Genomic DNA, 276,654 nt, shown 5'->3' on the forward strand with positions numbered 1-276,654 from the left:
GGGGATGAGAAACATACAATTTCCCTTAATGTTTGGGCCTGGGTCGCCCAGGACAGCCGCAAGGTTGGTGTAACTGTGACCAAGGATCTCCTTTGGATAAGCCATTGTCTCTGTAAAATGCTCACACATCAGAAGCCCTAAGTAGGGAAAGGGTGCTAGACAGTGAACCAGAGTTCCAATTAAAACTATGTTAGTGCTTGTCTTTCTGAGCTGGAACCAGTGCCTTTTTTCTCCGTTTTACTATCCCTAACAGGCTGGGAGTTTTTAGAAGGCTTGTTGTCTCTGTGGATGACCACAAGACTGATTTCTCTGCCACACACCCCCAAAGCATACCCACACACAGAGGAGACAAGGGCAGATCTGAGGTTTTCCATAAAAGACTTGAGGTTGCTAGTAAGGGGCAGAAAACAAGTGCTTTGAGAGGGAGCCAGGAAGATGTGAGGAGCCAGGAGGAAGTGAGGAGCCTTCAAGACTTCAGAGGAGATATTTCAAGAGATAATGACATTCTTTGTTAGACATCAAGCACAACTTCTAACCATTTGTGACCTCATCATGCTACTTCATTACCCTTGGTGTTTACCAAATGTGGCCATTTGGGAAAGGAAAGGAAGCGGGGGTCTTAGAACTAGCATCTTTCTGCCAGACCCAGTGACAAAATCCAGGTAGGTCCTAGAGAAAGAAAAAATTCCCTTTCCCAGTTGCCCTTGCAGCTGGGGATGGTCATGTGGCCTAGTTCTGACCAATGACACATTAGAAAATTCAGCTCGGGAATACTGGGAAAGATTTCCCTCAACAAAAAGAAAGATACCTACCTAGATGAAAAGTTCTTTTCCTTCCAGTTCCTTTCCTGGGATGACACTTGGAGTTGTTATTTTATATTGCTGAGAGGAAGGCCAAACAAACAAACGCTAGTTCCCTAAGAGCTTTTGATACCATCAAGCTATTTCATGGAATCACCCACTGCTAGAATCCCAGTGAAATGAGACTCCTAAATAAACCCCTATTTGTTTAAGTCATTGTTACTTTCCCTGTCCAAAAAAGAGTATTCCTCATGTCCTATCTAGATTGTTTCAGTGAGTGTATTCATTGATATCATTGCACATTCGCCATAGCCAGCCACCGTGGAGGAAAGATATGGTCATACTCAAGACAGATTTAAACCCTGACCTTGTGGATTTCTTAGCATGGCAGAGAAAACATGCAGGTGTTAACAAGAAGAAAAGCATAGAAATGCTCCTGGAATGAACAAAGATCAATAACCTCAGTAAGCATCAAGAACATCCTCAAGGTGACTGATTATACAGTTAGATGCTGTAATAATGAGACCCCAAAATAGAGTTCCTCAAGAAAGAAGTTGTTATTTGAAAAACAGCCAGGTTTCATGCCCTGCCCAGGCTCTGCCCCTCTGTGGCTTCCCTCTGTAGATTTAAGATGGTAGCATCTATTTTCACCCTTGACTATTCCCTCAGGGAGAGAAGGTCAGGTAGATAATAGTGAGGACATTAGTTCTCTCTTTAAAGATAAGACCTTGGTGGTGTGTGTATTGCTCCTGCCCACATACCATTGACCAGATCTTTATCATATGATCACACTTAGCTTGCAAGAGAGTCATGGAAGTGTTCTCAGCCAGGAGATAGGTAAAATTCAGAAAGGTGGTATTTCTTAAAGAAAAAAAAAGATTCCTGAAAGACAGTTAGCAGTCATGGATGGTAAAGGAGTAGGAGTACTTTCCTCTTAATCTTGAGACCCATGAGAAGTCATTGAAGGGCTTTAAGCAGGAAATGCCTGGTTGGAATTATGCTATAAAAAGATCATTATAATCTCAGTGTGGGATTGGGAGAATGGGGCAGGCAGATCATAAATTCACAGCCAGCCAGGCAAAAATAATGAGACCCTGCCTCAAAAAAAAAGTACTCTGGCCAAGCGGGGTACAGCATATCTCTAATCCCAGCACTCAGGAAGCAGAGGCAGTATTATCAGATCAGGACCATCCGGGTGGGTTAGATAGCAAGACTGTCTCAAAAAAAAAAAAAAAAGCAGCTCTCTGGACTCAGGTCTAGGTAATAGCGACCTGGTTATACACAGAGAAAAGCTGAAAATCATCAAGTATGGGATGCCCCTCATAGTGCCTTCCTCCAGATAATGGAGAAGAAATTCAGAATCAACCAGTATGCCAAGTACACTTACTGCTCCTGTAGCAAAACCAAGATAGAGAACTGGGCTCTGGGATCTGGCACCATGGTTACTACATGGAGACAATGGCTGGTGGTATTGAACCTTCAACGCCATGTCACAGTCAAGTTGTCCACCAGAAGACTGGAGACATCCTTAGCCTACAGGAAAAGGAGCTCATTTGTAGAAAATCAACAATTGAGGCAACAAAAAGACCATGATGGCAGCCATGAAGGTCACAGGAGAGAAGGGAGAAGCTAGAACGAGGGGTCTTGAGGAAACTATTCTACAAAATTCATTGATAATGGCATCCAGGACTAGGGAAAGAGTGTGGTCCATGAATTCAGACTTACTCTTTTATTTGCTGAGTGAAAAATTATTTCTTACAAGGGTTAGATGAGCTCCCTACATAAGCTGAAGGCACAGAATGCCTTCATCCAGCCCTGTGTTCCTTTGTCTGGAGTTCTTCCCATCTGCCTACTTTCTGCTATCATTCTAGTAGAACTCAATTTGAATAACCAGTCTATAATGTAAGGCTCAATCTGCTAACATTTCCTGGAAAGCCAAATTTGTAAGAGGATCAGGCTCTGCTTCCTAATCATGAAGTGCCTAGGCAAAAGTGGTTTACAAGTGGTTATGAGGGAGCTATCTTAAGATCAAAAACAATGATCAAGAAGGCATCTAACGGGGCTGGGAAGGTGGCTCAGTGGTAGAGTGCTTGCTTTGCATGCATGAGGCCCTGGGTTCAATTCCTCAGCACCACATAAGCAGAAAAAGGTGGAAGTGGCGCTGTGGCTCAAGTGGTAGAGCCTTGAGCTGAAGAGCTGAGGGACAGCGCCCAGGCCCAGAGTTCAGGCCCCATGACCAACCAAAAAAAAAAAAAGAAGGCATCTAACATGACCTTTATAATAACAATTAAAAAATTTAAAGGAGAAAGGACATCTAGTCCATTGGTCACATGCAGGGGCACTCTTGAAGAGGTGGCTATGGAAGGACCAATAGAATGACTTTGGACAGAAAGAATTCTCCCCATTTGTCTACACATCCCTTCTCTAGCATCATCTCTGGGGCAGGAGATGGGTGTGCCGATGGTTTTAATATAGAAACTTAGCTTTTGTTTTTTTTTTCTTGCCTTTCTTTCCTGCCCTCAAAGGATGGAATGCAAATATTATTTTCGTTTCCTAAGAAGGTCCGAAGATTAAAGTTCTTCAGACCCTTGAGGAAAGCAGATTCTTTTTTGTGGAGGAGGAGGGGTGAGTTGCTTGTGCTCTGCATCTTCTCAGACTATGGACATGGCTGCCCAGCTTGGTTGGCACTTTGTGAAGATGGGTATGTCTCTACAGAAACCTTTCTCCTAGCTCTGTGATCACTGTCCTTTTAAATCCCCAGCCAGTGACCCGCTCACTTAGGGCCTGGGGCTGGTTGGGCAGCTATATCACCTTGACAGGTTGACCCTTTGCCAACTCCTTTTCTTTGCTTCACCAGATCACGGCAGTGCCTGGAAATGCATGAAGGATGATGGGTTGGGAGAAAGGCTGAGATTTTGATAGAAGCAAGACTTCTTTGAAAGAGCACAGGAGAGAAAAGACATTGGGCCTGAAGAGAGTGCTGGTCAGTCCCTTTCTATGCAGGGCCCGTCGGCAGAGATGGTCCTTCAGGATCCACTCCCTAGCTGAGCCCCAAATTCCTGGACCCCAGATGTGTCTCAGAAATGATTATCCCCCAAGGCAGGGCACCTCCTTGGTGGCAAATGAGGGTCCCACCCAGGCCCTAGGAAGTGGACAGAGGAACCCTACAGGTAATGAGGTTGGATTTTCCTCCGAGCTCAGCACATGAGAGACTCAGAGTCGAGATTACATTGATTTAGAGAATAAGAAAACAGAACCTTTGTTTCATCCCCAGAGCTAGGAGCCAAGGTTCATGCTGGCCTCCTCTGCCCCAGCCAGGCTGGGGCAGGGTTGGAACTCATTCCTGTGTGTCCTCTAAAATTGTCTCCAGAAGCCACCGTGCCAGCCCCCTCCTCTCTGCCTGCAGTTCCCCCCTCCCCCAGAGGCCTCTTCTTCCCTCCTCCAAACCTCAAGGTGTCACCCATTGCATAGAAGGCTATGGAAAGTTCTCTCTGTCCGGCTGGGACACGGCTGCCCAGCTTGGTTGGGACTTTGTGAAGATGGGTTATGTCTCTACAGAAACCTTTCTCCTAGCTCTGTGATCACTGTCCTTTTAAATCCCCAGCCAGTGACCCGCTCACTTAGGGCCTGGGGCTGGTTGGGCAGCTGCATCAACTTGACAGGTTGACCCTTTGCCAACTCCTTTTCTTTGCTTCACCAGATCACGGCAGTGCCTGGCATCCCATGGCCAACGCCATGGACAGACCCCGAGTCCCCTTGGTCTGTGACACCCAGGCTGGCTCTAGGCCGGCCCTGTTACCAGCCAGCATTGGGTGTCATGGTGCTTCTCCACTTCCTCATCTGCCTGCCATAGATGGGCAGATTGTGCCTGAAGCTGCTGTTGGGAAATGTATGCGATGTGTTAAGAGTCTGGGAGCTCTGTGTACACCAAGCCCACAGCAGATGTAAACACTCAGGCCTCTTTTCTCCAGCTAGATAAACTTCAGGCTTTCAGGGTAAGGCAATGCCCTGGCATGCTGTCAGTGTTTAAGGAAGATGTCAGCTGCATCCCATCTCCTTGGCAGAGAGACTCTCCATCACCTCAATCTGCCCAGATTCTGGGCCTGGGACACAAAACCCACCTCTCCACGGAACTAGCTGGGATGCTGTGTTGTGTTTTTTTACTGACAAAGGGGGACTATTTAAGAAGCAAGAAATCCAGCAATGTTACAGAGACTCTGACCTCATCCCTCAGTACCCTGCCTGTCTTTCAACAAAGCAATATTCTTTTACATTAAGCTTCAGAAAATAGTGAGATGCCCTTAACCCCTAGCAAGGAAGTGGTTTAACATCACTCACCACATGTTATTCATGGACTTACCTGGCATTCACTGATCATCTACTATGAGCCAATGTGTCAGGCATTACACTGCCCAGAAATCCCAGCATTAGTGCTAGCCCTGTTCATTGAAGACTTTCATATCTAATGTTAGAGGCATGGCTGAGGGGTTGAACACCTAGTGAGCAAGAGCAAAACCCTGAATTCAAACCCCAGGAGTTAAAAAAAAGACTTTCATATCTACATCTATGGCTAAATCTATATTTTATGAATATAGATAAACAATATATAGTGTAGAGAATTCTCATCCCTGAGTCATAATTTTAATTGTATTTTAATTGTATTTGTTATTTTTATTCAATTAATATTTATAAGACATCAGTTTTTTCAGGCCTCCGGTCTAGACACTAGATGCAACAAGACAGTTTGAGTCTTGGAGAGTCCCCCTAGGTATGAGAGGGTGGTGTCATTGATGGGCATCCTTGGAGAGAAGGCCAACAGGCCAGTAGAGGCCAGAGAGAAGTGACAGAAATGGGGACTCCATCTCACTTGGAATGGGACCCGGGCAAGCCCTCTCCTTCTCTAAGTGCTAAGATCTAAAATCTAATTTGCAATGTCTTGAACCAGGAAACAATCTAAAACATAAGGGAGACCACCACAGAGGCCGCCAATATTTTATTCCACCCAGTAAGGTATTTAAGAGAAGAAAACAAAGCCAAGTTAACACCCACTATCATTATTACTCCATGAAACAATAGACATTCTAACCCCAAACACAGGGAGGACAGGCCCAGGCAGCAGTTACTCATGTCTGCAATCCTAGCTACTCAGAAGGCTGAGATCTGAGGATCACAGTCTGAAGCAAGCCCAGGCAGACTCATTTCCAATTAACCAACAGAGAGGCAGATGTGGAGGTGTGGCTCAAGTGGTAGAGCACCAAGCACTAGCCTTGAGTAAAAGAGCAAACAAAAGAGTAAGATCCTGAGTTCAAGCCCCAGTGAATGAGTGATACCTGTATGCTGCCTGTCTGTCTGTCTGTCTGTCTGTCTGTCTGTCTGTCTGTCTGTCTGTCTCTCTCTCTCTCTCTCTCTCTCTCTCTCTCTCTCTCTCTCTCTCTCTCACACACACACACACACACACACATACACACACACACACACACACACATACACACAGAGCAGGAAAGACATAAAGCATAAAGCGTGATTCCTTGGCTGTGGTAACTAGGTGACTTTCTATGCAATCATTGCTAATGTGCTAAAGTTGCATATGTGATCCCTGAAGCCATGACCCAGAAGAGTCTCCAGGGCAGAGGCACAGTTTCAGCTTGCTAACCCATCTCTCGGCCGGGCACCAGTGGCTCACTCCTGTCACCCTACTCAAACTGTGATCTAAGGATCACAGTTCAAAACCAGCCCTGGCAGAAAAATCCTTGTGAGATTCTTATCTCCAGTTAACCACTCAAAACCCAAAGTGAAGCTGTGGCTCAAAGTGGTAGAGTACTGGCCTTGAGAAAAAGAGCTCAGGGACAGCACCCTGAGTGCAAGCTTCACACTGACAAAAAAAAAAAAAAAGCATCTCTCAGCCACTAAGGAAGGGCACCTAACCCACAATGCTTCCTGGACCTCCTCCCCTTTCCTCTCCACCTGCTTCCCTCATACCTTGCATCTGCCCTCATCTTTTTCTGTTCCAGTCTCCCAGAAAAATAATTCCTTTCTGCTGGCATTTAGATATGGGTTCAGCATGTCCCCAAAGGTTCCTATTTGGGAAGCTTGGTCCCCAGTGTGGTAATGTTGGGAGGGAATGAGACCTTTAGAGGTGGAGGCAGAGTGGAAATGGTAAGGTCATAGGCTGGATTGCCTTTGGAAGGGTGATCATAAAAGAGAAAGACTGGCCCCTTCCCAGTCCCTCTGGCTTCCTGCCCCGATAACTGCTCTTCTCTCATGCATACTCCTGCCAAGATACATCCACCATGACTCGACAAGGCTGGGGGCATCTGCCAGAGTTGGTGCCATGCTGTTTGTTCTGTCATCCTTTAAAATGGAGCTGAATAAACCTCTTTTCCTTACAATATATCCAACCTCTGGCATTTTATCACAAAAGAAAACAGACTAGGACACTTTCCTGGCTCTAGTTTTGAGGCTTCCTACCCAGAGGTCACCATGATCCCAATCGTCAAGGCTCACACAACAGCACCTACCTCATCTAAAGCAGGCAGATGCCAGGCGACAGTCCACATCCATAAAATCCTGGCCCCTCAAGAGGCTGAGATCTGAGGACCACAGTTCAAAGCCAGCCAGGGAAAGAAAAGTCTGTGAAACTCTTACCTCCAAGTAACCACCAAAAAGCTGGAAGTGGAACTGTGGCTCAACTGGTAGAGCACCTGAGTTCAAGACCCAGTACCAGCAATAAATAAATAAATAAGCGGCAGCTGCCATTCCGCCATGGCTGCCCTGTTCCTCCCAGTTCCCTTTTTAGGAAGCTGTATGTGTGGTGGAGGACAATGTCCAGCTGTTACTCACTGAGGCTGCACATCAGCTACAAAGAACTGAGGTCAATGGCCACACCCCTTTCTGAGGATACCCTCATCCAATCATCTATGTGAATTTGCTCTCCTCCAATAGGGTGACCCTGATGCAACCTGCACCATCAACTCCACAATCACATTCCCTGCAGCCTTTCCACTTCCTGACCACTCAGGAGTTTCCCATGCATAATCTCCATAGAGCAAACTGGTGTGAAGGTCCCAGTAGAGGTGAGGAATTTAGAATATTTTCTTTTCTCTTTAACAAAGACTGGCCTTTAGGACTATTGTCTAGCTGAGGTCCCTGACAGCCTGCTCTGAGCAGCACCCCTCATTCCCAGTGGCCCCCACCCTCTCCTGCCCCGAGGCTGCAGGCCTTGAGCGCATATTTGAAAAGCTGCAAGAACATATGATTTAGTGGGGAAATAAAAACTCAGATTTAGTAGCTCCAAAATATAATCCCCATTACAAACACAGAGGAGGTGGCAGGATGTTGGGGGGCGGGGGGGGGGAACTTGGCCTATTCTGGACTTGTGGGGCTGGTGGCATGCTCTCAGCCCTGAAGTGGGTTTGCATCCAAAAGCTCAACAAATACTGTCAGCCCCATAGCCTGAGGCCAGGACAGCAGAGAGTGGGGAGAGGAGCTTTTCTTAGGCTTACATTCTCATTTCCAAGTTATTTACCCTCTAGGACCAGGAACCCACGAGCAGGAGACAGAAAGGAATTGACTTGGGACCCTCAAATAAGAGACTGAAATCCAAACAGCCTGTGTACCTGCTCTAGAGAGGAGAGAGCTTTGTGCTCCAGGGTCCAGCCAGAGCCGGGGCCGGTTATGTCCCTAGCTGACTCTGAAGGGGCAGGAGTCCTGTGTCCCTCCAGTACCCCCCCAACAGGAGGAGGGGCCCTGGAAGCACCCCTCCCCAAGGACAGGGGATGGATGACTCCTTCCCCCTGCACCCCAGTCCCAGCACCTCAACACAGCCAGCAATGGATAGAATCATAATGCTGAATGTATTCAGGAGTGCAGTGAGAAAAATCTAAAAGAAGCTCTTTTGATTTCAGTATACATTGAAGTTTCATGATATATAGCTTAATGCTGTTTTTATTCTGAATTGCATAGACTGCATCATCTTTTCAACACTAGAAAACCTTAGAAGTCTTTCCTAGCTATGCAGGGAGGTAGGAGGCCAGGGGTCTGGACACTGGCACAAGGGGAGGGAGAGAAGCAGACAGGGGTGCCTGGGAGAGAGGCTGCACAGCCAGGAAAGATCCAGGCTATGCCAGGCACAGCCTGAGGTCACTGTTTGAGGGCTGCTGAAAAATAGCTCTCCTAGACTTTCATGAGGCATCCTGCACCACCCTGAAAAGCCTGCCCTGTCCCCAGCTAGAATGCCACAGGTATGCATGGGCTTGCACGGGTGTGTACTTGCGTGTGAGTGAATGAGCACTCACATCCGTCAGCCACATATATACAATCACTTAGACGCATCACCATCACTACACACATACATACACATACACACTCGTGTACAAGTGTGCACATACACACACCGTGCAGCTCATCAGTTGAATCTCGGCCCTTCCCAGGAATCACAGACAAGACTGTGAGCCCAGTCTTCATCCTAAGACAATGATTTTAAAGGGAGACCCCTGGATCAGAGGGCCCTCACCTGGGAATGGGCTACAACTGCTTGAGGTTTGGTTTTCCTCTTGCAGAGCTCTGAGCTGACCGTGTGGGGGGGGGGCGGTACACAGAGGGTAGGAGGGGGGCTTCCTCCTGAGACCATGAGTCCATGCTGTGCTCTTTAATGTCCCTCTCCAGTGCTGAGTAGACCACATGCAATCAAGCTACTGAAAACTTTCAAGTTTCTGAGAGATGCCCGCAACCTTTCCCTGTTTTCCAAATGGGGTGGCTAGTTCCCTGTTAATGCTTCCCACACCCTGACTAATCTCCCCATCCCTCCTACCCCCCCTTAGTGCCTAACAACCTTCACAGCTCTACTTTATTGGTTTTGCTATGGAGTTTTCCCTGAAGATTTCATTTGCAAACTCTGTTATAAACACAAAGCTTGAACAAAATGTAAAACTTCTAGTTTTAAATTTGGGGAAACTTAGGCTAAAAATGATCAGGATTCCTGGAAGCCAGCCAGCAAATCAACAGAGCCAGGGACCAGGAACCTAGCCCTTTGGGATGTGGGCACAGGAGCTAGCCCCTCATCTGACTGCCCCTCCACCATCAAATGCACCCCAAAGCCCTCTCTCCCCTCCCCCCGGGTATTTCTGAATGTCTCACTGAGACTTTCTCTTCAGAAGGATTTAAGAAACTTTCCTGGGGCCCTAGAGCCTAGCTTAAACTCCCTCTGGCTCCCATTTGTGTGCTCAATCACTTGCTAGATGCAGCTCCTGTCCAGGCTGAAGTAAACACTGCTGAGAACAGTACCCTGTGGGCCACCCCCACCCACCATCCTGTGCCTACTTCCCTAGGCCTCTCCTGGCCTCCAGCCTGTGTCTGAAATCTTTCAAGAGATGAGAGGTCTCAGCAGGGGGCGGGGCAAGGGAGGGCGGGACAGCCCCACCTCAGGAGCCCACAGCACCTCCACCAAGGCCCGAGCTGGCCTTGCAAAGAAGAGCAGCTCAGAGAGGCCACTAAAGGCTGGTAGCTAGCAGAGCAGGGAACCCCCAACCCAGCTTGCACCCCTCCAGAACCTGGAGAGACAGATGACTTGTAATACCCAGATTCCTACTGTTCAAGTTCTGGGTTCAAGTTCTGGTTTATGAACAACTTACTGAATGACCTCAGCAGCTCATCTTCTCCCGTGGCCTCTCAGTTTGAACCTGGGTGATACCAGGACGGCTCCTACCCTGAAACCTTGGTTGGAATTCTGGTTTGATGTGTATTTGGAAGATCTGGCAGGAGCCTGGGAACCTGACGTGGATTAGATGCCTTTGGATCGGACTTTCTGCTCAGCCAAATTCACACTGGATTGAGACAAAGGCGTGGCCTGCAGCCTGGACGTCCCTCACTTTCCCTTTTCGTCTCTCCACCCCTTCCACCCCCCATAAATCCATGCACCAAAGAGGCTTTCTCTTCCGTTGCAAGTCTAGGAGGAGCTGCCAAGGGAAGCCCAGGACCTGGGCTTAGAAACAGCCATGGGGGGCTGTGCCATGAGGACTGATACCAACATCTCGTCTGGTTCCGAGGGCAACGCCACAGGCATCACAGCCTTCTCCATGCCCAGCTGGCAGCTGGCATTATGGGCCACTGCTTATGTGGCCCTGGTGCTGGTGGCTGTGACAGGCAACGCCACAGTCATCTGGATCATCCTGGCTCACCAGAGGATGCGTACAGTCACCAACTACTTCATCATCAACCTGGCGCTGGCCGACCTCTGCATGGCTGCCTTCAACGCTGCCTTCAACTTCATCTATGCCAGCCACAATATCTGGTATTTTGGCCGGGCCTTCTGCTACTTCCAGAATCTCTTCCCCATCACAGTCACATTTGTCAGCATCTACTCCATGACCGCCATCGCCGCTGACAGGCAAGAGCAGAGCAGGGAAGGGTGTAGCCGTGTCACTTTGCTGGGGTTCTGGTGGAGGGGTGATGGGCCTGTGGCCCCACAGCAAGGGAAGGGAGAAACGTTGCTCCAACCTGGGTGTGATTCAAAGTTATGACTCTGGAGGACAGACCTAGGGAACTGTGGAGTTAAAGCACGAAGAGCTGAAGTTAGACTCAGGGGTAGTTGTACTGTTTTCTTTGCATTTGATCTTTGTTTTGGTATCTTTCTGTCACGAGGAAGAAATTGCTCCTATTGTTTTATAGTCTATATAAATGGCGTGAGGGGGAAAACAATGAAAGTTATATGTAGTTTGTATCTACTTTTAACAAGACTAATCATTCTCCCCCACACTGCTTTCAGGGGCTCTGACTGGAAGCCCGGGAAGAGAGCGCATAGGGCAGGGGTGTTAGCCACACCCAGGCTGGGCTGGAGTCCTTGGATAGCTGCTCAGGGCTGGCAGGGCTCGGTTTGGCAATGGAAGGGGACCTGGGTGCCTGGGGAAGGGCCGTGAAGACAGCACTCCGGACGGGGCATAGGAAAGACCTTGAGTGTGGGGGAGGCGGGGTTCTCGAAATGGGCTCCACAGTGTGTGAGACCTGCAGTCTCCTCACTCCAGCCTTCCCAGCAACCTCTACCCTCACTGCTTAGCTGCAGCTGTTTAAGATGGAGTTTCCCAGAATATTTCATTTAGGGACATTTCTTCCATAGGTAAAAATGGGAAGAAACATTTGAACATCATTCCTAGAGGCTTAACTTTTACCTTTACACCCAGGGAAACCAAGGCTAGAGACGGTGTATATTACCTGAGTTCCATCATCAAGTTAGAGGCAAAGCCAGGGCCTGGAGCCCCACCCTCTGGGCTGTGGGTACAGGACACAGCCCACCACCGACCACAAATACACCTTAAGGCCCCCTGGATGTTTCTTAACATCCTATTCAAATTTTCTTTTTATTTATGCAACAAATACTTGGATGGTCCCTTTGTGTTGAGCACAGTTTGGGCACCTGTGCAGACATATGCCAATGGGCAAAACCACAACTCCTGGCTTCTCAGAGCTTCTATTTAAAGGGTGGGTGGGCTACAAAGAGCAAGGTGGAGCCAGAACAAATAATCCAAGAGCGAGAGGGTAACAGTTGGAGCAGGATGGCATTCATTCCTCCATTCTTTACTCACCTAACAAATGCATGTCCAGTGCCTGCTATGTACAGACATTATTCTGAGCATTACAGGAAAAATGATCAGTACAACCTAACCCCACACTGGCACACACACATAGGGTACCATAGGTTCTTTTCTAATGAGAGTGTGTGTGTGTGTGTGTGTGTGTGTGTGTGTGTGTGTGTGTGTGTGTGTATCTGAGATTTGAACTTAGGGCTTTGCACTTGATAGATTGGCATGATGGCATGGTACTACTGAGCTCTGCCTCCAGTCTTCTTCTCTAATACTTTTTCACAGCTCTTGTGACCTCAAAATACAACATAGAGCCGGTGCTAGTGGCTCACACCTATAATCCTAGCTGCTCAGGAGCTTAAGATCAAGGATCAGAGTTCAAAGCCAGCCTGGGCAGGAAAGTCCTTAAGATTTTTATCTCCAATTAACCACCAAAAAATTGGAAGTGGATCTTTAGCTCAAGTGATGGAATGCCAACCTTGAAGTAAAATAAAAAAATAAAAATAAAAATAAGTCAGGAACAGATCCCAGGCCCTGAGTTCAAGGCCCAGAACCTACATACACACACACACACACACACACACACACACACACACACACACACACACACACACACACACACACACACACTACCACCACCACCAATAACAACAACAACAACAACACAGATTTTATTTATTCATGTTCTTATGGTTTAAATTCCTAGTAGAGCAGTCACATTTACCTTGTAAATTGATGTCAGGGTGGGTCTCAGTGGGTGGGATTTGGACAAAGATAACAGGAAAGGATGCTCGTGTTGCACTCTGCAGGGGTGAATGTTCTAGAAGAAAACCAGATGGAAATGTTCACCAGGCACAGAGTCTTTGTGCCCAAGATGCTGACAGAACTTCCTTACTTGGATTACATAAAATTCAGGGCTGTGTTCTACTATCCTGGCCTTGTCCCAAGGCTCAGATTAACCCCCAGGGAGAGAAGATCCTGGAGCCATCCAGGACCCAAACCAGAATTCTGGTGAATTTAGGACACAGAATAAATAGGGATAACCACATTCTCCAAACCCTGAGTCCCTGTTGTCTTCAGATTCTTCATTTCCTTCACACAAGAACCTAATACAAGAATTAGCAGTATCCATCTCTGAAGTTAACATGGAGCATTAACAGCAAAGGCTAGTTGCTTGACATCCTGCTGTTAGAAAGCAGCAGAGACAGGATTGGAATCCAGGTCAATATCCAAAGTGGCCCAAGCTGCCCCTCACGGGATAAAGGACCTGTTCCCCCTTCCCACCTTACCCCCAAGAACAGCAGTGAACCTAGAGGCTCTAAGGTTGGCCCTCAGTTACCTACAGCTATGGAAGGCAAGAAGAGATGTGTTCAAGAACGTTGAGGAAAATAGCCATTCATCTGTTTCACTGAGGCACCTGCCTGGGTCCAGGCTGATAAGGGCAAAGCTGACCCAGGGCCCAGCCACCACCACAGGAATAGGTCAGTGCTACAGGGGGAGGAGGGAGGAGCATGTAACCACTGCCTGAAGACTGTGGAGAGAAAGAAAACAGGAGTGCATGAGTTCCTGTGTGGACAAGGACAGTTCAAAATCAGGCAGCAAAGCAGCTGGCAGGACCAGAGTGGAGCCTGGGCTTTGTCACAGATGTTAGGTGCTGGGATTGCACAAGTATTCAGCAGCTTTGGGCACTGGTGGCTCACACCTGCAGTCCTAGCTACTCAGGAGACTGGGATCTGAGGATCACTGCTTAAAGCCAGCCAGAGGAAGAAAAAGTCCATGAAACCCTTATCCTTCATTAACCACCAAAAGAACCAGGAGTGGAACTGCCTTAAGAGAAAAAGCTAAAGGACAGTGTCCCAGGTCCTGAGTTCAATCCCCAGGACCAGCACACAGATGAGAGAAGAAATACCTAATAGTGTTGCTTCAACACCACAGTCCAGTCCAGATCTGCTGGACTGTAGGTCATGTTCAGTGTTACACACACACACACATACATATACACACACAAATCTCTTTTTTGCATGAATATATGAGTTGTCCCCAATAATTGGTTTAATTATGGCATTTTATACATATGTATAGTGTGCTTTGATCATATCTCTCCATTACTCTGTTGTCTCTCTCCTCCTCCCCTAAATAGTCCTCCTTCTACTATCATGGTGTTGTTTTTTTTTTTTTTTTTTTTTTTGGTCCGGTCGTGGGCTCTGAACTCTGGGCCTGGGTACTGGGTACCTCAGCTCTTTAGCTCAAGGCTAGTGCTCTACCACTTGAGCCACAGCACCACTTCCGGCTTTTTTGTTGTTGTTGCTTATGTGGTGCTGAGGAACCGAACCCCGGGCCTCATGCATTAAAGGCAAGCGCTCTACCACTGAGCCATCTTCCCAGCCCCTTTCATGGTGTTTTTGTTGTTGTTGTTTTGGTTGATCATGGGGCTTAAACTCAGGGCCTGGGCACTGTCCCTGAGTGCTTTTTTTGCTCAAGGCTAGTGCTCTACCACTTTAAGCCACAGCTCCACTTCTGGTTTTCTGGTAGTTAATTAGAGATAAGTTAATTGGACTTTTCTTCCCAGGCTGGGTTCAAATCGTGATCCTCAGATTTCAGCTGCCTGAGTAGCTAGTATTACAGACATGAGCCACCACTACCTGGTTTCATCTGTTGTTGGTTTGTTTTTTTTTTTCATCTTGAAAGATGATATTGTGTACTTGTCCTTCTACATCGATCTTATTTCTCTTAACATGATGACTTCCATGAATTTTCCTGCAAATATGATTTGGTTCTTCTTTATGGCTGACTTCTACTCCACTGTGTGTAGAGGTACTGCATTTTCTTCATCTGGTGAAGGGCACCCCAGTTGGATTGCATAATGTGGCTATTGTGAATAGTGCTTCAGTAAGCACAGGCTATATTTAGGTGTCTCAACTGTAGGTTGACTTAAGTTGCTGCACTCAGAAGTGTGGCTGGATTGTATGGGAGTTCTAGTGTTAGTGTTCTGAGGAACCTCCATACTGATTTCCATAGTGGTTGCACTCATTTACATTCATTCCCACCAACAGAACATCAGAATTCCTCCTCCCCGGCCACCTGTCCTCTCCAGCATGTTATTGTTGCTTCTTTTCTTGGTGGACAGTCTGACTAGTCTATAAATGTCTAACCTCTTAGTGTGAGATGGAATCTACTGAGAGTTTTGATTGCCTTTCCCTGTACTCTGCCCACAGGTACATGGCCATTGTCCACCCCTTCCAGCCACGGCTCTCAGCACTCAGCACCAAGGCGGTTATAGCAGGCATCTGGCTGGTGGCCCTGGCCCTTGCCTTCCCCCAGTGCTTCTACTCCACCATCACTGTGGACCAGGGTGCCACCAAGTGCGTGGTGGCCTGGCCCGAAGACAGCGGGGGCAAAACACTCCTTCTGTAAGGCCCTGGGTGTGGAGGGCACTGTGTATGACTGTGTGTACATGCTCACATCTGTGTAGTAGGTACCTGTGGGTATGCACAGGACTCTGCAGGAATATATGGGATTATGTGAGTGTACATTTTAAGACTCCTCTACTAACAATGGGGTCAAACCTCGTGAATCCATCCTTGGTTAAAAGTATCTTTTTAGAAAAACCCTCAAAAGTCTTACATCTGCTCACTGGTTTGTTTGACTGGTGCTCTACCACTTGAGCCACACCTCCAGCCTTGCTTTTCGTTTTTTGGAGATCGATCCTCATGACTTTTCTGCGTGGGCTGGCCTCAAATCTTCATCCTCCTAAGTAGCTAGGATTACAGATGTGAGCCACCAGCACCCAGCTGAAAATACCTTAACTGGAAAATACATTTAATGCACATCACTGAATGCCATTCTAGGTTAGTAACACAGCACACAGCTGAGTGTCAGCTGCCTCTCCTGCACCCAGCTGGCTTCCACCGCTGCAGCCTGCTGCTTGAGGGGCATTAGCATGAGTCAGAAAAGGAGCCAGGGACACACGTCTTTACACTGTCTTTGCAAAAGGAGACAAAGATCCGCAAATAACCAGGTGTCCTCCCTGGGACATGGTGGCCATGTAGCAATGTTCTGAGCCACTGGCCTCAAGGTGAATGCAAAGGTGTTTGCTGACCCTAGGAATATTTCCAATCAAGTGCTGATGGACAGGAAGGGAAATGACATTGGTGTGTGCAGTGTGACAATTTTCCATTGCTCTTTTCCTGGACACGGACCCTTCTTAGCAGCTTTCTCTAGCCATCCAGCCACCCAGTCAGGTGTAGATTACATGTATCCTCTCCCTAATATATGTACGTACTTATTCTTGTACATGTGCATATGCATATATGTGCATAAACATTTTTACCTGTACAAGCATGATTCCAGAAGAAAAACATTGTTAACAAGAATAGAAGCAGGGGGCTGGGAAGGTGGCTCAGTCGTAGAGCGCTTGCCTTGCATGAGGCCCTGGGTTCAATTCCTCAGCACCATGTAAGCAAAAAGAAAAAAGCCAGAAGTGGCGCTGTGGCTCAAGTGGTAGAGCACTAGCCTTGAGCTGAAGAGCTGAGGGACAGCGCCCAGGCCCAGAGTTCAGGCCCCACGACCGAACCCCCCCCCCCCATCAAAAAAAAAAAGGAATAGGAGCAGGGCCATTTTTTTCTCCTGTGTGTTTAATAGCATATTACTTATTTTTATTTGTTTCTTTGCTTGTTTTTAAAAATAGAGTTTAGGGCTGGGAATGTGGCTTAGTGGTAGAGTGCTTGCCTAGCATGCATGAAGTCCTGGGTTTGATTCTTCAGTACCACATAAACAGAAAAAGCTGGAAGTGTCACTGTGGCTCAAGTGGTAGAGTGCTAGCCTTGAGCAAAAAGAAGCTCTGGGACAGTGCCCAAACCCTTAGTTCCAGCCCCAGGATTGGCAAAAACAAGCAAACAAAAAACAAAACAACAATAAAAAAAGGTTTTGCCATGCAGCCCATGTCCTGGAATTCAGTATGTAGCCAAAGATAGCCTTGGACTCATAATATGCCTCAGACTCCCACATGCCAGGATTACAGGCATGTACTACCATACTCAGCTGGTATTTTACATTTCCTATTTCCTTTTCTAACACTTGTCTCACTAAAGCTGCTGGCCCTTTTGCAGGGAAAGCAAGTCCTCTTTGGGCACATATGCTAGCCAATGTTGCCTTTATTTTAATTCAAATCAAGGCATAGGAGGTAGTCTAGGATAGGGCTGCATGGTGGGAACCACAGGGTCCTGGAACAATCTCTCAGGTGGACATCAGAGACACTGGATGCCCAGGTCCCTGACTTTCCTTCCAGATACCATCTTGTGGTGATCGCCCTCATCTACTTCCTGCCCCTCGTGGTGATGTTCGTGGCCTACAGCGTCATTGGCCTCACCCTGTGGAGACGGGCCATTCCCAGACACCAGGCACATGGCGCCAACCTGCGCCACCTGACGGCCAAGAAGAAGGTGAGCACCAGATGAGACAGGCCAGCTGGGGCCAGAACAGGCTTGGCCTTAGGAAACTGCTCTTGCTGGCTCAAGACTTATCCACTAGGGGGCATCAAGGAGCTCAGAGTCCTGAGGCTGTCCATTCTGGGACTGTAGCTCAATTCCTTACCCACCCCATCTTCTCCCTGTCCCTAGCCCTACCCCTATCCCTGGCAGGAGGGTTGACCTCTGGTCTTTGGGCAAATACAAGGTTAAAGGAATTCCCTGGAACATTAGTAGAGTACTAACGCCCCACCAAATTTCAGACACTTCAAGAATCTTAAGATGTTAACCCTTTGAATCATTGGAATGTTGGATTTCAGAATTTACATACTGAAGGCTCCTTTCGAGAATTCAGAGAATCCTCAAGGGCTAGAGCTAAAACCTTAGAGATGTAGAGACTCAATTATAGTCCATCATCTTCCCATTTCTAGGCCATATGGCAATGTCTCCTCTTCCCCCAACATCAAAGCTCCCCCTGGGGTTCCAATTAAGCCTTCTATGCTCTAGACTTTCCTCCTTTTTCAAGCAAACCTCACCTTGATCTTGGTTGTACCCTCTTCCTGCTAGGCAACCAGAGAACACAATGGGTTAATTGAGGCATGTAGCCAGGTCAAAGAAACGTGTTTTTATTGTTGTTTTTTTAACCAGTGGTAGATGTGTGTGTGTGTGTGTGTGTGTGTGTGTGTGTGTGTGTGTGTGTGTGTGTGTGTGTTAGTAGAGTTTGAACTCAAGGCTTTTCGCCTGCTAGGCAGGCGATCTATCACTTGAGTCACACTTCATCTCTTCTTGCTTTAGTTATTTTACAAATAGGGAGGGCCTTGTATTTTTTTTGTAGTTTTAGACCATGATCCTCCTACTTTCACCTCCCTGGGATTACAAATGTGTACTACCATGCCCAGCCAACGGACATTTTTACAGGGCAACTCTGGGCGGCAGTTGGACACTATCTATTCTATCATTGTGTCCCTCCAAATAGAGTTTTCTCCATTTGCTGTCCCATCCCTCGTGGGGAGCTGGATAATGCAGATGTGTGTCGGCACAGAGGCCACTGATTGGGGAAGTTTGGGAGTGATCATGATATGAAGGACCCCCATGCTGCTCTGGGAAGGCCTAGGGCCCTGGGGCAGAAGACTGACCTAAGCCTCTTTTGGACCAGTTTGTAAAGGCCATGGTGCTGGTGGTGGTGACCTTTGCTGTGTGCTGGCTGCCCTACCACCTCTACTTCATCCTGGGCAGCTTCCAGGAAGACATCTACTACCACAAGTTCATCCAGCAGGTCTACCTTGCACTCTTCTGGCTGGCCATGAGCTCTACCATGTACAACCCCATCATCTACTGCTGCCTCAACCGCAGGTGAGCCTCACCCTTGGGGCCTCCTCCAGAGGAGGAGGAGGAGGCTCCCCTTCACAGCTGCAGCCTCCACTCCAAGTCTAGGGATATCCCTTACCCCTCTAGGTCCTCTAGGTCAGCTACAGCATAACCCTTCCTCTGGCCTAATCCTAGCTTGGGTCACACATTCTCCCCAAAGCCTTCTCCTAGGCAAACCAGAGTTCCAATTCTTTTTCTTTTCTCTTCCCTTCCCTTCCCCCATCTCTTTTTCTTTCTCTCTTTCTTTCTTTCCTTTCTTTTTTCTTCCTTCCTTTTCTTTCTTCCTTTCCCTTCCTTCCTTCCTTTTTCTTTCTTTCCCTTCCTTCCTTCCTTCCTTCCTTCCTTCCTTCCTTCCTTCCTTCCTTCCTTCCTTCCTTCCTTCCTTCCTTCCTTCCTTCCTTTTTCTTTCTTTCGGACCTAGGTTCTGTTCCTGAGTTTTGTGCTCAAGGCTAGCACTCTACCACGTAAGCCACAGCTCTCCTGGCTTTTGAAGTTTATTGGAAAGTCTCACAGACTTCCCTGCCCAGGCTGGTTTTGAAATGTGATCCTTACATCTCAGGTTCCTGAGTAGCTAGAATTACAGGCGTGAGCCACCAGCACCTGGCTCCAATTGTTGGTGTCAGGAGGATCTGCAGGTAGAAAAAGAGAGAGGCCAGGGTCAGAAAGGACAAAAGAACCAAGTCAAGGAGCAAGGGCTGACTTGGCTGTTGTGTGTTTTGTAGTAGTGAGACCTTCCATGACCAAGTACTCTGCCACTGAGCAATATTCCTAGTCCTCCATTTCACTATAAAAACCCAGACTGGCTTCAGACCCAAACTTGCTCCTCCTAACCAATTTCTCTATCTAGTGCTGGGATTCTTTTAACATTTATTTGTTTTTAACATTTATTTGTTTTTGCCTGTATTGTGGGGGGGCTTGAATTCAGGGTTCTGTCCTTTAGCTTTTATGCTCAAGACTTGCTCCATCACTTTGAGCCTTTTTGGCTTTTTGCTGGCTAAGAGATGAATCTCATGGACTCTCCTGTCTAGACTGGTTTTGAACCTTTTTCCTCCTGAGTAGTTGGGAGTATAAGCGTGAGTCACTGGAACCTGGCTTTTCCAAGAAAAAAACTTTGCTTCTTCGAGTACTGGGGATTAAACCCAGGACTCCCACACACTAAGCAATCACCCTACCACTTGAGCTACACCTGCAAGCCTCTGCTCTGATATTTCCAAAGTGTCCATCTGCACCGATGAGCAGAAACCTACCTGGCCTGTGAAGCACTGGAATGAAGGCTTGGGGGACTCAGATGGGAGGCAGCTGCTCCCAGCAAGATTAGTGTATTTCTTCTTCTCCTCCAGGGGCTCAAGGCAGCTGGGAAATGATCTTGACAGAGATGGCCAGGAATAAAGGGAGCAAAATCTCCCTGCTGGCTCAGCTATCATCAGGTGTTCCTACCTTTTATGCTTTTGGAGAAGTAGAGTCCATGAGGGGACACTTGCTTTGGGGCTCTTGTAAAGGAGCAGGTAGTGAACCAGGCAGGAACCCCAAGCCCATCCCCACCAGCTCTGTCATCCGGCAGAGCAGGCTTTTCAGGCTGGTGATAAGTTAGAGGCAGACACAAAGTCTTACCCTCACAGGACTGATGTGAGTGATATTGACCGGAGAGACCCCTTGGCTCTTGCCTGTGCAGGTGCTGGGGCTGGAACTCAGGGCCTCTCTCTCTCTCCCTGGACTTTTTCACTTAAGCCTGTTGGTCTTCTACCACTTGAGCCACTGCCTCATTCCTGCTTTTTTTTTTTTTTTTTTGCTGGTTAATTGGATTTGCCTGCCCGAGCTAGCTTTGCATCTTGATCCTCAAGTCTCACTGCCTTCTGAGTAGCTAGGATGACAGGCGTGAGCCATCATCCTAGGGCTGACTGTTGTCAGCAGCTGAGGAAGGACTGCCAGGGAGAGATGGAGCAGGATTGGGAGTGTGGGTGTGGCATGTGGGGTGGGGTAGTTGCATGGAGGCCTCTAAGTTCACAGGCATTCAGTAGGCTTGCCATTGGGTCTCACGGAGCTTTAAGGTGATGGAGGATCCCAAGCAAAGTGTCTCTTCTGGAACACAGAACCCTGCAGCCCAGGAAGCAAGGGCAGCTCGGTCCCTCTCCCCTTGCACAGGGTCCCCTTTTATCTCTACCCCTCTGTGTAGCCCCTAGCCATATTCTCTCTTCCAGCCCCTTCTTCTCACTCACCACATCTACTTCCTCTTGACTCCAGTGTATACGTGAATATTCGGCGCTGCCCTGAGAAAAGTTTCTTTTTAAGCTTGTGTCCACGCTTGGTGGCTGCCATCTGTGAAATCTTCAGAGCAGTCCCTTGGGAGAGCACCCCCTATTCCAACATTGCCAGAGCCCCAATTGTTCTTTTCATCAACAGATTACTCTTTAAATAGGTCACCAAGTCACATGGGAAAAACCCATTGTCATTACACTTGTTCATAATCATGGTCGATGGTCAGCCTCTCAAATCCTAGATGAAACTGCAGAATACTTTCTCCCTACAGTCCTGGGACTTGAACTCAGGGCCTGGGCACTGTCCCTGAGCTTCTTTTGCTCAAGGCTAGCACTCTTACCACTCTAGCCACAGTACCACTTCTGGGTTTTTCTGTTTGTAGTACTAAGGAATCAAACCCAGGGCTTCATGCATGCTAGGCAAGCAAGCACTCTACCACTAAGCCACATTCCCAGCCCTGCAGAATCTTTTCTGTTTCCTAAAACTAAATCCCCTCAAGAATGTACCTCAAAAGAGACCCTGAGCAATTGTAGGCTCTTGTGGGATGGGGGGATGGCAGCGACTTTCCTCTGGGAGTCTCCTAGGTCTGGAAGCAGCTACATGGCAGACAGCTCCCTAACATCTTTGCTCAGGTGCCCCTGCATCCCCCCTCCAGGTTTCGCTCTGGATTCCGGCTTGCTTTCTGGTGCTGCCCCTGGGTCACACCAACCCAAGAAGATAAGATGGAGCTGACCCACACGCCATCCCTCTCTATAAGAGTCAACAGATGTCACACAAAAGACACTTTGTTCATGACTGGGGACATAACCCCTTCCGAGGCGACCAATGGTCAAGCCGGGGGTCCTTGAGAGGTGGGACCTTCTGGAACCCAAGCCTTGTGCCTGACTGCAGGACCAGACCGCTGAGAAGAGCAAATGTAAATGTTTGGACCACACCCCACCCTCCAATCCGCCAACAGAAAATCAAGAAGAGTTCAGAGCCCGCCCACTCATCAAAGAGCATTTCAGGGACCCAATCAGAGCCCAAGAGACTGTGTAAGCCAACACCTAATTCAGGAGCTGCAAACTCTAATGCTTCCTGAGATGTACAACATGATGAACAGATGTACAGAGACCTGTCAATGCTCCAATAAAGGGTTCCTATTCGCACCAGAGTGGGCATAGCCAGTCCTGGGACAAGTTAGTGGAAGGAAAAGGTGTCCTCTTGCAGGGGACAGACACCCAAGGGGACATGACTGCTTCCATGTGGTAAGGTGGCTTACTGTTGCCTGCTCTTCCAAGAAAAGCTGGGAATCCAAATTTGCATGTGAAAACTTCAGACTTGATCAACGGGATTCACAAAAATATCTCTAACACTTTGGATAAGACCAACACAGCATATCTACTAAAGACACAAGGACTCTCCTTTTGTGGCAAAGTCCAGTGGTTATGAGTTGACTTGGGGCTTTCCAGATCTAGAGACTGGATATAGCCCAGGCTGGGCGGTAGAGTTCAGGGTTAGAAGGAACCTCAGCTTAGTTGCCTTGGGCAACTTATTCTGACCCTCAGCCTCTTCCACTGCTCAGTACAAAACTACCCCCAGGGATGCTAAGGGTTGATAAGAATGATAGCCACACAACAGCAGGCTAAGTCCTCCATAAATGGCAGCCCTGCTTGTATTTACTGTGCCAGCCATTTTGCATGAACAGCACCTGTGAGTCAGCAACACAGCTACACCACCCTCACTTCTGCAGCAAGAAGCAGACAGTCAGAACACCAACTGTCTCGCTCAGAGTGCTCTCGGCTTGGCCTATCCATGCCTAGGCCTCATCTCCCCCCCTGCTGCTGACTCACCGTCCACCACCTTGTGCCCTCTACAAGAAGCAAGGAACAGCACAAACACACACCCAAGTCTAGTGTTATTCTTGCTTTGCACAATGATCACTGGACCAAAGAAGCTGGCCCTGTCGGTGTGCCAGCAACAGGTGTCTCATCTCACCAGGGTGGGCATGCAGACCCAGGCAGCTGCTCATCACAGGTGCCTGGACGCCCTGTGGTGGAATCTTCCAGAGGAAAATCCAAAATAGCAGTCTTGAAGGCTAGGGTAAGGTAAGAGTCAGACAAAGCTTTATTTCCTGTGGACTGCTTGTTAGGACTGAGGAAGAGAGAATGGCTATTCTACTTCCCTGGGCTGCCACCAGATGTCAAGGGTCACTGGCTGTCATAGGCAAGGTCTGTGGGTAGCAGCGCCACACCGTCCGTCCTCCCACTGAACCCAATGAAGACACCTGTTCACTTTTCCTAGCACAGGGGGAAGACAGAGGATTCATTTTTTTCCCTCCTTCCAGGCCCTAGGGTAAGGGTTCAGGATATTGGGACTAGAGGAGAAACGAGCAGGGCTGGAGCTGCGAGACCAGCTGAGAGGAGAGTCTATGTCTCTGTATTCTGTAAGGCCAGTATTGAACTCCTCATGCCAAACCAAAGCTGGGGGTTACAGACCATAATTTTATTTAAATCTTCCCCCACACCCAGGAGGCCACAAAAAATCCCAACATCTGGCTTTTGCCACATGCCAAGATCTCCCCCCCCTTCTCCCCCAGCAGCAAGCATCACTCGGGTGGTTTGAATCGGTACAAAGTTTACTAGTCATACAACATGGCTCACAAAAGCGATGGGAAATTCCAGTGATGGCATCATGTGTGGGCGGGTTCCTTTCTTACTCTGATGGAGACAACACATTTTCCCGCGTGACTTCCCACCTCCCCCAACCCCCCCCCAGGAGACACACAGAATGCAAGACTATCACAATGTGGCTAGGACCAGGTCCACGGACACGCAACTTAGTGGCACTGACTCCTCCTGATGGCATGCCAGGCTGCACGGGGGGGCTAGGACGGACCAGCAGTAACGCCACATCCATACTTGCCCTTCAGGCCACGCCTTCCCTCTCCCCCCGCCCCCTCCCCACCCTGGGAGAGGGGGGCCGGCAGTGTCTGCTGGTGATAATACATTTGACTCGGAGGAGGTGACCCCAAGGACGGGCTCCGGAGGCCCTGCAGGCCTGTGGGATGGTGTGAGTCTTCATCTGGACCAGCCATGGCTCGGCTGGCGGGGCGCCCGAGGGAGGGAGGATGCCGCTACACCTCACACGTGGGGGATGCACGGCTGGGTGGAGATCAAATCATGCAGAGTGGCAGGGCAGTGAGAGGGGTCCGGGCAAGAGATTATCAACAGCATACACTCTATGTGGGACCCTACGTGAGGCGCCATTGGTTGGGTTCTGTTCTCCCACGTTGGCAAGGCAGGCTCTGGTGCCAGGGTCGCCCAGCATGGCTCGCTGGGTGGAACAAGGGGGGGGTCATCGCTTGTATAGAGAAGAGCTGGAAGGGCAGCAGGCTGGGGTTCCTGGCTCTTAGCTGCTGGTTTCTCGGAGCCGCACGCCCACGGCCGTGATGAGGGCAGCCCCCTTGCCACTTCCGTCTTCGGATAGGAGGAAGGACACGTTACACTGCGGTGACAGTTCCTTCACGGTTTGATGCATGATTCTGGAGAAGCTGCAAGACAAGACAGAGGAGAAGGTAGGGAGAAGAGGCAGGAGAGGAGCGGCCACTCCCCGCTGACAACACTCAACTCCCAACAAGGAGGCAGAGGAAGATCCAAGAGCAGCTCAAGTCCACAGGATTTACAACCTGCTATTATCACCATCTCCAGCAGGGGGCACACGTGAGAACTCCAAACAAAGCTATCTGTATAGCCTGGGAGAGTCAGGGGATGAGTAACACTCAAAACACCCTTCCTCAGAGCCTGGGGCTCCTAGGGGATCTGATAAGCAAGAGGATGCTGGGGTCTATGCAAGGATCCCCCCCTCCCCAAGGCAGGCCCAAGCACTGGGTCCATTTGGGACACATGGGAACAAACAGTACCACCTCAACTTCAGCCCTGAGACTCGACCCCTGCCCCCCAAGCCTAACACTGGCCACAGCCCTTTCAGCAAGAGAAGGTAGCCCTCTCTCCAAGGGACAATCTCTGGGACAATCATACTCTGCTGAAAAGGAAAAGCCAGGGCCAGAATTAGGGTCTCAGAAATTATCCCCGCCTTTGATGGACACCTACTAGGCATCTACATTTCATATACAATTTCTAGCCAGGCCAGTTTATGCAATCCCAGGAGGACCTGGGAGAGGTGAAGTTACTGAGAACAGCTTCTATGTGATTCCAGGACTGAGAGTAAGAGTATATGACTCCAGCCGGGAACCAGTGGCTCACATCTGTAATCCCAGCTACTCAGGAAGCTGAGATCTGAGGATCTCAGTTTAAAGACAGCCCAGGAAGGAAAGTCCATGAGACTCTTCTCTCCAATTAACCACCAAAAAAGCCAAAAGTACAGCTGTGGTTCACGTGGCAGAGCAAAAAAGCTGAAGAACAGCACCCAGGCTCTGAGTTCAAACCCCAGTACCACAACATGCATGAGCACGCGCACACATATACACACGTATGCACGTGCACACACATACACACCACAAAGTTTATGACTCCAAAGTCTAGCTCTACCCCTCCCTTCCTGTGGCACCTCTAGTGATGATGATAGCAATGAAGATGGGAGATGGAGATAAGGATGGCGCAAGAAAGATCCTTTATCCCAAGCATGGCATGAGGTAAGTAGGGAATGTCTGCACAGAGTTAGGTGAGGTTGCTTGTAAGAACTATGACATTATGGCCCAGTCTATCTGGGATGGAACCACTAGTCATTATTAGTAGTAACCACTGATAAATGTAGCCCAAGTTTATAAATGGTCACTTGATCATAGGAGCCAAATGTGAGATGGGGGTCACATGTTCCCCCCCGCCCCCAAACTGGGGTATCAGATAGTTGGCCAAAAGGAGGCCAGGCACTCCCTGCCCTCCCCTGCCTTAGAGCCAAAGGACCAAACTGGTTCTTCTGGATTTCCAGAAGCTCCAAATCTGCAGATGAATACAACGAGCCCTCCTCCCCTCTTCTTAGATTCCTCTCCAATGCAGCAAGCCCAGCCTTCCAGCGTGACTGCAGCTGGCCTGCTGGATGGGTCAGCTCACATCCATTCTCCTCCTTTTTCGCTCCCACCTGACAGGGGTCAGGAAACGCAGGGTGAGTGAGTCACCTCATACTGTGAGCTAGACAAGAGTCGCAGTCAAAGTCCAGAGCTGCCCACTATCCATGGATACACAGCTTCAGGCTGCTGGCCACCCCCACGAGGCTTTGCCCTGGTGGAAGCCACGCCCCAATGCCTGTGATCCAGCCCAGCAGGCTCTGCCCATCCAAGAAGAAGCTGTACTCACTGGGGATGCAGCTTGTAAAGTGTCCCATCCACCCCCACGGTCACGTGCAGATAGTCCAGCCCTCTGTTCTCTCGGATCTTGTCCACCACGGCAGCCATGCCTGCGCCGCACAGCTGGGCAGCCCGCTTGGACACCACGCCGCACACCGTCTTAACCAGGATGCTGTCATCGCATGTGCTGTTCAGACCCAGCTGCTGAAGGATGGCGCGGACTTGGAGCAGCGCTAACCGGTCACTGTGATGGGCAACCAGCAACAATCAGGGCCGCAGGCATGGCTCGGCATTATTATATCAGCTTAGCAAGTACAAGGCTCTGAGTTCAAAATCCAGTACCATCCGAAACAAATGTAAAAGGAAAAACCATGAGGAAATTCTGATACAGGCTACAACTTGGATGAACCATGAAAACATTTCACTAAGTGCAATATACCAGACATAAAAGGGCAAACAATGTACGTTTCTACTTATACGAGGCACCTAGAGTACTAGAGCACAGTCTGGTAGCAGAATTCCCTCCCCACTCACCTCTCAATCTGAGAGAGAAACTTGGTCTCAAAGATGCCCCGGGTCTTGAGTGGCTCAGAGATCTGTCCTCGGAAGAGGAATCCTTTCTTGGTGAAGTCAATCAAGATGTTGCGGACAATTTCACCCAGGTACATACCACTGATCATCTTCTCATACCTGGTGCAGGAGAAGAGGGCTGGGTGACTATGCCAAATGATCAAGAGGACTAATAGCTCTCTACTAGCCCCTGTTCTCAGTCACTCCAGGTCTCTTACTACCCCTCCAGGGCAGAGCCACAGACCTGCCCTGTGCTGCCCCATGAGGCAGAGAGTACTAGGAAGGACCAGGAACCTCTGCGCCCCCATCCAACACAAAGCCTATAGATGGTCTCCTTCTCCCATGGACTTCCTGCTTTTGCCTGGCTGAATCCCTATTGGCCAAGTGCCCTGTCCCCAACAAGGCCCTACCACAGTGCTCCCCACGTGGGCTCTGCCTGCCTTTTTCAGGCTCCCTCACACCACATTCTTTTCCTTCTCCTTGGCAGCACACAGACTCGCTGTCTCCTGTCACCACCACCGCAGTGACTGACAGCCCTGAGGACAGGGAGTGTGTCTCTCAACTCCCAAATCCCAGGACACAGTCCAACACAGTGAGTATACGGGCTCTGCCTGCCTTTTTCAGGCTCCCTCACACCACATTCTTCTCCTTCTCCTTGGCAGCACACAGACTCGCTGTCTCCTGTCACCACCACCGCAGTGACTGACAGCCCTGAGGACAGGGAGTGTGTCTCTCAACTCCCAAATCCCAGGACACAGTCCAACACAGTGAGTATACGAGGGTTAATGGAATGAAAAGACGACAAAGGAAAGTTCCTGTGTTTCTTTAAAAGTTGCGGAACCACCCGGGGCCGATAAAGCACAATGCAGAGGGTAAGATCACACAGACCAAAAAAAAATATTGAAAGGTCACACACTCCTAAGGTCAAATCAGAGCCCACCTTCCTGTTCCATGGGACCTGACTTGGGCCAGCTTGTCCTGGTTATCATTGCATGATTTTTAGAGAGTTAGAATATCTATTCCTTTCATTTCTGAGTGGACATTGACATTTCAGTCCAGTCCCCTGGCCAATTGCAAAGCTGCAAAAAGCCACTAGGGGGTGCAGGAGCTTGCAATGGGATGGAGGAATTGGAACAGGGCCTAGGTATAATACCCTACCCTTCATATATTATTCCTATGAGTAGGAAAGGAAGAGCGACTGGAAGGCCAAATTCTCCCAGGCCAGAAAAAGGCCACTGAGGCAGTGGTATGTCCACTGACACCTGCCCTCTAGGCATATTCTACGACCTTCTTGTCCCCTATCAGTGCCCCATGTGCCCCATCTCCCTGGGTTTTTTTTTGCCAGAAGCCAAGAGGAGTAAACCAGAGGGATCAGTTCCCAAGCCTTTGCCCAAACCTCAGTCCTACTAGAAACTTCTACTGTAAGAAGTGCAGCTCAACACTCTCCCCATCCTGTCCCTTAGGGGCTTCCTCTGCCGGACAGTTACCTTTGCTTCCCAGTGTTTAGAGAATATTCGTCCACTGTTCTGTCATACTCGGTTCTGATATCGTCCAGACACCCATTGTCCCCAAAGGCACCCCACTCCATGTTGATACACATTAGGCCTTGGTCCCCTTCCAACATTTCCACGTTCCTCATTTCCTCCATGTAGCAGGCATTACAGCCAGTCCCTGCAACACACAATGAGATGAATGATGAGGCTGCTACGCCTGGGAGCTGAGCTGCAGGGCCTGAAGCCGGGGGTCGGTGACTACATGGATAAGGAAACATGCAGAAGAACAAGACAGCTGTGCTTTCCCAAGGTTCTCTAGGAAAATCTTAAAATAGAACTAGAGAATCTAAGTCACATAGAAAGAACCTAAGTTATATTTTGGGTGTGTGACTGTGTGTGCATGCCCGTAGTAGGGCTTGAGCTGAGGGCCTGGGCACTATCCAAGGTGCTGAGTTCAAGAAAGATGCTTGAGCCACAGTTCCATTTCAGCTTTTCGGTGGTTAAGTGGAGATAAGAGTCTCACAGTCTTTCCTGCCTGGGCTGGCTTTGAACCACAATCATTAGACCTCAGCCTCCTGAGTAGCTCGAGCAATGCCTAGCCTGACTATATTAACCTAACCTGGGCTATATTAATGTTGAGAAGATGGTCTTATGACAGAGGGAAAGTCACTGGACTCTGGTACCAGCTCCCAGGTAAGGTACAGCTGCAGGCCAAGGGGGCCACCCATTCCACACCCAGGCCCTGGAGCACCTAATCTAGGTGGGATAGTGTGGACCTTGAACATCAAGAGGACAATTCAAGGCCATGCCCTCTGGCCAAATAAGATCCAAAGTACTTGGTCCTTTGGTCATTTCCATCAAGCAAGGGCTCAGAGCAGAGGTCACTAGACTGCAAGATTACCTACGCACATGTATTCACTAGCTGTAGAAATAGAGAGACCATTAAGATCCACCAATGAGTCTTCTTCATGCCCTACCTTCTAGAGGTAAAGCAGAGGGTTCTCTCCTCTCCTATTTCTCCCTACTTTATCCTGTTCAACTAAAATAAATCTTGGCTCAACTTCCACCCTGCGAGGTTCTCCTTCTGTGAGATCTCTCAAAACACTTTCCAGCCAGGTGCTAGTGGCTCACATCTGGCTCAGGAGGCTGAGATCTGACGATTGAGGTTCAAAGCCAGCCTGGGCAGGAAATGTCCATCAGATTCATCTCCAATTAACCACCAGAAAACCAGAAGTGGAGCTGTGGCTCAAGTGGTAGAGTGCTTGCCTTGAGCTGAAGAGCTCAGGGACAGCTCCAAAGCCCAGAGTCCAAGCCTCACCACCACCACCACCACCAAAAAAAAAAAAAAAAAAACCCAAAACACTTTCTATCAAGTCCCTGTAATCTATCCAGAAAAGGGAAGTGGTTCATTTGTCCTTCCCCTCTCTCATAACCACTTCCAGCCTGACCCCCTACTCCTCCAACATGTCCTGGGGACCCCACATAGCTCCAGTGGGCTGCCCTGCCGCACCTAGCCTTCCTTTCCCAATTAGAGACCCTTCCAGGACACCTACCTACAATAAGTCCAATCTCACAGGTGGGCTCCTCGTAGGCACAGGTCATCATGGTGCCCACTGTGTCGTTGACCATAGCCACGATATCCAGGTCAAATTCCTTTGAAAAGAAAAGGGCGTGGCTTTAGGGAAGCAGCAACTAGGACTGGCTTGAGTCCTGTTATTTCAGCAATACTGGGGTTTTCTCTGGCTATGAAGGTGTCAGGAAACATGGCAAATTCTAGAAGTAGGTTCTGAATGCTGACATGATTATGGCATGATTACTACATGATTACTCTTTATGTCACTCTATCATGCCAGCAGAAGTCATGTATGATGCCTGCATTCTAGAAAACCATGTTCATTAGCATGCCATGGTCCAGCTGATAGTACCAGGCTATGTATAGGTGTGCTTTTCCCTTTCTCCATTCATATGAGAGTCATGATTTTACCTTTCTTTAAAAATTTCATACTAGAGCCAGGAGTGCTGGTATACAACATACCCATAATCCCAGCCCTCGAGCGGCAGAGAAAAAAAGATGGTGAGCTTGAGTCCAGCCAAGGGTACAGGGCAGAAAAATATTGTCTCAAAAATCAGTATTTTCTTTTCAATACTTCAACATGGAAAAGTGATGACTCCAGTTTAATGGCTGGCAATTGAGCAAGAAAATGGAGAACTTCTATTAGCCAAGTCACACAACACGATCTTGAGATCTCAACCTCCTGAGCATCAAGGATTATTGGCATGAGCCGCCAGGTTCTGGCTTCTTCCAAATCCTCACAAGCTGGTACAATTTTTATAACCCCCAAAAGCAGTAAATAGCTTTACAAACATTACTAATAGCTGTAACAGTTACCTCTCTCCTTTTTATTGCGTCCTTTAGTAAGGTGGCTACATCATGACCAACACAGTCCGTTGCCTTAAAGCCTTTTGTCCAGGTGACTAGGACTCCCTGAAACATGAGAAACACCAGCACAACCCGGTGATTAAATGTTCTGGGCACCAGACAACTTGTCAATTAAACATCCCTCCCTGGTAAAGTTATAGAGACCTTACATTCTGACAATGCATAAACACCAGGGTAACGCGCCAGACAGTCTCCAGCCTGTCTGATTTATAATCCCCATTTCATGAATGGAGAAACTGAGGCATAAAGTTCATGGTATGAGGGTGTTTAGTGGTAGAGAACTTGCCTAATATGCACTAGGCTTTTGGTTTTGAGAATTCCTCAGCATTGATTATTGAGCATTTAAAAAGATATTGGTCCCAAGTGCTGATGGCACATGGCTGTAATCCTAGCTACTTAGGAGGCTGAGAACTGGAAGATCACGGCTCAAAGCAAACACAGGCAACCAAGTCTGTGAGACTCCATCTCTGATTAACCACCCAAATGTTGGATTGGAGGCATAGCTTAAGTAGTAGAGAACTAGCCAAACAAACCAAGCTATAGGCAAAATCTTAAGTTCAATCCCGGATACCAACAATAAGTGACTTAAGGAATTTTTTTTTTTTTTTACAAGAAAATGGTAATGGTGGACCATTTTTAGCCTGATTCTTTGCCTGGTGCCATCCATGGTACAAACAAGTAATTCCCCAGAAGTGTTTTCTGACCACATTAAGTAAAGAAATGCAAATTTTGTTAACGTTGCATTACCCCCAAGGAAATTTTAGGTGTGGTTGGACTAAAGTCACATACTTGCTGGATAAAAGGTATCATAGGTATGCATTATAATAAAGATAAGGAGCTTTAAAACAAAAAACAAAACAAGCCAGGCACTGGTGGCTCAGCCCTGTAATCCTAGCTGAGATCTGAGGATCACAGTTAAAAGCCAGCTTGGGCAGGAAAGATGGGACTCTTATCTCCAATAAACCATGAGAAAACCTCAAGCGGCACTGTGGCTCAAGTGGTAGAGTGCTAGCCTTGAGCTGAAGAGTTGAGGGACAGTGCCCTGGCCCAGAGTTCAAGCCCCACAACAGACAAAATGAAACAAAACAAAACATATGAAGTTGAGTATGGTGATTCCCACCTGTAAACCCAGTATTTGGGAAATGAAGGCAGGAGGGTCAAGTTCAAGACCAGTTTGAGCTACATAGCCAGATTTTGTCTCCATAACAACAACACACACACACACAAGTCCTTTGAAAACTGAAAAAAACAAGTGTACACAGATCTTATTGCTAAGATCAAAAAGGAGGAAAGGCACCACATCAGCACGAAACTATATTACATCACCTTATGTGGCCCTGCACAATACTAGACATGGCCTTAATCCTGGCCATGCTTCCACTTGAACCACACAGCTCTGCAACAGACGGGCTGGTTTTGACTCAATGACTGCTCTCTGCTCCCTCTGTCCACAATATTGCCCACTCCACCCCATTCTCACCCCTACTTTACCCCCACCTCACCCCACCCCCTCCCATAGACCTTCCTGACAGGCACTGAGCACAGATGAAAGTGTGAGACTCCCTGAGGGCAGCCCCATAACCCTCTGTTCAGTGCCCAAGGCTTGATATTCCATTTACTGAGCAAGTATCACAGTGATTTTCTGCTGACAGAACACTGCACTAAGCAATGGACTACATAGGTCCTTGCTTGGGGAGCACATACTAGCCAAAAAGAAAGCAGTTACCAAAAGTGCTCAGAGCTATAGTATTACAGGCGGCAGCAGAGGGCCAGGTTCTTTGTGATGGAGGTTCCAAAGGAGCAAATGCTCTCGTCAGAATAGAGTCTTAGGATGTGCTGGAGGGGGTGAAGGAAGGCCTGGGTTGACCCACTGTGACCTGTGAGTCCGTCTTGGGTACCCAGGTATGACTGGAGAAGACCTCACAGGACAGCCCACCTGGGCCACTGCCACGCAGCGCTGTCTGAGGTACTGACAAACCTCAGAAAAGACTCACCGCATCCAGACTTGTCTGCTTGCAGGGAAAGGAGAAGGTGAAGCCCAGCGGCAACCGGGGCCCTTTAATTCCCATATAGTCGAGGAAGTCAGAGATGCAGGAGACAATGTGGTCAAAAAGCTTTAGGAGATAAGAACAGATCACATAGGCTCGATCGGCTTTCACACTTACAGCACATATGCATTAAGTACACATACACACATATGTGCACATTCTTAATGTCTGCAGCATAAGACTCTCAGGACTTTCCCAACCCCTATCACCATTGGGAAGGCATGGCCGAAGGTACCCAACGTTGTGGCCCACAAGGTTCCAGGTATAAGGCTGTAGATATCACATGACTACCAACGGCCACTGGCCTTGTGTATGACACACACATTCTGGGAGTGTAAAGTTCAGTGCTGCCTACCTCTTCCCCGGTGCCCTGCATGATTTCCAAGGGAATGGCATAGATCTTGTTGTGCATCTCCACTGTTCTCTTTTTCCCACTACGGATTTTCACCAGCAGGACACGGAAATTCGTTCCTCCGAGATCCAGGGCCAAGAAGTCACCATTCTCTGTTACATCAAGGAGCACAAAGGTCACAGAGAGCTAAGTGCTTCTAGGCAGCCAATAACCCAGAAACCCCAGATTAGCACGAGTTTTAGAAACTGTAATCCCATTTCCCATCAAGCCATCGTGCAGGCTCAGAGACCGGTAGCCACGGAACCCTGACACAAGAACTGGGCCATACTAAAGGACAAAAGGTCTCATGAGTCAATCACTGTCACAATAAACAAGCTTCACTAGGGTAACTAAGAAGCCTAGCACCATGCACCGATTTTAGGGAACCCCACATAAAAATGACTAATTGACACTGATGTATAGTATTATTCCCCTTCCTACACCATCTTTTGTAGTGTGGCTGTGCAGTCCTCCAACCAAAAGATGGAGTTTGTGTCTCCCCAACTTTGGATCTTGGACCAAGAGAGTGTGACAAGGCCAGGCACCAGATAGCTCATGCCTGTAATCTTAGCTGCTCAGGAGGCTGAGCTCTGAGGATCATGGTTCAAAGCCAGCTTGGGCAGAAAAGTCCACGAGACTCTTATCGCTAATCAACTTGCAAGAAACCAGAAGTGACATTTGGAAGAGATGGGAAAGAAGTGACATTGATCAAGATGCATTGTATTCACAAGCGGACATGCTGAACTGAAACTCCTTTGTAGAACGACTTAAAGATTAATAATAATAATAATAATAATAAGCTGGAAGTGGAGATATAGCTCAAGTGGTATAGTGCTAGCCTTGAGAGAAAAAGGAAGTGAGAAACTGAAGCCCTGAGTCCAAGCCCCAGTACTGGCGCACATATGCGTGCACGAGCACACACAAAGTAACATACATAAGATGTATCATATCACCAACATTCATTATTCGAAGGAGCCACTCCAAAAGTTATTCAGGGTCTCCAAAGAGCTCAGCTCCAGTTAGAACAAGGAAGAACAGAATAGGGGTTGGGTGCTTTCTCCAATCCACTCAGGCATGCAAGGCCCCAGGCCCTTCTCCCCAGGACACCCTGCCAGGACTGAAGAAGGCAGCCTTGTTCATGAATTGTGTGCATTCACCCTTCCCTCCCAGTTTGAAGCCCACTTTCCAACAGCCTAATGGGAGGAAATGATGTGCCCTGAGCCTCTCACACAACAAATGAGTCATACATAACAATGGCATACAGGTGAGTGAGTTCCCAGCTCCTGCCACATCCTGCACAGCCAGTCCATGGGAGGATGCAGCTCCCCCAGCCCCGCTGTCCCTGGGCCGTGGCCACACAACCCACAGCCCCTCACCGGTCCCATCCGGGGTGCTTCTGACAAAGGAGGGCAGCATCCTGACAGTGGCCTCTTCATGTGTCTTCTTCGCCAGCCCAATCTCCATTTCTTGCCGCATCCTCTGCTTCACCTCCAGCAGCATCTCCTTGGTAAGGCGGAAGTGGGCCAGGGTCTCTTCTATCTGCCGGTGCTGCTCGGCCAGGCGGTAGGCCACCGCAGTCACCATGGCAGCTCCTTTGCCACTGCCGCTCTCCGAGAGGAGGAAACGCACATCAGTGTCAGGCACCAGGCGCCTCAGGGTCTTGTGGAAACGCCGGGAATACCTGAAGGAGGGAGGGCAAGGAGGAGCACTTTAGCAGTACTGGGCCATCATTCACGGTGCTTTCCTTCTATGCTCTACACTGGCTTTGGGTCGTCAAGCAAGTCCTACTCATTCACTACAGAAAAGGCAGTAAATGAAGACAAGTAAAAAAACATATTGTCCTTAATCACACGTAAAAGAGAGGCTTCACCTGGACACTTGGAATCTGTAATCTTAGCTACTCAGGAGGCTGAGATCTGAGGATAACAGCCCTGGCAGAAAAGTATGCAAGATTCCCTTTCCAATTAATCAGCAAAATGCTGGACTATAAAATCATGGCTCAAGTGGTAGAGGACCAGCTGTAAGAAAGAAGGGGGGAAAGGGGCTGGGAAGGTGGCTCAGTGTTAGCGCGCTTGCCTTGCATGCATGAGGCCCTGGGTTCGATTCCTCAGCACCACGTAAGCAGGAAAAAAAGCCGGAAGTGGCGCTGTGGCTCAATGGTAGAGTGCTAGCCTTGACCTGAAGAGCTGAAGGACAGCACCCAGGCCCAGAGTTCAGGCCCTATGACCGGACCCCCCCCCAAAAAAAAAGAAAGAGAGAGAGAGAGAGAGAAAGAGAGAGAGAGAGAGAGAGAGAGAGAGAGAGAGAGAGAGAGAGAGAGAGAGAGAGAGAGAGAGAGATTTTGTCATTATTTTATGAGTAATGAATATAAAAAGCTGAGGTCCAAAGGGATTTTGCCCTTCCATTAGACATACCATAGTGGTCAAAAACACAATGCTCCAAAGTCAGATCAAAAAAAGGAATGGGCCAGGCATTAGTGGCTCATACCTGAAATCCTAGCTACTCAGGAGGCTGAGGATCTGCTAGCCAAGGCAACAAAATCCCTAAGACTTTTATCTTCAATTAACCACCAGAAAACCAAAGTGGTGCTGTGGCTCAAAGTGGTAGCGGGCTAGCTTTGAGCAAAAAGACCTCAGGGACAGCACCCAAGCCTAGAGTTCAAGCCCCAAAACTGACAAAAAAAAGAAAAGAAAAAAACAAGTGATCCCCCCCCCCCCCAAATTCCACATAAGGTGACTCTGAGCCAGTTACTTAACCTTGGAGTAAACAAGGATTCTGGTGTTTGGCTACAAGGTATGGGGCAAACTGAATGAGTCTATTAAATGCTGAGATTAGGAGAAAGGATTAATGTTATTGCTCTTGTTTTTTATTTTCACTTGGCTCTTTCCCTTTTCCTCCTCCCCACAAAAGTATGGAGCCTGTTTGGTGGCAAGAAGAAAATTTAGGATTGTGTGACACACGGAAATTGGCTTCCTGCATGGAGGGCTATCTGCCAAAAAAAAAAAAAAAAAAAAAACAGGTTAACAATGTGAAAAATACTAAGGCTTTCTTCTGCAAAAATCAGCCACACCTGGCTACGGATAAGAATACATGGTGCTTTTCATAACTTTTTGGACTGTATTCTATAAAGTTTCAATTCTGAGCCAAGTGCCTATGGCTCATACCTGTAATCCTAGCTACTCAGGAGGCTGAGATCAGAGGATTGGGGTTTGAAGCCAGACTTGTATCTCCAATTAACTACCAAAATAGCCAGAAATGGGGTTTTGGCTCAAGTACTCACAACCCAGAGGCAGTGTCTAGGCCCTGAGTTCAATTTCCAGAACTGGTAGATGCACGCGCGCACGCGCACACGCACGCGCACACACACACACACACACACACACACACACACACACACACACACACACACACACACACACACACACACTCTCTCTCTCTCTCTCTCTTTCTCTCTCTCTCTCAGAATGTGAACTTGCAGATAAAGGTCTGAATATAGCTGACTGTACAACAATATAGATGTTAACACCACCAAACTGTACATTTTAAAATAGTTCAAAATTAATATATCTTAAGTGTGCTTTACCACATTAAAAAACTCAATATGAGGTTGTAAATCCTTAGGCTTTCTGTTCCAAATTTTAGCCAATAAATTTCAAAAGAAAACAAAAAAAAAATGGGTACAGTGAGATACCTCTACATTCCAGTTACTTGGGAAGCTGAGGCAAAAAAATTGCTGTGTTCAATCAGGAGTTTGAGACCTACATGGTCCACAAAGCAAGATATAGCTTCTTACAGGGGACCCGAGGTGAGAAAGAAAGTCCAAAGAAATAGATGGCTAGTTGCCATCTATTTCATACATACACTCTCTCTCTGTCTCTCTGTCTCTCTGTCTCTCTGTCTCTCTCTCTCTCTCTCACACACACACACACACACACACACACACACACACACACAATGTACAGTACTGGAGACTGAACTCAGGTGCTGGCTAGGAAACTGCTCTATTGCTGAGCCATGACTATAATTTTTTAAATTTATTTTATTTTTTTAAATATAATTTTATTATTTTTATTAAGATGTTAGGTAATGAGTACAATTTTATGGTTTGTTTTCATTTTTTTGGTGGGGGGGTGGGGGCTGAACTCTGGGCCTGAGCGCTGTCCCTCAGCTCTTAATTCAAATCTAGCACTTTACCCCTTGAGCCACAGTGCCACTTCCAGTTTTCTGGTGGTTTATTGGAGATAAGTCTCCCGGATTTTCCTGCCCAGGCTGGCTTTGAACCACAATCCTGAGATCTCAGCCTCCTGAGTAGCTAGGATTACAGGCGTGAGCCACCAGCGCCTGGCTACAATTCTATGTTTAAAAATTTTTTATTTTAATCACAGAATTATACTCTTGCCAAACAACAATAGAACAAATCTTTTCCCCTTGGCAACACAGAACTATTGCCGCTTAAATCTACATTGGCCTAACTGTCCCCGGAGCTGGGGGTGAAGGGAGAGTACTTTCCAGGACCCTGAATCTGCATGAAACCTAAGGTCCTGCCCACAAAATGCCACAGGCAATTTCTCAAATTTGCTAAAGACAGAATTAACTTTTAGCCACTTATAAAATGCCCAACCATGTTATCCCTGGCCAAGACCACTTTTGGACATTAAGGTCCGCCAGTGCAGGGACTGGCAAAGGAGGCAGCAGAGGTCCTCATCAACAACGGGATTATCTACAGCATACATCTCCATCTCTGCTCACCGCGTCAACAAGTTGCTCATTCAAAAGAGCAATGTCTAAGCTGGGTGCTGGTGGCTCACACCTACAATTTTATCTACTCAGGAAGCTGAGATCTGTTCATCAAAGTTCAAAGCTAACTGAGGCAGGAAAGTACCAGACCAAAAGCCTGACATGGGGATGTGGCTCAAGTGGTAGAGTACAACTCTTAAACAAAAATCCAAGGGCCATCACTCAGGCCCTGAGTTCAAGTTCCAATACAAGCATATGTGCATGCGAGCACACACACATATACACAAATAATATCTGAGGGCTTGGTGGGTTGTACTGTAGTGTGAAGTTTCTAAAAGGAGAATGTAGACCACATCTATGACATATACTATAATAAGGATAAAGTTCCTCCCCATGAAAGGCAGACACACTGTACCCAAGGCTCCTGGTCACCAGAGAAATCTCTAGGGAAAGTTTGGAAACGAAGAGAGAGAAAGTATGTAAGAGCAATACCAGGAAGAATCTGCTGAGGGTGAGACTTCCCAAATGGACAACTCCATCAGACTTTGTGATAAATGCCTATAATCCCCAGCACTCAAGAAGCTGAGGCAGAGAAGATCATGAGTTCAATCAAGGCCTTGGTGTGGGGGGGGGAAGAAAGGGGGATGGGGAGTTGAAATAGCAAAATCCTGTCTGGAAAAAACAAAATGAAAACCAAACCAAATGGGGAACTGTAACCTTTCTGCCCAGAAGTAGGCATTGTCATGTCTGCCAAAAAAAACCAGAAATAACAAACCTTCCCTCGATGCACAAGTCTGACCCTTGGAAAAGGGCTTTAGCCTCTGCTGAGTAGGGAGAGCCAAGCTGAGCTAAGGGCAAACTCACTGTGGATGCGTCTTGTAGAGAGAGCCGTCCACACCAACAGTGGTCCGCAGCCTGGGTGTGCCCTTGTTATCACGCAGCCGGTTCAAGATGGTGCTCAGCGTGGCTGCCACCAGGTTGGCTGAGCGAAATGTGACAATAGTGCACACGTGCTGCACCGAAATACAGTCATCGTCAGATGGCTCCACTCCCAGGCGGGTCAGGATTTCTTTGGCATTGTGGAGGCCTTCTTTATTCCTGTGGGTTGGAGGCCGGCAGTTAGTTCAGGAGCGCACCAGCAGTGCAGAAGGGACAGGGAGTGTGGGACCCACCTGAAATCTGCTTGGGACTGAGATTGTCAAAGGCCTAAGGAGTAGCTTCCCCCATAGGAAATATGGACTGGTCATGGGGAAAACGTGCCAGACTGGGTTATGACTTGCCAGGCACACAGATGAAAGTGCACAGGCAAGACCACGTAGCCACTGAGCAGGTGGAGAAAGTACCGTACTCCCTTTAATCTTCTGCTGTTGTATGTCTTCTATATCTTTGGTTGTTCACAAGTACTTCATAGTTTTGCTGCTATTGTACATAGCACCTTAAAACTCTACTCCCCCCCCACCTCTCTCTCTCTCATAACACACACACACACACACACACACACACACACACACACACACACACACACACACACACACACACACACACACACACACACACTTCAATGTAGTATATGCAAAAGGGAAACCTAGGTGAAGATTATGTGCAGGAATCCTCTATAAATTTCAAGTTCATTCAAAAACTGTATCCCTGGTTTAATGAGAACAAATAGAACTCTAATGCTCCACTATGTTCTTCAGCTCTCTAAGCTCTCCTGTCACTCTAGTCATTTGTCTACAGATGTCCTTGAAGGCTTCAAAGAGACATTTAATTACAGTTGCAACAGTGGCAGTTTTACTTCTTCCTTTTTTTTGATTCTTATGTCTTACACGTCTCTTCTTCCCTCTTAAAAACCTTGCTAAGACTCCAGCACAAGGCCAGCGAGAGAGAGAGAGAGATACCATAGTGAATTTAGGGAGAATGTCTAACACCTCCCCTGGGAGCACATTCTTTGGAGACAGCCTTTATCACAATCCATGTGCTTTCTACAGCTAGGTCACATACATGTATGTTTCTTGGTACCTAAAGAGCCAACAGCAGAAGGCAGCCAAGAGGAAGGCAGGCATTTCCTGACCTTACCAATGACTCTGAAGTTAAGCTGTAATCTATTTGTTCCCCCTCCTTCCTAGCAGCTGACCAGGAGACCTGAGAAGAGGAAAGGATGGAAACTCAGAGCTGGGGTTCTGCACCACGGCTCCTGAAGCATCAAGGCATGCAAGGTAGTGAGTCTCCAAACACCCCTAGAGGAGCCAGCGGCCTCCTCTAGTGGCAAAGACAACTGTTGTACATCTTCTGTGACACTGTGAAGCCACTGGCTCCACAGGTTTGTCAGAAGCACAGAGAGGGCAGTGGAAATGACTCCTTACGCAGATGGCCTCACCTAACTATATGGTGTGTCCTGAACCTGGAACAAAAAAAGGTGGCATATGGATGCCAGCCACAGACAAGAGTCCTATAGACTTGGAGGCACTGGATTACACTGCCCAGCCACTGGTGCCAAGCTTACCTACAAGCCCTCTGAGAGCAGAGGCCTATGACTAACAGCGAAGACATAGGTCCCTAGGCATAGGTCCCTTAAGGGCCACCAAAGCCAGGTGCTGGCTGGACCCTGCCCTTCTATGACTACCTTCCAGGTATCACTGTTCATAAATGTTTCTCAAACTTACATTTATGGCTGACTACAAGGTTCTCTGAAAATTGTGGTGGTGGAGAAAGATTTGAGGCACAAGGTTTGGGCCATAATTCATCTCTAAAAGGAAGCTAAATGGAGAGCGTTTTGCCAGATCTACCCCAGTACCATCTTGAGGTCTCTAGGGTTCTTGGAATACAGTCTGGAGAAGGTTATGATATAGAAAGAGGGAATTCCAGGAATTCAGGCCTGGGACTGAATTAGCCATGGGACTCTCCTGGACTCAAATCTTATTCATGTGTAATGTGCGCATGTAAAGATGCTTTCCTAACTAGGCAAGAAGCATTTGCTGCTATCTGAGTTCTCCTTTAAGAATACCTCACAAGTTGTCTACCATGAGACCAATGGAACGGAGGGGCTGAAGGAGGGGAGATGGACCTGGAAGCCTCCTCCACTTGGACTAAAGCCCAGTTCCCATCTCTGTCCCCCTCCACCAGAAGCCTTCAGGATGGTACCTACTTTTCTATGGCCTCCACATCACTGGTATTAAACTTCCCCCTGGTAAGCAGCTCCGGGGTGATTCGCCCTTCAAATAAGAGGCCCTCCTTGGCCATCTTGACCAAGATCAGCCGGACCAGCTCCCCCAGGTACAGGCCACTAACCATCTTCTCAAACCTGCAGGAGAAAAGCACAGGCACCTGTCAGGACTTCCTCTGCAGACACCTGTGTGATTGTGATGGGAGATCAGGATGCCATCTCCAGAGGCAGGCCAGGCAGGCCCAGCCTGTGTCAGGAGGATACAGAAGGGCAGGAGCGGACAGAGAGCTGAGCTCTGCCTGGAGGCAGGGCAATATTAGCATCTAGAATGGAGAAAACGGAACAGTATATGATCATCTCTTACAAAATTGTTGGCTGTAGTTTTACTTTTGTTGTGTTTTGAACAGGATTATGCTATGTAGCCCAGGTTGGTCTGGAACTCACCATTCTTCTGCCTCAGCTCCCGAGAGCTAGGATTTCAAGGGTGTACCACTATACCTAGCCTTATGCTGTAGTTTATGTTGTTAGAGATGGTAAATGCTAAGTACGCAGCCACACCAATCCCACTACATAAGCCCACGATCTTTCTCTTTTGTTTTTGGCAATATTAGGTTTTGAACTTAGGATCCCTCGCTTGCTAGGAGGATACTCTACAACTGAGCCTTAACACCAGCTCTCTTATGTTGTAATTTTTTTCCCTTTTCTACTGGTACTGGGAATTAAACTCAAGGCCTTATGCTCTCAGATTGCTTGCTCACAGATGGCTTTTCAAATCACTTGAGCCGTACATCTATCTAGTCTGTAATTTTGCAGCTTAATTAGAGCAGTCTTGCTCTTTTCTGCCCTGGCTGGCTTCTCAGATCTCAGCCTTCTGAGTAGTTAAGATTACAGGAATGAGCCACCAGCCCCCAAGTTATGCTGTGTTTGTTAAAGTCCTCTATCATAAACTTGGAGCCCCATGGCTCTATCATAAACTTGGAGCCCTCCTGGAGGAAGAAGATGGCAGGAGATTTCTCCCCACTTCTCAGCACAGAAAGGCAAATGTCTTCTCAGAGGAAAGGCAGCCACTCCCTAGAGGACTACTGTGAGGCATTTGTTGGTCACAGTCTTAACATTCATCTTCTTTCTATCTAAAAGGACCAAGAATTTGCTTTGAGAAACTGCTTCCTCCCTACTGATCTTCAGGGCAGGCTCTGAGTAGCTGAAGGCCAATCAGCTCATCCCACCAATGGGCCAAACCCAAAATAAACCAGCACTCTCAGCTCCCCAAGGGGAATGTAACATGATGGGTGACTCTGTTAGAGCCCAAGATGGAAACAGACACTTATTAAGGGCAAGAGCTAACCCAGAGCCAGTGAGCTAGGGCTAGATTCAGCCCTGGGCCCTGGCTAACCAGGAGCCAAGAGGAATCCCGGAGAGGGCAGACCACAGAGCAGACCCACATTGGAGGCCTCTCTTCTGAAGGAGCCTGCTGATGCCCCCAGGGCTGGCAGTGACATAGCAAAACAATCTGCTCCAGTCAGAGCCACAGCAGCCAAGGCTGCTGCTAGGACTTGAGGGCTGGCCTCACCCATCAACACACATAGAGCCTTGTTAGAAACACAGGCCTCGTTGTTCCAGCTTCTGGCAGGACCAGACAGGCCTGTCCAGACACAGCCAGTGGAGGATCCCTGGCAGGAGAGCGCGCTCAGTGCCAGCTGCCAGGCTGCCGGCAGGGCTCCTGTGTCATCAGTCCTTACAGAGCTGGGAACAGCCTGCCTATCAGGCTCACGCCGGATTCCACAACTGCCTCTTCATTCCCTGGGCTTCAACCTCCTTACCTATGTAGTCGGGAAAATGGCAGGGCCTTCCTCCAAGGTCACACAGAGACCATGAAGTCTCACGGGTCAAATTCTGTGCTGTCAGGTTAATAATGACCCTTCCTAGGTGTCTGTTACTATGTGTAAGGTCTTTACATATATTAATTTATTTTACTCCCATTATTGCTCTATAAGGTAGATATTAACTCATCCCCATTTCACAGATTAGGAAATTGAGGCACCAAGGAGCTGAAGAGCTTATCCATGGGCATTGCTAACACATGACCACCTCACATTTTCAATCCAGCTAAACTAAACACTACTGTGCTGCTACGCTGCTTGTTCCATGGATGGAGTCATTCAACAGCAACTGGACATCTGGCTCCCTCCCTACAGTTCTGCTCATCCTCCTCCAGTTTGCTTTCTCCCCAGGCAGCCTGATCCCTATTGGGCAGCATGATAGGAAAGAGTCAACACCAGCCTCCCAGTGCCCTCTGTACTGTTTATCATTTATCTAGAGGCACTCAGAATGATTATTCACACACTCAGATACCACGGCACCAGGCCCAGGCCCAGGCTCTGTCTCTTCCCGGGCTCTACCATCCTCATCTAGCTGCAGAAGAAGCCACAGCATTCTGCTGGGCCCTGCTCTGCTCAAACCAAAGGTTTGTGGAGACAGGCTCCCCTCCACCCCAGGGAAATCTGCCTCAAAATAACCAGACAACCCCGGCCACAGCCCAGCAGTGGGAGGCAGTGCAGTGGTTCTCCTGTCTTTGGTGAGCCCAGGGGGTTCTGAGCAGGCCCAGGGCCTACATACCAATTAGAGGTTCCCTTGGTAGCATAGTCAGTCCAGCTGCCAGCTGGCCAAATAGGCAATAAAAAAGAAAATAAGGTCAGGTGCCAGTAATGCTAACCAATTCAGGAAGCTTACAATCTGAGGATCATGGTTCAAAGCCAACCTAAACAGGAAAATCCATGAGACTCTGATCTCCAATTAACTACCAAAAAGCCAGAAGTAGAGCCATGGCTCAAGTGGTAAAGTGTTAGCCTTGAGAAAAAGAGGACCAGGAACAGTGCCCAGGTGCTGCGTTTAAGCCCCAGGACCAGCACACACACACAAAAAGAGGGCTGGGAAGGTGACTCAGTGGTAGAGCGCTTGCCTTGCATGCCTGAGGCCATGGGTTCGATTCCTCAGCACCACATAAGCAAAAAGAAAAAAGCCAGAAGTGGCACTGTGGCTCAAGTGGTAGAGCACTAGCCTTGAGCTGAAGAGCTGAGGGACAGTGCCCAGGCTCAAAGTTCAGGCCCCACGACTGGGCCAAAAAAAAAGAAAAGAAAAGAAAAGAAAAGAAGGAAAGAAGGGGACCAAAAGCCTACAGTAGAAGACAGGTACCTGACAAGAACATCAAAGACCTAGAAGATAAGGGTAAAAAGCATTCTTTTAGTTCGGGTGTCAAGGTTGAGGTTTTCAGTACCCAGGATGGTTCCTTCTACTGCCTCCAACAATCACCAATAAAAACAGAGATCACGAACGAAGACACACTGCTCTTGTGACAATACACTCCACCAAGGTATATAGTAGGTCCCCCTGAATCATTTACAAAATGGCCTGCAATGGTCCAGACCCCACCTGGTCACAGAGAGCCTTCACAACCTCTCATATAGTTAAATTTCGCCTTGGTTAAAAACTGGAACCACTCAGGAATTTCTATGATACTGAGGATGGGCCAGCCTTAGCCAACTGAACTGGAATTGGGAGACCAGGGGGTGCTGAGAGGGCTACTGAGGATCAATTTTTTTTTAAGGCCCTTACATAATTTTTCTGCAAACTCTAAATGGAAAATCAATCCCCAGACTATCCCTGATGGGCTTTGTCCATAACTGAGAAGAGAAACCTCTTAAACACCCTGCATGCTCACTCTGACAACCTCAAACTTTCAAACAAAGCAGAACACCCCAAACTGACATTAGATCCGAACTCAACAATTCTGGGCCCACTTTGCCCTGATATGGTGCCCTAGCAGTCAAATGAGCAAGTACCTTTCCCTAGCACAGGAGACCAACAGCTCTGAAGAACTTGATATACTGTGAAACAAAGACATAGGGAAGACCAGAGTCAGGCAGAAGCCGGGAGAATGGCACAAATATGCTCCAGCAAAAGCCTCTCACCAGCCGATTTCCAGGAATAGGTGATACAATTCAACAATTCCTCATCTCTTTTGTATTCTTTTCTTTTTCCTTCCTTCCTTCCTTCCTTCCTTCCTTCCTTCCTTCCTTCCTTCCTTCCTTTTTTTTGGTGCTGGTACAGGGATTGAACTCCAGACTGGGCCTGCTCAAGGCTGGTTTTATGTCCTCTCATCTCCCGTCCCCAATCTTCCATTCAGTGTCCCATGTCATACGTGAAGCTAGAAGCCAGGTCAAGGACTCACAGCTGCTTTCCAGGATTGAGAGATCCCCGGTCTAACTCTCTGTCAAATTCGGTACGGATGTCTTCCAGGGACCCGTCGTCCCCGAAGGCCCCCCACTCCGTGTTGATGCACATCCTGCCCTCGTCACCTTCCACCAGGTCGATGTGCCTTAGTTCTTCCATGTAGCAGGCGTTGGTGCCAGTGCCTGGGAGAGACAACATGGGAAGCTGCCACCATAGGAGCAGGCTGAGTGAAGGACTGGGCACAGGAGGAAAGGGGGACGTTACCAATGATCAGGCCAACTTCACATTGCTGGTCGTCATAGCCACAAGTCATCATGGTCCCCACCGTGTCATTCACCACAGCTACAATATTGGCATCATAGTCCTGGAGGCAGAAAATGAATGAGGGATCACCACATGCTCACACATGCAAGCACTCTCTCCCCAGCTTAGGGGCGTTTAGCAGGTACACTCGGGTTCTCCTAACCACCACTGCACTGATGAGGGGCACTGCTGGCTTTACTGCTACCAGGCCTGCAGTCTCCTTAATGATCCAGCTTAGGATTCTTTGGGGAGAGGATTTTGCACATGGAGCCACATTCCTCCACAAACCAGTGCACAAGAGGCTCCATGCCTACAAGAAGAGAGAATCTGTTCTTGTTCCAGCTCTGGCAGGCTGCACCTAGGACAGCAGCTCCCCACAGCCACAAGTCCTATCAGGATCATCCCTGCTCTCGGCTCTGCCCATGGGCATCACCTCTGAGAGCTCAGCACTGAATCTCATCTGGCCTGCCGCCACACTCTGCAGCCTCATCTCTCCTCTGCAAGGGTCTCAAACCACAGTACTACTGTCCCCCCAGAAGGACCTTAGTCCATTATAACAGCTTCCCCCTCCCATACCCCACTCTGCATACCCCAAGAGGAATTACCCCTCTCTTCTTGATGGCTTTATCCAACAGCTTCACCACATCTGCTCCTTCTACACCACTGGCTTTAAACCGCTTTGTCCAAGTGATCAGGATAGCCTGCAAGAGAGCACATAGGTGAGACAAGGGCCAGGAGCCCCCACACCCCATGACCTGGGGCTACTCCAGGACAGGGACAAAGCATAGTACCACAGGGCTTAAGAGGCTTCCTCCAGACCACATCCAGGGCAGAACCAGCTCTGTCCATCTCCTGCACCCACATGATGGATTTCTCTGGGAGCAACCATTCAGGTGAAAAAATTAGCTCCTAATCTCCAGCTAGCACCTGAATAACACCAAGGAGCCAGCTGGTATAGGAGTGCCACACATCGTGCAAATCTTCATGGGTAGCAGCTCTATGTATAGAAACACACTATTTAAAAGACAACAAGAAGCCAGCCCTGGTGGCTCATGCCTGTAACCCTAGCAACTCAGGAGGCTGAGGTCTGAGAATGATCATTCAAAGCCAGGCTTGGCAGCAAAGTCCATGAGACTCTTATCTCCAATGAGCCATCAAAAAGCCAGAAGTGGAGCTGTGAATCAAGTGATAGAGTGCTAGCCTTGTGCAAAAAAGATCAGGAACAACACCCCAGACCCTGAGTTCAAGCCCCAAGAATGGCAGAAAGAGGGAGGGGGAGAAGGAGGGAGGGAGGGAGGGACGGAGGTGGGGAAGGGAAGGAGGGGAGGGGATGGGCGGAACAGGAAAAGAAGGAAGGGAGCCATTCCTACTTGAGACTGCATTAGAGTGGGTGAATCCTTGGGTGGGTTTATGGTTCACTTAGGAAGAACCATAAACAACTATGGCTAAGCTAGGGGTTGCAAAGTCCCTGGATACTCTATGTTCTTCCCCTTGACCTTCACCCCCTAAAAAATTAAAGGTGTTAGGACAAGAATGTCAGTTCTATTCCAGTTCTCCTGACCATTTACCACCTGGCTGTTCTCTTCACTCCGCTGATATCCCCTCTGCTCATCCTGAATAGGAGGGCTAGTCTGAATCTGGACAATCTTAAGAGGCCCCAACTGGGTAACTGGGAGTATATACACTAGATCCCTGGCAGACCGCCTGGTCCAGCCTAGGAAGCCGTCCCCAGATCAGAAGCAAGGCTGGCAGGTGAGTCTCACCACTGGCTCCTTCTCAGCCCCCTGCAGGCACATCTGCTCCCCCTGCAAGCTCCTGTGCTAGTGAGGATTTCCCCTCCCCCCTTGGCCGCACCTCTGTCCTTGAACCACAGTGCCTTGCAGGATCAGGCCACATCCGCCACAGCAATTCTCTCCCAGGGCCTGGCCCAGTGCCCATGAGTCACTTATTCATCACTTAGGAGCCATTTCAGTCATCTGATCGATTGGTGAGTATCCCAGTGCAATTTGGTATTTTGAGAGAGAGGACATTCACATAATTTCTATTACAATATATTGTTATATTTGTTCTATTTTGTTATTAGGTACAGTTGTTTATCTCTTTTTAGGAATTTATAAATTCATAATAGGTATGAACATATAGAAAAAGATCTTTTGAGCTATGCACAATTTGGGGTGTGAGATACATCCTCCGCCTGTAAGGAAAACTGTTCCCCTTTGGGAAAGGGGAGACACCTAGAGGCCAAGTTGATCGGAATATGTTGCATGTGTAATAATGCTGGACACCAAAGGGAGCGTGGATGGCCACAGTAGTCTTAGATGGACCAAGGATGGGCCAGCAACTTCTCCAAGGCCTTAGGAGAAAATGATGAATAGAAGGTGGAACCTGAGCCGGGCACTGGTGGCTCATGCCTGTAATCCTAGCTACTCAGGACACTGAGATCTGAGGATCGAGGTTCAAAGCCAGCCCAGGCAGGAAAGTCCGTGAGACTCTTATCTCCAATAAATCACTAGAAAACTGGAAGTGGCGCTGTGGCTCAAGCGGTAGAGCACTGGCCTTGAGCTGAAGAGCTGAGGGACAGTGCTCAGGCCCAGAGTCCAAGCCCCACGACCGACCAAAAATAAATAAATAAATAAATAAAAAGAAGGTGGAGCCTGGGACCCTGCTCCAGCAGGGTCTTTCAAAGGCCTCTGCTCTCCATCCTGAAATGCAAGGTGTGGCCTGCTAGGCTCCCTGGACCCATTCTGATTCCTAGACTGTACGGATGGATGGGCTCTCATAATAATGGGGTCCAGGATGTGGCTCCCATGTTACTGTCCTGAAGTAAAGTAGGCCAGTTAGGAGCACAGGCCCTGTTCTCTCTCAGGCTGATAGATCTTGGGCAGGTTGCTAACCCTTCTAAGCCTCAATTTTCAGCCAAGAGGGGATAATCAGCACTTAGCACCGTGTTTAAAGATTATATAAGTTACCTGTGAAGTGCATGTTCAAACAGCCTGGCAACACAGTTAACCGTTAAATTCCAAATATGAGACTAATCACAGATGTGTGTGTGTGTGTGAAGTGCATGTTCAAACAGCCTGGCAACACAGTTAATCGTTAAATTCCAAATATGAGACTAATCACAGGTGTGTGTGTGTGTGTGTGTGTGTGTGTGTGTGTGTGTGTGTGTGTGTGTGTGTGTGTGTGTGTGTGTGTGTGTGTGTGTGTGTGTGTGTGTGTGTGTGTGTGTGTGTGTGTGTGTGTGTGTGTGTGTGTGTGTGTGTGTAAAAGGCATGGCCTGCATCTGCATCTGTCTGCATCTGTTCCTCTATGTTTTGGCAGCTCTTTGAGATATAAAACAAGGGCTTCAGAGGAGGTATGAGTACATCCTTGCTGAGCAGATAAACACTGTCAAACAAGAAGATGTTGTAACAAGTCACTCAGTAGCTCAACAACAGAAGCAAGGCCTCACTGGGGAAGGTGGCCTGACCCCTGAGGGGAGGAGGGTCCTGAGCAGACTCCCAGTCACCACAATATACAGCTCTTTCAAGATCACTTTTACACTGTCTCCATCATCACTGAACCTCATGAGTTTTCCTTCACCTGCTTGCACTAATAAGCAGTCCCCCGTACCTCTACCATGATCTGTCTCCACATATACATCAGCAAATTGAAAGAAAAAAAAAATGAATGACACCCAGTATGTCAGGCTCTTTTCTAAGAATATCACACACATGGACCATCCAGTAAACAAGGAAAAGTGGTGGAGAAAGAGGTTCACTAGCATTTCTACCCTAGGTGGCAGGGTAGCGCTCAACAGCCCCCGGTCATCCTTACCTCGTCTATTTTAGACTGTCGGCAAGGGAAAGAAAATGTGAACCCCACAGGTAAATTCTTGTCCTTGATCTTTCTTTTCTCCATGAAGTCCCCCAGGCACTCAGCAACATGATCGAATAGCTGGGAAGAGCAAGAGAGCACAGTCAGATGGGAGAAAAGGGACCTGGCATGTCAACTGGAAAATGTCCACAAAGAAAGGAGCACATCTCCCTGAGAGGCCCACCTCCCATCATGCCCAGAGACCCTGTCTGTCATGTGATAGACCCTATCTATGTGCCTGGCAGAGATGAGCCACCATGAGGCAGCATAGCTGTTGGGAAGCATCTCAAACCCTCAGAAGGAAATGGTCTTTCAGTGGTCTATGTGTCATCAGGCACTGGAAAAATTACAAACAATGGAAAAAAATCAGTGCATCTCTCCATGACACACTGCCCATGGGTCTCCATTGACCACCTAGGTGCAGCCATCTGGCTCCTCCTCTAAATTCTGCTCCCTCTTAATTCCCAGACCCTGACCCACTGCTGCGATGAGACAATCTTTAGACCATCACATTTTAAAGTCTTTTGCAAAAGAATAATATACACAACACCAAAAAAAAAAAAACAAAACCCACATCCTAAGGTCATTGGATTCCCACCTGTGTTACGCACCCACATCAAGCAACCCAAAGGGAGCTGGGGGTACAGCTTGTCTAGCATATACAAGGCCAGCCAGATTTGTGGGCCCACAGTCAGTATGCTTGACTTCTAACCCCAGGATTGATTAGTTCTGCCTGTTTACCTCATTTCCATATGGAAATGAGGCAGGGTATGCTCTTTGGTGTCTGAGTATTTGTCTTTGTGGACTGTTCACAAAGTATTGTCCACAATACCACTGCACACAGTATTTCTGATGTGGAAACACCATATCAGGAATATATGCTTGCTTCACAACACATGACGTGTGATTCATCAGGGGTGTAGACATCTTAGAAACCCACTAGACAGAGCCCAGAACATAATTCCATAGCTTCTGTGTGAAAAAATGCCCATGGATAACCAGCCATCTTCAGTGACACTGACATAGAGCTGCTCAGAGCCCAGGCAAGGGCAGCCAAAGTCACCCCAGCGGTGCAGTCCAAGCTCCCACACTAGGCCATCTTCCTTACAGGTCTTCTTGCACAGGCCTCCTTGACAAGGAGCTGTAGCTTATTATGGCCACTCTTAGCTTTTCAGTACTCCTGACCCAGCTTTCAGGTTGGACTCTGGTGCCAGGATAAAGGGAAATCTGGTCACCTTTTATGTAGGAACCTCATCCTGAGTCACTATTAAGGCAGATTATGGCATTGCTGATAGGAGATGTGCCGGTGCTCCCTGGAAGAGCTAAGCTTCCTGTGACCTATTTCACATTGATAAAAACCCATTACTAAGTCCCTCTGCACCCTTCCCCCCACCATCTGTACTGGACACTCCAGGCACCCTTGCTGCAGGCCAGCCAGAAGGAAGGGAGGAGGGCTGCTGGAAAGGCAGGGAAATATCCGGGGTTGGCAGGTGCAGAGTCACAAGGGCCCGGGACCCAGAGCCTGGATCCAAGCCAAACACAGCTCTCCACAGCACTCTGCTAAGAATTTCTGAGTATTTCCCATAATGCAGCTGCAAACCAGCCCAAGGAGGCAGGAAGCCACCCCTCAGCTGACCCAGGACTGGCTAGAAGAGCCACCAACTGCAGCCTCAAGCACATAAGATATCAGTCCAGCGACATCTGCTCACAGTGGCCCAGGAAGAGCCACCCAACAAGTGATACCCATTCCAGTGGCTGTGTATAAAGTAACTCACCTGCAGTAGACAGTGTCTCCATTCATGATCCCTGTGGTCTAAAAAGCTCTGAACCCAAACCCCAGGGAGAAAGTTCAAGACCACAACTGGTCCTCATTGACTCTTGGACAAAGAAAGACTGTGTGGTCTGGTCCAGGTCCCACCTAAACTAACTTCGAAAATAGTTCCAGGAGCCACCCACACTAACAAGAACAAAGAGGCAGCCAGAAGTGAAGTTTCCTGGGTTTCACCTCCAAGTCCATCCCAGAACCAAGGGGCCCTCCAGAGATCTCAGCTGTGAACCTTGGACATGTTCTCCCCACAGAAAACATCTGGCAAGCTCTCAATGGTTACCCTGCACTGCAGCACCAACACCGGAACAGCCTGGAGAGAGGCAAAGGCCCATGAACAGGCTCAAGGAACCTAGAGATAACTGAAAATAAGGAGAGTTGCAAAAATTCTGGTCACAGGGGCTGGGAAGGTGGCTCAGTGGTAGAGTGCTTGCCTTGCATGCCTGAAGTCCTGGGTTCGATTCCTCAGCACCACATAAGCAGAAAAAAAAAAGCCGGAAGTGGCGCTGTGGCTCAAGTGGTAGAGTGCTAGCCTTGAGCTGAAGAGCTGAGCGACAGTGCCCAGGCCCAGAGTTCAAGCCCCACGACCAGATCCAAAACAAAACAAAACAAAACAAAAAAAATTCTGGTCACAGGGTCCTGAGGAGATAGAGACTCACCACTCACAACCAGACAGGCCCTTCCTGGATATGCCCAAGGAAGGACAGGGCTCCTGCCTTGAAGACCCAGGTGAGGAACGAATGAGAGAGTGGATGGGCCAGCCTCAGGTACAGGGGTAAGATGAGAGAACAGTCATTTCTCAAAGCATAATTTGCTTTCTCTACTTGCCAAGAATCCATAGCAAGGAGCTCCAATACCCAAGCTGTGAACCTTACTTGTGCCCAACAAGGCTACAGCCTCTCCACAGGGCAAGACCCAATGGCTGTGCTAAACACTGTGCTAGGGAACCCACACAAATCTTCTAGCCAAGTGCCTCCCTCCCAGCTCCTTCACCCTGCCCCACTCCCATCCCACCAGTTTACCCAGACATTGGACAGCTTTTCAGGCACAAGCTAGACCTACCCTTCTACCCAGGAGTCATATACATACATACATACATACATACATACATACATACATACATACATACATACATACATACATACATACATACATACATACATACATACACGCATGCATGCATACATGCATACATACATACATGTGTGTGTGTGTGTGTGTGCACTATGCTAGACTCCATTAAACTATGAGAGGGACTCAGAGCACCAGCGATTGGCAGTCTGGTCCTCAAAATGCCCCAGATGACACCCACCTGAAGGACACAGGGACCTACCTGGCTTCCACTGCCATGCACAATGTTCTCTGGAGTGTCGAAAGCTTCAGACTCCATGTGAACATTCTGGTTCTTCTCATGATTCACTTGCACCCTCAGAATTCGGAAGGAAGATCCACCAAGATCCAAGGCTATGAAATCTCCTTTTTCTGCAGAGGGATACAACAAGTGTCACATCAGATTTAAATATCAGGAGGGGAACACATGCCAGGCCACTCCTGGTCTGCCTCTACTTGTCTGCCTCTACCCGCAGAGCAGGAATCATGTGACCATCCAAGCCCTGTCCTGTAAGAAGTAGGCAGAGAAGCTCTACCTAGCCAGTGAACTGAGACAGGAAGGGCTTCAAGCAACCAACATCCCAGCTTCCAGCAGAGGAAGTAATACAAAGATTCACCTCCTCTTCCTCTAATTTCTCACCCCATTTCAAAGCCAGCCCTCCTGTATCCACAGAAAATCACAAAGGATTTCACTCAGAGACAATATTACACCTGAGGTATGCCCTGGGGTCCTTCCAGGTGGCTAAGCTAGCCCACTAAGTTGTTTTTTCATGATGTGCTAACAGGAAATCCGCATCATACCCACTTTTAGGTGTTAAGTACATTTACCATGTTGAGCAACCATCATGATTTATTTCCAAAAGTTTTCACCAACCCAACAGAAACCCACGAAGCATTAAGCCATAATTCCCACAGCCCCACCCCTCCCTGGCAGCCGGCATCCACTTGCTGTCTCTGCATCTTGCCTGGATATCTTCTAGATATTTTATGGATAGAGTCAGACACTAGTTAGTTGTCTTTTTGCCTTCATGACTGGCTTCTTTCACTTAATAAGATGGTTTTAAAGTTCACCCATGTTTTAAAGTCCATCCACATTGTAATATATACTAGCATTTTCGTTCATATTTGTGTCCAGATACTACTATGCCTGGATATGGTGGTTTCTATTTCTCTGTTCACCTGCTGCTGGGCACAGGCTATTTCCCCACTTGGCTATTCTAAGCAATGCTCTCGTGAGCACTGGCTCACAGGGTTCTGTGGGGGCATGTTTTCATTTCTCTTGGCTACAGCTACCTAGGAGGAGAACTTCTATGTCAAATGCTAAAGCATGTTTAGCTTGAGGAGAAATTGCCCTGTATTCCAGAGCGGCTGTAGCACTTTCCAACCCTCCAGTTTCTCAACATCTTCCAGAATCATCCGCAACTGTCGTTTATTTCCACTTGCATTTCTCTGAAGACTAATGGTATTATTCAGCAGCTTTGCTCCTGCTTACTAGCCATTCAGACACCTAATCACTTATTCAGATCCTTTGCTCACTTAAAAATTAATTGAAGCAAATGTACTCATTACCTTACTCATGTAACTGTAACCCCTCTGTACAGTATCTTTACAATAAAAAATATATAATAAAAAACTGATTGAAGCCAGGCACCAGTGGCTCACGCCTGTAATCCTAGCTACTCAGGAGGCTGAGATCTGAGGCTAACAGTTCAAAGCCAGCCCAGGCAGCAAAGTCCATGAAACTCTTATCTCCAATAAACTACCAGAAAACCAGAAGTGGCGCTGTGGCTCAAGTGGTAGAGCACTAGCCTTGAGCTGAAGAGCTGAGGGACAGCTCTCAGTTCAAGCCCTATGACCGACCAAAAAAAAAAGTAATAATAATTGAGCTGGTGCTGGGCACTGGTGGCTTACACCTGTAGTTCTAGATACTGAGGAAGCTGAGATCTGAGAATCAGGTTCAAAGCCAGGCTGGACAGGAAAGTCCGTGAGACTCTTTTCTCTAATTCACCAAAGTGCCAGAAGTAGAACATTTGGCTCAAGTGGTAGAATGCTACCCTTGAGCAGAAAAACCTCAAGGACAGCTCCCAGGTCCTGAGTTCAAGCCCCAGTACTGGCATAATTTTTTGTCCTTGTTGTTTTAGCCAGTCTGGTTTCCTTGAGCTTTCTGAAACAATTTTTAATGTAATGATTGATTTTTGTTCACAAAAATTTATATACAGCTCACCATGCTTGAATTTGATTAATCTGAGATTCAAAAATAGCATGAGAAAAAGCCATTCAAGCATGAGGTGACAGAGGCTAGGAGGGCCAGCTTAGTCAGTATCCCTGTCCAGAGAGAGCAGAAAGGGCTTACCAACCCTGGTCAAGAAAGAAGTAAATTGTGAAAGGTCAGGCTGCACCTCCACAAGACACAGAGCCTGACAATTTTCCAGTGGTAGAGAAGTAAACTACAATCCCTGCTGCACAGAGATCAGGAAGGGATCTGGCTTTAGTGTTCTCATCCCATTCTCCAGAGTTCCTTTGTAAACAGGCATAGATCCGTGGGGTCAGAGCAGGAAGGGTGATCGTCATGAGATGCCAGAACAAAAAGAAAGACTAGAAGCTTTGCACACCTTCAAATGAGGGCCGATGGATTTGAGGGCCTCAACAGGCCCTAATGACACCCCATCCCAAGTGATGCACAGTGCCAAGGGGTGTCTCTCTCAGCCCCTGACTTTTTTCCTGATACGACCCTGGCTCTATGAGAAGGTGAGTTTTGAGGTTGCTGAAAAGAAACCACACCTCTTTTGAAAAATCACTCAGCCTAGGAAACACTGGGAAAATATTAACTTACCTCCTCAGTTTATGGGTAAAGGAAGCACCAACCAAACCAGTCATACCTGTGGCCAGGCCAAGGCAATGCCTTCCTTCTCTCCAACTTGCAAGCACCCTGATTCTCATTATGTTGTACATGTGTATTTCTTATCCTCCATAGTTGAGTGATAAGCAACCTGGAGCCAGGACAATTTCACCTGTTATCTCCCTCCGCTCTGCTCCTCACAGCAGAGTCCTGCAGACCCCAGGCAAGCACAGTGACTAAAACAGGCTACAGGAGGGCAGCCTCATCTGTCCCACAGCCTGGTCACTGGGTAAAGGACACCAAGCTAACACTTGCCTTTTGGTAAATTCCATGGGATGTGTAGCATTCAAGTAAGAACACAAAAGCCATAATTCTCCACAGCTTCCCAAGGTAATAGAAAAGTGGCCATTTAAAAAAATCTCTTCAGCTCATATCCTTCCTGTTTTCCACCCATGAGGCTGGGGTGGAGCTGGCCCTGCCCCAGTTGCACGGGTACCAAGGTGTGACCCAGGCTCACGTTCTCAGCCATGCTGATTGGCTTAAGATGGACACATACCCAAGTTAACCAGTCATGGTTCTGCAGGGACCAACGCTAAAGGACCAAAGCCAAAGGGGAAGATATGAACCCCTTGCCCAACTATGTCCACCATTATAAGGGGAGAACATGTGGACTGCGAATGAAGCCAAGACAAGGACTGTGGGGTTGAGCCAAAGAGTCAGAGACAGAGAAGTTCCTGGACACAGAAGCCAGCTGAAAATCAGACAACCTAAATTCCCCTACCCACACCACCCCACTTTTGTTGTTGTTTTGGTTTGGTTTAGTTCAGCTACAATCAGAAGGTTCCCAAGTTTAATATTGTTTTTAGGGAAGGAATATCCCAAAATACCCTAGTCTCTCTAACAAGAGGAATCTATCATCCCCCTTTTATCTCTCAGTTCAGTTCCCTAAGTCACAGTGAAGGAGTATAGTCATTCCATGGTAGAGGAACCAAATCTACAGCCTGAGGGCTCACCCCACTTTATGTGGAATAGAGGGGAGAGAATCTGACTTGGCTTCCCCTTTTCTCTGCTTCCTCCTCCAACAGCCAATGAATTCCAGAAACCTGCATCCTTACTGCTAGGCTTACACAAAGCAGGTGGACAGAGGAAAAGACCTTCCCAAGGAACTCATACAAAGTCACTTACTAAACTTCAATAAGGACAACAACGACAGGACCCAAACACTTTCTTTCGACCCTGATGACAGTTCTGTGAACAGCAGCCATTACACACAGCTTAGACAGAGAAAGGGAGGCTCAGGGAAGTGATTTCGCCAGGGTCATTCAGAGACAGAGGGACAGCACCAGAGACTCAGTCAGGCTTTTCGACTTTTACTTTATTGTGTTTTGTTTGACTTTTGACTTTAAGCCTCTTTTCTATAGCATTAACTTGCTCTTCAAATCTTGGTCTCAGACCTGCCTTTCTGCTTTCTGCTTGCTCCTTCTCCTCACATTTCCCATTTCCACTGAAGCCAGAAGAGCCACTCTTCACGCCTCATTAAGCACCACACCTGGAAAGCCTGGAGACTCTCTACATCCTAATGACAGCCATTATTAAGAGCAAATGATAGAAAACAAACACAGGGACAGATGTCTCTCCAGTCCAGGGCTGTGCTGGAATATAGTGCAAACACAGATCATGCCTTCATCAAGTACCTCTCTCTGCCAAAGACATTCTTTCCCTCTTGTCTGCAAGCCAGCCCTGATGAGAACAGCCATCCACAACCCACCTAGAACACAGACAAGCAGATTTCACAGGTGGAGACAACTTACAAAACGATCCAACTCTCCTTCCAGACAGGAAACCTGACATACCCCAAAGGCCCCAAAAGAAAAATCTTTCTTCCTTTGGTTGGAATGTCGGACTATATAGACAGGGTCCCAAAATATCTATGACCATACCATGCCCAATGTGGTAGGGTATGCCTGCAATTCAAGAGACTGACAGGCAAGAGGACCTAAAACTTGGAATTAAGCAATACACTTTCTCAAAATAATAACAATAATAAATATATACTGTGAAATTTATGTAATCAATTTTAATAAAGGAATTAAAAATAATGATAATACTGCTAAAAGAAAAAGGAAAAATCAATGAGCACACAACTATAAATCATTTTGCTTTGCATGAAAAAGAGATGGCATATCAAAAGATTCCAGGAAGTATTCCTCTTTCAGAAATACCATGCTATGAACAATTCAACAGTATACACCCTTAAAAAAAATGAATCAGGGCTAGGAATGTGGCTTAGTGGTAGAGTGTTTGCCTAACACACATGAAGCCCTGGGTTCGATTCCTCAGTACCACATAAACAGAAAAAGCCAGAAGTGGTATTGTGGCTCAAGTGGTAGAGTGCTAGCCTTGAGCAAAAGAGGTTCGGGGACAGTGTCCAGGCCCTGAGTTCAAGACATAGGACTGGAAAAAAAAAAGTGAATAATCCAGCCAGACACCAGTGGCCCACACCTGTAATCCTAGCTACTCAGGAGGCTGAGATCTGAGGATCAAGTGTTGAAGCTACTCCAGGCAGTAAAGTTTGTGAGACTCTTTATCTCCAATTAACTACCAAAAAAGCTGAAGTAGAGCTGTGGCTCAAGTGGTACAGCACTAGCCTTGAGTATAAGCCCCGGAATTGGCACAAAAGGAAAAAAAAAAGATAATCAAAATAAATTATGTAACTTGAAGGCAGGGACAGGAGGGGAAAATGGGTGAGAACAAAGGAAGGGATAATACTGACCAAGAAGTATTATACTCATAACCTCATTTATGGAATTAGAACTCCTTTGTACAACTACATAATAATAAGAACAATCTAGCTAGCATCTATAATACCCTTATTGATGAATAAGAGGAAGAAAGAAAAACAGGGAGGGCAAAACCTACTTCAAGAAACTGTCCATTAAAACAGGTTCCAAGGGGAAAAAAAATAATTAAAAATGAGCTGGCACATATTAGAAGGTGTGGTTTTATCAGGTGGGTTTTAAAATCAGGTATATTTTTCCGAAATCTTTCTGAAAAGTCAGCAGTTTGAAAATTCTGAGTCCAGAGTCAGTGGGCAAGAAAGGGAAGGTGGGCTTCTCCCAGGAGGAAGGCTTCTCTTCCAAGCCAGGGAAGCTCTCATCCTCAGTGGTTTGGGATTACCACTCATTCTGTGGCTAATTACAGAAGAGTGATTAACAGTATCACAGACTTCCTACTAAACAGACCCAGGAAGTTCCGGGAGAACAGAGGAGCCTGGGACCTCAGAAGAGGATGCAGAGGAGGGCCTCACTTCCCTACAGGCCAGGGATAGGAAGGGGTCCTTGGAGCCTGTATCAATGCCTCGGTGCCTGTAGGGACCACTGCACCTGGAATGTAGCCCCAGGGCACATGAACAGAGCCCACCTAGAAATATCAGGAACTGTCAACAGAGAGAAAGGCTATGGGTGGGTCTCCAGTTGTAGTGTTGTCTCCTCAAAGGTCCATGGAGATCGTGACCCCTCATAAATGTAACCTTGTTTGGAAATGGGCTCTGCAGAAGGGATCCTATCCTCTCTATGACTGGCATCTATGACAAATCACAAGGTCCCACTCTCCTGTGCACTGAAGGCTCCCGTGAGCTGGAGCTTTGGTTTACCCCCTCCTGTTCTCCTCCTGCTGTGGTTTATAACGCTGGTCAGTGCTTCTAAAAGGTCCTAATAGTTGGCCCTATCCACTTGGCAGGAGTCAGGCTCAAAGGAGGCCCAGGCTGCTGGTTCCCAGTCCACAATCTATAATAGGGTTTCCCAAGATGGACCTACGTGTGCTATTATCACATTTAAGACACCATGGATTGTAACACACCGCTATCTGATATAACATTAACAAACACAAGCCAGGCAAGGTAGAGCATGTCTGTAATCCCAGCCAAAGCTGGAGGATCAGACCCTATCTCAAAAACAAAATACAAACAAAAGGGCTGGGAGCATGGGGGAGTGGTAGAACACTTCAGTAGCAGTGTTTCAAGCCCCAAGTTCCAGAAATGCTGCCAATGACAATTATGAGACTGCTATGTAAAATTGTGGATTTCAGAGATGTTTATTTAAATTTTAAATAGCATGAGGGTTTCCAAATAGATAAAATATAACAAATGATACTGAGCAGAAAAAGTTATGCCAACTTCAACAGGTCCGGTCATATTTTAAGACCTTCAAACCCTGGAAATGGTTAATGGAAAGAGTGAAGAGAGCATCCTCTGCTGACCTAGGGTCTTGGAGGAGAACTAACAGGAAGGCAAAATTCAAGAGGAAAGACAAAGAGGTGGCTCCTCCACCGCTTCCTCCTCTCTCCCCGTGGCTGGCCACACAGCACCAGGTGCCTGCTGGGATCAGGTATCCTTCAGAGCCCCACCCCAGCAGGTGCTCTCCTGGGCAGGTTCTCTCTGGGAACTGCACCCAACACCTTCCCTCCCTCCCCGCTCTCTTCCCACACAAGGATATGTGTGGGAAAGAGTGAGACTTAACTGCAGGGGTCTCCACTCCCCAGCCACAGGCACAGGAACACCCAGGGCCCAGCACACTCCCATCATCTGTTAGCCAGAACCCCTTCAGGACTATTTCAAAGCTGAACTGCTATTAACCAACTCAAAGTAATGAAAGAGCAGAAGTAGAGGAGGTTCTTATATCACTTCTACAGAGGCCCAGGCTATAGAAGCCTAGGCCTGTGCCTAAAGTGAGACCCATCAGCCAGAGCTGGGAGTAAACAGCACACACTGTTCACCAGCAACTCTTGGGACTTCCAAGGTTAGTCTCAGAGCTCTCCCCTCTGTGACCAGTCTGCATACACCTTGCACAGTACTTACTTATCCTCTGTAACAACAGCAGCTGCACCAGCTGTGGCTATCCTAGTGTCCATGTATAAGCAGCTTTGAACAGGAGCCTCTTAGACAAGACTGAACTGAGGCCTCCAGAGCAGGGAAGAAACAGAGCATGAAGGCCATACTCACAGGCATGTGCTCACAACATCACTTCCTCATAACTTCATCCCCCCCACACCTGGCATCAGGTGAGCCCCAGCCTAGAGGAAAGAGCAGATTGCAGGGAATTCCTGTGCAGGTGCCAAGCTGGGGCGGGCACGGCATCCACCTCTGCCAATTAATGACTATGGATTTAGCTGAGCAGGAATGGCTTCCACTGAGCAGGCCAAGCCCACAGCCTCTTGTCCTCCATATGTCCAAGTGCAGGGCAGATGTGGGGTATTGACGATCCTCAGGGGGTCTCTCAGCATCCCAAGTCACATGGATGCAGAGTGAATTCTACCTTCCCTCTCCATTTTTCTCCGGTAAGATTACTTTGATTTCGCATCTAGGGAATTTGTTCAAATGAGGACTTGAATCCAGCCGAGCTGAATCCAGAGCCCATCTGGCTAGAACTGTTCCTGATCAGAATCCTGAAAAGAGGGGCTCTCTGATGGAGAGATTCTTCTAAAACAACGCCTGATTTGTTCTAGAGACATAGGAGCAGTCCAGTCCACGTGGTGTTTGCAAATCCTCAAACACTAAACCTTCAACATGTCATAAGCTATCACAGAGCCTAGCTCATGAGGGCAGGTCAGCCTTTTTAATATGGTGTCCCCATGCCTGGCACATGGGAGATGTTTCACAGACCTCTGACAGATGGATGGAGGCATGGATCAATCAATGGGTGGATCAATCCATGGATAAATGGAGAGAAAAACAGATGGGTGGATGGATTGATGGATGGATGGATCTATGAACACACAGAAGTTGGAAGGATGATTTCACACAACATTCAGCCTCAAGAGACTCACCTGAACCATCAGGAATAGACCTTACAAAGGTTGGCAACATCTTGACAGTAGCTGTTGGATTAAAATCTCGGGAGAGGCCATTCTGCATCTCCTTCTTGAAGCGAGTCATAATATCTATCAGAGTTTCGTCGGAAAGCCTCATGGCATAGAGATACTTGTCAATCTGGGGAAAGGATGAGAAGGAAGGAGAGTGAGGCTGAGATGTAGGAAGGTCATTCAGCTCAAGCCTGGCTGGCGTAAGACAAGGCAGAGGGGAAACCCGCCTGCCCAGGACAACCCAGCTCCTGCCAGCACTGTAAACACCTATGCCAGCGGATCACATGATGGGATGTCACTAGCCTGACATCAGTCATGATGCCCAGAGAAACCTTACAAATGCTCTGGTTCCAGTTACCTCACAGTAAATGGCCTGTACACGCCAAGGTATTGTCTGCCCCTGGGATAGATATTACATGAAGACAGGCCACGATGGAGTAGGCAGAACCCCTCCAGCTGCTTTCCCTGTGAGAGGTGGCTGACTCACCTTCACGTGGGCAGCAGTGCCACAGAGGTTAAGAATGAACGAAGGCTCTGAGTCAGCCAACTGGGTTCAAATCCCAGCTCCAGTTCTTAATAGCTGCGCCAGTCTCAAGTTTCCAAAACCAAAAACACTGAGATGACAAGGAAGGCCTAAGTTAGAGGGTATTGTTAAGCTCAAATGAGACAGACAAGCACTCAGAACATAGTAAGTGCTCAATTAACACCAGCTAATGTGAGGCAGTGGTGCTGGCAGGTTTCCTTGGGCATAACTTCTAGATATAGTGGCCACAGGGCAGAACCTTCACAGTACATGAGATGGCAGGTCAACAGCAGAGACCTTCACTCACCTTTACAACGCATGGTCACAGCCATGGCCCCCATGGCCCTAGGTGGGGCCTGTGCACTAGCTCCAACATTTCCATGCATACCATGCTGTTCCCTCAACACCACCAACCAACCTGCTCCTGGTCCCCAGGTTCCCAAACGACAAACCATAGGCCCCCAGACCGTCACTAATTGTTCTTTCTTCAGAGTATCTTCCCCACATAATCCCTCACAAGTGAATGAAAAGCCAGGCACAGGAAATCTGCTTTGAAGCCAGCCTGGTCAGGAAAGTCTGTGAGACTCTCATCTCCAATGAACCACCAAAAAGTCAGAGAAGTCGAGCTGTGGCTCAAGTGATAGAATGCTAGCCTTGAGGGACTGGGAAGGTGGCTCAGTGGTAGAGCGCTTGCCTGGCATGCATGAGGCCCTGGGTTCGATTCCTCAGCACCACATAAGCAGAAAAAGAAAAAAGCCGGAAGTGGCCCTGTGGCTCAAGTGGTAGAGCACTAGCCTTGAGCTGAAGAGCTGAGGGACAGCACCCAGGCCCAGAATTCAGGCCCCACGACCGGACCCAAAAAAAGAAAAAAGAATGCTAGCCATAAGCAGTAACATCTCAGGGGCAGCACCGAGGCTCTGAGTTCAAGCCTAGGACTGGCACAAAACAAAAATAAAACAGAATTTAAAGACATTCAAGTGACTGGGCTGCAGATGAGCCACCCTTCCTCGGCATTATCCCTCAGCACCTCTGCACCATCAGCTTGTCACGCCACAGTGTCTGTGCATCACTCCCCCCCCCACCACTCCTCAGTGCCGGCCAGGAAGCCCTGCCCACCAAGGCTGCCAGCAGACACAGGCAGATTTATGAGCCAGCAAGGTGGAAAAGACCTTGATGCTGATTTGCTCCTGAGACCCACATCTCACGCTTGCTGTTCAGGGTAACTGGAGTGTCCCGATGGGAGGACACAGGGTACTCAGGCCCTGCCGATCTCTGGCTTCATGGATAAGCACCCCGCTGGCAGGAGTCTGCCAGTCCTCTATGGCCATAGAAAGCCCCTGCTCCCACACTCCCAGCTACTTCCCAGCCACCTTTTCCATTTCACCTTGCAACGAAGCAACATGGAGGACAACCAGAAAGCACAGGAAGGGATTAGAAACTTCCAGAAGTGTAACCCTGGGAATAGACAAGGTGTTCTCCGCTAAGGCTGGCAGCACCAATGCCAGCACAGTGCCTTTTGTCTGGAGGCATCAATGTAACAGAAGTATGCCAGGGCAGTCCTGGAGGGACATGTCAGAGCATTCAGGCACATGCAGGAGCAGGTGTGCTGGGAGGGACAAGTGTGAAGAAGAAGAATGTTTGCACTCCAGAGAAATAACTTCCGCATGGATTAAAGAAGACAGCACAAGAAATGAGACAACCAGCCGGGTGCTGGTGGCTCACGCCTGTAATCCTAGCTACTCAGGAGCCTGAGATCTGAGGATCGCGGTTCAAAGCCAGCCCGGGCAGGAAAGACCATGAGACTCTTATCTCCAATAAACCACCAGAAAACCGGAAGTGGCACTGTAGCTCAAGTGGTAGAGCGCTAGCCGTGAGCTGAAGAGCTGAGGGACAGCGTCCAGGCCCAGAGTTCAAGCTCCACGACCGACAAAAAAAAAAAAAGAAATGAGACAACCAGAAGGACTGTGAAGACCTACAGCATAGACTAGGGGCATGGCAATTAAAAAATTAAAATCATGTCTGTCATGTCCTAGCTACTTAGGAGACAGAGATCTGAGGATGGTGGTTCAAAGTCAGCCAGGGCAGGAAAGTCCATAAGACTCCTATCTCTAATTAACCACCAAAAAGCCAGAAGTGGAAGTATGGCTCAAGTGGTAGAGTGAAAAAGTTTTGAGTGAAAAGGCTCAGGGACAGTGCCCAGGCCCTGAGTACTGGCAGAGGAGAGGAGAGGAGGGGAGGGGAGGGGAGGGGAGGGGAGGGGAGGGAAAAGGAAAGGAGGAAAGTCAGTATGGTCTGAGTATAGACCTGTTGTCCCCTCTGCCTTCAGGTAAATGTCCAGCCCAGGGAATGAAAGTTTGCATCTCACCGCATCGCTGCCACAGAAGAGCAATTCACATAATGCTGGCTGCCAGAAGACTGCTTTATACTTACACATGCTTTATATATGTTTCACATATATAACAAGTGTTTGCACATCATTTAAAGGAGATATTCTTTATTAATTTTTTATTATGAAAATACCATACAGAGGGGTTTTAATTACATGAGCAAGGTAATGAGTACATTTCTTATCAAGCATTGTTCTTAACCCCAACTTTACAGATTCAGAGACTGAGGCTACAAGAAGCTGAGGGATGAGTTCAAAGCACACAGCCAGGGGAGCGAGGTCTAAAGCCTAAGGCTTGTCTGTACAATCCTGGGGAAGGCAGGTCCTCCTCTACTCTACAAAGGGCTGATCTAAAGCAAGCTCAGATGAAGAGGAAGGTTTTCCTCAGATGAAGAGGAACTTCTAGAAAAGGTGGTGTTCTCTGAAGCTCCACAGCCCCTCCACCCCCCCAGGGAACAGTATAAGGAGAGGCTGTCCTCTTCCCTGCTCAGCTCAGGTACCTTGAGACACGAGACACACAGGGTACAAACCCTTTATGGAGAGACACAGGAACTGGGGCTGAAAGTGCAACTGGCATAGAGCTAGAACTGAAGCTGAGCCTCATGGAGCTCACGAGGAGGTAGCAAAGCCTTTTCCTTTTTCCTTTTATTTCTTGGCAGTACTAGGCCTTGAACTCAGGGCCCTATATTTGCAAGGCAGGCACTCTTACAGCTGAGCCACACCTCCAGCCCACGCGGGGTTTCTTGTCACTGGTCCTCAGTAGGTCAGCAGGGAAGAATGAACCATGCAGGCTCAGGGGTCAGCAGGACAGAGGAGCCATCAACCCCCAGGTACCTGGCTGCGGTGCCCAGCAGGCATTCCCTGGCACAGGCCTCAACAGAGATGAGCCCAAAGGGCTGCAGCCTTTTGGGGGCCCAGAAGCATCAGTACTACAGAAAAGCCATCAAGGCAACCTGAAGAAAACTCCCAGGATCCAGAGGAGGACCTTATACCTGGGCACAAGGCCTATTCCCTCTTCAGACCAGTCCTGCCTGCCATCACTCTGACACATTTGCTCTGGAGCCTGCAAGAAGTCCAGCAGAAGCCAGCATGATGGTGCATGCCTGTGATCCCAGCATGCAGGATCAGAGGTAGGAGGATCATGGATCAAGGCCAGACTGGGCTACATCAGAAGACTTTGCTTTAACAAAAAAGAAGGATGAACAAAAAACTCAGGAGGAAAGGGCTGGCTAAGGGCCCCAGGGGTTTGTCCTTTTCAAGCTCTGTCCTCACCATAGCATGTCCAGACGCTCTCTGTCTTCCCTTCCCTTCCTTCCTCCCTCCCCCCCCCAAACACACACACACCATCTTATCACTGCTCTTAGGGTCCTGGCTGTCTCTCATTCTCTGCTGCCCACAAAGTCCTTCCTGTCCCCCCAATCCTACCTCACATTTGGCAGCAGGGTAGCCCCTGCTCTGGACTTCTAAGGCAGGAGCCAGGGTGGGAACCCCTTGCCATCAAATGCTCCCTCTGGAAAGTAGTGCCTGGCACAAATATGAAGCACAAGTAGCCAGACTGTCAGGGAAATGCGCACCTCCTGCCAGCTTAGGACCTGCAGCTCCTGCCCGAACCCGATGACCACCTCCCATGCAGCCTCCAGGGCCACTTCTTCCTGCCCCTGTGGGAAAAGCCCTGCCTGTGAGGGGAGAGCCACCCCGGCCGCACAGAGCCAGCATCTTTCCCAATACTGGTCACACTGTCATCCCCAGTAGTCCTTCTGTGGGGCTGAGGGAGCCTGGAAGCTCAGCAGCTCCCACAGCTGGGCTCAGCAGAGGGAGCCAAGACAGCACAGCCTCGCCAAGCCCCCGGCAGTACGAGCCAGCAGCCGGGCACGGGGCCCCATCACAAACATGGTCATGCCTGACCCCAGCCCCACCTCCTCTCCCAAAAAGCACGCACACGTGCACATGCACACAGCACACACACACACACACACACACACACACACACACACACACACACACACACACACACACACACACACACACACACACACACACACACACACACACACACACACACACACACCAAATTCAAGGCTGGACATGCCCAAGTGAGCAGGCCGGTTGTGGCAGGACAACGGTCACTGCTGGCAACGGGACATTTTCACCTCCTAAGAAGGGGGCAGGGCCATGGAAAATTTCACTCCCTCTTCCATTCACTTTCCCCTGAATGAAGAATGAAGCAGAGGCCAGGCACTGATGGCCCACACCTGAAATCTTAGCTACTCAGGAGGCCTAGATCTGAAGATCTCAGATCAAAGCCAACTCAGGCAGAACAGTCCATAAGACTTATCTCCAATTAACCAAAAAGCACTCAGACCCAGGGTTCAAGCCCTAGGAGCACTAAAATTTTAAAATAAAATTTTTTAAAAATGAGGCAGAGTCAGGAAGATGGCATATACCTATAATCCCAGTACTGAGGAGATTAAGGTAGGGGATCATGAGTTCAAGGCCAGTTCATGGCTCTATCTTTAAAAAAAAAAAAAGGATGAGGCAGATCAACCAGCAGGACTAAAGCTGCTCAGAACTGGCCAGGGCCAGGGCCAGTGGACCACATTTGTAAGCCCAGATACATGGAAGACAGAGACCAGAGGATCACAGTTCAAGGCCTGCTTTGAAAATTGATCTGAAGGGCTGGGAATGTGGCTTCGTGGTACAGTGCTTGCCTAACATGCATGAAGCCCTGGGTTCAGTTCCTCAGTACCACATACACAGAAAAGGCCAGAAGTGGCACTGTGGCTTAAGTGGTAGAGTGCTAGCCTTGAGCAAAAGAAGCTCAGGGACAGTTGCCCAGGCCTTAAGTTCAAGCCCCAAGACTGACAGAACAAAACAAAAAGAATTGATCTGAGAGGTTAGGAGAAGGGATGAAGGAGAGGGATTAAGGGGATGAGTCTGCTAAAGGTATATTGTGTGCAGATATGGATATGTCCAAATAAACCCCCCCTTGCAAAACTAATTGATACCAATTTTAAAACGTGAAAAAAAATAAAACTTGTAACTGCAAGAAAAGGAAATTGGCAACCAACAAGCCAGATATGGTAGTAGCACACACCTATCATGCCCAGCTACGTCTTAGCTACATGGCACACCATGGTAGGAGAATACTGGCTTGAGGCCAGCCCAGGCAAAAAGCAAGAGACTCTCTTGAAAAGTAACTAAAGCAAAAAGAGCTGTGGGTATGGCTCAAAAGTGACAAACAGCCAATTTAACAAGGACAAGAGGCCCCAAGTTCAAAATTTCAGTACCACCTAAAAATTTTTCAGTAAAAATACAATGAACTTTCCAAAGCAAGATACTTTACTTGCAAAGGCAACTGGAGAGCTGGCAGTAAAGGGGGAGGAGGATGTTACCTAACGCCTAGGGTGGAGATTTCAACATTACCTTCACTTCCCTTTCCTAAGGAGCATGGCTGGGGACAGAAGGGGCTGCTGCTGAGTGATACATTAGCAGGGGCTTTCTGTCTGCTGCCCCGAGCCAGGACTTATACCCTCATCATTCCTGTACACCTCATAGCAAAGCATGAAATGAGCCGAACACCAATTGCCAGACATGAAGCCACACTTCAACACTTAGGGCCTTTTCTCCACTCAGTATAATGCTGAGAAATAGGAAGGAAAAATGTCATCATCTCCATTTTGTGAGAAAGGAAATCGAGACCAGTGACTCATACAAAGTCACATGGTTTAAACAAGGCACAGAGTCTAGAGTCCAGGTCTTAAAACCTGTCATTTGGAGCTTCTGCTTAAGTACATCCATTCTCTCTCATGCGTTGGAAAGAATGAGAACTGCAGACAAAGAGAGCTGCATTCAAATCCAAGATCTGCCATGCATGGGACTTTCAATACTCTCTGGGCCTTGCATTCCTCTTCTAAGATGAGGCTATATCACCTCCACCTAAAAGGTTTATAACATGACAAGAACAAAGTGAGCCTCAAGTAGCATTTGTTTCCCTCATGCTCCACTGGCACTTGGGTATGACTGGGGAATTCCTGGTAAATACATAACTTTAAAATGTACCTGTGACAAAGGCAAAGGAGCTGGATACCTGTAATTCCAGCTACTAGGAGGTAGAAGCAGGAGGATGGATGTTAAGTTTGGGGATAACAAGGGTAAAAAGACTCTTGAGAACCTGACTCAAAAATAAAAAAAGTGAAAAGGCTGGGGAGTGGCTCAAATGTTAGAGCCCCTGCATAGTAGAATCAGGCCCTGGGTTCAATCCCCAGTAGCAAGTAGGTGCACACATGCATGCATACATGCACGCACACGCACGCACACGCATGCACGCACGCACGCACACACACACACACGCACACACACACACACACACATACACATACACACACACACACACACACACAAACTGATTCATTTATTTTCCCAATGGTTTTAGAGCCAGTGTGGTGGCACACACCTATAATCCCAGCACATGAAAGGTTGAGGTAAGGAGACCAGGAGTTCAAAGCCAGCCTAGGTGACATAGTAAGACCTTGATTCAAAATAATAGTAATTACTATTACCATTTTTAGTTTTTATTTTAGAAATATTCAAACAGGGCTAGGTATGTCACAGAGTGCTTTCCTAACAAATATGATGTGCTGGGTTGAATTCCCAGGACCACAAAAATTAACCACAAAAAATAAAGTACACATGAATGCATAACATTAAAAAGTTTTCCTCCAAGCTCCAGAAAATGAGAGACAGACAGACAGACAGACAGACAGAGACAAGAGACAGACGAACGATACACAGAAACAAGAGTTTTCCATCCTAGGATCATTTTCCTACCTAACAAACATTCAAACATTCTGACAGGTATCAGTGTGGGTTTTTTTGGTTTGCTTTTTGGTTTGCGTTTTTGTTGTTCTGTTTTTTACTTCCCACCCCTATCCTAACCCTCCAGGCTTGGTGCCAGACTCTGAAGGTGAAACCAGGAAGTAAACTAAAAAAGTAGTTAAGCTCCCTTCCACTTTCCTACTTTTTCTTTTCTTTTCTTTTCTTCTTTTTTGTGGTCGTGGGGCTTGAACTCTGGGCTTGGGCGCTTTTGAGTGCTCTACCGCTTAAGCCACAGAGCCACCTCAGTTTTCTAGTGGTTTATTGGAGATAAGGATCTCACGGAGTTTCCTGCCCGGGCTGGCTTTGAACCATGATCCTCAGATCTCGGCCTCCTGAGTAGGTAGGATTACAGGCATGAGCCATGGACGCCTGGCTTTTGCTACTTTTATATGCTAAGACAAGGATGAGGAACTCTAAACCCTGCCTCCTCTTTTGGAATGGTAAAAAGCTAAGAACCTCCACAAATGGGTAGAGATGGAAAGGTGAGATGCTTATCCCAGAAAAGAAAGCCCTAAAACCCATCTATGGTTTCATGCCAGCTCAGACGCATCTCGGTACTTTAGAATAATAAGTAGCCCATCCAGGCCAGGCAGAACCACAGTCTAAGGGCTGGGGGTGGCCACACCTCAGACCTGATGCATTCTCCCAGTATGAAGACCACAGAGAAGAGCCCCTATTTAAAATTTTAACTCCCATTTCTTGCATGGGGAGCAGGAAATATTTCTCTCTTTTTCCACATCTCCTTACTTTCCCCTGTAATATTAAAATAAATACTCGATAAAACTTTCACCTTTGAGACTCTCCTTGTGAGACACTCTGAAATGCTACTGACTTGTGGCTCAAGGACTTGTAGGTTTGCACGGAACATGGGAAGCTGAGAGAAGCCCTCAGCCATCCTCCTCTGGTGACCTTGTAATGCTATGGCTCTTTCTCTCAAAGCCACATCCAAACTGACCTTGTGCTGAGCACACACTCCACCCAACCCTCCACTGTCCTCTCCTAATCCCTGAGACATTGATGTTACTACAGAGCACTCAGCTGGCCCCAGCTGATTTCTTTTCTGATCGTGCATGGCCCATACTTCTGCTCTGACAGGAGTATAGGCACACAAGGGCTGCGCTTTCTGTCCTTTGTGTGCTCTCAAGCCCTGGGGATGGTGCCACATGGTGACTCTCCGCTGGGCGGGGAAGCCCCTCTGCTGGGCAGGAGGCCTCTGCTGGCACCTAACCCAGGGAGGTTTCACAGGGTTTGCTGGTTCAGATAAGGCTTAGGTTTTCCTCTGCCCCCAACGGCTAACACTTTAGTGCCATCTCTAGCACCTCTGAGGTGTATTTCTTCCTCTTAAAACATCTCCCTGGCTGAGGCTTGAGGGACACTAGAGGCTGATTAGGAGTCTCCTGTTCCTGCTCAAGCTTCCTAAAAACTGCTGAAATACTGCAGATCACAGAGGAAATGTGCTTGAGAAAAACCATTTCCACTGTAGACTCTCCTCAGTGCAAAAGCACCAAAGAAGAAACAAATATGCAAAAATACCTAAATCCCTTAGGGTATGCCAGCCTCCCGCACTACTTTCCTGTTGCTCAACACATCTGAACTGCAGGTTTGGTTTCAATGGTTAGGGACTGAGCCCCAAAGACTGTTTATGCAACTTTGTTTACTCATAACAAATCAGGAAGAAAACAAAGCTCCCCATTCATGTGTGTGTGTGTGTGTGTCTGTCTGTCTGTCTGTCTGTATTAGGCTTGAACTTAGGACGTGGGCACCATCCCTTAGCTTTTCCACTCAAGGCTAGTGCTCTACCACTTGAGCCACAACTCCACTTCTGGCTTTTTGCTGATTAATTAGAAGCAAAAGTCTCACAGACTTTCCTGCCCAGGCTAGAGTAAAACTATACTCTTCAGATCTCAGCCTCCTGAGTAGTTTAGGATTACAGTTATGAGCCACTGACATCCCTATTCTTAAGTGAGGAGTCCCTTTTTTTAGAGGGAAACTTCACAAACCTTTATCTGCATCTGGTGATAAGGCCATAAGGAGGAATGTGTGACCAGGTCTATGCTGGGCACCTAGTCCCATCCAAAATCTACACAGATGGTAAGGTACCATCTACACAGATGATAATGACTTCACCTTACATAAAAGCCCAGTCATACAATCAAGCAAAATTGTCCCAATCACCTAGCAAGCAGGACAGCATGGGCTTCCGACTCCAAATTCAGTGCTCCTTCCCTTATTCCCCAGTCTCCACCAGCGAGGAGGACCAGAGTAAGGCTCTGATGTCAGGCCCAAGGTTCTCCAGGTGACGCTGGCACCAGTAAGGAGCTCCCAGGCTGGTGACAGTAGTCAATTCATGCCTAGGAAAAAAAACTGTCACAATGAGCTGGATAAAACTATAAAAGGCTGGCAGTGCCCTGGAGGGCACACACACACACACACACACACACACACACACACACACACACACACACACACACACAGCAGCCCTAGAATGTGGCAGGGCAGGAAAAACAGGCTCGATCCCCAGCCTGCAGTGTGTTGGCTCCAAAGAGGACCAGCCCACAATCCCCAGTGTCCTAGGCAAAAATGAGGGAGGAGGACATCTGAAGTACAGGCAGGTTTCCTGTCCCCTGCTGTAGGTCACAAACACTGCAGGGAAATGGAAAGCCCTTGGGGCCACTCATAAGTGACACTGAGGACCCAGAGCAGTTCCCTCCAGTTGTGTTCCCATCAGTAAGGCAGCAAGGGGAAGGTTTCACCTCGCTCTCCCACATGGTGGGCACGTGCCCTACAGCACTGACATTCCCCAGACCCACATGGCCAGGGCCCCAGAAGCTCTCACCGTGAGAGGTAGAGGCTGAATGGCACCCAGCCAGCTCTGCTCAACACAGCCCAGGTGAGAGTGCAAAGCCAACCTGGCATGTGTACCCTCGCCACATCCATTCTCTAAGCTGATTAGCTGGGCAGGTAACAGGCAGGAATCACCCCCATCTGACAGACGAGGGAACTGAAGCTCAAGGACCCACAGGAACTCGCTGCTTTCGGGCAAAGTGTCTGTGCATTCCTTTCTATTTTTCCTTTTTATCAGTATTAGGGTTTTGAATTCAGTGAGTCCACACCTCTGAGCCATCAAATTCGCTATCTAGCAGGAATAGAACGTAAGACACAAACTAGACACTGGTGGCTCACACGTGTAATCTCAGCTACTCAGCTGAAATTCAAAGTCAGCCAGGGCAAAAAAATTCCTGAGACTCTTACCTTACCCAGCAAAAAGCCAGAAGTGGAACTGTGGCTCAAGTAGAAAAGTGCCAGCCTTAGCAAAAAATAAGCCAAGCAAGAGAAGAAGGTAAGAGTTTAAGCCCTAATACTGATACAGATGGTAACAAAATTTTTCAGTAACCACCTTTACAAGAAACAGGTGAAAAATAATACTTTATTCAATCCAGTAGATCCAAAATGCTACTAGAACAAGTCATCAATATTATTACTTTCCCAAGGTCATACACATGCCAGGCAAGTGCTCTACCACCAAGCTATAGCCTTAAACTCCCCCAAAACATTAATGAGATTTTTATTTTATTGTTTTATGCCAGTACTGGGGGGGCTTGAACACAAGGCCTGAGCTGCTTTTTCATTCAAGTCTAGTGCTCTGCCACTTGAGACATAGCTGCTGTTGTTTCGGTTTGGTTTGGTTTTCCGCTGGTCAACTGGTGATAAGAGTCTCATGGACTTTCCTAGGCTGGCTTTGTACTGGGATTCTTAGCCCTCAATCTCCTAAGTAACTATGATCACAGGTATGAGCACCATCTCCCAGCGTACACATTCAAGTGATTGGCGGCTATAGGGACTGGTGGCTGTGCCCCTGGAAGGCAGAGCTCCGCCCTTCAGAGGGCTCCACTCTAGGGGCCTGCCATGACACTAGTGGTTTCTACTGAGAGGCTGCTACAAAGCAGAGCACCATGCAGGGGGAATTGGGGTAGGAGCCTCCTACCATAAAAGGGAGATCAGTAAGAAAATTTATAAATTAATGTTTTATGTGATACAGGAGTCTTCATAAGAAAATGAAGGTCCAGAGGTATGGCTCTAGTAGTAGGACATATGGCTAGCAAAATTAAGGTCAAGTTCAAACCTCAATCCCACCAAAAGAAAAAAGAAAGAAAGGAGGAAATGGTCAGACATGAAATAAAGCATGAACAAAGAGGATATGATCCATTGGAGAAAAACGGGGGAAGCTGAGCCTGTACAGTGCTGCACACCTGTAATCCTATTACGTGAGAGACTAAGGCAGGAAGTTCAAGGCAAGGTAAACCTTGTCTGAAAAATAAATAAACAAATAAATGAAATGGAGGGCTCTAGAACAAATCATGTTAAGTGAGGTAAGCCAACCTCAAGAGATAAATGGACATGTTTTGTTTTGTTTTTTCTCATATTCAGAAGCTAGATCTAAACTACTAGGACATAATATATCACACATTTGCACATGATGAGACCAAAGGAGGACACTCTTAGGAGAGGAACAGAAAGGCACAATGCCTATGTGCCTCTGATCATACGAAATAGTACTTATCAAAATGAACTCCAGGAAATGAAAACAAGAGATTTTTTTTTTTTTTGCTGATTTTGTTTTCTTTCCTTTTTATTCTGTTTGTTCGTTTATGTCTCTTTAGGAGTGTTAAGGGGGGCACAGAAATGGAGGAACAAAGGGTGAACAAATACAGCAATGGTACTCACTGGACACTATGCTGAAAATGCATTATACAACTTATGAATGGGAATGGAGAGAAAAACTGGGAGAGAGTGAGGGAAGAGGTGATGTGGAAAAAAAAATAGGGCTGGGAAGGTGGCTCAGTGGTAGAGCGCCTGCCTTGCATGCCTGAGGCCCTGGGTTCGATTCCTCAGCACCACATAAGCAAAAAGAAAAAAGCCAGAAGTGGCACTGTGGCTCAAGTGGTAGAGCGCTAGCCTTGAGCTGAAGAGCTGAGGGACAGCGCCCAGGCCTAGAGTTCAGGCCTCACGACTGGACCCCCCCCCCAAAAAAAAATACTCCTTACCTGATTTATGTAACCCCTCTGTACATCTCCTTTAAAATAATAATAATAATAAAGCAAAAAAAATTAAAACAAATAGCCTGGCAACTAGCACAAGTGGCTCACACCTAGCTACACAAGAAGTTGAGATCTGAGGATTGTGGTTTGAAGCCAACTTGGGAAGGCAGTCCCTGAGACTCTTATCTCCAATTAACCAGCAAAGAGCCAAAGTGAAGGTGTGGCTTTAAGTGGTAGAATACCAGCCTTGAGCACAAAAGTTTAGGGACAGTGCCCAGGCCTTGAGCTCAAGCCCTAGGATTGGCACTAGTTAAATAAACAAACAAACAAATAACTAGGGGAAACCATCCATAGTTCTGGTTTTGCATGTAGAGTAAGATCCATGCATGGAGGGCAGATCAAGGAGGCTATGTCCCCATACTGGCTCTGACTGCTTTCTGGCCAAGGAGAGCCTGTCAACTCCACTTTATGGGCCTCATCTACTCTCCAGATAAGATGCAAGAAGAAATATCTACATCCAGGCTTACTTTGCAAGAGGTGGTGAGGTCTTATTGTAATGGTAACCTGGTTCTCCTAATCCACTTACCCCACCCGTGTTGACAAGGTCCCGGAAGGAGCCAGCAACCAGGAGAGAAATGAAGTATGCAAGTAATTCCACTGAAGGCAACCTCCATGTGTCAATCAATCATGAAATTGACAGTTATATTTACACAGAAGCTACCAGCAGACATTAGAAAGGGTTTGGGGGCCTTCTTCCAGGGTAAGCATATGGGGGGGGGGGGATTCCTCTTTTAAATGTTAACAAGAATGAGAGAAGGGTACAGGAAAATAATTGGGGGAGGGGAATGGCAAATCCCCAGCATCTCATTGTATTTCCTTTCCCGGAGAAGGGGTCACCCACACCGAGCAATAGGGAGTAGGCAGGATGGGCTAGGTGTCCACAAGTCATAGGACTTGAATGAACCCAACCAAGCCAGCTCTGCCCCACCTCCCCCTGCCTTTCCCTCCTTGAATCTGTTCTCCTAAGCTGCACAATCAGGGGACCTGGTGGGGACACTTCTGTCCACCAGGTGTGTGGTTAACATTTCCCAGGATGGGTGTGTGTGTATGTCTTTTCTCTTTTCTCAATGCAGATGATTCCTTCCTCCAGGAAGTAAAAAGCAGGACTCTCCCAGGAACTCACTCCTACATATATACCCAAGAGATATGAAAACACATGTCCAGGAAAACCCATACATAAATGTTCACAGCAGCATTATTCATAAAAGCCCAATGGAGAAACAATTCAAACACCATCTACTTACTGGCACAGAGATAAAGTGTGATCTACAGAGACAATCATGCGTTGGCATGGATAGACCTCAGAAACACGCTAAGGGAAAAGAAACCAGACACAAAAGGCCATATTTTGTATAATCACATTTTGATGAAATGTCCAGAAGAGGCAAATCCACAAACAAGAAAGTACATGAAAATGAGTGGTTGCCAGGAACTGAAGGGAAGGAGGAATCTGAAGGCATCAAAAGAACCCCTGGGTGACAATGTTGCCAGACACTTTGTACTCATGTACTGTATTGTAAAATGGGAACTTCTTTGTATAACTACTTAAAGATAATAAAAAAAAGAACCCCTGGGAGGGATGAAAGTATTTTAGAGCAGGATGGTGACACTGGTTGCACCCCCTTATGAATGTATTAGATACTACTGAACTGTATACTTTTAAGATGGAGTGCCTTGAAGCCAGGTGAAGGGACACATGCCTGTAATCCAGGTTTGGGAGGCTGAAGCAGGAGGACAGCAAGTTTAAGGCCACATGGTAGCTACATAGTAAAACTATCTCAAAGAACAAAGCAACAACAACAAAAATCCATGGTATGTAATTTATAGTCCAAATGAAAATAAAGCAGAGCCCCTTTTGTCATGCTCCACAGGTCTAAACACAGACTCTACCTTTTCTTGTGGGGATTTAGAGCACTAAGAACATCCATCATACAGGGTGGCCTTGATTAGTTTGATTAGCTCCATGGGTTCCCCACTGGTCTGAGCATCTGGAACCTGCAGCTGGCATGGACTGAGATGAGCCAGAGCCCACATTTTCTGTCTGCACAGGGCCAACTCAGCTTCTGTTTGCAAAGGGCAGGGCTGCAGACTTCACCATTCCTTTCCCCTCCCGGCCAGGCCTGGCCACAGGGGTACAGCCACCTTCTCCTGTTAGGAAAGAAGTTAGAAAGAAGCTGCTGCCTCTGAAGAGGCCTGGACATATTTAGGCAGCAGACAGGCCTGCCCTACCAAAGGTGGATCCACTCAGAAAGAGAGGGTGCAAAAGCTAGAGCACACATGTTGAAGTCTAGGGACCTTTACCAAAGAGCTGTCCTAGCCCTCCTCTGCAGCCGCCCCTGCCTGCCCAGCTCACAATGAGGCTCACAATGACAGCTGTCAGGGTCACTGAGTGAAACTCTGCAACCAGGGCTGTTTGATAAGGGACATTAGGAAGTGAGCTAATTTTAAACTAAGCTACCATGCTGTAACATGCGTGGAAATGACTGAGGAAGGAAACAGACTGAAAACGATGGATTACAAGTTCACAAAGGGTTGGCGTGAACAACGGCAACCACACATGCTCATGGGAGTGTAATATAGCATGGCCTGGAGGATGGTAATTTGGCAAAATCTGATAAACAGCTAAGTGCCCCAGTTAGTAACTCCAGTCTGAGGAACAAGGCCAGGTCAGGACCTAGAGAAAGTTGCTCAAATGCTAGCTACCATTGTTTGAGTGTTCAGAGACACTGTGAGGTGAAAAATTAGATACCTAAATGCCCATCAAAAGAATGGATAAATTAATTGTGACGCATGTATATACAATATAAAAACACACAAAAGTTTAAATGAATGAGAGTTATGAGGGTGAACATGAAAAAAATACCAAAATATAATGTTAGACTTAAAAAAGGCAAGTTGGGGGCTGGGACTGTGGCTTATTGGTAGAGTGCTTGCCTAGCATATACGAAGCCCTGGGTTCAATTCCTCAGTGCCACATAAAACAGAAAAAGCCAGAAGTGGCACTGTGACTCAAGTGGTAGAGTGCTAGCCTTGAGCAAAAAAGAAGCTCAGGGACAGTGCAAAGGCCCTCAGTTCTAGTCCCATGATTGGCACCAAAAAAAAAAAAAAAAGGCAAGTTGGCTATATATATATATATAAAACACCAATTATAAAACATGAGGCCATAAAAAGCAATACGCAAGGTGAAATAGCATTTACAAATGGTTAAAACGTATATAAAACAATACAATATGCTACATACAGATGCATGCAGATGTAATAAAAGTATAAAAGCATTCATGGAATGACAAATGCCCAATTCAGGACAGAGGTCACCTCTGAAGGGAGAAAATGAGCCCCAAGAGATGCTGGAAGGGCTTTGCCTGCAAGAATATCTATGATGTTAACTGTAATCTTGTCTAACTTCTCGCACTAAATACTGGGTGCACATGTGCTTGTTATGTTAACCTCAACTTTTTTTTCAATGTGTTTCAAGTATATCAAAATAAAAACTAACCTACAGATATTTTTCATTTGTGGAGAAAACTAAAATGCAAGTTCTTTTTTTTTTTTTTTTGGTCTGTTTGTGGGGCCTGAACTCTGGGCCTGGACGCTGTCCCTCAGCCCTTCAGCTCAAGCTCAAGGCTAGCACATCCACTTGAGCCACAGCGCCACTTCCGGTTTTTTTCTTATGTGGTGCTGAGGAATCAAACCCAGGGCCTCATGCATGCAAGGCAAGCGCTCTACCACTGAGCCACCTTCCCAGCCCTAAAATGCAAGTTCTAAGATAAACTACTAAAATCAGCACTGTTGAGTTTTCTCCTAGAGGAAGCAGAGGCTGCAAGATGAACCCTTTGTATTCCATTCCTGATTTCCTTGCAAGCTTAGGAAAAGGTTCTCCTCTGGGTGGGGCTCCTAGCCCTGTATCTGTATGAGGAATGAAAGCTCTGCTCTCAACCCTTCTACCCCAGCAGCACACAAGGAGGGTGCAAGGAAGAAAGCAATCCCAATGCCCAGGACTAATACTGTCTGCTCTGACAACCTTGCAAAGCATGTTTGTTGTTTCTTTGTTGTTTGAGAACCTTCTAAGTTCATCAGCCACAGAATCAAATAAGCCTTTCCTAAAATAATATTAAGAAACAGTTGAGGGGCTGGGAAGGTGCCTCAGTGGTACAATGCTTGCCTTGCATGCATGAGGCCCTGGGTTCAATTCCTTAGCACCACATAAACAGAAAAAGCTGGATGTAGTGCTATGGCTCAAGTGGTAGAGCACTAGCCTTGAGCTGGAGAGCTGAGGGACAGCGCCCAGGCCCAGAGTTCAAGATCCATGACAGAAAGGAAGGAAAGAAGGAAAGAAGGGAGGGAGGGAGGGAGGGAGTTGGCCCCGCTTTTCTGCACTGCCCTGCGGACACTTTTTTTGGGAGGCCGTGCAAAAATCTGCCTGCTTCTCCTTAAGGTTTTTGAATGATCAAATGAAAACAAATGTCTAGCAGTGTATTTGTGCATTTAAAATATTTATAATGCAATATCTCTCTATGCATATGTATATATGTATAAATAACTGATATGATACACAATGTACTTTAGGATGCTCAGATCTAAACAACCATTAAAGACAGAAAGAGAAAAAAAACCTACATTTTGGCTACTATCTATCTAACTCCACTTTACAAAGTTTCAAAATACGATATCCTTGTTTATACAGGTGAGCAAAAGACCAGATACAATAAACACAACCCAGTATATATTAAATGGCCTCAAAGACCCTGATATTGTAGTTTACTAGCCTGGAAGACAGTGGGCACCTCACCTACTTCCCCAAACAGACTAAGCCCACACTTTCTCAGATTAACACATCCAGAGCCCTGCTTGATTACCAGTGACCTTCCCTCCCACAGTATGACCACCCCTCCACTTCAGGCCTCCAAAGCAGCCAGTGTTCTACATATTGTGGTTCATTTGCTTTGTATATATCTGTAGACAACAAATAATTACTTGTGTATCATGAGAAAAGGGACCCCTTCTGCCTCATTTATAGCTGTCACCTTAGTCTAGCACAGTATCCTGAACATAATAAAGGACTCCAACCTTTTCTAAAGACATGATTTCGATCCTGGGATTGGATTTGATTCTAAGGTGCCTCAAATCAATGACCAAATCAGCTGATCACTGCTGATTCTGGGACATAGAGGTATATAGTTGCCTCTGTACCCAACAGCTCTCCCAGGTCAACCTCAGGCATGCTCAGTGTTGGCTCCAGAGGTTAATTCTACCAGCAAGGCACACAAGAGCATGCACGTGTGCATGCACACACATATCCAGACAGTCCTAGTCACACCCAATGAGTCTTTTGGGGGAAAAGCCACCCATGCTTCCCTGAGAACAGCAGGAGCGTAGGAGGGAGCACCATGCAGCATGGTCAGACGTGGAAGCAGCTCCCAGCCACCCGCCTGCCCACTTTATTCCCTCATGACATTCCTGAGTGATCCAGATGATGACAGGCGGCTGTGGGGGAGAAGCCCCAAGATGGCGGCACCGGGGACTAGAAACTGAAGACTCACCAAGGATGCTTCACTATACGCACAGTACCAAGATGAAAGGTGTCTGACACATTTTTCATAATTGTGTAACTCTCGCCTCTTTCCACAGCAATAAGGAACCAGCCTGTTCCCTAGGCTCTGAGGACATGGACCTGGGGTAGCCCTTTCATTACTAAGCATAATCTACCCCACACTTCCTGGGCCAAGGACTCAAGGACTCCTGGGTTGGGCTACTAGGCAAATGACACCTGTTTGTACACCTCCTAATGGGGATTACTTAGGGTTGGGCCAGAAGATCCAACCCAGAGAAAATCCATTAGTATTTGCTTGCCACTGGGACAAACCCAGGGAAAAGGAAATCTAACCTTTCTTTAAAGCTTCTTTCTTTCTGACCTTCCAGGACCCATCTTCATTTTCTAAACAAACAACACACTATCCTACATCCTCCTCCAAGTCTGTCAGGGCTAAGCCAAATGGAGGAAGCTGGCAGGCGAGAGGCATGTTAAAAGTCACTTAGAGGTCAAAGGACCTGCCTCTGACTGCACAACTAGCATTTAGTGAATGGCGGGGGGGGGGGGGGGGGGGGGGAGAGGGGGGGGTCCACAAGCATACACCTGCCTCCTCTTTTCCAAATACCATAGGAAGAAGGAAAGGAAAACTTGCTTTATACTTGGGCACCCATCACCCAACAGTGTAAGATGCTTCCTGGAATATGGAGGCTCAGACAATTTCAGCCTGGAAACACACTTTGTGAAGCTGAATCAGTAAAGAAAGAAATGTACCCCCTGGTGGCAGCTGTGGTATTATGAGCAATCCCAGCATGACCCCACCCTCCTTCCTCCTACTGGAGAGCCAAAAGCCCAAGCATGGATTACCAAAGGAATAGGAGAATGTCAGGTCTGTTCTCTGGAGCCCCAGAGTCTACCTGGGGCTGGAGGGCTGAATCATCATGGCCAACCCCTCTGGAACACAGGGTAACACGCTGGGCTTGGAGTCCTGCACCCAGCCAGCGTTTCTCAGGTTGAGCAGTGGGTGGGAAAGGTCTCACTTAGCAGTGAGTAACATTGACAGGGTCATCAAAACACATACTATGTGCTTATCCTCAGGAAGCTCCCAGGGACCACACTCATACATGGCAGTGCCACCTAACCCACCATGCAGGTGAAGGTGGCACTCTGGTGCAGGAACCAACATACTGCCCCATACGAAAAGGTCTAAGAAGTCCTTGGGGAGGTACAAGCAAGCCATTTGGGTTTCTGTTTGCTGGTTGGTTTTTGTTTGTTAAGAATCTGCCAATAATGCTAACTTTTTGGTCTCAGGATTCTCTCTCCTCCAGTAAGGTTCAGCAGCTAGAAGAAAGGGATAAGGGATCACAAACTTTTGAGTGAGCAGGATTTAGGATTAGGGAGATAAAAAAAAAAATCACACACTTAACATAACTACGTGGACTGGCCTCGTAGAATGTGCATACACAGAGGTACATCAGCACAGTCCTCAGCTCCCAAGGCTACACTAGATACTCCAAGTCTGATGTCCATTGAATCCGATCCAAACTTTAGCTCACCTCAGCTGCTGAGCACCACATGACAACCAGGCATGGAGCAGCCAGAGCAACCCAAGGTCCCACAAGTGGTAGGTGTGGATGCTGAAAGGTTTATAAAAGTCCTTCTCTGGGGCTGAGAAGGTAGTTCAGTGGTAGAGCGCTTGCCTCGCATGCATGGGCTCTGGGTTCTATTCCTCAGCACCACATAAGCAGAAAAACCCGGAAGTGGCACTGTGGCTCAAGTGGTAGAGCTCTAGCCTTGAGCTGGAGAGCTGAGGGACAGCGCCCAGGCCCAGAGTTCAGGCCCCACAACCGACAAAAAGTCCTTCTGGCCCCAATCCAGGGACCTGCTGTCCTGAGCAATAAAGGACCCAAAACGCTGCAGGAGGACAGGAAATGTTTGGCTTCTAGAGACTTCTTAACACACACTGAACATGTAAGGGGGCCTGTCTCCCCTTCCCAGTGGGAGAAGCACCCATGATGCACACCACCATTGAAAGGCATGCTTTTGCTTGCAAGGCTCCTCTCAGAAGGCACCACACAAGTGACTGCACCTAGGGTTTCACAACTCGACCTTCATGGCATATTCCTAAGCCTAGCGCATAACTATCCTACTTCTGGTTCCCCACACAGCACAAAATGTATGATCAAGGTGCAGGGGCTTAGTCTCTCAGCATTCCCCCCATCCCCCCAGCTGACTTCTAGGAGTCCTGATCAAGTTCTTAGGTGGAGGGAGGCAGGAACCCCGCCCTGACTCCACCCCTAACTGGCTGGGTGACCTTGATGAGGTCACTCACTGCCCCAAGGAAGGCCTACTTCCTGAAGTGCCAAGTGAGGAAGTCTTTTGGACAAGGCCCTACTGTAGATGGTAAAGCAGACAACCAAGGTCTGTCCCTTCGGCTTCTCCCGTAGATAGGGCTACTTTGAACATCTGAGACAGTTTGACTCTGTCGGTTGGTCCCAGCTAACCCTAACAATAATGTTACCCAGGTGAGTAAAAGAGCTTGTGCCATACCTAGCCCTGATAAAAATAGAGGTGTCTTTCCCTACGGGCTTAGGCAGTTTCTGGAAAATACAATACCAAACTGGCAGAAAGGTGGCAGACACCTTCAAGAGCCGCCAGAGGATAGTATTTAACACTAGACAGCAGCAGTCCCCCGTGGCAACCCCCAGGATAGGGTGATGTTCTGCTGAGAACACTCATGCCACACGTCCACGTCAAGGCCTTCATCCTACCCGAGGGATGAAGGTCTCTTATTTGAGCTCTGAACCTGGGGCTGGCTGGAAACTGAAGCTTCAGAGGAATAAAAAAAAAAAAAAATTTCCATTCAGACGTGGGGCTGGAGACCTGAGGCCTAGGAGCAAAGTTTCCGGTGGCCTCCACCCGCCCTGCTCCGGAAAGCCAGGCGGGTCATCGGGTCTTCAGATTAAGAGCAGCTGCAACAGCCAGGGGAGCCCTGGTGATAGCTTCTGGGGCGGGGCGGGGGGAACCCCAAATATGGGGTGCCTGTCGTCCAGCCAGCACCCCCCCTCACCTCCCCAGCAGCATCTCTGTGATCACGCCTCCCTCCGCCCACGGCGCTCAGACCCTTCTAAACAGGCCCCGGGGGCCCCCAGGTGCGGCCCCGAGGCCCCTCTGCCATCCCCGGTCTAGTCTCAAGGGCACTGCAGCAAGCAACGCGGTGTCGGAGGGTCCACGGGCCGCCACGACCCTCCTCAACTCACACACAGACACACGCACGCGTGCAGACGCACACCGTGCGGGGATGGCGGGGGGGGGGGGGGAACCCCAGGGCGAGGCCTCTCATCCAACCAGCCGCTGGCCTGGGGGAGGCCGAGCGCGGGAGGATGGAAGCGGCGGCGGCGAGCGGATGCGGGAGGCTCGGCTGCGGCGGGCGGGGGCGAGGGCGGGGGTGGCCCGGGCGGGGCTCACCTTTTTGACTTGGTCATCCTTCAGCTCGGTGAAGTAATAGGCCAGGAGCTGCGCGGCGATCATGCTGGCGGTCGGGGGGCGCCGGGCGGCAGACGTGCGCGGCCGGCTGGTCCTCCGCAGCCGGGGTGAGAGCAGTGGTCCTCCCGGGGCGGCGCGGCGGCTCCTCCTCCTCCCCCCTCCGGCTCCTCCCCCTCGGCCTGGGGCGCGGCGTCAGCCCGCGCGCTCCCGCGGCCCGCGCTCCCGTCCCAGGGGGAGTGGCCGCGCCGCAGGCCCACCGCCTGCGCGCCCATTGGCTGCCGCGCTCCGGGGCGGGGCGGGGCCCGGAGAGCCGCTCCCTGCGCGCCGGAAAGGGGGCGGGCGGTGTCTCAGATCCCCCGCACCCCCGGCCGGGCATCACTCTGCACGTCCCCCACGTAGGGAGCCCGCGCGTGGTGGGAGGCGCTCTCCCGGGCGCACGATCCCGCGTGGGCCGGGCACAGGCGGGAAGGCACCGAGGTCGGCCCGGGAAGAACCAGACGTCTCCAGCGCGGAGGATTTGCTGCGACACAGCAGCTTAAGGCGGGCGCTGTTCCCGTCCTCGGAAACTAGGGCACGCACAGGCACGCACGGGCACGCACACACACGAGGATTCCCGCCGATGGGGAGGCGCCCGGCGGCTGCTTGCGGCACTGGGCGTGGAAAGCGAACGGAAGCGGGAACCAGGAGGCCTCCCGAACCTCGAACCCGAGTCCCTGCGCGAGGGTCTCAACCCACTTGGGACCTCGTGGCCCTGCTTCACCCCACCCTATGTAGCTAAATCTGGAGCGATGCCCCGGGCAGTCATCTTCTGAGTCACCGGCTCTGAGGCTCTACCGGAGGGTGGCACGTGGGCCTTGTCTCCTAGCCTCCTCCCTTTGCTCTGGGGCCACTAGGTTCAGGGGAGTTGGGGGTACGGTTTAGCCCCTCCCAAGTGTTGTCTTTTTCATTTCTCCAGAGGAAATTGGGGTAGAGGGGCAGCTTAGTGTCTTACAAGGCAACACGTAGGAGGTGTGCAAACATAAAGCTGTAGCCATGATCCTTATTCAACAGGTAAGGAAACTGAGGCTCAATGAAGACTAAATCTTCACAGGACTGAATCTGACCAGGAAGTTATGATCAGGATTAAGGCTTGGGTCTGTCTTCAAAGTAGTTGATGCTACCCCTGGAGCTTGCTGTCCTCTGGGTTGTCCACAGCCCATCCTGTCCAAATAGGCCAGGGGCCAGGGCTGAACCCTGTCGTGTACTCAAGATGGTCACAGTCCAACTCTTCCCCAGCCCATCTAGATGATGGGAGCCCTTGGCCAGGCCTAGCAAAGGCACAGCTGCATGAAGGGAAAGATGGTCTAGTTCTCAGACAGCCCTCAGGAACCCCCCAGAGCCTAAAAGCTGCCATCACCCACTAGAGGAGTGTCTTAGATGTGGCCTGGATATCCCAGCCTATCTCCATCTCCTGCTTGATGGTCTATGGGAGAGGAATCCTCAGCCACCTTTCTGAGGATATACTAATGCCACTCTGTCACCCTTGCTTACTGTGAAATACTATAAAATACTCATGTAATACGCAAGAAATCCTGACTCAAATTCCCTGATAAGGTTAAAGCTTCAGGACCAGCCACCTGCATGTCCTCCCTTTCCAGGCTGCGAGAGGGCCTGGTAGTTTCCTTTTTTAATTATTTTTCAAAGCAACCCCTTCTCAAAAGATTACGCTTAGGAAGTGGTGCTGTCGCTCAAGTGGTAGAGCACTCACCTTGAGCTGAAGAGCTGAGGGACAGTGCCCTGGCCCAGAGTTCAAGCCCCATGACCAACAAAAAATAATTTAAAAATAAATAAATAAATGATTACGCTTACAGCCTCTACAAAACATTGGCTCATGGGTAATCCTAGCTAATTCAGGAGGCTAAGATCTGAGGATCACAGTCCAAAGCCAGCCCAAGAAGGAGACTCAGTCCATGAGACTCCTTTCTCCAATTAACCACCAAGCTGGAAATGGTGCTGTGTAAAAATGGTAGAGCACTAGCCTTGAACAGAAAGCTCAGGGACAGTGCCCAGGCCTTAAATTCAAGCCTCAAAACCAGCACATGTGTGCGCACACACACACACACACATACATACACAATTAGAACAATAGTTTTCTGGCCCATATGGAACATGCCATATGTGCCATATGCAAATTTGAATAGATTAAAGGACGACTGTTCTGATTTGCCATTAATTTGTCCTGCAAATAAATAGACTTATCCAAGCTCTAGAGGCTGAGAGCTCTCTGATGATAAAACAGTGTTTTGCTCCTTGCACTGAGTACTCCACACCTGCACAAGGCTGGCACCATTTGGCAGATTGGATGAGGCAATCATAGTGATGAAGCCTGGTGCTAGTGGCTCATGCCTGTCATCCTAGTTACTCAGGAGGCTGAGAGCTGAGAGTCATGGTTCAAAGCCAGCCCAGGCACGAAAGTCTGTGAGACTCATCTCAATTTAACCATCAGAAAACCAGAAGTAGCGCTGTGGCTCAAGTGGTAGAGCACTCGCCTTGAGCTGAAGATCTGAGGGACAGCACCCAGGCCCAGAGTTCAGGCCCCACGACTGACAAAAAAAAAAAGATAGTGATGAGCACGGCCTGTGTCCAGCCCCTAGCCAGTGCCATCATCACCCACTTATTCCTCAACCCTGATCTGCGCCTGGAGTCCTGGAAAAGCTGGCCTGCTATCAGCCAGGCCACTTTCACATGCTGGGCTATGTACATCAGCAAGAAGGTACTTCTGTCTCTTGGCTGGCCTGGACGGAGAAGTTACTAGTCAAAGTAACTGATCACCCCTGCACTCAGCCAGGCCCCAAGGCCCAGCAATATTCTGTAGACACAGCTCTAGGCCTGAGCCTCATCACTCCCAACCCCCAGCCCTCCTCCCCACAGCCAGAAATATAACAAGAGCCTTCCAACATCCTCTCTGGTTTCTGGCTTCAGGCCATCCCATCCATTCCGAGCTCCAGGCCACATTAATCTTGCTAAAAAGCAGCCTAATCACATCACACCCTCCCTCCCCCAGCACAGTCCCACCTAGCACCCTCCTTTCCTACAGAGCATTTCCAGGCTGGTGGCTGAGGACTTCTGTAACCCGACTCCACTCTTTGTACTTATCTCTTCCTTCACCCTGGCCACAGGAAGCTGCTTCCCACCCACCCCCACGGAGTGCCTCTGGTCTAACCCTCTCACCTAAGACCCATTTGGTTCACCTTCCATAGGCACAGACTCCCCTGCTACTCACCGCAGCAGTCTCCTGGGCCTCAGTGCCTCTACAAGGCATGCACAGACAGCGGAAGAAATCCATCCTGAGCAAGACCAAGGCTCTTCTGTACAGAAGAAGAGCCTAAGACTCAGCTGGTGGGCCATCTTGCCCACGACCAGGTTGGGGGAGAATTGAAGCCAGGTCTCAAACCCTCTTCTGATGCCCAGCCAGAATTCTAACCATCCCTACCACTTCAGGCAGTCTAGGCCCCAGATAAATAACACTGAGTCATGCATACCTCCCAGATAGGGGTTTCTGTCCTCTGGGCATTGCTCTTATCTGCACCCATCAGACAGCTTCCTAGGGATGGCACACAGCCTGTCCTGTGTCTTCCCCCCTAAATCAAACCAATGATGTTATGCATGTTTTCATTAGTCTGCCTCTTATTTCTGTTACTTGGCTCTGTGATGGGGGTGGGAGGGAAGAGAAGGGTCGTGGTCACGTTTTTGCTCAAGGCTAACAGCGCTACCACTTGAGCCACAGCTCCAATAACAGCTTTGGAGAGTAACAGCTTTGGAGAGAAGAGTCTAGTTTCACTTTCCTTGCCTGGGCTGGTTTCAGACTTCCACCCTCAGATCTCAGCCTTCTGAGTAGCTTGGGTTACAGGCATGAGCCACCAGTGCTGGCCTGTTACATAACTCTCAAACTTCTATTTAGTGGCCTTGATTACTCCCTGGACTTCCTGTGAAGGAAGACCTTAACCCAGAACAGGTCTCTAGTTTCTTTCCTTTTCCGGGCTTTCCCCTTCCCATCATGTCCCCCAAACTCTTAGTTCATTTCCTGTGGTTCTCCTTGTACATGTTGCAGGAGAAACTATGGTGCCCTACCAGCCACAAAACAGAATGCAAGTTGCCTTCTTAAGAATGTCTCCCCCAAGAGGCTAGGAATATGGCTTAGTGGTAGAGTACTTGCCTAGCATGCATGAAGCCCTGGGTTCCATTCCTGAGTACTACAAATACAGAAAAAGCCAGAAGTGGTGTTGTGTCTCAGGTTAGTATAGTGCTAGCCTTGAGCAAAAGAAGCTCCAAGAAAGTGCCCACACCCTGAATTCAAGCCCCAGGACTGGGGGAAAAAAATGTCTCCCCCAGAGAGAACGAGGGAACTGATGACACTGTACAAAAGGAAATGCACTTATCACCTGACATACATAATTGTAACCCCACTGTGTAACACCTCTAAAATAACAATAAAATTTTTTTCAAAGAATATCTCTCCTGGGGCTGGGAAGGTGGCTCAGTGGTAGAGCGCTTGCCTTGAATGCCTGAGGCCCTGGGTTCGATTCCTCAGCACCACATAAGCAAAAAGAAAAAAGCCGGAAGTGGTGCTGTGACTCAAGTGGTAGAGCGCTAGCCTTGAGCTGAAGAGCTGAGGGACAGCGCCCAGGCCCAGAGTTCAGGCCCCATGACCGGATCCAAAAAAAATAAAAATAAAAAGAATATCTCTCCCACTTTCCATGTGGCTATCTGCACTAGGCAGGTTACTGCAGCTATGAGCACCCACAGATGGAGGCAAACCCCAGTACCTGGGAGCACACTGGGAGCAGAATTGTGTTTGCATAACGTTGACAATTTACAGAGCAGTTTCACATTTATTACCTCATTTCTCCTGATAACAGCGTGGAGAGGTTAGAAAGGCAAATATCATTATCCATGCTTAATCAATCAATGAGGTAGAAGAGTTATAGAGTTTGTTTAAGGTCTCAGAAAGCTAGAGAGCATTAAGGCCAGTTGCCCATATTACTGCACATCTGGGAATCCTGCCCAGTTGAGGACCGTCATGTACAGTTCATTTCTGAAGGGACCATCTTGAAGGACCCTGACCCAGCTTTTCTGTGCATTATCATCCATGGTTTCTATCCTGGATTCCCATGAGTCACATGAAGGACTTTCCCAAATGCCATTTCCCAGCATGATGGCGAAGCCAGAGGCAGGTACAAGAATTATTTAGGGTATTGTCTACACAGTGCATTTTTTCTCACAAGGGGAGGCTCAGGTGCTTCCAGGAATGAGAACCACTGACTTCCACCCTGACTTTCCCTGGGGGACATCTGGAAGACTTTTTTTTTTTTTTTTGGTTAGTCACAGGGCTGGAACTCTGGGCCTGAGCACCGTCCCTCAGATCTTCAGCTCAAGGCTAGTACTCTACCACTTAAGCCACAGCACCACTTCTGGTTTTCTGGTGGTTAATGTTCCTGCCCAGTCTGACTTTGAACTGTGATAGTTCACACCTCTATTTCCAGCAACTCAGAAGGCTGAGATCCAGAGGATCACAGTTCAAAGCCAGCCTAGGCAGAAAAGTCCTGTGAAATTCTATCTCCACTTAACTTGCAAAAAAAGAAAGTCTGGAGACATGGCTTGAGTAGTAGAGCTCCATTCAAGCAAGCAAGCAAGCTGAACGAGCAGCAGGCCCTGAAGTCAAGCCCCAGTAACAACAAAAACAAAGAAACAGAAATGACTGGTTGAGGCTACCCAGCCCCTTGGTGTGGCTGGACTTGTGACATCACATTCTTACCTGTCTCCTTTCCTATTTCATTGACCAGAGTTCTGCCTTTTAACCAACATCATATCAAAGCCAAAAACAAAAAACTGGCAACTGCCAGTTTTTGGTCCATATGATACTTTATAAATATGGGCCACAATTTAATAGTCGGGAGATACTAACTTAAAACCTTTGTGGCATGTGGGGGCCACTCACACCACCATGCTAGTGACTATATGGTAATATTGAGCAACAGCTGAGTTCAGCAACAGCTCTTCAGTCAGGCAGCCCAGGAGCCTCCATCCAGCTCAGACCCATCCAACCTACCAATTCACTAGATCTAACTCACCATTCATACTCTTCCAGCCCCTGTGAGACTAATCCTTAGCTCCTAATGCTTGCAGTGTACAGGCCCAGGGCCTCAGGAGGTAGAACTAGGGGTAGGATGAAGCAAGAGACATGACTAGGGTGCTGGTTTTAACCTCCCTCCTGGATCCTGCACCCAGGATGCTTTTCTAGCTTGTCCCAAGCCAACTGCCCCTTCTCCTCCATCCTGATCTGCTCATACAGCTCAGAGAGAGCCTGGAGGAGGAAGAGTTAACCAGGCTGCTGAGGGCTTTTGGGGCTTCGACTTGTTCTTTATCTCAAGCTGATCCTTCTACCCCCTCATTCCCCTCCCCCCCAATGAAGCTCGTATCTTGTTGGACCAGAGCAGTTGCAAATCAACACTCTGTACCCTGAGTTTCCTGGGAATCGTTCTCTCCCCTGCCCTCCCCCACCCCTCAGCCTCTACAAAGCCCTACATCTGGACCTTAGAATTAGCCAAAAGTGGGCTGGGCAGAGCTGAATCCTTCTCTTCTATAGCTAGGCAGGGTTCCTAAACAGTAGAAGTTTACCAGCCAGCAGATGAAAATTAGGGACTCCTTTTTTAAAATTTTTACTAAGAAATGATCTTTTTCTTTTTTGTCGGTCGTGGGGCTTGAACTCTGGGCCTGGGCGCTGTCCCTCAGCTCTCCAGCTCAAGGCGAGCGCTCTACCACTTGAGCTACAGCGCCACTTCCGGTTTTCTGGTGGTTTATTGGAGATAGGAGTCTCATGGTCTCTCCTGCCCGGGCTGGCTTTGAACCATGATCCTCAGATCTCAGCCTCCTGAGTAGCTAGGATTACAGGCGTGAGCCACCAGCGCCCGGCGAAATGATCTTTTTTTAAAGTTTAACTCCTATTTCCTATCACCATAGTTTTCTAAAGGAAAAATTGTTTGAACCCAGACAGGTAAAAATAATATTTGCTTTGTGTGTATGTTGTGGGAGGGGGGGAATGACCTGGTACTGGGTTTTAATTCAAAGCCTGTGCGGCTTGCTCAGCTGGTGCTCAACACTTAAGCCATGCCCTCCAGCCCTTTTTGCTTTTGTTATTTTTTCAAATAATGTCTTTTTGCCTATGCTGGTCTGGATGTGATCCTATAATTTATGCTTTCCAAATAGCCAGGATGACAAGAATGAACCATTATGTCCAGCTTTTATTGCTTAAGATGGGGTCCTGTGAACTTTTTGCCTGGCTTGACCTCCAACTGCAACCCTCTAATTCTCAGCCTCCTAAGTAGCTTACATTATAAGCATTGGTCACTGTGCTTAGCTTAACATCAATTACTATTTAAATATATTTGACATTATGATATCAATGGCTAATGCTTAGACAAAACTTACTATATACCAAGTAGTTTTGGAGCTGCAGGTGTATCTTAGTAGTAGGGTACATACTTAGTTCTTGTAAGGCCTTTGGTTCAACCTTACCAACAGCAAAAATAAAATAATAAAACACTTAGCTTATATTATCTTATTTGAGCTTCAAAATTGACCAAGGAGGTAGACATTGGTAATAACCTCATTTTATAGATGAAAAAACTGAGTCACAGGGAAGTTAAGCAACTTCCCACTTCCCCAAGGTCACAGGCTCCTCAGTTGAAGGTCTGGTAATACAGCTGAAGTGGTCTGACTACACCTCCCTGCCACAGGTGAATTATGTATTGTCCAGTAAAATCCTCATCGATGTTCTGAGGACCTGCTTCGAGGAGTCTGTCACCCAAGTGATGGAGTATCACGGAGTTTGCCTGGTTGCCAAGTCTAGCTCTGCAAGCCGTGTGTGTGTGTGTGTGTGTGTGTGTGTGTGTGTGTGTGTGTGTGTGTGTGTGTGTGTGTGTGTGTGTGTCTGTGTCTGTGTCTGTGTATCTGTGTGTGTGTCTGTGTGTGTGTGTCTGTGTGTCTGTGTCTGTGTGTCTGTGTGTGTGTGTGTCTGTCTGTCTCTGTCTCTCTCTCTGGTCTGTGTGTGTGTGTGTGTGTGTGTGTCTGTCTGTCTGTATGTGTGTCTGTCTGTCTGTCTGTCTGTGTATGTGTCTGTGCACCCGCAGGTCTTAGGGCTGGAGCTAGGCACTGTCCGTTTGCTTTTTCACTCAAGGCTGGTGTTCTATCACTTAATCTGCAGCTCTATTTCTGGTTTTTTGGTCCTTAATTGGAAATAAGAGTCTCATCTTTGGCCAGGTGCCAATGGCTCACACACTCAGGAGGCTAAGAGCTGAGGATAGCAGTTCAAAGCCTACCTTGACAGGAAAGTCTGTGAGACCTTAATCTCCAGTTAATCATTAGAAAAACAGAAGTGGAGCTATGGCTCAAAGTGGTAGAGCACTAGCCTTGAGCAAAAAAAAAAAAAAAGCTCAGGGATGTGGTCCAGGCCCTGAGTTCAAGCCCCTCCACCAACAACCAAAAAAGTCTCAGCTTTGAACCCTGATCCTCAGATCTCAGTCTCCTGAGTAGTTAGGATTACAGGCATGAGCCACCATGCTTGGCATCTGCACATCTCTTCTCCAGGGCAGATGTGTGTGATCAGAGAGGGACTGTAGGTGGTGGGCTTTGTCTGGAAGGCCTTGTCTGGGGCTGGGGGTGGGCATCTGGCTTCAGCTGACTTGGAGCTTTCTGAGTGTGCTGGTCTGTGTCTGTGCGCCCATCTTGCTTTTTCTCCTTTCAGCCTCCATCCCTAACGCCCTCTCCCTCTGAGCAGCAGTGCCTCAGGTCCCCCAGCAGCCATTTTCTCTTTCTCAAACTTTCTCTTTCTTCTTTCTCAACCTGGTCATTTATTCTCTCAACCAATATTTTCAGAGCATCTCATCTGCCCTGTCCTTACAGGTCACTAGAAATGCAGCCCTGAATGAGACAAAGTACCCACCCACAGGCTGGGAGGAAGAGACAGGCAGAAAACAAATTACTAATTAAATATACATCAGACCAAGCTTGAGCAGGAAAAATAGAGCTGGGTATAGCCCACACAGCTAGATCCCACACCATCCATCTCTCCCTTGACCTCACTAATGAAAGCTTCCATTTTTAGCTGAACTCAGGCCCCCAAAGGATAATGGACCACATTTCCAGATAATAGGATCAAAGAATGGAACATAAGAGTGTCCCCTGGAAGCTTCTAGAATCCTGCCTTAAGACCCAGCTATTGTACTACTTTCCTTTCTTCCTTTCCCTTTTCCTTCCTGCTTCTCTCCCACTTTCCTTTCCTTTCCTTTTTTTTCCTTTCCTTTCCTTCCTTTCTTTTCCTGCCTTCCTGCCTTCCTTCCTTGTAGTTCCTTAGATTATGAGCTATCCTGGAAGATGGCAGCCACACAAAATAAAGTAACAAAATCAACAAGCATGCTCCTATCACAAGGGGGCCCCATATTGGCCCCACCAGTTTTTCTAAAATGTGAGAGAAAAATAGCATTCCAGTGTGCTTTTTCCCAATTGTGGTCTTTGGTGTCCTGTCACCACCAGCCAATTCTAATCCCAGCTGATACCCAGGTTAAATAAATACAGGGTATGGTGTGTCACATCAGCCAGGATGGACAGGAAGGGCTCTCTGAGGATGTGACAGCTGAGAGGGTGGCATGCTGCTGTCTGCAAAGTATCCGGCAGCACTCTCTCCTGTCACCCAAAGTAAAAACCCGAGCAACACCTACACCTGATTAACACCTACAAATTCCTTTGAATCCAACCTTTCTCCTCGTTCCTTCCCCATAGTGAGTTAAACTGGGCCCTCAAAAAGATGAGTCCATGTCCTAACTCTCACACCCAGGACCTTATTTGGAAAAAAAAATTTTTTTTTTCAGAGATAATTAAGGATCTCAAAGCCTGGGGCTATAGCTCAGGAGTAAGTATGAGTTCAGCATACTTGAGACCCTGGATTCACTCTTGTGTGGAAGCACAGATGTGCACATGTGGGCACACACACACATCAATAATAATAATAATAATAATAATAATAATAATAATAATAATAATAGTAATAGCAGCTGGTGTCAGTGGCTGAGTGAGCCAGCCTGGAAGAAAGTTTGTGATACTCTTATCTCCAATTAACCACAAAAAGCCGGAGGTGGAACTGTGGCTCAAGTAGTAGAGCACTAGCCCTGAGCACAAAAGCTCAGAGACAGCACCCAGGCCCAGAGTTCAAGCACCAGGGCTGGCCAAAAAATAAAAATAAGAATAAAATAAGAATAATGGTGGATTAGCAAAATAGGCCCTAAATTCAGTGATAAGTGTCTTTTCATGTAAAGAGAGCACATGAAGACAGAGGTAGAGACTGGCACTCTGCATCCACCAGCCAAAGAACTTGTGGAGCTATCAGAGACAGGGAAAGAAAGAAAAAGTTCTTCCTGTGATGGTACTTGGACTTCAGAGCTGTTGAGAACAAATTTCTGGGTGACTATTTTTTTTTTGTCTTTGTTTGACAATTCTGGGCTTTGGATCTGGGACTTTACACTCACTAGGCAGGAATTCTACCACTGGAACCATGATCCTGGCTCAAATTTCTATTGTTATAGGTATGAGCCACCAGCACCTGGCTGATTTGTCTTTTTTAAAAAAATGCCAAAGAAGCATTGTATTCATGACCTTGACTTATGAAATTGTAATCCCTTTGTACAACTTCTTTAAAATACCACTAAAAAATAGATACAGCTGGGTGCTAGTGGCTCACATCTATAATCTTAGCTACACAGGAGGCTGAAATCTGAGGATCACAGTTTGAGGCCAGTTAAGAAAGGAAAGGCCTTGAGACTTTTATCCTCAGTTAACCACATAAAAGTCAGGAGTGGAACTTTAGCTTGAGTAGTAGAGCACCAACCTTGAGGGAAAAAAGGTCATGGACAACACCCAGGCCTTGAGTTCAAGCCCCAAGGCTGACACTAAAACAAATAAATAAAAATTGGTACAGTGGAAATGCAATCCTTCTTTCTGACTCCTGAGAGCGTTGTCATGGTGCACATTACTTCTCCACACTTCACCCCACACCTCCAGATACTTCAGAATCTTGATGCTCAAAGCTCCCTCCAGCTCAATCTGACAGAAAACATTTGGTCCCATGAGTTCTCTGCCTACAATATCCATGAGACCCCATACATAGAGTGGACAATCAATCCAGGCCCATTCAGCTTCCCTGAGCTCTGTCTTATCTTCCTGATTTTATCTCCACTGTTCTCTCTGCACTGGATGCACTGAATGGCAAATTCCTTCTCTGCCTCAAGACTCTTTTTAAATCCTACTCTCTCTGGCCAGCCTTCTCTGTCTCCCAAGACATGGTTAGGTCACTCCTTTGCTTAGCTCTTAAAGCCTATGTTGGGCCAGGCGTGGTGAGGTATGCCTGTAATCCCAGCACTCAGGAGGCGGGGGCAAGAGAATGAGTTTTCTGCCAGCCTGCATGAAATAGCAAGAACTTTTTGCCAAAACTCAAAAAAAAAAAGGAAAAAAAATAACAAAAACGCATATCACTTGATGTTATAATTTCTTCTTTTACACTTTTATTCTCAGCCATAAATCATCTGAAACTGTCTCTCCCTGTCTCTCTGTCTCTGTCTCTCTGTCTGTCTGTCTTTCTCTCTCTCTCTCTCTCTCTATACACACACACACACACACACACACACAGTGCAGGTGGGTAGTGAACTGCTGAGTCTCATCTGGAACCCCAATCATGGACTGAGATGCAGGGGAAATAGTCGACTTGGCTCTTAAGAAGTTGACTCTTAACCAGGGATCAGTGGCTCATTCCCATAATCCTAGCTACTCTAGAGGCTGAGATCTGAGGATCACAGTTTGAAGTCAGCCTAGGCTGGAAAATCGATGAGACTTTGATCTCCAATTCAACCAACATAAAACCACAAGTAGATCTATAGTTCATGTGGTAGGCACCAGCTTTGAATACAAAAGCTAAGGGACAGTACCCAGGCCTTGAGTTCAAGCTCCAGGACCAGCACCAAAAAAAGAAAAAGAAAAGGGTAAGAAAACATCTGCGCTGTGGAGATCTGGGCATGGGATGGAGCAGGCCAGAGGTGCACAGTGCTCTCCACCCTGGGGAACACATGCAGGGAAAATGGCTCACCCAAAGTCATTGTCAGAATTTCCAGTGGCAATCACCGTGCAATTTCTACCTTTGTTACAGAAAAAAGAAAAGGAAAACGCATGTTTTGGTGTCTTACCTTACTTTCAGTAAGTGGGGGTTGTATTCTTGCTTCAACTGTTACAGCCTTAAAGAAAGACAAGATGAGAGAAAGGGTTACAAAGACACCTCAGCAACACCCTGATGCCTGTCACACATCAGTCACACTCAAAAAGGGAAATGTAATTGCAAGAGCTTGGCAATGTCTAGGCAGATTCAAATACTGCTAAGGAGTCTCTGGTGAAGGGCGACAGTAGTCTGAAAAGTCCAGTTCGTGATTTATTTGCATACACTCGTATCAGGCGCGTGCAAATGTGCCAGCATTGTGCTAGATGCTGGAGATTCAAAGGTGGGACACACAGAGGCTCAGTCCTCAAGGCAACCCTCTGCACACAAGAGAAGACAGGAGACTGATCGAGATTGAAAGTACAAACTGGGTGCAGTGGCTCATAGTTATAATCCCAGTTCCTCAGCAGATGGAGTTTGAGAAGTTTGAGGTTTAAAGTCAGCTTGTGCAAAAAAGCAAGACCCTATTTTAACCAATAAAAGCTAGGCATGGTGGTGTGTGCCTGTCATCCCAGCTATGAGGATCACAGACTAGGCTGGCCTGAGCAAAAATCACAAGACCCTATTGGAAAAATAACTAAAGCAAAAAGAGCTAGAGGCATGGCTTAAGCGGTAAAGCACCTGCCAAGCAAGAGCAAGGCCCCAAGTTCAAACCCCAGTACCGCCAATAATAATGAAGATGATGATGACACACTGCTGCTAGAGAGGACACCATACTAACCTTTGACCTCATTATGTCCCCAACATTTCAGGAAGCAACATTGCAGGATCCATAGTTTGAATGACCAGAACCATCTAGAAAGTTCTCCAGGTGATCAAGGCCTTTCACTGATGTGCCCATGAGAGCTAACTTCCTGCTGAAAGGAAACCTTGCAGATACTTACAGGCCTACATGAGAATTAAGAATACAAGCCAGGTGCTGGTGGCTCATGCTTACAATCCTAGCTGAGTTCTGAAGGGCAGACAGCCAGGCTGGAAAGTCTGAGAGACTCTTATCTCCACCAAAAAGCCAGAAGTGGAGCTATGGTTCAAGTGGTAGAGCACTAGCCTTGAGCACAAAAGCTCAGGGATAGCATCCAGGCCCTGAGTTCAAGCCCTAGAACTGGTGTGTATGCATGCACACAAACACACACATACATGCATAAACACAAATACTGCTACACAGTGTTTGGCTCTTCCTTAGACTAAGGGGGAATTTACTATATAGAGCATATCTCTCAGCTTGGAAAAACTCAAACTATATCCATCCTCAGAACACTTGGTAGGACAGCCACACCCTGCCTGCAGCTGTGAGTGTGACATAGAGCTAGACACCACATGGTTGTGGTGTCAAGACAGATCTGTGTGTAGGTCCTGGATCTGCCAACTGACCAGCCATGCACCCTCAGGTAAAACATTGAACCCATCAAAGCCTTCTTCCTGCCTGGAGAATGGGGCTGACACTGCTCATCGGGCCTGTGTGAACATGGGAGGAGAACATGGAGGGTGAAGCAGCCAGTCCAGAGAGTACTTGCTCGTTGGCATCTGGCAGAGATTGCTTCTAGAATTTTCCCACAGGTAACCAAAATCCATGGACAAGTCTCTTATAAAATGGCATTTTAATAGAACCTATGCAAATTTTCCAAAAGCTTTCCATTTTTATAATACCTAGACTATAAGTGATACCTGTTGATGACTTAATACCTCCCCTGGTGCATGGCTGTGTAGTAACTATTTACACTGTGTTGTTTAGGAAATATTTGAAAGGGAAGAAGTCTGTACAGGCTGAGCATCAATGCATTTTTTCTCTGCTTTTTTTTTGTCGGCCATGGGGCTTGAACTCAGGGCCTGGGTGCTGTTCCTGAGCTCTTTTGCTCAAGGCTAGCACTCTATCATTTTGAGCCACAACACCACTTCTGCTTTCCTGGTAGTTAATTGGAGATAAGAGTCTCATGGACTTTCCTGCCTAGGTGGCTTCAAACTGTGATCCTCAGATCTCAGCCTCCTAAATAGCTAAGATTACAAGTGTGAGCCACTGGAGCCCAGCTTGTCTTTTTTTTTTTTAATCCTCTGTTGGTTGAATCCTTGTGTGAGCCCCCACCCACCCAAATACAGAAAGCTGACAATAATTACATTTTTATTATTACTATTTTATAGTCACTTTTTAATTTTTTTAATTTCATTTTGTCACTGCTGTGGTTTGAATGGAAGACCTTGTACTTACTAGGCAGGTGCTCTACCACTTGGGCCATATCCTGAATCCTTCTAGCCTTTACTTACTGTTTTTATTAAGGTCTCCTATTTTTCCCTGGACCAGAATTCTCCTATTTATACCTCCAGCAGAGCTGTGATGGCAGGCAAGATCTACCATATGTAGCTTGCTCTGTTGAAATTGCAGGGGAAGAAGGTATTTCACAAACTCAAATCATAATCCTAAATAGCTAGGATGCAGGTGTTGTGCCACCACGCTGGTTTTGTTTGAGAGTGGGTGTAGCAAATGTTTTGCCTAGGCTGATCAAGAAGCATGGTCCTCCCAATCTCTGTCTCCCAGGTAGCTAGGATTGTAGACATGAGCCCCTGCACCTGCAAGCAATTGCTTATTTAATGGCAACGGTGACTTGCCAAGTTCACCAAGTGACAGAAGCACAAGGCAGCAAATGCTGAGCTACTTGGGGGAATCAACTTAATTTCCAACCCTTGAGTGAGTGTCCACCTTGTATCTGAAACCCCAGAGCCCACATCTCTCTCTTCCTCTCCCTCTTCTTCCCTCCCTCCCCCTCTCTGTCTCTGTCTCTCTTTGTGTCTCTGTCTCTGTCTGTCTCTGTCTCTCTCTCATCACAAAGGACCAATCCTAGACCCACAGGTTGACATCAATGCTCCAGATCAGTGCCCATGCCTGCTGGCTGCCACATGGCACCTGCCATACTGGCTGCTTTGTGCCCCTCTCTCCAAAGCTGGCCCAGCCTGCTTTAAACTCTTGGTGGCATCCTGCCTGGGGCTGGCAAAGCCATCCAGAGTGCCCAGGAAGGGGGACAGTGGGGCTGTGAGAGGTGGCAACAATCCCTCAAACAAACTTGGTAGTTTGGAAATGTTCCTTCTTTTCCAGAGCAGACAAAACGATTTCCTGGTCTGTTTGGGAGATAAAGAAGCAAAAAGAAGGCCTTGGTGTGTGCAATGACCAAAGGGGAACTTGAGCTTTCTGTCTCAGTGGCCTGCATGCCACTGGGGGGGGGAGGGTAGTTTCAGCACCCGTGAATGAGACATAGCTCTCTCTCCTCATGTTAGACCCAGGCAGGACTTCTAGGCCTCAAAGCCTGTGCAGGCAAGGACATGTCTAGGCTGTGCTTTGCAAACCCCTTCTCAGAGCTGACAATGGACCATGTTTCAACAACCCTGCAAGACTTAAAAAATAAATAAAAATTCAGGGTTTGAGGGGTGGGGAGCATCCATGAGCTCATACTTTCAACTTTCTGAGACTAATTGGAACCATCTAGTCCCCAGGGATGACCAGGCAAAAGTCTCCCCAAAGCAGGCTGTAGGTTGGAGGGAGTTCTGGTCCCAGGGCACACATTAGTGGGCAGCCCAGGACTTGTCTTTGCTTTTATCCCATGGTGTTCAATTTCCCACCTGATCCTGTGAAAGGAAACAGCTGGAATCTTTGCTCCATGGACGCATCTGCCACAAGGATTATTGCAACAAGCCAGCTGTTAGGAAGAGCACCATGGGAGCTAGCATGGTGGAGAGAAGCAAAGCTCTCCCTAAGATTCAAGAATGAGTTTCTACCCAAACAGGGCCCTAGGAAACAGCCAGAGAAGATTCTCAGAGAAGCATGCCGGACCTGTGAGTGCTCATGCTCAAGACTTGCTCAGGAAGTGCTTGCACCCCGCCCCCCCCCCCCCCCCCCGATTTCCCCCCACCCCCAGCTGGGAGTGAGGGACCAGCCACATGGGGTCTGGGCTTGCAGACAATGCAGGACCCAAGCCAGAGGTTGTGGTATGTAAGACGCTCCCTCTAGAAGAGAGGAAAAGTGACGGGTGGCTTACCCCTTCCTTCTGGCAGATCTGCCCCATGGTGGGGAGGTGGTTCGGTACTGGGTCTTCTCTTACTATCTGCTCTCAGCACCAGCCTCTCCAATGCCTAAAGGAAGGTCAAGTTCAAAAGAATCAGCTCAGAAACTCCACAGCCTTACCCTTGTCTTTGCCAGCTGTGAAGCTAAATATCCTAGTACTGAAGACCTAGGACAGGGCAGGCCCCTATTTCTAGAAGGATCCACAAACCTAGGTACATCGCCTAGCAGGATATTTCTTCTACAAGAAATTCCCAGGAGGGCTGGGAAGGTGGCTCAGTGGTAGAGCGCTTGCCTTGCATGCCTGAGGCCCTGGGTTAGATTCCTCAGCATCATATAAGCAAAAAGAAAAAAGCCGGAAGTGGCGCTGTGGCTCAAGTGGTAGAGCGCTAGCCTTGAGCTGAAGAGCTGAGGGACAGCGCCCAGGCCCAGAGTTCAGGCCCCACGACCGGACCCCCCCACCAAAAAAAAGAAAAAGAAATTTCCAGGAATCTTGACTTGGTGTAGAACCTCATTGCCAATGTCAGCCTCCTCTGCTTATGAGCCCAGCTGTGCCCCAGGGAGGAAATCCAGCAGAAAGGGATATTCGCCAAGGCATTTCAGGGCTGTGACTCCTACTCTGTCTCCTATAAACAGGATAGGGAGAATCTTGCAATACAACTTTTTTTTTTTTTTTTAGATGTGCCCCTGGTGACTTATACTTGTAACCCTAACAACTAAGGAGGCTGAGACCCGAGAATCGTGGTTCAAAGCCAGTCTGAGCAGGAAAGTCTGTGAGACTCTTATCTCCAATTAACAACAACAATAAAAAAGCTGGAAGTGGATCTGTGGCTCAAGTGGCAGAGTGCTAGCCTTGAGTTTATTAAAAAAAACACTAAAGGACAGCATCTAGGCCTTGAGTTCAAGCCCCAGTACACACACACAGGAAGGAAGGAAGGAAGGAAGGAAGGAAGGAAGGAAGGAAGGAAGGAAGGAAGGAAGGAAGGAAGGAAGGGAGAGAGCAAGAAAGTAAGTTCCACAATGTATATTTGTCAATCACACATCAGTAAAACTAGGATGGGGAAAGGCGACCTCTTAGCTAAGTGCCAGATATCCTAGGTTAACTATGGCAACTTTGTTAAACAATCTCTGTCATATCCTGAAGGGCTCAGAGTTATATGTGGTTCGCCTAACAATTAGCACACTGCAGCAAATCCAAGAATCCTTCCATTTAAGGCCTTTTCTCCTCTAACAGGAAGCCAAGAGTCCAGCCTTTTAAATCCTGGCATGTGCTATGCTTCTGGCCACTGACTGGCAAAGGCTCAGACATAGCTGAGTTCCACTGGAGCCTGGCTCAAAGGCACACACAAAAGTGGTGGCTTGTTTTTGTTGTTGTTATTTGTTATTTGTTTGCATCAGTAATTGTGTGTGTGTGTGTGTGTGTGTGTGTGTGTGTGTGTGTGTGTGTGTGTGTGTGTGTGTGTGCCAGTCCTGGGGCTTGAACTCAGGGCCTAGGCTCTGCTCCTGAGCTTTTGTACTCACAGTTACCATTGCTCTACATTTGGCTTTCATTGGAGTCTCATGGACTTTCCTGCCTGGACTGGGTTTGAATGTCAGTCCTTAGAATAACTAGGATTACAGGCATGAGCCACCAATGCCTGGCTTGTGTCTATGAAATTTGACGTACAGTTTATCCATGAGTTTTTTTTTCATCCATGAGTTTGTGTGGGAAAGACTCAGTCACTGATGGCATTTAGCTGTTCCTCAGTGTGCTTGCACATAGCAGCCACTGGCTCATGTTCCTTGTCTGTTACCACATTCATTAGATTCTAAGACAGACTGGGCAGACTCTGGGAGTCTACAGCAAGTACATGCCACATGTAACAGGTCAAGGGCAGGGGCTGGGAAGGTGGCTCAGTGGTAGAGCGCTTGCCTTGCATGCATGAGACCCTGGGCTCGATTCCTCAGCACCACATAAGTAAAAAGAAAAAAGCTGGAAGTGACGCTGTGGCTCAAGTGGTAGAGTGCAGCCTTGAGCTGAAGAGCTGAGGGACAGCGGCCAGGCCCAGAGTTCAGGCCCCAGGACCGGACCAAAAAACAACAACAACAACAAAAAAAAAACAACAGGTCAAGGGCAGAAGCTGGGGCCAGACTGCTAGGTTTAAACTGACCACTTCATAGCTTTGACCCTGAGGAATCTTCTAAACATTTGAACTTCTGTTTCCTTGAATATAAACTAGGAAGAATAAGGAAATAACAGAATACAGGATGAGGAGGTGTTTGCTTATAAACAGAGCATTTAAAATACAATGCTTAATGGTGGGCACTGGTGGCTGATGCCTGTAATCAGCTATAATGTAGCTCAGTAGTATAGCATTTGTCTACTGTGAACTGAGGCCCTCAATTTGATCCCTGGGGCCACCAAATAAATCAACAAGTCTTCCCTTATAACATCTTAGCCTATTCCCTGCAATACACACATTATTCTAGTTCATTATTTAGAATTTTACACTTTTTGAAATATAGCCTATATATATCAAATGACTCACCTTTTAAAGTACATACTTCAGGGCTAGAGTTATGACTCAAATGGCAGACCACTTGCCTAGCAAGCATGAGATCCTCATGTTTGAAAAGAGGGGAGGAGTAAAAATGTACTGGCCAGTGGGTTTTGGTATATTTACAAATTGTTCAGGCATCGCTGCTGTATAATTCTAGGAAATGTTCATCACCCCATGACAAAACTCCTTTCCACGGTGGTCATCCCTCCTCCAGCTCTCCCCCTCCCCCACCCCAGTCCTTGGCAGGTGTTAATCTTTATTCTGCCAACAAATTGGCCTGTTATGGCATTTCACCTGTATGGAATCATAAATGTATACAATCTCAAAACAAAAACGGAAAAGACTCATCTCCAATTAACCACCAAAAAGTCAGAAGTGGAGCTGTGGTTCAAGTGGCAGAGCACTAGCCTTGAGCAAAAGAAGTTCAGAGACAGTGTCCAGGCCCTGAGTTCAAAGGGCCTAGACACTGGACTGGTGCAAAAAAAAAGGCCTGGGAAACATGAGATGTGAAGTGAAGGTTTCCTGACTTTGTGGCCAGCCTTTCTTTCTAAGGCAGAACATGATCTAAATATATAACCCATGTTTTGTGTTGTCATTTGTGATTTATTTATTTGTGGTTCCAGGGTTTGAACTCACAATTGCTAGGTAAGCACACTACCACTTGAGCCACATCCAAGTCCTTTTTGCTTTTTAGTTTAATCTTCAGATAGGGTCTCAGCACTGTGGCCCAGCCTCCACAGGGATCCTCCTACCTCTGTTTCCCAAGTAACTGGGGTTACACATGTACACCACCAGGTCCAGACCTCAATTTTGTTTGTTTGTTTTTTAAACAATGCTCTACTAATCATGCTGGAAAGGCTTACAAATTCCACAGATTCCACAACCATTTGCCTTCTTTCTGATATATGGTAGCTTTCTGAGTCTACACCAAAAGTTTACTCTGTCCAGGCACTGCTGGTGGTTCATGCCTATAATCCTAGCTACTCAGAAGACTGAGCCAGGCTGGACAGGAAAGTCTTGGAGACTCTGATCTCCAGTAAATGACAAAAAAGCCAAACTATCGAAAAAGTGAAGCTGTAGCTCAAGCAATATAGGGCTGGCATTGAACACAAAAACTCAGGGCCTGAGTTCAAGCCCCAGGATGGGACACACACACACACACACACACACACACACACACACACACACACACACACACACACACACACACACACACACACACACACACACACACACACACACACACACAACCACACACAAAAAAGTTGCTCTGGATCACAAAGCACCTTACAGAGAGTCCGCATCATCCTTTCCCACGGTAATGGTGGAAAAGGCGACATGAAGGCATCTGCCGGATGATGGAGGAGCTGGTATATGGCCCCTTTCTTCTCCGACTCTCTACCTGCTGTTACCTGGGAGCTACAGGAGGAGGAAAGGAAGCCTGAAGCCTGGCTCAAGGCAGGAGATGATACAAAGGTGAGGAGAGAGTTCCACTGACCTACCACACATATAATGTGTACTTCGTGGTCCCACTGTGTGTGCACCCCAGTTCATGCTGGCAGCTGAAGCTCCCATTGCCCTGAGAGCCATCTGTCCTGTCTCCAATACCCTTGTGGATCATTCTGGAACTTTCTTCTAGAACTTTCTTCTTCCTTTCTCCCTCCCATAGAACCTAAGGTATTAGTATAACCCAAGTATTGGCCCGTCCCCAAATTTCTGGCACAGACATTTTTGACACTGTTTACAATCAAATGTTTCATTTTCTGGATCAATTTACCTGAATTTAGGGTTCCAGTTAGCTCAGTACTTAGAAACAAAAGAAACCCATCATGCATTCACATCTTGTTAATGGATAGTTTCTGTTTCTTTCTAGTTATGGCCTCCATGGTAGTGTTTTTGCCTGTGTTTCAGAAAGGACATGCCAATGAAGGTGATCTCCCACTTGCTCAGAGGCAGCCCACTGGTAGGTCACTACAAACAGCATTATGGAGTTCTTACCATCTGTCGGCATGCTCTAGATACTCAAACATTTATTCACAAGAACCTCTGGTAAGTACCATAGATAAGGAAACTGAGGCTCAAAGAAATCAAGTGACTTCCCAAGGTCAAACAGAGGGTAAGGAGCAAAGCTGAGATTTGAAACTGGGCTTGTTCTAGTCACTTCTCTTTTTTGTGTGGAAGGAGGTACTAGGGATTGAACTCAGGGCCTTACATTTGCTAGGCAAGTACTCTACCATTTGAGTAATGCTCCCTTTTGCTTTTTCCCATGGCCAGCACTGAACTGTGATCCTCCTATCTTTACCCCATCCCAAGTCCTAAGTAGCTGGGATTATAAACTGGTACCACCATGCCTAGACAACCTTGAAATTCTCTTTTTTTGGTGTCAATCCTGAGGGCTTAAATTCAGGGCTTGGGCTCTGTCCTTGGACTGCTTTTTGCTCAAGGCTAGCACTCTATTACTTGAGCCACAGCTCCACTTCTGGATTTTTTTTTTTTTGGATAATTAATTGGAGATAAGAGTCACACAGGCTTTCTTACCCAGACTGACTTCTAACCATGATCCTCAGATCTCAACCTTGTGAGTAGCTAGAATTACAAGCGTGAGCCACAGTGCATGGCACTCCCTCCAATTCTAATCCACTCCACAACACTGTCCCTTTCCTTGACATCACAGCATGGGTTCAGGAACTAAGGTTAACAGAGAGAGTAAGCTGGAGGCAGAAGGAGTGAGAGTTTGAAGCCAGCTTGGGCTACAAAAGGAGACCTTATTTGGTAGAGCAAGAGAGAAAGGGCAAGGAAAAAAGAAAGAGGAAGGAGGAGAAGGAGAAAAAGAAGAAGGGGGAGGAATAGGTACTCAGGGGAGAATTATTTTACAATTTATTTGACGGTGCCATTGCATTGGTACAGCATCAACCTTTAAGGTCATCTTCAAACAAAAAAAGCTTAACTGTGGTATTTGGGACCTTTACAAATTATTGTGTAGCCTGGAGAAGGTATTTACCCTCTCTGGGCTTCGTCTGTGAAATCCAATGGCTTAAATGTCAGGATCTACCCTTTCAGAAGCTGAGACTTGAGTATCTCTTATGTATGTTATTTTACACTGGACCAGAGGCTACCTGATACAGGAGGAGGAAGGGCACAAAGGGCACCGCGGGGCAGCCTCTGCCCGGCCTCCCACACACTTGCCTTGGGATGGCTTGAGTCACCCTGGCTGGCTCTTCACTCAGATTCACTCTCATGTTTCCGAATGGACAACATATGCTTCCCTTGCAGTTCGCTGTGAATTGTTGGCGCAGGGCGTGAGGCGTGGGGTGGGTGCTGGGCTTGCTCTTTTCTCCTTCCTTCGGGAACAATGCTTTGGGTAACAGCTTGTCAGCTGGTTCTTTTGAGTCTTGAGAACAGAAAGAGAGAGACAAAGGATACATTTATTTATCATAAAATCAAGAGTCACCAAACAGATTGGGCTTGGGAGTTGGGGGGAGCGGGTAAGTCTGCATGGTGTCCTGTAGAAAGACGGCCCCAGGCCTTGGCTGTTCCTGCTGGCCTTGTGGGCCGAGGCCAGGGCACTTGGATGCCCTTGACCTTCAGATGGTTCTTGATAGTGTTGCATCACTCTGTCCCAGTGGAGCCTCAAAGAGCCTTTGGGGTGGGGGCAGAGGGCAGGGATGGTGAGCACGAGAACAGCAATGATATGTAAGAGCAATGGCTGCCAGGACTCCTGGAAGCTCCCCCACAGCATGGAGAAGTAGAATGGGCAGCGGAAGCTCAGAGAAGTCCATTCATATACTCATAGAGCACAGCGATGGCAGAGCTGGGTTCTGAGCTCAGTCTCTTAAGCTCTGAAGCTTTAAATCTTTATTTCAGGGATACAGTAGCCAAGCTTGGAGCTTGTAAGGAGATCAGAGCTAATAAAACCATCCCAGGTTTTAAAGTCTGTGAAGGAATACTCAGCTGGATGCATATAATCAAGAAGGCAAAGCTGTAGGGTACCTGATGGAGCTAGGCTCCATCTGGCAGGATAGAACTCTAGTGAATGTTCCAGGCTACTTCCTTTTCCTCTTCCTTCCTTCTCTTCCTTTGTTCTGTTCTTTCATGATCTCTTCTATACATAATCTGGAGGTGACTCAATTCTGTTCCCTACCCAAACACCCCACTTCTCCCTGTTCTTCTTAAACAGGGCTCTTCTGGCACTCACGGACTGCAGGAGAAAGATGCTAGGTTGGAAATCATACACAGTAAAGGGGCAAATTGTGACTTTAGTAGCTGAGATGAAGCCATGAAATCTAATCATGGAAGGCTTCCTGGAAGAAGTGACCTTGGAACAAAGTTGGAGTTGTCTTTGCACATCCCAGGGTTTTAAACCCAGAACTTTGCACTTGCCAAGCAGGCATTCCATCACTTAAAGCCGTGCCCCCAGCTTTTAAAAAAAAATTTTTGCTGTAGTTATTTTTCAGTGCTTTTTGTCCAGGGAGGCTTGAACTAAGATCCTCTTAACTATGCCTTCCACATAGCTGAGATTAGTGGCGTGAACCCTCACATCCAGCTTATTTTTTGAGATGGGGTCTTGATAACTTTTTGTCTAAGCTGATCTTAACCTACAATCCTCCGATCTCTACCTCCCAAGTGCTGGAGAAGTGTGCCACCATGCTTGGCCCAAAACAACCTCTTTAACAAATGGGAAAATGAGATATCTATATGTAGATGACTGAAACTACACCCTCATCTCTCACCCCGTACAAGAATCAGCTCAAAATGGATCAAAGACCTTGGTAGTTTTGAAACTACTAGAAAAAGAAAACATACAGGAGACACTTAAAAACAAGCATAATGGGCTGGGAATATGGCTTAGTGGTAGAATGCTTGCCTGGCATGCATGAAGCCCTCAGTAACCACATAAACAGAAAAAACTGAAAGTAGCACTATAGCTCAAGTGGTAGAGTACTAGCCTTGGGCAAAAGAAGCCCAGGGACAGTGTCCAGCCCTGTCAAGCCCCAGGACTGGCAAAAACTAAAACTCAAACAAGAAAAACAAAAACTGTGTCATGAGTAATGACTTTCTGAGGAGGGCTCCAATACCTCAGGAGATAAAAGCAAGAACTGACAAATAAGCTAGGTGCCACTGGCTCACATCTGTAATCCTAGCTATTCAAGACACTAGATCTGAGGGTCAAGATTCGAAGCCAGCCAGTAGGAAAGTTCATGAGATTCTTACCACCAATAAACTACAAAAAAAGCAAGAAGTGGAGCTGTGGCTCAAGTAGTAGAGCACTAGCCTTGAGCAAAAATAATCTCAGAGACAGTGCCCAAGCTCTGAGTTCGAGCTCTAGCACACACACACACACACACACACACACACACACACACACACACACACACACACACACACACACACACACGGAATTGACAGTTGAGCTGAGTGTGATGCTGTATAATCTCAACATTCAGGAGGCCAGCCTGGACTATATAGTCTAATTTTTAAAGGAAAAATATAAGAAAGAAAATAAAGGAAAAAGAAAAAACTTGACAAATAGAATATCATCAAATTACAAAGCTTCTGCACAGCAAAGGGAGTCATCACCAGCGTGAAGAGACAACTCCTAGAAATATTTTCCAGCTATTGATCTGACAGGAGATTAATATCCAGAATATAGAAAGAAGAAATAATCTAATCAGTAAGCAAGCCAATGATGTGAACAGACACTTTCCAAGTAAAGCTGCACAAATAAGCAATACATACATGAGAAAGTGCTCCACATCCATCAGCCATCAGGGAAATGCTAGTCAAGAAAATTACCCCAGTCAGAATGGCCATCGTCAAGAAAATGCATGTGGTGGGGTGGGGACCCTTCTCCACCACTGGAGGGAATGTAACTTTGTGAAGCCACTATGGACATTATGGAGGCTCCAAAGGAAACTAAAATAGAACTGCCTTATAACAGAACTGTACTGTTCCCAAGTACATGCCAAGGAGTCAAAGTCAACCAGAGACACCTGCTTACCCAAGTTTACTGTAGCACCATTCACAACAGCCAGGTTATGGAATCAGCCTAAGGGCCCATCAATGGATGGATAAAAAAAGTGTGGTACATATATACAGTGGAGTATCATTCAGCCATAATGCAAAATGAAATTATGCCATCTAAAGGCAAATAGGTGGAACTCCATGTAGATCATCACATGAAGTGAAATAAGGGCAGACTCAGAAGTTCCAGAACCACATGCTTTCTCTCATTTGTAGAATCTTGTGGGTGGGGGGAGGGGAAGTCATGAAAGTAGAGGGACACTGTTTGAAAAGGGTATGGGAGTGGGGTAAAATAGAATGATGGGGGAGGGCTATGATCAAAGGCATGTATGGAAAATGCCACAACAAAACCCTTTATTAGGGCTGGGAAGGTGACTCAGTGGTAGAGCGCTTGCCTTGCATGCATGAGGCCCTGGGTTCAATTCCTCAGCACCACATAACTAAAAAGAAAAAAGCCGGAAGTGACGCTGTGGCTCAAGTGGTAGAACACTAGCCTGAGCTGAAGAGCTGAGGGACAGCACCCAGGCCCAGGGTTCAGGTCCCATGACCAGACCCAAAAAAAAAAACAAAAACAAAAACAAAAAAAACACCTTTATTTTTTAAAAAACCATTTATTTCCCCACAATATATACTAATAAAAACTAGTTTTTATTTTATTTATTTACTTATTGCCAGTCCTGGGGCTTGAACTCAGGGCCTGAGCACTGTCCCTGAGCTTCTTTGGCTCAAGAACTAGAACTCTCCCACTTGAGCCACAGCTCCACTTCTAGCTTTTTCTCCTTATGTGGTACTGAGGAATCGAACCCAGGGCTTCATGCATGCCAGGCAAGCACTCTACCACTAAGCCACATTCCCAGCCTTAAAAAATATTTTTTTAAATGTTATACTTACATACACTTACTGTTCAGACACTGGAAGCGGAGAGTGAAATGATTCACTCATGTCAGAGACAGCTTAGCTGAAGTCCAGGAAGCCCTTGGGTAGAGGCCTCCCCCCACAGCCTGGTAGCCCACCCCCAAGCAGCATCCCCAGACCAGTGAAAGCACTCAGGGACCTCAGCATCTGCAGATGGCCTCAACCTTTCAGCCATGATATGGCATCTGCCAAGACAAAACTCTAAAGAACTTACTATGAAATGATGCTTCTTGCATAAGGACAGGCCTTGGAGAGTCACAACAAAGCTCCCTCCTCTGAGGCTGCAGTCTCGGCTTCTCCACTGTCTTGATGATGCCACACAAAGTGTGACCCCGCGCTGGCTTCTCGCCATACCCTGGAGACAATGCTCATCTGCCCACCACCACGTGATAGCCAAGCCAAACCTCTGTCTCATTTTTACCATCCAACCACAACAGCTCATTTAATTCAAGCCTTTTCACAGAGGAAGCAAAAGACTTCCTAATCTCAAGCAAAAAAATGCCAGCTATGCGCTCCCACATTCTGCCAGCCCTGGAGCTGAGGGCGCCAGGGCTGTCACCCTAACCTCCCAGCTGATCTGCAATTCAATTCTCTTTTGTACACAACCACACAGCACTGTGGACAGTTCAGACCCAAGCTTCTCCCCAGAGCAGTCCATCTTTGTCCTCACCCCCAACCCACAACCTGACCTTACAAGCTGACCCGGAAGCCAAGTCAGACTAGAATCTGGGCCAGAGACTAACCACATAGTTCCAGCTGCCTTTGGGAAGAGAAATGGATTTCCGTTTTGACCTGGTAATCATGGCTTGCTGTGTACCAGGGAGTGGAGGGAGAAGGGATGGGGAGTGGATAAACCATGAAGCTTTCAAAAGCCTCACAGGCAAAAACAGATGAAACACTCGTACCCAAGAAAAGGAAGCCAGGCAGCCTGTGGCAGCAGCCTGCTTTATATATATAGCAAGTGCATAGGGGTCACAGCAGGGGGTGACTCTACAAACACGTATGTGACCTGGGACAGTGATTTAATCTGTCACTTTCTCATTTCCATGTGCCTGTCCCTTGTCCCCCAGCCTTAATCCCACCATCCTATTTATTTATTTTTTTGTCTGTCATGGTGCTTGAACTCTGGGCTTAGACACTATCCCTTAGCTCTTCAGCTCAAGGCGAGCGCCCTACCACTTAAACCACAGCATCACTTCCATTTTTTTTCTAGTGGTTTGATTGGAGATAAGAGTCTCACAGACTTTCCTGCACAGGCTGGCTTTGAACCACATCCTCAGATCTCAGCCTCCTGAGAAGCTGGGATTACTGGAGCCACTGGCGCCTGGCTTCATCCTATTTATTTTTGCACCCAGCTTTATCCCTTATCCACCCATAGTTTACTATAAAACATTGTTTTCATCAGCACTGGAGTACCTATATTTAGGCCTGTAAGTAAAGAGCTATCAAAATTCAAAACATGATATAAATCACAATGGAAATCCATTTTTTTTTCAGAATTTTCTCAGATAGCCCAAGCTGACCTTGAACTTGTGATCCTCTTACCTCAGCCTCTCTAGTTCTGAGATTATGGGTATGTACTACTACATCTAGCTTAGTCACATTTTGTTAAACCAAAAAAAGCTTAATACTAAATCTTGTTAAGCCAAAAAGAGTAATGGGGCTTTCAATCTCACACACACAAAAAAGTGAGATTACAGCTGGTCCAAACCTTAGCTACTTGAAGAGCAGAAATTAAGAGGATTATGGTCCAAAGTCAGCCCAGGCAAAGTTTGTGTGACTTCATCTCAGCCAATAAAACATTGGGCATGGTGATATGCACTAGTCATCCAGTGTCACACCCTTTAATAACTCAGTGCCATTGATTGATTTTGTAATTTTATGCATTTAAAAATAGGTGCTGCTGAACCATACTTTTAATCACAGCTCTTCAGGAGGCTGAGATCTGTGGATCACAGTTTGAAGTCAAATGGAGCAGACAAATTGGAGAGACTCATCTCCATTTAACCAGCCAAAAAGATGGAACTGGAGGCATGGGTTCAAATGGTAGAGTACCAGCCATGACTGGAAAAACACAAAAACAAAACTGATCCACAGCAAGAGGCTCTGGGTATAAGCCTCTGGGTTCTAATACTCTGTGTGTGTATATGTGTGTGTGTGTGTGTGTGTGTGTGTGTGTGTGTGTGTGTGTGTGTGTGTGTGTGTGTGTGTGTGTGTGTGTGTGTGTGTGTGTAATGTTTAATTTATATTATCTAAGTATAACCAAAGTATCAAGTTTAAAAAAGCTAACATTCCATTCATATAACATCATAAATGTTGTAAAAAACATTTGAAGAGGAAAAGTCCAGCTTACCTGTTGTATGGTTGCTGTTCTAACCTAGTAAACCTTGAGGAGAAGGGGGCCCGCCATGGCCCCAGGTGTTGCGGGGCGGGCTGGCCTGAGTAAACACGGGCTGGTACCCGCCCTCTCTGGAGTCCCCGTTCTGTTTCAAAGATTCTGTGATGCCATCAATTGCTCAGAATGAGCAAGGTTGCTGAGATACTGTAAGGTTCCTTTTCCTTCCAAGACATCAGAGCTTGGGAAGACACAAGTTGGACAAATGCTAATGAGCCAAGCAGGCTGAAAGCCTGGGAGGGCTTGGTGGCACAGTATCCTGAACCTCTGGGCCAGAATATCTTTCAGGTAAATGGTACTGCTCCAGGGACAGAAAGACAGAAACCTGCAGGTGTCCTGCCCAGGAACAGAGGATTGGAGAAAGGACAGCCAGGTTTCCATTCATCAGGTGAAACATTTCTCCAGCAAGGTCTACTCTCAAAATAGAAAGTGATTAACTTAATAAACCCATGCCACCTTTTAGGCCTTAGCTACAGCAATATCACCACACATTTTGTTAAATGTTTAAAGGTTTCTCAGGGACCCCTCAGCTCTCTCCTCCACCCCACAATCTCTCACTGTTTGGGACTCAGCCTCCTCCTCCATTCTGTCTGTCTGAACACACTGCTTTAGCACATGGTGACAGTCCTGGAGCCATCCTCTCATGAAGAGCCAGCCAGACACTTGGTAAAGCTGAAACAGTATGGAAGTAAATACACAAAGTCAGCTGGGCACCAGTGGCTCATGCCTATAATCCTAGCCACTCAGGAGGCTGAGATCTAAGAATCCAGGTTCAAAGCCAGCCTGAGCAGGAAAGTCTATGAGACTCTTATCTCGATTAATCATCAAAATGTAGGAAGTAGAGCTGTAGCTCAAGTGGTATAGCATCTGCCTTGAGCACAAAAGCTCAGGGACAGCACCAAGGCCCTGAGTTCAAGCCACCAGACAGGCACTATGTATATTATATATATATATATATATATATATATATATATATATATATATATATATATATATATATATAAAATGTATGTATATATAAAGTCAACCTAGACAATCTACAATATTTTTGTGTTATTTCCTATGATATTGTTGTCTAGTTTTTTCCAAGGACAGTTTCTCAGAAAGTTTTATTTTCTTACCATGCCTCTTTTCAAACAAGTAATAAGAATGACACAATGTTGGGTTCACTTGGGCAATACAAACATATGCCTAAGAAAGCATACAATCTCCTAGGCTCACATAGCTAACTACGTGAGAAGCTAGCAAGTACTTCAGAGAAGAAGGATGAAGAGAGAAGAGAGAAGGGATGTCCACTGGAGAAAGGGCAAGGACACACCAATTCCATGTAGAAGGGACACAAGTGTTGTGTATGAGAGAGATCTGGTTCAGGAAGGAAGAGTGAAGCTCAGAATGTAAAAGAACTTCCAGTCACTTCCAAGTGTTCAAAAGCAAGAACTATAAGATCCAGTGGCAAATGTCTAGTCTCTGGAAGTAGCTATTCAAACAATATCTGGGTAATGTGTTAAGTTCTATAGAGTGCTCCCTGTTGGTAAGAAGTCTGGATAAAAGGGATCCTCAACTTCTTCTGATGATGTGGGCTTCTTATTCTGCCAGTAAGCCATGGAGCTAGCAAGTAAGCCTCTCAGAAGAAAGATCAACACTTCCTTTCTTGAGAAACTAAATATTTTTTATTCATTTACTGAATTTCATAGACCTAAGAGTCCTTGGCACTACTAACAAGAACAGCAGCACAGACTGCACTGCATGTACAAGAAATCATGGTGCCTTGAGGCACACCCCATCCAGGGAGAAGGAAAAGATTCATAAGGCTCCATGACACTCTGAATCATAGAACCGGCCACTCTAGAGTCTTTGTTCTTGCTTCCCATTTGAAGCCAATGTGACAAGTTAAGATGAGCTTAGAGGAGGTCCCTTAGTGTGGGGCATGAGGCTTCCTCCCTCCCTCCCTCTCATCTGTTCATCAGAAGCAGAAGGCTCAGTCACAGAGTAAGCATCTCAAGGAGGAACTCAGCCAGCCAGGTACATGAGCAGATTTTATATATGCTTCCAGTCTAGCAGCCACAGGACCCAAAGCCACATTGAAATGACAGCTCGGGGCTCAACTGAAAAGTTTGCCAACAAGGGCTCTCTCGGACCAGACACTTTGATTTCTTTGGCCCACATGGAAATGTCATTTGGTGCCACTGCAAAACCAATTAAAAGATGCTAAGAGCGCCCAAGAACCTGGGTTCTCTTTTGGCCATGGAGAAGATGAAGTCAGCCACAGGCTGCTGGCTGGTTCCTGACCAACTCCTCTGCCAGAGGAAGGGCTAGTCAGTACCCAAGGCATATGGGGCCAGCAGAGGGACCCTAGAACTCCTTGTGCGCCTGCTGTAATCGTTTGGCCACCGCGGTGATCAGAGCTGCCCCCTTTCCACTGCCATCTTCCGACAGCATGAATGCCACATCACACTTAGGGGCTAATTCTTTCACTGTCTCCTGCAGCACCCGGGAGAAGCTGTGAAAAGAGAGAAATGTCATCAGCCCTTGCACATGAGATCAGCAGATTACAAATTAATTTCCTCTTTCCTGATCTTAATTGCAAAAGTCCACTTTAAAGGAAAAAAAAAACAACCCACAAGGACTCTTTAGGTAGCCCTGGCTGTCCCCAAACTTGTAATCCTCCTATATGAACCCTCAAGTGCTGGAATTACAGGTATGCACCACCAAATCAATTGGGAAATATCTGCCCTTTTACCACTAAGCATAATGTTAGTAGTGAGTTTCACAGATATTCTTGATGGGTTAAGGAATTGCCCTTATTCCTAGTTGCTTTGATCATAAAAGGGTATGGATCTTACCAAGTTGTCTGTGCTTACTGAAATGATCATGGTCAAGTCTACCCCTTAGTTAAATCTTGGTTCAAGGGAAAGGCAGGTAAGAACAAGGCCAAAATGTGTGACCCCCCCTCTCCCAGAGAATAGAACACTAGTCATCAGTACTAGATGAAAGGTTGAGTTGAGGTTCACAACAGTGATGCCTTGAACAAATGAAGTTCAGTATGATTGGGAATTTTATGAGCTTGTTAATATATTTTCTTTTTGCCAAAACAAAATATGAAACATTGACATAAAAAAAAACCCAGCTTTGGGCTGGGAAGGTGGCTCAGTGGTAGAGCGCTTGCCTTGCATGCATGAGGCCCTGGGTTCAATTCCTCAGCACCACATAAGAAAAAAGAAAAAAGAAAAAAGCCGGAAGTGGTACAGTGGCTCAAGTGGTAGAGCGCTAGACTTGAGCTGAAGAGCTGAGGGATAGCGCCCAAGCCCAGAGTTCAGACCCCATGACCAGACCCCCCCCAAAAAAAACAAAAAAAAAAACAGCTTTTCTGCTAAGCACCAATGAGCCAGTGGCTCATGCCTATAATCCTAGCTATTTAGGAGCCAAGATCTAAGTTCAGAGCCCATCCTGGGCAAATTGAGTCTCAAGATGCTTATCTCCAATTAACCAGAAAAAAAAGCTAGAGCTAGAGGCATGATTCAAGTAGTATAGCACCAACTGTAAGCAAAAAAGCTGAGCAAGAGCTCAAAGCCTTGAGTTCAAGCCCACGGACAGGCATAAAACCTGCACACATCTTGTTCTAGAATCTAGGTGGTAGATGTTGGTGCTGCTGACCTTGTAGACCTGAAGAGTCTGGAGTCTACAGACGCAGGCCCACATTTTCACATGATCCCTTCCCACTCTGTTCACAGGTACTCACTGAGGGTGGAGCTTGTATAAGGTGCCATCTACACCCACAGTGAGTTTCAGGTGCTCCAGCCCCTGGTCTTCTCTCCTTTTCTCCACAATGGCAGCTAGGCCTGCACCACAGAGCTGGGCTGCCCTCCGGGACACGGCTCCACACACCTCCTTTACTATGATGCTGTCTTCACATGTGCTGTCCAGGCCCAGCTGCTGCAGGATCCTCCTGACCTGGAGAAGAGCCAACCGGTCGCTGTGGGCAAGCAAGGCAGGATGTCAGAGACTGCTTCCTGGGGTTCAGAAGCTGTTCAATGTGATCTAGAGCCTTATCTCCCATTAACCCCCAAAAGCCAGAAGTAAAGCTGTGGCTCAAGAGACAGAGTACCAGTCTTGAGCAAAAAAGCTGAGCCAGAGTATGAGGGCCTGAATTCAAACCCCAGTACTGGTACAAGGGGGAGGGGGAATGAGAGAGAATGAGAACTATTAAAGATATATAGCCAGGTAGGACTGTGATCTGCTGATTTCTACCTCCAAATAGGTAGGATGATTACAAGCTTCCTCAGAGCCACATAGATAAGTTATTGTGAAAATATTTCATGCCATGGAAAATGATCATGGCATAAGGGGGGGAAAGATGATATAAACTACATACTATTTTATCTCAGGCTTAAGTGTATTTGTTTTCTTTTATTTTGTCCTCACAGAAAAAAAAATAGGAGAGCAGTGATTCAGATGTTAGTAGGTTTATAGGTAATGCTTATTTTCTTCTACTTATCTGTATTTTTTGACTTTCTGAACTTTCTGTTTTTAGGGTGAATAAAAAGGAAGCCTGCAGTTTCTCCCTGCTTTCTTTATGGTTTATTGAGTTATTTAATATATATTTCCTCCCTTGATCCCAGGGAAACTCTGGGGATTAAGCAGCAATTGTTTATCTTATAAAGAAGTAAACAGAGCTCCAGAGAGAGGAAACAAGTCCCACAACAGACAGACAGACAGACAGGTCAAGAGCTGAAGCTTACACCCAGGCTCTGGGACTGTAAATCCTAGGCCCTTTCCCTGAGAAGAACTGTCTCTAGCAGGTGTGAAATGGACCACTGTCAGAAGAGCATCTGAGATAAGAGTCTCACAGACTTTCTTGCCCAAGATAGCACTGAACCTCCATCCTCATACCTCAGCCTCCTAAGCAGCTAGGATTAGAGGCATGAGTCACTGGTGCCCAGCAAGACCTGAAATTTACAAATGGAAACATCCAGGCAGCAGAGCTATGGTTCAGGTGGTAGAACACTAACCTTGAGTAAAAACAAACAAACAAACAAACCCCTCAAGGACAGTGCTCAGGTCCTGAGTTCAAGCCCCAGGACAAGCACCAAAAACAAATAAAACTCAAATCTTCCTGACCTTGACATAACAGCACATCCCATTCTGAGTGTCTCCCACCAAGCAAGTAAACTGATCACACATCACCTTTCAATCTGGGACAGGAATTTGGTCTCAAAGATGCCCCTGGTCCGGAGACGCTCTGAGATCTGTCCTCGGAAGAGGAGACCCCGCTTGGTCAGGTCAATCAGGATTTGCCGTACAATCTCCCCCAGGTACATCCCACTGGTCATTTTCTCATATCTGGGAGAAGAGGGATAAATAAGGCTGGTGAGGGCAGGGAAATCAGTCCTGGCCTGTTTCTGCAGACTGCCATAGGAGGGCATGTCATTGATGTAACCACAGGCCTGGCTCAGGCAGGCCCAGAGAGATGCAATGCAGAAGACAGTGTCATGTGAGAAAGCCAGGCTTTGGAACCACATGAACCAAGAGCCAGACCCAGCTCTTCCATATCTTGACTGCACAAAGTAAGCAAGTACTGTGAGCTGGCATCCCCCAAACCGAAAAGAGATAAGAACCCCACAAGAACACAGAGGTAGGGTGTCGCTACCGCCTCGACCAGCAAGGAAGACGCAACACCGAACTCTTCTCTCTGCAGTTTATTCAGGACCTTTGAGTAATCTTCTGACCCCAACCCCGGGGAGAATGCTCCACAGCCTTAAGTACCCGCTGGGTAGCCAACCCTGATACACCACGTGGGAACCACCAATAGGTTCAGGTGCGCGGAAGCAAGCCAGATTCTTTGCCTTAGCCATATAAGGAGTTATTTACCACAGAGAGCACTCGCCATCGGGAAGGCGGAGGGCGGAAGCCGGTGCCATCTTCCAGGTGCGGCCTCTCGCAGCTCTCTACAGTAGGGTCTAGCACCACAGGCACTAAGTCAAAATCCCTTTCCTGGCCTCCAAGCCAACAACCCTCCACCCCCACCCGTGGCAAGCTTTGTGCTACCAGTCTCTTACAAGAGAGTCTTCACTTTGCATTTGACTCCACATGTCTTCAAATTTGACTTCAAACAATAATTTTGAAGGATTATACACCAAGAGTGCTCAAAGATGTTTCTTCCTTTCCTTTTTTACTGTTTTTTTTTTCCGTTGTGGTTGGTCACAGGGCTTGAACTCAGAGCCTGAACACTATCCTTGAGTTTTTCTGCTCAAGGCTAGCACTCTCTCACTCTACTTCTAGTTTTCAGATGGTGAATTGGACATGAGTCTCAGGACCTCTTCTGCCCAGACTGGCTTTGAACCACAATCCTCAGATCTCAGCTTCCTGAGTAGCTAGGATTGCAGGTGTGAGCCACCAGGTCCCAGCTCCTTCCCCTTTTCTACCAGCTGTGAAGCTCCACAGGGCCAAACAGCAAGGAGGACAGGTGGCCAGGCACTAGAGTGTGAACAGTGATCACACCATTACTCACAATCACACACTGCTGGACTCCCACTGCCTACCGGGGCGAATGGAATACAGAGCCTCCTGACACTTATGTATGTGCTGGGCTTATGTTGTCTAAAATGTCCAACACCTCTACAGTCAAAGGACCCAATATCAGGACAGAAAACTCATGTTGACTGGGAGGCAAATTCACAAGTTCTTCCTCCTAAACTCTCAGTCAAGACACAAAAGTTGTGAGGAACTTGCTTCTTGAAGGAGGTATGGAACTCAGATGTCCCAACTGGAGAGTGAAAGATCAGGCCCCATGGCTTTTTGTGTCTTATGTTTTTTGATTAATTATTGGGCCTATTGTAACTCAACTGCCTCCTGATGACAAAAACTAACACCAAAAGAAATTGAGGACTTGTCCAGGCCTCATCTGGACATTATTCTCAGCTTAACAGTTACCAAGCTGTCTTTGGCCAAGACAGTTCCTCACACACCCCACCCACTCAGGCCCCCAAACTGCACATCAACCCATACAATAGAACACAGGTTTCCCCTTTACTATATTATGGTGTTGCAGTTAGGCCACATGGCCTGCAAAACCTAAAACATTTGCTATCTGGCCCTTTAAAGAAAAGCTTTGCCAACCCTGTTCTAGAGATTAGGCCTTGGCTAACAAGCAAGACTTGCTCTATTTTGCTTTATCTCTGCCCACTCTTCCTCTCATCCCAGGAAAGGCAGTCCTCTCAGAATGCAGGTGAACACCTACTCCAATGGTTTATAAAGCCATGCATTATTTTCAGTCTGGAATGAACCTCACAAAGGCTGATGATCTCTGGTTAAGACATGACAACATGGCAAAAACTAGCCTCCCAGCCATCCCTCCTCTAGAACAAAGCCTTCCCGCCTGCCTGGCAGCCAAGCTTTAAAATGGTTGAAGACATTACCCCCTGGCCCGATCTATGAAAAGCCCATGGAGAGAACTCATTCACTAGGTCCCACAACTCTTGGTGCTCCATGACACAGGCTAGTGAAGAGAGATTCTGACAGCTCTGCTTCCTTCCAGAGCTACCATTTACCCTCATGGCATTTGATGGTAAAAAGGACCCCCCCCCTTTCCTGTTGCCAATCAGAAACATCATAATATTTTGTTTTCATTCCAGGAAGATACTTCACCGATATCCGATGCAGACAGGTAATGAATATACAAAGCTATCATGTCCATGGTGTGACAATGGCACCTCTCCCCAGCTCTAGAAAAGGTGCTCACTGCAGAACCTGTATAAATGCACACATCCTCCCTCCTCACCTCTGTTTGCCAGGATTCAGGGACCCCTCATCCACCTCCTTGTCATACTGTGTCCGGATGTCATCTATGCAGCCATTGTCTCCGAATCCTCCCCACTCTGTGTTGATGCACATCTTCCCTTCGTCCCCTTCCACCAGCTCGATGTTCCTCATCTCCTCCATGTAGCACATGTTGCTTCCTGTCCCTAGAAGGAATTGTGAAGGCACTTTGGACCCCATGGACAGTACCAGGTCCGAGAGAGGCCAGGGAATAAAAGTTGAGGCTTGGACTCAGCATCAAAAACAATACTTATCCCAAGGCATTGGTGGCTCATGCCTGTAACCCTAACTACTCAGAAGGCTAAGATCTGAGGATCACGGTTCAACGCCAGCCCAGGCAGGAAAGTCTATGAGACTCTTATCTCCAATAAGCCACTCAGAAAATAGGAAGTGGCACTGTGGTTCAAGTGGTAGAGTACTCGCCTTGAGCTAAAGAGCTGAGGGACAGTGCCCAGGCGCAGAGTTCAAGCCCCATGACTGACAAAAAAAAAGTCAAAATGAACTCTAGGAAATGCAAACAAGAGGGGTTTTGTTTCTTTGTTTTTTTTCTTTTTGTCTTGTTTGTTAGGGTAAAGGACAGAAATGGAGGGACAAAGGGTGAATAAATACAGAAGTGGTACTCACGAGACACTATGTTGAAAATGAACTATAACTGTGAGTGGGGATGGGAGGGGAAAGCTGGGAGTGAGTGAGGGAAGGGGTGACATTGTCCAAAAAGAAACGTACTCTTTACCTGATTTATGTAACTGTAACCCCCTCTGCACATCACCTTTGTAATAACAATAAAACATTTTTTAGAGTTGAGGCTTGGAGTAAGACTAAGCCGAACAATATTCCAGCTTTATACTCAGTCGGTTAGTCTTAAGTACCTTATCTTTCAGGGGCTATTTGGACCTATAAAAAAGGAAATGATGCCTACCTACTGGTTTGTTGTAAGTTAAAAATTAAGTGGTATTTGTAGGTTTTCTCCACATGGTAGGTAAGTGTCCAGTGAACAGTACTTATCATCATCATCATCATCATCATCATCATCATCATCATCATCAAATGACAAAGACATGCCAAGCTTCTGAAGAGCCATAGACTTGGCAGGCAGAGCTTCAAGGGGTCATGAGAAATCCTCTGATCTTAGATAAGCAAACATTTGGCACTCACGCACCACCCTCTCCTCCCTTGCACATGACCTGGACAACTCTTCTAAACACAGTGGTTCAGGCAACTCTTAGGACCAATGACGCAGACCTCTCTATCCTCCAGAGCTGGCCTAACTCTTCCCACAGATGATGGAGTTCAAGTCAGAAAGAATAAGCAACTGCCCAGGTTCAAAAGTAAGTAGGAGGGGCTGGGAAGGTGGCTCAGTGGTAGAGCGCTTGCCTTGCATGCATGAGGCCCTGGGTTCGATTCCTCAGTACCACATAAGAAAAAAGAAAAAAAGCCGGAAGTGGTGCTGTGGCTCAGGTAGAGTACTAGCCTTGAGCTGAAGAGCTGAGGGACAGTGCCCAGGCCCAGAGTTCAGGCCCCATGACCAACCAAAAAAAAAAGTAAGTAGGAATCCAAGTGAGCCAGAGCCTCTGCCTGGCTCCATCCCTCTATGATTCATATTCAGGAAGTCCAACTAACACCCTAGAAAACTCAACCAGATTCTGCCTCTACGCAACTGTGCCTGTCACCTGGAAGGCATTTCCTCTATCTCTATCGGTTCAAATCTCACTTGGCTCCCATCCTCTTAGGATGACTCATCTTTCTAGATCCAATCTTGGTCTTGCTTACTGCAAGACTTCTTCCAAAGGCCCTTAAAAGGCCTGCATTGCCTTAGACCTTTCCCTTCCCCTCTTCTAAGTTTTCTTCCAACTCTTCCCCTTACCATTCAACCAGAAGTAGGCAGGTAGCAGAGGAAGTACACACTTGGAGCTGGAGTGAGAATGGCTTGGTCAATCCTGGGCCAACATGAGTACTGTCCACCTGATAGCTGGTCCCATGGCCATAATTTGAATATCTCTTCCTTTCCTGTCATCTCCTTTCTCAACAAAAAAAGGATGACTGTGGCTTAGAACCCTTAATGGTAAATTATGTTAGGTAGAAATGTAGGAATGAAGTAACCTGAACCCCAATCTTAGTGAAGGCCACCTCTACCTTGGATGGAGCCTCTAAGTGATGGATCAATGACCCCTACCACTTTAAGGCTCAAAGATAGCATCAAAAAGACAGGCTCATGCCTGTAATCCTAGTACTCAGGAGGCTGAGATCTGAGGATAATGGTTTAAAGCCAGCCGGGACAGGAAAGTCTGTGAAACTCTTATCTCCAATAAACCACCAGAAAACCAGAGGTGGCGCCGTGGCTCAAATGGTAGAGTGCTAGCCTTGAGGGACAAAGCCCAGGCCCAGAGTTCAAGTCCTATGACTGACAAAAATAAGACAGGCTGGGAGTAGGCCAGTGGGCCACAACTGAGCACTTACCTGCAATCAAGCCAATCTCACAGTTAGGATCTTCATAGCCACAGGTCATCATGGTCCCCACTGTATCATTCACCACTGCAACGATGTCCAGGTCAAACTCCTGCAAAGGAAGCAGCCTTATTGGAAGCAGACTTCCCAGGGGCCTGTGAGCCCAAGGCAGCAGAGGCCTGTGTCACAGGGACTGGGCACGAGATGGCAGAGCAGAGGGATGTGGGGGAAGGGACAAGGCAGGCACAAGCCTCAACATCATGTCCTACATTTCTCCTCTTGATAGCCTCCCTGAGCATGTCCACCACGTCTTCCCCTTCACAGTCAGTGGCTTTGAAGCCTTTGGTCCATCCTATGAGTGTTCCCTGAAAGAAAGGAGGGGGGGCACTTACTCAAGCAGTGGCTCACAAGCTGTGCACTATGCAACTTCTACATCTAGGAGACATGAGGCAACTGGACATCCTTGCTAGTCAGGTGTGTGGACTTTGCAGTATGTATTTACTGCAGTCCTAACTCAACACAGAGGAAGCATGGAGTAGGGTGGCCAGATAAGCCATAATCTTCAAGAGTCAGGTGCTAACTTCTGAGGCACACTGTTACCACACAGAATCAAAAGCTATGTCAGGTGATCCCACTTCTAATTTAGCCCACCACGGATTAAGATATCATCCAAGGTAGAGTTACAAAATGCAGGCCAAGGCTTTACTCTTCAGTGAACACCAGACATACCCATATTCCAACAAGAGCAAGGAGACCACTCATCCTACACAGCAGCATAAAAAATCTTTTTTTAAAGTTTTATTTACTTTTTGTATTTATGTGGTACCAAGGAATAGAACCCAGGTCCTCATGCATGCTAGACAAACACTCTACCAGGAAGCCACATTCCTGCCTAAAAACATTTTTCTTTTTTTGGTTGTGGGGCTTGACTTCTGGGCTTGGGTATGTCCCTCAGCTCAAGGCAAGTGCTCTACCACTTGAGCCACAGTGCCACTTCCAAACAAATCTTAATTTAGCAGTGAGAGAAGGCTGGAAAGAGAGAATAGTGTTACGTATACACTGTTACATTAAAGCTCACTAGACATACACACAGTGAATTAATCTGTTTGTTGTTTTTTGTGTGCCAGTCCTGGGGCTTGAACTCAGGGTTTGAGCATAGTCTCTGAGCTTTTTTCTCTCTCAAGGCTGGCACTCTATCTCTTGAGCCACAGTTCCACTTCTGGCTTTTTGGTGGTTAATTGGAGATATGAATTTCATGGGCTTTCCTGCCCAGGCTGACTTTCAACCATGATCTTCAGATCTCAGCCTCTCAAGAAGTTAGGGTTATAGGGCTGGGAAGGTGGCTCAGTGGTAGAGCGCTTGCCTTGCATACCTGAGGCCCTGGGTTCGATTCCTCAGCACCACATAAGCAAAAAGAAAAAAAGCCGGAAGTGGCGCTGTGGCTCAAGTGGTAGAGCGCTAGCCTTGAGCTGAAGAGCTGAGGGACAGCGCCCAGGCCCAGAGTTCAGGCCCCACGACCGGACACAAAAAAAAAAAAAAAAAAAAAAAGAAGTTAGGGTTATAGTGTGAGCCACCAGCACTTGGATCCTATTAGTTTTTTTAAATTATACACGTGCTTGAATCTGGAATACGATATGCAGCTTGAATGGTTGTCTCTGGGTGCAACATCCTGAGTGACATTCTTTTTATTTGTGACAGTCCTAGGGCTTGAACTCAGGGCTTGGGAACTGTCACTGAGGGGTGTGTGTGTGTGTGTGTGTGTGTGTGTGTGTGTGTGTGTGTGTGTATGCGTGCGTGCATGCTTGTTGGTCATGGGGCTTGAACTCTGGGTCTGGGAACTGTCCCTCAGCTCTTCAGCTCAAGGCAAGTGCTCTACCACTTGAGCCACAGCACCACTTTCCAGTTAATTGAAGATAAGAGTCTCATGGACTTTCCTGCCCAAGCTGGCCTGGATCCTCAGATCTCAGCCTCCTGAGTAGCTAGGATTACAGGGATGAGCCACTGGTGTCCTAGTGAGGGTTTTTTTTGTTGTTTTGTTTTGTTTTGTTTGCTCAAGCCTGACACTCTACCATTGAGCCACAAGTTCACTTCTGGATTTTTGGTAGTTTATTGGAGATAAAAGTCTCATGGACTTTCTTTGGCTTTGAATCTTGATCCTCAGATATTAAACACCTAAATAGCTAAGATTACAGGCATGAGCCACCAGCATGTGACTCTGACTGTCTATATTCTTTAGCTTTTCTAAAAATTAATATGGCTATTTTTATAACACTGAAAGCCAGGTGCCAACAAACAAACAAAAAAAAAAAAACACCACAAAAATAGTGATTTGAAGCTGCCAGCAAATCCAATGGCAGCTCTCAAACCCTGTGGCTACCTGACCCTCTCCTGAGACCTCAGCCAGCAATCATGTTTCCACCTCAGCACATTTCTTGGCACCCTGGACCCGCCCCCCCCCCTCCCCCTGCTCCTTCCATGGATGGTATATAGAGAGACAAGTAGAGGAATACCCTTCTTATACTTGTCACTATACACACCAAAAAAAATTTATTATATCTCCCCTTCATAGGTGACTTTGTCTCCAACTGCCTACCTTCTTCACCATGCTTCACAGGCTTGTCAGTGCTGTCAGAGGAGACAGGTCTGGAAGGGCGGTTCTCCTGGGTGAGAGGCTCAGCTACGTCCTGACCCATTAGGCCCATCAATCATTCAGCACCATGGACAGCTGCGCGTGGCACTATTTCCCATCAGGTATTAATTTTTAATGGGCCCAGTGACATAAGGATGCATTAGTCTTTTTTTTTAAGTGTTTTTTTTTTTAAAGGAGAAAGCAAAAACAAAAACAAAAAAAAAGCCAGACCAGGTAGGAAAGTCTGTGAGACTCCTAACTCCGATTAATTACAAAAAAAAAAAAAAAAAAGGTGCCAAAGGATAGATATGGTTCAAGTGGCAAAGTGCCAAATGAGCAAAAAAAGCTAATGGCCTGAGTTCAAGCTCCCATATCAGAAAAAAAAGAAGAACTTAGAAATGACAAAGTATTGTGGTGAGCATGCATAGTTTTTAGGAAAACACTATTCCTTTGTTGTTGTCGTTGTTGCCAGTCCTGGTACTTGAACTTGGGGCCTGGGCACTGTCCCTGAGCCTCTCTGTGCTCAAGGCTAGCACTCTACCACTTGAGCCACAGTACACTTTTGGCTTTTTCTGTTCATGAGGTACTGAGTGCTAGGCAAGCACTCTACTACTAAGCCACATTCCCTATTCCATTTTATAGAAAGAATTTGAGCATCCATGGATTTTGGTGCCTCTGGAAAGTCCACAGTACAACCTCAGCAGACAGCAAGGGATGACCATTCCCTAAATTCCCTCCCCCACAAAATAATGAAAAATAGAAAGTTATAAGTAAAAAACATTAAGTAGTTCAAGTGCCACCCTGTATTTTCAGCTGCCCCGAATCAGTGACCCATAAAAAAGCAGTTAGCTGGGCCCTGGTGGCTCATGCCTGGAGTCCTAGCTACTGAGGAGGCTGAGATATGAGGATCATAATTTGAAGCCAGCCCAGACAGGAAAGCCCATTAAACTCTTATCTCCAATTAATCACAGAAATACATGGAAGTGGTGCTGTGGCTCAAGTGGTAGAGCACTAGCCTTGAGCAAAAGGAGCTTGGGGACAGTGCCCAGGCCCTGAGTTCAAGCTCCAGGACCAGAAAGAAAGAGAGGAAAAAGAAAGAAAGAAAGAAAGAAAGAAAGAAAGAAAGAAAGAAAGAAAGAAAGAAAGAAAGAAAGAAAGAAAGGAAGGAAGGAAGGAAGGAAGGAAGGAAGGAAGGAAGGAAGGAAGGAAGGAAGGAAGGAAGGAAGGAAGGAAGGAAGGAAGGAAGGAAGGAAGGAAGGGTGAACAGTGACTCAGAGGAACACTGGGGTGTCCCCCAATGGAGGACAGCTTCTTGGCTGGCTATGAGCCTGGTGAGGGGTCTTACCTTGTCAATGCTCATCTGCCTGCAGGGAAAGGAGAAGGTGAAGCCCAAGGGTAGCTGGGCTCCCTTGAGGCCCATGTAGTCCAGAAAGTCAGCAATGCACTGCACAATGTGGTCAAAGAGCTGCCGGGAGAGAATGGCATTCATGCAAGGTGGGCACTGATCAGGGCAGGAGGCTGGGCACGAGACCCATCCCGGGCACTCACCTCTTCACCAGTGCCCTGCATGATCTCCAGAGGGATGGCAAAGATCTTGTTGTACATACGCACTGACCTCCGCCCACTTCTGATCTTCACCAGGAGGACCCGGAAGTTAGTTCCCCCCAAGTCCAGGGCAAGAAACTTTCCTTTCTCTGTGGTGGAGAGAGGAAGCATATTGCATATATTGCACCAGCATATACTGAACAGGTGCAAGCCCTGCAGACCCACAGCCTTCCTTCCTGGGATCCTACTTGAAAAGGGCTTCAGGCCTTGGGCTGGCATCTGCAGCTGGTCTGTCAGCCTGCATTTTCCCTGTGGCAAAGTTCAGGTCCAGGTGTCACTAAGAGCCCTGGATCAGGGCACTGGTGGCTCATGCCTGTAATCCCAGCTACTCAGGAGGCTGAGATCTGAAGATCGAGGTTCAAAGCCAGCCTGGGCAGGAAAGTCTGTGAGACTCTTATCTCCAAATAACCACCAGAAAATGGGAAGTGGTGCTGTGGTTCAAGCGGGAGAGCCCTAGCCTTGAGCTGAAGAGCTCAGGGACAGGGCCCAGGCCCAGGCCCAGAATTCAAGCCCAACAAAAAGAAAGAAAGAAAGAAAGAAAGAAAGAAAGAAAGAAAGAAAGAAAGAAAGAAAGAAAGAAAGAAAGAAAGAAAGAAAGAAAGAAAGAAAGAAAGAAAGAAAGAAAGAAAGAAGAAAGAAAGAAGAAAGAAAGAAAGGAAAGAAAGAAAGGAAGGAAAGAAAGAAAGAAAGAAAGAAAGAAAGAAAGAAAGAAAGAAAGAAAGAAAGAAAGAAAGAAAGGAAGAAAGAAGGAAGGAAGGAAAGAAAGAGAAAGAAAGAGAGAGAGAAAGAGAGAAAGAGAGAAAGAGAGGGAGGGAGGAAGGAAGGAAGGAAGGAAGGAAGGAAGGAAGGAAGGAAGGAAGGAAGGAAGGAAGGAAGGAAGGAAGGAAAGGAAAAAAAGAAAAAAGGATGGAACAGGGCCCAGACCCAGAGTTCAAGCCCAACAATGAAAGAAAGAAAGAAAGAAAGAAAGAAAGAAAGAAAGAAAGAAAGAAAGAAAGAAAGAAAGAAAGAAAGGAAGGAAGGAAGGAAAGAAGGAAGGAAGGAAGGAAGGAAGAAGGAAGGAAGGAAGGAAGGAAGGAAGGAAGGAAGGAAGGAAAGAAGAAAGGAAGGAAGGAAGGAAGGAAGGAAGGAAGGAAGGAAGGAAGGAAGGAAGGAAGGAAAGAAAGAAAAGAAAAGAAAAGAGCCCTGAACCAGAGAGAGGTAAGGGACCTGGCAGGTCTGAGCACTGGTTTCTCATCTTCAGCAAGAGTGGTCAGGTCCAAAGCCACATCTGCAGAGTGAGGAGACTGGGACTCTGCGAGTCCTCTCAGAGCTGAACACCACTGACCAATGGCCTACTTGGAAAGCTCAAGGCACTGTGTCTTGAATGCAGGGAATCTGGCAAAGTGCATGCTAAAACGGACACTCCAGGGGCCTTTGAGGGTAACTCAGGCTGGGCCACCCTCACTGCAAGGAGCTCTGGGTATCATCCTGTCTGAAGAGCCCAGAAGAATCCCTCCTCACAAGCATGAAACAATCCTCTTCCTTGCTTTCCCCTGGTCCCCCTGGCACTGCCTAAAAAATATAACAAGTCCTATCACCATGGGGCCATACAGCACACACATGTATGGATGTACATATCACACACACACACACACACACACACACACACACACACACACACACACACACACACACACACACACACACACATACGGTAAGCCAAGGCACAAAGGTTCAGAAGAACTAAACTTCTACTTTATGTTTCCTTCCCTTCCTTAGCAGATCTGAATCTAAAAATTTTAAAACAGAACCCTTAGGGGCTGGGAAGGTGGCTCAGTGGTAGAGCGCTTGCCTTGCATGCATGAGGCCCTGGGTTCGAGCCCTCAGCACCACATTAAGCAGAAAAAGTCGGAAGTGGAGCTGTGGCTCAAGTGGTAGAGTGCTAGCCTTGAGTTCAGGCCCCATGACCAAAATAAATAAATAAACAAACAAACAAATAAACAAACAGAACCCTTGGCTGGGAAGGTGGCTCAAGTGGTAGAGTGCTAGCCTTGAGCTGAAGAGCTGAGAGACAACGTCCAGGCCCAGAGTTCAGGCCCCACGACTGACAAAAAATTACATTAAATTAAAAAATAAAAACAGAACCCTTCACTGTGGTTAGTCTTTTGTTGGAGCCTTTTGTTGTTATTGCGTTTTGCTTTGTTTCATTTTGTCTAAAACAATGTAACAGCTTGTAATCTAGGCTGGCCTGAAACTCAGGATCTTCCAGAGTTCATCAGTTCCATTCATACTCGGCTGATTTAAGGGTTTGGTTTTGTTTGGAGGTGGGGGGTTGATTATTTTCTGACATTACTGAAGCCTAGAGTCCTGTCCCTTAGCTTATTCATTTGAGATTAGTGCTCTACCACTCAAGCCACAGCCTCATTTTTGACTTTTTGGTGATTGAGGTAACTACAATCATAAGGTCTCAACCTCTTGAGTAGCAAGGATTACAGGTGTGAGCCACTGGTGCCCAGCAGTTTTAAGTTTTGAGGGTAGCTGTGTGTGACCATTCAGAGAGGAGGCTGTGGTCCCTACCTGTGCCATCCGGCATCCCACAGACATAGGTGGGTAGCATCTTGACTGTGGCCAGTGCGTGGGTCTTCTTCTTCAGTCCATACTCTAGCTCAGCTCTCATCCTGTCCTGCACACCAGCAAGCTGCTCACGGGTCAGCTGGAACAAAGCCAGCACCTTGTCAATCTGCTTCCGCTGGGCCTGGACACGGGAAGCCACTGCTGTCACCATTGCGGCTCCCTTGGTGCTGCCACTCTCTGACAGGAGGAAACGGACATCACAGTTTGGGACCAGCCTCCTCACCACCTTGTGCAGACGTTTGGGGTACCTAAAGGTAGGGAGGATAGGGAAATACTGAGAATCATCAAGGCCAAGTCTAGCCAGTGGAAACAGACAGAAGAGAAGGAGGGAGCTGGCCCTGGGCAGCATGCTTGGCCAGGACCCAGCCCTTGAGGTAGTGTGTGTGTGTGTGTGTGTGTGTGTGTGTGTGTGTGTGTGTGTGTGTGAGAGAGAGAGAGAGAGGGGGGGGGGGAGAATGAGAGAGAGAGAGAGAGAGACTAGGACACTGGGACAATGGAAGGAGCATTAGGAAGTGCCCATTTGATGCACTGATGTTTCATGTAAGGCAGGTCCATGTGTGATATGCTGACTGAATATTATCTGGCCAGTGGGAAGGATCTTTTCCTGCCCAGGCTGCCTTTGAACCTTGATCCTCAGATCTCAGCCTCCTGAGTGGCTAGGATTACAGACGTGAGCCACTGGCACCTGGCAATGGGAAGGCTCTTTTACAGCTCTTTGTTTTTTTGGTCATGGGGTCTGAACTCTGAGCCTGGGCACTGTCCCTCAGCTCTCTGAGCCACAGCGTATGTGGTGCTGAGGAATCGAACCCAGGGCCTCATGCATGCGAGGCAAGCACTCTACCACTGAGCCACCTTCCCAGCTCCTTTTGTAGCTCTTTCCAGAGTATACCCACCTGACTCCCAATGCCACCTCTGTCAGCCAAAGGAGCTTTTGCTCTCTATAATTCTGAGAAATTCTCATTTCTGTGTCTTCCTACCAGGATCCTTCATACAAGGTGTACCTTACCCGATAACAGTCTTACAAATAGAAAGTATTTAATAAATAATACAGTGATACATGGATGGGGGAATGCAGACATCCATGTATGCATGGATGCATGGATAGATGGGTGATGGACATATGGATGGATGCATGGATGGAATGGATGAATGGGTACATACATGCATGGATGTATACCAAGATGAATGGATGGATAAATGGGTGAGTGGATGGATGGACAGATGGATGGCCTTCCTAGTTAGGCAATGGCTTTTTTTCCCTGGTCCTGGGCTTGAACTCTGGGCCTGAGCTCTGTCCCTAAGCTTCTTTTGCTCAAGGCTAGTGCTCTACCACTTGAGCCACACTGTTTTCTGAGTAGTAAAGAGTCTCATGGACTTTCCTGCCTGGGCTGGCTTCAAACTGTGATCCTCAAATCTCAGCCACCTGAGTAGCTAGGATTATAGGCATGAGCTACCAGTGCCCAGTTTAGGCAACGGATTTAGCAAAATATTTCTTTTAAGAATGTTTTCCAACTGGGAGACAGCAAAGAAAGGAGTGACATGGTCCAAGAAGAAAAGTACTCATTACCTGGCTTATGTAATGGTAACTCCTCTACACATCACCTTTATAATAACAATTCAAAATAGAAAATTAAAACGAGTGCTCCCCCAAAGCAACCTAGCCAGTTAGATAAAAATGCTCTCTATCTGTCGTTTCTCTTGTAATCAGTGGCTCAGATAAGCAACACAGACCAGAGCACACACCGGGCTCCCCTCCGCTGTGGGCTAGGAGGGAGCACTCACTGAGGGTGTATCTTGTAGACAGTGCCATCCATGCCCACGGTGGTCCTGAGTCTTGCCAGCTTCTTGTTCTCCCGGAGACGGGTCAGGATGGCCGCCAGCGCCGCCGCACAGAGGTTAGCAGAGCGGAACGAGACGATGGTGCAGACATGCTGGACAGCAATGCAATCAGCCTCAGAGGGCTCTAGGCCCAAATCTGTCAAAATCTCCCTTGTATTAGCAAGGCCTTCTTTATACCTAGCCAGGAAACAGGATGAGAAGATCATACTTTGCCAGACTAGGGGCTTCATCCTGGAGGAATCAGATCTTCTTCTGCCTCTCAGGACCGGGCAAATAAATAGGCTGTCTCACAATAGTAGTAGTAGTAGTAGTAGCAGCAGCAGCAGCAGCAGCAGCAGCAGCAGTAGTAATAACAAGTGGCTTCTATTTACCAGCCAATTATTATGTGACAGGTTCTTGTCTAAGGATTTTACATCTATTAACTCTTCTAATTCTCACAACAGTCCTGGGAGGAGTACTGCCATTACAAAATAACAGTATGACAGTGTGCATATGTGAGATGTGAGACACAGAGAAGGTATGTAACTTGTGTCTCATCACACAGTAAGTGCTAGAACCAAGCTTTGAACTCAGGAAATTAGACCGTAAAAACTATAATTTTTTTTGTCAGTCATGGGGCTTGAACTCTGGGGCCTGGGTGCTCTCCCTCAGCTCAAGGCTCAAGGCTAGCACTCTACCACTTGAGCAACAACACCACTTCCTGTTTTCTGGTAGTTAATTGGAGATAAGAGTCTCACAGACTTTCCTTCTCAGGCTGGCTTTGAACCTGATCCTCAGATCTCAGCCTCCTTAGTAGCTAGGATTACAGGCGTGAGCCACCGGTGCCTGACAGAACTGACACTTTCAATTACCCTGTGCTATGCTGTCATTCACAGAAACTCAGACTCAGAGTAAGCTCAGACTCTACACTGATTAGAAAAAGTAGAATAATGTCAGGGCTTGTAAGTCTGAGGAGCAAGGCACTGAGTTGACTGGGGTGGCCTCCTTCACCAGCCAGCTCTCCACTGCAGGAATCTGAATGTGGAGCTCAGATTACCAGGTCTAAAGCCAGCCTTCCTGGGAGCAGGTGGAAAGGGCTCTTTCTGTATCAAGATTCTTAGTTTGCAAGATACCTGGTGGCTCACGTCTAGAATCCTAACTACTCAAGAGGTCTGAGAATCATATTTTGAAGCCAATCTAGGCAGACAAATCTGAGGGACTCATCTCCAATTAACCCACAATAACCTGGAAGTGGAGGTGTGGCTCAAGTGGTAGAGCACCATCCTTGAGCAATAAAGCTAAGTGAGAATATGAGGCATATGCACACACCCACACTCACACATGCACACGCACGCACACACACACACACACACACACACACACACACACACACACACACACACACACACACACAATTCTTAGTTTGGATCTCACATACAGGCTTTCCAAGCTGCAAGAATGCCCTGAGAGTAGTAAAACTGTACATAAATGTGCATTTGGGGGATAATGCAGCTGAAATGAATCAGATTCTCAAATGGATCCAACATCCTAAAAACATTGCAAGACATGGAGAAAAAGTCACCCTCTGACAGCTGAGTCCCTGGCTGATAAAGACAACCATAATATGGCATCTGAGTCATGGAAAAAATTGCTAACCCGCCCAAATCTGTGCCCAGTTCTGAAGCCTGCTGTGAAGGAGGGACACCTACTGCTCCCCCATCACCTGAACACCCTACCCTTTGCCACCACCTCCCAGCCCTCTGCAGAGGTAAGGTAGTGGGGCATATGGCTGGTGACTTACTTCTCCATGGCAGCCACATGCTGTGTTTCGATCTTGCCCTTCGTGTGGAGAGCAGAGGATTTCTCACCGCCAAACAGTAGACCAGCCTTGGCCATCTTCAGCAAGATGAGCCTGACAAGTTCCCCCAGGTACAGGCCACTGATCATCTTCTCAAACCTGCAATTCAGGGAACATATCAGTGGAAGCAATGCTTTTGGCTACAAAGCATCACCTCCCAAAGCCCAGGAGTCTTGGCCCAAGGTCAAGGGCATGTGCAGGGCAGGAGCCCGAGGGACTGAGAGTCTCCAATGCAGTCAAGGAATGACGTTGGGAGGAGAGGACCACTTCATTGAGATGAACCATCCTCATCTAGTCCAGGAGAGGAAGGGTTAAGATTCTTTCCTACTCCAGAAGTCCTGGACTCCAAATCTTTATCTCCGTTCCCTCAGCCATGGGGCTGCCATTGTCGCTTTGGGCATCAGGAACTTCAATGCCACAGGCCTCAAGTAGCTTCTTACAATAAGTCAGCTATGGCTTGGCCAGGCAAGTCACAGACACAGGTGCTTTCTGCTCCTACATGGAGCTTTTGTGCACGAGACTGAAGATGCTGCTATGGGTTGGATTTGGCCTGCCCCTCAAAGGCCCATGTATGGAAGGCTTGGTATGCAGCACTACTGGGAGGTAATGGCACCTTTAAGAGGTGGGCCTAGGGAAAGATCTTCTAGTCACTGGGGCAGTGTCCTTCAAGGGAATATTGCTTTTTTCTTTCTTTCTTTCTTTCTTTCTTTCTTTCTTTCTTTCTTTCTTTCTTTCTTTCTTTCTTTCTTTCTTTCTTTTCTTTCTTTCTTTCTTTCTTCTTCTTTCTTTCTTTCTTTCTTTCTTCTCTTCTCTTTTTCCTCCTCTTCCTCCTCCTCTTCCTCTTCTTCCTCCTCCTCCTCCTTCTCCTCCTTCTCCTCCTCCTCCTTCTTCTCCTTCTTCTTCTTTATTCCACCTTGAGACTTGAATTCAATATCTGATGCTTTTGCACATTGACTGGTGCTCTACCACCTGAGTCATGCCTCCAATCCCTTTTGAGGGGATATTTGGACTGCATCCCTTTCTTTTTTGGGGGGGGTCCAGTCATAGGGCCTGAACTCTGGGCCTGGGTGCTGTCCCTCAGCTCTTCAGCTCAAGGCTAGCACTCTACCACTTGAGCCACAGTGCCACTTCCGGCTTTTTTGCCTATGTGGTGCTGAGGAATCGATCCCAGAGCCTCATGCATGCAAGGCAAGTGCTCTACCACTGAGCCACTTTCCCAGCCCCTGCATCCCTTTCTTCTTGCTCTGTCTCTTTTGCATCCAGCTATGAGATAATTAGGCTTCCTTTAGCACATTCTTCTGCCATGGCTCACCACTGACCCAGAAGCAACAGAATGAATGGAACATGGACTATGAGCTAAGATAAACCTTTGTTGATTATCTCAGGCATTTGTTACAGTAACAGCAAGCTTCCTTCTTGTCACTCTAGGCTCTTCTGTGGCCAATCACTTACCTGACTGGCAGAGCCGTATCATTTGGTTTCCAGCCTTATATCTAATGCCTTAAATGCACATACGTACTCAGGAATATGGACTGAATTAGAGTTAGGGTTAGGACCTAGAGGACAGCTCTCCATTTCCTTTGCTCACCTGTCAATACAAGCCTTGCCTTACAAACTCATAACAGATGGCTTCTCATAACCAGAGTCCTGTCCCACGGACAAAGAGGACCGGAGTGAGCCTAATGCTGGTGCCAGGATTAGAGCAGGAGGGACTCACAGTTGCTTCCCTGGGTTGAGCGAGCCAAGGTCCAGCTCCCTGTCAAATTCAGTGCGGATGTCCTCCAGGGACCCGTCGTCCCCAAAGGCCCCCCACTCCGTGTTGATGCACATCCTGCCCTCATCGCCTTCCACTAGGTCGATGTGGCTCATATCCTCCATGTAGCAGGCATTGGTGCCAGTGCCTGAAAGAGAGATCAGAGAGAATGGGTGGGCAAAGAGAAAGGGACAACTGGGCAAAACAAAGGAAGTTCAACTTGGGCATCCACCTTACGAGCATACACAAAGTGCTGTTCACTCCCACCCCAGGGCCTGGTTCTACAGAGGAAAGGAGCTTTCGCAAGACAGGGGTCATAAGAAAGGAGCTGTATATTTCTCAGGGTGTGGTTAGTGGTTTGCTACAATGGATGCAGTTATTGGGAGACAGATCCTGATAATATGTATAAGAGCTATCCCCACCCACTTACAATAAGAGGAGGAAGAGGAGTTAAGCTAACCTTGTAAATATATAAACCAAACCCTCACCAATCTAGAGTAATTTTTTTTTCAGCCTTGGGGCTTGAACTCAGGGGCCAGGTACTGTTTCTGAGGTTTTTTTGCTCAAGGCTATGTGCTCTACTACTTGAGCCACTTCAGGCTTTTTCTTTTTCTTTTTTTTTTAACTTCAGGCTTTTTCTGAGTAGTGTATTGGAGAGAAGAGGCTCATGGACTTTCCTGCCTAGGCTGGCTTCAAACCATGATCCTCAGATCTCAGCCTCCTAAGTAGCTAAGATGACAAATGTGAGCCACCAGCTACCAGCCCCAGAGTAATTGTTAATATTCAGTTGAAGCTATTTATATTCTTCTCTGTTTGATATTAAAAGTATTAGCCAAGCATCAGTAGCTCATGTCTAGCTAAGGATTACAGCTCAAAGTCAGGTAGGAAAGTCTGTGAGACTCTCATCTCCATTAAACTACCAAAAGAAGCTGGAAGTAGAGCTATGGCTCAAGTAGTAGAGCACTAGCCTTGAGCATAAGAAGCTCAGAGACAGTGCTCAGTACCCTGAGTTCAAGTCCCAGGACTGGCACACACACACAAAATTCATTACTCATGACTGGTCATAAATTGTTCTTACCATAAGCTACATTTTACCTTTGATAGGGATTATTACCCAATAAAGCAATGTTCAGGTACAAAAAATGATCCAAAGAAATGTCTCAAACACTGAGTACAAATAAATAACATTACTTTGAAATCTCCTGAGATAGTGGATAGACTCTATAATTAGAATGGATGGGGGCTGGGAAGGTGGCTCAGTGGTAGAGCGCTTGCCTTGCATGCCTGAGGCCCTGGGTTCGATTCCTCAGCACCACATAAGCAAAAAGAAAAAAGCCGGAAGTGGCGCTGTGGCTCAAGTGGTAGAGTGCTAGCCTTGAGTTGAAGAGCTGAGGGACAGCGCCCAGGCCCAGAGTTCAGGCCCCACAACCGGACCAAAAAAAAAAAAAGAATGGATGGATACACAGTAAATACTGGTGGATAACTACTCAGGAGGCTGAGATTGGAGGATTGAGATTTGGAGCCAACCCAGGCAGAAAATTCTGTGAGACTCTTATGTACAATTAACCACCAAAAAGCCAGAACTGGAGCTATGGCTCAAGTGGTAGAGTGCTAGTGTTGAATGAAAAAAACTAAGGGAGTTTGAGGCTCAAGTTTAAGCCCTAGTACTAGCATAAAAAAGAAAAAGAACCACAAGAATGGATGATTACAAATTTTGTATAAATTTACCAATATTGAATTGTACATCTAAAGCAAGAGAATTTTAATGACTCAATAAGGCTGCTTTTATTTTTGGGGGGGGGGAGGTCAGTTGTGGGGTTTGAACTCTGGGCCTGGGCGCTGTCCCTCAGCTCTTTAGCTCAAGGCCAGTGCTCTACCACTTTAGCCACAGCACCACTTCCCGTTTTCTGTTGGTTTATTGGAGATAAGAGTCTCATGGACTTTCCCGCTTGGGCTGGCTTTGAACAGTGATCTTCAGATCTCAGCCTCCTGAGTAGCTAGGATTACAGGTGTGAGCTACTGGCATCAAGCTTGCTTTAAATTTTGTGTGTGTGTGTTGGGGCTGGGAAGGTGTCTCAGTGGTAGAGTGTTTGCCTTGCATGCATGAGGCCCTAGGTTCAATTCCTGAGCACCACATAAACAGAAAAAGCTAAAAGTGGTTCTGTGGCTCAAGTGGTAGAGTGCAAGCCTTGAGCTGAAGAGTTGAGGGACAGCGACCAGGCCCAGAGTTCAGGCCCCATGACCAATAACAACAACAACAAAAATTGTGTACCCGCCCTTGGTACTGTCCCTAGGCTTTTTTGCTCAAGGCTAGTGCTCTACATTTGAGCGACAGCACCATTCACTTTTGGCATTTTGGTAATTAATAGGAGATGAGTCTCACAGACTTTCCTGCCCAGTTTGGCTTTGAGCTGTGATCTTCAGATCCTAGCCTCCTGAGTAGTTAGGACTACAGGCATGAGCCACTGGCACCTTACAGAAGTGAGGTTTTTTTTAAAGGCACACCCAATCATCTATCCTCCACAAGTGCCTCCCCACCCATCTCCTGGAGGCCTTCCCATGTCCCATGCCCTCCATGATGCATCCAACACACCCAGTTCTCTGCCCTGAATGGTCCACCACTCAGCCTTCCCTCACCTGACCTGGTTCAGACACCATCAACTTTTTGGGGTACCTTGGACACCGCAGCCTCATTCCCAGCTCAAAGACCAGAGGTTTCTTCTTTGCCAGGGACTCTCCCTTCCATTTCTGAATGGCTCTCTGTCTTTGTCACTGAGTTCCTTGGCCGGATGCCCCCCTCACAGCAGCCCTCTGCTCTCCCCCCCCTCCCTGCCACATTACCACACTAACCACTACCACATGTGTTTCTTAGATTAGATCTTCTTGGCCTTCTCCCCTCCTCCAAACAGCGTGCCCCAGGAGCATACATGGTTGTCCAATACACAGGACAAGGCCCAACATACCACCGGCACTCTTGGGACATTCATTGAATGAATGAATGAATGAATGAATGAGTGCATGAACTCCTTGTGTCTCTGGGCTGCTGCTTTTCCTTACATAGTCAGCTTCAGTGCCCTTCCTACTTAGAGTCTGCTGACTCAGCATCCCCTGCCCACCTCCAGAACACAAGCCAGCCACTCACCAATGATGACACCGACTTCGCAGTAGGGATCATCGTAGGCACACGTCATCATGGTACCCACAGTGTCATTGACCAGGGCCAGGATGTCCACGTCCAGGTCCTGCTGAACACAAGGCCCAGAAGGCATCAGAGCTGGGAAGAAGATGGAATCCCCTTTCCCCTTCCAACAGAGGAGGTGAAAACAACGGAGACATCACTAGACATTGTCTGCTGAGCCAGGGTGGAAGAAACAGGCCTTTGTCAAGGTCGAGGGGAGCCCAAGAGGGGACACTATGCTTCTGCATTAAGGGTGATGGGTTCTGTATGAGGGGAATTTGGGGACAGCCTACCAGGAAAGCTACACTGCAAAATCTGCCTCTTGGGCTGCAGTACAGCTCCGCAATAGAGAGCTTGCCCAGCATTTCAGAGGTCCTGGGTCAGTTACCTTCAGCTCCTTGGGGGTAATGAGCAATTTCCTCAGCAAGAAGCAAGTATTGCTTTTGCAATTATACAAATTATTATCAAATATGTTCAACAATAAAGATATTCAATGAACGGAGAATGGAAAATGGAATCGAGGGCAAGACTAAAAAGAAAATGATCAGCTGGGCACTAGTGGCTCACATCAGTAATCCTATTCAGGAAGCTGAGATCTGAGGATCAAGGTTCAAAGCCAGACTGAGCAGGAAAGTCCCTGAGACTCCTATTTCCAACTAACCACCAGAAAACTGGGAGTTGAGCCGTGGCTCAAAGTGGTAGAGTGCTAGCTTTGAGCAAAAGAGCTTTGGGACAGCGCCCAAGCCCCGAGTTCAAGCCCCATGACTGAAAAAAACAGCTATTAAGTTTCAGAGAGGAGAGGTGGAAGCACCACACATCTCAGGATAACCCCCCTGAAGGGCTGTAGCGGGGAGGGGGTCGGGGGAAACAGGGGCTGCCTCTTCATGGTGATGGAGCCAGCCCCACAACTGAAGATTGATCGTTTCCCTTACCTAAACTGCCCACACCTATGCTACATGAGACCCCACCCCACCCCAAATCCTTCTCTGGTTCTCCTTCCAGACAGGCACAATACAAGACCCCCAAGAGAAGGAAACTGGGAGTAGGAGAGGCCCTGGGCTAAAGTGAATCACTCACCTTATGCTTTTTCATGGCATTGGTCAGACGGCTCACGACGTCAGTGTCCTGAACTCCCCGTGCCTTGAACTTCTTAGTCCAAGAAAGCAGGACACCCTGGGAGAAGAGTTCAAATGAAGGAGTTGCTTGATGTCATACAGAGCAAGCCCATGGGCTTCTCCTCGCTAACCAAAGCACCCCAATTCTTTCTCCTAGTGTTCCTTTCTCCATTTCCTGCAGTTCATTCCAATAAATATTATTTGATATGATCAGATGCTCATGGGCATTGTGCCTTTATGTTCCGCTCCTAGGAGTACCTTCTTCTGGTCTCACTGTGTGTGAATGTCAAGAGGCCTGTATAATTTACCATGTTTCGGCGTATATTAGATCTAGCTTCCTCATGTGAGGGTTCATTGTGTTTTTAAGTGACATATAATAATTGTATATATGCATGGGATATGGTGTGATGTTTCAGTACATGGATACAATGTGGAATAACCAAATCAGGTAACTAAACTGGGCACGGTGATTCATGTTTATAATCTTAGCTACTTGGGAGGCAGAGGTAGGAAGATTGCAAATGTGAGGCCAGACCAAACAAAGTAAGTGAGACCTTATCTGAAAAATGAAATAGAAACAAAAGATCTGGGGTATAGCTCAGGTGGTAAAGCAAATGAGAGGCCCTGAATTGGGCCCAGTACTGGGGAAAAAACATGATAATTGGTACAACACTTCAAACATTTGTCATCCCTTAGTGGTGATTCTATTCAAAGTCCTCTCAGTTATTTTTAAATAACTATAGCCTATAGTTACCTATAGCCAACTTTCTATAGAAGGAATACTGAACTTACTTCTCTTTTGTAATTGCAATTTTGCATCTACTCTCTATCATCCCTCCTCCTGCCCCTGCCCAGCTTATGGTAATCAACATTCTACCTTTTGCTTCTATGAGCTTAGTTTTTCTAGATTCCAAAAATGAGTCAGCTTTGCCTGCTTGGCTTATTTCATTAAACACAATGACCTCGAGCTCCAACCATAGCCACAAATGACAGAATTACCTCTTTCTGTGGCTAAATAGTATTCCAAATGTGGACCACATTTTACCCACCTATTTGTTTATGGGCAGTTAGGTAGATTTCCATATCTTGACTATGTTGAATAGACTCAGTGTTGCTGCAGAGGCATTTTCTAATCTCAACATCTTTATTCCTCTCATCTAAGTATACTGAAACATCATATATAGTAATCAGAAGTAATTGTCCAAGAGTCAGAACATTTGGCACCTCCATTTCTTCATTTGTATAGTGGAAATGCTACAGTTGCACAGGCTCCGATGAAAACATCTGACATATGATAGCTATGAATTATAAACTGTATTATTTGCAGATCCGCAAAACAAAACTAATGCATGGCTTTTGCCCTGCAGGGCCCCCTCAAGAACTTAATTTTTATCTTGGAAAAAAAAGGTTCTCAAGTTGCATTATCAATTATTTCTTTACAAATCGTGTTTTAGAAGACTTTCTCTTCTGAAATCCCACATAAATCGTAGAATTATTCAGAGCAGCAAAAAACTTCGAAGTTAATAGAATCACTGAAGTCTAAGCTCAAGATCACACATTCCCCAACCATACTTCTTCCAGTCCTCTCAGCTTATAGATAAAGAAACAGATTTAGAGATTAGGAGATGGTCATAGGTATCACAGAGCAAATAGAGGGCCCAACATTATTAGATTTCAACACTGTAATCACAGGTCTCTAAATGCACACTGACCCCAGGTTGCAGGAGCACAAGAGCAACACAGCGCCACCGTGTGGCAGCTTTCTAACTTCTTCCTTCATAGGCTAAAGCAATGTACTTGCTTTATTAGAGAGAGACCTAGCCTGTCTGTGGTTTGAGCATATAATCCTAGCTACTTAGGAGGCTGAGAAATGAGGATCGCAGTTTGAAGCCAGCTCTGGCAGGAAAGTCCCCATGAGACTCTTATCTCCAATAAACTACTCATAAAAAGCCATAAATGGCATTGTGACTCAAATAGAAGAGCACTAGCTTTGAGCCAAATGAAGCTCAAGGACAGAACCCAGGCTGAGTTCAAGACCCAAGGACCAGAAAAACAGAGAGATCTGACTCTTTGTGTGTGTGTGTGTGTGTGTGTGTGTGTGTGTGTGTGTGTGTGTGTGTGTGTGTGTGTGTGTGTGTGTGTGTGTGTGTGTGTGTGTGTGTGTTCCAGACCTGGGGCTTGAACTCAGGACCTGGGCACTGTCCCTGAACTTCTTACGCTCAAAGCTAGAGCCACAGCACCACTTACAGCTTTTTCTGTTTATATGGTACTAAGGAATCAAACCCAGGGCTTCATGCATGCTAGGCAAGCACTCTACTACTAATCGACCTTCCTGGCCATCCCCCCATCTCTCTCTCTCTCTTTTACATTTTGTTTCCATTTCCTGAGGAGACCTGAATTTTGACAATAAATTTCTAGCCCCAGAGGCTGTCTTCCTCTATATCTTTTCTTTTTTTGCTACTGAAGTTCAAACTCCAAGTCTTGCACATGTTAGGCAGGTGCTCTACCACTTGAACCACACAGTCATTTTTGCATTTATTATTATTTTTTAAATTAGGGTCTCAACTTTATGCCCAGTTTGGATTTAAATCATGATCCCCAGATCTCTTCCTCCCAAGTAGCTAGGATTACAGGTTTGAGGCACCATCCTTGGCCAGAAAGTCATTTTACATGGCCTGTTATCTATTTTCTTAGATTTTCCACAGAGGATTGGGATGGGCTTCCTCTGTTCACAAAATGAAGAACTGAGACACACACAGGCCTGAATTCCTGCCCTGCCGGTAACATGGCTGAGACTATATACCCGCTGTGCTGGGTCTGCTCAATACATGTTTGCTCCTGACCCAGTCCTCATCCTAAGGGCTCAGGCGTGAGATGCCTGAAGCCTCTCATTCTAGCATCAGCATCCTAAGTGTGCTCCTCAGACTGGGAGCATGGCCTCTCCTGATATAGTTAGAAATGCAAATTTTGTTCTTGCTGCAGACCACCACTCTATAGGGCCCAATGATCTGACTCCCAAGCCCTGCAGAGGATTCTGGTACACAGCAAGGTTTGAGAATCACTGAAAGCCATTCCATTCTCTCTCTCTCTCTCTCTCTCTCTCTCTCTCTCTCTCTCTCTCTCTCTCTCTCTCTCTCTCTCTCTCTCTCTCTCTCTCTCTCTCGGCTTATGGGAAGTATAGAATCAAAGCTACAGTGGGGATTTGTTTTGTTCTTGGGTTGTTTGTGAGGACTGAACTCAGAGCCTCTCCTTTTGCTTAGCTTTTTTGGCTCAAGGCTGCTGGTCTATCACACTTGATCCACAGCTTCACTTCCAGAGTGGAATTGGTTTGTTTGGTTTTTGTTTTTGTTTTGCTGGTTAATTGGAGATAAGAGTCTCATAGATTTCCCTGCCTGGGCTAGCTTCAAACGTCAATCCTCAAGCTCAACCACCTGAGTAGCTAGGACTACAGGTGTGAGCCACTGGTGCCCAGCAAGGTTATAATGTTAACCAGCTTTCTGCCTCACCCATCACCTAATTGTGAACACAAAGTAGAGAAAAGACAAATCAAAATGCACCTGCTGTAGCTACCTTACCTCTTCTAGCTTTGTCTGTCTGCAGGGAAAGGAGAAGGTAAAGCCCAGAGGCAGCTTCTTATGCTTCAATTCTTTGTGCTTCATAAAATCGGACAGGCAGTCAGCGACATAGTCAAACAGCTGTAGAAGAGAAAGCACATAGTGAACAAATGAATGAATGAATGAACGAATGAATGAATGAATGAAGGCCCCTGGACTAAGGCTCTCCTGGCCGATCCCAAGGCCTTCCCTTGCCTGCCAGTACCTCCACGCCATTCCCCCGAGAGATTTCATTGGGCATTGGGTAGAACTGACTCTCCATCTGGACGTTTCGTTTCCCCTCTTCTGAGACTTGCACTTTCAAGACTCGAAACTTGGATCCTCCAAGATCCAGAGAAAGGAACTCCCCATTTTCTATGAAGAAATCAAAGCAGTCAGCGTGAGAGCATGCATTTCAAGAGGACATGTGAGAAATCCCATTTAATCTTGAAGTCTTCCTCCCACCCCTACCTTCTCTGGCTGGGATCCTGTCTACTTGCTGATACTTGGAGAGCAGCTCATATTGCCATACAATAGGGGCCACAGCCAGAGACAGAGCCTGGGCCCAAGTCTATCCCGATAGCCCCAGCCTGTCCAGTTCAGTCAGGAAATGAGCACACAAGCCCACTTCCTGCAGGTGGTCTCAGCCTATGCTAGCATACTGTAAGTAGGAAGAGAGCTGATGCACCAGCCGTGAGGAAAGCTCAAGATAAAGGAGTAGAAGAGAAGACACAGGGATGTATAGTAGAGAGAAAAGTTTCATGCAACCCTCCATCTGGCAGGCAGAGGGAAAAACACTCCACGAAGCGGGTGGGGATAACAGAGACCAAATCATGACTAAGAATGCTTAATTTTATTTTAGATCAGAGTCACTTCAAAAAGAGAAAACAGAACGCATCCCAGTCTAGCTCATGAAAGATGCAATCATAAAAGGTGAAGCTGGATACCAGTGGCTTACCCTGTAATTGTAGCTACTCAGGAGGCTGAGATCTGAGGATCCTGGTTTGAAACCAGCCTGGCGAGAAAGTCATGAGATACTTATCGCCAATTAACTACCATAAAAGCCAGAAGTGGAGCTGTGGCTCAAGTAGTAGAGCATTAACCTTAAGCAAAAAAAGCTCAGCAACAGCACCCAGGCCCTGAGTTCAAGGCCCAGGACAGGGGTGCGCGTGCATGTGCATGTGTATGCGCATGTGGAAATGACACATGTGGATGTGTGGAGAAGTGACCCTCCCTGATATTATCTAAAGTCATGGTCCTGCCAGTCCTTTAGTTAGTGTCCACCACAGTGATGGGATGGAGATTCAGGTATGCACCACTTGATCTTTGTACAGAATTTTTGTACAAAGAATTTACAAATTCTTTGTACAGAATTTTCCATGCCTGTAGTTGATTCCATGCCCACAAACCTAGACCCAAGTAGCTGTGTTTCATACTGTGTAGTAGCAGCCATAGTTAACTGTATGTAAAGGGCCAGTGACTAATCAGTGCCACTCCTGTAAACACAAAAGAAGGGAACATGAAACCTCCAAAACTAGAACTAGAGGATCCTGGGAGGAAAATGCTTCAGGCCTAAATGCACCACAGTGTCTGTCCTCGGATTCCCACCAGATGCTGTTTCCTTCTTTGTCGCCACATCCTCACATGGCAAACTTTCCTGACTAAGCTCCAGCGGGTTTCTCTGTTCCAGCAATCTCACTCTCATGCATGCGCCAGCCATGGGCACCTGCGTGGCATGTAGAGGGAGGCTCAGTGGAGAGGCCTGAGAGGTCCCACTTCTAACCACATTCCCAGGTAGTTGGTGAGCAGAATCTTCATTTACAGATCCATCTTCTGTTTCTTGGGAGACATTGGGATTACCTTCCTAGATCAGCCCTAAGAGGACTGTTTTGGGGATCCATTTGTGGAAGGAGAAGGAATCCTACCCTTTTTTTTTTTTTTTTTGGTCCATCATGGGGCTTGAACTCTGGGCCTGGGCACTGTCCCTCAGCTCTTCAGCTCACTTCCAGCTTCTTCTGTTTATGTGGTGCTGAGGAATTGAACCCCTTGAGCATGCTAGGCAAGCACTCTACCACTGAGCCACCTTCCAGCCCCCCTACCCACTTCTTATTAGCATTAATCATGTACCTACAAAGAGGTTTGTCACTCTTTTTTGTTGTTGTTGTTCTGGTTGTGGAGCCTGAACTCTGAGCCTGGGCGCTGTCCCTCAGCTCTTCAGCTCAAGGCTAGCGCTCTACCACTTGAGCCACAGCGCCACTTCCGGCTTTTTTTTTTCCTGCTTATGTGGTGCTGAGGAATCGAACCCAGGTTCTCATGCATGCAAGACAAGCGCTCTACCACTGAGCTACCTTCCCAGCCCAGGTCTGTCACTCTTGACGTGGAGTATGATTCTACATATCTACTCTGTGCCATGTCATGGGGGAGGTGCGAGAGACTGCAGGGCAGGCTGGGGATTTTGTCAGAAGGACAGGGATGGAAAATAGCTATTTTCATCTAATAGTATTCTTCTAGAATACTGCTCTGCTGATGGGAAGGCCAGGGAAGCACCCAGCTCTCCAGGAAGGTGAGATAGAGCTGAGATTGGAGATGAGAGAGAGCAAGGGCCAGCCAGCATCCAGAGACGGGAGCCCAGGCGCAGAGGGATCAGACAGCCCACAGCGCTGCAGCAGCAATTGGGCTGACAGGTGGTTAGGGTAAACCCAAAGGATTTGGAAAGCTACCAGGAGCTCGGGCTTTATTCCAAAGCTGAGAGTGATTTTTAAGGAAAGGAAAGCCAAGACCTGATTAAGATTTTGGGGAAATGCCTCTGGCAACCAGCCAGGGGAGACTTTGGCTTCAACTACAGAAGGTGACTGGGCAGCCCCCATAGGAAGGGAAACGCTGAGAACTCCTCCCTCTGCCATTCACACTCTATATCTGACTCTAGATGCCTCTGCACAGGGAAACTGCATGGTGAAATCCCTCTCAGGAGGTGACTCTGACCCGGAGGAATGACTTACTGGATCCTGAGGAGGGAGGCCCTGTGGGGGCAGAGGAAAAGGGCAAGGATACAAAAGGCCTTCAGGATCTTTATCGCCATCATTATGAAAACTGTTCTCTAAGAGGGAAGGCTTCAGTTGAGCATCTATCTGTCTGCTGCTGCTGCTCCTCAGAAACTGGGGGCTCCCTTCTCCTGAGCCACTGCCAAGGCTTGTGTTTCTGTTTTCCCACTCCCTAGTGCAGCTCCCCACCCAGATATGCCGTGGTGACTTAATGCACAGATTCCTGGAGATTCAGTGGGCAGAGGGAAAGGCCTGGGAAACCATGACTAGGAATGGCCCAGGTGAATTGGAATCTTATGCTCTTCCACGGCACATACCCATGGACCCCTCAGGTGGTGCTGGATGATTTCCTTGAGACTCCAAGGTTCACCCAAAGCCTACCAAGGAATAGTGTCAGAGGTCAAGAAGTCAGCCAGCGGGAGTAGGGCCAAAGAATTGTAATCACCATTTCTGTCATAATCTTGGGCTGGATGTTTCCCAGAGGCACTTGCTGTGTGACTGTCAGAGGAAGACACAGACTCTTAAAAATGACCAGGACAGGGCTGGGAAGGTGGCTCAGTGGTAGAGCGCTTGTCTTGCATGCATGAAGCCCTGGGTTTGATTCCTCAGCACCACATTGTTAAGTGAATAAATGGGCAGCCGGGGAAAGAGAGCAGTACATGGTATTCAGGCAAGGGAAGGGTTTATTTGCAGGATGCTTCTGGTCAAGTTGGAAGCCCTCGCAGCAGGAATAAAAAAGGGTCGAACCACAGCTGGGCCAGGACTTATCAAGGCAAGGGGCAGAAGAAGGTGTGGCCACACCAGATGGGGATGTGACCTCAGGGAGGGGGAAGGTGACTGCCTTCAAGTGTGTCGGTTACCTAGGTGACACAGGTAGGAGTCTGCTCCACCTTCCCATGGTAGACCTTACACACACAGGCAGAAAAAGCCGCAAGTGGCACTGTGGCTCAAGTGGTAGGGCGCTAGCCTTGAGCTGAAGAGCTCAGGGACAGTGCCCAGGCCCAGAGTTCAGGCCCCATGACTGACAAAATAAACAAAATTAACAAAATAAACAAATTAATTAATTAATTATTTTTTAAAAATGACCAAGACAGGACGGTGCAGTTCCCAAGTAAGAGTGGGTAGGCCTGGAAGGCTCAGGTGGGATCAGGTGAAGGGGGGAGAAATAGAAAGTCCTAATCACCCCTACTTCCCTCTTCCTGTGGACCTATTTGCATATTAATAAAATTGCCAGTCTTTTCTGCTTGATCTGTTACTCATTCATTTCAGCAGACCATAAGACAGGAGCCTTCAAAGGCAGTGAAAGAAACCTTGGCCCCTCAACTAATAACCTTACAAGTTGGTGGGACATGCTGACCACTCTCTTTAACTGAAAGGAAAAGGAATACAGTAGTCCTGGGATTTACCAAGATCATCTGTTCACTAGGAACTCCTCAGCAGGGACCAAACTAGAACAGAATGCCTGGGACTGCGTCCTAAAGAAAGGAGGCACGTGGAAAGGCACTGATGGTTCACACCTGTAACCCTAACTACTCAGTAGGCTGTGATCTGAGGATTGAGGTTTGAAGCCAGCCTAGGTAGGTAAATCCATAAAACTCTTATCTCCAAGTAACCAGCAAAAACCTGAAAGTGGAACTGTGGTTATAGTGGTAAAGCACTAGCTTGAGCAAAAAATTTCAGGGATAGCACCCAGGCCCTGAGTTCAAGCTGAAGGATGGCAATGAAAGAAAGAAGAAAAACAGGAAGGAAGGAAGGAAGGAAGGAAGGAAGGAAGGAAGGAAGGAAGGAAGGAAGGAAGGAAGGAAGGAAGGAAGGAAGGAAGGGTGGACAGGCATATATCCCAGCTGAGGAGGAAGGAGATTCCAGAACTTGGCCCATCTCACTGCTAACCATTCTGAAGCAGCCCGCAGACTCCAGACCATCCAAGGCCACTTTCCCTTTCTTATGAGACACACCCTGGGAGTATCTGGAGGAGAGGCTGTAGCTCTGCGGGCCAGGAGGACTTAGTTCCCCACCACCCCATGACTCAGACACTTTGGCAGAATGGCCCTGGATGACCTGTGAAGGACCACAGTCCCCTTGACGTGCTCATTCAGTACTGTCAGAGACACGGCTGAGACATGGAAGTGGGATGGTCTCACCTTCAGAGAGGCACACACAATCTGCCTCCCACCAGCGAGGAAGCAAGGCGGTTCCCATCACAATGTCCTAGGGGCCCCTTAACCAACACAGCCAAGCTGCCTTGACCCAAGCATTGCTGCTGGAGGGGCTCCAAACCCAGCTAGTCCAATCAAAGCCCCTTCAGGTGTCTTAAGCTTTGGTCCCAGCTCTTTGAGAAAATCCAAGGCTCTGAACAATTGAACTCTTCATATTGGGGGTTTTCCTTGCTCCTCGGGACTCCTGTCTGACCTGTAGCTACCCCACAGTGCTCTGTGAGGAATGCATGGAACAGTGAGTCTTAGCATCTCACAAACACAGTAGGCGCTCAGTAAATGCCACTTCTCTTCCTCCTACAACTCTGCCCAGAGGCCAAGAATGAAGAACTCAGAGATGCCTTCTCTAGGCTGTAATAGGCAAAATAATGCTCCTATCCTCCAAAGATGTCTAGCTCCTGATCCCTGGACCCTGTGAAAGGATGCATGGCAAAGGGGAATGAAAACTGTAGGCTGTAGATAGACTCAAAATAATTATCAGTTGACCTTGAGGTTGGAGATTATCCTGGGCTGTATGTGGGGAGGGAGAGAGAGGCTAGGTAGGTGAGCAGAGATTTGGAGAGCCACAACTATTAACCTTGAGGATGGAAAGGAACATGAGCAAAGGACTATGGGTGCTTCTAGAAGCTGGAAAATAAGACACAGATTCCCATTAGAACCTCTAAAAGGAACTCAGCCTCATAGACATCTTGATTTTTAGTACAGTGAGATCTGTTTCAAACTTCTGATCACCAAAACTATAAGGATAGGTTTGTGTTGCATTAATCCATGAAATATGTGAGAATATGCTATCAGAGACTTTATTAGAGGGGAAGAAAATATATATTTAAGACCCTTGCCTGGGCCAGGCACCTGTGGCTCATTTCTGTAATCCTAACTACTCAGGAAGCTGAGATCTGAGAATCAAATTTCAAAGCTAGCTTGGGTGAAAAAAGTCCATGAGACTCTAATCTCTAATTTAACACCAAAAAGCTAGAGATGGAGCTGTGGTTCAAGTGGTAGAGCACCAGCTTTGAGCAAAAAAGCTCAGGGATAGCATCCAATCCCTGAGTCCAAGCCTGGGACTAGCACATAAAAAGAAAAAAAAAAAGATTCCTGGGATGACTATCAATCTTTTGCTCAGGTAAATGAAGAATGCAGGTCCAAGTACAGATGCCAGGTCTGTGAGCTGACCCCAGCTGACTATCTTTGAGATCCAGGGCTCATGTTCAAGAGTTGAATACAGCAATAGAAACATAGTACCTAGGCCAACTCTCCCATTTTACAGCTGGAAAAACCAAGGTCGAACACTTGCCTGAGGTCACTAAGGAGTGACAGAGCTGAACCTAGAGCCCAGGTTTTTAGAATTTTTATTTTATACTGCTCCCACTCTACATGCTTCTTTCCATGACTTACTATCTGCAGCCTAGAATGTAGACCTCCAGGAGTGATGTCACCTGCTCATTGCATACACATCATGGTCTAGTACAGGTGAGGAATGAGGAACACTGCTGAATAAGGTCCTGGCCTCCAGGGGCTGTCAACCTGGAGGACCTCAGCCACAAGGGCTCTAACCAACCCTTACCCAGCTCAACCCAGCTGGAGACATGTCCCTGATACAGGCACTACGAGATCTCTAGGCTATTCTTGAAAAGCCAACCTTCTTGCTAGAGCAACAAAGAGGGAGTAAGGTACCTCGTCTGTGGAACCCAAGAAGTTCAGTGAGGCTGAAGGAGAGAGAGTAGGGCAAGAGAGGGAATGTGGATAGAGATGCAGGGACAGACTAAGATGTAAAAACAGATTATCAAGGATGTATCAGCCAAGGAGCTATTGGAAGCCCTGGCAGCCACAGTGCCCCTCACTCACCTGAGCCATCTGGAATGGCCTTGACGAAAGTGGGCAGCATCTTCACAGAAGCTGTGGGGTTGGTGTCCTTCCCCAGGCCCTTCTCCATTTCAGCCTGGAACCTCGCCATGATGTCCAAAAGGATCTCGTCGGAAAGCCGCATGTGATACAGGAACCTGTCCACCTGCAACAGACGCCAGGGTGAGCAGGGTGGCTGCTGACGGTGTCTGCCCTCCAGGCCCACCATGAAGCTGCACTGCTGACTCTGTGGACAGCCTCTTGATGTCAAGGCCCCACCGCTCCTTCCTGGCCCCCCAGCAAGTCAGGAGGAGAACAGAAAGGAAGGCTGTGAAGGGCAAACGGATGGGACAGAGGGTCTTGGGGATGGGAAGGATTTGAGGTTTCAAATTGCACTTCAGAGTCTTCTCTGCTGTGCTACTGTCTCTCCACTAGCTGAATCTTGAATCTTAAATTCCTAAGCATGGAAGATTTTTTGACAGGGTCTTACTAGGTAGCCCCAAGATCCTCCTGCCTTGGCCTGAACCCTGGGGTTTGGGGCATATACCATCACACTTAGTTTAACATGCCACCACATTCAATTTGTTGTTGTTTGGTTTTTGGTTTTGGTGCCAGTTATGGGGCCTCAACTCAGGGCCTCATGCTCTCATTTGGTTTTTTGCTCAAGGATGGTGCTCCATCACTTGAAACATGCTTCCACTTTCAGCTTTGTGCTAGTTAATTGGAAATTTGGAAGTAGTTCACAGATGTTTCTGCCTCGGCCAGCTTCAAATCTGGATCCTCAGAAATCTCAGCCTCCAAAGTCACTAGGATTACAAACCTGAGCCGCCAGTACTTGGTAACATGGGAGTTTTATTTAACCCAATAATGACATTTAAAAAAATCCAAATACATCTCCCTGGTTACAAGGAAGATAAGAACTAAATTCCAGTTCCAACTGCAATCTTTAAAATACTAGTTCTTTAAATATCCATTTTGGGTTAATTGAGGTTGTTTGAATTAAGATAATGCTTAATTCACTTTTGTGTGTTTGAGACAAAGTTTTGCTATATAGAAGTTTAATTTATAAAGTCACCTCAGATTGCAAAAGAGCAGATGTCGAATTGTTCAGGGACAGCTCCCAGGCCTAGAGCTCAAGCCCCACGACTGACCAAAAAAAAAAAAGAGAGAGAGAGAGATCTTTCTTGCGATTGTTTCTAACATATTTATAAGATTATGTCTTTGTTGCCTTGTATGTCCCTCCCCCATAGTATAACCCCTGCTTTCACTATATATGATGTTGGTATATGTGGAGGGGAAGGGAAAAAACAAATGATTAAAACAGGTATACAGGAGGACCCACTGCAACAATGAGATGTACAAGTCGTTATGTCAAAAAACAAATACAACTTTGGTGGGGCGGGGGCAGGGAGAGGATACGAAGGGATGGGAAGGGGAAACAAAGGAGGAAGCTACAATGCTTGATAAGAAATGTGCCCATCGGGGCTGGGAAGGTAGGTCAGTGGTAGAGCGCTTGCCTTGCATGCATGAGTCCGTGGGTTCGATTCCCCAGCACCACATAAGCAAAAAGAAATAAAGCCGGAAATGGCGCTGTGGCTCAAATGGTAGAGCGCTAGCCTTGAGCCGAAGAGCTGAGGGACAGCGCCAAGGCCCAGAATTCAGGCCCCACAACCAGACCCCCCCCCAAAAAAAAGAAAGAAATGTGCCCATTATCTTACCCATGTAATTGTAACCCCTCTGTACAGTATTTTCACAATAAAAAAAAAGAGAGAGCAGATGTCATTCAAGTAATTAAAACGTTGAGGCCAAACGACCACTACCCCAATAAGAAGGAAGTTATATAAAATCACTGCAGCCCACTCAGTCCACTTAGGGTTTCATGTCATTTGATGAATGGCAGAAAATATCCTCACCATACTGCTATCAGCCAGATTCTGGTGGCGGTCGGGGCTCGTTAGGGTTCATTGGAATGGGTTCTCCATGGACAAGAGAGGCCCTGTCAGGCATTAGCTCGTTCTCCACCCATCTTCAAGAAGGTCACCAGGGGGAGTGGTTCCAGGCACATTCTTGAGAGGAATGCAGTCTACCTCATCAAGTCTGTACAACACCCCTTTGAGGGAGAGATGAGGAATGCAAGGCCCAGGACCACTAAACAGTACCCTGACAGCTATTGTTAGGAGGCAGACCAAGTAATACAGGGCAGTCTCTAAACCTCTCATTCCACAGTCTGGTTTTGACTCACAACTCTTTGTGGCAACCTCATCCACAATAGCCAAACTACACCCAAACCAAAGGGCTCGCATCACCAATGTCTTCAGCCAGGCCTCAGAGGAGAGGGGAATCCAAGCCAGTGAAATGGCCCCATGGTTCTGAGGACTTGGGGGGCCAAAGAGAGGCCAAAACACCATTAAAGGACAATTGAGCATTCAGTGTACTGGAGGAGATAGGATGTAACCAGGTCATGCTTCGTTAAGGGCTTCCTGCCCAGACTGTGTATGACTAATTGGTTGGCACAACCACACACAAGTGGGTAAACTGGATGGAAGGGACGTGACCTGAGTAATTGGGGCAGAGGAAGGGTGGAATGCCCTACGTGGGAACGAAACCTGATCCTTTATCATCATGCCAAAGCCCCTCAGTCAGTACCTCAGAACCCACTGATCATCTTTGTTCAGCCCACCAGCACAAAGAGCTTCTCCAAGCATCACAGCATATCACCCTCCTACTCAAGTCATGGTGGTTGAGTCTGCTATGTAAGAATTGTGTAGCACCTTGCGTTATTGCTGCTCTTGCAAGAAATTAAAGTTGCCAACATAACAGTTTCTTATTTATTCTTTGTGTCTTCCTCAGGGAATGGAAAACATAATAAAAACTAATAGTAAGCTATCTTTTCAATGCCAACAGGTGAATTGGGACAAGTGTAAGCAGGGACACTCAGGGAGGTAGGCTGAATTGCAGAAAAGCAAAGCCTCTTCTGGAATGGGAGATAAGGTCTAAACAGGAGAGCCAACTTGCACCTAGGTGCTTAAAGCACCCAAGTATTTAGAAAGAGTAAGTTAAAAAAAAAAAACCTCAAAACTCAGACCTATTTAATTAGAGAATGCAGGTGCTAAAAAGGGACCTTGGAGGTCAGTCCAAAGGTCTAATATGATGAACTGAGTCATAAAGTGGTTCCACTTTTTGACCTATCAATTTCATTACTGGAATCTAACTTCAGGAAATAGCTGAAATACAGAGAATGATAAGCATATGCCAATGTTCATAAAGTTGGGTGTTTTTTTTTTCTGTTGTTGTGGGGCTTGAACTCTAGGCCTGGGCAAGGTGAGCATTCTGCCACTTGAGCCACAGTGTCACTTCTGGTTTTCTGGAGGTTAATTGAAGAGTCTCATGGACTTTATTGCCTGGGCTGGCTTTGAATCCTCAGATCTCAGCCTCCAGAGTACCTAGGATTACAGGCATGAGCCACTTAATCTTTAGAGTCAAAACTATAAAAATTAGCCAGGTGCTGGTAGCTAGTAATCCTAACTACTCAGGAGGCTGAGAACTGAGGACTGCAGTTCAAAGCCAGGCAAGGCAGGGAAATCTGTGAGACTCTTATTTCCAATTAACTACCAAAAAGCTGGAAGTAGAGCTATGGCTCAAGTGGCAGGAAAAAGTGGGTGAAAAATCTAAGGGATAGAGGCCACACCCTGAGTTCCTGCTCCATTACCAATACACACATGTGCACGTGTGTGCATACATATACACACATACATCAGTAAATTTTTTTTTCTCTTGCCAGTCCTGGGGCTTGAACGCAGGGTCTGGGCACTGTGCCTAGGCTTCTTTTGCTCAAGGCTAGCACTCTACCACTTGAGCCACAGCACGACTTCTGGCTTTTTCTATTTATGTGGTACTGAGGAATTGAACCCAAAGCTTTGTGTATGCTAGGCAAGCACTTTACCACTAAGCCACATTCCAAGCCCCAGTAAAAATTTTGAACCTGAATGTCCTCTCTTTACATAGAATAATTATTTTAGTTGTTCAAAAGAATGTTTCTATAGTATCCAAATGCCCTACAAGTCAGAAAAAGTTGAACAAATTATAATACATATATACTTAAATAAATATCAGAAAGACATTAAAATGAGAATTAAGAAGATGAGGGAGAAATGTAGGCAAGTGGTCAGTATATTATAATATAGTAATATTATAATTATGATAATGAGTGAGGAGAAGGAGATTCAGAAGTACATGAGAGCACATTATCAATAAATTGCAAGAACCAAAAAGACCAAAAGATCAGTGTTGGAACACATCAGCACAGTGTTAGTAATTGGAGGGAAATTGATTAAAAGTGAAGCTCCCACTTTCTGTAATGTTGACTTACTACACTGTAAAAAACACACACAGAAAGCCAACCAGGTCTGCTCTGATGGATGGATAATCTGCAGGTCAGTGACCAGGCTTGGCCCAGTGTTTCCAATAGGTCAAATAATGTCAATATATTGAACTGAAAAGAAGTTGTCAGCGTGGTTTCTCTCTTTCATGTTTTTTCCTTTTGTCTTAATGTTAATATTGGGATATTGTAGAACACTGTCCCAGGATCTAACCGGAACTCTCACGGGTAAGTATGGCCTAGCATCTTGACATTTCCCAAGACAGGAAGTACACAGTCAGGCGCTAGCCACCTGACCCCAGTTGGGGAACATGCTGTGCCTTTGGCCAGGTGTGTACTTGATACATGGAGGAATGTTCTCAGAAGCTGTGACTCAGACAAGCCGCCATAAACTAGCCTCCCCCAGTTCTCCAGAGACCTGCTGGGTCTTTGATTAGGGTGTCTACAAACTACTCCTTACTTTCCTCTCTCCCACAGGGAGACTCCAAGTTTGACAAAGGCTGACCCTCCTTCTAGAAGGATCTGAAACACATGAGTGGAGCACACATCTGGGCTGGTAGACAAACAGGTCCCACCTTATCCTGGTAGAAGGAAAGGCCAACCACCAAGGAAGGCACCAAGGAAACTAACTTTGTAGAACCCAACTTCTCTCAAGGTACTAATGGTTCCCACTGGGTGGGAGAGACACATAGAGATTGCACCTTTCCTAGGCACCTAGTCACAAAGTAAATCCTATAGTACATTTTTGTCTCCTTAGCCAATAAAGGACTCATGAGTCAATGACTAAAATTTACAACATGCACGCATGAGTGAGTGAGTGAGTGAGTGAGTGATTGAGAGAGAGAGAGAGAGAGAGAGAGAGAGTGTGTGTGTGTGTGTGTGTGTGTGTTGGTCTTGGGCTTGACATCAGGACCTAGGTGCTGTTCCTAAGCTCTTTTTTTTTTTGCCCCAGGCTAGCACTCTACAACTTGAGCCACAGTTCCACTTTCAGTTTTTTGGTGATTAATTAGAGATAAGAGTCTTATATAGATTTTCCTGCCAGAGCTGCCTTCAAAGCTCAATCAGTAGATTTTAGCCTCCTGAGTAGCTAGGATTGAATGTGTGAGCCACAGATGCTTGGCTGATTTATATTCTTAAGTATGCTGCAACTCTTAACTCTAATGAATAGAATGAGTGGAAGTTTACCCATGAAGCACTTGGGGGCTAGAAGAGGCCACACCTCTTACTCTGAAACCTAGTAAGTCATCCTCTTTCGTTGAAAAGGAAGAAGGCTAAAAGAGATATCCACTGGTTGAAGTTCAATCCTCATTTTTTACTTTAGAGACCTGGGTGGTCTGGGCTGAGTCCATCTACCAAGCAGATTTCTGTTACCTATCAATTGAGAGACGTTAAGTGCCCTGGACTATCACTGCCAACTTGGTCACTTGGGACTAGTGAGACAGGTTGGCCTCATTTCAGCTGCCAGGAGGGGATCCTGATTCCCCAGTAAACTAACACAACTTGGTACCATTTTTTTTCTAGATAGGTTTCTGAAGCAAAGTGACAAAATAAAGCTTTTAATTGGCAAACAGCCCATGATAATAACAAGTATTTCAATTATCATATATTAAAACTCATTATCTCCATTCAAATCCTAGCACTACCAAAAACAAAACAACCCCCAAACCTTCACATACCAGCCAAGCACAGTGGTACACCCCTGTAATCCTAGCTACTCAGAAGGTTGAGGCAGATGGATTATTTAGACATAATAGCTCAAGGCCGGCATAGCCCATATACACAGAGAGAAACTCCCATTTCAAACAAACAAATAATCAAACTAAATGGCACATTGCTGTTAATGTCCATGTTTTGTATGCTTTTAAATATATAAGTTGTCAAGTCTGGCTCAAAGGTTCATAAAACTTCCTTACAAATGACTCTCCTATTTGGCTGTCCCCCCTACCCAAATTCCTGAATTGAGCACAAAGCTCTTCAAGTTTCTGAATCCTTTCTTTATCTTGTTCCACACCTGATATCATTGGAAGTTTGGGCTGAAACTCAAGGTTGGTTTGAGACAGTACTGCAGAGCCCAGGGGTGTATGAGCTTTGCTTCCTCTTCCTCCTGAGTGTGCCACTAGGCCTTGATACCTTTTCTAATAAGGTCTCTTAAATTTGTTCAGTGTTGGGTTTCTGACCCCAGCCCTTGCACAGGTCTGGCAAGCTCTCTACCAAGGGCCACCTGAAGCCTCTCAATCCTTTCTGGTACAGTCAGGAAAGCATTTGGTTCTGTCAGAGGGGAAGGGTCGGGGCATGTCTCAGCTTCAGCGTCCTTACCTTTTTGATCTGATCTTCTTTCAGCTTGGTGAAGTAAAACGCCAGCAAGTGGACCGCAAACATCTTCCCCAAGTTCGGTTTCTCCTGAGATGGACAAAGAGTTCTGTGAAGTTTGCTCTTCCGTGTCCAGATCTCTACACACTGCCTGTTCAGGCTGGGAGATAGACGCTGTGGACTAAATACTTTTAGCCTGTCTGGTTCAATGATTAAACTTTACTGGTCTCTTGTCCCTCCCTCTGCCACACACTTAATTATCTAACAGGAGATTGCAGTAGTAGCTGAGGGCTGGTGGGCCGGGAGGCGGGGAATTGATGGGCTGCTTGTCTATTTGAGAGTCGGGTGCCACAAAATCTTGTTGCTAAGCAACACTTTCAGGCTAGTGCTCCACCAAGCCCACTCAGCCGAGGAAAATCTCCTGAGAAGTTGGGCACAAAACAAAGCCAACTTTCAATCTGCTCTGCAAATCTCTAGTGGCCAGCTTTCCTCTATTTACTCCTTTTTTCCTCTACCCAGTAAAATAACTCCATGACTCCCCAGCCCTCTCAAACTCTCTCAATTAAGACTAAACAGTGCCCTGGCCAAAAGAGTGCAAGAATGTGCAGGCCAACCCTTCCATTTGTGACCAATGTTAACTAACAGCCCATAGCTAATGGAAAACAATCAATACAGGGTTATCTATTGACATAGCCATACAACCCCTTATTTCACAGGTAATGATGACTCAGAAAAATAAAAGTATAAAAATGAATGAAAACGAGTAGGACTCACTAGGAAGCTGCCAGAGAGAAAACTTGGAATATACAGGTGGAGTGGGGAGACAGTTCTTGCCACTATGATCTTTGGTTCACATGCTTATCTCACTCATCATCCTTGATGTGAGAAGGGTCTGGGAGGAGCCCATCTATGGGAAGGATAAACTTTGCACTTTTCCCACAGTCTCTGGCTGTCTATAGAAATCAATAAGAACTATGTTAACAGCAGCTAACGTGGATGGAACACTTACTAGATTCATTTTATAGATGAAAAATTGAGGTCCAGAAAAGTTAAGTGTCGTACTCAAACTCCTAAAGTTTGTGAATGCTTCAACCAGGAATCAAACCCAAGAATGTGATTCTAGAGTCCAGTTCATAACTAATACATTAACACTGGCTTGCAGACTCTTCTTTTTCCATGTAATGCTCTACTGACAAATATCAGAACCATTCTGCCTGCCTATGGTTACGAATTTCATCTATTTGGAAAACGATTGTATCACTTCAACAGAGGCTTCCTTGCAGGGGAAGAGGTTTTCCTGGAAAAGAAATTCCTGACTCTAATGTTCCAAATATTGATCAAATGCTGGGCACCAGTGGTTTACACAGCCACTAAGGAGGCTGAGCTCTGAAGAGCTGAGATCTTCACAGCCTGGGAAGAAAATTCTTGTCTCCAATTAAACCAGTAAAAAGACAGAGATGGAGGTGTGTCCTACATGGTCAAGTGCTAGTCTTGAGCAAAAAAGCCAAGACAGTGAGAGGTCCTGAGTTCAACCCTCAGTACCAGCACATACATACACCCACAAAAAAATCTTATCTTGGTCAGCCTCACAGCCTCAGCTTTGTCTGCTTTTCTGCTGCACAATCTTATTAATCAAAACAATGAAGGATTGCTGGCATGGGCCAACAGCTGCTTCTCCAAACTTAGGCTTGAAATGCAGGGGATGGGAATGGGGGAGAAAATTGATTAGAATGAGTCCAGATCCAAGTACTCTGCTGGATGGAAAACCTCTATCCTCTCTGTTTAAACCCTCAACCTATGGCTTTAACTCCTTTACTTATTTCACAAGCAAACAAAGGCTAACCTTTGCTTCTCCGAACCATTCAATTCCCCTGTAGGAAAAAACTACTGGTATTCTGAAACAGGAATGTAGTGCCCTTCCCTGAACCGGCCAGGGTAATATCCCAGGACAGGACCCCTTCCTAAGAATGCTGGTGTTGCCTGTCTTTACTTTACCTCTGCAATGCACAAGGCATTGATTAGGATTGATTTACCCGACATGGTGATAAGGAGCCACCATGGTCCCTAGGTGAAAGGAAACTAAGTCATAACCAAAGTTCTCTGGAATCTCAGCGTTGCCAGTGTGAGTCAGACAGGCAGCCTTTGGAATTTTAATCAGCCCATTGACACCATGGGCTTTTCATCTGTTAACATCAGGCCATTTTTAATCTAAGCACACTGCATCTACATTCCAGGTGTGAGTTAGCAGGCTACTCCAAGAAGCTTAATGATTACTAAGGATCACGTGCATTTGGACTCACCTCGCCTAACCCCCCCCCCATTTTATAAAATCAAGATAAAAATAGATTAATTTACCATTCCTTATCTGATTATTTCCAATTCAATTCTTGCAATATTTTACCCTAATTAAAGCTCTGTAGAGCTATTGAAAGATATCTAGGTATAAGTTTTACCAACTCAGGTTTTACTTAAGAACATACATAGGGGTTAATACTGACAAGTGGTTTCAACTAAAGCAGATTATTCCTGTAAAAAGAGACTCTCGTTTCTTTTTTCTTTTTCTTTCTTCCTTTCTTTTCCTTTCTTCCTTCCCTTTCTCTCTTTCATTTCTCCCTCCCTCTCCTCTCTCTTTCTCTCTGTCTCTGTCTCTCTCTCTCTCTCTCCGCACCCCTCTTTTTGTTTTGGTGTCAGTCCTGGGGCTTGAACTCAGGGCCTGCTGGCTTCAAACCATAATCTTTAGATCTCAGCTTCCTGAGTAGCTAAGACTACAGGTATGAGTCAAAAATGTCTGGCTTTTTTTTCCCCTTTGTCAATACTGGGGTTTGAACTCAGGGCTTCTTACTTGCTAGGCAGGCATTCTGCTTGAGCCATACCCCCCTACCTGTATCTGCTTGAATAGGGTAGGAAATCCAGAAAGTCTAATAGAGTTTTCTGCTGATTTAGCAAACACATGTGCCTACTTGGTGCTTTACAGTATTAATTCCCCAAATGACTATCATTCTTCCCATTTTAGAGATGGAGAAGCTTAGTCTCAAAGCCCCACTAGTGGATGTGTCAGGATGCAGGCATCTGGCTCCAGAGTCATGCTGTGCTGCACTGGCTCTGACTGTCCTGAGGAAAGACATGAGGAAATCAGGGGATTGAGGTAGAAAAGGCCCTGGAAATCACATGGGCCCTGGGTTCTCACTTCAGCCCCTCTGCCCTGAAAGATAGGTCAAGTTCACAGGTATAAGGGGTTCATAGCCACCTCAGTGGTCTCTCTGACAATGAAGGCAAATTGATGAGGTCACACAAAGGAAGGCAGGTGCCACACTGGACATGCTAACTGCATCTCCTGCATCTAAACCTTCACTGGTCCAGGGACCTTTCATCAAACTCCTCTGTCATCTCAGACCAATTGTTTTCTCAGAACAAGAACATGTGTGCAGCCCTTTTGGTCCAATCAGTTCAACACAATCATAAATCGATTTTGGGGGATGATAGGAACAGTGAGGAATTTCATAAAAGTTCTGCTTCCATTACTAAACAAGTAGATCTTGAATTCTGCACAGTATTCTTTTGAATGGGAAGTTAAGTTGTCCATAAATCAGTGTGACTTGTTGGTATTTCACTTGCCACAAAAGAATGAGTGTGTGAGAACCAATGTCCATAAAAAAAAAAAAAATCAATGTAGAAACTTCCGAACTCTGCCAGTACTTACAGTTACTATGGTGTCTCCATGGAAGCAGCCACAAATGCAACAGAAATGTTAACTTCAGAAAGTTTTAAAAGAATGCCGCTAGCCAATGTTATACATTCATTACCAACCCAGAGGTCATTTATTTATAATACAACCTTTTTTCCCAACAGTCATTAAGAGTTATATTTGCAAAACATACATGTCAAGAAAACAAGCTATACAAGGAAAAGCACTTTGTATGGATTTTAACATTTATCAGCAAAATTTAATCCAAATTGCACAAAAATAACTACCTTCTAAAAGAAAATGCAATTTCTGGTTGACTATGCAATAAACCCAAGAGGATAGAGAAACAGAAAATAGTGACCAATAAGTGATCTTAATACAATTTTGGAAAAAGAAAGCTGATGAAGTAAGATCTTAGCAGAGGAAACACTGAACCTAAGTGCTTGGCCACTTTTGAGAAGTCTGTCTTGTAACCCTGTCTGATTTATTACCTATGGTTAATAATAATAATAATAATAAATCAAAAGAAATCTCAAAAACAAAAATGTTAAATTATGCAGCATAGTTGATACAGGGTTCTCAGTTCTGCAGTGTGGTCAGTTGTATCTGTATCATTGTTATGATTCACCATGTGTTTCCCTGGCCTTAATTTTGTGAAAATACACTATGGCCCCCCAAAAGCAAAAAAGCCCCAAAAGGTCACATAATATGCTTAATTAAATTAAATTATGAAGTGACAACTTGGGATGTGTTGAGAGGTGGCATGTCTTTAGCAGTAGCCAGACATGGCTAGGGGAGAATGGATCAAGAATCCATAGTATTTTAATCCTAGCTACTCAGGAGGCTGAGATCTGAGGATCACAGTTCAAAGCCAGCCCGAGCAAGGAAAGTCCGTGAGACTCTTATCTCCAATACACCACTAGAAAACCGGAAGTGGCATTGTGGCTCAATCAGTAGAGCCCTCTCCTTGAGCTGAAGAGCTGAGGGACAGTGCCCAAGCCCAGAGTTCAAGCCTCACGACCAACCAAAAGAAAAAAAAAGAATCATAAGTATTTGAGGTGAAGAGTAAGAAGGAAGATCTAATTTTTGGAGAGCAATATTCATGTGAACAGCAGTGATTTTTGTGACAATCATGTAATCCACTCCCTGTTATTTCAAGTTATGGATAATACTCAGACTGACTGTACATATGGTGCTGGTAAATTGAATGAATAATTGTTAGAAAGTTGCACTCCATCCACATCCTGAGCATTGTGGATTTTTCTGTGATGGTCTCATTGCAAATACAAAACCACAGATTTCAAAAAACCACAGATACAAAAAGAAGCAATTAGACTCCAGGGCCAGGCCCCTCTTGCCCTTCTAGGAGACTAGATGTTTATTCTTTGGTGACACTGAATCTAGTAGCTCTGGGCCCCGGGGTCAGCAGGCACCATGGAAGGTGGGAGTGAAGAGTCAAAACGAAATAGGGCACTTTTTCCCTCTCCCTTTCCTTGTCAGACATGATTTTCCACCATACATGATGGGGGCAGCAGATTTGTAAATGAACTTCTTTTCCTGCCTGAAAAATGAAAAAAAAAAAAAAAAAAAGAATGAAATAGGGCAACCGAATGAACCCTTCACCTCAAACAATGAGCCCTGAACTAAGCTTTTCCATTTAGCCTCCTCCTGACACCTATCCAGGAGTATCCCTTTCTACCCTCCCTGAGGATCTTCTTTTTCCCCTGGTAAAACTAAATGGCCACCAATAGAAAATGTGAAGCTTGCCTTGTGAATAAAGCAAAACTATAGGAACAGCAAGCAGGTCAGTTGTAGCCAGGGGTCTGGAGACAGCAGAGGTTAGATAAGCTTGGGGGCTGGGAAGATTAGGGTGGTGACTGATTCTGTATGATACTAGAAAAAATGAATACAGAGAGCTTTACAGCACAGAGGGTGTGTGTGTGTGTGTGTGTGTGTGTGTGTGTGTGTGTGTGTGTGTGTGTGTGTGTGTGTGTGTGTGTGTGTGTGTGTGTGTGTGTGTGTGTGTGTGTGTGTGTGTGTGTGTGTGTGTGTGTGTGTGTGTGTGTGTGTGTGTGTGTGTGTGTGTGTGTGTGTGTGTGTGTGTGTGTGTGTGTGTGTGGTTGTTGTTGTTGTTGACGATGATAATGATGATCAATCCCAGGGCCTTATATGCCAGGTAAGCATTCTACCACTTGATCACTCATGAATTAAAAAAAATCAGATTAGAGATGCAACACAAACTGTGACCAAAGAATTTAATGTTGGCTGGGTGTCAGTAGCCCATATCTGTAATCTTAGCTACTTGGGCAGCTGAGTTCTGAGGATCACAGTTCAAAGCCAAACAGGGCAGTAAAGTCTGTGAGATTCTCACCTCCAATTAACAAGCAAAAAGCTGGACATAAAGCTGTGTCTCAAGAAGTAAAGTGCCAGTCTTCAGTGGAAAAACTAAAGGATAATGCTCAGGTTCTGAGTTCAAGCTCCAATACTACTACAAAAAAGAAAGAAAGAAAGAAAAAGAATATGTTGGTATTACCAACTATATATAAAGTAGCCTAACTAATTGAGGGGGGAGAACAGGTGCCAACCTAGCTAATGTTTGTGTGGAGTCAGTAAGTCAGAAAGCAAAAGGAGCTACACGTAGCACCCTACTTTGGTTGATAAAGTTATTGCAGTTTTTTCTTTTCTTTGTGTGTGTGTGTGTGTGTGTGTGTGTGTGTGTGTGTCTGTGTGTGTCTGTGTGTGTGTGTCTATGTGTGTATGTGCTAGTATGGGGCTTGAACTTGGGGCTTTGAACTCTTGCTTGGCTAAACGTTGAGCCATGATAAAGCTGTTTGCCAAAAAAGTATGACCCACCAATTCTGAAAACACTAGCCATGGACACTGGCACCAAATAATCAAGTAAACAGATAGTAGACAGTAGGAGGTAAGTTTTGTGCTGATGAAATGAGAGAATTCAGACAAGCAAGAGAGAAGGCTGGAATGGCCTGTGTTACTGAACATCAATATAAACTCATGTTTAGCTTTATATAATATAGATGGCTAAGTAGTGGGATCTATGTACATAGGTTAATGTATATATTTCCCCAGAGCAACAAGCACATGTAGTGGCCAGATTATGGTTTCCAACATTCTAAAAACAAACAAACAATAGCAGCAGCAACAAAAACAAAACCAACCCAAATCATAAATATATCACTGTGATGTGAAAGAGTCAGGTATCCTAACCTGTTATCATTTCAAATTAAATTTACTTTAAATTAATTTAAATCTGGAAAGCTACAAATACTGGGGAAAGCTTTACTCTGATATTCTTTTTTTTTTTTTTTTTTTTGGGTCCGGTTGTGGGGCCTGAACTCTGGGCCTGGGCGCTGTTCCTCAGCTCTTCAGCTCAAGGCTAGTGCTCTACCACTTGAGCCACAGCGCCACTTCCGGCCTTTTTCTTTTTGCTTATGTGGTGCTGAGGAATCGAACCCAGGACCTCATGCATGCAAGGCAAGCACTCTACCACTGAGCCACCTTCCCAGCCCTACTATGATATTCTGTATCTGCCTAACAGCCAGCACATCAAAGGAGCATTTACCTTTTCTACCTTCCCAGAGTTCTTTTTTTTTTACTTTTTTTTTTCTTTGGGTCTGGTCATGGGGCCTAAACTCTGGGCCTGGGCGCTGTCCCTCAGCTCTTCAGCTCAAGGATAGCACTCTACCACTTGAGCCACAGCACCACTTTCCGGCTTTTTTCTTATGTGGTGCTGAGGGATTGAACCCAGGGCCTCAGGCATGCAAGGCAAGCGCTCTACCACTGAACCACCTTCCCAGCCCTGTTCCCAGAGTTCTTATCAAGTAAGCTCATCTCTGTAAGAAAGAAAGACTAAAGAATGTAACAAAAGCTAGAAGGATTTTGGTTGTAAGCTATTACTGTCCATCTCTTCAGGCCATTCAACAACCAGAGAGAATCATTTACTATTATCTGAGCATTAGGAACACTCATTCACTAAAATCATTTACTACTCACCCAAACTGTCCCATTCCCCATCTCCTTATTAAAATGAGTGTCCTAGCATCTGAACATCACCGCATTATTAAGTCACCACAGTCTTATGACAGTCCCATGCACAATAGACATATACCTCCCTCTCCTATTATTCTGTCTACTGTCACTTCATTCCAGCAAACCTTCAAAGGATAAAAGAGAAGTTTTCCTTTGCTTCTACAGAAGTAAGGAAATGATGTAAGAAACAAAACACAAAAATGATAAGGTTATCAAAGACACAAGAACCAACTGAAAGAGTTCCTAAAAGTTCCTTGTTCAATTTGAGCAAGAAAATAAAGTGTTATTGGATTAGAACCCAAAGTATAAAAGTAAACTCTCACCGGGCGCTGGTGACTCACGCCTGTAATCCTAGCTACTCAGGAGGCTGAGATCTGAGGATCGCGGTTCAAAGCCAGCCCGGGCAAGAAAGACCATGAGACTCCTATCTCCAATAAACCACCAGAAAACCGGAAGTGGCGCTGTAGCTCAAGTGGTAGAGCGCTCACCTTGAGCTGAAGAGCTGAGGGACAACGCCCAGGCCCAGAGTTCAAGCCCCACGACCGACAAAAAAAAAAAAAAAAGTAAACTCTCCACAGGGCGCCAGTGGCTCATGCCTGTAATCCTAGCTACTCAAGAGGCTGAGACCTGAGGATCTCAGTTCAAAGCTAGTCTGGACAGGAAAAGCCCATGAGACTCTAATCTCCAATAAACCACAAGAAAACCTGAAGTGGCACTGTGGCTCAAATGGTAGAGCACTTGCCTTGAGCTGAAGAACTGAGGGACAGCGCCCAGGCCCAGAGTTCCAGCCCTACAACCAACAAAATAAATGAATAAATAAATGAATAAATAAATAAATAAAAATAGATATTAAAACAAACTTTCCTTAGCCTATATTGACATAATAATTGACTAAATTATAGAAATACAAAGAAAAATATAAGTCTCCCATGCAGAAAATCCAAATAATTTAAGTAGAAACTTTACCTCAAAGAGGTGGAATATAACTAGACTTCTGAAGAGGGAGGCCAGGCTCGGTGGTACACATCTATTATCCCAGCTTCTCAGAAAGCAGTGGTAGGAGGATCCAGGTCCAAAGCCTGCCTAAGCAAAAGTGTGATACTCTCTCAGAAAAACAAACTAAAAGCAAAAAGAACTTGGCAACATGGTTCAACTGGCAAGTATTTGCTTAGCAAATGCAAGACTACAAGTTTAATCCCCAGTATTGCAAAAAAAAATCAAACTCTTTGTAAGCCACATTTCTGCACATTAATTTTAACTTGCATATATAAACCAAATTATTTTATTTTAGTGCTACAAATTGAACCTAGGGCCTATGCACATTATGCAAGCTCTCCACTTCTTAACTACAGCCTCACTTAAGCCATTCTTTTTTGTTTTTTTTTGTCAGTTGTGGGGCTTGAACTCTGGGCCTGGCTGCTGTACCTCAGCTCTTCAGCTCAAGGCAAGTGCTCTACCCCTTGAGCCACAGAGCCACTTCCGGTTTTCTGGTGGTTAATTGGAAATGAAAATCTCACAAACTTTCCTGCCCCAGGCTGGCTTTGGACCTCAATCCTCAGATCTCAGCCTCCTGAGTAGCTAGGATTACAGGCGCAAGCTACTGGCACCAGCTTAAAATTTTTTTACTAAAGGAATACAAAAAGAAACATTTTTTGCCTAGCACTAGTGGCTCAAGCCTGTAATCCTAGCTACTTAGAAGGCTGAGATCTGAGGACTGAGGTTCAAAGCCAGGCAAGGCAGAAAAGTCCTGCGAAACTCTTATCTCCAATTAACAACTCAAAAACTGGAAGTGGTGCTGTGGCTCACATGGTAGAGCATTAGTCTTGTGCACAAAGAGGCCTATAATTCTAGCTACTGAGAAAGATGAAATAGGAAAGATCAAGGTTCAAGCTCAACCCAGGAAAAAAAGTTCTCAAGATCCCCTCTTTACCAATAGCTGGATCTGGTGGCATGCATCTGTCATTCTAACTTTATAGGAAGTATAGATAGAATCATGATCCAGGTGCATACCCACATAGGAAGTAAGACCCTATCTCAACAGTAAGCAGTGCAGGGGCTGGGAATGTGGCTTAGTGGTAGAGTGCTTGCCTAGTGTGCATGAAGCTCTAGGTTCAGTTCCTTAGCACCACATAATCAGAAAAGGCTGGAAGTGGCACTGTCGTTCAAATGGTAAAGTACTAGCCTTGAGCAAAAGAAGCCCAGGGATAGTGCCTAGGTCTTGAGTCTAAGCCCCAGGACTAGCAAAAAAAAAAAAAGTAACTAGTGCCAAAAAGGACTGGAAATATGGCTCACTGGTGGATACAATATTTGCTTTGCAAATGCTAGACTAAGTTCAAACTCTAGCACTGACCAAAAAAAAAAAGTTAATCCTCTTCTACTACATTTTTTCTTTTGCAATACTAGGGATTGGATTTGGAGCCCTGTGTTTGCTAAGCAACTACTTGAGCCATTTACCCTCAGTCCAGACTCTTTCTTTTTTTTTTGCTAATTCCAGCTACTCAGGAGTAGGAAAGGAGCATCTCAAGTTTGAGGCCAGCCTGGGAAAAATTGCAAGACCCTGTTCAAAAAACAAATATGCTGGGGCTGGGAATGTGGCTCAGTGGTAGAGTACTTGCCTAGCATGCATGAGGCGCTGGGATCAATTCCTCAGAACCACAAAAAAATAAAAAGCCAGAAGTGCCTCTTTGGCTCAAGTGGTAGAGTGTGAGCCTTGAACAAAAGAAGCTTAGGGACAGACAGTGCCCAGGCCCTGAGTTCAAGCCCCAGGACTGGCAAAACAAAAAACAAAAAAGCAAAAAACAAAAGCATGGCAGGAACTGGTGGCTCATGCCTGTAATCCTAGCTACTCAGGAGGCTGAGATCTGAGGATTGAGGTTCAAAGCCAGCCTGGGCAGGTGCTTGAGACTCTATCTCCAAGTAACCACCAGAAAAGTGAAAGTGGTTCTGTGGCTCCAAGTGGTAGCACTGCTAGCATTGAGCAAAAGTGCTCAGGGACAGCACTTAGGCTTTAAGTTCAAGCCCCAGGACAGACAACCAATCAAACAAAAGAGTGGAGGATCATGGGTTGCTTTACAAAAAAAAAGTTTTTTTTTTTCTCTAACATTATTTTGCTCATAAAGGCAGCTATTATTTTTCAATTGTGTATAAAACTGCCCCACTGTCTTCAATGATAGATGTTTAGAGAACAGTAATCACCCAGAAATGTGTATAAACATTACAATCTCTGTTCAGGTTAATTATATTCTAAAGCTCTGAAAGAGGAAGAGTATCTCAGCATGACTCATTTGCCAGTAGTAGGAAACTGCGACTTTTCATTTTATCATAATAGGCTTGAGTTTGACACACATAGAATGGCTGCATTAGAATTAAAAGTCCTGGTTCTGGGCACAAGAAACTTTGATAGTTTGTGATGATCATTTTGTCTATCTGTGATTCATAGTAAGTCATTTTTCCAATGCTACTGGAAAAATGTTCCAGTGCCCATTTGTAGCTTTGTACTCTTCCACAGATATAATTAATATACAAATAATTAAAATCATTGGCTATTACTGCTGGCCAATTATATTCTAACCACATTTCTTGAAGTTATCCAAGTGCACAGTGACAGATCTGAAGTGAGCCTCCTCAGCCCCACTTCACATTGATCACACCAATCCACGATGAGCTTTCAGGCAGGCATTTCAAAACCTATTAGAAGACCACATTGGGGTGGGAGAAGTGCTGGGTTTTAGAAAAGGGAAAAGCATAACTATAATGTAATATATAACTGGAAGTAAACCAGCAGAGCCCACCCAAAGGATGACATGTCAAACTTACACAGATACAGAAGGCAAAGCTGCTTGCATGATTACAATTTTAAGCCCACCGCCGATACATCCAGGGCCACTCCAGTTCTGTTTTTCCTGTTTTGTCTCCCCAGAGGTTATCTTGTTTTTGTATCTTCTGCTTAACCTCACTGCCCTCCTGTCCCCAAAGGGTTAAAGAGCAAACTATTTATCACTGTTCCTCAACATTCTTTAGCTAAGTGCTCAAGCAGCTTTCCATTATAGCTCTACCACCACCTCCCTTACCTGAGGCTTTACAAACTTTTAACTTGCCCAAGTTTGTAAGAGCTTCGTTTCTTTTCCCATTTCACCAACTCCAGCCCCCAACTGAAAAAAAAAGGGAGAATGAACAATAATACTCCTTAAAGTCATATGTCTTAGATACAATAGGACAAAATCTGCTCTCTAGTTCCATTTATGGGCATTTTGTGAGACTACCTGGGCAAGAATGGCTGCCTGTTACTTTGTAAGTCATAAAGAAAAGCAAGTCTTTTGCTAGGGATCAAATCTAGGTCCTTGCTCATACTAGACAAGCTTCTATTGCTGAGTTACAGCTTCAGCCTGACAACAGCTAATTCCAGAAGCCAGAGTTGTCTGAATAGAGGGTAGCAAATGAAGTACAGCCTTCTAGGAACTTCACCACCCTTTATCCATGGCCAAGGGAAACAGTCAGTTCCACCTGTTCAGCCTTTATGCCCACAAAAGCAAGGTCTAAAGAATGAAGACTAATCACCATTAAATGAAATGTCATCCTTATTATGAACTAACAAAGGAAAAAATCTTGGCAAATTTGGCTCTGTTCTCCGACCCAATTTGATTCAAATCACATTTAATCTCTCCTTTGGAGGAGTCAGCCTCAATCTAACAGTTGCTAGATTTAACTCAGCTTTTGGTATGACCTGAGAGTTCATTTCACAGCCAGAATAGACATAAACCTTCTGGTTCATTTATACAACACTTTGTGTACCAGACCATGGACTAAGTAAGTACACCATCCTATTTAATCTCTCCAAGAACTGAGGAGACACAAATTGTCCACCTTCAGAGGCAGAGACCAAGGCCAGTGAGGACAAGGTTATAAGGATACCAGTGATAGAAAGGCTGTCCAACACCAAAGCTGACACCTTTTAACTCTTGTTACCTGTTTTTCCTAACCAGGGTTCAAAACTTTGTTGGACAAATAGAGGTCACTATATTCATCAGGCTGACCTTTGGACAGGGATGACCATGCCATGGAAAACAGCTCACTGTACTACTTATCACTCTCTCCTTAGTCTACTTCTACCATTTACCTCTACAATCCTATCCATTCATTCCACCAAGACTGCGTGTGCTTTGCTGTAATCGACACTATAGATACAGCAGTGAACAGAGAGACACCTTTCTTATCAAGTAGCCGCAGTATTTAACTTGTTAACTTGTCTCCCCTACCAAAATAGGAGCTCCATGAGGGTGTCTGTCTCTTCAGCTCTTAAAGTAGCCTCTGATACATGAGTACAACAGACCAATTTTTGCCTAAGAATTCCATCCACAGAGCAGGAAATCCGTCCAACTCACCAAACCATTTCATTTCCATGCTTATAAGCAAGGAAGTACAGTGTCTTAGTACTATTTTACATGAATAAAATCTCTAAAACAATGCTCTTTAATATACATATTTATTTTTGTCAGTCATGGGGCCTGAACTCTGGGCTGAGGCACTGTACCTCAGCTCTTCCTCTCAAGGCTGGCGCTCTACCACTTGAGCCACAATACCACTTCCAGCCTTTTCTGCTTATGTGGTGCTGGAGGAATCGAACCCAGGGCCTCAGGCATGCAAGGCAAGCACTCCACCGCTGAGCCACCTTCCCCACCCTAAAAAATATTTTTAAATTTATTTTTACCTTGATAAGAATGTCTGCTAGAGTGCATCAGTAAAATAGGTGAATTCCTCTGGTCTCTGGTCCTTAGATTTAGATTCCTTTTTGTTTGTTTTTTGGTGTTAGTGCTGGGGCTTGAACTTAGGGCCTGGACACTCTCTCTGAGCTTTTTTCCTCAAGGTTAGCATTCTACCACTTGAACCACAGCCCCACTTCTAGCTTTTTGGTAGTTTAATGCAGAGAAGAGTCTCCTGGACTTTCCTTTGAAACCTGGAAGGCTTCAAACCATGATCCTCAGATCTCAACCTGAGTAGCTAGGATTACAGGCATGAGCCACTAGTGGCTCGCCAGTGCAGTATCTTTTTAATGTTGGAAGAGTTACATTTTTTTGTGTGTGTTTGTGCCAGTCCTGGGGCTTGAACTCAGGGCCTAGGCACTGTCCCTGGGTTGTTTTTTTTTTTTTTGGGTCCGGTCATGGGGCCTGAACTCTGAGCCTGGGCGCTGTCCCTCAGCTCTTCAGCTCAAGGCTAGCGCTCTACCACTTGAGCCATAGTGCCACTTCCGGCTTTTTTCTTTTTGCTTATGTGGTGCTGGGGAATCGAACCCAGGACCTCAGGCATGCAAGGCAAGCACTCTACCACTAAGCCACCTTCCCAGCCCTCCCTGGGCTTCTTTTGCTCAAGGCTAGCACTCTACCACTTGAGCCACAGCACCACTTCTGGCTTTTGCTGTTTATGTGGTACTGAGGAATTCAACCCAGGGCTTCATGCATGTTAAGTATGCACTCAACCACTAAGCCACATTCCCAGGCCCTAGTCACATTTTTTGAATGTATGTATACATGTCCTAGTCTTGAACTCAGGGCTTTAAGCTCATTTGGCTTTTCTGATCCAAGTGGAGGTGTACCACCAAACCTCTACTTCCAGTTTTTTACCCATTATTAGGAGAAAAAAATCTTACAGGTTTGTCTGCCTAGGCTGGCTTCAAACTACCATCCTCAGATCTTAGCCTCTTGAGTAGCTAGGATCATAAGCAAGAACAACCAGTGTCCAGCTCAGTTTAATCATCCTTAAAGGTTCATTTTTCTGTGGAAAAAAAAAAAATCTAGTATAAAATGCACAATACTATCGCAGGCAGTAATTCCTATGAGCAAAAGGATTTAAAAGTTTTTTTTTATTTGTAAAACTAAAAAACAAAAAATCTATTCAGAATTGGGTTCCTTCTTCTTCCTTCTTGACCCTTTTGAGTTGGGTCCAGGCTCAGTTCTTTCTTTGCTCTGTTCAGTTTGCTGAGTCAGCCACTCTTTCTCAAGCTGCTTCAGCATGTCTGGAGTGAGGAGTCCTTGTTTCACCAGCCTGGAAGCCAGGGAGATCTCGCTGGCACTGGCGCTGGGAGGCTCAGCAGCTTTGCCTACTGTAGTTTTGGTGCTGCGTAACCTTCTTGATTGGCTCTTTAAGGTTCCCGACAAGCTCTCCAAATTCAATAGCTTCCGTGACTCAGAGATTTTAATCAGTTTGGTGATGTTGTGCACACCATCTTGGATAATCTTATCTAGTTCTTTCTGGAGGTCTCGAACAACGCTGGCATCTGGAAACATATCCATAAATCGGTAGCTGGGAAAAGGACATAATACATTATAGTAACAGCTTTGAAGGAACTCAGCAATATACCTACATTTTTGACACTACTAAGATTCCAAACGTTTTTCTGCACATTCTGTCCAATGGCTAGCCTGTATTTTTTTCCCTAACACATCTGCGGATTAATTAATAGAGTGGGTGAGAGCTCTAGCTCAGGTAATTGTGATGTGATCTGCAAGGGGGCCATGCCCCTCCTTTAAGAAGCCTCTCCAAAGCACAGGTTCTCAAATTTTAAGGTACAAGTGAATAACCTGAAGAGCTTGTTAATCTACAATATAATTAAGTCTTGGAGGGGGGCTGGGAAAGTGGCTCATGGTAGAGTGCTTGCCTTGCATACATGAGACCCTGGGTTCAATTCCTCAGTAGCACATAAGCAAAAAAAGCTGGAAATGGCACTGTGGCTCAAGTGGTAGAGTGCTAGCCTTGAGCTGAAGAGCTGAGGGACAGCACCTAGGCCCAGAGTTCAGGCCCCACGACCAACAACAACAAAAAAAGTCTGGGAGGGGCCTTTGATTCTTCAGTTCTATAAAGTTCCAAGGTGGCAGTGATGCTTTTGGTTTAAGAATCACTCTAAGTACAAGGTTGGAACCTTTCACTTGGCTATCTGAAAAAGAATCTCAAAGACTCCTGAAGGCTTTTTTTTGGAATGAGCATAAGTTAAAACTTAAATGCTTTCTGCCAAACTCCAAACATGGGACTAGTCAGTTCAGGGTACTGGATGGGAACATGTGATTGAAGGAGCCCCCACCTTTGAGATTAAGTTAATAAATTTCAGGTCACTCTGTTCAGTTCCATCCTATCCTGAAGAGGTGGCGACTGGCATATGATTAGTTAACTGTCTCTCCATATTCTGCTTTTGATTAACCATTCAATATACCTGTGTCCTACAGAGGACTGGGGCAGTTGAGAATACCTCCCAGGCTGGTCCCTGTGGATTCCCTAACCTATTACCTCCCTTGCAGATTGTAACTGTGCTCTTCATGGGAGAGAAATAAAGCTTCTGTTCCTACCTATACTAAAAAAAAAAAAAAAAAAGAAAATGCTTTACTTGCAAATATGTACCTAGTTGAAAGAACATAAAACTCTAGTTTTGCCCTACTAAAAAAATTAGAACATATAAAGGAAAAAGTTTGGTACCTCAGCCACAGGTAAAGATCCAAAACATCATGGACAGCTTCAAGATCCATAAGGTCCTTAATATTTTTAGGTGGAAGTAAAGGCCATTTGATGTATCGGCGTAACCATGCAAAGGTCAGTGGCTGATTTCTGCTAAACTGCCTGGCAAACTGAGAGAAAAGCTAGAACTCAGTAGAAGAATTAAAATTCCTTTAAGTCCATGATTAGAAAGGAAAGATACAAAACATTAATGTTAACTGTGAGAGTATTTCAACAGAAAGGTTTGTTACTTTCCTGCTTGACACTTTTCTCTATTTTTTGTCGTAGTAGCTGTTGTACTAGTACCGGGACTTAAACTCAGCCTCATGCTATCACTTGGCTTTTTTGTTGCTGTTTTTGCCAGTCCTGGGGCTTGAACTCAGAGCCTGGGTACTGTCCCTGAGCCTCTCTGAGCTCAAGGCTAACACTCTACCACTTGAGCCACAGCACCATTTCTGGCTTTTTCTTTCTGTGAGAGATAGAATTTTTGTTGTTGTTGTTGGTCGTGGGGCTTGAACTCTGGGCTTGGGCGCTGTCCTCACACTCTTCAGCTCAAGGTGAGCACTCTACCTACCACTTGAGCACGGCGCCACCTCCTCTCGCTTTTTCTTTTTATGTGGTACTGAGGAATTGAGCCCAGGGCTTCATGCATACTAGGCAAGCATAATATGTGCATCAGAAGATGTATAAAAACTGCCAGGTATAATCCTAGCTTCTCAGTAGACAGAACTAGAGGACTGCAGATGGAGAATGACTCAAGTAAAAAGTTCACAAGGAGCCAGGCACCGATGGCTCCCGCCTGTAATCCTAGCTACTCAGGAGGCTAGATCTGAGGATCATGGTTCAAAGCCAGCTGGGGCAGGGAAGTCCATGAAACTCTTATCTCCAATAAACCACCAGAAAACCAGAAGTGGTGCTGTAGCTCAAGTGGTAGAGCACTTGCCTTGAGCTGAAGAGCTGAGGGACAGCGCTCAGGCCCAGAGTTTAAGCCTCATGACCTACAAAAAAAAAAAAAAGTTCACAGGAGGCCATCTCAAGTAACAGTTGAGTACTGTGGTAGTTAGCTATCATTTCAGCTACTCAGGAGGCCAAGACTGTGAGGATCATGGTTCTAGGCCGTTTACATGGGCAAAAAAGATTGCTAGACCTATCTTACATAATAAAAAAATCTCAGCTATGTGGAAAGTGTATCACAGTCCAGGAAAGAAAATCATAGTCCAGGATGGCTAGGCAAAAAAGCAAGACCTTATTCAAAAAATTATGAAAGCAATAAGGCTACTAGTGGCACATGACTGTAATCCTAGCTACTCAGGAGGCTGAGATCTAAGGATCATAGTTCAAAGCCAGCTCAGGCAGAAAAGTCTAAGACTCTTATCTTCAAGTGACCAGCAAAAAGCCAGAACTAGAGACTGTGGTTCAAGTGGCAGAGCACTAGCTTTCAGGAAAAAAGCTAAGGGACAGCCAGGTACCAGTGGCTCACACCTATAATCTTAACTACTAAGGTTCAAGCCAGCCTGGGCAGGAAAGTCCATGAGATGTTCATCTCCAATAACCACCAGAAAACCGGAAGTGGCTCAGGAGGTAGTGCGCTTGCCTTGAGCTGAAGAGCTCAGTGACATTGCCCAGGCCCAGAGTTCAAGCCCCATGACTGACCAAAAAAAAAAAAGCTAATGGACAGCATGCAGGCCCTAAGTTCAAGCTCAGTACTGGCAAAAAAAAACCCTACACACACACACACACACACAATTTCTTTTTTGTTTGGGTTTTTTTTTTTTTTTTTAACTGTATTTTTTTTGTCTTTTCTTTTTTGGTACTGGGGATCGAACCCAGGACGTTACACTTGCTAGGCAAGCGCTTTGCCACTGAGCTACATCCCAGCCCCACACACACAATTTCTGTAAGAGAAAGTTCCTTTATATTTAAGTTTTTATGAAGTCTCTCATATTACAGAGTTCTCTCCTGAAGTGTTTAATTTTGAACAAACTAGTGTTTGGAAAAAAATACATCAATCATGAACAAGTCAGAATCAAAAGAAAAAGGCTTACCTGTAACAATGAGGAACAGACAAAAGGCTGCTTCTTGTTGATAGGAGCTGTGCAGAACACATACCTCACTCGCAGACTTAATGGAATATGCTGGATCAACTCTGCAGAAAATTTAAAATCATCCATATTGCAGACAAAGTACTGTCCATCAACTTGTGAAAAGTCTACAAAAATATCCTGGGGGGAAAGGATATATGAAATTACTGGACTGCCGGTCTACACAAGTAAAGGGCTGAAGTCTACCGAAGACAATTTCTTTAATCCAAAGCAAACTTCCAGAGAGGACTGCTGTTGGCCCCTGCCTATTCAAGTGAAAGAGCTTTTTTTCCCCCATAGTATTCAGAAAATTCCTCAGGACAAAACTCTTAGATACTCTGATTTGGTTTTGTTTTGGGTCTTGTTAGGTAGCCAACAGCCAAGACTGGCCTCAAGCTCTTGATCTTCTTGTCTCTACAACACTGAGATTACAGGCATGTGCCACTGTGACTGCCACTCCCAGAAGACTCTGAAAGAAAGTTGCCACTACAAGATACATTTCACAGGGCTGAACACAATGTCTGAATCCTGTAATCCTAACTTCTTGGGAGGCAAATATCAGAGAGCATCGAAGTTCCAAAGAAAGCACAACGGTTGGGAACAGTGGCACGTTTCTATCGTCCTCATTAACATGGGAAGCACATGGAAGGTCCAGCCAACAGAAAAAAGGGTTGTGGGTGTGGCTTAAGTGGTAGAACATCTGTCTAGCAAATGCAAATCCTAAGTGCAAACCCCTGTACTAAAGAAAAAACAAATAAGGTGATACTTAAAAATCAATTTCCACTTACAATGAGATTAGAAAGGGTTGTATCCGGGAGATGGTAGGCAAACATTTCAATCTGCTCAGCAGTTGGATGAAGACCGGCTGCCTTTAATGAAAGGAAAAAATTGTGAATTAATTTTTTCCCCCAGTTTATGAAAAAAGTTTTCCCATTTCAAAATAAAATCCTATGTTCAAGTGAAGTGCTCAGGAAATTAATTCCACGCCAAGAATTTAGATAAAATAGAGAAAAGGACATACTACTTTACCATTTACTGTCAATTTTAAAAGCTGATGACAATAAAAATGACAGATTGTATTCACTGAACAAAAGCCTTGGCTTATGTGTTAAGTCATATTTCTAAAATCTATTATGATATGATGATATACATAAGATGCTTTCCAGGACAGAATGATTTTCTTTGGTTTTCTCTTTTTTTTTGGTTGGCCATGGGACTTGAACTCTGGGCTTGGGCACTGTCCGTGCGCTCTTCAGCTCAAGGCTAGTGAGTGGTCTACCACTTATGCCACAAGTGCCACTTCCAGTTCTCTAGTGGTTTATTGGAGATACGAGTCTCATGGGCTTTCCTGCCCAGGCTGGCTTTGAACCTCAATCCTCAGATCTCAGCCTCCTGAGTAGCTAGGATTACAGGCATGAGCCACCAGCACCCGGGCTGACAGAATGATTTTCTAAGTGTCACTTCTCCTTACTAAATAAAAACAAACAAGGAAAACCCAGCTGCTTTACCTAGTGTAATAAAACTTATATACATGCACACATGACCAAGTGTCTAAACTGGAGGTAACATCTCTGTATATATATGAGCAGTTAAGAAACACCCACAGGTAATTGTAAGGAAAGCAGCAAGGGATCTCATTCCTAAGGAAAGGAAGATGAATTTAAATGTAAGAAGTGAGGTACATGGGCAGGAAATGGGGTATGATTATCAAGTGCACTGTGGCTTCCTGTGAAGCTCATCATACTCTTAACAAAAGCTTGCACAAGTGATTCCCATCAGGGAGTATTTTTCTTTTCTTTTTTTTTTTTTTTTTTTTTTTTGTCGGTCGTGGGACTTGAACTCTGGGCCTGGGCGTTGTCCCTCAGCTCTTCAGCTCAAGGCGAGCGCTCTACCACTTGAGCTACAGCGCCACTTCCGGTTTTCTGGTGGTTTATTGGAGATAGGAGTCTCACGGTCTCTCTTGCCCGGGCTGGCTTTGAACCGCGATCCTCAGATCTCAGCCTCCTGAGTAGCTAGGATTACAGGTGTGAGCCACCAGCGCCCGGCAGGGAGTATTTTTCTTATACTGTCTTTAGTGTTACTGGCAAATGGAAATGTGCCATGGAAGTGCCCAAGCAATTTTAAAGTATTTTTCTAAATGTTAGTTTAAAATATGTATTCTTCTGATTTAGTAACTAATATTAAGCAAAATATAATATTGTTCTTAGTGTCTCAGTGCTGGGAGTTTTTTCTAATCAAGCTCCTGGTTATTTGCTGGTCACACAAAGAAACTGTATGCCTCTACCCATACCTGCTGCTACAATTCTAGGAAGAACTAAAGGAAAATCAATCTGGACATCTCATTGGAACAAGGGGTCTCAATGCCTCTCCAAGACAATGAAGACGAAGGGCTTTCTTGGTATGGTCTTTATTATGCAAACTTCTCTTGGGCTCATTTCTAGGTGTCTGTCATAGGAGTCTGGGTGTAATGAATGTGCTTCATCTTACCTTTATTGGATCCAAAGGCCTATTCAAAATTTCCTTTAATAAACTGAGGTCTTCTCGATTCATAGTTGTCACTTCTCCTTCTTTAAACTGTGAGCTGAACCTCCCAGCTCTTCCAGCAATCTGCAGAGCTTGCGAGGTAGTGATTGGTTCTAGTTCTTTCTCTCCCTTTTCATTGATACTGGGCTTTATAAGGGAGTAAAATATGATTCTCCTTATGCTCCTGAAATAGAAATAAAAATGACCCCACAGCCTGCTTAAATCTCTGCCACCTGGGTCACCACACAAATGTTCACTTCAGCTCTAATTTAAGCTAACTTGGAAACTTGTTGCCATTTAAATATAAGGAAAAGTTTGTTGATAATAGTTTTCTTCCCTTTGAGCAGTAATAACAATTATATTTACTAAAAATCATGAAACTTTTCTATGGGTAAATTATATGGTATACAAATTATATCTTTAAGCTAGATAGAAAATGTCTTTTTATTACAGTAACCGTCTGTACATCACCTTTATAATAACAATTTTTTAATGATAATAAAAAAAGAAAAGAAAATGACTTTTTAAAGCTGGGTGCTAGTGGCTCATGCTTGTAATCCTAGCTACTCAGGAGGCTGACATCTGAGGATCGTGGTTCGAAGTCAGTCCATGAGACTCTTTATCTCCAATAAGCTATCAGAAAAAGCCAGAGTGGCACTGTGGCTCAAGTGGTAGACTGCTAGCCTTGAGCACAGAGATTCAGGGACAACACCCAGGCCCAGAATTCAAGGCCCAGGACCAGAAAAAACAAAAACAAAAAAAAAACCCAACTTTTTAAACAATGACCCAAATAAAGCATCTGGTTTTAAAAAATAAGCTTCACTGGGACTGGTTGCGTACCAGCACAGTCCCAGGTACTCGGCAGGCCAAAACAGGAGTATCTCTTGAGCCGTGGAGTTCAAGCCCAGCAAAAAAAAAAAAAAAAAGTTAGTTGCTAAGCTGTTAATAATTCCTTTTGATGGGCTGGGAAGATGGCTCAGTGGTAGAGCGCTTGCCTTGCATGCCTGAGGCCCTGGGTTCGATTCCTCAGCACCACATAAGCAAAAAGATAAAAAAGCCGGAAGTGGCTCTGTGGCTCAAGTGGTAGAGCGCTCTCGCCTTGAGCTGAAGAGCTGAGGGACAGCGCCCAGGCCCAGAGTTCAGGCCCCACGACCGGACCAAAAAAAAAAATTCCTTTTGTGAAGGTATAGCTCCTCTGTCAGCTAAGGCAGAACATGTAGGCTTAACATTGTTATCACTAAGAACAATGACTACCATACATGTATTACTGACAAAGGAACTGGTAACAAACCCAAGTAATGACAGACTGCAGTAGGACAAAGAACATTTAAAAGTCTTTCCACAATAGGTTTTTTTTTTTTTTTAATCTTAAGGTATAAGCAAGATCATACTGCAGTGTTAGGTCATTAATGCCAGCTAGAAAACTGAAAACAAAACAATGGCCATCTAGCCCACTGAATGTCCATGCTTACTGAAAACAAATTACTTACAAATTAAGCCCCATGCCAATTGCATCTGTGGCAACCAGGATTTTGCATGGATCATTAGGATCATTAAATTTTTTTGCTTGAGCAAGTTTGGTCCCTAAAATAGAAACAGTTTTTTTGTTAATTAATGCTCTCAACCTTTTACCACAACATACTAAATGTATCTGTGCTCTTTTTGGATTTATGGGTAAACTTTTACTGTTTCAAACTGCACTCCTTTAATACTCAGAGTCCCTATCCTACTTCCACTGCTTTCAACAGCCTCTCAGGAAGCAGCTGTCCAACACACCGCAACATTCACACAACAGTCCCTCAACACTCACGTAATAGACCTCAATACTCATGCAGTAATAGTCCTCAACATTTGCCTATCATATCTAAGGCCACTTGGTAGATTTCAGGACTACAACTTGAAAGAGTTTACCAGGTGCATATTTAATGAATTTTTTCATAAGAAAATCATAAAATCAACATTTAAAAAGTAGTTTAATAACAGCAAATGACACAGGCTATAAAGGATTAAGATACTTCTGTTTCCATTTTCCTAGTGGAAAATGTTTATGTCATTTAACCTATAACCTAAGCTGTGATATATTGGTACTTTATAATAGGTCACATGAAGTAAACATTTCTTTTACTACTGTGCATGTCAACATAAATGGCAAAAGTGAAGAGATTTCATATCTTTTCATGATGAAAACCAGTATTTACCAGGTGGGAGACTGCCATATATAACAGCTGATTCCAACCCTCGAATTTCAATCTGTCGACTCACAGAATAAATATCATTCTTGCTAAAACAGACAATGCAGTCTCCAGGCCGAAGGTTATCTAAAGATTCTAGGGCATGGTCCAGAACGGAGATGGGAGTTAGCCTCTCATAGCTTTGAACCTAAATAAAGAAAGGAAATGGTAAAACAACACATTCAATTTTTTGTGACTAACCACTAAGAAGCTTACAAAATAATCAATAAGGGAAAAACAAATCAAGGGAAAAACAAAAAATAATTTTGATACTGTGTTACTATTATTAGTTCTCACTGATTTTTGTTTTTTGAAAGTTTTACTATAACTTGGTCAAAGTAGGAAGAAACAGAAAAAGAGAGAAACACTGCCTGTTCTCTTGTCAAGGAAATATGAGCTAAAGACTCCCTCACTGGTATTTATAAAGTAGCAGAACGTCATACTGTGCTTCAATCCAGAATTTCTTCCGCTGAATTCTACTCTCTCACCCTAAAAGCTGAGCATAAAACTAAAGCATTGGGACAATTTAAAAATATTTCTCCATCTTAGTATCTTGTTGAAAAACTCCAGTAAAAGAAAAGCAGGGCTACGAATCTGGCTTAGTGGTAGAGTGATTGCCTAGCATGCATAAGGCCCTGGGTTCGATTCCTTAGTACCATATAAACAAAAAAATGAATAAAATTTTTAAAAATGAAAAGAAAAGCAGTATACAAAGGCAACTAGTAAGTTCCTAATTTAGGAATTTGTACATGTGAAACTGTGCCTGACACTAATAGACAGCAAAACCTCCAACAGGTAATACAACAGTCTTTGGACTGGATCTCATACTTGAATGTCCTGATGGGTAATTCGATTCTAAAGCAATTTGCTCACCCCAGGTTTATAAGGAAAGATGGAGATTCTCCCTTACTCTTGGAATACCTAAGGTATCACACGTCATGGCAGCTCTGTCAGGACTTCCTATTATGTATAATATATATAAGAAAGAGATAGCCAGCCAGTAACTACAAGAATATGAAGTTGTCTCTTTAGTGAAGTTACAAAGTTCTGATCTGCTAGAGTCTAGGGCCTATGAAGGCACAGTACAGTGAGCCCGGGTGCTGGAGAATGAAGTCTATGATCTAGTACCTCCACCTCCTCCCCAGTTGTGTAGAGCAGCTCAGTGACCAGATCGATAGCAGCAGATTCTCCACACAAATGAACTTCTTCAGCACAGAGTCCTGGAAATGCAGTTATTACTTTGCTTTATAGTTTAAAATTTTATAATACACAACATTTACATAGCAAAATTACTTTATCTAATAATGTGTTGGGACTTATTTTTGGTGCCAGTCCTGGGACTTGAACTCAGGGCCTAGGCACTGTCTGTCCCTGAGCTTCTTTTGCTCTAGGCTAGCACTCTACCACTTGAGCCATAAAGCCACTTTCGGCTTTTTCTGTTTATGTGGTACTGAGGAATCAAACCCAGGGCTTCATGCATGCTAGACAAGCATTCTACCACTAAGCCACATTCCCAGCATATATAATAATGTTTTGTATCTCTACAAAATGTTTTCACAAATATCATCTCTTGGATGCAAACCTCAAAATCACTATCTTCTAATGTGCAAAAAAATTTTTTTTAAATAAATCTCAAGTCTCTTAAATTGCTCAAGGCCAAGATTTCAAGTCTATTATGGTCTTAAGCCAGCCAGGACTAGACTGTGGCATCTTAATGCTTAGTGCTGAATGCGTGTCCTATAATTACATTCTTCAAATTAGGCTCCACAGACTCAAGGTAAGGGCTGGAAGGTGAAAGTAAACCTGAGCTTCTTAACTCCTGAGCACATTCACTTTTGTCTGATTTGTAACAGGCTTCAATGTTAACTTAAAGAATGATTTTAGTTGCTTTTAAATTTGAAAACATCTGCCAGGAATCAATGGCTCGTGTCTATAATCCCAGCTACTCAGGAGACTTAACAACTGAAGATCATAGTTCAAACCCAGTCCAGGTAGGAAAGTCTGTGAGACCCTTAATCTCCAATTAACCACCAGAAAGCCAGAAGTGGGGCTATGGTTCAAGTGGCAGAGCACCAGCTTTGAGCACAAAAGCTAAAGGACAGCACCCAGGCCACATTCAAGTCCCAGTACTGGCACACACACACACAAAAAATATGCCTTAAAATTTCACTCAAGCTGGCATAATAGTACATGCCTGTAAACCTAGCATTCAGGAGCTAAGGCAAGAAGGATCTCAAGTTCAAGGTCACCCCTGAGCCACCCAGTGACATTCTGTCTCAAAGAAAACAAAAACAGAAAAATCACTCCAAAATCAAGCAGTAGAAATGTTTATACACATCAGTGGGCTTGAAGAATCCACTTCCAAGAACCTGTCCTAAAGAAATAAACATACAAAAGCAAGACACTATGGCCATAACATTTTTATTGAACCATTATTAATAACAGGGAAACTGTTTAATTCCATAGAACAAGTTTTGTATTGCTCTTCAGTGTAGAATATGCAGTCACATTGCTATGTAATATTAAAAAATTTATAAAACAAAAGAACTGAAAAAAAAAATGCCAAAGGTAGACACAAAATCCCATCTTCTTAAAAAGTCACATGCATAAGAAGACTGGGTGCCAGATGCTGGTGGCTCACACCTATAATCCTAGCTACTCGAGGCTAAGATCTGAGGATCACGGTTCAAAGCCAGTCTGGCAGGAAAGTCTGTGAGACTCCTATCTCCAATTAACCACCAGAAAACTGGAAGTGGCGCTGTGGCTCAAGTGGTAGATCGCTTGCCTTGAGCTGAAGAGCTGAGGGACAGTGCCCAGGCCCAGAGTTCAAGCCCTATGACCAGCCAAAAACAAACAAACAAAAAGACCGGCCTCAAGCATGCCAAAGTAGTAATAGCAATTGTGTAAAGATGGCACAATTTTTTTTCTTGAGGTGCTGGAATTAGAATCAGGACTTCTCACAAGCCTGGTGAACACTCTACCACTAAACGACATGCTCAGCCCAGAGACTTGAACTTTATAACTTTTAATTGCATGGTTATGCTAGCTTTATAACAGCAACAAAAAGAACTTACCATTATTAAGTTAATATATAAAAAAAAGCCTCACACTTGACTGATGTTTTTGGTTGACTTTTGTCAATAAGAGGATCTAAAAACAACTATCTCATAAGGACAACAAATAAATCTCAATGCAGACATCACAAAGCTCAGGTTTTATAAAATTAAAATGACCAACCTAGGAGTGCTCTGGTCCAGGCCCATCCTCTGGCAGGATCTCTAATCATCTGAATTTCATCTATTACAGCCACTTCATCTTAAAACAGAAAACAAACACAAAACAAAACCTGTCATGAGCAATATACTCTACTTAAACAATACTATGAACTAATTGCCACACCAAAATTTAAGCTTTTATCACATCATTACCAATATTGCTTATTAAGGACTTCTTTCTGGCAGAACTTACTCTAAGTGACAAAGAGTAAACTGAGGATAAGAGAAGTCCCTAGCCCAAGGTTAGACAATAACCATGGGAATGAAATTCAAACCCAGGTCATGCAGTAATAAAGACTGCATTCTTAGCCACTCCACTACAGAGCTGAGAAGCCACTCCACTGTCTCAGAGCTGAGAAGCACTACATCTCCTGTTCCCCATAACCTCAGACCCAGATTATTTCCACAACAGCAAAGAAAATGAAAAGGATTTACATTTCTAGAAAAGAAGCAGAGACAGCCCCTCATTCACTGAAGAAGCTTCCTCACAAAGGAAAAGCAGGCAGCTTTCAGAAATGAAGTGGAGGGGCTGGGAAGGTGGCTCAGTAGTAGAGTGCTTGCCTTGCATGCATGAGGCCCTGGGTTCGATTCCTCAGCACATAAGCAGAAAAAGCTGGAAGTGGCGCTGTGGCTCAAGTGGTAGAGCACTAGCCTTGAACTGAAGAGCTGAGCGACAGCACCCAGACTGAGTTCAAGCCCCACGACCGACTAAAAAAAAAAAAGAAGTGAAGTGGAAGGCATGATTCCTCAGATTCAGCTCTGTTCACTCTTAGGAGCTGTAAGCCTATCATAGGTAAATCAGTACCTGTCCTTATTTAAGAATCATGTATCAGCAAAGCCAATATAGCAAAATTAGTAGCTATTCTATAGAGGGTGAGCAATAAATCAAGAAAATAATCTTATTCACAATAGCCTCCAAAACAGCAAAATATCTACATTAATCAAGGAAGTGAAAGGCCTCTATAATGAAAACTCTAAGACCTTGAAAAAAGTTGGGTATCAGAAGACAGAAAGACATTCAGTGCTGGTGGATTGACAAAATTAATACTGTGAAAATCACTATACTGCCAAAAGCAATATAAAAAATCAATGCAATACCCATTAAAAAATCACTTATAGGGCTGGGAAGGTGGCTCAGTGGTAGAGTGCTTGCCTTGCAAGCCTGAGGCCCTGGGTTCGATTCCTCAGCACCACATAAGCAAAAAGAAAAAAGCCGAAAGTGGCGCTGTGGCTCAATTGGTAGAGCGCTAGCCTTGAGCTGAAGAGCTGAGGGACAGCGCCCAGACCCAGAGTTCAGGCCTCACGACCGGAAAAAAAAACAAAAGAACAAAAAAAATCACTTATAGTCAGGCACCAGTAGCTCATGCCTGTAATCCTACTCAGGAGGCTGAGGTCTGAGGATCATGGTTCAAAGCCAGCTTGGGCAGGAAAGTCCATGAGACTCTTATCTCCTATAAACCACCAGAAAACTTGAAGTGGCACTGTGGCTCAAGTGGTAGAGTACTAGCCTTGAGCTGAAGAGCTCAGGGACAGTGCCCAGGCCCTGAATTCAAGCCCCATGACTGGTTTAAAAAAAAAAAAAATCCCACAGAATTACAGAAATCAATGCAAAAGTTCATATGGAGGGAAAAACTATTAGAATATTTGCCACAAGCAAACTCCAAACCATAAAAAAAAGAGTGAGACCCAAGCCCAGAGTGCAAGCCCCACGACCGACCAAAAAAAACAAAAACAAAAACAAACAAAAAAAAAAAACAAAAACAAAGAGTGAGAGAGAAAGGAAATGAACATACAGAAGTCTGACAACGTTTGTCCCTTTTTTTTTTTTTTGGTCGGCCGTGGGGCTCGAACTCTGGGCCTGGGCGCTGTCCCTCGTCTCTTCAGCTCAAGGCGAGCGCTCTACCACTTGAGCTACAGCGCCACTTCTGGTTTTCTGGTGGTTTATTGGAGATAGGAGTCTCACGGTCTCTCCTGCCCGGGTTGGCTTTGAACCGTGATCCTCAGATCTCAGCCTCCTGAGTAGCTAGGATTACAGGCGTGAGCCACTAGCGCCCGGCTTCGTTTGTCCCTTTTTATCAGTGGTAGGCTCTAAACGTTTGTTGTGCTAGATGTGCTAGATTCTAGATTTTAATGGCTTTCACAATAAAAAATATAATTTGTAAGTTCAATTGTATCTTCTTAAAATAGCAAACCATCATTTTTATTTGTTTTCATTTTTGCCAGTCCTGGGGCTGGAACTCAGGGCCTGGGCTCTGTCCCTGAGTCTCTTTGTACTCAAGGCTAGTGCTCTACCACTTCAGCCACAGTGCTGGCTTTTTCTGTTTATGTGGTACAAAGGAATCAAACCCAGGGCTTCATGCATGCTAGGCAAACACTCTACCACTAAGGCATATTCCTAGTCACAAACCATCATTTTTAGAAAAGCATTTTCGTACAAGGAGTAGTAACACTGCACATCTCAACAGTACAGGAAACATGGGCAGCTTGTCTGCCATCGGCCGCCACTGTCACACGCTCTTCGCCTGTCACCAAGTCACATGGTATGCCCTAGAACGACAAAGAAGAACCTGGACTTATTTCTATCTTGGAAACAATAGCAGAAAAAACTGCTGAGTGTTTATAATAAAGTATTCTCTCCATTATCATAAATTTGATAGTTGAAATACAGTATTCTCAATGCTTATAGTAACAGCTACTTCTTTACATAACTTGTAAAATGGGAACTATCCCAAATCAACTAAATCCTCAGGTTAAGAACAGCATGAGAAATTGCAGTAGTTTCACTTTTTAAACTTTGTGCATTTCCATACTACTAAGAATTAAATAAAATTTAAGATGTACTCTGATATACTTTAGGGCTATGGTATCTCAGGTTGAGCAATCATCCCACCTTACCCAGGACTGAAATGTCCCCAGAATAAAGGGAGAAAAGGCCAGGCAAATGTGGAGGACTGATCACTCCTAGTGGTCTGAATAGAATGAAAAATTTTCGTTTTGAGGAAAAACATTCTCAAAAATTTACGAACAGCCAGGCGCTAGTGGCTTACACCTGTAATCACAGCTACTCAGGAGGCTAAGATCTGAGGATTATGGTTCCAAGCCAGCCCGAGCAGGAAAGTCTATGAGACTCTTATCTCCAATTAACCATCAGAAAACCGTCAGTGGTGCTGTGGCTCACGTGGTAGAGCGCTAGCCTTGAGCTGAAGAGCTGAGGAATAGCGCCCAGGCCGAGTTCAAGCCCCACGACTGACAAAAAATAAAAATAAAAATACGAATAAAGAGCTACTGTGTATACAAATTACTCAAATTATTCAAAGAAACATAGAATGAAAATTATTTAACCCAAACTGGATAATTATAAAGCCAAAATGATACATAAATATATAAAGTAATAAAATAATATATATAACTGCTTTATTATAGTCATAATAAAATAAGCCAAAATGCAGCTTATTTGGTAAAATTATACCACAGACAACAGGCTTACTTGGTTTTGAAAAAGTGGCTTTAGTCTTTTTTTCATTAGTTCCAGTTGACAACATCAAAACTCTGTAAGGAGGGAAATAAACATTCCAACAGAGCACTGATTAGCTCTGAGGACGTAAAGCAGTTCAAGAGGACTTTCAACTTGCCATGAATATTTTCTCTTTTTATAACAGTAAATAAGCCAGGTGCTAATGGCTCTAGCCTGCAATCCTAGTTACTCAGGAGGCTGAGATGTGAGGATTGTGGCTCAAAGCCAGCCCAGGCAGAAAAGTCTGTGAGACTCTTATCTCCAATTAACCACCAAAAAGCCAGAAGAGGGCTGTAGCTCACGTGGTAGGAGCACAGAAGCTCAGGGACAGCACCCAAGCCCTGAATTTAAGCCCCTGGACCAGCACCAAAAAAAAGTAAATAAATCTGGGTGTGATGTTAGTGTGATCACAGTTATTCATGTTATTTCCTGAATTTCTATCTATATGTGAAATTTTCTTTGTCAATCACTGTATTATATACTTTTTCTCACTTTTTTTTGTTTATTTTTTCAAGACAAGGTCTAACTATGTAACTCTGGCTGGCCCACCTCAGGACTCTGCCTCCACCTGCCAACTGCTGGATATAGGCACATACCACCAAGCTCTACTTTATTTTTCCATGTTTTAGTTTCTTTGCATTGCCATGCAGCTTAAGTACTGATAGCATGTTAGAGGTCAGCAGGCTTTTCCTTGATTACAACTTAAATTAAATTAGTGCAGTGAAATATGGTCATTTCCATTTAACAGTAAATAACTACCTATATCTTCCCCATTTTATCTTCATCACCCAAAGAAAGCAAAAATAACAAGAAAAAAAGACCATATATCTCATAATACACTGACAGCAGTATTACTCTTTTCGAAGATCTCATGGGCCAGTAATTTTAAAGGGCCACAATATACTCCAGACTTGGCTGAGAAGTATTTCTGGATCGCATGGTAAGTCTTTCCACTGTTCGTGGGGCCCGAATGAAATACTATCTTCCGACGTATGGCTCTGGCTTCTGGGTACCTAGATAATGAGTAGACAAAACAACTGAATTTCCTTTATCTGAAAATATATCTTGGCAAATAGTAACTAAGCAAAATTCCAAATAAAGCATATTCTCAACTCAAATGCAAATAAACTTCTTGGTTATTTTCTTTTCTATACAACTCTCTTTTCCTCAGGAGTTACAAGTAAGTGTAACTGCTGTTAATAAGTTCACATCACCCCCACAGAACTAAACACAAGATTCTAAAAGCAAGCACTGGTAGGCCTCTGCACTGCCATTTATACAAATAAAACCTGTGCATCTTTTGCTTCTGGCCAGGAAGGACTGATGATGGGTAGACTTGCCCATAAGCAAATGCAAAACAAGGCAACTACTTGCATGGACAAAGGCAGTCAGAAACATCTGGGAGGAGGAACATGAGCTGAGGTGTTTTTTTTTGTTTTTTGTTTTTTTTTGCATTAAACAGGACATGGGGAGGTGTCATTCAAAAATACCATAGTGCCCCCTCAACAAAGCAGCAGAGGCTTCAATGCAGTTGAAGCAGCTAGATTCTTCTGAGAGGGAGATGTGGAAGAGCAATAGGGTGCAGTGAAGGGAAGTTCCTGAAGTCTGTGTGGGGAATCCCTGGGAGTTGTTGGACAAGAGCTGCACTATACATGTGCCACGAGGAAATTGGAAAAGCCTAGCCAGCAGCCAACCAACTATTTGAAAAGGAAGTCTCAAAGGGGTCTTCCAGTGCACTGCACTGCAGGAGTCTAGCTCAGCCATGGTGGAAAGGACTCATTACAAACATTCTGCTGAGACACCAGGAATGCCTAAAAAGACCTCCGGAAAATACCTGGAAGTAGGGCAACTTCAGATCTGCCCTACTCAAAACAAAATTAAAGCTCAAAGGCTCAGGAGGACACTTCAATTAACAGCTTGGTTTTCTTCAGGGAAAACAACAAAATCCAAACTCTTTCTAAAAAATCTGCTTCTAGCATACAATAAGTAATATTTTTTTTTTGGTCATGGGGCTTGTACTCTGGGCTTGGGTGCTGTCCCTGAGCTCTTCAGCTCAAGGCAAATGCTCTACCACTTCAACCACAACTCACTTCTGGTTTTCTGGTGATTAATTTGACTTATCTCATGGACTTTCCTGCTTAGGCTGGCTTTGAACCGCGATCCTTAGATCTCAGCCTCCTGAGTAGTCAGGATTACAGGCATAAGCCTCCAGCGTCCGGCAATAATAATTATTATTATAGAAACAATCATTCATTTTTTCCAAATTAGAACCTGAACATTGTAAATCCACAGCTGAAGGAACTAACCAGTTAGGTGGTATTCTTAAGTCACTGATTTTACGTAGATCATCCTTACACTCCAACACAGGAAATATTTGTTTGGCATGTCTCAGGAAAAATGGAAATAAGTCATCCACATGGGCTAGAAAACAAAACGATACATTAACATGTACAATCCACATGCTATCCAAAACTGAAACTTCCGTTTATTCAGACAAGGTCACACTATATAACCCAGGCCTGGCCCAAACACAGGAGCCAGCTTTAACCTTCTGAATATTAGGCAAACTTTTTCTTAGTAAGGTGAGTTACAGAAGCATTGCCAGGATAAAAAGGAAAATCCTGGACCCCTTCCTTTTCTGGGACTGTGCTTTGTCTTGCTTTACCCTCCAAACATCAATTGTATTTTGGGGAAAACAGAAAACTGGCTGTCAGCCACTATGTTTATTCCTCCAGTGCAAACTCGTAAAGATTAACACTGGTGGAAATTACACTAAAAATGAAGAGTCTAGACAAATACAGAGAAAGCCAACAGTTACATGAAGAGAACTAAGGTGCAAATTTCTCTTTTCTTTATGTCGAGGACTGAACCCAGGGCCTTGCACATGCTAAGTATGTGCTCTATTACTGAGCTACACCCCTCAGCTCAGTATAAAAACTTTTAGACTTCAAAAACCACAAAGAGCCACTTTCATCATGTAAGTAAATTGACTCTTCAGCAAGTTTCCTACACATTAATAGCTCTAAGAGGAGAGTGGAGCCAAGCATTGGTGGCTCACGCCTGTAATCCTAGTTACTCGAGGCTGAGATCTGAGGATTGCAGTTCAAAGCCAGCCCATGCAGTAAAGTCTGTGTGACTCTTTAACGTCAATTAACCACCAGAACACTGGATGTAGCACTATGGCTCAAAGGTGTAGAGTGCTAGACTTGAGTGAAAGAGTTCAGGGATAGCACTCAGGCACTGAGTTCAAGTCCCCTGACCAAAAAAAAAAAAAAAGGAGAATAGGACAAGTCCCATTTGCTCTGTATCTAGGCTCACCTCCATACCTGGCATAAGATTAAGATCTGAGAGTCAAATACATTTAAAATTTATAACCCTAATGGGCTGAAGGTATGGCTCAGTAGTATAGTAGCTGCTTAGCAAGTTTGAGGCTGTGAGTTCAAATCCCAGTGCCAGGAAAAAAAAAAGTTATAACTTGTATGTTTGTTATCCCAGCACTCAGAAGGTTGAGACAGCCTAAGGTTCAATGTCAGCTTGAGCTACGTAGTGAGGATCTGCCTCAAAAAAATCAGCAAAATAAAAAGCTAACATACCAATGGGAATAGAATGATGATGCTCTGAACTGTATCCTGAAGAAGCCAATGTCAGAACCACATGGAATCACCATGTACTAATTAAAATGTGATGTGAGAGCTGGTTTCAATGTGGCCATCCATGCTGACACTAGCAGAGAGCAGAAGATGACTGATCAAGGGCCCCATCTAAACACAACTTAGTGACTCACTGAGGAACCAATATAAAAAGCAACAGTGACCCAGTAGGCCTCCCATGAAAGCAATGAATTACTCACAGACCCCATTCTAAAACAAGTCCTGAGAAAAATAAACATGATATATGAGAAAAAAAATGGAAAGTATATCTAAAGAATTGAAACAATTCTCTCAACACTTGCCTGCACTGAAGCAAATGTCATTCAAAACAATGTGAATGTCCACATCCAGGGAATGAGACTGCAGAATGTAATTTCTGAAACTGATGAAAGCTTGGTGAAACAGACGAGCTGTGGAAAATATAAATCAAAGTATGTAAGATTTAGCTTTCTTTCAGTTCTCATCTTAAAATCATACACATACACACACACACACATGTTATTTTGGCAGTATAGCTGATTTACTATGATCTGAACTAAAGCTGAAATCCTTGTACTATGTGGAACAAGGATGAAGGCATAGCTCCTCTGATGTGCAGTTGGACTCACCAGGTGAACTTTGCCAGGTGAGCTCTGCCTGGAGAAACCAAGGCCAAGAACTAGTTTATCTCTAGACCATGTACTTTTAAGAAACAACACAACTCTAGAAAGAAGCTATCGGCCTTACCATCGAGTCCATAATCAGCACCCAGTTTCTGAATTTCTTTCCTTTTATAAAACTTGTCTAAGATCTTCTTTACTTCATCTAGAAAATAAAAATTTAACATTTATTTCCTAGTTTAGACAAACATCCAAAAAGGAAAAGAAACCTGAGGATTCATTACATTAAATGTTACAAGTACTTGAAAGGTTTTAGGTGATCTCTCTTCATGGGCAAAGTATATAGAAACTGAAAATCAATGCACCATTCCTGCTGTACAAAAGAGGAGTGAGCCGGGCACTGGTGGCTCACGCCTGTAATCCTAGCTACTCAGGAGGCTGAGATCTGAGGATTACGGTTCAAAGCCAGCCCGGGCAGGAGAGACCATGAGACTCCTATCTCCAATAAATCACCAGAAAACCGGAAGTGGCGCTGTAGCTCAAGTGGTAGAGCACTCGCCTTGAGCTGAAGAGCTGAGGGACAGCGCCCAGGCCCAGAGTTCAAGCCCCACGACTGACAAAAAAAAAAAAAAAAGAGGAGTGAATGAGATGTGGCAGGCTCAGAATAAATCTCCACCTTTCTCAGGCTACTTTAGAGAATGGGCTTCTTTTTCACTTATAACCAGTATCCAATATGTATAGCAAGTAGTCAGCAGCACAAACCAAACCAAAAAGACTACCAGCCTCTAGGCAAACAAGAAAAACTGAGATGATCTTTAGTTTATAAATGATTGATTTTACAGAGAACATGCTATTCTTGCTTTGTTGGAGACCACATAACTATAGTTAGTAGGAAATAAGGGAAGATTTTAGTGCAATTTATACAAGAACTTCCAAACAGTTAGAATATCGAAAAGGGACTGTCCCACAAAAATAAGAGCTCCTTGTGATTGGGTGTATTCAAGCAAGGGTTAATGGCTGAATTTCAAGAGTAATAGCACAGGGATTTCTATGCTTCAAACAAGGTTGAAGTAGGTGTCTGCTGATCTGACATACCATGAATCAATAATCCCCTAAGTAGAAATAATTTAAACTGAGATTGTATGAAAGGTACACATGTTAAAATACAACTGTATTATTCTGAAAAGATAATGAGTTTCCTCGGCCAGCCACATACACATTTCTGCGAAGAAAAGCCAAAATTGATGGTACAGTCCTTGCACCTGAAAGGCAAAGTGGCCTGGATCCATGTGTATCACCAACATGCTGAAGAAATTAGGCTTGAACATAGCATCCACTTAAAAAAACTTTGCTTTATATAATGAGGAAGTTACAAAGCTATGGTTGTAACTAGATTTTTTCCACAGCTAATGAGAAGACAGACACCCATTCTTTGGATGACAGGTAGCTATCTTGATATTTTGGGATTGTGGCTACTCTTATAGACTAAGAAGCACAATAGCTTCAACAGTAGAAAAATCAGTGACAAAAAACAGTCGTGGCAAAAGCATGAGCTATTGCTTGAGAAAATTCTACCAACCTATAAGCTCAATACAAACTAAAGTCAAATCACATTTATTCAGAGGTAACCTATGTTCTAAATAGCTAGGATTACAGGTGTGGAGCCACTGGGACTGGGCATATCTTACAACTCCAGTGTTATATAAAAATCATGGTATTTTTTTTCAACTTAAAATAATTCAAGCCAGACATCAGTGCCTCACACCTGTAAGCCTAGCTACTCAGGAAGCTGAGATCTGAGGGTCAAGGTTCAAAGATAGCCTGGGCAGAAAAGTCATGAGACTTTCATTTCCAATTAACATGGTAGAGTGCCAGCCTTAAGCAAAAAAGCTAAGGGACAGTGTACCCAGAGTTCAAGTTCTAATGATGGCACAAAATAAACAACAACAACAAAAAGACTTAAAAACATGACATTTTTCATGATAATAAGTAAAAGAAATCAATCACAAAAGACCATATATTACATATGATTTACATGCCATGTATAAAATAGGCAAATCTACAGAGACAGAATGGATTAGTAGTTACCTAGAGCTAATAGGAGACTCCAGACTAGAAGATGAAAAGTGACTGCTAAATCAGGCATGGTCACACATGCCTAATTCAGGAGAATGAAGAAGGATCACAAATTGAATCCAGCCTAGACTACATAGTGACAACCTGTTTAAAAAAAGGGTGGGAGAGGGAGGGCGCAAGGCCGCTAAGGTCACTAATTACTGACACCTGTTTCTCTAGTTACTGAGGAAGCTGAAACCTGGAGGTTCAATGTTTGAAGTCAATTGGGGCAGAAAAGTCTTCAAAACTCTACCTCCTGCCTGGTGGCTCACACCTGTAATCCTAGCTTCTCAGGAGGCTGAGATCTGAAGATCATGGTTCAAAGCCAGCCCGGGCAGGAAAGTCTGTGAGACTCTTATCTCCAAGTAACCATCATAAAACCGGGCGAGGCAAAGTGGCTCAAGTGGTAGAGTGCTTGCCTTGAGCTGAAGAGCTGAGGGACAGCACCCAGGCCCAGAGTTCAAGACCCATGACCAAAATAAAACAAAGCAAAACCAAAAAAACTCCATCTCCAATCAACCACCAAAATGCCAGACTGCATGGCTCAAGTGGTAAAGTCCCAGCTGTGAGCTAGAAAGCTGAGCAAGGGGGGCTGGGAAGTTGGCTCAGTGGTAGAGTGCTTGCCTTGCATGCATGAGGCCCTAGGTTCGATTCCTCAGCACCACATAAGCAGAAAAAAAAGCTGGAAGTGGTGCTGTGGTTCAAATGGTAGAATGATAGCCTTGAGCTGAAGAGCTGAGGGACAGCACCCAGGCCCAGAGTTCAAGCCCCACGACCGGACCAAAAAAAAGAAAAAGAAAGCTGAGCAAGAGGTTGAGGCCCTGAGTTCAAAGTCCAGAAAGAAGGAAAGGAGGGAGGGAGAGAGGAAAGAAAAAAGGAAAGAAAAGAAAGGAAGGACAGGGAAGGATGGAAAAAAAGACAAGCAAAATATAAGGCAAAATGTCTTATAAATTACTACATGCCTTTAAATAATATGGAATGGGAAAATTGTTGTTTAGTGCATAAACTTGTTAAGTCCCAATTTTGCACGACAATGAGATGTTTTACAATGTGAATACACTTAACTTAGCTGAACTATACACATAAAACTGGTTGAGATCAGCAGGACACGGGGGAGAGACCCTCACACCTCTATTCCTTGTTACTCAAGAGGATGAGAGCTGCAGGACTGTGGCAGAAATGTCCGTGAGACTCCATCTCCAAAGTAACCAGAAAAATCTGTACTGGAGGAATGGCTCAAGCAGTAAAGGGCTACCCAAGCAAGCAAGTCAAGAGGCAGAGTTTAAATCCCAGTACCAGAAAAAAAAAAAAATGGCTAAGATGGAGAGGTTGACATGGCTCAAGCATGGAGGCCCTGAATTCAAACTCTAGTACCATCAGGAAAAGATTAAAGTTAACATGGTTACTTGTGTTATATTTTCACAATTCAAGATAAATAAAAATGTAAACATTAGTGGGTATTTATGAAAGTAATAACTCTAAGTAGAAAGCTTTGTGTAAACTGGCAGCAACAAATCAGACAATAATATGTCCAATCACCTTTTTAGTGCAAGCGATGTGGCTTATAAAGCTATGAAAAACAAAACTGTCCTACAGTACAGTAAGACACGTATATTTTCAAATTACAATACAAGGCACCACTTTTGCTTGCTGAAGTGAGCCGTCTGAAGGTAGTTACCAGACAGCTAGGGTCTGAAACGGGACTATGGCATTCCTTCAGCCTCCCAGAATTTCATTTCACCAAAGGAAACCTCTCATCTTCATTAACTCGGAAGCGAAGGTGCAGTCATAGAATCTGAAAGCTCCCCTTGAAAGCATCCACACACTTCTGTCGAATCCATCAAAGTAAGCCACAGCAACTCTGCGACGCTAAGCTTTTGCTTCCTCTCTGGAGGTTGGGATGGTGAGGGTATCTACCACTTTCGGGGAGGACCTCCTTATCAAGTTCTACCTGGCATTATTGCTGGTTATCCACCTATCCGGTGGAGAGGAGGTGACGAGGAGCTGAGACTCGTTGCTCTTGGCAACCACCATGCAGCTAACAGTGTCAGGATTGTCAATGGACAAGAGCCCCCCCCAAAAAATAAATCCTCTGGCTGTTCACTGCTTTACCCCTTTGCCTCTTCTCAGAGGCAACAGTTCTGGAGGTCCAAGGAGGAAACAAGAAGAGTGCTAGGAAAGGCGGTGAACTTCTGATGACTAGAAGAGTGCATCACCCCAACACAAGAAACAGAGATGAAACCATTCAAAGAGAAGCTGAAAGGGAAAGCGCCACTGTAGGGCGAGAGGGTGAGGAGGAATTCCACACTCACACGCCCACAGTACCCCAGAACCCCAGACACGACCCCGGCCGCCGTGGTCCGGCACTCACTCTTGTCCAGAGGCCTGGTCAGCTCGGCCCCGACGTCGCCATCGGCGCTGGGGCCCTGAGGTTTCACAGTCAGGGGCACGAACAAGGACGTGTTCGGGGCTTTGGAGCCACCCGACGCCGAGGAGGCGGCGAGGGCGGGAGCGCGCCCCAGCGGCCCAGGAAAGGCTCCAATGTGGACGCCAACGGTAGAGCACACGGCCGCCCGCTGGCCGGCCCGTCGCCCCACCGGGAGCCGGGCCCACAGCAGGGCACACCGGGGTAAAGACATGGAGGCCACACGCTCTAACCAAGCCTGGAAGGACCAGGGGACACGGGGGGGGTGGGCCGTGACGTAGACGCTGCGCCTGCGGCTCGGAAAGACCCAAGGTGACCAGAGAGGTGCCTGAGCAAACGCCTGATCAGTAAGGAAACGACGGTGCCGAGAGGCTGCTCTCCCAGAGAGAGCTTGCCCAGCTGGTTCACGGTCCTCTCTGTCTCTAGCTCTCAGGAACAGTAGCCTCAACGTACCGCCCCCAACCAAAAGGACTAATAACCAGGCATCTCCAGGGATGTCACTGAAGAGAAGGGGGCCTTGGCGAACTGTCACGTGACGCAAACGGGCGGTCCGCCGTGCTGGGAGGGCCGCGGTGCTGGGAGGTAGTCTCTGAAGTGCCCAGGTGAGGGGCGTTGCTTGCTGGCCCCGCCGTGAGAGGGCATTTGAGCTTGCCGCATTGTTAACCTCTTTCCTACTAGAGAGCAGAAATTGATCTTCCGCTTACAAGGGTTGTGGGGAAGTTGGTTTATAGTGCAGTAGACGCACGTGGACTTAGCTGCTGGGGTGCCTCATCCTAGCAACAGAAAAGTCGCGACCACGTGGCAAAGGTGTGTGCGATGTCCAGGGCTAAAGATGAATTTCATTGGCATGGCGTGGGTTAATCAAGATAAAACAGAAGGATGAATGCTGTCCAAATAGGTCATTTGCATCTGTGAAAAAAAGAAACCTATTGAATTTTTTTTAGGAATTGGGAAAGAAAGGAGAGTGATGGAGGGGTTGGATTAATTGGACTACCTTGTAAACCTGTAATAACCCTCCCCCATAACTAATGTATACTTTTTTAAAACAAAAAAAATTCCATTGATGTTTGATACCGTGTCCTCATGAAGCTGCAACATGTTCAAATTAAGCTGTTGATTGGGCTGGGAAGGTGACTCAGTGGTAGAGTGCTTGCCTTGTGTGCATGAGGCCCTGGGTTTGATTCCTCAGCACCACATAAGCAGGAAAAAAAAAAAAAAAACAGAAGTAGAGCTGAGTCTCAATTGGTATTGCGCTAGCCTTGAGCTGAAGAGCTGAGAGACAGTACCCAGGCCCAAAGTTCAGACCCCCCGACCAACAACAACAAAAAAAGCCATTGATGTGCCACATCCACCTTCCTTGCTATTTAAAGGATCATAGTAATCTGTAACATTGTGTGTTTAATAGGAGTCCAGTACATTTTCTACATTCTTTTTGAGACATCAGAGTTAAAGAGCAGTCCTTATTCTCAAGTTCTCATCTGGTTTGTGCTAATTGGCACATATTAACTAACATAAATACATTAGAGTATTGACAGTTCCAAAAAAGAAGCAACTGTAGAGCAGTAACAACTGAAAATATATAGAGAAGTAGTAAGTAGTCAGGACAAACGATAAGTTCTAACCATGGAAAAGATATATTGAAAAAACTTAAATGCTAGTTGAGTTAAGGCAGAGGTTTCATTCTATGGCTTATGTAGTCATCGCTTTTTTTGGGGGGTGGGGGTGGGGTGGGGAGGATCAGTCTTGGGTCCTAAACTCTGGGCCTGGGTGCTGTCCCTAAGCTCAAGGTTAGCACTTTACCACTTGAGCCACAGCACCACTTCACCTTTTTCTGCTTATGTGGTGCTGAGGAATCAAACCCAGGGGCTCATGAACACAAGCAAGCACTCTACTACCGAGCCACCTTCCCAGCCCATCACATTTTTGTAAAGAGAAATTACTTAGAAAATGCTGAGAATACTCTGGAACAAAAATATGTAGAAAAGACCATTTTAGCAATTTTAGCTGTCACTGAAGGTGGAGGATTAGTGTGTCCAAATTATGCTAGAATAGAATTTACAAAGCAATCTTTACACCATTTAGTGAGTGACTAAATATGGTAGGAGATAGCACTGAACAAGAGTGTCATCATATTTGCAAACTAGGAGCATGAGGGATAAGCCAGATGTTTTATGCAACAGCTGTTAATTCAATGTGGTCTTCCTTTTAGTCTGACCATGTTAGTGACAATGACTTAGGACAGGCATCTAGGTGTTATGGAACTTGTACAGATAACACCTACCTGATCCCGCTCTGCTCTCTAGCTCTCTTCAGGTCCTAATAACTCTAGACAACCTGGCCTATGTCTTTTACATTAATACTGAAGTGCATGTGTTCTTATGTATCACTTTATTACATATTAGGCCCACAATTTTTCTAAAAGGGGGAATTGTTTTTTTGGGGTTTTTTTTTTGCCAGTCCTTGGGTTTGAACTCAAGGCCTTAGCACTGTCTTTGAGCTTTTTGCTCAATGCTGATCCTCTACCATTTAAGCCACAGTGCCACTTCTGGCTTTTTCTGTGTATGTGGTAATGAGGAATAAAACCTAGGGCTTCGCCGGGCGCCGGTGGGTGGCTCACGTCTATAATCCTAGCTACTCAGGAGGCTGAGATCTGAGGATTGCCGTTCAAAGCCAGCCAGGGCAGCAAAGTCCGTGAGACTCATCTCCAATAAACCAATAGAAAACCGGAAGTGGTGTTGTGGCTCTAGCGATAGAGCTCTCGCCTTGAGCTGAAGAGCGCAGGGACAGCGCCCAAGCCCAGAGTTCAAGCCCCGCAACCGACAAAAAAAAAGCAACAAAAAACCCTAGGGCTTCATGCATGCTAGACAAGCACTCTTCCACTAAGTCACATTCCCAGCCCAAAATGGGCATTTTTATTTTCATAGTTCCATTGAGCTCTTTTGGCTTACACTTAAAATCTTAAATATTCAGGAGACAGATCTGAAGGATCTGGCTTCAAAACCAGCCAGGACAGAAAAGTCTGTAGCTCTCATTCCCAATTAACTGGCAAAGTGCCAGACTGGAAGAGTAACTCAAGTAGTTAATCATCAGGAATGGGCAAAAAAGCTGAGTGAGAAGCCTAAGTATATGCTCTGATACTAGCACCAAAAACAAAAAATTATCTAGAAAAGTCAGGTTCACTCATTTATTCAAATAGTTTGTGATGAATACAATATAGCAAAACACTGTGAATCCCCCAAAGACTTAAAAGTGGGAGTTTATTAAGTGCAGTCAGTATAGCTCCAAAGGTATGCACAGCATGTCTTAGAAATACAAGGAGACAATTCTGTGACTTAGGAATGAAGACAGTATCATGCAAAATTTGTGAGGGTAGTCTTAGAAGTTTTTCTTCCCCACCTCTACTAGAAGAAAGAACTCTCCATTTATGGGGGAAATAACAATTTAAATAACTTATATCCATGTTTTTCAACTCCAGTTTTTTAAAATTTTTTCTGCCGGTCCTGGGGTTGAACTCTGGGCCTGGGCACTGTCCCTGAGCTTCTAACACTCAGGCTAGTGCTCTACAATGTGAGCCACCATGCAATTTCCAGCTTTTTCGGAGGTTTTTTTCTTTTTTTTTTTATATCAGTTGTAGGGCTTGAACTCTGTTCCTGGGTATTGACCCTCAGCTTAAGGCAAGCACTCTACCAACTGGAGCCACAGCGCCACTTCCAGTTTTCTGGTGGTTAATTGGAGATGAGTCTTATGGACTTTCCTGCCCAGGCTGGCTTTGAACTGTGATCCTCAGATCTCAGCCTCCTGAGTAGCTAGGATTAAAGGTGTGAGCCACCAGCACCAGGCTTTCTGAGTAGTTTTTATTGGAGATTAGAGTCTCACAGACTTTCCTGTTCAGGCTGGCTTCAAACCACAATCCTTATATCTCATCATCCTGAGTAGCTAGGATTACAGGCGCGAGCCACTGGTGTGTCTTTTTCTTTTTTTTTTTTTTTTTGTCGGCCGTGGGGCTTGAACTCTGGGCCTGGGCGCTGTCCCTCAGCTCTTCAGCTCAAGGCAAGTGCTCTACCACTTGAGCTACAGCGCCACTTCCGGTTTTCTGGTGGTTTATTGGAGATAGGAGTCTCATGGGTCTCTCCTGCCCGGGCTGGCTTTGAACCGCGATCCTCAGATCTCAGCCTCCTGAGTAGCTAGGATTACAGGCGTGAGCCACCAGCGCCCTGCTGTCTTTTTCTTTTTTATGTCAATCCTGGGGCTTGAACTTGGGGCCTGGGCATTGTCCCCAACCTCTCTGTGTTCAAGGTTAAATCGAAACCAGGGCTTCATGCATGATAGCTAGGCAAGCACTCTGCCACTAAGCCACATTCCCAGCCCTCTTTTCTTTTTTTTTTTTGGTAGTTGTATCTTAATGCTGATGTCTGAGCCCCTGAGACTTTAATTTTATTGGTCTGGGTGGGTCCAATATGTGATAAAGATATACATTATTAAATATTGAATTCAGATTTTTTTCAAATCGGTTATGCAAAAGCCTACGTGAAAAAGCATCATCTATATGACTTTTTTTATTTTTATTTTTTAATTTAAAAAAAATTTTTTTTTTTTGGGGGGGGGTCCGGTCATGGGGCCTGAACTCTGGGCCTGGGCGCTGTCCCTCAGCTCTTCAGCTCAAGGCTAGCGCTCTACCACTTGAGCCACAGCGCCACTTCCAGCTTTTTTCTTTTTGCTTATGTGGTGCTGAGGAATGGAACCCAGGGCCTCGTGCATGCAAGGCAAGTGCTCTACCACTGAGCCACCTTCCCAGCCCCTGTATATGTCTGTTTTAAGCCAACTAATTAGAAGTACTATGTAACTTTAATATTGAAACTAGTACTATTTATAAATACTCATTATTAAAATTATTGATACCTGGGCTGGGAAAGTGGCTCAGTGGCACAGTGCTTGCCTTGCATGCATAAGGCCCTGGGTTGAATTCCTTAGCACCACATAAGCAGAAAAACCAGAAGTGGCACTGTGGCTCAAGTGGTAGAGAGCCTAGCCTTGACCTGAAGAGCTAAGGGACAGTGCTCCAGCGTTCAGGCCCCATGACTGACAAAAAAAAAAAAAGAAAAAATAATAATATATAGATACCTAAACTATTGTAAAATCCTATCTTTTCACAATAAAACTTAATGATATGTGAGAATAAGGCTATTTTATCAGGCAATAGCAAGCTCAATTTCTGTTTCAAATTCTTTATTATACATCATGGTTGCACAATTTGAGGTTGGTTAAGGACAAATGGTTTTCAGAATCTTGACTATTTTCTAGATTACTGCATGCAAGTGACCATGAAAATATTTGGCATTTTAAAATTTTGAAACTCTGAACAGGCACTTACATGAAAGATAACATTACCATTTATAGATGCTCCAGCACATGGTACATGGAACCTTGGGCCAGTAAAGAAGTTGGTTACTGACTTATCAAAGTGCCATAGTAGTAAAATAGGCTTAAAGAAATGTAATTTGCGTTATTTAGCTTACTCATAAGGTAAGGTTAACCAACTTGCACTGAAGTATATTAAAAAATATTGGTACAAAAACCAATGAACTTTATTAAGTGAAAGTAGTTTTCACATAGCAGGCCTCGTTTTGGTTCCCACAGTCCACATTTAGTGTATTTGCCACCAGACTCCATGCATTTTGAACAGATGATTGCAATCTTTGCTATAGACACTGAATTTAGTGTTAAAGAAAAATAAGAATAGGGTGAAGTTTAAATGTGACTTTGAACTAGCTAAAGATGCACATAACACACACAAAATTCTCCAGGTCTAGATAACTATAGATGTGTCATCGGACCTGCTGAGTCCACCAACCCCGATTTTCTACTGAAAAGTAAATAAGTCTGTAAAATCAAGAAAATGGTATTTGCATACACATGGCAAAAATATTCCTTAAATTAAAAAATATACATGTTTCAAAGAATTTATGGAAAAATTACAGTTTTAATAAGTTCTAATATGCCAACATATGTCACCTCTACATTGCAACAAATGTCCTGCTGGAGAGTAGCAGAATGGCTACTTAATATGGAGGGAAAGAGTGACACAATGACATGCCACATAATCCCTTGGCAAAAAAAATTTTAATAGTCATGTTGCAGAAGACTCCAAAAAGAGATAAAATGCAAGAAGCCATGAAATGGTAGGCCCAAAAACATCTACAGTGAAACATTCCACATACATTTCTGAAATGCATATGTAAAAATACAATTTTCAAGAAGTATTGTGAAGGTATGTTTTAAAACTATAGAATGTAAGGGCCACTCAGATTTTATAATTGTATTTGAACACAAAAAATTAATTTTTTTGCATGAAGAGAAGAGGTAATCTTAGCATGAAAAAGGAGGCCTTAAAATCAACATTATTCAGAAAGAAAGCAAAATTTACAAATACCAGCCAACTCATATGGAAATCCTTAAATGGCTATGCTAACACATATCTGAGTGCTTATCAGTGTGCAGTAAAAAAAAAGGCAGCTTAAGAAATCTCCAGTGTTTCAAAGCACTTTTTAAAATGTACAATACATGAAAAACATTTAGTTACACTATAAAATAAATGCAGCACTGTAAGATAAAAGGAAGACTATTATATGTGGAATTTTGGCCTTTTTCCTGCTACAAAGCTGCAACCATCTTGAACCTGCTCAACTTAAAGGTTACAGTTTTTTGTTGTTCTTGCTTCCTCCTATTCAGTTCACATTTCAGGCTGTTCAGCAGATGCTTGTGATTCTGGAGATTCAAATCGCTGGTGAAAGTTTGTTCTCTGTTTCCTCAGTTTTTCAGGAGCTTTTCTCCACAAAATAATCTCCTAGAAAACCAAATTAATATTTTCAAGAAATTAATGTTCTCCATCATGTCTCAAATTTTCACCACAGAAATATGAACTGCAACTTATCCTCCCCAATTTCAATTCAATATTTAATATTTAAATATTTAATAACTGGATTCATTCAGAAGATAAAGGACTGTTATACATTCACCAAGAGCTTAAATTTCCCATGAAGAACAAGTTCTAAAACACTTTAGTATTAAAAAAAGCATATTAGAATTGGATCATCTCATGGACATTTATAACAAAAACCCCCCAAATCTATTAAATAAATACAGCCATTAAAAGTAGTAACTGGAGCAGGGCACTAGTGGCTCACTCCTATAATCCTGGCTACTCAGGAGGCTGAGATCTAAGGACCGCAGTTCAAAGCCAGCCAGAAAAAGTCCATGAGACTTATCTCCAATTAATTGTCAGAAAACCCAGAAATGGACCTGTGGCTTAAATGGTACAGTGCTTGCTTTGGGCAAAGCAAGCTCAGGAAAGTGTCTACAGCCCTGAGTTCAAACTCCAGGACCAACACACATGCACACGCACACACACATAGTAGTAACTGGGCTAGGCATGGTGGTTCGTGCCTGATGTCTTAACTATTTGGAAGACAAACCAAATTTCAGTACCAAGTTGGGTGGGAACTTAGCTAGCCCCTACCTCAACAAACCATGATGACATGTGCCTATCATCCCAGCTACACTGAAAGTATGAGTAGGAAGAATGTGGTCTGAGACCAGCCCTAGGCAAAAACACAAGTCATTGTCTAACAACTGAAGCCAGGCACTGGTGGCTCACAACTATAATCCTAACTACTCAGGAAGCTGAGCTGAGGATCACAGTTTGAAGCCAGCCCAAGCAAGAAAGTCCATGAGACTTCCTCCCCCCCCCACCGCCCCGCCCCCAACCCGTTCCTGGAGCTTGAACTTGGCTTGGGTACTGTCCCTACCTAACCTTTTTTGTGCTCAAGGCTGGTGCTCTACCACAGTGTCACTTCCAGCTTTTTCTGAGTTATTTTATTGGAGGTAAGAGTCTCACAGACTTTCCTGTCTGAGCTGGCTTCAAACTGATCCTCAGATGTCAGCCTCCTAAGTTGCTAGAATTACAAGTGTGGGCCACCAGTACCTAGCTTCCACGAGACTCTTATCTCCAATTAACTATCAAAAGAAAAAACAAAGCTGGAAGTGGAGCTGTAGCTCAAGTGGTAGAATGCTAGTCTTGAGCAAAAGAAGCTCAGGGACAGTGCCCAGGCCCTGTTAAAAAAACAAAAAACAAAAAAAAACTTTTACAAATTAGCTAACTTTATAGTCTTGCAGAATGATCATGGTGGAATCTATCATAATAGCTATATTTTTAATATACCTTCAGTGTTTTAGAAATGCTAATTTAATACAATAAAACTTAAAAAAAAAAAAAGCCAGGAGCTAGTGGCTCACGCCTGTAATCCTACTCAGGAGGCTGAGATCTAAGGATTGCGGTTCAAAGCCAGCCCGGGCAGGAAAGTCTGTGAAACTCCAATGAACCAACAGAAAACTGGAAGTGGTGCTGTCGTTCAAGTGCACTAGCCTTGAGCTGAAGAGTGGAGGGACAGCGCCCAGGCCCAGAGTTCAAGCCCCACAACAGACCAAAAAAAAAAAAAAAACAACTTTAAAAAGTGTACTGTCAGGGCTGGGAAGGTGGCTCAGTGGTAGAGCGCTTGCCTTGCATGCTCAAGGCCCTGGGTTCGATTCCTTAGCACCACATAAGCAAAAGGAAAAAAGCCAGAAGTGGCGCTGTGGCTCAAGTGGTAGAGCGCTAGCCTTGAGCTGAAGAGCTGAGGGACAGCGCCCAGGCCCAGAGTTCAGGCCCCACAACCGGACCCAAAAAAAAAAAAAAAAAAAAAAGTGTACTGTCTAGGTGTTTTTAGATCTGCTGCAGAATCAAAGATCAGCATGGGTAGCACCATACCTGCTGCTTGAAGTACCTTCTGTCTTCCTCATCAACAAGTACTAGGTTCAAAAAATACCTTACTGAAAATTTTTTATTCACATCTCTCATTGTTGGAGTTGGGTCATATCCTGCTAAAAACAATCTTATTGGAATTGATTCACCTGAAAGAAAAGAAATTTCTATTTAATGTAAATGATGATTTACAGTCACCCAAAACCTAGTATTAATTAAGCATTACAGTAAATATCAGTGTTTTGGTTCCTTATGATACAGAACAACAGCATTTCTCTGACACTATATAATTTTGGGCCAGAAATTCTTTCTGTGGAGAGGTCTTATCCATATTTATTAGCAGCCTGGCTTCTACCTTACAGATACAAGAAACACTTATCAACATGACATTCCAAAATCTCCACAATGTTAAATATCCCTTGGAATGAGAACCAGTGCTCTAAGAAAGCCTGCCTGGCAAGCTCAAGACCCTGAGTTCAAACCCAATAAACAACAACAAAAATGTCATGTAAGCATTGCTTTAAGAATTAAAAAAAAAAAAGAAAATATTTCTTCTGAGACTTAAATACGTAGGGACACACAAAACTGTTAGCAATTACTCATTTATAAAGTTTAGAGATTGTAACAACAACAAAAAAAAAAAGAATTAAAAAAAATAAGCTGGGAGTCAATGGCTCACCCCTGTCATCTAGTTACTCAGGAAGCTGAGATCTGAGGATCAGGGTCCAAAGCCAGCCTGGAGAGGAAAATCCATGAGACTCTTATATCCAATAAACTACCCACAAAGCCAGTCGTAGAGCCCATGGAAGAGTACTAGCTTTGAGCAGAAGCAGCTCAGGGACAGCACTCAGGCCCTGAGTTCAGCCCCATGGCTGGCAGGAAAAAAAAATCAAAACTAGTTTCACATTGAATGCTCACTTACTTTTTTTTTTTTTTGGTCAGTGTGGGGCTTGACCTATGGGCCTGAGTGCTGGTCCTTCAGTTCTTCAGCTCAAGGCTAGTACTCTACCACTTGAGCCACAATGCCACTTCTGGCTTTTTCTGTTTATATGGTGCTGAGGAATCGAACCGAGAGTCTCATGCATGCGAGGCAAGTACTTTACCACTGAGCCACCTTCCCAGCTCCTCACTTATTCTTAAACTGTCATAAACACTGCCATTGGCACTATAGAAAGTAATAAATGCAAGTGGGTACCTTTAACTGGTGCACCATCCATTATTTCATATTTGGCAATTGTTTCCGTTTCTGTAGTGGTACTGGGTCCTAATGCAGTAAGGTAAATAATGTTAATTAATTTCCAAAATATTATACCCAGCCCTGTTTCTTCATCCTATTTTCTAATACATTAATACATTTTTCTGCCTATTTTGTGAAAGTATTCATTCTTTTCTAATTTTTAATCTCTACATAACATCCTCATCACTACCAAATGCTTTACACTCTTTCCAAAAGTAATATGCAATTCAGAAAGTATCATCTTCATGTAGTTCACTTAAAATATCTGGTAAACAGAACTAGAAATGCCTATCAGAATTAACAATTATATTCAGGTTTTCTCTACAACTCCAAACTGTCTTCTTGGGAAATTAATTTGAACACACCAAACTGTGTAGCTAACTAGTGTATATGCATAAATGTTAAGATCTACCTCCTAAGAAATTATTTGAACTCAAAACATTTAGGTGCTGGTGGCTCATGCCCATAATCTGAGCTACTTAAGAGACTGAGTTCTGAGAGGATCCCACTTCAAGGCCAGCCCAGGCAGGAAAATTCATGAAGATGCTTATTTACAATTAACCACCAAAGGCTAGAAGTAGAACTATGGCTCAAGTGGTATGTGTCAGATTTGAGCAAAAAGAGCCAAGGGACAGCCCCAGGCCCTGAGTTCAAGCCCCATTACTGGCACAAAATAAAAAAATTTAAAGTCAATGTTAATTTATACCAAGGGCTGGGAAGTGGGGATAGCTCAGTGGTAGAACACTTGCCTACTGTACAAGAGAAGGCCCTAAATTCAATCTCTAATACCAGAAAAAACAATTACATATTTGTGTGTACACACACACATTCATATATACATGACCACGCACACATTTGTTTCAGGCATGTGCTACCATACCTACTTTGTGATTTCTTAATCTCCACTATTCTACCTGCTAGTAAAAATTTAAGTGGTTTTAGCCAGGTGCCAGTGGCTCTTGCCTGTAATCCTAGCTACTCAGGAGGCTGAGATCTGAGGATCTCAGTTAAAAGCCAGCCCAGGCACAAAAGTCTGTCAGACTCTTATCTCCAATAAACCATTAGAAAACCAGAAGTGGAGCTGTGGCTCAAGTGGTAGAGTGCTCGTCTTGAGCTGAAGAGTGCAGGGACAGCACCCAAGCCCAGAGTTCAAGCCCCATGACCAACCCCCAAAAAAAAAAAACCACATTAAATTGTTTTAAGGTACTAAAACTTTAGCCAAGAGTATTTGGGAGGCTGAAACAGGAGGATCATGAGCATATGGCCAGCTAAGAGGTACATAGTGAGACCTTGACTCGAGGGAAAAAAAGAGACAAAAGTCTCACCATGCTACTCAGGCTGATCTTGAACTCAACTCAAGTGATTCTCCTGCCCAAACCTCTTAAATAGCTAAGTCTAAAGGTGCACCCCCCTGCATCTCATACGTTTATTGTCAAAAAAAGCATTATTTAGCCATTTATTAATTAACAAAGTTAGTAGGTGGGTATCAATTTTTTTTTTTTTTTTTTGGTTGGTCGTGGGGCTTGAACTCTGGGCCTGAGTGCTGTCCCTTAGCTCTTCAGCTCAAGGCGGGCGCTCTACCATTTGAGCTACAGCGCCACTTCCGGTTTTCTGGTGGTTTATTGGAGATGAGTCTCACGGTCTCTCCTGCCCGGGCTGGCTTTGAACCGCGATCCTCAGATCTCAGCCTCCTGAGTAGCTAGGATTACAGGCGTGAGCCACCAGCGCCTGGCTATCAATTTTATGTTTAAAGAATTTAAGTTCCAAAGTTTTAGCCAGGCACTGCAGTGGCTTATACCTGTAATGTCAGTTACTCAGGAGGCTAAGATCTGAGACCATAGTTTGGAGCCAGCCCAAGCAGACAAACCTGATAAGACTCTTATCCCCAATTAACCACCCCAAAAAAATGGAAGTGGAGCTCTTGCTCAAGTGGTAGAATGCTAAGCCTTGTGTACAATAGCTCAAGAACACTGTCCATGGGTTAGGATGGTGGCTCAGTGGTAGAGTGCTTGCCTTGCATGTATAAGGCCCTGGGTTCCATTCCTCAGTACCACATAAGCAGAAAAAGCCGGAAGTGGAGCTGAAGCTCAAGTGGTAGAGTGCTAGCCTTGAGCTGAAGGACAGCATCCAGGCCCAGAGTTCAGGCCCCAGGACAGGGAAAAAAAAAAAAAAAAGATTTCCAAAGTTTCAACTAACATTTTATTATAAATATTTCTCAACTTACCTATTCCTGTGATCTCTTTTTTTATTAGTTGTAATTCCATGTGCTGTATTTTTATTCTTACTAATAGGAAGTAAATTTTTCCAACAATCACATCCTTTAAATGATACCTATGAGAAAAAATATATATCATTAATTATCAGTTTCAAAACAAAAATAGTGAAATAGGTTGTGAAAGGTTTTAATAGGTACCTTTAAGATATTTACGAATATCACTTGACAATTCACATTGTTTAATTTCCCTCTTTTTAAAAAAAGTAACTGGCCAGGTGGCTCACACCTGTAATCCTAGCTACTAGGGAGGCTGAGATCTGAGAATCGAGGTTCAAAGCCAGCCTGGGCAGGAAAGTCCATGAGACTCTTATCTCCAATAAACCAGAAAACCGGAAGTGGTGTTGTGACTCAAGTGGTAAAGCACTCACGTTGCGCTGAGGGAGAGCACCCAGGCCCAGAGTTCAAGCCCTACTACCAAAAAAAAAAAAAAAGTAACTGCTTCATTATGCAAATAAGCTTTTATTTGACCATCAAAATATCTCAGCAGGAATAACTAGCTTTATTAATCATTGTCCTACTTACAACTCAGTTTTCAGAAAAGCTAAGTACTTAATGGAATTTTTCCCCTCTGGTCCTGAAGCTTGAACTCTAGGTCTAGGTACTGTAGTATGCTACCATTTGAGCCACCATGACGCTTCCAACTTTTTCTTTCTTTCTTTCTTTCTCTCTTTCTTTCTTTCTCTCTCTTTTTTTTTTTTTTTGTCGGTCATGGGGCCTGAACTCTGGGGCCTGGGCGCTGTCATTCAGCTCTTCAGCTCAGGCTAGCACTCTACCACTTGAGCCACAGTGCCACTTCCAGCTTTTTCTGCTTATGTGGTACTGAGGAATAGAACCCAAGGCCTTATGCATGCAAGGCAAGCACCCTACCACTGAGCCACCTTCCCAGCCCCTCTTGTAGGTTTTTCTGTAACTAACTGGAGATAAGAATCTCACCAACTGGGTCTGGGAAGATGGCTCAGTGGTAGAGCACTTGTCTTGCATGCATGAGGCCCTGGGTTCGATTCCTCAGCACCACATAAGAAAAAAGCCAGAAGTGGCGCTATAGCTCAAGTGGTAGAGCGCTAGCCTTGAGCTGAAGAGCTGAGGGACAGCGCCCAGACCCAGAGTTCAGGCCCCATGACCGGAACCAAAAAAAAAAAAAAGAATCTCACCAACTTTCCTGCCCAGGCTGGCTTTGAACTACAATCCTCAGATATCAGCCTCCTGAGTTGCTGGGATTCCAGGCATGACCCAGTTGGCACCCAGCTTAATGGAAAAATGTTATGCTTGAATTTTTTTTTTTTTTTCTGGTTAGTCATGGGGCCTAAACTCGGTCTGGTCACTATCCCTCAGCTCTTCAGCTCAAAGCTTGTGCTCTACCACTTAAGCCACAGTGCCACTTCTGGCTTTTTCTGCTTATGTGGTGCTGAGGAATTGAACCCAGGGCCTCATGCATGCAAGGCAAGCACTCTACCACTGAACCACCTTCCCAGCCTCCTTTAAAAAAAAAGTTTATATTTATTTATTTATATTTTTATGTGGTATTGAGGAATCAAATCCAGGTCTCATGCATGCTAGGCAAGCACTCTACCACTATTCCCAGGCCCCCACCCTTTCTTTTTTCTGCCAGTCCTGGGGCTTGACCTCAGGGCCTGGGAGCTGTCCCTAAACTTCTTTGCACAGGCTAGTGCTCTACCACTTGAGCCACAACCCGCCACCCGCGGTTTTTTCTGAGTAGTTTATTAGAGATAAGTCTCACAACTTTTCTGCCTGGGCTGGCTTTGAACTGTGATCCTCATATCTTAGCTTCCTGAGTAGCTAAGATAACATGCATGAACCACCAACTCCTGGCTTGAAATTTTTGTTTCAAGCAAAAAGTATGATGATAGTTTTCAATATTGAAAGAGATTAGTATGGTTAGTACTGAAAGTGCCAAACAGAGCAACTAACGTAAGTTATCTGGGCACAAAAAGATTAACAGGGGCAATACATCCCCACTGGATTTGCTGCTATAATATCTGATAAGCACAAGCCATTTATAGGATCTTTAAAAGCATCTGGTAGCAAACTTGAGGATCCTACAATAACCAGAAAAAAGCTTCTTCCCAAAGCTGAATCCCAAAGTAACATTCTAAGAATTGATTAATATAATTATGTAAGTCTGACGGGAGGTTTCAATGACAAGTTTTGAGGCAAGTGACAAATAATAAATCACATCACAGAGTAATATGGAGGATAAAAGAAGGTACACTGTTTCTTTTTTTTTTTTTTTTTTTTTTTTTTTTTGTCGGTCATGGGGCTTGAACTCTGGGCCTGGGCGCTGTCCTTCAGCTCTTCAGCTCAAGGCGAGTGCTCTACCACTTGAGCTACAGCGCCACTTCCGGTTTTCTGGTGGTTTATTTGAGATAGGAGTCTCACGGTCTCTCCTGCCCGGGCTGGCTTTGAACCGCGATCCTCAGATCTCAGCCTCCTGAGTAGCTAGGATTACAGGCGTGAGCCACCAGCGCCCGGCTTGGTACACTGTTTCTTAAAAAAAAAAAAAAAAAACCAGAAATCTTTATCAGGGGCTAGTGGCTCACATTTATAACCTAGCTACTCGGGAGGCTGAGATACGAGGAACATGGTTCAGAGCCAGCCCAGTCAGCAAAGTCGGTGAGACTCTTATCTCCAATTAACTACCAGAAAACCAGAAATAGAACTGTTGCTCAAAGAGATAGAGCAATAGCCTTGAGCAAAAAAACAGCTCAGGTACAGTGCTCAGGCCCTGAGTTCAAGCCCCACAACAAAACCAAAACAACAACAATAAAACAAAACACCACATTTCTAATAAATACATACTTCCCCTTCCTTCTTTCTGAAGAGGATTATTAATAGTGGCTAAATGGTAAAAATTTTAACATCCTTCAAATTGCCAATAAATAAAATGTATTGCTTAGGTAACGTCAAAAAAAAAAAAAAGACTATTAGTTTTAAAGAAATGCCCAGGACAAAGTGATATCAAGCTATAATAAATGATTACAGATATAATGGTACTGGTTGCCTTCTGAGACAGTGAGATCCTCTACATGAAGTAGTCAAGCAGAGTCTCATCAAGAATAGAATATAAAACACACCTGCACTGGAAGCCAAATTTTGTTAGCCTGTTAGCATCAGTTAATGCCAATTCTATCCTTAAATTGGTCAATTTACAAAGTTCTTTAAAAGTCTCCTACATTAATCTGTGAAAGGTACTTACTTTGATTTATTATATTCAAACTCTATATGTAGACAATCTTCAATACCCACTTCCATCTTAATGGAGTTGTTAACATCAGGATAAGTGGCAAGCTGGTGAACAATAAGATCATACTCTTTCACCATATCTGTCAGTCTCCTCACTATTGTCACCTTAAGAAAATACCTACAAAGTTCAATGAAAAGAGTGATCAAAAAACATGTAATAAATTTAAGTGTTTTAAATAAGGAAGCATAAACTACTCGCTGGAACTCCTTTGGGATCAACTTACTTCATTTAAAGCATTCATTTAAAGAAGTTCCTTTCTGAGGGGATGGAGGGATATCCTAGAGTTTGAACCCAGGGTCTCATGCAAGGTAATCACATGCTCTATCACTAAGTTATACCCTGAGTTCTCAGTTTTGTGTGTTTATGTGGTATGTGTAGGTATGTTTAATATTCTCAACACAGAAAAAAAACAAAATTCAATTCTAAGAAAACATTTCAGATGTATTTGAAGGGCTATCATCAAGCCTACTGGTAGAAAACTCTTCATATGACTGTTCTTTTTTTGTTGTTTAATCCCTTATTAAGGCACTACTGTTTGACATTCGAGCTGTCAAACCCAGTACCCAAATGGATACAGAAAAAGCAGGCTGTTGGACTTGATGCCCTTATCTCTTAGGTATTTCTGGCTTTTTGCATGAAGACTTGGTGAAGAGAAAGGCCACTGGACTGGAAAATTAGAACTGGTTCCTCCTTCAGTTTGTTACTCATTCCTTTTGCACAAGTTAGTCTCTGGGTTAAGACCTTATACTGAATGAGATTTGTAAGGTAACCACTGGATCTGGAGAGTAAATAAGTTTATATAGCAAATGAAGTACCTAAAGGACAAATAATTTACATAAAACTTCTTATGATGGGTTGATCTGAATGTATGTTAGAAAGTCCTTACTGAGTTCATCATTAGCCAGATAAAACAAAATGTGACAGAATGTTTTAAATTTTAAGTCTTTCATTCCAGAATTGTAACTGAAAGTTCAAATAAGACATCAATAGTAGCCACTACTTTCTGACTGACTCTGCTTAGAGTTTATAATATGCACTCGTACCTCAAGCGGACATTGGCACCAATGTAAGACTCATATGGCTTTTCAACTTGCATAAATTCAAAATCATAACTTCTGCTCTGAGTCAGTTCTCCAGGTAGGGCTAGTTCTTTCACTAGATTTACAAATTCGTGAGTATTACTCTTGTCATTGAAAAGTTCTAAGATTTAAAAAAGCAAAAAGAACAGTTATATTTAGTATCTATTTCAATAAACCCAAACTTCTATCTCAAAGCAAGTAATTTTACCAAAAGAATGAAGCTGATTTGTCTCTAATAAACTAGAGCTATAATTTGAATTTAATTACCCTCATTATTATGCTCCATTTTGGCATAAATTCAAAGAAACGTAACACAATGATGTTTCTACTAGAAATGAATTTCATTCCTTCAATGTAATTATAATTAGGCCTCTCCCAATGTGAAGCTGTTTGACACATTACCAGGAATAATTTGAATATTTCTCTTTAAGACAATAATTCTGTTGTCATTTTATTGATCAAACTATAACATATACAAGAATAAAACTAACCATCAGTTAATTACTGTAACTTTCCCCTTAAGCAGGATCTCATACAAAATCGATATGTCAACTCATTAGTGTACAGTAAAACTTAGCTAGATTTTAAACCTACATTATAAAGATATGCTTTCTTTTCTCTTTTCTCCATCTGTGAGACTAAAATATTTTTATATAGATATGTATAATTTAACCTGCTACTAAATCAAGAATGTCTCTGAAATCATGTATGAAAATGTATACAATCTGACCTAAGTCAAGGATAAATTACTCCTTTCCTTTTCATATGAAATTTTCTGTTGACAGGTGAGTCTGACTGCAGGTACACGCTAGGTCAGAAAGACAAATGGCATGGGTAATTAGCAAATGAAAGATGAAGGTGATGTTGGTAATTGTAAGGCTGATGAAAAATAATGGAAGTTTCATCAAGTCAGCTGATTTATGCAACACCTTTCATTTTCAGTAATGAACCCAATAGCAAAGGCAGAATGATTCAAATATTATTCCATACAATTGAGAGACACATGATTAAATACACTGTCTCCTCTTATGCAAAATCAACTCCTTCCTTCCATAAAGTTAAGCTCTAATGAAATTATTTAACCACCACATCCAACCCTTTTGAAACTCAGTTATCAAAGAAAAAAATATGCTATTTTAAAACTCACCAATTTGACCTACAAATTCAATTCTAATTCCTTGGTGTTCTAGCCTCTTTCCAGGTTGCTTAAAGGCTAGGTTTACCTGCCAAAACATGAAATTATAAGAGATGTTAACAGTTCTTTAAGTGGGCCTACTAGATTCCTTCCAGATGAAGGCAATACAAAAGTATTTCAGATATTAGTTTATGAAGTATAAGATGCCACCACATACTTAGAGTAGGATGACCTAGTAACACCAAAAGAGGTGTAATTTATTCATACAAAATCACTAATGAACCTATTACTTATACACTTACTTAAACACCAACTTTATTAGGAAGGAATCCCTCATCATAGCTGCAAAAAGTACAAAAAGAGGGGAAACAAAGGAGGAGGCTACAATGCTTGATAAGAAATGTACTCATTATCTTGCCCATGTAATTGTAACCCCTCTGTACAGTATTTTCACAATAAAAAAAATTTTTTTAAAGTACAAAAAGATTCAGAGAGCTGAGGTCATGGCTCAAGTGGTAGAGGGCCTGCATAGTAAACCTAAGGCCCCAAGTTCAAGGCCCTAGTGCCACCAAAAAAAAAAAAAGACTCAAAGGAAAATCCTTCAACTATTTCTGTGTTTTCTGGTCATATAATAAAGCAGTTCTAGGACTAATAGCATTTTAATGTAAAGTAATCACTAATTCCAAGAACAGACCTAAAAGATCATTTTCAGTTTTCTGTAGGCAAAAATATATTGCATAATATTTACATAATAATTGCTGTAATTCCTAACCTTAAAAGTAATGCTTACACTGTTCAAAAAGAAATGTACTCATTACCAGACTTATTTAACTGTAACCCCTCTGTATATCACCCTTATAATAACAATTAAAAATAAAGGAAAAGCAATGCTTATTGCTCTGAGTCTGAAACTCATCCTAAAAACATAATGTCTTCAGGTTTAAATTTTAGATATTCTTTGTCTTACATGTTTGGAATTAATATATAATGTCAGAATCCTTTAGTCATATACCTGTCGAGCAGAAACCTTAAACTTATAAATTTTGATTTAAAAAGTATCTTGTAGCTGGGTATAGGGAATCATGCCTATAAATCCTAGCTGCTCTGGAGGCTGAGATCTGAGGATTTGCTGCTCAGATTTGTCTGTCTAGGCTGGCTTTATACCATGATCCTCAGATCTCCTGAGTAATAGCTAAGATTACAGGTGTAAGCCACCAGCACCTGGTCCTGAGAATCTTATCTACAATTAACTAGCAAAAAGCTGGAAATAAAGTATGTCTTCAGTGTCAGAGCACCAGATGTGAAAAGAAAAAGTGCAAGAGTCCTGGAGTTCAAGCTCAGTGCCAACACACACACACACACACACACACACACACACACACACACACACACACACACACACACACACACACACACACACACACACACACACACACACACACACACACACACACACACACACACACACACACACACACACACATTGGGTTATTAGTGCTGAAGCTCAGTGCCAACACATACACAAACACACACACACACCTTGGTTTATTAGTGCTGAGAATTAAATCCAGGGCATTGCACATGTAATACACATGCTATACCATACCACACTACATTTCTGGGCCCCCGGTTTCTTTACTGTAACAAATATTGGTAATGTGATCCTGAAAAGCTTTTCTTCAATCAATCTTCTCAAAAGATTGTTTGAGGACCAATAACAAACTACTTTTGCAGAATAGATTATCATATGTCCCCTTCTATACTTATTATCTTATAGTCAATGTGAAGTTACTTGCCTTAAAAATTAACATCTCAGAAGTAAATACATGTAGTGTATCATATGATAGAATATTAAAAGTTTAATAGAATGGAAGTTTTTTAATGATGTGGGAAGATGTACATGGTATGTTACATGAAAAAAGCACAGTGAATTGTAAACAAGTATAATGCCAATTAAACACTTTGAAACTACACAAGGAAAAAAAATTTTTTTTGATTCAGATCCTGGGGCTTGAACTCAGGGTCTAGATGCTATCCCTGAGCTTTGGTGTTCAAGGCTACTACCACTTCAGCCACAGCTCTACTTTAATCTTCTTATATCTTTTTTGGTAGCTAAGTGAAGAGTCTCACAGACTTACCTGCCTAGGCTGGCTTTGAACTGATATCCTTAGATCTCAGCCTCCTGAGTAGCTAGGATTGTTAAGTGTGAACTACTAACACCTGGTTACAAAGAAGGTTACAAAGAAAATATTCTTAAAATCAGTTGCTTCTGGAATGATTATGAGTAATTTTTTCTCTTCTTTGTAGCTGGGTTTGTGTGTGTGTATGCATGTGTGTGTGTACATGCACACACTCTGTTAGACATCCCTTCTATTTATAGTCTGTACTTAATGCAAATCAATGCTGTAACATAAGAAGCTAGTATGAATCAAACAATACACAAATAACAATCCAAATAGATGCACAACATTCAGGTATGAAGCAAAAGCAGATGTTCATTCATACATATTGAAACCAGATCTATATGATCTGGTTGCCTCTGTATAGGTTTCTACAGATATAAAAAAAATATTTGCCAGGTGCCAGTGGCTCACACCTGTAATTCTAGCTACTCAGGAGGCTGAGATCTGAGAATCACGGTTCAAAGCCAGCCCGGGCAGAAAGTCCATAGACTCCTACGTCCAACAAACCAACAAAGTGGCCCTGTGGCTCCAGTAGTAGAGCACTAGCCTTGAGCTGAAGAGCTGAAGGACAGCACCCAGGCCCAGAGTTCAAGCCCCATGACCCACGGGGAGGGGAGAGGAGAGAGTTTATTAAGACAGCTATAGCCACATTCGATTTTTTTTTAATGGTATGTGTATCAAGACAGTTATAAAAGATTTACTACAGAATCAAAAACCCATTTTTAGGCCTGATAGCAGACAGTTTCCAACTGTTGCTATTCTGATGCATAACTACAGCTTAACTATTTACAGCAAAGTATAAATAGTCTTAAATTTAAGGATTTTAAAGAAAGCATCAGGTCTTACTTCCCAAATGTATACTTCACAGTTTTGGCTCCTTTACATATTTTCCTTTCTAATTTCAAGATCTGTAATTGTATCTTCAAAATAGATTATTTTTAATTGTGAAACTTATCCAACACATACAGAAATCAAAAGCAGCATTTTGAAATTAGTTGAGGCCAATGCAATTCTACTCTTCGGAATCAGTTTGGCTAAATGAATCTGGTACTCTTATAATGAAACAGGGAAAATACCCTATCATTACCTTGGCACATCAATTACTACATAAAAGTCAAATATACTTCAAGCTCCAAGACCACACACACCAAATCCAAAGCCCTACAGGAAAGGAAAAAAATTATTATCTTTTTGCTAGTCCTTGGACTTAAACTCAGGGCCTGGGCACTGTCCTTGTACCTCTTTGTGCTTAAGGTTAACACTCTACCACTTGAGCCGTAGCGCCACTTCTGGCTTTTTTTTCTTTTTTGTCGGTCATGGGGCTTGAACTCTGGGCTTGGGTGTTGTCCCTCAGTTCTTCAGCTCAAGGCGAGCACTCTCCCACTTGAGCCACAGCGCTTTCTACTGGCTTTCTACTGGTTTACTGGAGATACAAGTCTCATGGGCTTTCCTGCCCAGGCTGGCTTTGAACCACAATCCTCAGACCTCAGCCTCCTGAGTAGCTAGGATTACAGGTGTGAGCCACTGGCACCTGATTCTGGCTTTTTTTTTTTTTTAGTAGTTTACTGGAGATAAGAGTCTCACAGGGACTTTTCTGCTTGGGCTGGCTTGGAACAGTAATCCTCAGATCTCAGCCTCCTCAGTAGGTAGGATTAAGGATTAAGGAGTAAGCACTGGCACCCAGTTTAGGAAGGAAAAGAGAGTTCCATTTCCTTGAGAGCTATGATGGCTTAACAATGTGAAACTTTCTAAAATGAATTAAGTAGAGCACCAGTGGCTTGTGCCTCTAATCCTACTATCCATGAAGCTGAGATCTGAGAATCAAGGTTCAAAGCCAGCCTGGGCAGACTAATCTGAGCAGACAAATCTGAGAGACTCTTATGGCCAATTAACAACCAAAAAGTATTAGTGGAGCTGTGGCTCAAACAATACAACACTAGCCTTGAGCAAAAAAGATCAGGGACCATACCCAGGTCCAGAGCTCAAGCCTCAGGACAGAGAGACAAACAGACACACACACATTTTTTTTTTTTTTGTCGGTCGTGGGGCTTGAACTCTAGGCCTGGGCACTGTCCCTCAGCTCTTCAGCTCAAGGCGAGTGCTCTACCACTTGAGCTACAGCGCCACTTCCGGTTTTCTGGTGGTTTACTGGAGATAGGAGTCTCATGGGTCTCTCCTGCCCGGGCTGGCTTTGAACTGCGATCCTCAGATCTCAGCCTCCTGAGTAGCTAGGATTACAGGCGTGAGCCACCAGCGCCCGGCCACACACATATTTTTTAAAAGTACAGATCAATTACTTTGTGGAGTGTCCCTTTGTTTTTGATATTTGACCATAATTAGAGCATTTTAGCAAGACTGTTACAGAAGAAAAGCTGTGTTCTTCTCAGAGCCTTATGTTAGGAAGCATCCAGTACTAGTTCATACCTGCACTCGTTTAAATGAAGGGTATCTACCTCATTTCTCCAATTTAAAGTTACAATTTTCCCTTTGTTATTATTAATAAGCAATTTATGTGGAGAAATATGAGACTACATATGTTTAAAAACCCATGAAAACTAAAAGCAAGGAAAACAAATCTGTATATAAAACAGCTATCCTACAATAAACCAGTCTCAAAGCTCACGCTAATTAAATATATGTCAATGTACTATGAACCATTTATAGTGTTTAGAGACACCAAAATATCTGTATACTATTGTTATGCAATAATGTGATTATCTAAAATTATGTTACCAAGTGCTACCAACACATCCATATCAATGAGAGAGAGTACAAAAATATTCCCTACTTAAACAATGAACCAAACAGATGCCTTTGCTCACTTTTGCAACAGAGTACAGACACGCAGTTTAGTGTGGGTGTCTTGGCATTCACACTATTACTTCACCATATTCCATAGAGCAATCTAGCCACTTTATGAAGAAAAATAAAATAGTAAAAATGTCTATAAATGGAAGAAACAGTAAAATTTGATCTCCACAATAATTTATCACTTTGAAACAAATACCAACTATCAGTAATTGCTACCTCTTCACCTTAATGTGATCCAGTAAGCAAAATATGCTTCAGGAAGGCTATGATCAAATGGTAGTGCTTGGCTAAGCACAAGGCCCTATGTCCAACTCTTAGAACCACAAAAAAAACAAAACACAAGCCAGGCACCAGTGGCTCACGCCTATAATCCTAGCTACTCGGGAGGCTGAGGATTACGGTTCAAAGCCAGCCCAAGCAGGAAAAGTCCATGAAACTCTTATATCCAATAAACCACCAGAAAACTGGAAGTGGTGCTGTGGCTCAAGTGGTAGAGTGCTCGCCTTGAGCTGAAGAGCTAAGGGACAGCACGTAGGCCCAGAGTTCAAACCCCATGACCGACAAAAAACAAAAAACAAAACAAACCAAACACTCACAATGGATAAGGGAAAAACAATTCCTTCTGAAAACTGAGTAAAGGAGGTAAGTTCTCTTGGTTAAAAAAGTTTTTATTTCCTGCATTTCATTAGAAATTTGAAACAAAAGCAAAGGTAAGATATCAATTAATCTTTACACAAACAATTTTTTTGGGGGGGGTCCGGTCGTGGGGCCTGAACTCTGGGCATGGGCGCTGTCCCTCAGCTCTTCAGCTCAAGGCTAGTGCTCTACCACTTGAGCCACAGCGCCACTTCGGGCTTTTTTCTTTTTGCTTATGTGGTGCTGGGGAATCAAACCCAGGGCCTCAGGCATGCAAGGCAAGCGCTCTACCACTAGGCCACCTTCCCAGCCCCACACAAACAATAATTTTAATGATATTTGAGGGAACTATCTTTTTTTTTTTTTTTTTTTTTTTTTGTCGGTCATGGGGCTTGAACTCTGGGCCTGGGCGCTGTCCCTCAGCTCTTCAGCTCAAGGCGAGCGCTCTACCACTTGAGCTACAGCGCCACTTCCGGTTTTCTGGTGGTTTATTGGAGATAGGAGTCTCACGGTCTTTCCTGCCCGGGCTGGCTTTGAACCGGGATCCTCAGATCTCAGCCTCCTGAGTAGCTAGGATTACAGGCGTGAGCCACCAGCGCCCGGCTTCTTAAGGGAACTATCTTTTTAAAGAATGTCCTGGGAAAGAATTTATGAACCATTGCCCCTCCAAAAAAAAACAAAAAACAAAAAACAAAAAAAAAAACTCCCAAATAAATTACTAGCTAAAAATTCACAATTTCAAAAACTTTACCTGAATTAATTAAACAGAGTAAGATTCTGTATTTTTTTTAAACAAGAAAAAAACTAGGCTTGATTGATTTATGGCAATACTGAGGTTTTGAACTCGGGCATTTTGTTAGGCAGGTATCCTATCACTATACAAATGTGTTACTGTATTGTACATTTTAATAAGGATGGAATACCAAGATATATTTTCCTACAGTTAAAATTTAATAATGGGGAGGTAGGGACTGGGGTGTAGCTAAGTGGCAGAGAAATTGCCTAGTATGCATTAGACCCTGTGTGTGCACACACATGCGTACACACACAGCACATATGGGGAGGGGCGGGGGAAAGTAGCTCATCTGCAATTCTAGCTATATCAGAAGGTAGGTGGGAAGATGGTGGTTCAACATTAGCCTAGGCAAAAAACTTCACAAAACTTCATCTTAACCAATAAAAATCTGGGCATGCTGGTATCCATCTTTACAGCTACATGGAAACCATATATAGAAGGATCAAAGTCCAGGTCAGCTAGGGCATAAATGCAAGACCCTATCCCAAAAATAACTGAAGGAAAACAGCACAAGCATGGCTGAAATGGTAGACTGTATGAATGCTTGCCTAGTAATCACAAAGCCCTAAGTTCAAACTTAAAAATTTTTGTGGTCCTTTATATATAAATTTTAAGGGGTCATGACATAAAGAAGCTTGAAAACCTCTATAGTAATATACTTATTTCTATATGTCACATGAAAGAAACAAAGAGACCATGTGAAGGATGTTTTCACATTTCTTTTTTTTTTTTTGGGGTCCGGTCGTGGGGCCTGCACTCTGGGCCTGGGCGCTGTCCCTCAGCTCTTCAGCTCAAGGCTAGCGCTCTACCACTTGAGCCACAGCGCCACTTCCGGCTTTTTTTCTTTTTGCTTATGTGGTGCTGGAGAATCGAACCCAGGGCCTCATGCATGCAAGGCAAGCACTCTACCACTGAGCCACCTTCCCAGCCCCATGTTTTCACATTTCTACATAGAATTGTACATCCTATTTATTCCAAATTATTTCCACCAATGACTATTACATTAATCCAAAGTACTTATTTTAGAATATGTAAAACAAAATCACAGCTACTTGGTAATCCTAGCTACTTGGAAAACTGAGAATGGGAATAACAAGGTTGGCCCAGGGAGAAAAATTCACAAGAGTGCCTCTCTCAATACATAGCTGAATGCAGTGGAATACATCTGTCATCTTAAATTACATGGGTGGTTGAGATTGGGTGAATTACTGTTCCAGGCTACTCAGAGCAGAAAAGTCCAGGATTCTCCATAACAACAAAGAGAAGCCAGATATAGTGGCACATGCCTGTCATCCCAGCAATAAGAAGCCTAAAATAAGCAGATCAGGGTTCAGGAATAAACCATGGCAGGAAATAAGACTGTATCTCAAAGATAACTAGCAAGGGTGAAGTTATGGCTATGCAATAGAGTGCCAGCCTATTAAGCAAGAGGCCCTGAGTTAAAACCTTAGTTCTCTGGGTATATGGCTTAGTGGTAGAGTGCTTGCCTAGCATGCATGAAGCCCTGGGTTCCATTCCTCAGTACCACATAAACAGAAAAAGCTGGAAGTGGTGCTGTGGCTCAAGTGGTAGAGTGCACAGAGGCTCAAGAATAGAGCCCAGGCCCTGAGTTCAAGCCCCAGGACTGGCAAAAAAAAAAAAAAAAGATCTCACTACTGTCAAAAAAAGAACACAATGAAACTTTTTGAAGTATTTTTCACACAGAAATGAAGATACTGTCTTATAACCTGTTTTATTCACATCAATAACTGTATAATCACAAACAAGCTACTCAACAATGAGCTACTATTCCCTCATCTATAAAACAAAACATTAACTGTGGGTAGAAGCTACGCTGGAAGTTCCAGCTACTTGGGAGACTAGACAGAATCCTGCCTAAGCCTAGGAATTCAAGGTCAGCCTGGCAAACAGCTAAACTCTGGAGAGAGGGAGGGGGGAGGGAGGAAAGGAGAGAGAGAAACAGACACATACACATATACATCACAATACCTATATCTCATTAAGTTCTTGAGATGTCAAGAACTTAGATGGAGCCCAATGGTGGCTCGTGTTGTAATCCTAGCTACTCCTACTCAGGAAGCTGAGATCTGAGGATCATGGTTTGAATCCAGCTGGGGCAGTAAAGTCCATGAGACTCTTATCTCCAATCAGCTACTCAGAAAAACCTGAAAGTGGCACTGTGGCTCAAGTTGTAAAGCACTAGCCTTGAACACAAAGAGGCTCAGGGACAGTGTCCAGGCCCTGAGTTATGACCAAGACCGGAAAAAAAAAACTTATATGAGTCGCACTAATTCCAGATCCTCAGGAAGCTGAGGTCTGAGGTCTGGGGACTGAGATTGGAAGCCAGCCTGGCAAATAAATTCAAGAGACTCTTAACTCTAATAAATCAGCAAAAAGCCAGAACTGAAGGAAAGGTTCAAGTAGGAGAGCACCAGCATTAAGCTACACAGCTAAACAAGACCTTAAGACCCTGAGTTCAAGCCCTAGTACAGGCACACGCTGTAAAAGGGCCTTATAGCCCAACTTAGTCCTTCAGTAGATGCTTTAGAAGGCATTGTATAAAATGGCAGCTACAGGGGCTGGGAAGGTGGCTCAGTGGTAGAGCGCTTGCCTTGCATGCCTGAGGCCCTGGGTTTGATTCCTCAGCACCACATAAGCAAAAAGAAAAAAGTTGGAAGTGGTGCTATGGCTTAAGTGGTAGAGCGCTAGCCTTGAGCTGAAGAGCTGAGGGACAGCGCCCAGGCCAGGAGTTCAGGCCTCACGACCGGACCCCCCTCCCAAAAAAAAAAAAAATGACAGCTACAGCTGGGCGCCAGTGGCTCACACCTATAATCCTAGCTACTCAGGAGGCTGAGATCTAAGGATCACAGTTCAAAGCCAGCCTAGGCAGGAATGTCCAGGAAACTCTCTTATCTCCAATTAACCACCAAAAACCGGAAGTGGTATTGTGGCTCAAAGTGGCAAGGTGCTGGACTTGAGCTGTAAGAGCTCAGGGAAAGCGCCCAAGTCCAGAGTTCAAGTCCCATGACCAACAAAAACAAAACTGACAGCTCCAAGCAAGTTGCTGCTCCTTGAAGATCTTCCAATAAATAACACACAAGATGAGGAGGTGAAAGACACTGATACTGATGATGCTAATTGTGCAGGCCTCTGCTAATGTGCATTTGTGTCCTAGTTTTTAACATAAAATTTTATAGCCAGATGCTGATGGCTCACACCGGTAATCCTCACAACTCATGAGGCTGAGATTTGAGAATCCAGTTGGAAGCCGACATGGGAAGGTAAGTCTGTAAGGCTCTTATCTTCAATTCACTAAGCCAGAAGTAAAGCTATGGGCTTAAGTGGCAGTGTAGCATTGAGCAAAAACGCTCAACAAGGGGAGTGAGGAGTGAGGGGTGGGGGAAATGTAGTTGTGGAGATGGGAAGGGATGGTAGGGGAAAAACAAAGGAGGAGACAACAATGCTTGATAAGAAATGTACTCATTACCTTGCTCAAGTGATTGTAACTCCTCTGTACAGTCTTTTCCCCAAAAAAGACTTATTAAAAAAAAAGCTCAACAACAGCATCCAAGTCCTAAGTTCAAGCACCAGGACCAGCAGACACACACAAAAAAATTTTTATAAATAAGATTTTTTTTTTTAGGTGGTACTGGGGCTTGAGCTCCGGGCCTAACACTTGAACACACTCCCAGTTCTTTCACTTTCTGGTTTCACTATTTTTTCTTGCCTTTTTCCCAGGCCAACTAAGACCACAGTCTTCCCCATCTCAACCTCCTGAGTAGTTATCATTACAGATATGAGTCATCAATGCCTTGCCTTCAAGATTAATAAAATTTAATTAGGCTATACCATGTAGGCTAAGTGTACAGAAGGCTGTACTACCTATATCTGTCTGAGTCATTCCACATTCACACAATGATGAAACTGCCTAAAGACTCATTTGTCAAAAATGTATCTCTACAAAAAAAAAATGTATCCAGATGTAGGGCACTTGCTTGCCAAATGTGAAAGCCTGAGTTCAAACTCTAGCACTGCCAAAAAAGAAAACAAATCACCCAGAAATGTATCCCTGTCATTAGGCTACATATGACTGTATTTCAAATACACAGAGACTAAGAGATATATCCAGATTTCAATAGTAAATTTATTTATATGATGGGATTTACCAAACTTTTTATACATGTAGGTATTACTTTAATGCAGAAGAAAAATTATAGTGTTCCATATTTTAAATATTTTTAGCTTTTTCTCTATTCCCTAGTATTGAAGGCTAATGAGTACTGATCACATTCCCAAATGTCTAAGAATGATCTTATACATCACTGGATGAGAAAAAGGAAAAAGAACATATCCTTAATATATCTAACCATGCACAGACATATTCCCAAAGTATATAGGCCCTCAATAGAATACCAAAAAATGACACCAAGAGACACAATGTAGTTCCAATGAGGTACGCTACCAAGAATGACAAGGAAAGCCTTTGAATATTTTACCAGAGAATTAATCCCAATCTCTAGAACTCAACTGTTAGGGGAGAAGCATACTTTGAGGGTATCACAGCCCTTTTCTGGAGAAACTCTCTAACACTAGACAGAGGTACAGTCATAAACAGAAAATTTTGTGGAATTTAAACACTTTGACCCACTTGTGGGAGATGGGGATCAAGAGGAGGAGGAGGGTAGACAAATGAAGAAAGGAAGAATGAAGTCATAATACCCAATACATATCCTGTGAAACTAGGAAAATTGAGGGGAGGGGTTGGGAGGGATGGGGGAAAATGATGAAAGGATAATATCAATCAAGATGCACTATATTCATAAACTGATTTGTTCAATGTTAACTCCTTTGTACAAACTACTTAAAGATAATAAAAATATAATTATAAAAAACACTTTGCCCCTGAATCTCTTTTAGGGTTAAGAAGTTTCTCCTAAATCTGTCTGATGAATCAAAGATTTTAGCTGACCTTCAAGGGAAAAAAAATGTCCATTTCTAAGAAAATCATTCAAATTTAGACATAGTACAGACCATCTTAATTTTAATATCCTACAACTAGGTATTCTCCAAACAAAAATTTACCTTTCCTGAAACAGATTCTCCATCATAGAAGAGATAGTGCTTTTCTACTTTGCCATCTTCGGTTTTCATTTCTGCCATTTTTCTGGTTTCCTCATCATTAAGGACAACATCAATCTCACAAATGGGACCAAAAAAACCTCCAAGGAAACTCTGAAATAAAAGTAAAATACTCATAATTATCATGTTTAGCTACTCACTACATTTTATAATTCAAATTTAATTACCTGTGACCTAAAGCTAAACAGTCTACAAATCTGAATTTACAAGGAAATAACATATCATTCTATGTCAAACAGAACTAAGTGGAACAATGTGCATAGTTTCCAAGATTGTAATTATATGCAAACATTTGTTGAAAGTAGATTTCATATTGTGTTTTACAATTTTAAGAAACTCTCTAAAGAAATGTAATAAATCAATACTTTCAATCATTTCCATAGGTAACCATTCTAAATAATCAGATACTAATATATCAGAAACTTAGGATTTTTTTTTTTTTTCCCAGTCCTGGGGCTTAAACTCAGGGCCTGGGCACTGTCCCTGAGCTTCTTTATACTCAAGGCTAGTACTTTACCACATGAGCCACAGCACCACTTCCAGCTTTTTCTGTTCATTTGGTACTGAGGAATGGAACCCAGGACTTCATGCATGCTAGGCAAGTAATCTACCACTAAACCACATTCCCAGCTCCCAAACAATCAGACTTCCCCCTCTATCACTCTCCCTCTTTGTCCTCCCCCTTTGCCCCCCCCCCTTTTTTTTTGCCAGTCCTGGGGCTGGCAATGCCTGAGCCACAGCACCACTTGAGCCACAACACCACGTTCAGCTTTTTCTGTGTATGTGGTACTGGGGAATGGAACCCAGGGATTCATGCATCCTAGGCAAGCACTCTACCACGAAACCACATTCCCAGCCCTCTCCAGCCCTCCCCCAACACTTTCTGATGTCCTTTATATTTTGGTCATAGTTAGGATTTATGGAACAATGCTTATAAAATTTTACAGAAATTTCATTCGCTTCCTAATGGAAACTTCATTATGAAGGGCTTCTCTAATATAACACATCCTGTTCATAGTAGAAGGGCTTCTCTAATATAACACATCCTTAACATAGTAGATTTGTAGTAAGTAGCACTTTCATAGTCAATAGCACTTTATTTGTATAATAAATAGCACTTTGAAGTAATTCATTTAGGCTTGAATGAGTAATTTGGATTGTATAGTTATTTTATATTAAAAGAACCTCTTAGCAGAATAATGAAAAGTAATCCTTTTTTTTCCTTTTGGTTGTATTGAGGTATGAACTCAGGGCTTTTAGTTAGCTTAGGCAGGCATTGTACTGCTGAGCCAACTGGAAAAAAAAGATACATTGTTTGCATACATGGACATGTCAAAATGAAATTCCCTTGTACTAAGGAAAATCAGGAAAAATTAATTATACATGTATATAAATTAATTATACATGTATATAAATTGTTTATCAATACCAAAATGTGTTAGTTGGCAATAACCAACTAATAATTAACAGAATTCATTAACAATCTAATACTAGTTAAGTTATAGATTTTTATTTTCATTTTTGGCTGGTTGTGTGGCTTCAGCTCTGGGTTTAGGCATTGTCCTTAAGCTCCTTTTTGCTCAAGGCTAGCACTCTACCACTTGATCCACAATGTCATTTCCAGCTTTGTCTGGGATTAATTGGAGGTAAGAGTCTCACACACTTTCCTGCCCAGGCTGGCTTTCAACCCTGATCCCTAGATCTTAGTATCCTGAGTAGCTAGGATTACAGGTGTGAGACACTGGCGTCCCACTATGGATTTTTTTTTGGTCAGTCTTGGGGCTTGAACTCTGGGCCTGGACGCTGTCCCTCAGCTCTTCAGTTCAAGGCAAGTGCTCTACCATTTGAGCCACAGTATCACTTGTGGTTTTCTGGTGGTTAATTGGAGATAAGAGTCTCACAGACTTTCCTGCCCGAGCTGGCTTTGAACCACAATCCTCAGATCTCAGCCTCCTGAGTAGCTAGGATTACAGATGTGAGCCACTGGTGCCAGGCTCCATTATGGATTATTTTTATCACCAATGAAAGATACACGGGTAATGAAATTTACACAAGTAACAGTCTCCTATCATGCCATCTTACATCCCTTTTTGTCTGTTTTTTGTTGTTGTTGTTGTTTTTTTAAGATAGAGTCCAAGTCCATGTTGTTCAAGCTGGAGGAACTCAAGGGACTCAGGTTATCCTTCCAACTTAGCTGGGACTACATGTGCAAACCACTGCATGGATTCCTATAGCTCCTCCTTATGCTTCCCTACAAAAATCTAGAGCAATGTTTTTAAGTATTAATTTCATCATTATTATTCAATGTCTATGTTCTTTCTCCAACAATTCATCAGATTTTCCAATTTCCTTCTGGCCCTAGAATCAAGCAAAGTACCTTAACTAATTCATTCATCCTCAGAATTTCAGAATGGCTATTTCCATAAGGCTTTTCCTAACTCAATAATCCAAGGTGAATTCTCCAAACTTAGGTCTCACAGGATGACTTTATTATCTTACTCTTCTACTGGCCTTGAACATTTATCCTTTGCTCATCACTGAAGACACAATGCTAGCCGGACACTGATGGCTCATGCCTGTAATCTTAACTACTCAGAAGGCTGAGATCTGGGCTGGGAAGGTGGCTCAGTGGTAGAGAGCTTGCCTTGCATGCCTAAGGCCCTGGGTTCAATTCCTAACCACCACATAAGCAAAAAGAAAAAAGCCAGAAGTGGCACTGTGGCTCAAGTGGTAGAACACTAGCCTTGAGCTGAAGAGCTGAGGGACAGCACCCAGGCCCAGAGTTCAGGCCCCACGACCGGATCCCCCCCCCAAAAAAAAAGAAAAAAGAAGGCTGAGATCTGAGGATCCTGCTGCAAAGGCAGCCCGGACAGAAAAGTCCCCCTGAGACTCTTATCTCTGATTAACCACTCAAAACCTGGAAGTGGCACTATGGCTCAAGCGGTAGAGCATGAGCCTTGAGCACAAAAAGGCTCAGGGACAGTGCCCAGGCCCTGAGTTAAAGCCCCACAACTGACAAAAAAAAAAAAAAAAAAAAAAAAAAAGACAGTGCTAAAAGCAGTGTGGCATTTAACAGAAGGGACTCAAATATCAGTTGAATGTTAAATTAATGCTTAATACACACATCAAACTAATATGGAAAAAAAGATACATACTTTAAAAAAAACTGGCTGAAATCTGGAAGGATTGGGTAAATAAAACTAGTCCTTCTAAGCAATTAGCATTAACACAGTAGCAAAGTCTAAAGTACCAAACTTGCATTAAGTCTCAGGTCTGTCCTTGGAGGTAGCCAGGTAACAACAAACACACAGAGCCTCCTAAGGCTCATACGTGATAGTCACAGGTGATACTAAAATGAAGTTAAGAATGTTCCCAAATTTTAGGTTTGGGTCCAGTCGTGGGGCCTGAACTCTGGGCCTGGGCACTGTCCCTCAGCTCTTCAGCTCAAGGCTAGCGTTCTACCACTTGAGCCACAGCGCCACTTCTGGCTTTTTTTCTTTTTGCTTATGTGGTTCTGGGGAATCGAACCCAGGGCCTCATGAAAGGCAAGCGCTCTACCACTGAGCCACCTTCCCAGCCCCTCATTACTCTTATATTAACAAGTGAGATTATGGTTTCAAGAAAACTACTGAAGCCAGGCACCAGTGGTTCAGGCCTGTAATCTTAGCTACTCAGGAGGCTGAGACCCTCCGATCTCAGTTAAAAACCAGCCTAGGCAGAAAAGTCTGTGAGTCTCTTATCTCCAGTTTAACCACCAGAAACTGGAAGTGGTGCTGTGGCTCAAGTGGCAGAGCACCTGCCTTGAGCTAAAGAGTTGAGGGATAGGGCCCAGGCCCAGAGTTCAAGCCCCATGACCAACAAAAGAAAAAAGAAAATAACTGAATCACCATATTAGTACTTCTGACATATTCCAAAGACTATCTTTATTCTTTTTGATGTGATGCTTTAATCCTTCTGGCAACATTATAAATAATTTGTAATCAGAAGACTAATTTTAACCAGAAGTATAATAACTATTTTAGAAAAAAGAGAATGAAAAACATGAAACAGAGGTTATTTGCACTACCCATTTCCAGTCAGATTTTTTTTTTAAGGTAGTAACAGTTAAATCCAGAGCCTCATTTGTACTAGGAAAGCTTTCTACCACTGTGCTACAACCTCTACCCCTTTTAAAATTTTGAGACAGTGTCTCATCAAGTAGCAGACTGGTCTCAAACTTGGGATTCTCCTGCTTCAGCTTCCAGAGCAGCTGAGTTATAAACGGTGCCATCATACCCAGTACCTTAGTTGATTTCACTCTTAAACTCAAAATTTGCTCAAAATGGTAAATTTTTCTGTTGAAAAATTTTCTCATGAGATGCATAGCAACTCAAAACTAATCAGTACTTACTAATTATCAACTATGTGCAAAGCACTGAGCCAGAAGGGAGGGAGACTGCTGTGAGAAAACTGCAAACAGATGAAAGGCAACATTTACAAGGAGCTACCTACTTTATACGGGGAAGCAAAGTCCAACGCATTAAAAGATATGTCAAGGCCAGGTACTGACATTATCTAACTACATTATCTACCTACTCAGAAGCCTGAGATCTGCGAATTGCAGTTCAAAGCCAGCCCAGGCAGGAAAGTCGGTAGGGACTTATCTCCAATTAACCACCATAAAATTGGAAGTGGCACCATGCCTCAGAGAGAGAGTATGCCAACCTTGAGCAAAAAGAGCTGGGAGACAGAACCCAAGTCCCAAGTTCAAACCCTACAAAAAAAAAAAAAAAGAAAGATATTGTCAATTCTCAGTGGGAATGAATGAGCTTCTTCTTCCTTGAAGACACATGAGTTCATCTGAGTTGCAACTTAAAAGTAGGTAACTAAAAATTCATTTCCTCCTCTAACCTGATACTTTTCCTAGAGCTACTTCAAGGAAAAATGTAACAATAAAAATTGTTTTACAGCTATGGGCTGGGAAGGTGGCTCAGTGGTAGAGCGCTTGCCTTGCATGCTCAAGGCCCTGGGTTCGATTCCTCAGCACCACATAAGCAAAAAGAAAAAAGCCGGAAGTGGCGCTGTGGCTCAAGTGGTAGAGCGCTAGCCTTGAGCTGAAGAGCTGAGGGACAGCGCCCAGGCCCAGAGTTCAGGCCCAAGACCGGACCAAAAAAAAAAGAAAGTCTATGAGACTCTTCAATTAACCACCAGAAAACCGGAAGTGGTGCTGTGGCTCAAGTGGTAGAGCGCTCGCCTTGAGCTGAAGAGCTCAGGGGCAGCAGCAGCATCCAGGCTCAGAGTTCAAGCCCCATGACCCCCCCCAAAAAAGGCTACTTTTTTCCACATATACTTTATAATACATTAAATTGCCCTTGGTATTTGAAAACTGACACTTAAAAAGACCAAATAATCAAAAATTATATGCAATTAAGCAAAAATTAAAACTGCCATTAAAGTTGCTAACATACACAGTTTTACAAAACCTCACAACTAAGAAACAATAAGTATTATTCTGGCATAATTTTGGGGGGGGGTGTTTATATGTATGAGACATGAATTCAGGCTTCAAGCTCTCCCAAGACTTTCTTGCTCACAGCTCACAGGGCTTTAGCCTGACACAATTTTTAAACCTTTTAAATTCATAGGAATTAAAAACGTATGCAAAAACTATGTGTTATATTCTTTTTTTCTTGCCTGTACTAGGGACTAGGATTTAAACTTAGGGCCTTGCACTTCTTCAGCTGGTGCTCTATTATTGGAACCATGTCTCTAAACTGGCTTTTGGCTGGGTTGGGGAGAAGGAGAGGAGATCCAGGGCTTGAACTCAGGGCCTGGAAGCTGTCCATTAGCTTTTCTGCTCAAGGCTATAGCACTCTACCACTTGAGCCCAGCTCTACTTCTGGTTTCTTTAGTGGTTAATTGGAGGTAAGAGTCTTAAGATTTTCCTGATTGGACTGGCTTGCCACCACAATCTTCAGATTTCAACCTCCTAGGATTATACGCAGGAGCAACTAGATGCTGGCTTTGGCTGATTACTTGGAGATGCAGTCTCAAGAACTATACTTACAAACTGGAACACTTTAATAAATTAACTATACCTTTAAAAACTAGCAAACAAACTACTTTTAGTCACTAAGAAACCTCCAGGAAATTATGGATGCCTCGTATTTAACAAGTCAATGACAGAAAGAAAAAACACAACTTTGCTGTCGTTTTGGTGTTCTTTCTAAAGGGAAATAAAAGCTTTTTTTTTGGCGGGGGGGGGGGGTGTTGGTTTGTATTGGTAGTATGGGTTATTTTGTTTTTGAGACAGGGTCTCATTCGGTACCTCAGGCTGTCCTGGAACCACATAGGTAGCTCAAACTGACCTCCAACTTCTAAATGCTGAAATGACAAGCATGAAGCCTACCTGGCTTAACAAAAACATTCTCCACCTGAAGTCTTGCTTTCAAATATTTTATTTCAAGATCTGCATAGTCTACTATTTCAAAAAAAAAGTTATGAAATTCAATTTGGGGGAACTGGGAATGTGGGAATGTGTAGAGGACTTGCCTAGCATGCATGAAGCCCTGGGTTTGATTCCTCAGTACCACATAAACAGAAAAAGGCAGAAGTGGCCCTGTGACTCAAGTGGTAGAGTGCTAGCAAGCTCAGGGATAGTGTCCTGACCCTGAGTTCAAGCCCCATGACTAGAAAGGAAAGGAAGAAGGAAAGGAGGAAGGGAGGAAAGGAGGAAGGGAGGAAAGGAGGAAAGGAGGAAAGGAGGAAGGAAGGAAAAGAAAGAAATGAAGGGAGGGAGGGATGAAGGGAGGGAGGGAGGAAGGAAGGGAGGAGGAAAGAAGAAGGAAGGAAAAAGGAAGGAAGGAAGGAAGGAAGGAAGGAAGGAAGGAAGGAAGGAAGGAAGGAAAAGAAAGAAATAAATGAAGGGAGGGAAGGATGAAGGGAGGGAAGGAGGAAGGAAGGGAGGAGGAAAGGAAGAAGGAAAAAGGAAGGAAGGAAGGAAGGAAGGAAGGGAGGGAGGGAGGGAGGGAGAGCGAAGGAAAGAAAAGACAGCCAATTTTGTAGTTTTGGGTTTTTTGGTTGTTTTTTTTTGGGGGGGGGTCGGTCGTGGGGCACTGGGCACTGTCCCTCAGCTCTCAGCTCAAGGCCAACACTCTACCACTTGAGCCACAGTGTCACTTCGGGTTTTCCAGTGGTTAACTGGAGATAAAAGACAGCCCGAGCTGGCTTTTAACTGAGATCCTCAGATCTCAGCCTCCTGAGTAGCTAGGATTACAGGTGTGAGCCACCAGTGCCCAGCTAATTTTGTATTTTTTTTCAAAACCAAATTATAATACTTCTGACATATTAAATAAGTGAAATACAGGGAGAGAATAAAAATGTAAAGAGAGTTAGCATTCACTAATGTGAACTGATACCAAAATTACAGTGATTTTGAGTGCATTTAAGTTAAAGAATACTGCTCAGTTCTTTTGGAAAAGACAGCTTCTAGTTAACAATCACAGTAGATTTTTGTACTGGGGAGGTTAAGGCAGAAGGAGAGGAACTGTCGTGTCAGGCCAGGCCAGGCCAGACGCTCAGTGGTGAAGTACTTGCCTAATGTGGAAGGCTCTGGGTTCCAGACTCAGCACCACAACAAAAAAAAATTTTTTCCAAGGACTAGCCAATTAATAAACAAGTTGAGGCTCTTCAGTAACTTATAAATAACTACACTAAAATATATATTACTAACAAAACCTTTTGATACTTGTTTTTACAAGTTTTCTGTTAGCCTAATCCTCACATCACTGAAGTTAGGTTAATTTAAGTTTTTGCAAATAATTTGTAAACTCTGTACCAAGCATTATCATCTAGCAAAATTATGTATTAATACATAATCAAAAGGCTTTTTCATTCTAAGAAATTTAGTCCAGTGACTAAAATAAAGTGGAGGGGAAATGAAATGGAGGTTTTCAGAATTTATTTCACTTAACCTACACACAATGAAACAGCACATTTTCATACATACGTTGCAGATGAGTCCACCTCAATGTTTCAAAGCGTCACAATTTCATTCGTGTTTAACGAGTTACTAATTACACGCGGGCAAAAACTGGGAGGACGAGCTTTCTTTTCAACTTAAAGTTAAAGAAGACTTCCCTAACTCCCGGACAGGCAAGGTCTCCCAGTTCCTTTTTTCTCCGAATTTATCACAATTGTAATTCTACCTTAAACTCATTTATACATAAATTATTATCTCTCCCTAGACTGTAAGTTATCAAAGAGTAAGTAGTTTTGCTTCACCCGGTATACACCGAAGTATTCCTCGAATGAAAGGGGAAAAAAAAGCTCTAGGAATGAACACATCTTTTTTTTTTCAATTAAATCAATACAATTATTACCTCTGAAAAGCGGTTATTACAATACGATTTCTGCCTTTAATGTATATTCCAAATAGCTAGGGTTTTCCTTTTTTATTTTTAAATTAACTTGGCGTGGCCTTCACCAAAAGTATCTAGCCATTTCTTGAACTGGTGAACTTTAGGAAGAGGCAGAATCCAGGAGCGCACACAGTAGGTACTCAAGGTGGACGTGCCACGGGTCCTGGAGTTCGGGGCTGAGTCACACAGGGAAGGGAGGCACGCAGAGAAGCTCCCATCCACGGATCCCCACCGGGACCCCAGGATGGCTGCGACTCGGGTGTCCCCCCTCGGTGGCAGGGCAACTGCAACATCGCCGAGCGCCAACTTAAGAGGTATAAGGGCTCCACCAGGAAAAGAGAGAGCCAGTGGAATTGGCCGCCTCCAACTACAGAGTTTGGGGTGAACGCCGCTCCCCACGCCGACACCCTTTTCCTCCTCGTCTCTCCAGTCCTACAAGTGTCACCAGCCAGCCGCCACTGGAGGCCACGGAAGCGCAGGACGTCACCCGTCCGGGTTCAAAAAATATATACCAGAGTTTATCAAGCGCGTGACCCAGAGATAGGAATCGAGTCCTGCCAGAGTCCGGGACTGAGGGGCTCCCGGGCCCCCCCAACCGTGCACGGAAGCAGCGCAGCCAGGAAGCCGCGGAGGGAGCGGCACAAGGACCGGCTACCTTGGGAGAGGAGGCGGCCGCGAGCGCCCGCGCAGGCGGGGTCCGGGTGCCCAGCCAGGGCCCCCACAGCCGGTCGAGGAAAGTGGGCAGCGGCTCCGACATGGCCCGAAGAGCGTGCCGCCGTCCGCAGGTGCTCGGGCCTGGCCCGGACCGGGAAGAGGTGGCGCCGCCCCGCTCCCCGGCCCCGTGGTAGCCAGACAGGCCTAACCCGCTCCGCGCCCAGCGCGCCCGCCCCTTCCTACTCCGACCCGGCTCCTGCCGTTGGCCGCTCCGCCGCCGCGCGCACCGAGGCCCGGACGGGAGACAGCCACGCAGGCCGCCGCGCACTCACCATTGTCAAAGCCGCCGCGTCCCCCCCCCACTTCACTCGGCTTCCCTCAGAAGAACTCCCGGACCGGTTCCCTCCACCAGGACGCCCCGTCACGTGACCCCAGGCAGCCCACCGCACGTGACCACTGCGCTCCTTCCCTCCCCTCCCCTGCACCGGGGGCTCCGCCCGGGCCTCTCGCCCCGCCCCCCTGGCCCAGCCGGGCCCTCCAGGAAGGCCGTTTAGAGGCGGGGCTTCGTGCCCCTCCTTTCGGCCGCAGGGGGCGGGGCCTCTGTGATGACGTTATGGGCGGGGCCTTAGGTAGATCGCTTTCGGCAACCTCCCCGTCCGGGGGGCGGGGCCCCCACCCGCTGGCTGGATCACGTGACGGGCAGTGGGGTGGTGGGGCTCCTGGACCACGCCCAGCTCGTCCGCCCCGCGCAAGTTTTGGGGGCTAGCGAAGGAGGAGGTTCTCTTTCTCTGGACTGCTGGGTTAAAAGGGCGGCCTGCTTAAGAGACCTGCTCCCTTCCCGGGGTGGGGGGCCTTTTATCTGCCAAGGGCCATTTGGATATTTGAAACGTCGTTTCGGGCCATAGGAAATAATTGGTTCGCGCAGGTGGCCTAGAGCCGTCGAGAAGAATCTTTGTGGCCCTCCTTGTGCCAAGGGATTTCCGGGACTTAGCGAGCAGGACGGCCAACAGAAGGGTCCCCACCTCTCCTGACCGCAATGCACTCCCCTCCTCTCCTCTCCCCCATTGAGGGTTTCTGTTTTGAAAACTCCGTAGCTTTCTCGCCTCTGAAGAATAGAACAATATGAAAAAAAAAATCACAGAGACCCTATCCGTTGCTTCCCCAAGTCCACGGGTAGCTCGGTGAATCCTCTACTCCAGTCTGACCTTCTGGTAAGAAAGTCCCTCCGAGCTGGCAAATACCGAGTGCTTAATTATGGTGCAAACCTAGAGGACCTCCAGAGAAATGCAGTATTGTTCAGGGAGCACATACGCTCCAAACACAACCAAAGCAGAAAAAAATATATATAACAGCAGCAACAACAAAGGTCTGTAAAGGAAGGCTCGAATTTGAAAAGATTGAAATTAGAGTATAGGCTTCAACCAACCATGATATAATTAAACTAGATATTTAATGACATCAAAAAGCTAGAATGTTCCAATATTTGGAAACCAAGCAACATAATTCTAAACCTCTAGGTTAAAAAGAGATCAAGAAGAGGCCTGGGAATGTGGTGACATGGTAGAGCACTTGCCTAGCATGTAGGAAAACCTAGGTTCAATCCCAGCACACACACACACACACACACACACACACACACATACACACAAAGAGATCAATGGGGATGTAAATAGTTTGAAGTAAAATATATTAGTTTGAACTAACATCAGAGACTGAAGTCCTAGCCTGAGCACTAGAATGCTTGTGAAGCATGCGCAAAGCCCTAAGTTCAGTTCTCGATACTCTAAAAATTCTTAAATTTGGGGGGAAAAAGTGTTAAAAATGAATATGAATATGTCTCTATGTGAGGAAGCTTCTTTGTGTGTGTACAGGGGATTGAACACAGGGCCCTCCCCCACCATGCTAAGGAAGTGCTCAACTATTTGAGCCACCACCTTGTTTGTATTTTGTTTTAAATATGGAGTCTCCTTATGTAGTCCAGGCTGGTCTCAAACTTTCCATCTCCTGCCTCTGCCTCCCAAGTGCAGGGATTACTGGTGAGTCCCACCTGACTAGGAGCCCTTTTTTTGAGGGGGGGTCCAGTTGTGGGGCCTGAACTCTGGGCCTGGGCACTGTCCCTCAGCTCTTCAGCTCAAGGCTGCGCTCTACCACTTGAGCCACAGCACCACTTCCAGCTTTTATATGTGATGCTGAGAATCGAACCCAGGGCCTCAGGCATGCAAGGCAAGCGCTCTACCACTGAGCCACCTTCCCAGCTCCTAGGAGACCTTTTTATAAACAATTTACTAGCCTCTGTTTTGTTATTGTTTCATTTTGTGGTGCCAAGTGCTCTCACTGAGTTACATCTCTAGCCTACAAGTAATTTTTTTTCTTTCTTTCTGAGGAAACTTTTTTAAAGTAAATTAACATGTGGATAGAGAAAGCAAGTAACTCAATTTTGCTGTGAACTTAAAACTATGCTTTAAAAATAGCCTACTTTGGGGCCTGGGAAGGTGGCCCAGTGGTAGAGTGCATGCCTCGCATACATGAGGCCCTGGGTTCGATTCCTCAGCACCACATACATGGAAAAAGCTGGAAATGGTACTGTGGCTCAAGTGGTAGAGTGCTAGCCTTCAGCTCAACAGCTGAGGGACAGTGTCCAGCTCCAGTGTTCAAGCACGATGACTGGCATAAATAAGTAAATAAACAGCCTGCTTTTTTAAAGCTTTTTCATCAAGTAACTTTGACCAACGCGCCCAAACAACTCAATGACAAAATGACAGTCTCCTCAAAAACTAGGTTGTGGCCAGACACCAGTGGCTCGTGCCTGTAATCCTAGCTACTCAGGAGGCTAAGATCTGAGGATCACAGTTCAAAGCCAGCCTGGGCAGGAAAGTCTGTGAGACTCTTTATTTCCAATAAACCACCAGAAAACCAAAAGTCGTGCAGTGGCTCAAGTGGTAGCCTTGAGCTGAAGAGCTGAGTGATAGTGCCCAGGCCCAGAGTTCAAGTCACATGACTGACCAAAAAAAGGTTGCCTGATATCCAGCCTGTAATACAGCTATTTAGGAGGCTGAGACTTGATAATCATGGTTCAAAGCCAGCTGAGGATGAAAAGTCCAGGAGATTCTATCTCCAATTAGCCATCAAAATACCAGACTGGATATATGGCTTAAGGGGTACTGTGCCAGCTATAAGCAAAGAAGACAAATGAGATTGTGAGACCCTGAGTTCAAGCTCTATGTCAACACACACACACATACACACACACACACACACACACACACACTGTATGTTGGTCTTGGTTTGGGAGTTTGGCAGTACTGGGGTAATATCTTAGAGCCTTCTGCATGCTAGACACGTGTTGTACCACTTGAAGCAAATGTTAATCCTTTTGGGTCACATGCTTTTTCCCAGGCTGGCTTCACACCTCAATACTCTACTTCATCTTCCTAAGTAGTTGCGATTGCAGGTATATACTACAGTGCCAGGCGCTATATGTGACTTTTCTTTATTGACTTTGTATCTTGAAGCTTTTCTAAATTTCCTTGGTGATTTCCCTCCGTCTTTTTCCTCTCTCTTACTGGATCTTGTTTTTCTTTACACTGCTAGGAATTGAACCCAGAGCCTCATGCATGCTAGGCAAGTACACTTCCACTGAGTTAAATCCCCAGTCCTCCTCTTTGGTCTTCTATTAGTTATCTGCTGAACTTCCGAATTGACTTTTCTTGTTTTTCTCTCCTATTTCCCATCTATTTTTTTTTAATACTATGCCTTGGTATATAGTCCAGGCTGGCCTCAAATTTGTCCTCTTCCTGCTAAAGCCTCCTAAGTGCTGATATTGCAGCTGTGTGCTATCCTGTTCAACCTTTTTATTCTCCCACATGATTTCCCCATCTCCTGTTGCAACACTTGTAGTGATTTTTTTAATTACCATATAATGTAGCCAGTACCTATTGTGGCCCTCAATGACCCTTGCCTTCCAGTATTTGTGCCCTTATAAAATCCCTTCTCAAATTCTGGTGGGTTTGTGTGACCAATTGAAGTGGTGATGTATGACTTCTGAAACTGCTGCTGACTTGCTTCTTCTTGGATCCCTCAGTCATGGAGAAGTCAGCTGGCCTCTCATATATCCCAATAGAGAGGTGTTCAGACTCTGAGCCAGCTATGTGAGGTTGCCAGCTTGTGTTCTGGGAGTCCTGTTTCATTAATATATCGTCTTTGTTGAAGACATACAAAGCACTAGCAATCAACATCAAACATTGAAAAGTGTCAATTTGAGCATACCTCACTGGAACAATTTCTTCCATAACAAAATAGCTGAAGGGTTTTTGCTGTTGTTGTTGTTTCAGTCCTGGGGCTTGAACTCTGGGCCTGGGCACTGTCTTTGAGCTCTTCAGCTCAAAGCGAGCACACACTCTACCATCTAAGCCACAGTGCCACTTCCTGTTTTCTGGTGGTTTATTGGAAATAAGAGTCTAACGGACATTCCTGCCCAGGCTGGCTTTGAAAAGTAATCCTCAGACTCAGCTTCCTGAGTAGCTAGGATTACAAGCATGAGCCACCAGCACCCAGCTCTGAATGGTTTTAAAAATAAATTTCCTACTTCTTCCAGACTAATGCTACATCATATTCAGCCGTTAAAGATGGGAGTGTAGGGGCTGGGAAGGTGGCTCAGTGATAGAGTTCTTGCCTTGCATGCCTGAGGCCCTGGGTTCGATTCCTCAGCACCACATAAGCAAAAAAGAAAAAAGCCAGAAGTGGCACTGGGGCTCAAGTGGTAGAGTGCTAGCCTTGAGCTGAAGAGCTGAGGGACAGTGCCCAGGCCCAGAGTTCAGGCCCCATGACCGGACCCCCTCCCCCAAAAAAGATGGGAGTGTAACTGATGAGACCTGAACCCAGAAATACCTATCAGTGGTTCTGGGAGCTGCTGGGGGTGGGGATCAGGGAGGTGTTATTTGGAGATGCCTGGAGACTTTTTGGTTGCCAGTTAGGAGGAGGAGGATTCTGGAAATCTCATGGGTATAGATCAGAAACTAAACATCTCAATAAATAGGACAGCTCTGTGCCCCCAACCTCCCCGCAGCAGAGAAACAATGTTCAAGAGGCCTATAATAATGATGAGGCTGAGAAGCTTTGGTTGCCTGAATGCCTAAATAGAGTTCCGAAAGATCAATCATATGAATATTTTAAACAGTGACTCAAATACTGAAACAGTGAACATGCCAAGAGAATGAAGACCCAGCTAGGGCTTCTGAGTGATGGATCACCCTCCCCTTAGCTGACTTAGCAACTTCACTTATAATCACTGTGGAGTGGATTGGAACAGTAAGAAATGTGCAACGGAGAAGGGAGCCCAGCGCTCTGTGTTTCCTCCACTACATTAGGAGTTGTAGGAAATGTTAATTCCTACTGGTTTGGTACTTAGTAAGAACAGGGAAGGGAAGTGACTATGAATGAGAGTCACTCAGAATGACAGACTGGAAGATCCCAATCCTTCACCCTCCAAAGAATCCTTAGAATTAGACAATACATAGAACTCAAAGGTAAAAGAGTAACCTGCTATATGCCAGTTCTCTATGTGCCTGCTATTTGCTTCTGTCTACCTTCTCTTGTGCCTAGCAAGACTGACACATTGCATACACTAGCATTCATTCCCCACCTGGCTCCAAGCTCAAGGACAAAGCACCTAGAACATAGGTGGGATCTTGGAAATAATTGTATGAAGTAACTATAACACGCATTTTCATGATCAGAATTGTTAGGGGATCACTAGCGCCATGTAGGGAACTAACCATATCACCTATGTTTGCCCCAGTGTTCACAACTAAAGGCAAAACCTGTTAACTTATGTACAGATCATGAAAATAACCCGTGTTTATTGAGCATTCCCTCAATGGCATTGTTCCCAGCCCTTTACATACCTTCACTTAGTTATTTGTCTCAACCAAACCCTATATGGTAGGTATTAATATTATTCTCCTTTTTTCCCAGTCTTGAACTCCAGGCCTGGATGCTGTCTCTGAGTTCTTCTGCTCAAAGCTAGCACCCTACCACAGCAGCACTTTCATCCTTTTCTGTGATTAATTGGAGGTAAGAGTCTCCTGGACTTTCCTGCCCTGGCTGGCTTTGAACCGCTATCCTCATATTTCAGCCTCCTGAGTAGTTAGGATTATGGGCATGAGCTGCCAGCACCCAGCTTATTCTTCTTTTAAAGAGGAAGACACAAGCCAGGCATAGTGGTACACACCAAGAAGCTCAACACTGGGAAGCTGAGGAAGGAAGACTGGGATTGGGAGATCAATTTGAGCTACATAGGGCAGAGAGATTAAGTAACTCAACCAAGACTACCTAGTAAGTGACAGAGCGTTGAACCCAGATCATGTGGTTCCAGAGTTATACTATATGCTATATGCTCTTCAAAAAAGCTGAACTTAGATCACTGGCCTGAAGTTGTACTCCCAATACAGAGTGAAACTGATGTTTATGCCAGGATTTGCAATTCTAAAGTGTAAACTCTGTCAGAGATAGAAGCATTTGATAGACACACACCCTTTGTCTCTCATTATATGATGTTTTGTGCTGCCTCTGGACCCTGCCAGCAAGCAGGCCATCCAGGGACAGCCCCTCAGCCTTCCACCAAAGCCAAGAGCCAAAATCAATCTTTTTGGAATGTACATAACAATAAGAAGGGGCTGAGAAGGTGGCTCAGTGGTAGAGCGCTTGCCTTGCATGCCTGAGGCCCTGGGTTCGATTCCTCAGTACCACAGAAGCAAAAAGAAAAAAGCCGGAAGTGGTGCTGTGGTTCAAGTGGTAGAGCGCTAGCCTTGAGCTGAAGAGCCAAAAAAACCCAATAAGAACCCCAAACCAGAACATTCTGTCTTTCCTTGTGGCAAATTTATGACCTTTCTTATACATCATCAATCTAGTCTACCTATACCTCCCCTCAAGGTGAATAAAACCTAGTACTTTTGAGAACACAAAGCAGAACATCCATTGTCTCAAAGACTCCAACTTACAGGAATCATCTTTATAACATTTTACTCAGTGACCTTGATCTTCCCCTTAATATTTCTATTGTTAACAGGAATTTAGTGAAGTTTTTTCTTTAACCCGCCCTTTGGCTTGAGCTGAGGTCTTGGGCACTGTCCCTGAACTTTTGTGCTCAAGGCTAGTGCACTACCACTTTGAGCCACAGCACCATTTCTGGCTTTTTAGTAGTTTATTGAAGATAAGAATCTCACAAATTTTCCTGCCAAGGCTGGCTTTGAACTGCGATCCCCAGATCTCAGCCTCCTGAGGAGATAGGCTTACAGGAGTGAGCCACTGATGCCTGGACTTAGTGAGTTTTTAAGCCCAGTGTGTATTATTATCTATTATCATGAGACCCATTCTTGGCTCCTGTAACTATTCTAAGATAGCAGAGAAAATAACACAACTTTTAGACAATAGATGTACTGTACACATAAATAGACATACTAAATTGCATTCCCTTGTATAACTACTCGAAGATACATATTAAAAAATAAAAAAGTATTGTCAGGCCATTGAGTGGTAAGCATGTACCTGAAGGTGTGAGTAACACTGTACTAACAAAGTATGACAGCTAGCACAGCCTATTTAGTAGAGCTACCATATGACCAAACTTGTGATAGCTCATTATGATCATCTGATTTTTTTTTCAAGGTCCAGCCTGGTAAATTAAATGGAAACACACTGGTGACTGGTATTAATGTGTTCTTTAGTTTTTGTTGTTATTTCTGTGCCAGTACCAGGGCTTGAACTCAGGGCCCTGTGCTCTTTCAGTTTTTTTGCTCATAGCTGGTACATGACTTTTTTTTTTGGGGGGGGGGTCCGGTCTTGGGGCGTGAACTCTGGGTCTGAGTGCTGTCTCTCAGCTCTTCAGCTCAAGGCTAGCACTCTACCACTTGAGCCACAGCACCACTTCCGGCTTTTTTTTTCTGCTTATATGGTGTTGAGGAATCGAACCCAGGGCCTCATGCATGCAAGGCAAGCGCTCTACCACTGAGCCACCTTCCCAGCCCTGGTACATGACTTTTTGAGCCACATTTCCAGTCCAGCTTTTTGTCTAGTTACTTGGAGACAGATTCTCATGGACTTTTCTATCAGGGCTGGCTTTGAGTCAGCTACCAGCACCCACCTTGTTCTTTTGGTTTTTGAAGAAATTAATAAGCTCTAATACCCCCCCCCAAAAAACACAAAATACTGCTTTTGATTTATCAGCAGATAGAGAAGAGCACAGCTTGCTTCTGGCTGATCTTCCTAATTGCAATAGCTCTTATTACAATCATCAAGAAACTGAAGCTGGATATGACCACACAATCCTTCATCCCAGCATGCAAAATGCTGAAGCAGGAACATCATGAGTTCAAAGCTTAGGCTACCCAATGAGACTCTTATCTCAAAACCCCCTTTTTCACCTGCAGAGAGAGAGAGAGAGAGAGAGAGAGAGACAGACAGACAGACAGACAGACAGACAGAGACAGAGAGAGAGAGACAGAGAGAGAGAGACAGAGAGACAGAGAGAGAGAGAGAGAGAGAGAGAGAGAGAGAGAGAGAGGAGGAAGGAAAGGAAGAAGAAAGGAAGGGAGGAAGGGGGGAAGGAGGGAGGGAAGGAGAAAAGGAGGGAAGAAAAAATGAAGGAAGGCCAGGTGCTTGGTGGCTCATGCCTGTAATCCTAGCTACTCAGGAGGAAAGTCCATCTCTGATAAACCACCAGAAAACTGCAAGTGGCGCTGTGGCTCAAGTGGTAGAGTGCTAGCCTTGAACTGAATAGCTGAGGGACAATGCCCAGGCCCAGAGTTCAAGCCCCACAACCGACAAAAAAAAAAAAGAAGAAGAAGAAGAAGAAGGAAGGGAAAGAAGGAAAGGAGGGAGGAAGGCAGAGAGGGAGGGATATCGGTGTGGAAGTTATGCTAAATACCAAGTATTCCATTTAATTACATATTCAGGATGAGAAAATGAACACTGTAAACTAGATCTAGGCTGAGAATCCATTAAATTGAGTACTTATCACTAACAGGTAATCCAGGACTTAAAGCCCAAAGATATTTCATTATAAAAGTATCTTCTGGCTGGGCGCTGGTGGCTCACGCCTGTAATCCTAGCTACTCAGGAGGCTGAGATCTGAGGATCGCGGTTCAAAGCCAGCCTGGGCAGGAGAGACCGTGAGACTCCTATCTCCAATAAACCACCAGAAAACCGGAAGTGGCGCTGTAGCTCAAGTGGTAGAGCGCTCGCCTTGAGCTGAAGAGCTGAGGGACAGCGCCCAGGCCCAGAGTTCAAGCCCCACGACCGACACACACACACAAAAAAATTATCTTCTGGAGAAATAACTGACAAAAAAAAAAAGCAGTTATTTCCCAAGCATAGAACAAGACATCCCAGACAGTTTAATCCTTTGTTATACTTCTACTTTAATAGAATGACGCTGGAAAGTAGACAGATGTTCAGAGAAAAAGGCAAAGCAGTCTGAGGTATGAGACCACACCTATGTTTTAATGGAGTCTTTGGTGTCTAACATTAACAACACCACCCCCAAGTAAACAGCGTCCACTAGCTTTGTGACACCTCCACACACGAAACAGAGTCACATCCCCCGCACTCTAAACTCCCCATGTTTCCACTTACTTGGCTTTGTTTTTCAGTGTCTTGAAATTTTTATTATGAAATATCACATAAGCATTTGCTTTGAAATTTAAAATTTCAAAATCCCTGGATTCAATTTTATTTAAAGTGATTGTGTGTGTGTGTGTGTGTGTGTGTATGCCAGTAGTAGGGCTTGAACTTGGGACCTGTGTGCCCCTGAGCTCTTTTTTTTTTTCTCAAGGCTAGTGCTTTACCACTTAAACCACAGCTCTATTTGTGGTTCATTGGAGATAAGAGGCTCTTGAACTTTTCCTGTCTGGCCTGGCTTTGAATCATGATCCTCAGATTTCACCCTCCTCAGTAGCTAGGATTATAGGTGTGAGCCACTGGCACCCAAAGAAGTGATTTTTTTTTTTAATAGATACTAGTTAGTTTCATGACGTTGGTTGGGTATGATACCAAAAAACCCACAGTATTTTCCCGAGTACTAGGATATATAACAGCATTAAAGCATGATCCTTGAAGAATTAACACGAAAAAAACAAGTGACAGAATTTAGGGTTCTTTTTCAGAGGGTTTAAAATTTCTTTGAAACTTCCCCTCCCCCACAAGCCAAATGATTGATCATAGTACAGAAAGCATACTGAATACATTGCCTGGTGTCAAGGTGGGAAACCCCTCACTTTTATATAATAAAATCTTCTTCTAACCCGTTATGACCGGAGTCCACGTTGTCTAAGGGTACCTTTGTTTTGGGAGACCCAAACTTGTAATAGAAAACATCATTTTCATCTAGACTCTGGTATTCCCATTCTTCTTTAGGTAGGAAGCCACTTCCAGAGCCTGAGCCAGAGCCGGATCCAGAACCTGATCCAGAACCTGAACCAGAACCGGATCCAGAATAGTCTTCAGAAAGAGGAAAGTCATCATTCATGCTCTGGATTCTTGTCATTCTGAAATATGAAAGAAAAAAATACAGTAAAGTTTGATTCATAATAAAGATTAGAATTATTATATATATTATATAACATATAATATATATTATGTAATGTATAATATATAATTATATGTAATATATATTATATATTATATTTAAGATAAAGAAATAATGAGGCCATTTATTTACTTAAAAGACTTCAAAAGCTTCTGAATTAGTTAACATTTTCTATGTGTCTAAGGGTGTATGCTCACATGTGCACACCTATTCCAGTCTTGAACTCAGAGCCTGGGCACTGTCCTTGAGATTTTTCATTCAAGGCTAGCACTTTACCACTTGAACCATAGCTCTACTTCCAGCTTTTTAGTAGCTAATCACAGATAAAAGTCTCAGGGACTTTTTTTTTTCAGTTGTGGGACTTGAACTCTGGACTTGGGTGCTGTCCCTCAGCTCTTCAGATCAAGGTGATTTCTCTATTGAACTACAGTGCCACTTCTGGTTTTCTGGTGGTTTACTGGAGATAAGAGTTTCACAGACTTTCCTGCCCCAGCTGGTTATGAACCATGATCTTTAGATCTCAGCCTCCTGAGTAGTTAGATTTTCAGGAGTAAGCCACCAGAGCCTGGCTTCTTGGGGACGTTAATGCCAGGGCTGGCTTCAAACCATAATCCTCAGATCTCCTGAGTAGCTAGGATTACAGGCTTGAGTCACTAGTGCCAGCTGAACAGTTTTAAATGTTATTTCATTTTACTACATACTATTTTATTTTGATTTTCATCAAAGTGAAGAATTCTATTAGAATTCAAGTTTTTATTACCTAAGAATTCTTATTGGATGTTTCACAAGTGTTAAGCAGTCTTTATTTGAGCTAGACACAGTTTGATTTGTGTTTGACAGTTATGACCATTAACATCTTCCTTTCCCTAATTCCTCTTTTTATTCACCACTAATTCTAAAGTTTTTTTTTTTTTTTTTTTTTTTTTTTTTGTCGGTCATGGGGCTTGAACTCTGGGCCTGGGCGCTGTCCCTCAGCTCTTCAGCTCAAGGCGAGCGCTCTACCACTTGAGCTACAGCGCCACTTCCGGTTTTCTGGTGGTTTAATTGGAGATAGGAGTCTCACAGTCTTTCCTGCCCGGGCTGGCTTTGAACCGCGATCCTCAGATCTCAGCCTCCTGAGTAGCTAGGATTACAGGCGTGAGCCACCAGCGCCCGGCGTAAAGTATTTTTTAATCATCCCTTCCCCCCACAGAAAGCCATAGCTTAATCAAAGCTATAGAAAACCTAGGCCGGACACCCTTGGCTTACGCCTGTAATCCTAGCCACTCAGGCTGAGATCTGAGCTTTGAGGTTCAAAGCCAGCCCAGGCAAGCAAAGTCTGTAAGACTGATATCTCCAATTAACCACCAGAAAACTGGAAGTGGTGCTGTGGCTCAAGTGGTAGAGTGCTTGCCTTGAGCTGAAGAGCTGAGGGACAGTGCCCAGGCCCAGAGTTGAAGCCCCACGACTGACAAAAATAAAAAAACAAAAACAAGAAACGAAAACCTTAACTCTCTATCCCCAGCCCCTGAGAACCACAAATTGACTTTCTGCTTCTAGGGCGTTGCTTATTCTGGACAATTTATATCAATGGTATCACATAATATTAATTTCTTCTACGTCACTTAATATTTTCAAGATTTACCTATGTATCAGTACTTCCATTTCTTTTGTTTTATTGTTGTTTTTCAGACAGGGTCTTACCATATAGCACAGGCTAGCCACGAATGTATTCCATTCTACTGATATTCTACCACCTTCTTCTTCTCCTTCTCCTTCTTCTTCTTCTTTTTGCCAGTTTTGGGGCATGAACTCAGGGCCTGGGCACTGTCCCTGAACTTCTTTTGCTCAAGGCTAGCACTCTACTACTTGATCCGCAGCACCACTTCCGGCTTTTTCTGCTTATGTGGTACTGAGGTATTGAACCCAGGGCTTCATGTATGTTAAGCAAGCACTTTACCACTAAGCCACTCTCCCACTAATCCACATTCCCAGCCCCTCTACCTTTTATTTATTCGTTCAATTGATCAAATCCTATTGTATTTTAGCATGTAATATGGTAAATGAATAAAACAATCTTCAGTTATTTTTATTATGTGTTAGGGAAGAATATTCAATGCTCATTTCTGCCACCCACAAAAAAAGTTACAAAAACATAGATGAATCAGTATGTTTGCACACCTCATTGTACGTGTACATATATGGCACAGTTTTGTTTTTGTCATGGGTCTTGGTCTCTGGGCCTGGGCACTGTCCCTCAGCTCAAGTTTAGCGCTTTACCGCTTGAGCCACATCACCACTTCTGGTTTTCTGGTGTTTTATTGGAGATAAGAGTCTTAAGGACTTTCCTGCCCTGGCTGGCTTTGAACCGTGATTCTCAGATCTCAGCTTCCTGAGTGGCTAGGATTACAGGCGTGAGCTACTGACCCCCAGCTTATGGCACAGTTTTGTCATGTGTTGTGCAACAAAAGCCCAACTATTCAAAGTGATAGATTCAAGGAAAAACTGACAGTCCCACTGCCTGCCCACCAAGATTTCAACAGAGGTTGTGACATTACAGCCACAGCAACATCAGAGAAAAGTCCAGTCCACTTACGAGACAGGGTCAGTCCTTTCTGGGAGGATCCTGTTGGTCTCACCGGGCGGTAGATCAAACAATGGGCCCTTTTCATCAATGCAGTTGGCAGAATTGCTGTCTGGACTGCAGCGTACCCACTGGTATCTGGCCCTCCGCATAGGAGACCCTGCAAACAAGGACCCACATGAGTGGTAAGGATCTCTTCTACAGCTTCTAATTGCTAAGGCCCTAGAAAGGTTTTAATTACATACTTTCTAACCTTGGCAGAAGGTAAAGTATGGCCAGCTTTAATAGAACAGCAGCACCCACTGTGTGCTAGCCTTTTGTATGTGATGTTCTTATCGCAACACTCCTATAAAGTGGTGGAGAGTTAAAGACTGGAATAAGCTTTGGAGTCAGCTATTTGTAGTAATATCCAGGTTACTATGGAAACTCAAAACTTTAACTTACCTGAAACTACACACACACACACACACACACACACACACACACACACACACTATAAACTGATATAATAGTATCATAAGCTTATCTCATACACATACACACAAAAATAAGAAAATACATACAAAGAACATAACCTAGCCAGGTGCAGTGGCTCATGCCTATAATCTCAGCTACTTAGGAGGCTGATATCTAGAGGATTGCAGTTCAAAGCAAGCCTAGGCAAAAATGTCTTGTGAGACTCTATCTCCAACTAACAGAAAAATGTCTGACTAGAGCTCAAGTGGTAGAGCGTCAGCCATAAGCAAACAAGCTGATTGAGGGTGTGAGGCTCTGAGTTCAAGCTCTGGAATTTAGAGGAGAAAAAAGCTGGGCACAGTGAAATGCTCCTGTAATCACAGCTTTGTGGGAAGTTTAAATAGGAGGGTTGGCATCCATTTCAGCTTGGGCAAAAAGTGAGGCCAGGCGCCAGTGGCTCACATCTGTAATCCTAGCTACTCAGGAGGCTGAGATCTGAGGATAGCCAGCCCAAGCACGAATGTCCATGAGACTCTTATCTCCAATTAACCACCAGAAAACCGAAAGTGGTGCGGTGGCTCAAGTGGTAGAGAACTCGCCTTGAGCTGAAGAGCACAGGGACAGCGTCCCAGAGTTCAAGCCCCACAACAAACTCCTTCCCCCACCCCCAAAAAAAGTGAGACCCTATTCAAAAACTAACCAAAGCAAAAAGGACTGGGGGCGTTTCTCAAGTATCAAGTGTTTGTGTAGCAGGTACACGATCCTGAGTTCAAAGCCAGGGCCACTTTCACACCAAAGACATAGACATTAGACATGTAGTAAGCACTTGATAATAATAACTGTTGTTTTTGCTTTGATTTGTGTTTGGAGACAGAGTCATGCTATGTAGCCCAGATTGGCTTAGAATCTGCAATCTGTACTAAGATTACAGATGTGCACCATTACAGCCTGAACTATTATCATTTTTGTATTGTTATTTCCATTTTGCACAAAGAAAAATTTACACAGAAGTCAGGATTCCAACTAGTAACTCATCCCCAAATCTGCCTTCATTCATAAAAATGAGTCAAATTCCAGTTCAGAAAAGTTGAGTACATAGGAACATCCAAGGTATTACAGAGGCCAGATCTTAGGGCTCTGTTTTAGGGCTCTGCAGTGTTAAGAGTTATTAAGTTACTGGGCGCCGGTAGCTTATACCTGTTATCCTAGCTATTCAGGAGTCTGAAGTCTGAGGGTCACAGTTTAAAGCCAGCCAAGGCAAGAAAATCTGTGAGGCTCTTATAATCTAATTAACTATCAAAAAAAAAAAAAGCCAGAAGTGGAGCTATGGCCCAACTAGTAGAGTGACAGCCTTGAGTAAAACTAAAGGGACATGAAGTCCTAAGTTCAAGCCCTAGAACTAGCGCACAGACACAGACAACACACACACACACACACACACACACACACACACACACACACACACACTCTTAAACGTAGATCAAAGCTTATTCTCTATGTATTCAGATTTTACAAGATAAAGGCTACGGAGGGATAGACAGGTTGGATTCTCCTCTTGCTTCTTTGGAATTTTTACTAAAAAGTTTCCAAACAGCAGTTTTCAAATTCTGCAGTTATATTGTTGACCCTTTACTATTTCAGAATGAAGTACACTCTTAATGACTCAGTGTAGCAAGAGCAGAGACCTGCTGGTGAGAAATACTGCACCAACCTTCAAATGCATCATCTCTTCCCCACCCAAGGGCATGCTTTATTCAACAACATGATAGTATTTTGGGGGAAATGGAAGAAAATATACAAAAATGACTATGGTTATAGATTTGGCATTTTTCTCATTTTTAAAGCAACTGTTTTAATAAATAATAGTCCTCTAAAATATAAACATTGAAAAGATCACAGTATGTGAGGGTCCAGTAGCTAACACCTGTAATCCTAGCTACTCAAGAGGCTGAGATCTTAAGTTTGAGTTTTGAAGCCAGCCAGGACATGAAAGTCTGTGAGCTCTTAACCCCAATTAATCACTTAAAAGCTAGTTGAGGAAGGTGCGCTCTGTGATCTGAAAGTAGATAGGAAGACTGGAATTTAAATTCCCATCTACTACTTAGTGTCTTTCTTTCTTTTTTGGGGGGGGGAGGTCCAGTCGTGGGGCCTGAACTCTGGGCCTGGGCGCTGTCCCTCAGCTCTTCAGCTCAAGGCTAGCGCTCTACCACTTGAGCCACAGCGCCACTTCCGGCTTTTTTTTTCTGCTTATGTGGTGCTGAGGAATCGAACCCAGGGCCTTGAGCATGCAAGGCAAGCGCTCCACCACTGAGCCACCTTCCCAGCCCAGTGTCTTTCTTATTCTCAATTGATCACGTGTTAAATGTGAGTAATTCTAAGGCAGAGTTCTTGTTTAAATAGATAAAAGTAATCAAACAAAAGCAAGCCTTCTCATACGGCAAGTATTAAATACATTCTAACTCATTCTTCCCCCCTCCGCAATCCCCCCATCATCCCCTTTTCTGATTCTTTCCCTTCAGGCAACATTAGTCTGGCATCCGGTTACTACCTAAGGAGCCTCTTGTAGGTAGGACAATGAGTGTCTTTCCCAGCAGAGGGCGATGTCTTCGCACCTCTGAGCTCTAGACCAGCCAGCACTGTCCTATGGAAAGGATGCCAGCTTCACAGGGATTCTGAAATGTTTCCGAAGCTGTATTTTACAAAGTAAAAGGAAACGGGTAACATTTATTTATTTAACTCAGAATATTAAAATTCTGTTGCCAGGCCTGGGTGTCTCACAACTGTAATCCCAGCTACACCTGGGCAGGGAAGTTTACAAGACCTTTATTTCTGGCTAGAGATAGAGCTATAATAGAGTGGCAGCCTTGAGCCAAAAAGCTCAGGGACAACACTCAAGCCCTGAGTTCAAGCCCCATTACACACACACACACACACACACACACACACACACACACACACACAGAGGCGCGTGCGCACATGTGCACACACACACACACACACATACACACACATGCGCGCACACACACACACACAATGGTAGTCTTCAGCATCTGGGTTATCTACACTGGAGTTGCTTCCTACTGTTACTTTTGCAGAGAGATAACTTCCTTTTGCATGGTCTGAGAAGTTGCAAAAAGCTCCACGTTTACTTTCAATTTCTCCCTCAACTCAGCAGTAAACAGCAAAAGTCAACAGCAAGGATTATTATTATTATTATTGTGTTATCATAGTACTTGAACTCTGGGCCTGGGTGCTGTCCCTCAGCTCTTCAGCTCTAGGCTAATGCTCTACCATTTGAGCCACAGTGCTACTTCCAGTGTTCTGAGTGGTTAATTGGAGATAAGAGGCTCATAGACTGTCCTGTTCTGGCTGGCTTTGAACCATGATCCTCAGATCTCAGCCTCCTGAGTAGCTAGGATTACAGGCATGAGCCATCTGCACCTGGCTAGGATTCTGTTTTAAATAAAGAAAATGTCTAGGGTTGGAGTAGGAAACTAATTCTGACCTTAAAATCCACTGACTAGTTCTGCTATGAGCCTCACACAACAGTCACAGGTTGTTTGCAAGTACAAGTGAGAGGACAGAGCCCTTCTCTTCCTCCATCAGTTGGAGCTAATTCCTCCTCACTGAGAATAGGACGGTAATGGGCAGAAAATAGATGTGAAATCACTGCATAAACAGCCACACATGCGGTGGCATCCATGTCATCACTAAGATCTAGGAGACTGGCAAGAACTCTTGGGCTAGTCCTGGCTCCTTGGCCATACTTCCTCTCTCTAGGGGCATCTTTGAAAATGAGAGAGAGGACTCACAGGCCTCCTCCACAATCTCCCAGACCTCACGTTAACTAGACCTGCTGCCATCTGCGCACTTTATTATCTACCCCTTGTTGCTAAATTCCCACTCCTTTGTACTCAGTAGATACAGTTCAACATCATGTGTTAAATTGAATTGCATGAAAAAATATGCTATGAGCTGAATTATGTCCCTTGCAAGGTTCACAATTGAAACCCTAACCCACAATTTCTCCTAATGTGACATTATTTGGAAATAGAATTATGATAGATGTAGTTAATTAAGATGAGGCCAGTAGGGTGGCCTCTAACCTAATCTTTTACAAGGATAGTAGGCAGGGTGTGGTGGTACACACCTATAATCTCAGCACTTGGACAACAAAGAAAGCAGGAGCTTGGGTGGAAGGCCTTCTTGGGCTAGATAATCTCTTGATTATCTGTCTCAAAAAGTCCCCTCCTCAAAAAAAAAAAAAAAAAAAAAAGGAGAAGGTGGCATCTATAAGCTAAGGAGAAAGGAGTCAGAATGAAAACAGATTTGCCAACACCTTGATCTTAGATGCTAGACTCCAGAACTATGAGGAAATCAACTTGTGCAAATTACCCAGTCTGTGGCACTTAGTGAAGTCACCCCAAGCAAATTAACACAGTAACCTAATATGGACTGAGCCCATTCATGCCAAGGAAAAGTAAGCTAAAAGCCTAGTTCATTTGATTGGCCAAACCAATGAGCTAAGAAAACAATTTCTCTTAAACCATTTTTTTTTTTTTAAGATAAGGAGGGAATGTTCTTGAATCACATCTGGCATCTTACGGAGGAATGATGAAATCATGTCACAGCTCAACACAGCAGCTTCTCTGAGGTCATTAGCATTGGGTCTAGTTTCCTTGTAAGCCCTTAGGAACATGCTCCTTTTCCAGTTCCCTCATTGTTTCTTTTTTGGTTTCTTTTTTTTCAACAAAGAGATGAAATCCATCAGATGATGACATAAATGCTAGTATTTTGTACACCTTCAACATGCTTCTTTCTCCATCATTTCTTTCTAATGAATATGTATAGAAGGAAAGACTTTTGGGAAGTGGTGCTGTAGCTCAAGTGGTAGAGCGCTCGCCTTGAGCTGAAGAGCTGAGGGACAGCACCCAGGCCCAGAATTCAAGCCTCATGACCGACAAAAAAAAAAAAAAAAAAGGAAAGACTTTTGTTCTCATTCTAGTTTTGCCTATAGCAATAGTCAGTGCAGAATGGGAGTGTCCTAGGGAAATTTTGAAGCTCCTAAGATTTGCATAGCTCTGGGAGCTATGAGACCAACTGGTCACTAACATCTGTGTCACAGAGGGACTACATCGCTCTCAATGTTACCAGAACACATGGTCATTAGGGAATCATTACATTTAGCCAAAGATCTCCATGAGAAAACCCCAAATAAAAGTTTATTCTTTAGGTTTTATTTTATTTATTTATTTATTTATTTTTTGCATCCATTCGTGGGGCCTGAACTCTGGGCCTGGGCGCTGTCCCTCAGCTCTTCAGCTAAAGCTAGTGCTCTACCACTTGAGCCACAGCGCCACCTCCGGCTTTTATCTTTTTGCTTATGTGGTGCTGAGGAATCGAACCCAGGGCCTCAGGCATGCAAGTGCTCTACCACTGAGCCACCTTCCTAGCCCCCTCTTTAGGTTTTATACTATAAAAACAAACAGATTAACGGTCACATTTCAACCACATTACTTGTTTTTATTTTCCTATCTAATGTTTGCATCACTAGAAGAAAGCAATTTTTTTTAACATAAATTTCCAAGATGTAAGAAATTTCTGTGAGATCATCTGGAAGATTTCGGTTCCACCGGAAGTAAGAAGATGAAGACAGTTAGAAGTCACTTTGCAGAAACAAATCCAGGACACGTGTGATGCTATGACTCAACATTTCCTTTACCATTTTGGTGGGAGGCCAGGGGAGGGGGGAAGGACTTGGTGTTTTTCTACCATATATTTTTGCCATCTAGTTATCAGACCAAACCTTCTTTCTGCCTTATTTACAACTAAATAAGGCAGAAAAAGAAATTATACTACAGGAAGAGAAATAATACTTTTCTTAGAAATTTTTTTTTCATTTCTTGGCCATTAAAGGCTTTTAAGCTGTGTTAGTCTGACTAAACAGCTCCAAATGATAGAGAAACATAAGAAATTATTTCCAAATGTGATGTCCTCAGAGCAACAGCTCAAATATTAACATTCTTTGGGCATTTTTCCTTAATCTGAGGTTTGTGTTATTTACATTTAAACATAACCAAAATTTCAGTAAAAACTAAAAAAACAAAACAAAAAAAAAGCCTGGTACCATGACTCACACCTGTAATCCTAGCTACTCAGAAGGCTGAGATCTGAGGATCACAGTTCAAAGCCAGCCTAGGCAGGAAAGTCCATGAGACTCTTATCTCCAATTAACTGGAAGTGATTCTGTGGTTCAAGTGGTAGAGCGTTTGCTTTGTGCTAAAGAGCTAAGGGACAGTGCCTAGGCCCAGAGTTCAAGCCTCACAATGGACAAAAAATAAAAGGGGGGGGGTCTGGGGGAATGTGGTCTAGTGGTAGAATGCTTAAGTAGCATTCATGAAGCCCTGGGTTCAATTCCTTAGTACCACATAAACAGAAAAATCCGGAAGTGATGCTATGACTCAAGTGGTAGAGTCCTAAGTTAGCACTGAGCAAACAGAAGCCAGTTGGGGCTCTGAGTTCAAGCAAGCCCCAAGACTGGCAAGAAAAAAAAGTGGGGGTGGAGCGAGAGATGCAGACATTTTTTTCAGTTAAAAAATTAGCATAGGGGCTGGGAAGGTGGCTCAGTGGTAGAGCGCTTGCCTTGCATGTCTGAGGCCCTGGGTTCGATTCCTCAGCACCACATAAGTGGCGCTGTGGCTCACGTGGTAGAACGCTAGCCTTGAGCTGAAGAGCTGAGGGACAGCGCCCAGGCCCAGAGTTCAGGCCCCATGACCGGACCCCCCCCCCAAAAAAAATTAGCATTTACCAGAGCTAAAATCATAATAACTCAAATGTGGGATTGGAATAGACACTCCCTGGAAGGTAGATATTCCAGAATATTCCATGGTGCTATCTCCATTAGACACATGGATCATTTTCTTTCTGCCTTTTCTAAGCTCTTTAAATTGAGAATCCACCCATTTTCATCCCCAAAATAAACTATGTTTCAATCATTGTGAAACTTAAAAGGCTGCACCTGTCTCAAGAGTTTAATTTTTCTTGGTACTAAACTCAGCTGAACGCAAACCATAGGATTCCACCACCCCAAATTCTTCTTTTCCTCCACTCCCACAGTATGATTCATGTGGTACCTTCAAGCGAACACCATTATTTGCATGGTCCCTGGAGATTTCAAAGATTAGAGGGAGCAAGATTCCCAGGCCTTACCTTGAACGGAAGATTCCAGAATCAGAATGAGCAGGAGAGCCAGGACAAGCCTACTGCCCTTGAGGATCCTGTGCATCCTGAATAGCTCAAAGCAGCTCGCCAGCCCCACGATGAAGAAATACAGCAGGGTGTTCTCTGTCCCTTTTAGACAAGGCTCCAAAACCTCAAACCCTGCCCAGAACACACGTCACAATTTCCTGAACAAATAGAAAGAGATCCACATCAACACCCAGCAAGAAAGAAAAGGAAAACAGCAAAAATGACTATTCATAGCCATTATGAAACTGCACTGGACTCTCCCCAGGCCTTGCTTCTTCAAGGTTGTCTGTTTATTTTCTTTTTCCTCCCATCAAAACAGTAGACTCAGCATTCAGAGCACTTTGGTTTTCCCTTTCTTCAGGTAGCAATCTAAACAGGGCCAAGAGGCCTGCCCTACTAGATAAGTAATAGCTTCCTTCATCATCCAGCACCTTCAACACAAAACGTTCTTGCATGCTCTTTCTCATCAATGAGTACCAGGATTCCCTGAGCCAAGCTCAAAACAAGAAACTTCCATACTGAATTGTCCTCTACCAGAACGATTTGTCTGAGTTCACATAAGCAGTATTTTTCTCCTTGGATCCAATGTTGACATTGGATCATTGGCTCTCCCTCTACCTCAAAAATAATGATGAGGGTTTGGGGTTACAGGGGGGAGAAAAACAAATAACGGAAGACAGAAAAAAATGTTTTGCATTCCTTTTGCCTTTTTTTCCCCCCTTCACAATCTGTTTCTCCTGATTTGAGTCCATGTATCTTTTTATCTTTTGGCTTAAAAAAATCAACTTTTTTTTTTTTGGCGGGGTGGGGTGGGGTGGGGTTGGGGTGGGGTGGGGTTGGGGGGTCTTCTAGCCTTGAATAAGGCAGAAATCAGGACCAAGGGCAAGTTCCTCCCAACAAGGGGCTGTGAGATGTAAGAACACACACACACACACACACACACACACACACACACACACACACACACACACACACACACACACACACCACACACACACACACACACACACACACACACACACACACACACACACACACACACACACACACACACACCCCTGCCCCTATAACATGTTCCTCGGTACTGCAAAGAGGCAGATTTCTGGAAGGTTGTGGTTGCACGGCAGCTGGTTAGGGTAGCTGCTGAGGCCTCCTAGCCCCTAGCCGCAAGCATATACTTTCCCTGAACTTCCTTTGAAGCTTCCGCTCTCCAATTTGGCCTGCCCGGCCTACAACCTCCCCAGACTCCAGGGAGCACACACCCACTTTCCATTTCACCCCCCATTGACCGGAGGGAGGGAGGAGTTTTCCTTTCCTGGCGTTGGGCTTCCTGCTGACTCCTTGCCATTTCCTGCGAAGGATGGGACCTCAGCGTCTAATGGCAGGGAGTGGGTTCTGGATTCGCCTGTCCTCAGAATCCCTGCTGCAGCCTGCCCAGGCTGGGTCTTACCACCCAGGGGGTCATCGGAATCTCCGGATTGACAAAGCCAGCCAGCCAGCTCGCCCCTCTGGCGTGGCAGTGTCAGCCTGGGTCCCTTGAAACGCCTAGCACCACAGCAGCAGTCCTTGTGCAAAGAAAGCTCCAATACGTTTCCTGCAAGGCCCTGCCAGTAGGTTAGAACCAACTAGTAGGAAACGCGGGAAAAACGACCCCAGTCTGGGTCATGGCAATTTCTTAAAATGTAAAAAAAAATTCGGGTTGTATAATAAGCATTTGCTCTTCCTTACTACACTGAGAACTAACAATTTCTTTTAGCTAACAGCCTTCCTGCTGTCAGTGTCCAGGCCTCTCTTCCAGAGATAAAGGGGCAGGGCTAGGGCCTGAAGCAGAGGAAAGTCCTGGGTCTCAGCTTGTCTCCCTGACTTAGCCACTTATCCTACACACACACACACACACACACACACACACACACACACACACACACACACACACACACACACACACACACACACACTGTCTCCCTGACTTGGCTACTTATCCTACACACACACACACACACACACACCACACTCTAGGTTCTATGGATAGAACCTATGGGAAGGGTTCTATGCAACAGGCACCAGGGGAAAGGGACTCACTAAAGCACATGGTAAGCTGGGTGCTGGTGGTTCGTGCCTGTAATACTAGCCACTCAGGAAGCTGAGATCTGAGGATCATGGTTCAAAGCCAGCCTGGGCAGGAAAGTCCTTAAGACTCTTATCTCCAATAAACCACCAGAAAACCAGAAGTGGTGCCAAGAGCTGAGAGACAGCTCCCAGGCCCAGAATTCAAGTCCCACAGCATGGAGGGGGTTGGGGGGTGGGAGGTGTCAGGAATTGGAGACTTTTAAGGAAGAACTGGGAGAAAAAAAAAAAAAAGGCTATATCCCTTGTCATCTCTGATCCAGAGATGACAATGTCATTCTGCCTCCAGAAATTCAAAGCTTACACACACCACATCCTAGCACATGGGGGCCCTTTTCATCTCCCTTTATTGCTTTTATTTATGTGTTTATTTATTTATTTTATTGGTTGTGGGGCTCGGACTCTAGGCCTGGGCGCTGTCCCTCAACTCTTCAGCTCTAAGCAAGTGTTCTACCACTTGAGCCACAGCACCACTTCCAGTTTTCTGGTGGTTTATTGGAGATAAGAGTTTCATGGACTTTCCTACTTGGGCTGGCTTTGAACCATAATCCTCAGATCTCAGCCTCCTAAGTAACTAGGATTACAGGCATGAGCCACTGGCACCTGGCCCATTGCTTTTATTTTATACACTGCTCTGTGGTACTATGTAGCCCACTGATGTCCCCAAAACTAACTTGGTCCTTGCTTCCCACCAATCCTATAACTCATCCACTTCAGCTGGGCATTGTGATCTATGCCTATAATCCCAGCTACTTTTGAGGCAGAGGCAGGAAGACGGATGAAAGAAATTCTGGGCTGGACCTGGCAAATTATTAAGGCTCAGCTCAAAAATAAAATACCAACTAAAGAGCTTGAGGGCATGACTTAGGTACCTATAAAGTAATTTCCTAGCAAGGATCTGGGTTCAACTTCCAATTAAATTAAAAAAAAAAAAGACTACCACCTCATCTCTAAACTGTCTCTGGAATAATCTGTCCAAGTTCCTAAATTCAACAACCAAATTTCTTAAGCTTCAAATCCAACATGTATCTGAAAGTCACATTCACGCACAGGCCATTCTATTTAAGCTTCTCAGTCACTAAGGAAGAGGGAAGTTCCTACCCTTAATGTGTAACCACAGGACAACAGCCAGATACATCTTCAACGGCCTTTATGTTTCAGTCTCCAGGGACTGACCACAATAACCAATTAAGTTACTACATTTTAGTGGTTGGTTTGTTCCTTCCCTTTCTCTCTCTCTCCCCCCCTTCCAAGATCTGTACTCTATACTATGTACTGAAGGCTAGCCTGGAACTATAACTCTATCTTGAGATTCTTCTGCCTCTTTCCATAATTGCTGGGATTACAGTAATGAACTACCATGTTCTCCACATGTTTACCAAAGAATGAAAGAATACAAAAACCTTCCATTCAAAAACACAGCATCTAGTGCTAGAGAGAGTTGTTTCTCTTCTGATTTTAATGATATGTTCTGTATTTTGATGATATTTATTTGGTTGATTATATCCCCAAATTTACTGAATATACAGATTACATCAGAATACTAGAACTAAGTGATCTGAACTGAAAGAGCTCACTGAAGGCTAGCTCTAAGGAAGTTCCTAACCATACTGCTTTGAAGCAATGCTACTACATTTCAGTATCCAAGAAGAAACCAAAAAGACTTTGTTTCTCATCCTTACCACACTTTAATAATCTCATCTCAGCTGATAATCAGGGAATACAAACCCAATATTTGCACCTTTTTCTTTTATTTCTTGTTGTTATTGTATTTGAGACAGTGTCTAAAAGGTCTAATTTGAGATGTGTTATATTTGTAAAATAAAATATTGGATTTGCCAGGCAGGACCACTCAAGAAGCTGAGGCTGAGGTTCATGATTTGAAGCCAGCCGAGGCAGATAAATCTATGAGACCTATTTCCATTTAACCATCAAAAAGTCAGAAATGGAGCTGTGGCTCCAAGTGATAGAATGTTAGCACTGAACAAAGAAAGCTCAGGGATATCGAGCACTAGCCTTGACACAAAGAGGCTCAGGGATAGCACCCAGGTACTAAGTTCAAGCCCCACAACTGACAAATAAATAAATAAATAAATAAATAAATAAATAAATAAATAAATAAAAGCTCAGAACAATGCCTAGGCCCCGAGTTCAAGCCCCAGTACTGGCACAAATAAAATAAACAAAAAAAAAAATAGATTTGCATATAGCAGGGAAACGGAATGGAAATATTTTGGGCATTTTGTTTTGTTTTGTCTTCTAGAGACAAAGTTTTGCTATGTAGCACTGGCTGGCCTTGAACTCTGCATCTTCCTGCCTCAGTTTCCAAAGAGCTGGGATTGCATGTGTTCACTTTTATACCTCTCTCTGGAGTAGTATTTTGAATATGCTGTGCTGACATATATCATAAAAACATTGTCTTGTTTTTCTTTATTTTAGTTGTCATAAAAGTATATCATTTAAGCCGGGCGCTGGTGGCTCACGCCTGTAATCCTAGCTACTCAGGAGGCTGAGATCTGAGGATCGCGGTTCAAAGCCAGCCCGGGCAGGAGAGACTGTGAAACTCCTATCTCCAATAAACCACAAGAAAACCGGAAGTGGCGCTGTAGCTCAAGTGGTAGAGCGCTCGCTCACCTTGAGCTGAAGAGCTGAGGGACAGCGCCCAGGCCCAGAGTTCAAGTCCCACTACCGACCAAAAAAAAAAAAAAAAGTATATCATTTAAATTAATTTTACCTGCTGCTTTTATATCTTAAAATAACTCTTGGGTGCTGATGGCTTATTCTTATAATCCTGGTTTCCCAGGAGGCTGAGCTCTAAGGATCCTGATTTGAAGCCAGCCCAGGCAAAAAAGTCCATGGTACTCTTATCTCTAATTAACAACCAAAAAGCTGGAAACAAAGCTGTGGCTCAAGTGACAGAGCTTTGAGCAAAATAACTCAGACACAAAATGTAGGCCATGAGTTCAAGCCCTAGGACTGGTACAGACTAAAAATAAACAGAACTTTTTATAGTTTTTTTTTTTTCTAGAGCTGAGGACCAAACTCAGAGCCTTGCTCTTCCACTTAGCTAAATCCCCAACTCGCTAAGACCCAAACTCTTGCTAGGTATAGTAGTAGACACCCGCAATCCTAGCATCAACCCAGTACTGGGGAGGGTGAAGTAGGAGTGTCATGTGTTTAACTGAAGTTATATAGTTAGGCCCTAGGAAAGAAAGAAGAGAGAGAGAGAGAGAGAGAAGGAAAGAGAGAGACAAGCAAGCTACTAAAAATTAGGATTAAAAATGGCAACCATATGAAAAATATGAAATTCTGTTTGCAGTTTGTATTATATTTCTACTGGACCACATTCATTAGAAAGTGGTGGTTCTTTTAAAGTTAAGGAAAATCTTGGTTAGGAAGGAAAGAGATACATTACCCAAAAGTTTACCTATAGTTAAAAAAATGTCCCCTAAATATGCTGTCCTCAATAGAAAACATTCACACACTCTTTGGGAAGGCAGTAGAACAGCGCAGACACCTTCTGAGGAGTGTTTGTCACCTGCTTATCCTAACTGCCCTGGATGTGTGCCTGACTTCATAGCTACCGTAAAGAAGCACAGAGAGATCTACACACCGGTGGGATGTGGCTTTTGGCGATCTGACTCTGACTCTTGACTCTTGGGCATTCGGTGACCCCTCACAGAACCCCTCCTTTGTTCTAGAAGGGGATTTTTTTTGTCAGTCTCTTTTCCAGGCAAGCCCATCTTCCCTTTGTCTTTTTTCAATTAAAAAAACCCCAATACTCCATCCATCCTGAGAAAGGAAAGCAGTTCCCTGTAGTCATGGCCAGAATCCAAGTGGGGACAAAACCAAGGATGTACCAGCCTGATCTCTCCAATCACTTCTTTGGCAATCTATGGGTTGGTGAGCACACAATTTTCCATTTCTGATCCCTCTCTCCAAAAGGCTAACTTGGCCACTTCTTTTTTTGTTTGTTAAATTGTGAAAGAACATTTTTTTTTTCCCCTCACCATTTGAGTAGTACTTTCTAAATGTTCCCAATGGGCAGAATGACAGTTGCTACTTGTGGATTCTCCCTGGCAGGAAACCCCCAAAACACAGTTCCCCAAAAGCACAGGCTGCAGTGCTGCAGAGAGCAATGGGGTGGGGGCGGGGGAAGGCATTGCTGGGGTCTGAACTTTGAGGCAGATGCTCACTTGATATGCTCCCAGCCATTCTCAAAAGTTCACCTGGAGGGGTCAGGCTCTCTGGGGGACTGACAGGAAAACATTCTCCTTTTTTCACTGCATTTTCTATTTTGTCCCAAACGAAGGCTACGCTCTGCCTTTTTTTTCCTTAGAAGCCACTGAAGTAAGAGGGTTTTGCTTTTGATATTAAAAAGATGTAATAAGGGGGCTGGGAAGGTAGCTCAGCGGTAGAGTGCATGCCTTGCAAGCATAAGGCCCTGGGTTCGATTCCTCAGCACCACATAAACAGAAAAAACCGGAAGTGGCGATGTGGCTCAAGTGGTAGAGCGCTAGCCTTGAGCTGAAGAGCTGAGGGGCAGTGCCCAGACCCAGAGTTCAGGCCTCATGACCGGCAAAAAAAAAAAAAAAACCAAGATGTAATAAGCTGGGTGCTGGTGGCTCATACCTGAAATTCTAGGCACTAGAGAGGCTGAGATCTGAGATCACCACTTGAAGCTAGCCCTGGCAGAAAAGTGTGAAATTCTTATCTCCAATTAACTGGCAAAAAGCTGGAAGTAGAGCTATGGTTCAAGTGGAAAAGTGCCAGCCTTGAGTAAAAAAGCTAAGGGATAGTGTCCAGGCCTTGAGTTTAAGCACACACACACACACACACACACACACACACACACACACACACACACACACACACACAAATAAATAACAAGAATAGAATAGAATAACTAGCTTATTCATCCTGGAAAGATGCTGCAATGCCATCTTACTGCTAACGTTATTTATCATGGTTACAAAGAACTCTCAGGACCTGCAGTCCTAAGACCAGTGGGTACCCAGACATTAGCCATTTCCTTATCCAGCTTGACCACTGGGTCCAGTTTAGAGCAAAGTACTTACTCAAGGCCATGGTCTGATTGCAAAAGAACCTGGATCACAGTTATTTTCATCAGCCACATTGGTGTGATGTCTGTTGCCCAGGAAGTTGCACACAGCTGGTCCCCTATACCCTCAGGAGGGCCTATGCAATCAGCATGGGCATGGAGCCTTCCTTCCCTTGCTTTTCCCATTCTCAGACTCCTTATCTTTTGGATGACCTCTTCCTGCTGTTTATGTTGGATTTTGTTCCTTTTAGGCTCTAGCAGTTTTCCAGGCTTGAAGCAATCTATTCCCACATGTTGCCAAAGTTCCATTCCTTACCTTCATCAAGTATTGGCTTTAATCTGTCTCACCTTGCTATGAAGCCAAGGCTGACCCCTCAATGTAGTACACCTACCCCACCCACAACATTCCCCTCCCCAGCTCTCCTTCCCTACCCTCTCCTCCTAGTGATACTAATTCATTGCCTACCCCTACCAGAATGCAAGCTTCATGGGGACAGGACCCTGGCCCAATGATGTATCTCTCCATGCCTAAAGTCACCTTGGCCCAGTGGTCACTACCTGAGTGCTTGCTAGCCTTGTTCAGAATGAATGTTAGTTGTTTTTGTTGCTGAGTCTTTTACATCAAAATCAGATTCATCTGACATCAGGAAATGTAAAGCAGTTAGTTGGTGCTCAGTAAATATGGGCTGAAATGGAAATTGTTCAAAACTGTTTGTTTTTGATACCTATACTGAGGCTTGAACTCAGGACCAAAGGGCTGTCCTTTAGCTATCTTACTTAAGGCTGGCATCCTACCATTTGAGTCACATCTCCACCTCTGGCTTTTTGTGGGTTAATTGGAGATAAGGGTCTCATGGACTTTTCTTCCAGACTGGCTTTGAATTGCAGTCCTCAGATCTCAGCCTCCTGAGTAGCTAGGATTATAGGCATGAGCCACCACTGGCTTCAGAGCTGGTTTTGATGCTTTGCAAACCTCAGAGCAAGGATCAGGAGAGGTGACTTGCTGTGCCCCTGAACAGTCCTACAGGCCCTATAGACCCTTGGTTCTAAGTAAACTCTCACTTATATAAAATGCCTGAGAGAGGTCTGGGATGAAGCTCAGTGGTAGAGTTTGCCTGGGATCAGAGAGGCCCTGGGTTTGATCCTCTGTGTCATTTAAGTTGGGAAAGGAGAGATGACAGAAAGCATTCCTTTATCTTCTCCTCCTCTTCTTCTTTTCCACCTCCTCCTCCTCCACTTCCTCCTCCCCTTCTTCCTCCTCCTCCTCCTCCTGGCCTGGGTGCTGACCCTAAGCTCTTCAGCTCAAGGCTAGCACTCTACCACTTGAGCCACAGCACCACTTCTGGTTTTCTGGTGGTTCATTGGAGATAAAAGTCTCATGGACTTTCTGCCCAGGCTGGCTTTGAACTGTGATCCTCAGATCTCAGCTTCCTGAGTAGCTAGGATTACGGGCGTGAACCACCAGTGCCTGGCTTTCTTTTCCTACTTCTTTTATTTTATCCTGAAACATTTTGGAATGTAAAAATAACACAGTAAACTCAAACAAAATTCTGCGTGGCTAGGATGGGAATTCATTATGTACATCACTTAGTCAGTGGAAGGTAAGAGCCCAGACCATGCTGGCCCCTTTCCTCAGGGCTGGGGACAGGAAGCCAGCCTAGGGAAAGGAGCCAGGTCCCTCTAGCTTCAGAAAGAATAAGCTCAGATACACTTTGGAACACCAGGAGATTATTTTCAAGCCTTGAAAGGAACATACTGATCAGCAGTTTTCCTGCTCCACAGATGATAAGCAAGAGAAAATAAGCCTATTTTTGAGCACAGAGAGTTCAATGAGATTTTTTTTTTAAAGTATGCCTCATTTAGAAGATCAAGCACTGGCAGACTATAGCCAGGGGTGCCAGAGCACTAGCTCATCGTGCTGATAATCCTAGCTACCCAGGAGGCTGAAAGCTAAGGGTTATGATTCAAAGCCAGGAAGAAAAGTCTATGAGACTCTTCTACTACTTTTTTCCCACCAAAAAGCCAGAAGGGGAGCTATGGTTCAGGTGGTAGAGCACAAGCCTTGAGTGAAAAAAGCTAAGAAATAGTGCCCAGCCTCTGAATTTAAGACTCAATACTAGCACAACAAAGGAGAGGGGTGTGTGTGTGTGTGTGTGTGTGTGTGTGTGTGTGAGAGAGAGAGAGAGAGAGAGAGAGAGAGAGAGAGAGAGAGAGAGATTTTAAACTCTAGAGAGAAAAGTATCTTTCCATTAAAAAGAAAAGAGAAAACGAAGGGCTGACATTTCTTTTCTAAATTGCTGTGGATGGGGCTGGGAAGGTGGCTCAGTGGTAGAGCACTTGCCTTGCATGCATGAGGTCCTGGGTTCGATTCCTCAGCACCACAGAAGCAAAAAGAAAAAAGCTGGAAGTGGCGCTGTGGCTCAAGTGGTAGAGCGCTAGCCTTGAGCTGAAGAGCTGAGGGACAGCACCCAGGCCCAGAGTTCAGGCCCTATGACTGGATCCAAAACAAAAAACAAAAAACAAAATTGCTGTGGATTGTAAACATTAGAATTCAACTGTATGGGTGAGACTCCGTGGATTTCAACTCAGCACCTGCAATCCTGGGCATGTTATTTAACGTCCAGGAGCCTCAGTTTTCCTCTCTCTGAAATGGGATAAAATGGCACCATCTGCATGTAAATACTATGTGGATTAAACAAGCACAACCATGTGAAGACTTGGCACATGGTTACTGCAAACAATGCCAGCCACCATCAGTGCCCATTAAGTAAGCACTATCACTACTAGGGGTAGAAGATCCAGGAAGTCACACATTTCCAGAAATGAGGGATGAAATAGGAGGCCAAGAGCATGATCCTTAGACAGAAGCTGGGAAATATCTGCTTACTTAGACAGATCAGGGAGCTAGCGGACGGGAAGCTGACACAAAAGTGTGCAGAGTTGGGAAGTCGAGAAGGAAAAACAGAAGTAAAACTTTCCCCAGAAATCTTGAGCCTCTTCTCTTTGATTGTCTTCAGAGAAGGGATCTTCCATGTGCCAGGCAGAGGGTGGTTGTGAGATCTCACTGAGACCTCAGATAGCTCAATCAAGTTAGCCTTCCCATCTCTACTCATCCGTGAGAACTGGGGAGCTCATGGCTGCCTGGTAAAGGGGAGGGAGCAGAGGGGACTCAGATCTCCCCCCATCTTTGTTCAGGCGGCCAGGTGTAATTATAATCACCTTGCATAAAACAGGGACAGGAGAAGTGGTAGAGCACTCGCCTTGAGCCCAAAAGCTATAGACAGTGCCCAGGCCCTGAGTTCAAATGCCAGGAGAGGTGCATGCCCGTGTGTGTGTGTGTGTGTGTGTGTGTGTGTGTGTGTGTGTGTGTGTGTGTGTGTGTGTGTGAGCTTGCACATGCTCTCTCTCTCTCTCTCTCTCTCTCTCTCTCTCTCTCTCTCTCTCTCTCTCGTGCGCACACACACACACACACACACACACACACACACACACGCAAAAACAAGGACAGGGCCTGTTCTAGGCAGGGTCTAGAGTATGTGAAATCCTCTTTACAGCCCCTCTCCTTCCTCCTAAAAGCTGAGGATATCATTTAGTCCTCCAGATGGCAAAGCCCAGGGAGATCTCTTCAATCCAGGGCCACCAGAGCTCCAGCTGAGTAGTATAGTAGTGTCTATTTAATTGCCCCCAAACTCTCCCCAGGCTGGGTAAGTCAAACACCTTTACCACCACCAGAAATTTCTATTTAAGCTTCATAATCCTGTCCTCAAAAATCTCCTGGGGCGTGGCCTGTCATTTGAAAGGGTCCCCTGACAGCATCTCCAATCCTTCCGAGTGCGCATGTGTGAAGCACAGAGAGGAAAAGCCTATCACACAATCAGTGTGTGACACAAGGCCCCTGCAGAGGTCCAAGTCCAGAGATAAGCAGGCCCTCAAGACGTGTAGCTACTTGCTTCAGTCCCCAAAGAGGGTAATTATTACCTCAGGGTAGCCACACAGGATGAGGAGGGTCACCCTTGTTTGCCCATCCCAGGCCACAGAGACTAGAGTCAGGGTGGCTTCCTGCTGGGGCCCCCAGACCCCTCCACATACAGCCCCCCCATCTCTACATGGTCCTGCTGTGATGATGCCAGCATGTGAGCCCCTATGGGACAAGGACTGTCCACACCAGGACAATTGTGTGTGTGTGTGGTAGGACAGTGCGAGCTGTTCTGGTCCCCTCCAGCTCTGACAACCACCAGCCAAATGCCTTGACGAGCTATTGGCCCTCCTGTGCTCCAGTGACCATACCTGTTCCTATGGAGATGCTCTGAGGGTTGAGACAGGAAACCCTCAAAGTGCCCTGGCCCCAAAGAGCTCCATGGTGTCAGTTATCAATTCACATGACTATAGTTAGTGCCATGCAATCAGGCCAATACATTATCTGAGACGCTATTTCTGTTTTTATAAATCAGGGATATTACCTCCCTCACAAAGGCTGCTAGGAAGCCTGAAAAAGGATGAGGTGTATAAATGCATTGCTATCATAAGAGACCGGCAGCCTCTCTGTTGTACCACCGTCTCTCACCATATACCTGTGCAATTCATTACCAGCAATCTAAATAGACTCTCCACAGAAGAGGATTTGTCTGAGCTATCTTAGCAGGGATGATTCCCAGACACTATTCCCTCCAATATAATTCTTTAAAGTCCCCAGAGTTAGCTGGGCCCCAGTGGCTTATACTTGTTATCCTAGCTACTTAAGAAACTAAGAGCTGAGATCTGAGGATTGCCATTCAAAGCCAGCCCAGGCAGGAAAGTCCATATGACTCTGATCTCCAATGAAAAACAAGGGGAGCTATGGCTTAAATGGTAGAGCATCAGCTTTGAGCAAAAGAAACTACTGCCCAGGCCCCAAGTGCAAGCAAGAGGGACACAAAAGAGTTATATGTCTTTATAAGAACTGTAATAAAGAGGGGGAATTCTACTTGTAGCCACCAGCAGAACTAAACACCACAAACACAAAAACAACAAACAGAAAACATTCCCCAGCTAGGCGCTAGTGGCTCACACCTGTAATCCTAGCTACTCAGGAGGCTGAGATCTGAGGATTGCTATTCAAAGCCAGCCTGGGCAAGAAAGTCCAGGAGACACTTATTTCTAATTAACCATCAGAAAACCAGAAGTGGTGCTGTGGCTCAAGCAGTAGAGCACTAGCCTTGAGCTGAAGAGTGCAGGGACAGCGCCCAGGCCCAGAGCTCAAGCTCCATGACCAACAAATTAAAAAACAAACAAACAAAATTTCCCCAGAGTTACCTATGGTTCTTTTTCCATGAAAGAAATGGTTCCCAGAGACTCCTTTTCTAGGTCTATGCCTGAGCAGAGCTTATAGAGTTCAGTTCTCAGACTATCAGTGCATTTCAGATATGGGGTGGTAAACATGGGAATGTTTGTTTTTTTTGTTTGTTTTTGTTGGTCGTGGGGCTTGAACTCTGGGCCTGGGCGCTGTCCCTCAGCTCTTCAGCTCAAGGCGAGCGCTCTACCACTTGAGCTACAGCGCCACTTCCGGTTTTCTGGTGGTTTATTGGAGATAGGAGTCTCACGGTCTTTCCTGCCTGGGCTGGCTTTGAACCGCGATCCTCAGATCTCAGCTTCCTGAGTAGCTAGGATTACAGGCGTGAGCCACCAGCGCCCGGCAACATGGGAATGTTTGGAAGGGAGGCTTTTACACTTCAGCATGTGCTACACTAACCAAACTAAACAAAGTCTTATTTGCTCCTCCTTGACAAGCCAACTTGTCAAAGATCCTGACACAAAGACCCCAAGGAGGCAGAAATCATTATGGACACCATGGACAAAAGCACCAGGACCCCATGCAGGAAAAGATGGCAGTGAACAGTTCCCTTACCCGCCTCCCCCACTCAGCTCCACAGATGGCCATGTTGAGCTGGGAAAGTTCACCCTGTGGTGAACTTAACATCAGTTAGCAGTGGCTCCATCCCCCCAGCAGGGTTTGCTCTGGACTCTGAACCCAGAATGAGGTCCCTTATCTGACAAAGGCAAAGCCTCCTTTCCTGTGATTTTATTTACAGGTGAAAAAAGTTAGAGGTATAAATAAAGAAGTAATTTGGTTACACATAAAAAGCTTAGAGATATAAATGAGTAAGTAACTTGGTTACACATTTACTGTACTTCTTCACTGAAAGATTGACTTACAAGCAACCAAGATGAGAGATTCTTTGGTTCCCGTAATTCTAGTTCCGATGCCAGAAATGACAAAACTATTCTTCTAGTGTTGGATTTTGGATTTTCCCGGTTGAGGGCTTCTTTCTCTGCCCCCGCTTTTTTTCTGCAGGAGGTGTTGGTAGGGATTTTTCAGGCAAGATCTTACTATATAGCCTGGACTGGTTTTGAACTCATGATTCTACCTCAGCCTCTTGATTGCCGGGATGGTAGGTGTGGATCACAAGAGCCCATTTTTGTTTTGTGTTTTATTATTTTTGCTCTGCAGTTGTGGAAAACTGCAGTTTCATAGACTTAGTAATGCCTCTTTCTCTGCATGGCCTGTGGAGATCACTGTGGTTTCAGGGTCCAACCATAGGCCACAGTGGCTCACAGATTATAAGGTCCCATTGGTCCTTAAAGGCAAAAGGAACACTAACAGACTATTTCAGGAAAACATGAAATTTCCAAGATAAGCACCAGCAGCTCTTGCCTGTAACCCTAGCTACTCAGAAGGCTGAGATCTGAGGATTGTGGTTTGAAGTCAGCCTGGGCAGGAAAGTCTATGAGATGCTTATCTCCAATTAACCACCAAAAAAGCTGGAAGTGGAGCTGTGGCTCAAGTGTTAGAGCACTAGCCTCGAGCATACAAGCTCAGGGATAGTACCTAGGCCCCTAAGTTCAAGTCCCAGGATGGACACACACACAAAGTGAAAATTCTTTGGAAATCATATAACATGAATCACACGAAAAGGTCAAGCAAGAAGGACACAAAAGAGTTATATGTCTTTAGAAGAACTGTAATAAAGAGGGGGAATTCTGCTCACAAGTTGCAGCTACCAGCAGAACTAAAACTTCTTCCATGTAAGGTTATATGCTAACTTTTCTGATCTCACTGGCACCTGGGGATAAACCACTCACATTTACTTCAGATGAATTCTCTAACCCTACTGACCATCCAGGAAATTCCAGACCCTCTCCTGAATACCAGGAATATAAGTTAAGGTTTAAGTTCAGCATGGATTAGATTTCCACCTTAAATATTTTTTCTACCTTACCTAGAAACAGAAATTAGACTCCAAGTGGGGCACTGGGGGGCTCATGCCAGTAATCCTAGCCACTCAGAAGGCTGAGATCTGAGGATCGCCATTTGAAGCCAGCTGGGGCAGGAAACTTCATGAGATTCTTGTTGCCAATAAACTACTCAGAAAAAGCCAAAAGTGGTGTTATGGCTTAAGTGGCAGAGTGCTAGCCTTGAGCACAACGAGGCTTAGGGACAGGACCCAGGCCCTGAGTTCAAGCCCTAGGACTGGCAAAAAGAAAGGAAGGAAGGAAGGAAGGAAGGAAGGAAGGAAGGAAGGAAGGAAGGGAGAGAGGGAGAGAAAGAAAGAAAGAAAGAAAGAAAGAAAGAGAGAGAGAGAGAGGGAGGGAGGGAGGGAGGGAAAGAAGGAAGGAAGGAAGGAAGGAAGGAAGGAAGGAAGGAAGGAAGGAAGGAAGGAAGGAAGAGACTTCAGAGGCTGAGGCAGGGGAATCACAAATTCAAGGCTAACCTGAGTTACATAGCAAAACCAAAGATGCGGCACTGGGAATGTGGCTTAGTGGTAGAATGCTTTCTTAGCATACATGAAGCCCTGGGTTTGAGTCAGTACCACATAAGCAGAAAAAGCTGGAAGTGACGTTGTGGCTCAAGTGGTAGAGTGCTTGCCTTGAGCAAAAGAAGCTCAGGGACAATACCCAGGCCCTGAGTTCAAGCCCTAGGACTGGCAATAAAACAAAAAGCCCAGCTGGAAATTCATTCTAGGACAAGTTTGTGGTACATGGGGTGGGGTGGGGGTGGCATTTCTTCCTCTGAGTGCAACGGTGTGGGGAAGAGACAGATGCTTTTTGGTCAAATTTATCCTTCTGGAAATATCTACACAGCAGACCTCAAGGCTATCTCCAGTGTTTTGCTGGCCTTGGGGCATTTGCCAGAGCATTTATCACACAGGGTCCCACTGCACTGTGAAGAACAGTTTACTTCATCTTAGGAAGCCTCAGTTCTGAGAGGCCCCAGAACCCAAATCACAGCTTAGTCAGTATTCTAGCATCAGTAAATAAGGAGCCCTTTCTGAAAGATTCATCTCTTCTGGTCTATATTAGATAAAGTATACAGGAGAAATCACATCCAGTTTCAGTCAGTCCTGACGATGATAAAACGCCCACATGAACTACATACTAAGTACATCTAACTCCTTCGGCTGGCATTCTCTGGAGAGTTGCTCAGTGGCAGACCATGTGTTGGGCATGTACAAGGCCCTAGGTTCGATTCCCCAGCACCAAAACAGAGCTAAACAAACCATCACAAAACACAAAATCCCCCTTGACTCAGATCAAGAAGAGGGGATCCCCAATGGTGCTCAGTAGGAGTTAGATAAGTAAGTATACATTGACAAAGCCCAGGGTCCTGGGAAGGCATCTGTAAAGAATTCCTGATTACAGCCAGAAAGATCACAGAGCAGAAGCTCTGAAATGTTAGCTCCTTGGTTTCCTAACTTGCCTAGGTAATGAGGAGCTGAGGGCTTTCAGAAATCCTGGTGACAAGGGAATGAAGAACAGCCAGGAATGTGGCAAAGCAAGCATACTGCAATGTGCATGGTAGGATCAGGGTAGGCAGCAGCCCACTGTAGGATTCTGCCCATTCTGCCATATATAGCAACATTTTCAAAATGTCATGCACCCTTCCAAGAATTGCTGTTTTAATAGACAAATGCGTTCTTGGGATTCTGATACTTGCTGAGTTGGAATCACTGAAGAACTCTGAGGACAGACTAGACATGATTCTAGGACCTCCTGAATTAGGCCCTGGGGATCTGCTTCTGGTATGAGCCAACATATGGACCCAGGGTACTTCTGACTCAGGTCAAGTGTGGAGCCCTTGGAGTGCTAAGCCTCTGCCAAGGCTGCTGTGTCCCAGAAAAAGAGCAGGTTGGGACTTGGTCCTTTGTACTGAGGTCTCTCCTCGGCTCTGACTGGGTGGTTTATGGGTTTAGTCTTTGGCTCTGTATCTCTGTCTCTCTGTCTCTCACTCTCTCTTTATCCCTCAGTGAGAAGAGAGTTCTATGCCTCATAGGGTCAAGTTTTCTCGGCCTCAAACCAACTTTACTTACAAATGAAGAGCACTCATGGAATCCAAGCATGAGAAGTGTAGCTCCCTGCTGTACCACCAGCTTACCTGTGCCCTTGAATTGTTAGAGATGGCTGAGGAGCTTGGGGCAGTAAACAAAGGTACAGCCTCCTTCTCACCTTCCTTGTTAAAAAGACTCAGGAAATAGTGCCTGGACATATTTCAAAGAAGGGAAAGAATGTACTAAACTCTGGTGGCTCACACCTAAAATCCTAGTTACTCAGGAGGCTGAGATCTGAGGATTGAGATGCAAAGCCAACCTAGACAGGAAAGTCCAGGAGACTTTAATCTCCAAGAAAGCTTGATGTGGAGCTGTGGCTCAAGTTGGCAGAATTCTAGCCTTGAGGGGAAAAACCAAAAAAACAGAAAACTAAGGAACAGCACCCAGGCCCAGAGTTCAAGTCTTTTAAAAAAGAAAAATTTTTTGTTGGTCTTGGGGCTTGAACTCTGGGCCTGGGTGCTGTCCCTCAGCTCTTCAGCTCAAGGCTAGCGCTCTACCACTTGAGCCACAGTGCCACTTCGAGCTTTTTCTGCTTATGTGGTGCTGAGGATCAAACCCAGGGCCTCATGCATTCAAGGCAAGCACTCTACCACTGAGCCACCTTCCCAGCCCAAAGTCTTAGTAACAACATAAAAAAATGGGTGGAAGGAGGGAGAATGAGACAGAGCCAATCAGAGGCTCTGGATTTGGGAAGCTCCTCAAAATAATCATTTCGTATTTTACTTTCCTTTGGCCCCAGGATTCTCCCATGACAGCAGGTTTCAATGTAAAGGGAAAATGCCTCATGCCAGCCAATGAGACAAAGGACAGGCCCTCCTCCCAGCCAATGAAACAAGGATCCATCCTCCCAGACATGTCACTGAGCTCCTAGGAGAAAGAGTGAATAGCTTGCTAGAGCTCCAAGTGGATTAGGGTCCCTCTTACAGGTGAAGAAACTAAGACTCCACACATACAGTAACTTGCTCCAGATCATGGATTAGGCAAGGGGAGAGTCAGGATTCAAACAAGGCTCTATCTTTAAAGACCAAGTCCTTCAGCTGGAGGGTCATCAAGCTAAGTCCTCAGTCCAGGCCTCTAGACTCTAACTCTGGTGCTTATTCCTGATAGGTACCACACAAATGAAAGTCAAAGCCAGTAGGGGAGAAGAGAGTGAAAGTGTGCAGGCCAGAGCACAGAAGGGACCATGCTTCTGAGAGAAGCCTGCAGGCAGCTCACAGCCTCCTTGTTGTCTCTGCAACATCTCAGCCTGCCCGGCCTTGAATCCAGTCTTCCTTTCTCTACTACTTATTTCCCTGATCTTTAGTTTGGATTTGTCCTGGCCAAAGTGACAATGCTACGACACAAAGACTTGCCTAGTGGCCTTTTTCTTTTCTCTCTTTCTTTCTTTTTTTAAATTAATTTACTTTATAGTTATTATAGAGGTGATATGCAGAGGGGTTACATTTACACACAGCAGGTAATAAGTACATTTCCTTTCTTTTTTTGGGGGGGGGTCCAGTCGTGGGGCCTGAACTCTGGGCCTGGGCTCTGTCCCTCAGCTCTTCAGCTCAAGGCTAGCGCTCTACCACTTGAGCCACAGAGCTACTTCTGGCTTTTTTCTTTTTGCTTATGTGGTGCTGAGGAATCAAACCCAGGGCCTCATGCATGCAAGGCAAGCACTCTACCACTGAGCCACCTTCCCAGCCCCAGTACATTTCCTTTCATACAGTGTCATCTGTTCCCTCATCTCTCCCATTTCCAACCACGACTTGTATAGTTCACTTTCATCAATGTCCAGTGCACTCCACTGCGGCACTTTGTCACCCTTTTTACTCAGATTCTGTGCCTTCCTCTTTTTCTTTCTCCCCCTACCCCTTTTTGCCAATCTTGGGGCTTGAACTCAGAGCCTGAGCACTGTCTCTGAGCTTCTTTTGCTCAAGGTTAACACTCTGCCACTTGAGCCACAGCACCATTTCTGGCTTTTTCTGTTTATGTTGTGCTGAAGAATCAAACCCAGGGATTCATGCATGCCAGGCAAGCATTCTACTACTAAGCCACATTCCCAGCTCCCTGATCTTTTTCTTTCTTCCTTCCTTTCTTTCTTTCTTTCTTTCCTTTCTTTCTTTCTTTCTTTCTTTCTTTCTTTCTTTCTTTCTTTCTTTCTTTCTTTCTTTCTTTCTTTCTTTCTTTCCTTTCTTTCTTTCTTTCTTTCTTTCTTTCTTTCTTTCTTTCTTTCTTTCTTTCTTTCGTTTAAAGGCTGGGAATGTGGCTTAGTGGTAGAGTGCTTGCATAACATGCATGAAGACTGAGTTTGATTCCTCAGTATCACAGAAACAGAGAAAGTAGGAAATAGTGCTGTGGCTCAAGTGGTATAGTGTTAGCCTTGAGCAAAAGAAGCCCAGGCCTTGAGTTCAAGCCCCAGGACTGGCAAAAAAAAAAAAAAGAAAGAAAGAAAAAGAAAAAAAATTACTTTGTGCTAAACCACGCTTCCCCTCCCACATTTCTAGGAGAATCACAAAGTCATGTTCAGAAAAGGCATGAAAGTACAAACCTCTAGCCACTCACCAGTGTCTGCCACCTGTACCTGTCCTGCTGATGGCTGGATAAGAGGAAGGTTTCTGACCTCTGGGGATCCTGTCTTCCAGGGAAGGAGCTGGAGTCTCTGGGTACCTGACAAACTCATATAGGGAAAGCTTAACAGTCTTTTACATACAATAGGACCATTTTCAATCAGCTGATTCTCTGGTCCAACCAACAGGCTCAGAGATTGCACGTCAATGTCTACCTGACCAGAGGGCCTGACTGAGAAATCCTCCTGGAGGGGAAGGCTCTCAGCCACAGAGCCAGTGTCCTGGGTTCTTTATGGGATTAAGGTTAACTTTCTGCATTTGGGACTTAGTAAAAAGAGACTTAGAGGGCTGGGGGCATAGCTCAGTGATGGTTATTTTTCTTATTTATTTATTAGGTCTGAGACTGAGATTCAAACTCAGTACCTAAGGCTTTCACTCATTGGCTGGCACTCTACCAACCTCATCAGTAGTGGTCAGAATGTTTACCTAGCACAAGCAAGACCCTGGGTTTAATCTTTAGGAACACCCCCCCACACACACCCGACAAAGCACTGATAAACATGCTACTCAGTAACTGACTATAATCATGAAATTATTCCTATATTTTTAGGCATTATACTTTTCCCAATCCAAGACTCAACTTCTCCATCTATACGATGAACTCTCTAGACTTATTTGGCCATAAGAACCCTGAATCCCACTCACATTTCAAAGATAGTGATTTCAGAATCCCCCCCGCCCACCCCCCACCACCTGCCCACAGTTGTCTTCGATCACATATGGAAGAAAGCAGCGAACATCTCCAACCATTGTCCTAGGGAGAGATAATGGAAAGAATACCTGTCCCAGCCCAAGATACAGTCAGCCTTCTCCAAGGACAAAGGTTGCTTGGACCTGACAGGAATAAGCCTCTTAGAAAGGCAAGGGACAAGGGGCCACCATGTTCCTGGAAGTCAGCTTGAACCTTCTTCAAATGAATTCATTCAATCAGCAAATAATGACTAGGGGAAATTCTGGGGAGGTGAGTAAGCCAGAGGAAGGCTCTGATCTCATGGAAGAGCAGATCAATCTTTGGTAGACATAAGTGAAGAAGAGAATAGTGCTCATGGAATACTCCTTACTGTAGGGCTATAGAAAAGCTGACATGAGCGATTAGACCTGATATTCTACTTCATTCCCCATTAGCCGGGATGACAGATAGGCATCACCTACCCCAGCCAATAGTTAAGATGGAAGCTCTGAAATTTTTATGTCTTGGCTGGCCTTAATGATCCTCCCTCATCTCCAACTCCCAAGTAGCTAGGATTACAGGCTTGAGTCACCAAACCAGTTCATATGTAGTCTTCACAAAGGTGCAACGAATCACAAGCTTGCCTTTGGGTGTGTGTAGGTCTCTTCTTCAAATGAACTTCATTAAGGAGGAGTTGCTTATTTGTATTTTTAAAAATATTATAGCCAGGCACCAGTGGCTCACGCCTGTAATCTTAGCTACTCAGGAGGCTGAGATCTGAGGATCATGGTTCAAAGCCAACCCGGGTAAGAAGATCTGTGAGACTCTCATCTCCAATTAACCACCAGAAAATTGGAAGAAGTGACACTGTGGCTCAAGTGGTAGAGCACTAGCCCTGAGCTGAAGAGCTCAGGGACAGCACCTAGGCCCCAAGTTCAAGCCCCATGGCTGACAAAAAAAAATTACAGACTTTTCCCACAGTAATGAGCAAGAATCTAAAAATGAAAGCTATAGCTAGATAAATGAAGTGTTTTTCATTTTTATTCTGTGGAAATTCCAAGAGGCAGAGAGGACTGTTGTTTCAGAGTTCAGGGCTGTTGAGGGTTCAGCCTGCGTCCTACCTGGTCTGCATTACAGTGGCATTATGATGCCAGGACAGGAGAAGGCCAGGAATATGAGTTTAGACTTGAGACAGCTTGTCCAGCTTTGCAAAGATGAGCCTGAACTTAACATTTGCTTAGCAAACTTATGAGACAGAACAAATGCATTTACAAACCAGATCAAAGAGCCCGGTCCTAAGGATCCATGGAATCACTACTCAGTCTGCATTTTGTCTCTATATTGATCAAATTTGACCATGAAATAAAAAACCGGTTAAGGCCCAAAGAAAGGGGTGGCTCTCCTTTGCTGGTGACTCACAATGGACAGTGCGAAGGAAGACAGGACGCAGAAGAGGAATGAGCTGGTCCACCCTGAACAACAATGAGCAGGAACTGATGAGGTCCAGAGAAGGAAGGCTGGGGGGAACTTCAATCCCTGTACTCCTCTATCCCAGACTATGAACCAGGACTTTGGTGAGACCCGAATGACAATTGTTTCTCACTCAGTAACTAGAGGGTGCTAGCATGTATAAAATAAACAGACTCAGGAAACTCAGAACCTCAGGCATCACTCCTTGGAAGCCCCCCCTGGAACCCCTGCAGCCTGATGTCCTTTGGGGGGGATGGGACGGAGTCAGCCCAGTTCTGAGAAGGGGTGTCAAGGAATCAGACATTCCTATCCTTTCCCCTTTATTTGGGAGGTAGAGGCAGCTGAGGATGGCGGACCATCCTTCACTTATTTGTAGTACACTCCTTCGTTTGTAGTAGCCCTTCCACTAGGGCCAAGAGGAGTCCCAGAAGAGGGAACAGGAGTCTCGCCTGGTTGTGGGACTCCTGCTGTGAGAACACCACTTGCAGGCAGCTGTGAGCAAACGCCTCTGACCACTTCCCCTCAGGTTCCAGCAAAGGTGGACACTCTGAGATCACCGTGGTTTGGTTCTTGTATTGGTCTGGTTCTGAAATCAAGAAGTCGGTGGGGGAAGTGGCACTATGGCTCAGGGGATAGCGCACTAGCTTTGAGCTGAAGAGCTGAGGGACAGCGCCCAGGCCCAGAGTTCAAGACCCATGAACCCCCCCCCAAAAAAGAAGAAGTCAGGGGGGAGGCTGAGAACTAGGGAGGAACCAAGGCCTCTGCTCCCTTTGGTCCTGTGTGTACTTCTAACATCTAACACACACACACATACACACACACACACACACACACACACACACACACACACACACACACCCCATACCATTGTAAAGTGTGGGCTACCTCTACCCCCATTCTACTTCCTCCTCTCTGAGATAGTGAAGGAAAGGAGAAGGCAGGAAGGGGGATAACATGACACCACGTTCTGCCACCATCCAGCACGTCCACTGACGGTGGGGCTGTCATTCACCTCTCTCAAGCTTGCTTGCTTTTTCTTCCTTCCTTTCTTTCTTCTTCCTTTCACCTCTCTCTCTAGCTTCCTTCCTTCCTTCCTTCCTCCCTCCCTCCCTCCCTCTCTTCTCCCTTCCTCTCTCCCTGCTTTCTTTCTTTCTTTTTCTTTCTTTCTTCCTTCCTTCCTTCCTTCCTTCCTTTCTTCCTTCCTTCCTTTCTTTCTTTCTGTCTTTTTCTTTCTGTCTTTCTCTTTTTCCTCTCTCCCTCCCTTCCTTCCTTCCTTCCATCCTTTCTCTCTTTCTTTCTTTCTTTCTTTCTTTCTTTCTTTCTTTCTTTCTTTCTTTCTTTCTTTCTTTCTTTCTTTCTTTCTGCCTGGGTGCTAGCCCTGAGCCTCTTTGTACTCAAGGATAGCACTTTACCACTTGTGCCACAGCACCACTTCTGGTTTTTGAGTCATTTATTGGAGATAAGAGTCTCACAGGAACTGTTCTGCCCGGGCTGGCTTTGAACCGCGATCCTCAGATCTCAGCCTCCTGAGTAGCTAGGATTACAGGCGTGAGCCACCAG

At 45.2% G+C, this 276,654-nt stretch overlaps 6 protein-coding genes across 18 annotated transcripts; 1 reads left to right on the plus strand and 5 right to left on the minus strand.

Moving 5' to 3' along the window:
• The first annotated feature begins 10,523 nt into the window (after positions 1-10,523).
• On the plus strand, positions 10,524-23,329 carry Tacr2 (tachykinin receptor 2). 2 transcript variants are annotated; one of them, XM_070020951.1, is made up of 5 exons: positions 10,524-11,184; positions 15,589-15,783; positions 17,661-17,814; positions 18,995-19,191; positions 22,118-23,329. In XM_070020951.1, exons 1-5 carry the CDS (start codon positions 10,793-10,795, stop codon positions 22,308-22,310), a joined length of 1,131 nt encoding a protein of 376 aa, XP_069877052.1. In that variant the 5' UTR covers positions 10,524-10,792; the 3' UTR covers positions 22,311-23,329. The 2 variants fall into 2 exon arrangements, with proteins under 2 accessions (XP_069877052.1, XP_069877053.1); XM_070020952.1 differs by having other exon boundaries at positions 10,524-11,088.
• Positions 23,330-24,061: 732 nt separating this feature from the next.
• Hk1 (hexokinase 1) lies at positions 24,062-111,781 on the minus strand. Of its 7 annotated transcripts, none has more exons than XM_070020939.1 (21): positions 111,672-111,778; positions 105,569-105,773; positions 99,820-99,913; positions 95,772-95,819; positions 61,574-61,736; positions 53,135-53,283; positions 49,938-50,057; positions 46,727-46,822; positions 46,083-46,182; positions 45,817-46,000; positions 41,571-41,726; positions 39,290-39,523; positions 35,065-35,369; positions 33,653-33,801; positions 33,244-33,363; positions 31,199-31,294; positions 30,363-30,462; positions 28,804-28,987; positions 27,281-27,436; positions 26,757-26,990; positions 24,062-24,994 (listed from the first exon to the last, which is right to left on the minus strand). In XM_070020939.1, exons 3-21 carry the CDS (start codon positions 99,844-99,846, stop codon positions 24,853-24,855), a joined length of 2,763 nt encoding a protein of 920 aa, XP_069877040.1. In that variant the 5' UTR covers positions 99,847-99,913; positions 105,569-105,773; positions 111,672-111,778; the 3' UTR covers positions 24,062-24,852. The 7 variants fall into 7 exon arrangements, with proteins under 7 accessions (XP_069877040.1, XP_069877039.1, XP_069877044.1 ...); XM_070020938.1 differs by having other exon boundaries at positions 46,712-46,822; XM_070020943.1 differs by lacking the exons at positions 95,772-95,819; positions 99,820-99,913; positions 105,569-105,773; positions 111,672-111,778 and adding an exon at positions 83,488-83,656 and having other exon boundaries at positions 46,712-46,822.
• Positions 111,782-113,325: 1,544 nt separating this feature from the next.
• On the minus strand, positions 113,326-156,788 carry Hkdc1 (hexokinase domain containing 1). 2 transcript variants are annotated; one of them, XM_070020946.1, is made up of 19 exons: positions 156,697-156,788; positions 155,929-156,012; positions 149,238-149,400; positions 142,365-142,513; positions 142,121-142,240; positions 138,508-138,603; positions 137,395-137,497; positions 134,217-134,400; positions 132,443-132,598; positions 130,606-130,839; positions 128,767-129,071; positions 126,151-126,296; positions 125,948-126,067; positions 122,243-122,338; positions 121,986-122,085; positions 119,491-119,674; positions 116,898-117,053; positions 115,453-115,686; positions 113,326-114,213 (listed from the first exon to the last, which is right to left on the minus strand). In XM_070020946.1, the coding sequence occupies exons 2-19, from the start codon at positions 155,989-155,991 to the stop codon at positions 114,066-114,068; spliced, it is 2,757 nt and encodes a 918-aa protein (XP_069877047.1). In that variant the 5' UTR covers positions 155,992-156,012; positions 156,697-156,788; the 3' UTR covers positions 113,326-114,065. The 2 variants fall into 2 exon arrangements, with proteins under 2 accessions (XP_069877047.1, XP_069877048.1); XM_070020947.1 differs by lacking the exon at positions 156,697-156,788 and having other exon boundaries at positions 137,395-137,494; positions 155,929-156,072.
• Positions 156,789-170,477: 13,689 nt separating this feature from the next.
• Positions 170,478-194,793, minus strand: Supv3l1 (Suv3 like RNA helicase). 3 transcript variants are annotated; one of them, XM_070020948.1, is made up of 15 exons: positions 194,492-194,793; positions 190,133-190,210; positions 189,709-189,816; positions 188,063-188,177; positions 186,601-186,769; positions 184,678-184,789; positions 182,205-182,282; positions 180,096-180,187; positions 178,935-179,115; positions 178,227-178,320; positions 176,701-176,920; positions 175,002-175,082; positions 174,178-174,354; positions 172,115-172,263; positions 170,478-170,950 (listed from the first exon to the last, which is right to left on the minus strand). In XM_070020948.1, exons 1-15 carry the CDS (start codon positions 194,757-194,759, stop codon positions 170,539-170,541), a joined length of 2,334 nt encoding a protein of 777 aa, XP_069877049.1. In that variant the 5' UTR covers positions 194,760-194,793; the 3' UTR covers positions 170,478-170,538. The 3 variants fall into 3 exon arrangements, with proteins under 3 accessions (XP_069877049.1, XP_069877051.1, XP_069877050.1); XM_070020950.1 differs by lacking the exons at positions 188,063-188,177; positions 189,709-189,816; positions 190,133-190,210; positions 194,492-194,793 and having other exon boundaries at positions 186,612-186,718; XM_070020949.1 differs by lacking the exons at positions 186,601-186,769; positions 188,063-188,177; positions 189,709-189,816; positions 190,133-190,210; positions 194,492-194,793 and adding an exon at positions 185,730-186,585.
• A 4,948-nt stretch (positions 194,794-199,741) lies between these two features.
• Positions 199,742-233,462, minus strand: Vps26a (VPS26 retromer complex component A). 3 transcript variants are annotated; one of them, XM_070020954.1, is made up of 10 exons: positions 232,950-233,182; positions 223,839-223,988; positions 212,343-212,418; positions 211,160-211,316; positions 210,069-210,233; positions 206,804-206,910; positions 204,538-204,606; positions 203,349-203,491; positions 201,242-201,389; positions 199,743-200,253 (listed from the first exon to the last, which is right to left on the minus strand). In XM_070020954.1, the coding sequence occupies exons 1-9, from the start codon at positions 233,049-233,051 to the stop codon at positions 201,276-201,278; spliced, it is 1,083 nt and encodes a 360-aa protein (XP_069877055.1). In that variant the 5' UTR covers positions 233,052-233,182; the 3' UTR covers positions 199,743-200,253; positions 201,242-201,275. The 3 variants fall into 3 exon arrangements, with proteins under 3 accessions (XP_069877057.1, XP_069877055.1, XP_069877054.1); XM_070020956.1 differs by lacking the exon at positions 232,950-233,182 and adding an exon at positions 233,281-233,462 and having other exon boundaries at positions 199,742-201,389; XM_070020953.1 differs by having other exon boundaries at positions 199,743-201,389.
• A 9,620-nt stretch (positions 233,463-243,082) lies between these two features.
• Srgn (serglycin) lies at positions 243,083-253,888 on the minus strand. Its single transcript, XM_070020957.1, has 3 exons — positions 253,759-253,888; positions 246,106-246,253; positions 243,083-243,489 (listed from the first exon to the last, which is right to left on the minus strand). Exons 1-3 carry the CDS (start codon positions 253,832-253,834, stop codon positions 243,222-243,224), a joined length of 492 nt encoding a protein of 163 aa, XP_069877058.1. The 5' UTR covers positions 253,835-253,888; the 3' UTR covers positions 243,083-243,221.
• Positions 253,889-276,654: the final 22,766 nt, after the last annotated feature.

Source organism: Dipodomys merriami, unplaced genomic scaffold (genome assembly GCF_024711535.1).
Source record: "Dipodomys merriami isolate MVZ:Mamm:240054 unplaced genomic scaffold, mDipMer1.0.p SCAF_14, whole genome shotgun sequence".
Classification (NCBI taxonomy): domain Eukaryota; kingdom Metazoa; phylum Chordata; class Mammalia; order Rodentia; family Heteromyidae; genus Dipodomys; species Dipodomys merriami.

Coding starts and splice junctions, on each gene's coding strand:
- Hkdc1 (XM_070020946.1), bottom strand. CDS start 155,991: ATGTTTGCGGTCCACTTGCTGGCGTTTTACTTCACCAAGCTGAAAGAA. Junction 149,401..155,928: donor AAGAAGATCAGATCAAAAAG/GTAAGGACGCTG, acceptor CGTCTGTTGCAG/GTGGACAGGTTCCTGTATCA. Junction 115,687..116,897: donor TTCCTGTCCCAGATTGAAAG/GTGATGTGTGAT, acceptor GCTTGCCCACAG/CGACCGGTTGGCTCTTCTCC.
- Tacr2 (XM_070020951.1), top strand. CDS start 10,793: ATGGGGGGCTGTGCCATGAGGACTGATACCAACATCTCGTCTGGTTCC. Junction 11,185..15,588: donor ACCGCCATCGCCGCTGACAG/GCAAGAGCAGAG, acceptor CTCTGCCCACAG/GTACATGGCCATTGTCCACC. Junction 17,815..18,994: donor ACCTGACGGCCAAGAAGAAG/GTGAGCACCAGA, acceptor CTTTTGGACCAG/TTTGTAAAGGCCATGGTGCT.
- Hk1 (XM_070020938.1), bottom strand. CDS start 99,846: ATGGGGCAGATCTGCCAGAAGGAAGGG. Junction 33,364..33,652: donor TGCAGGGCACCGGGGAAGAG/GTAGGCAGCACT, acceptor TATCTCCTAAAG/CTTTTTGACCACATTGTCTC. Junction 24,995..26,756: donor CTTTACAAGCTGCATCCCCA/GTGAGTACAGCT, acceptor CTTGTCTTGCAG/CTTCTCCAGAATCATGCATC.
- Supv3l1 (XM_070020948.1), bottom strand. CDS start 194,759: ATGTCTTTACCCCGGTGTGCCCTGCTGTGGGCCCGGCTCCCGGTGGGG. Junction 179,116..180,095: donor CAACTGGGGAGGAGGTGGAG/GTACTAGATCAT, acceptor TTCTTTATTTAG/GTTCAAAGCTATGAGAGGCT. Junction 172,264..174,177: donor TCTGTTCCTCATTGTTACAG/GTAAGCCTTTTT, acceptor CTTTTCTCTCAG/TTTGCCAGGCAGTTTAGCAG.
- Vps26a (XM_070020954.1), bottom strand. CDS start 233,051: ATGTCGGAGCCGCTGCCCACTTTCCTCGACCGGCTGTGGGGGCCCTGG. Junction 211,317..212,342: donor TGAATTTGTAGGTCAAATTG/GTGAGTTTTAAA, acceptor TTTAAATCTTAG/AACTTTTCAATGACAAGAGT. Junction 204,607..206,803: donor AAAAGAGATCACAGGAATAG/GTAAGTTGAGAA, acceptor TTACTGCATTAG/GACCCAGTACCACTACAGAA.
- Srgn (XM_070020957.1), bottom strand. CDS start 253,834: ATGCACAGGATCCTCAAGGGCAGTAGGCTTGTCCTGGCTCTCCTGCTC. Junction 246,254..253,758: donor TCTGGAATCTTCCGTTCAAG/GTAAGGCCTGGG, acceptor CCTTGTTTGCAG/GGTCTCCTATGCGGAGGGCC. Junction 243,490..246,105: donor GAAAGGACTGACCCTGTCTC/GTAAGTGGACTG, acceptor TTCATATTTCAG/AATGACAAGAATCCAGAGCA.